Source organism: Netta rufina, assembly GCF_964035555.1.
Source record: "Netta rufina genome assembly, chromosome: 17".
In the NCBI taxonomy this organism is placed as follows: Eukaryota; Metazoa; Chordata; class Aves; order Anseriformes; family Anatidae; genus Netta; species Netta rufina.
The window spans coordinates 3,403,606-3,691,963 of NC_140141.1; the positions used below are offsets into that span (position 1 = coordinate 3,403,606).

Below are 288,358 nucleotides of genomic sequence, written 5' to 3' on the forward strand. Positions count from 1 at the left end.
TGAATATTAAATAATTTACACTTACCACAATCATCTAATTAAGACCACAGCTGAATTTTCTAAGGATTCAACTAGTTATTTTTCTTATTTAAGCCTCTTTACCTCTTGCACTAACTGCACTAATAACAGAAGAAATAAGTACCGCTATTGTCCTGCTGTATCTGTCCTTCTTTCAGAAGTTTCATTTTCCCCTCCTTTCTCTAAGATATAATTTCATTTCTAATCACTGGTTTTGGTTCCATTTTATTTCCATTACCACTTTTAATAATAGGAAGAAGATGAACTCTAAGCTGGTTTAACCATGCATGATCATCATTAACTGTGTGAAGTTCTCAACTAATTTCAGCATCCACATGTCTCAGGACTCAACTGACTTGCCATGCTATTTTCTTTACACGTTCTTCTGAATTGCTTCATTAAAGTACATTTTAAACCCAGTTTATGTTAAACTATGAGGTTGACTGAGAACAAAAGCAGTCAGCTTTTTGTGCATGTACCCCTATGTGATGAACACAGCCCTTGTGACCAGTGTGAGCACTGTTTCTAGGAACAGTTTTAGAGTCAGATGCTATCCTCACCAGGAAAGAGCTGTGCCTCATATTGCACAGAGAATAGGCAGAGCTAATAGGAAATCTGTCTTGCTAAGCTGCTACATTGCCTGGGCCAGGAGGTACTAGGAAACTGGTTAAGTCTTTGGCCCTACCACCCATATCTTCAGGTAGTGCAACTGCACTAACACAGCACTGCTTCCCCCCACCACAACCTCCCTCACCTTTACCCCTTATTATTAAGTTGCAATTTGCTTCTCACCTAGAGCAATTCAACAACATCCTAGCCCATATGCAGGTCTTTCAGCAATATCCTTCCCCAACCTCCTCCAAGCAATGAATTTTTCTGAAAAAATAGAGAAGCATTGCATGAAACTGGGTTAAGTCAGCCAAAGGCAGGGAAATAATTAATTTACATTAGGAGAGCATTACACCTAAGCCTGAGAACTGCACTACAAAATGCCTCAGTACTGGCAGAGTAGTGCATCAGGACAACTATGCTTCTTCTGAAATCCAAAATAATGCTCAGAGCAGTTCAGTGATGCACCAGGTAGAACAACAATAGTACAGAGGAACTCAGACTTCAGTTTTGCTTTCTGGAGAGATGAGAGTAGATCAAGCACGCAATTAAGCAAATTAGCCATTGTTTTAAACCTGAACTACATCAGCAACACCTGAGAGATTTTGAGCCAGTACACTAATTAAAGAGATTAAAAGCTTTCAAAAAATAATTCTTATTATCCACATTTTCGCATCCTGCCTTGGTTACCAGAAAACTGTAGTCACTTGGCTTTGAGTATCACCATTCAGTATTCATTTATATACACACACACTGCCACTACTTCTGCTTAAATTTACAAGCTGTTACTGCAGTATCCTCTGCCTCTATTTACTACTTTTTCCAGACTAGGGAAAACCCAACCATAAATTGACCTCTTCTGTCTTAGTTAAAGCAATTCTTCTGCTTTATAGTTACCCCAGGCAGCAACATTTAATCACCTGCTTGAATTTATACATTTTCATTTAGGCACACTGCACCTCCATCACTGTAACTGATGTGGTCCAGGAAGTCATTTGCTCTAAATAGGGGTAAGTGTCCTTGGCATTTGTAAAGCAGTTATCCCCATCAGGTACGTTCATTGAAATCACAGGGCAAGCTGCTCGTTACAACTGCAATTCATACCAGGCTTAATTTCCAACATGATGTAAATGGAATGTATCGTGTTGGGCCATAGAACAATACATTTACCTGCCTGGTTTCAAGGTTCATCTTCATTAGAACTTGTATTCCAAGGTTAGCTACAATAAATCAGCTCTACCAAGAAAAGATTCCAGTAGCAGCAGCTTTTCCAGTCTTCATTTAAACTCATCTCTACCTGTAATTAATGCTTCATCACTGTCCTTGAGGGAGAACATCTGTTTTTACAGCTCATGCTAATGTTCTGTTAAATATAACCATCTTTACAGTTCCCAGAAACATATTTGGCACATCCTAAACACATTGCATCAGATTTTTCTGACTACAACAGTTTTCCTAGCCTCTTTCCCCTCCCTTTGCAGATCCCAAGCAACAATTTTTTCATTAAATGACTAGGAATTACCATCCTACTTCCACTGCCTAGAGACATCTGAGCTGCAGTACAAGACCATTATTATTATGTTATCATTATTCTTAATTACACTAAGCCACAGTCACAAATAGCCCATGATATCACCATTGCTTTCCTCAGTAATAACAGGTGGTGATGGTAAAGTGTGATGACAATTAGGAAAGGGATACTAAGACTTGCAACAAGCATGCATTTCTTTTATGCTTTTCTTTCCTTATAAAATACTGATGCTTTCCCTGATCTCTACTGTTTCACCATAAGTACTTGCAGTTTGCAAGTACTTAGATTGCTTGCCCCACTACAGTTGTGAGACTTTTGGAACCTCATTCTTCTGATGGTCAGAAAACACCTTTCTGCTTTCCTAACAGAAGCACTGAGATTTAGCAAATTTGCTAATACATGATACACATCTCTACATGTTACAGACATGCTGAAGCAATAGAAGAAAACATTTAACAGGTAGCATCCCACTGTTCTGGGAGATGCTTAACACCCACATCCCATCAATCCCACTCCAGAAGTTGCTGTTACATTCAGATAAGGTCACAGGACTAACATCTTCAGAAAAATCCAAGCCTAAAGATTATAGGAATACTAAATATGTGAAATATGCTTCGTTCTCATATATGATAGAAAAGAACACATGCTCCAGGAAGTGTTGATCAGGACATTCTGGGCTAAGCCAACACATATCCATTATCAAGACAGAAATTATGTTTTTTACCTGCAAAGTGAAAGCAAATGACAAGAGAAGGTAATTCTAATGATCAGAGATTGCAGAGGTGACAGTCTGAAAATCAAATAATCATATTACCAGCAGAGCCATTTTAAAGAACGTATAGCTGAGTAGTTTGATAAATAGCACCTCATTAGCAGAAACTCAAAGTGCCAGAGGTTAGTGAGAGTTAGAGTCCAGACAGATTTGTAACAACATTTCCAAATTAAACCCTTCATTTAGAATATCCAGATAAAGCAGAGGGTGAGTTTTCCAGCTCCTGTACATTTGTTACCCTAATCAAGTATCACCCATCATTTTCTCTCCAGTATTCCACAAAAAGAAAGATTTTCCCTCTCTCTGCATACAACTGTCTGGTGTTTTCAGGTAAAAAGCTTTAATTGTTAGTACGTGGCAAGCATAAGCATGGGAGGATTTGCACATCTGATGTTTCCTAAAGAGGAAACAAGCCCTGCAATCCAATTAGCTGCCTTTGATGGTAACCTTAATTTCTAACCTTGAGTAAAACTCTTTCAAGTAAGCCATTATGTGCTCTGAGCTCCCACTGTGCCTGGTATTTATTTGTCACTGTCAAAAATGCCAGAAACTAACATGTTACAACTCTGAAAGTTTAACAAGTAAGGGTATTATAGATGCTGCTAATAGCTGCAAAAGCATTTGGAATCTCATTCCAGGCTTCTGTTAGACTCATTGTAGACTTAGCACAGACAAGGATAATTGAGCAATCATATGGGAGGGATTTTTGTCATGGAAGAGACTGTTACAAATTCAGATGCCAAAGAAAGAACAGGAGAACCTAAGGAGATCTTGAGTCCTAATCTAACAATGGGTCAAAAAATCACCATGCAGTCTCCCATCAGCAGCCACCTGGACCGCCAACCAGTTCCTCCTCCAGAGCCTCAAACTGGTCTGGTTAAGCCAGCTAGCAGACAGGTACATCAGACAGATCTGAAAGAACACAGGAAGGACAAAGCTAACCTATTGTCTCTTAACAAAGAAATCTGTTTCAGAATTAGCAAAAACAATTTCTGCTTCTTTCCCTCAGAAATTCAGCTCTGCCTCCTCTCCGTTACACTGCCACCCTACAGGCAAGCTTCCCTGAAGCATTGCACTATTTTACTTCTATGAGACAAAGTCGAGGCCTTTTAAGCACAATGAATCTAACAAAAAGAAGTTACCTTTCTCTGTAATTTCAGAAGGCTTCTCTCTAAACAAAAACTCTTCTTCATCCTATAAGCCACACAGCAGGAAAAGCACTATCTATCCACCACCTCCTTTTATATGGTAAGAGCACCTGCTTACCAAATGCTAATTTATGATAATTAGTTATCAGTTGTGAAAATCTCCATTTTAACCTGTTTCACATCAAAATCCCCAGCACTTCTAGCTTGTCCGATTACCCTGTTCTAACTAGCAAATAAGTTGACCTTGCACTTGAAGTTAATTCCTGCCTTGCTGACTTTTAAATTCATGAGTCTTTGCAATGTGCAGTTATAGATTTGTCTATGTACAGTTTCTCCAGTAAACTTTTCCTAGTTATTATTTTAGAACTCATATAAACATGTTTTTAAGTAGTGCATGTTTGGTAAAATATCATGTTAAGTCATAAGTAGTTGCTCTGATTAAATTGCCTTCCTAATGAAGACAATTCCTCTCTACAGACAAGCACTTGTATTCTTTTTAACCATTAAAAAGGAATTATTAATGAATAGTATTTTTTGATAAGGGCTCTTGTTTTCCTTCTGAGATATTTTGCAACATTATTCTTGCCTACAGTACACTTGTTTGTGCTTTAGTAAAACTGCAGTGGAAGCCGGCCTGCTGCTATGATCTGGATCATTCCTAGATCCTTTCTTGTCAGAAATATTTTAGCCTTTTTATAGGAAAAAACAAACAAACAAACAAACAAAAATCCAAACACCAACAACCACCACAGAAACAAATAAAGTTTTTTTTTTTTTAATCCAAGTTCTTAATTTTCAATCTCTACCAAAACAAACAAACAAACAAACGAACAAAACAACACAAAAACCAAAAACATCCAGTTCTGGAATAAATTAAAAGTGGCTCAACTAATATGAAGATAAATTAACTGTAAGTGAATAATGTTGATATCATGGGTACCAGATTTGCAATAATTTACTCATTGAAGAGCTATAACCCAGTCAATTTGCATTAGAATGGTTAAGTACTTTAATTCAATTATGGAATTACTATTGGGTGATTAAAGACTGAGAACAAATAACAAATAAGTCTGAGTTCATTTTATTTATCTACTAGCTAGTAACTACATGACTTAGCAAGATTGTTAGCTTAATTAAATTTGTCCCTATGGAAATTTATCTCACGTTGGTAAAAAAAAAAAAAAAAAAAGTACACAAAGAGTCACTTTGGAATGACTCTAGGAGTGTTTCAGTATTGGGAAGGAAGACCTTCTACAAGATTCTTTTACAATGTTTTTTGAGACTAGTATTTAACATGAAGTCAAGTTGTAAAACCAAAAAGGAATACCCACACACAATCATTTGGGACTTACATAATTAGATTCACACAAAATTGGATGAAATACTGAACAAAATAAAAATTAAAAAGTAAAGCTGTGGCTGACCTCTCACTCAACACATGATTCCAAATGAGGAAATGATGATGCCTTGTGCACATGTAAGCTTTTATCAAAAAGAAAAGTCTGTGGGTAACCATTCCATGCTATCTGTTGTGAACCTGCCTTAGCCAAATAGGCATTTAGTATTCTTCATTTTATATATATATATATATATTTTTTTTTTTTGGGGGGTACAAAAATTTCCTGATACCTAGTCACTTAGCATTGTGAGCCAGCATCTCTGGCACCTTTGGCCTCCTCCAGGCCTTAGGCATTACCTTACTGTGCTCACTCCAGGAAAAATATTTCAGCTGGAAGTTACTATAATCTGTATTCAGAAGGCCAAAATGTAAAAAAAAATTGTTATTTAATGTGATTGTCCTGTCATTTGTCCCTTTAGCACTCCAAAGTGATTATTTATGAAAATCTCACTTCTGCTAAGCATTATTAAATCTGGTTAATGGACAACAACTTGTATGATATGTGAATGTGCAGAGGGTGCATGTATAAAAATCCTCCAACACCACTAAGTTGTTAACAAATCTTGGCGTACAGTTGTTCCTTTTGGCATGCTGAAGAGCACTTGGCAATGGTTATAGGAAGCTGGAGTGCTTTGATCACTAATTATAACTCTGCCCTAATTGCATTACTGGACCATTGACTTTTCCCTCACCCCATTCTCTTTAACTGACTCTGTCATTATATCCTTTACATATTTTGGTAGTTGACTTTCTATAGAAACTGTACTGCATGTGCTAGGATGTGCCCAAGCCTTCTAGGTGCATGTGATGGACCAAATAATAAACAAAAAATATTATTAATAAAGTAAGTTAGCATGCAGTTGTGTCCCTAGAATAAAGGGAGAGTGTATTTGTGCATTCGAAGCTGGCATTAGCAGTGTTTTCCATTTAAAGGTATTGGCAATTTAAGTATTTCTGGTCATTTGCTCATATTGTACTGATCAGATTTATAATTTCTCCCAGATTCCTCCAAGAAAATGATTTAGCATGCAGTGCAGATCTTCCCTGTAAAAGGACCAGCATTTTTAATTACAGTCATTTCACAGGATCTAATAGCAATAAGGTTCCCATAAATGTTCAGAATCTAACAAGCTTCACAGTACTTTGCAAAGAGTAGCCATCATTCAGCAGAAATGTTAGATTGTCCTTTATTCCCTTTCTCTATTTCCCAGCAAGCATCCCAGGAGGATCATGAGTTTTAAATTTTCTCAGGCATGAAGGGATTGTGTGCCCCTTGAGCCTTTGTATTATGATAATGCATACATAAAGGTAAGTTTTATTAATTGGAGCTCTATCCACAGGGGTTACTACAGTGAAGGAGGCAGAGGAAAGGGAACTGAATGGAAGAAGGAGTGACCCTACTGAGTAGTGATTACAGGAACCAAAATTCAATTCTGATATACTCCCCCCTTGAACCTGCCCCTCTTTACCTGTGCACTGATTTAATGTGAACTGTTCCAGTCAGCACTTATTTTTAACAACTCACTCCAATTTATTGTTTTTTAAAGAAATCAATACTCCAAACTCTCCTTTGCACTTATCTTAAAAATTGCTCTCAGGCAAGATTGGAATTCATTACTGTAGCTTTTGCATAGAAGTACCCAGAGTTCATACTCTGTGACTTCCTAACAGCTCTCGCTGCCTTCCTAACACCAAGAGCACAGATGGGATAGATTTCCCAGTATTTTCCCCATTGCCGTCAAATTACATGATATTTCACTCCTGATTTGCATCCTTCTACATTTGCAGCTCTTATCATTGTTTTCTTCTTATATACCTTTCCCCATTTTAATAGCTGAGGGATATGCAACATTTTGATGATGCCAGCTCCCAGTCTTCACAGAATCACAGAATTGTCTAGGTTGGAAGAGACCTCAAGATCATCGAGTCCAACCTCTGACCTAACACTAACAAGTCCTCCACTAAACCATATCCCTAAGCTCTACATCTAAACGTCTTTTAAAGACCTCCAGGGATGGTGACTCCACCACTTCCCTGGGCAGCCCATTCCAATGCCTCACGACCCTTTTAGTAAAGAAGTTCTTCCTAATATCCTAACTAAAACACCCCTGGTGCAACTTTAGCCCGTTGCCCCTCGACCTGTCACCAGAGAATAGACCAACCCCCACCGCTCTACAGCCTCCTTTAATGTACTTATAAAGAGCGGTAAGGTCGCCCCTGAGCCTCCCTTTTTCCAGGCTGAAGAATCCCAGCTCCCTCAGCCGCTCCTCATAGGACTTGTTCTCCAGGCCCCTCACCAGCTTCGTCGCCCTTCACTGGACTCGCTCGAGCACCTCCATGTCCTTCTTGTAGTGAGGGGCCCAAAACTGAACACAGTACTCGAGGTGCGGCCTCACCAGAGCTGAGTACAGGGGGACAATCAATTCCCTAGCCCTGCTGGCCACACTGCTTCTTATACAAGCCAGGATGCTGTTGGCCTTCTTGGCCACCTGAGCACACTGCTGGCTCATATTCAGCCGACTATCCACCATCACTCCCAGGTCCTTCTCTGCCAGGCAGCTTTCCAACCACTCAGCTCCCAGCCTGTAGCTCAGCTTGAAGTTATTGCACCCCAGGTGCAGAACCCGGCACTTGGCCTTGTTGAACTTCATACAGTTGGCCTCAGCCCATTGGTGCAGCCTATCCAGATCCTCCTGCAGAGCCTTCCTACCCTCGAGCAGATCAACACACACACTTAAGTTGGTGTCATCTGTGAACTTACTGAGGGTGCACTCTTGTAGCAAGAGTCAACAGGACTAAACCACTGCAGACGGTTTCTCCCATCCCTACCTCCCCAAAAGTTTTGAGAGGGTGTAGAGGTGAGATTCTTCACTTTCAGAAATACGAGCCTACATGGCAAATGCACTCTTGCTTTCTTATCATCTAGCCAGGCTTCTGAAGGAAGGAAGAAGGAAAATGTGGTGGCAGCTTGCTCTCCTGCTCCATTATTTATCTGCTCAGGAAGGCAGCAAATGTACTTTGAAGACAATTTGTAAGCTCTGATTTGTCTCAGGGAACTTCATCAACAAAACGCTTCATATTCAGAAGAGCACATTAAAAAGGCACCTGGATTTAGCAGATTGGCCTAATTACACAGTAGACATTTCTACTGGTTTCAAGTGAGACACCCAGAGAACCCCTTAGGGTTCTCCATCCAAAGACATCACCTACTTGAAAGAGCTCCATTTGTGTATTAAAACATGTGAGGAGGGGAGAAGGAAACAAATGGCGTAGGTTGTGGATGTATGGGTAAGCCTTTGGACACATGATGGGAAGCAAGTACAAATACAAGAAATTCAGAGATGTATTTGTAAACTCCCCTTTTCCTCCACCAATCTCTCAAAATCCGGTATCTCCTCTGAAAACAAAAATATCACAAAATTTGAACAAAGTTATTCATTAAGTATCAGGAAAAATGTACAGTTAAAGGAAAAATAAGTTAAATAAGTTCATTTTTATTTTTATTTTAAGGAAGGTAGTTCAGTAGCATCACAATTAAAAAATTCCTTTTTAACTAAGACTACTCATCTCCAACTCCGCTTTGGTATGAAAAACTGAAATCTGGCATTCAGGCACATCTGAAGTAAAATGGGTTTCCAGTTTCAGCCACTAAACATGACAAAGTTTTACTCATGGGTCTTCTACCTCTGACCTAACACTAACAGTCCCCACTAAACCATATCGCTAAGCTCTACATCTAAACGTCTTTTAAAGACCTCCAGGGATGGTGACTCCACCACTTCCCTGGGCAGCCTGTTCCAATGCCTCACAACCCTTTCAGTAAAGAAGTTCTTCCTAACATCCAACCTAAAACTCCCCTGGCGCAACTTAAGCCCATTCCCCCTTGTCCTGTCACCAGGCACGTGGGAGAACAGGCCAACCCCCACCTCGCTACAGCCTCCCCTGAGGTACCTGTAGAGAGCAATAAGGTCACCCCTGAGCCTCCTTTTCTCCAGGCTGAACAAGCCCAGCTCCCTCAGCCGCTCCTTGTAGGACTTGTTCTCCAGGCCCCTCACCAGCTTTGTCGCCCTTCTCCGGACTCGCTCGAGCACCTCTATGTCCTTCTTGTAGACTCATTCCTCTTTGTGCTAAAGGGCACAAGCAGAGTGCAGCTAAAATAAACCTCTTAAGATCTGGTGTCTGACAGCTGTAGTTTTTAAGATGTGGTTTGACAAAGAAGGGGGAAAGCATACAGTAACTTCAGGAAATTCAAGCAAAATCAAAGAAGGCCTGAGATGGGCCTCTCTCTTCCATCCCACCGTGTCACTGGCCTATTTGTTCTGGGTATCCTCAAAGCTTGCTCTGAGTAGAGAATGATCTGAGCAGCCAGTAATTTCTGTGCATGTGACAAAAAAGGGAATTAGGTACTTTTTAGAGCTCAGTGTTTTACAAGAGTCAACTGGGGTTGTCCCTTCCCTCCATTAGGTTCCTAGGCCTTCATGTCTCTTGGAGGCAGACTTCGTGTTCTATAGCATATGAAGGCTGGTAAACAAATCTGCCATATCAGAGCTGGAATCTGGGCCGTCTCTCTCATTTCACTCACATTTCTGTCAGATATTGTTTTCCTGTATCACGTTCACACATATGTCTGACAGCATTTTGTACATTCACCTAGTCACATAAAGCCTCTGTATTTAAATATACGCCCTCATCTAGCAGGCACCCCACTGATCCTTTTGGAACGCAAGGTTTCAGAAGCCATCACTGAGCCTTCCCACACCTTCCACAGATTAGAAAACGAATAATTCATAAAAAAGGGCCTGATGTCTCCTGCAGTAGCTCCAGTCCTGCTGGCCCTCCAACTACCTCCCTGCTTCAGCAGAAAGCAATAAACACCATTTCCTAATCTGACAAGTAAGGGCAAATTGACTTAGAGAGTTTAATTACTTTAAAAATATATATAAAAAAAAACAACAACTGAATGCCACTGGTTGCCATGGCAATACATTCTCATTAGATGGAACAGCTTTGGCAGTATTGGAGAAACCGTCTGTCTTTGTAACTGCTAGTCTTATAATAAAATACAATTATTAACTATAAATGCTTCTTGCTGTTTAGTACTGCAAATGCAATGGCTGATACAATGGTCAAGGTCTGCTGATGTACTGCTACAAAATGTGTGTGCATATGTCTAACGTGCTGCTGCTGTGGCTGTAGGGGAGGACCAGGCCCAAGCACTGCTATTTGCATAGCATAGGACAACGATGATGTGTGGGTTTGGAGAACTGGGAATGGCTCCCCATTGCAAGAAGAGAAATAATAATACAGTTGCTTAAAACAATTCAAGCAAACAGCCAACCAGTGGCTGTAAATGCTTTATTGACGGAGACAGTAAATAAAGCTAACCAACCACTAAATAGGCAGTTTGGAGCTTAGCCAGTTCTTGCCAAAGGTGAAAGGAATCTCCAGGCTTCCGCTCTTCCAAATATTGAATCCTCATTCAGGTGTATTCAGGCACAAGCAAGATGCCAGAAAAAATGTTGAAAGCTTTGGAGTTACAGGCAAATTCCTACTTAATAATCAGGTCCCCTGTCTGACACACATCTTGTACATGAAATGATTATGCTGAATTTTAGCAAGGCTCTGCATGACAGGCATTAGGTGAATTAATTTAAATTAAATAATCCAATTTCTCTCCTCAAGGATATTTTGCAGTGAATTGTGCCTTTTGGCCAGACTCCCACTCTTCAGCATTTCATGAGGCACATTTATTCCTTATATACCAGATACCACAATGGCCACAAAGAAGATGGCATTAAAATTTTTAAGTACCTAAAAAAGAAACAAACCCAGATATCCTCAAGTTCTGCAAATCATGTCTGCATAGTTTAATAATTATAAAAGTACTAATTAAAATGGAATTGCATAATGAACCTCAGGTCTTGAAAGAAAACGGAAAACGCCAAACTTAACTAAGGTGAGCAATGAATTTATTTCAAAAGCAGCACCTGTGCTACTCCCCCCACACCTCCCTTCCACAACAAAACCAAGAGCAGATATGAGCTGAAAAGAACAGAAGACAACTTTTTCTCAGTACTGCTATAGTCTGCAAAACAGTTTCAGGAGAACAGAAATATTTATGCTAAGTGAAATCAAACTTATTTTTAAGCTTCTTGGTTATTTATTTTTCCATGGTATAATACAGAAGCACATCATATTCTGCCTTACAAACTCTCAAGATACAGAAATACTACTAACCCGATATTACTGTTACAGTCCACTCTTTCTCCTATAACTAACTTTTCCCCAAATAAGAGTTTGCTGTTAAAAATTCACCTAGTAATGCTGAGTCCTTGTCCTTATCAAACAACACATTGTGATTTAACACAGATGAAGTATTTTCTCTTGCTATTATCTCTACATATTTGTATTTGAATTACAGAATGAAATGTATGTGTAATAAATATATGGCATACGTTTCCCCGTGGACTCCAGAAGTGCAACATGGCATTTTATGTGGATTTTGTTTTAGCTTTTACATTTTTATTACATAGACTTGAAATTGCTTTACTAAGTATATGGATTTTTTTTTCCACTTCACTGTTGACATGTTGTGGGAAAATGTGGCAGGACAAAGGCTACAGGGCTCCCTGGATCCAGTAGGGCAAGCCTCAGTCTAATGCCATAAACAAAAGCTGATCAGTGGACATAAAATTAGGACACGTAGTTAACATAAAATGGATCAGCTATACCAGTGCAATGCATACCTAGGCTCTGCCAGCTGCTGTATTTCATGAAGAAAGGACCGCAATCACAGTGGCAGTAAATCAGTACCTCCAAAGTTGCCAATGTATAATAGTGAGGAAAGGGATTGTGAATATTTCTGTTTTAATAAAATTCTGCTATAATGAGATGCAAAATGGAAGATTGATGCGTTGATGCTTTCTCCTTGGGCTGATTTGCAAGAAATAAATCAGATCTCATCAGCTGGACCTGTGCAAACACAGCGGTGCAGTACAGTGGGATCCAGGTGAATCTGCCATATGTGAGAATGAACAGTATCACCTCCCGCAGTCCCAGCAGCGTTCCAAAAACCCACACCTACTTCACGGTATTGAAACACTCTTCAGTGTTTGTACAGGGTTTGATCATTTACGTGCATTACTTTTGTCTCTCCTAAGAGAAGAAGAGGCCACAAAGCATGCTGTTATTATGCTCCTTCCCAGCTCTGTTTTGAGAGTCTCTTGTTCACCTGAGCTAACCAGCATGTGGAGGAGAGCTGGATCACAGTGACATACAGACCTCATCTGACATTTATTTCCTGGAAATCAATAGGGATGGTATTAAGGACTTGGCCAGAATGGCATAATAGCATGTATTAAACTCAGGAGAAGGAACATTAAAAGGAGAATATACAGGGGTCACAGTTGGGTATCAAAGCAGGGAACCAAGCGGTCAATCCGGTCCCCTGCCCAAAGGAACCCACTGGTGACAATTTACAAGCGCAGTTCAAACACAATGTCATAAGCCGTGAAATCACGAGATGGTGGGTTTCAACAAAAGCCTGCCAGTGCCCTGTTTATTTTCAGCTGCTGGTGCTTCAAGGTGTGGAAATAATTGGAGAAATTTTATGTTAAAGTGTTAAGGTATAAAATCTGGATTGTTTGCACAGAGCAGTGGAATTACAGCAGGGGGTTCCGGAAGAAAAATATTTGGTTTAAGACTAACTAGACTGCCTATATTCTGGGGAAAATAAACATTTAATTGCATTGATTTTGCTCATGGAGATCATCAGGGCTCCTCTAAAGGAAAAAAATCGCTTGCAGCTAAGAACTGGGGCTTGGAACTATGAATCTTGCTTTGTACTGTCAATATATTTCTGAAAATCTCCAAGAGAGCATGTCTGTAGGTGAGGATTTTGCAGCATGGTTTGCAAACGGGCAAGCAGACAAAATAAACATTTCCAAGTCTTCACAGCCTACATTTTTCATGGGCTGGCCTGGGGATCTTAATGGTAGAAAGATGTGCAAGGTATAAAATTCTTTCTACGTGAATGGCTTTGAAAGCATCTCCACTATCAAATTAAAAGGAAAATCATAACTGTATATACAACAGCTTAACACAAGAGATTTTCTATGGAAGGTATTACTCTTATTTTCTCATCCAGTGTTCAGAAGAAACCTCTCTGGATTTTGCTTTTTATGAAGACTAGGAAAGAGCTTGTCATACTGGCACACAATGTAGAAACCAAAATGGATATTGGATTGTTCTTTTAATTCAGAGGATGAGCAGACAGTCATGCAGTATTTATCACTGAAGGGCAGAGGAAACAGTCAATAACATTTTCCCATGTGGGCCATTTTTCTCATTACTTTATAGGACATGTCCAGGACTGTAAATATATGAAACATGGATAAAATTCATCCCAGCACATGAGGCCAGTGTTAAGAGCCAACTGCTTCTAATGCCCTGCTTTGAATGTCTGAACCCTTACATTAATTCCTTTGCACAGGAGCGAGTTTCATCCAACAGATGCTTACCCTAAGCAAGAGCAATGGTTTCAAAATTTCATCATCAAGACTGCTTATAGAAGATAGTGTTCAATAGTTATTAAGAAATTAGAACACAAACCGAAACAGCAGCTCAAAAAAAAAAAAAAAAAAAAAAAAGACAACACACAAACTGACTTGTAAGACTGTACCTTCTGTTTCTCATCTTTTTCCTAATTCCCTTCTTCCTCAAATCCAGGGAGATTTATTCCTGGTGTTAACAAGCACACCAGCTTCAGTCAATTACTCAAAATTAAAAGCAGAGAGAAGAAAGATATAGGAAAGGAGATAACAACATGTAAACAGAGGATCTAATATGTAAATATTACAGATCCTTCATAGTTAATTAATAACATCTGGGATCCTTAAAGAGCTGGAAGGGATTTGTATGAGTTTTATAGCATGCTCTGTATTTTTAAAAAGAAAACAAACAAGCTATGTCAGATTTTGAATTCAAATCTTACTAATAATTCATTAATAAAAATGCCATGCCAGGAGCAGTTCCTTATTGACAGATACAGGAAAGGAGAAAGATGTCCAAGCTGCTTGCAGCTAAACAAATATCTCCCCCTCAAAATACTGTATCAAACCTAGCCTCTAGGGGTTTTTTTGCTCATAAAAAATAATATTTGGCAAAACATCACAACCTTGCTTTATGCTGCTGCTTTGAGAATTGCAATGATTTAGGTATTTTGTTGAAGTGTCAATTTAATTAATTTCACATCTCTTTTCATAATTCCCCTTTTTGCCAGCAGCCTTGCCTCAAACTTGAGGCAAAGAAAACCTAAAACTTCCACAATAGAAGGTCTTCTACTCTCCTGTTTGTAAAAAGAAGGAAGCACATAAATGCTACCCCACCGCCCCCCTCCCCAAAAAAAACCCAACAAAAACCCAATATATATATATATATTTATAAAAAAAGATTGCAAAGAAAAGTCTAGTATCTGCACAGCTGTGCACTGACCATAGACCACATCAGAGTCCATTCTTCATTTTTTCTCCCAACTCAAATTCTTTATAAACTACTCTCCACTTAAAAAGACAATCAGAGACTAAACACATCTCACCTGAGATGTCTCCATTATTTAATTAAAATAATCTTTGGACAATCTACTCCAGACTTAGGTTTCATTTCCAGTCTCAGAGGAGGAAAGCAATTACGAATTCAAGTGAATTAGTATTCTGCAGCAATATGGCACCTAAAGTGTACTTATAAACAGGAAGGTATTATTAAAAAATAAAGAGCTCCCAAGCTCAGAATTAGTATGCAATTAAGAGTTGATTATGAAACTCTGCCATCATCCTAACCTCACCAAGAGAGACTGCTGAATCAGTACCAGAGCTCTGCTAGCCCTTGGGAACAAGGGCACAAAGCTATTGTTCCACCCCCCAAGGCCTCCAAGGACAAAGCTCAGACTGCAAAGGGTCAGAATTAATTTCATGTGGGCCCACACATCCATCCTGGGATTTAACCTTTGTCTTTGACTGGTGGAAGGTGTTAGCTAATGAGATCTGCTTCGGGGTTAGACAAAAGAGCATTGAGGCGTTTATTAATGCGGCAGAAATAACCAGGCAAAGAATCTATGTTGTATTCCTTCCTCTTCATTTTTGAAGCATGGCAGCCACTTCACAAAAGCCTTCACTACTTTATGGGCACTCAGTACTGACTTTACTTGATGGAGGAGAATTGCAATTAAAAATTATATCTTTACCATTTTTATAAACCATTTTTAACCATTGAAAATGGTATTTTTATGGAAAATGGGATTACTATTAAAAACTGCAATAGCCATACCAGTCAGTATCAGATAGCTTCAGCAAAGGTTTTTGTTGTTGTTGTTGTTGTTGTTGTTGTTCTCGGTGTTATTGCTAGGTAAAGCTAAGGCTGTAAGAGACGCTAGTGTCAGACATAGTAAAAACTGATCATACTTTAAGGATGCAGGGTCAAAACCTCTTCTCTAAAAAGAAAGCCATTTGCAGCCAAAACATCTGTATTTATTTTTTTACAGTGCATTGCTCTGAGGTGGTCTGAGGGATACATCAATCCATATTAAAACTCCTCCTGACATTATTTTTCACTCACATACATTAGCATAATCTAGTCTGGTGCCCTTTGATCACAGCTCCAGAAATTTACAGCTCTGAACAATAGTTCTAATGCCTTGACTCACAAAGACTCTTCTTGTCAGCATTTTCCTTGGTTTGCGAGGACAAGGCCTGTTTTCCTGAATCTGTTTTTCCATCCCGTGATTAAAGGGGATGCAAGAAAGTGGAGCAGAAAAGACGAAGCAAGCAGATGCAGTAAGGAAAACACTGGGCACTGACTTTATTTGATGGAGAATTGTAATTAAAAATGGTATCTTCACCATTGTTACAAACTATTTTTATACCATTTTTACTACTGAAAATAGTATGTTTATGGAAAATGGGATTTCTATTAAAAAATGCAATAGTCATACCAATGAGTGTCAACTAGCTTCAACAAGAGAACAAAGGACTATGGTCTGCAGCTCTGCTGTCGGTGCTTCCCACCAGCTGTTTTTCCATGGCTGCCCCACTTCTAATCACAGCCACAAATTACTTCCTCCTGCACACGCAGAACCGAACATGCCCTCCTGAGGTGCCACCAGCCACAAGGTGGCTCATCTCAGCTGCACGGCCTTGTGACAGATTTCCCTCATAGGTCTGCGGGGCACATCCAGGTCCGTGGCACTGGGAGCAGCAATCTGGCTGCACATCATTAGGGAGCGCCTTCGGGAGTTAGGAAATGACCAAGACTCGTCACCTCTGAGGTGACTGCCCTGAGCTCTGACTCCTCTGCTCCAGAAGCTGCGAGCCTCAAAGCCTGCTCAGTCATTCTTTCCAAACAAGAACACTTCTAATTATCGCACCTCCAACACACTGGAAAAAAAATCCCCAAGGAAACCCAAACAACAAAAAACATGCAGACAGCAAACTTGCTACAATGAGAATTATCTTTAGCACAGTAAGCTGAAGTCATTAGTTATTTATTCTCTGGCAGTGTAGGTGGATAATTAGTGCATAATTTGAGGTTTTCTAGGCATGACAGCCTGTTCTGATAGCTGCCCCTCATCCTGATTAAATCTCTCCCTCCTCAGATCTCACAGCAGTCTCATGTGAGAGAATTCCAGGCTCTGCCAGTATTAGTTGCTGTCTCAGTTTGAAAACACACAAATGCTTTTTTCTTTTTAGAGGAAGTAATTATTTTTTGTTGTTTTTCCTGAAGCTTTGACTAAATGTTGCCTTGCATCTTAAGCACCTGTGAGAACATGGATGCTACTGCAGGGGAATGAAAGGGATATTGCACATAAGGCATAAAATAGCGTTATGAACCGAGACGCACAAGCTTCAGAAAGACAAATAAATATATCTGCGCATTAGAAAAGTGAATTCAGCGTGTTAAGAGTATGAAGTGCATTACGTTTGCTCTTGCCCACAGACCATGGAAAATATGTAGGAACCATTATAACGCACCAAACAAATTTTTTTTTCTGCCTCCTACACCACAGCACCCAGTGCCTCTCAAGGCAGCTGCCTGCAGTGTTAGAAGCCTGTTTCCTGAGGAGGAAAGGGCTGCAAACGGTTTCCCCAGCTTCTCTGGGGCACATAGTTGTGGAATCACAGTTTCCTCAGGGCACTTGTGCACCTCAGAGAGACAGGCCAGCCAGGAGGCCATACAGGCTAAGGAACACAGCTCCCTCAGGGTGTGTTTTCCCTCTCAGCCCCTCAGGTACCACCTCCTTTCCACTTCTCCTCAGCAGGGCCCCAGTCCCTGCCTGCTGCCCTGAGCCCTCCTTCTAGAAGCTTCCTTCTTCCTGCCCACAGCTTCACTGCCCATGAGGTGGCAGTGCTTCAAGAGGGTGGCTGCAGTGCCTGTGGCAAGGCCCCTGCCAATGGCCCACCGAGGGCAAAATGGGGGCAGCGCATCCCCGAGGAGCCCCTCCATTGTGAGGGGAACGCCCTTGGCAGCCTCTGGCTGAAGGCCATGGCCACCTGTTGGAAGCAATTTGGCATTTTTTTTACGTTGTACTTGGAAAGGTCACAGCTCTCTGAAGTATGTTGCCGTTGTTCCCTTCATTCCGTGATTCACTAAAAGCCAGTTAGCTGAATGGCCTCCAGCTACAAACTAAAACCAGCGGGATAAAATGGACTGTGATCTCCGATTCACAGAGTGGGGGGATTCTGTATAGGTATTTATTAAAAAAGATTTTTTGCCTCCATAAAATACCTGAATCCTTGCTGATTCTCTCTCTAGGCGGCTTCTCCTTTTTATTTTCTTTATGTTGCCACTCCTCAGAAGAGCAGAGGAATATGTGAGGGGAGCACCCTGAGCCCCACGTTCCTCCTGCACACCAGCCCTTGTGTCTCCCCTCAGCAGGACAGAACAGCAACATGAAGCCATTCCCTGCTCACAGCGAGAGAGAAAGGAGTTGGCCAGCTGCAGCTTGTGTTGTCAGGCTCCAAAAAAAGGCTTTGGGGAATATATATATTTATTTTGGATGTTCATGATCTCTCACATTCTCTCTTTTTGGACATGTCCAGAGGTCATAGCAGAAAGTGGCTGGTTTATTTATCTGAAGAGTGCTAGGACCTGTGCCCAGGCCTTTGCCTGCCTTGCCTGAGGCAATTCAGCTGGTAGGCAGTGCCACAGGTATCCCCTGCCACCTCAGTTCTCAGTTGCCTTGCTCATACACCAGCTGAAGAAGGTAAACTTGGGTTACACCGACTGGACAGGGAGACTTCTGGCAATTACTTTACCTAAATCCCTCTGTGGGTTTAGATCTGATAAAGGCATCCATGATGGAACATGGCTTCCAGAGAGCAGTCCAACACCTCCATCCATAGCTATTCCACTGACATCACCCCAAACTCCCATCACAAAATATTACCTCTCAGCATCTTAATAAATACACTTCCGTCTTACCTTGGACTGATCCCTTATTACATTTCAGGGGCTAGCTTGCAGAGGACAGGTTCATTTGCTAATACATGAATCATTATTGCTTTGAGCCTCTGAGCTAGCATTTTTATGAGCACGTTTCAAAATGTATTTGATTGCTGTTAGAAATCATTTTGGTTCAGACTCAACATCCAGGCCACCCTAAGCCAATATGCTCTGCCTGGCACTGTGAAAGGATGTTGTGAGAATTTAATTACTGACTGCAAGTTACTGTGCATATGGTGAAATTTAAATGCGCCGTTTCTTCTTCTTCTTCTTTTTTTTTCTTTCTTTTTTTTTTTTTTTTTTTTTTCATCTCCAAGATAAAAACACCCAGTTGTTTAACTGCAGATTATTAAGATTTTTATTTAGCAGTTCTGATAAAATTGTTTTGGATTGTATAGAAGAGTACCCTGCATTTCCCTACCCATGAACTGCCTATGGACCATAAATCCCATCCAAGCAAAAGTGAGTCCTTCTTGACCTCCTGTAATTTGTGGTTACACATTTGAGATTAGAGTTACTTCATTGGCTTCATGTAAGAAAGCTTTTGGGGAAAAAAAAAAAAATAAAAAAATGGTAAGGCATAACAAAACATAACTAAAACAGAACTTTGTTTTGGCTGCAAGATTCTCACCTTACGGCAGGAAGGGAGGAATGGCAGAGGAAAAAAACATGTAAAAATATTAAAAATAGTTTAAAATCTCCTCAGTCTTCACTTTTTCTTTTCCAGTTTTATGATGGTGCCGATGCTTTTCTACTGGTTGGTTCCAACATGCTTTTGCTATACAGAAGGTGCATGAGATGCATCACAATGATATATACATACAAAGAAAATTACAATCTTATACCAAAGTCAGACTTCACCAGCACATTAACACGAGGGGGAGGAAGATTTTTTCAAAAGGTCTCTTAGTGAAATACACAGTACAGTATAAAGCCTGCAGAAAATTCAGCCCTTAGATACTTCTTTATATACGACAAATCTTAGTGCATGGAGGCTTCTTTAGGACAAATCTTCTCCACATAAACTATATATCTTATCTATAAGACCTGAATGCTTACTGGGATGGGGAAATAAATCATCAACTAGATCTGGAAATCTCCCTCCTTTTGGTGCATTTTTCCCCCCTTTGTTTAAATTCCAGTGTTAATCTGCTTTCCTTGTGAGGTTTTTATCTTGAGCAATTCAGATTAGAGGGCTGGATATAAAGACTGTGATTTGAATTTATTGTAGAACAAAGAAACTGCTGTGGATGGTGAAAAGCGAGACTGGAAATCTGGAGTAATGATGCCAGAAATAGAACCATAAAAACTGATTTAGAACTGGCATCCAAAGAAGCATCTGCTGACTTCCATCTCATGATAAAAACGAAGCTACTCCTGAAAAACCCACTGTCCCTAGGTGACACTTCTCTTTGGAGGAAGATTTGAAGGGATTTAATAATGTGCTACTCAACAAAACTGAAGTAGGTATGACCTGAATAAATATACTCGGTTAATGTGGACTAGCTCTTCCAGAGGCCAGCAAGTTACCATTATGATTAACTGTGGGTCTGAGGGGACACATTCTTGCCTACTATGTTCCATCCAATTAAATCCATTTTACCCATGATTTAACTGTGTCTGCTCAGCTTTAAATCCAACGACTCCACTGAAGATCGTGAGCCACTTTTACCTGCATGCATGAATAAAGGAGGAAGTACATCTTGTCATTATTTCACTCAAGAAAGGCAGTCAACACCCTGCTTTGTTCAAGATTTCCATTGGTGAACCACTTTAACCAAACTGTTTATTTTAGTGGCTTTAGACCCTGAGCTCAATTTTGGGGGAGAAAGATAGATAGAGGAAAAAGAAGAGACCTCCTCTCCAGTGGGGCCCCTTTTCGTTCCAGATGTAGCCATGAGTGATGATGAGCCTGCCTTATGCTCCTCAGTTAAGTGCTGAGGAAATGAGCTAGGACAAAATCAGTCCTCATCCTCCCTGTGCTGCAATTCCTCCTCCTTGTGAGGGGGAAGATACCTTACAAGGATATTGCATGGATAGATTCATTAGTGTTTGTGAAGCATTCAGATATATGAGAATCATATCAGCACTTAGAAATATCTGCAGATCCTGTGATAAGCTTCTGATAGTTTACTTCTGATAGTGCGTCTCTTTAGACTTTCTCACTATGAAATGCTCGAGGGAACCAAAGTGTACATTTCAAAACAGAAATTATGATCAGCAACTACTTTTTGCTTGCGACTTCAGCAGTTCTTTCTCATGCTTACAAAACCAAAATAAATCCTAAAACCTGTATTTTTTCCTTTTCCTCAGAGACGAGAGTCACTAAATTAACTTGATGCCTGCCGGTCCTTCTGAGCCCAGTAAGAAAATTAGACCTCCAAATTATCACAAAGTGCTCAGATCTGACAAAAATTAAGTAATTAGGAGCCTTATTTTTCTAAGCAACCAGCAATTTTATGTCTGTTTAGGAAGAAACCTCTTCTGGTGTGAGAAAGAACAATTCTTTGAGTCACAGTGAATCCATGCACATTTACCTCAGACTGAAGTTTTGGCTCTACTTATCAATGCATCTCAAAAGGAATAAAAAGGAAGAAGAAACCACTGACAGTCCATTATTTTGCCTTGCCAAAGAAGTTAAGAAAGTACTTCTTAAACTTTAGAATTATGTTTTAAGTAGGTTTAATAATCATACAAAAGTCCCCTTCATCTAAACTCAGGGAGATACTGGTATCAAGAACAGTACCCTTATGTCACTGTGGCCTGATAGAAAAAAAAAAGTCTGCTACCGCTTCAGACTTACAAAAGAACTTTGGCTCCAAGCTCAAAATGTAAAGCAAGCTCCTAAGAGATGAAAAGTGTCGTGACTTTTTTTCTGCTAAAGGCTGAACACCACATGAATCCCTCACTGCCCCTCAGGAGCTCAGCTGAACATTTGAACTTAATTTGTCTTCCGAAAAAGAAGGCAGCACAATACAGCACCCTGGGCCTCAGTATTATGATTGCTTGAGACTGTAAGGGAAGCACATACCTTGGACATATAGGGTGTATTCTGAAAGAAAACTCCAGCAGAATCATTCAAAATGTACCTTTCCAAAGGACAAGGAATAACATTTTCAAAACACCTATATCACTTGTGAGCCTACCCTTAAAAGAGTGACTCAAAATGACCTATATTATGTAAAAAGATTAAAAAAAAAATCCACAGTTGTTTAGATTCAGATGCGTAAAAATATCTAACTACTTATCTTTAGTGATTTGGACCTCAGCTGGTGTGGTTGATTTGCATTTTGCACCCTTGATGCAGGTACTCTCTACCCTTTTGGTCAGCAAGATGAGAACATCCCACGTTTGCCTAGCTGCGACCTTCTCGTGCAGTCTGAGAGTAGCCAGCCAGGTCGGCACCTCATTTTCCCATAACCATTCTGAACAAGGCGAACATCCTGCTAATTGCTTGTTAATAGAAAACCGTCACAGTCACAATGAAAATAGCAGTTTCTTCAGTTTAAACAAATCATTTTGTGGTTTAATTTCCTCTTTCTTGCTGATAGGTGGCACCATTTTCTGCACAGAATGCCAACACTTGAAGCACATAGAGAATTTCCACAGCTTTTGGCAAATGCTTCACTGCAGACACACCACAGCACCAACCCATGTGTGTTTTGGAGCTCTGTCAATAGATTGGGCAAATTTCACTGCAATAAACTGCAAAAGCAGAAAAATATTTCCTGAATTCTGGTTGAAATCCCTTTATTAAAGCTCAGTTATTCATGCAGAGAACCCAGGTCCTGATCACCTGGTGAACTGTCGTCTATTGAGTCCTGCTTGCTCAAGGACAGTTCAGCTCACTCTCTTATATTTAACTTCCAGTTTTTCAATTCAAGGAAATCCCAATATGCTTTGCCCTTCCCTTATCATCCTATTTCCATAACTCCCAGTTACAAGACTGAAGTAGAAACTTTTCCTGAAGAACTTTCTGCCAGCTAGATTTTTTTCCCCCATGGGTTATGATTTTTTTTTTTTTTGGTAAATTCTAGTATAACATTTTTGTTCCTTAGCTTTTACCTTACCATTACAGAGAAGAAACTACTTCAGTGCTTATTGTCTTCTTTTTAAAGTTCTACTAACCAGTCAGGAGGCAAAATGTGCCTAATGCAGGTGCTTGGTTGCATTACATGATCAACAGATAGACAAAACAAAAAACACGTGCAGAGCAATGTGTAAACTGAAAAGCTATTCTCTCTGCTACTTAGTACTCAGCTATAGGCACATATAAATGACTCACAGTTGACTCATAAAGATTTTTAGATTAAAAAAAAAAAAAAAAGTGGCTAAATTGATGATATTCGTTCTTCACAGATAATATTCCATCTTTGCAGAAAATAATCTGAGGCTTCTGGTAACTTCTTTGGTACAAACATTGTCAGGTGCAGAACTAATGACAAAGTATTTACTTTAACCTAATTTCGCTGGATATTGTTCACACAAATGGAGGTGTCTGTTGTAATACACAATAAATGTTTGTTCATTGTCTTTTGTATTATAAAACAAGGAGTTCCGTTTGAGGAGCAGGAGTTGCAAAAGCTTCCTGCTGAAGTAAGGAGATGTATAATACTTGGCTAGACACTATGAAAATTCTTTTGCTTAATGTAACAAAAAAGAGAACCCCCTTCCCTTCTCTCCTTCTGCATCTCAGTTGCCTCTTTTGTTCAAAGACACTGCTGCAAAGCTCATGTAACCATCTCCTGATAAGTTGCTAAACTAGTGTATCAACATCCTGCCTTCCTGTCTCACGCTGGGCCAACATGACCAAATAAAAAAGAAGTTGAACCACAACGTGGAGGAAGACTACGGCCTTCATCTTCATGACCACCAGAGGGACAGAGACGACCCCCTAGCAACAGTGCGCGCAGTCGCAGAATATACCAGGATGTGCTGCGTAATCCCGGAATTACCAAGATATAAAAAGGGACCCTGGCGGGGGTGAGGCGCGCACCATTGGTGGAGCCGAGACTCCCCGGCCGCCCAGCGCTGTTTTGCTTGCTGTTGCTTACTCAATAAATTCCTTTCTATTATTAATGCGATGCTCTCTGAAAATTAATTAAGGGGGCTACTTACAACATCTGTGACAGTGAGGAACATGGAAAGCAGTCCCCAGCCTGGTTACACAACCATAACCTATGGGAGGGCCCTGAGCCCTCCTTCCTGGCAGGAGGAGCAGGACGTGGGCACATTTCTCCTGCCTCCACCAGAATGAAAGAAGGTGTCAGGTGCTTTTCCAGCTGCTCTGTGCTCTTTGATCGCAAATTGCAAACTTTGTGCATACATGCTAACAGAGGAGAAACAGTCTGTCTGAGCTCCCAAATCAGTGTTTAAACCAGTAATGTATATTTTATACAGCTGAGCAGTTCAGGAACCTGATCGGTTCTCACTTTGCTATCACCCAATCCAATGTATGACACAGAGCATCTGCTTGCACTTCTACAAAGTTGTTTGCTAGCAGTACAAAATGTGTGACGCTCAGTCAGTTCTGAAATATATTTAACAGGAGATGACAGAGGTCAAACTAAGACGAGGTGAGAAAAGGAAGAGTTGGCAGCAATTATTCACAGTTTATAAGAGAACTACAGGGCATCCTATGGAATGAATTGACAGTAGGCTTAAAAGTGGCGAGAGTGACTCACACGGCAATTGTGCTATTTGTTGAACAGGATGTTTTGACATCCGGAGGTGCAAGTGGATTAGGTGTGTACGTGCAAGGCCCACAGTAGTCATTAAACAGAATGGTTGGTATGTATAACTTCTGGCTTGGGGAGTCCTTACCTTTTGAAATTAGGGGGCAATATATGATGATTGGTAGACATATTCCCTGTCTCCTGTTTCATTCTTCTAAACATCAGTTATTGGCTGTTTTCAGAGATGAGGTGCTGGACTGCATAGGCCGCTGGTATGACAGCACGGAAGGGAGCGTGTAAGGACTCCATATCCCTTTTCTGTTGCCATTGGGAAGATGAAAGTGACTTTGGAAGCCAAAAAAAAAAAAATCAAGTCAATAGCACTGCTGTCAGCTGGAACAGGCTAGGCCTATAAATTACTAGAGTTCTCCAATTTCCATTAGCTTCCGTAGAGCAATGACATTTTATGATCTGCACGTTTGGCCTCTGTATTGATACAGGCCCGGTCACAGGGTGTGGGATCAGTCCTTCTGTCCTTCACTAACTTAGGTGATTTGGGAAGTATAAATTGTTCCATTTCTTTGGCTGTGGGAGTGTTCTTTAAAACAGTAACACAACATTGACAGACCAATCGTGCTTGAAGAGATATCAATTATCGAAACACAGCCCCAGTAAAAAATTCCTAGCAAGAGAACACTTCCATCACCAGCTTCCTCTGTGGTTCAGTAGCTTTTTTTTCCCCACAGTTCAAAGAGATCAGGAACGTTGATTGGAAGGTCAGAATTTTTTAATGGAGATTTCTTAAATCTACGTATGAATGCTTCCAGTGGAACACTTACTGCTCCCAAGGGAATATATATGAACATAGCTTGTATTACTGTGTGGATTGGTACCTGCAAACATTATCTTAGTATGTCTTTATACTGGAATTGCAAGACAAGCCTTCCCTGAGGTCTAGCAGTTACAATGCAATCGTAGCCTGTAACAATATCAGTCTCATTTTGGACATGCATTTTCAGGGGCCAAATCTGTAATGAATGTCTAGAGATACATGCACAGAACGTCCCCTTTCAAACAGCTCACAATCCACTGAGCAGCGTGCTGTGCTCGTCTTAGAAATGGGCTAACTACCTTTTAGAACAGATTACATGCAATTTACATTTCAAAACATCCATATATTATTTGCTTTTCTAGCTTTTTTTTTTTTTTCTAGTTGTGTGACACCTTTGAATTTTAATACAAGGTGCCCAAATGTACAATAATAAAAAATGCAGTGCATGTCAGCAGTAAAATGCATAGTAATTTATTAACTTTTCAAGTGTAAATACAAATTGATTTCATGATGTGCCACATAACGAAAAATTATTTGCAGTCACAACTCGCCTTCCAATTACTGCATTATTATTTTTTTAATTAAACTTATTACAAAGAGTTTAAAAATTGGGCAACACTTTTTGATGGCCAATAGAAAATTGCAATTCTATGAAGAGTAGTAAGTGCTTCTACGAGTCTTTGAAGTATATTCTTGATTCAGAAATTCCGTTCTTTGAAATCAGGTTGGTATGTATTGCTTCACTGGGAAATTTATAAGTATATATTCTTGGGCAAAGAAACATTGTTTTTATTTAGGGCAATCCACAAGGGCAATAACTTTATTTACATATTTTAACACTTTTAAAAAATAAGTCAATGTGTTTTGTGAAACCATTCTAAAATCCATTACAATGTATTAGAGAGGTCATTGTAAATCTCTTTCAGATGCCATACGTGATGGGGGCATTGTAGAGACAGAGCTAAAATCTTCACATGGCATAAGGATTTGCAAGATACTTTCAGCAGTTATCAGTAATCATAAGGATTTTAAGGTACTTTCAACAGTTATCAGAGGAAAATAGGGAGACTGTTAAGTGAGAATCTGAAGCTAATTTATTACGTTTGTCTAGATGTAAATATTGATGTGCTTTGTGCTAAATTCATTGAGAATTACCAGCAATATGATTTCAGTATTTACTCCTTGAATTCCCTTAGTTCATCAGGTAAGCGGACTCCAGCTCTAGGAGAATATACTCAGTGCATCGTTGTTTCATGAATATCTTTGTAACTACGCATAATCACAGCTGTCACCCTAAGTCCACTAATGTCACCAGAAAAAAAAAAAAGAAAAAGAAACAAACAAACAAAAAAAGAAACAACGGTGGCCTTTTCAATGGGTATTCTTCATGAAGGAATACAAAATTGTATAAAGTCTGTGATTTCTTCCCAAGAGAATATTGTTTTGGTGGCATCCGTATTTATAGATATGTGAAGATGTGATCCTGTCTTGGTTTCTATGCATCTTGTTAGCCAGTTCCACTATTTTGCAATACCATCTTAAAAATGGAACATCATTGCTAGAATAATTTTCAGTTGAAGGAATTTTGAGGGTTGTTCTTCCTCCCCAAGGTTTTCACAATATAAGCAAACTAACTAACTAAAAACCCAAAGGTATTTGTGTCTTAACTGAATAATAATACATCTGTCTCTCCCTGAACCACAACTTTTTAAGTTCTTACAATGGAATTTACTGGGTCCTACCACAGGCCATAATGGGCTCTGGTATGGCTCTTAAATGAATCATGTCAATTGAATGGTGGATACTGAAGGAATTACATGCTGTGTAATTGATCTAACGAACAGATTAGGGCTGATGCTATTTCATTAAACCTTATTAGCTATGGCTTAAATACTTAAAATTTCAGCCGTCCTGTGTCAGATAGATTATGCCCCTTGTCATACAGCAAGTGAGATTTCCATCTACTAAAACACAGTTTTTAAAAAGGACCAGGCTGATGAAAAGAGATGTAAATAGTTTCAGAAAGACTGTGAAGACCTGATTTTCAGACATGCCAAGCCCCAAATCATTCATTAAACTGACAGAGATGATTCAACAGTTTCAGAGCATGCACAAAGAACTGCTTTAGTCTTCAAAATTTTGTGTTAAATCATTTCCGTGGAACCAGAGTTTAACTGTTTTTGGATGTGAAACAGTCCTGAAGATTTTTCATGCCTCATGGATGAGCACAACGTAGATCTTTATGTAATTCTAGTGGAATCCACTGAGTCCTTCGATGACTCAATCACTTATATATTTGTTTATTTATTAAACTCTTTCTTCCTACTCTTTGCTGCTCTCCACTGGGAGGTGATGCCTCCAGAACCAGTAAACCACTAAAGCTAGTGGACAATTTTGTGTGAGGAACAAATGACTTTAATCCAGCCAAGAATAAAGTCAGCTTGGAAAATAGTTTATCGTTCTCAAAGGAGATAGAGGTGTTGTTTTTTTTCATACAGGAGTCAGACTCCTGATACGCTTACAAAACTATGATCAGACATGATTGCTATCCCTGACATATACACAGCAGTGTGCAAGACCCGATACTCTTCTTGCCTTCTACTGTTCTGTCCTAGGACCTAGTATTTAATGCTATAAACCCTTAAACAGAACATCCATTGAAAACCCTGTTCTCATCAGAAATTCCTCTACTACAAGGCATATTAAATTATATTAAGTACTTTTCAGATGATCTGGACTGCTGCACTGTGGGAAACATGACTAAAAATTTGAAACAACATTAAGCAGGACTTCAGATTATTCTAAGGATAAAATAATGAAAAGAGACCCGTAGACTTTGGTTAAAACAGATAATAGTCAAGGCTTTTTTTATTATTAGTCCTTTTATGAGAGAATATTTAAGACCCTCTCACATGCAGATTTACCATGTTAATTCCACGGTCAAAGCAGTGGTTCAGACAGATAAAGACCAAAGTAAAAAGAACCCAACAGCTCTATTTCTTAAATATAAGAAATTGTTTCAGTAAGTCTTAAAAAAACCTGACAATCACAGAGAAAACCAACCTCACCTTTAAGGGTTTTTGAATTCTTTTACCTTTAAGGATTTTTGAATTCTTTTACATTATTCTGTAAATCTCAGAGCCATTTAACTACCACAAAAATCTGCTTTCCTTCTTATACCGAAAGCCTGGTTCTTGCAAGATTTTTGCAGTACATGACCTCTGGCTCGAAGTGTGCCAGGACCAATCCTCAGTCCCACCGTGGCTACATTCAAACGCTTTGTACTGGGCACTGAAAATGGGCAGTAATGTAAATCCAAGGACAACCCCAAAATTATCTTTGTTTCCATCTTATTCTGTTCAGCATGCCATAGGAATGGCAAAAGCTCTTCAAGAAACAGATCACCCAGATTCATGGTACTGTAGCATCTGCAATTACCTATTTTTCTGCCCCAGTAAAACAAAGCCAAACATTTTTTAAAAGTACTATAAAATATTAAACAGTACAAGGTATTGTCCCTGTCTCTCCTTCAGTATGACTGAATTTTCTTCAATGAAAAGCTGTTTGCCATGGACCCCCACCCAAAGCCTGCTGACCTTGATGCTGGTCATCAACTTTGATGGCCTTTTGGATAAGGTTTTGCCATTGTCCTGCTACCTGTGCACAGACACTGCATGAACCACTGGAAACGTTATTAAATTTGGGTTCACAAAGGTGCTGTCACCAGGTTGACTACAGTAAAGTATCTATATTTCAGAATAACATTACTTATATATGCTGCCTAGTTCTCTCTTGCTCTAATTTCTTCTCATAGTGCTAGGGTTTTATTTTTCAAATACTGAAAATACTTCGTTGATTTATTCAGGAAATTTGTCTAGATGGTGCTCACAAAGCGTGTTTGCTCACATTTGACATTTTCACAGGATAGATTACAAAATGGAAGCTTCAAGTTGCTAAGTTCCACAGCGGGCACCTAAGTCACCTTATTTTCAGAAGTAATGAGCATCCAGCACTCTCCACCCCCAGCTCCCAGACACTTGCTGGAGCAAGACAAAGTGCACCTGCAGGCACAGCACTGCAGGACGGGAGCCTTGCACTTATACTCGGGGCTTGTGGGCCAACAAAGGCCTCTAGAAATCCGTCAATCTACTAGGACATTTGCTGCCTCAAAAGAGTTAAATATGCAAGTGCTATATTGTGATGCCTTTACAGCAAAGAAATATAAAATGTGGCAATATAATGGAGCATGTGGTTATTTTACTTATTCAACATTTACCTGTGTCTATCGAAGAGGTCTCTAAAATGCTGTTTTAGCAGCTCAAAGGTTGAGAACCACCTGTAAACATATGCAGAACAGTCTCCTTCTAGAAATAGAAACTCCTAAACAATCAACCTTGAAATGTATCATATATTATATTATGTTTTCCAGTGTTATTTACAGGTCTTCTTTTTAGTACAATGAACCAGACATGCTGAAAAGGTAGGATTTTTTTCCATTTCCCTTTTATACGAAGTACAATAAAAAAGGCACATGATTATTCACCATAGGAGTTGTGCACCAGTCAATAACTTAAAGCTAAAAAGCTACCCATTGGAGAACTGTCTTTTTGAGGCAGTATTGGGATCTCTCCTTTCAACTCATAGAAACATCTGTCTAATAATTCTCCTAGGAGAGCTTAAGGAAAACACTTTTCCATGGTTTTCTGCTCTTCCAAAGATTTCCAAATCAACAGAAAACTCTTTTTAAGCTTCCCAGGTCATCTACCGGAGCAAGGAACAGTCAAATAGGGCATGTATGTGTTTGCTTTTATTTATTTTTTCTTATTTTTTTTTCCCCCTCCTTTGAATGCCCAACTATGGGGGACTCCCTAGATCCAAGTCCTGTTCAAACTGTTTTGCTTTAAGACAAATGCCTTGCAATATATGGCACACTGAGCAATGGGCAATGGCAGGAGAGGCAGCTTCTCAGCCCCAGCAGTCAATGTCGGCCGTGTTTTATCCAGTTTCTAATCATCCATTTTTGCCCCGAGCACCTTTGCACGACTAATCTGAGCCCAAAATTTGCATCCTTGGACATTTCCACTTCTAGACAACGGCCAGTGTCTCTGCTGATGATTGGACCATTCTGAAGGAAAGAAAAAAATTGTTAGAAGAAGAAATAAAAAAGCAAAACAGAGTCTTGAACAAAAAAAAGTGCTAGGTCTGTAAATTCATAGAAAGCAATATAAAATGCCTGGAAAAATCCTTATATAAAGAAGAACTAAATAATATATCAGAAAATCTCTCAACAGCATAACAAGATCACAAAGGCTGTATGCATGCGTCCCTTGAAGAGTAAAGGACAGGATTAATAAAAAAGGTAAGAGGATATTCCTAGAAAACACAGCCCAAAATGCCTAGAGATAATGTAAGAACATTTCTGAAAAACACATGGTGAGAGGAATGCCTGGAAAGCGTATCAGACTATTTCTAGACGTTGTAAGTGGGGATTTCTAGGAAATAAATCAGAGAATTCCTAGAAAAAGTGTGTGTGGGGAATCTGAGAAAGCATCAGGGCATTCCTAGAACATCCCTTTTAAAACCTCCTTGATTTTCATTCAACATTCTCCAAGCCACTATTTCTCCCCAGCTCCTCTCTGCATGGCTCCCCGAGCTATTCTGTACCTGTGTGAAATCCCAGAACCTCTGTGCTGGCCTCAGGACGTCTTCGCACTTCTTCAGGGTCGGCGTCCTGCCCTTTCCGTCGTCGACAAGGCATTTGGAGTCAGGCAGAAAGGCCGTGGAGCCCAGCGGCCCCAGCTGCAGGACGCCTTCTGAGCTGTAGCGGACCAGCTGGGGAAGAGAAAGGAGGAGAGGCATTCATCCCAGCCCTGTGCCCCGGCCTGGGGACACAGAGCCCGCTGCCACCTCCTGCCCAAGCACAACTGTCCTGCTGCCAGGTGGCTGTCCTGGCACCCATGGGACCTTCCAGGGGAAACTTGTAGTAGGACGCAGTATAGGATGCAGTATTCCCTGCTTTCACACTCATGCTCCCCACCCAATATTTTGGGCAGAAGGGCAATCAAGAAAAAGAAGTAATCAATATGCAGATCATACCCACTCAGCAGGAATTGATGCAGCAAGGACACAATGTCAATTTGCCATGCGGGTTGGTCTTAAGAGCTCTGTTAGAGGCTATTGATAGCAACGGCCCTAATTAGGTTTTGTAAATAAATGTTACTGAAAAAATCCGGTATCCAAAAATACAAGAGGAAAAAAAAAATAATGAGGGAAATAAATTTGCTGAAATATCCTTCAGGCCTACATAATAAAGAATCACATTTTGATATTTCAGTTTTGCATGAGCCTTAACTGTTCTGAAATTTGGTGAGGTGGTAAATGCTACTGGCTGGAAATATGCTTCAGGTAACAGCCATTTATTATTTTGGATCATTTATGTATTTTTTAATGAAAAAGTTTTAGCAGGCACTATTAGTTTAACATGTACAACACAACAAGTGGTGTTAATTTTTACAAAGGGAGTGTAATTGTTATATTTGTTCTATTTTAAGCGATCATTTCACCTGCCTCAAGTCATTCACAGCACCAGAAACACAACATTTCTCCTTGTTTTCCTTATCTGTGGATAACTGCCCCCCTAAGAAGCATTCAGAAGGGCTCTGTTTAGTGCAGACATAGTACAGTAGAATGCCTAGAATGCCCCTCCAATCAGTCTTATCAGTCAGAGGTAGCTACTTCTTGCTTCTGTGTTTAAATCCAGAGTTGTTCCACCAGCATGGTGTTTTGCTCTTCTTACCCTAGAAGTAGTCAAATGCAGCACCCAAAGACTGCAAAACAGAGTCAGCTACATGGCTGGTGTGGTGTGAGGCTTGGTGCTGCAGGGTGAAGATCCAAGCCACTGAAGAAATGTAATTATCGCCCTGGAAATTCACTGTCCATCTTGTCTTACTGCTCTTAAATGGCTGGAATTACTTAACGAGAAGGGGAAGGCAGGTCAAAAATGCCTGCCATTTAACAGACACCACTGACCAGTGCATGAGATATCATTAAGAGTCAATCAAAAACCCTTGGATTAGAATCTAGCTTTCTACACGCATCCTTGTTAACCTCACAAGAACCATGCTGTGAATAATCATGTCTTTCTGGTTGTAGGAAGAGCACTGTCTGCTCAGTCCCAGACCAGCTGCCCTTTGGCACATACCGAGTACGTGTTCATTTCTGCCACCTGCTGCTTGTGTTCAGAGCAGCCCTGGGAGGTGCAGAGTTAGGACAGAGCCTGCATCAGAGAAAGCAGAGGGGTAACTACAGGAGGAATCTTCTTGACATGCACAATGTCATTAGTTGAGGCACTCTCTATACTCTCTAATACTTCCTTTTTCTTCTCCTTTCTCCATAAGGATACCAGGGACATATAAAAGAAGCTCAAGGAAGCAAAATGATTCAAAATACAAATGGACTGCTGGCTCTGACAAATGGACTTGCTTTTAAGTAAAACCTGCCTGTGTATTTCACGCTTCTAATATCCACTGATTACTCAGCAGAGTTCAAATGAACTGCAGGCACTGCTGAAAATTACACTCGCTAGGAAATGTGTTCATCTTGCCATCTTTATTATACATCTCCAGGTCTAAAAACACCTGCTAGCAACCTCGTTGGCTTTGCCTCATCTAGATAATCAGAACCACCGTTTATAACAGGCTACCTGCTCTGACAGATCGGTTTTCCTTCTCTGGTTTAGAACAAGCAACATTTTATATACAGATATTAAAGTGGTGTGCAACATTCTTTGTCCTTAGAATCTCAGCAGTCAGAACTGGATGTGCTCCACATCACAGTAACCACGCACTTGGGAAAGGCGGTGTTATAAAGAAGCCTGTCAAAGCAGAAACTAGAGTGTCTTCCACTTCTAAGGCCCAAACAGAAACAATAACTCTACTCAACTATCTTCAGTATTGAAAGTGGCAGTTGTGTGACAGCTCAGGAGAATAAAAGATGGCTTTGTGCAGGAAACTGATATCTGTACAATGATAAAACAAACAGACTATCATGGACTTAGTTTTCCTGAATCTGTACTTTCTTCTGAGAGTTCCAACAGTCATAAAAACTTACCGTCATCCTAAAATAAAAGAAAATTCTAAAAAAAACCATGCAAACCACTATCTCATTTCAAACCACATTATGTCGTAAAGTTTTAGTGTGTGTTTCTGCAAAAGCAGACCTGAAATTAGGGTTCAAAATACTAATATATGATTAATAATGCCACCCTCCAAAGACTTGGTATCATCACTTCATAGAGACAATATAAACTGTGCAAATAAGCATTAAAGTAAGTTGCTTATTACTGTAGTCTAGAAAACAGGAAGAGAGTCAATAAAATAGTGAAAATTACACCTGCTGTGTTCAAATTCAATCTCAAGAGCCACTACCATATTGAAAAAGAAATAACAACCTCTGCATTTGCATTAGAACTGTGGGCATGATGCATCATGCCCCATCCATTGCTAGTCAGCCAAGACAAAATGGCAAAGTCCCCTTTATTAAGGGATATCCAATCCCATTAAAAACAAACAAACAAAAACATTCAGTGCAAATCTCGATGAGCTGAAAGCCTTAGACTTCCACACATTCCTCTACGTTTCCACACATTGCAAGCTACAGAACAGAAATGCTTTTTTACGCCTCACGTGAGGATGGACCTTGGCTTCCTTTTTCTCTTTTACCTCAGAAGAACTGAAGGATCCACAAAGAGGACACTGAAACTAAGTGCTGTGTTAAATACTCCAAGTTCTAATCCTGATTCTATCCCTGTAGGATATTTTTTCTTTCAATTTTCTGAAATCTGAGCAGAATGGAAGAGGTGTCAAAGCTTGTTTACCAAAGCCAGCATATCCGATTAAAAACCAGTAAGCAGTGATGCCTACGGAAGGTGATCCTCCAGGAGCATCAATCTGATAGGTAAATGTCAGCTTGTAATTGAAAGATCTGACTTCAAAGAATCCATCCCTGCTGATTTCCAGTCAAGTGAAAAAAAAGTACAAATCAACAGTTAACTTTGTAGGAAACGCACAGATGGATGCAGTAGATTTCCACATTGAACTTAACCCCTCTCTCTTATTCCTGTTCTCCAAGCAAAAGAAAACCTTTGAACAATCTTTCAGTCCTGCAGGTTAAGGTGAGCTGGAGGATGACACAAATTGAAACAGTGAGCTATATCAGAGTCTGAACCATCCTAAACGTCCAGAGCACTTGTCAGCACAAGACACGCAGATCACAAGGAAAACAGCTACCAAACTCACACGTTTGTTAAGGAATGTCATCCACTGCTCCCTGTAAGTGAAGAAATTTCCTTCTCATCCACCCTGCTGTAAGCGATCAGACGTGCTCTCCAGCCTGCAACTCTGGGAAACCGCAGCCCTACCGACTAACGTGTTAAATACCGGCCCTCAGGCGACAGCTTAAGCGAGGCCTTTCATGTCCTTTTATTCCATCTGTTTGTGTAGCTGTGAGCTCCGGGAAGCCGAACATGGAGATCTCCCTTCTTTCTGCTTGATCTCAGCGCCGGGGGAGTTCTTGCTCCCAGGGCTGCCATGCCTCCGCTTTCTCTGGGTGTGAGAGGGAGGAGAGGAGGGTGGAGAAAGAGGCCGCTCACCAGCCCTTCTGTCCCCAGATGCCATTTTGTTAAGTTCTCTTCTTTCACCTACTGTATAATCAGCTCTACATCACAGCGCTCAAGACAGACTCTGAGGCGGTGAATACTTCCACCGAGGCTGTATAATTGCTCTCAGATGGTTCAAAACCCTGTGTGTACGCTATAACCAGCGCAAGAAGTTTCCAGAACAACAGATTCCAACTTTGGGGTTTGCTCTTTTTTTCATTTCTTTAAGCTGTTTTTAAAATAAAAGGGTATTGTACAGAGCTATAGACCCAATGGCTATTACAGATGATTGTATATCCAAGCCACGTGCAGAAACAAGGTGCTTCAAGACTCCCAATATACTCCTTTTTTTTTTTTTTTTTTTTTTTAATGAATATTTTCCTGGCTATGGATGGTGTTTCCCATTGCCCTCCCAGCAGCATTTGCAAATCCTTTTTTTTCCCTGAAAGGGATTTGACTCAAATTTCAGATCCCATGAATAAATATAAAAATGACACTACTTCTCTGTAAAGTGAGTTTTGAAATAAGCTTAGATGGATGAAAAAACTTGTTTGGATATTCCTAACCGTTGGCTTATACCATTTTAACATGAATCAAATTCAAGAAGCTAAATTGATATAAACTCAGGCTAAGCACATTCAAGGATATCCATAAAGGAGTTATCCCAGTCAGAGTAAAGTAATTTAAAAGCTGATTTCAGTTGAAAAGATGTGATTTATGGTGGTAAAAACATGATCTCGGGAATACACATAGGGAAGGGCATTTTGTTCATGGAGCAGTGACTGGAATGGTTTTCTTTTTTCAGTAGTATTGCATGACAACACCATTCAGAGGTGTGCAGTATTCAAGGAAAATGGAAGGGTAAGAAGCAGAAGAAAAGAGCATCATAACACAGAATGAACAGTAATCTTATGCCTAACCCAGCTTTTTCTATACACCTGACTGACTTCTGTTGGTTTCAGTGGAAACATGGGCATACTAAAATCCATGCTTATTTGCTTGTCAGAATTGAAGAGTATTAAAAACAAGACTGTATGTGAATAGTGGGCAGTTTTCAAACCACTAGAACACACCAAGCACTTCTCTAGGCACGTAAAACTAACGTAAATCTCAACGCAGCAAGGGTCTCTTATGCCCTATACTTGTTATGAAAAATGTCAGAAACTGAAAGTTAAATATAACAGACAACTATGCTCACGCAGGCTGATTACGAGAGGGGCTTAAAAATGTTTATTTAATAAAAAGTTCGCTGTCAACACCTTTCATGCTATATGCTTGAATATCCTTGATTAGGGTTTGTGCAGCTGTGGTTTTCCTACTGAATTAATTTTGTAAATTCTGGTGAGATGATAGAACTTTTCCAGCTGTGTAATCATTAATTAACTTGGCTGCATCTGAGTGACTCCAACCTATACCTGTCTGTGAAATACTCAACTGTTTTATCTAACATCAACTTTGCCTTCTGCCTGGTGTTTCTTACTGAGTGAAAACATTTTTTTATTATTTTTTTTTAATTTTATTAAAAAAAAAAAAAGGAAATTGAAAGTGCTGCAGGATGATTTGGTAGAATAACTTCTTGCCTTTCTCATACTTTTATAATTCTTACATGCAGGGAATGCTTTGAAGGATTTGGGAATAATGACTTTCTATGCTTTTATAAGACGCAAGTACAGGAGGGCTGTAGCTCATGGCTGCAATTTCAAGTCTAAAAACAGCATTCAGGCTCTTTTGGGAATTTCAAATTGACAGGATACTGGAGACCAATAGCAGAAGTGAGCCAGAAGAGATTTAATTGGTCAATACCCAACTTCAAAATTTTGGAGAACACTCTTCAAAATACACATACCTTGTGTATTGTTATTTAAACCTGAGGAGAGCTTCCTAGTGTCTACTCTAGGGGTCCCAAATTCCAAAGGCATCATTTACTAGGCAATGTAATTGCTTCTTACTGAAAGAAAAATAATCCGTTCCTTAAGCTTTTCCTGAAGCCAGCTGGAAAGGGATGAAAGAAATTGGTCAATGCTAGATGTTCTCTGAGAGGTGAGCTACTTTAGGCCCCCAGATTTTAAGAATGAGTCAGAAGAAGCTGAACACATCATACCTCCTTTCAAATAAATTTACAGTACCTTGTATGCCCTCATCTACTTTCTTCTTCTGTAAGTCAAAACATACGCTATAAAACAGGAGCCATGGAGGCAAACTAGCAGGTTAAGCACTTAAGCTGCAAAATGAGTTAGTCAGAATAATCTATTTCATTATTCCTCTCAATGCTAGCATGATAAGAGATGATTAGATGTTGCAAAGGGACTTTTGAGAAAGACTTAAATTTGCAGCCTTCTGGTCAGAATTAGAATGGAGCAAGAGAGTGAACTCTCTGAGTGCTTTGACATCTCTAACTAGAGTCTTCTTGGAAAACTCATTTACATCTAATTAAGCAACACAATTTTGTTACCTTACTCATAGGCTGTTCCTTCTGTCTTTGCTATGAAAGCATCAGGCAAGTGTCCCATAATGATTCTGCTAAGGGTGGACATTTTGTCAGTAGGAATTACTGTCTAACCACTTTGCTCTAATGAGGTTTGACTCTTCACCAGCTTGCAATTAAGGACAATAGGCAATATTTATATTTCACAACTCCTGTTATGCCTCCATAGTGATGTGTGAGCCAGGACTCCAAACCAATACACGTATGGGTGAACTTCAGATAATTGTTAAATCTGTGATAAGGTCAGAGTTTATTTACGCATGAGAACGTTCATTAATGTAGTTTTGATTCAGATGGTACTTCAAATGAAACCAAAATTACATTTCAGAAGAAGCTCAAATCCTAGAACTAAATAATATCCCACTAGTATTGAAAAAAAAATAAAAACAATAAAAAGAACATCACTATAAAGAATGGAAAGAAGAGATGTCATTTTGCAATCACCAGACATCTGTAAGAAAATAATTCACAGAGGGACGGACAAAAAAGAAAGTGTTCCATTTCAGAGAAGTATTGACTTAAAAACATATTCTCAATTCGCTTCAAAGTTGATGTTAAATATGTGATTAACTTTCTGCCTAGTCAGGGAAACACATCAGAGTATTGCTAAAGCACTTCTGACAGGAGCCTACAACAAGTGAATCAACCAACAATAAATATAAAAAGGTACTATTCCTAGAATAAGTCAGGTCATAATGTGAAGAGGAGCTTGCTCAGACTGTCTGAATTTGTTATTTGTCAGTGGATCTCCTCATTACTAAAAAAAATTATGATTCTTCTGTTTTCTTTATTAGCATCTTTAATGTATAGATTCCCACGTTGAACTACCTGGGAAACGGAACCCAAAAAGACTACAATAAGGCCAAATATTTTTTCTTTGCAACACAGAGGTATACTGCCAAACTGAAAATTTCTTGAAGTTTCTTGAGGTATCCCATTAATTACAGAATTTTAATTATTTACCTGAGAGGACATTCCATGGCATGGATAAAGGATTGCTTTGTCATCCTCTTCAGCTCCCTGATCTAAGCAGTAGCCACTAGCTTTGCTGTTACGTACCTATAACCAAATCAGAAGGAAAACATTTGTATTAGATGTTATTCTGTAAGATGCAAGTCCAATCTAGCCATCACTTAGTTGCAGTACAACTACTGACACAAATAACAGATAAAACCATTCTCATTTTCTCTGAGAAACATGTTCTTATTCTTCATGTATGTCAGGACTCCAATAATACAGTTGCTCCAAGAAAAGACAGCTTATTTGGTTGACCTGCTGTCTTTATAAAATTATTAACTTGGGTCAGTTTTATTTTCATCAATCATTTAAGGGTCAAAACCCCATTAAATTCACACTAAGAAACCCAGGCCAAATTTTGCTCCAAATTACCCTAGTATAGAAATAAATTTTCATGCTCTGTGCTGGAAACGTGACTTCACCAAACAGTATTAGAACTAACCTGCCGCTGTGTTGGCTTTTGCAAACTTTTACTTGCTTGTATTTTGTATATAAAAATAAAAAAAATGAAACAATTTTATTTGAATTGAGACTATAGTACCTTGCCACGTACAGAAATGACATACATTATTGTGAAAGGATACAGCAAGGATAAGCAGCACTGGAGTGCTTTCAGTGTATTTACAGATTGGGTTCAGCGAACCAACCAAGTCAAAAATTCATGCATCTTCCCAGACAAGCAGACAAGTCTATAAAACTCTGTTGGAGTTCTCATGAAATTACAAACCTTTCTTCCTCTTCAGGCTAGAAGTATTACACACATTTTGGACACAAAAATTTTACAGGTTTCTTAAACAAGAAATTATTTAGATGCACATTTTGGAACAGTCAACAGGTCAGTTTTAGTTTAGACTGTGAGCAATTTGTCTGGCCACTGTAATAACACAGAAATAGTTGCTTCATGAAGTGTCAGAAAAAATCAGTAAATAATCCTTTCTATTATAGTGTATGAACATAGCAGGCGATCTGATGGGATAAGGGGGTTCACTAGCAGTTAAATTTCAGTAAGTTTATTTTATGACTCAGGTAGTATAGAGGCTAAAGAACATGAAGACAGCTTTATGACAGCTTTAAAAACGTGAATTGAGTCACTAGGAAATATATTTTTACTATTGTTTCATTCTGTTTCATGTCTACTCGATACATCTATTTTCCTTAAACTCTTTAAAATTCAGAAACCTTTTCCTCTGGAAAAATAGCCATAAGAGAAAACATTTAATAGCAAGCTTGATATAATTTAGGATGAAGCATCCTTTTTTTTTTTTTTTTTTCCATTATGGCCATGTAAGACAGGAAGGGAACTATGCCAATTTATACTAGCTAAAAAGCTTGTATGACTCCATTTTATTATACATTCTAATGAATACATACCTGCATCGCTGAACTTCCTGTTGGACTCAATAACTTTGTTATGCAACCACTCAACAGAAACAAACTTCTTTTTAGAGCCCAGCTTTCTAACCGTCTGGTATAATTGACATAACATTGGCAGTACTGCCGATGTGCTTCTCAGTTAACAGCATTTTCAGAACTGACAGTTACTAATAGCCCCTGTTGAATTTACTAAATGTCTTTCCTTGGTTACTGCCAGGGATAGTTATATTAGGATGCAATAAAACTTGCACTTTATATCAATATCTGAAGTGCCTGACTTATTTTTATATGAAGTCAATCAACTGGAACAGAAAGGAGGAATGTCCATTTAGTTGTCTTGTGTTAAAATTTATTGCATTTGGATTTAATTGTAGTTCAAGCAGACAATTAAAACAGAATCTTAAAAACATTACGCAACAGGAGCGGTCCTAAAACTTTGCCCCATTTAACAGATGTAACCTATAGCACTTTTACCCTACAGGCATATGACAGACTTAAAAAATAATACAGAAGGCAAATCTGACTGCTTTAAAGATTTGGATCAAGCATACATGGCATTTTTGATTGGTTAACAGAAGAGAAAGAAATGATCCAGAAAGCTGAGATGAACCAAAACATCTACACATTTCCAACACATTTGGATTCCGCATTTTATTAGGGTTAACTAACCTGTCCATTCAGCTATCTCAGAGTAGGTGTTCTAGGGTCTTACTCATTACTGATGCACAGGTGGAAATGAAAATCCAGATTCTGAGCACAAAGCAGAATTTTTTTTCTCTGACTCCTTTTTATGATAAAGATGTGCCAAATGGTAGCCTCAACTTCATCTGAACAGGAACATTTTTTTTTATTTTTTTTATCGCTAACAAGGAGGATTTGCAGAAATGAATTAACGAAGTGAATATAATCGTTCAAATAAGTTTGGCAAAACCTGAAATGGGTTTCTTTACTAAAAATAATTCAGTAAATTTAACAGTTCTTATCAGCAGCAATTATTTCAGCTCTCTTGACTGATGATGTTTTGTTCATGTCTGTGGCATCCTATTTGGGAAAATATGACCTCAAATTCATGTTCTCAGAGCTGCTCTATTTTAAAATGAAAGCCAAGGTGGTTGCACATTATTGTTAGTGAGAATGATTTCATCTGATACATCCCAATGGGAGGGACAATGCTTCTCAAAGCCACACTTCCCAGCGTTGATTAGAAGTAGGTGAGAGCATTTGTGTTGCTACTACCATGCTGACTTGAAATTGCTCTGTACATCCTGATACCCACCACTAAGATGAAAGGATTTCTGTAATGCAGCCATGATGTATTTTCAAAGACATACAGTACCTCTCCATAAGTGACTGTATTATTATAAACCCTCATTTCAGGATAGACGTTCTCCAAGTACCACTTAAAACTCCGGCACTGCAGTCTCTGTCGTAGAGCTATTCTTTCAGAAACATCTCCAAAATCAACTCCTGGGTTCTACAAAGTGGAAAGAGAATAAAGAAATGTCACCACATTGACTTTACAGTTGTTTTCTTTACCGAAACCAAATTGGAGTTCAATTGTATACCAAGCTGCATTTCCCTCTGTACTTGCTCTTTTGTAAGTAGCAGCTCATCAAACAGCTGCTGCTGAGAGTAGACAATAAATATTAATGAAAGTCAGTGGAAAAAGGATAACAAACAAGCAAAAAAAAAAAAGTCCAAAACAAAACATAAATCTAACTAAAAAACCAGTATGAATGTTGTGAAAATACAACAATTCTAAGTGTTTGCAATCAAACCTGTACTCCTTTGCTTCCAGATTCATCAGGATTTTAGCTCTAATTCTGATCTAAGAGACAGCAGCTTGATCATCGTTTACTCTAGTAACAGTCCTGGCTATTCGCTAATGTAAATGAGAACAAAACAGACCTGTTAAAACTTTGAGGCAGAGTTGCTCAAAAAGTCATTAAGCTCCATTAAGCATTTGCATAGACCAACATTCAATTTTTATAGGAACTGGTGCTCGTTTGCAGACTTAAGCTATAAAATGCAGTTAAACTCAAAACCTTTGCAATTCTATTTCAGAATTTAATTCATGTTTGAATAAAAAGTTCCAGGAAAAACATAGGCTGAAAGAATCAAATCAATACGATCAAAACCAGCCATTTCAGAAAGGCCAGGTCAGTTACTGTCTAGATGTAAGCCAGCATAAATTATCATAGTTCAACTTCCAGACAAGAACTTACCTCTTCTAATTTGTTTTTCCAGCATTATAAGAATCAAATGGACTGAAACTGGGGATCTATCTTAAGTGCCTCATACAGAAATCTTTCTGGAGGAAATGTGTGTTTTACAAATTATGTCTAATGCAGGGTTACAAGACAGCAGGAAATCTTAGCTTGGGGTTTATTAGAATCCCCAACAGATGCCTTGTTTTCAGGAGAGAATACAAGTGTAATACTGAACAGGTTTTTCCATTTGCCACATAAAGAGATTGCTGTGCTCACTGCTGCTTGCTGATGCGTACTTTGTCATGAGCTCTCTACGTAGCATCCATTCAAATGAATGTTAATTTACATTCTACTTTGGGCTACACGGAAGGACAGCAATTCTCAGAAGCACTCAGTACAAGAAATCATTCAATATAAGATTTCTTTATAATAAAAATTACCAAGGAATAGATCATAAGTAGGGGTGTACAAAACTACAGGTAAACTACAGGAAAGCTATGCTGCCTGTTGATGAAGAGGGGGTATGGGAACACAACTTTTCTGATATGTCCAATGATCATCCGCAAATCAGGATACACATTATGCACAGATCCTCAGTAACTTAGAAGGGAGCCAAATGTGGAAAAGATGGTGTGAGTTATGAAATGGTTAATTTGGATGGGTTTTGGTATGCTGCAACACATGTATTTTACTCGTCTCCCTTCATCCCTATTCCACAATGAAGGAATACAACACCTTTTTTACTGGGCTATTTCTACAAATCACAAGAGCGGCAAATTGAGCAGCTATGAAAATGCTGTGCTTACTTCTGTACTAGCTGAAGTCATCAAGTCTGGGTTACTGTGTGATGGTTCAGAAATGAGATGCCCACAGGATTTAGTATGCAGGGACATTCTTTTTAGCCAGGCAGAAAGGTTTTTAGTTCTCTTGTAGAAGGTTTTTCTTATGGCTTAGACCAGTAAAATACTTGAATCATCGAGATTGAATACTACAGTAGAATAACTATGAACAGTAACGTGCTAGCTTCCTTTTCCTGAGAGCTAATGGGGTTATTTTTATGTTGTACATTTTATCAATCAGTTTATTTTATGGAAAGTAAATTTTAATGTTCAATATTTCTGCTGATTTTATGCCATTTCATGTAGATGTGTCTATTTTTTTTAAAGCACTGTTGTATAGCGCAGTGCATAAAATTGCATCAATAAGAAATCTCAGAGAGATTAAAGGAAATCATGTTTTGGTGTAAATGCTTATTTAAATGTCTTTTCTATTCTCAGAATTTGTTTGCAGAAAGCATCAAGTAAACATATTTACCAAGATTACTTCTTTTTCATCTTCCTGTTAGAAAGTTACCATTTGTTCAAATGGATGCAGACACGGCCAAAATGTCCCTAAAAGCTTAAATGAACACTTCTTTGTCTTCCTTCTACTATCCTGGAAGTCTTGTGTGAGAAAGAAGTTAGGCAGTATTGCCTTGTTAAGGGAAAATAATTCTCTGCAATTACCTGTCATGCCGGAAGTAGCAACCAAAACACACCTTCAGAGATCTAACTTTCACCACAATACAGAATGTCCAATACTGAACAACAGTAAGTAAAACTCAAGTCTCTGAGTATCTAACATATTCAGGCATCACGTACAGAAAAAGAGAAAAATTGCTCCTTTAGATATATATATGTTTTTAAAAACACAACAGAAATTAATAAAAATTGGATTTGATATATTACCTAGGTATCAGAGCACAAGTAGGTATTTAGGACAAAACTAAATCTGGTGAAGTCTTTGCCAAGACTCTCACCACTTTGTTGGACTCTGGGTGGTAACTGTGAATGTTCACAAAGACACAGCTGGACTGGCATACTTTCCTGCTCAGGTAGGAGCATTGCCTGCTTCCATTTACTTCAAACCAATCATCTTTGGCCAAATCCCTCATATAAGGGTTAACTTTTTAGTTAAGTTATCACTAGTCACAGAACAGAGTACACTTCCCTTCAGCTGCTCTCCCTATGCCCCTCCACATGAATAATTTGGATACAAATACCACTGAAGGATACAACAGCAATCAGCTTCCACCTGACTGTGATATAACATGTATCTCTTCTCTTGAAGAATTATGCTCAGTGGAGATGCAGCATGTGATATACTTACAGAATCAAGTAATAAATTGAACCTACAGTTTATATAATATTTAGATTACATAGATTACTAGAGGTCCCCACACAATCTAGAATTCATACACACAGCAAGAAGCAGGATGCATCCACATTGCCACTCTCAGCCAGTAGACAATAAAGCTAGTTAACATGTGATTCTTTTATCACATACTTTGTTTTTTATGCTGGTGAGGTTCACTGAGCCTCATGATGAATCATGATATTTATTTATGGACAATTCTCCAGTCCTCACCACTGTAGCATATGAACACCTCCAAGTTTAATGGCATCCTAAATTAATGACTTCTTCTGAGGAAGTGCATAAACCTGAAACATCGTGCTCCAGTTAAATTATAAGTCTGTGTCACTGCTCCTGAGCATACAACAAAACTTACACAGAGGAAGCAAGTTTATGACAGAGCTCTGTACTGAGCATTCACCAGCTCAGAACTCTTCCTTCAGTTTTTTGAGTGCTGTATATGATTGCAGTAATATCCTTCACCTCTAAGAGCTAAGTAGGAACAAGTATCCACACTTCTGCCTTTGTTCAGGAGACAGCATGGCCTGTACTTACTGCCATGGGGATGTTCCATGCCATGTAAACATGCGACTTGAAGTCATCCATCCAGACCTCAGCAGCCCGCAGGGCGTTGCGCTTTGCATAGTAATCGATGTCATTGTTGTAGGGTTTCTTTGTGCGTTCGATGTGTGCCACACGAGAACAGGGTAACACCTCCATGCTTCCTCCACATTGCCAGACCTGGGAGAGTTTGAGGAAAGTCAACTGAATGATTTTTTATTTTATTTTTTTTAGGTGATGTGACTGCTTCTTTTGAGATGATGTACATACATTGTTCTCTAGTTGGAGATGGGTACTACTGAATAACGACTGCCTGACTTACCTGCTGTGAGGGTGAAACCCTTCCTGCCCTGAATTGACAAAAATGAGTACAAGGGGTGAATACTGCTGGCTGTGTTAGGTACAAAGATGTAGTTGTCATAAATACCCAAGTCCTTCCCCATAACGTCACTGTTCTTGGAACCATTAGGAAGAAGACAAATTGCAAGGTGGTAACCTGTACCATACAGACTAGTTTAACCTTGTTCTCGTTAGTGAAAATTCAACAAAAATCATTTGTATCACCTGGCTGTGTTTGCTCCTGTATGAGGGTTACTGTATCAGCTCTCCAAACCAACTAACAAACTGTCAATATCTTAAATGTGACTGCCATAAAAACCTAATGTTACATACTTAGCATACATTAGCATCTTAGGTGACCTATTCCACCCCACAGCCTTTTATGACAGGATTTGAACATTGACTTTAGGAAGGAAAAGGAAACACTATCTACATGCACAACACCAACAGATAGAAGCACGGAAACATACTTACATCCTCATTATAGAAACAGACTTGGATTGTGAGACGGTTATAATTATTATTCTAACCTAGCCCCTGCAGGCTTCACTGCTTTTCAGCACAGCAGTTCTCCTTCACAAACACACTTTGCCCTGCCTTCCTCAATAAGAAACACACTCTGACTTACCACATTAGCACAGGATGTCCCATGGAAACTTTATCCAAGAATATGACATGAGCATCAGCACAGAATGTTTTGCTAAAACCATTAACCTAAATGTGTCAATTTAGCAACAGAGGTCACTGCCACACTTGGCAGTGGACGTGAGGACAGCAAACATATTGCCTACCCTGTGCTTTGTGATGCCTGGCTCTCAGCTTTGAAGAGGAGCATGCAACAATGCAACAGTGAGGCTGGCTTCTTGCTCTCCTTCCCAGGCGGGGAGAAACCTCCCTGGTGCAGCTACCCCCAGGTTGAAGAGGACAGATAAAAGTGGCCAAGTGGAGACTGTACCGCCTTTCTGGACACTGCTGTACAAACATGGGGTAGTTTTTTCTTGTTGATTATTTACTCTCTGACCCCCATAGTGGGAAACACAGAGGAGCTGTCTCTAAGAATCGGTGAGGTTTGGAGTCACGCAGGGTCAGTGACGTTTGTGGTTCAATGCCCTCAGGTCTGCACCTAGTACTATTGCCTAGTTGAAATAAATAAAAGATATTAAAATATAAGAAATGATCCCCTGTTTTACAAGGCTGCCTTTTACTCAGCATAAGAGCCCATTTCCAGACCAAATGTGCTCCAGAACAAAAACCTGGGGCAGTTCTGCAGCTAACCTGCCTTCTCAGGGACAAAGATAAATTGCTTGGGAAGTGGCAGATAAAATCATCTCCTCCAGTTTGTGTTTTTTTTTTTTTTTTTTTTTTTAAATACATTGTTAGATAATACTTATTTGCTGCTTTCTGAGCAGTCCTGTAGTCAATCATTGGCCACAGGAATTTGCATTTGATAAATGAAATACGCCAAAAAACACACTGCTCATAAATTTGGACTGGCATATGCTGAGGGTTTCCAGTGCAAAGGGGAAGTGCTAAGAAAAAGAAAGAAAATAATTTATTTTCATGATCAGAAGGGTAGATGAGCAGTACACTTCAGTATACTCCTTTTGCCCAACCCATCCTGGCAGTCAGCTATTTAATGCACAGCACATTTTTCTTTCTCTTGATATGGTTAATGACCTTGTAATTTTTATTTATGTATTTTGGTACCAAGGGCAAATACATTATCTGAGCAATGGATTTATTACCTTCAAATGCTGGTGCTCATGCAAACCTGAAAAGGAAAAGGTACTAAACTGCAACATTAAAGGAAACAGTTTAGCTCATCTGTAAATTCAACACAAATAGTTATTTACTAGTGATTAATTCTCCCCATATGAAATCCACAGGGAACTCAGTCACCTGGCTTTGAAGAAAACAGGGAGGAGAAAAAAAAAAAGACAGCAGCAGCAGCCTCAGGCCAGATAATGCTCCCACTGTCAGCCAGGACCTGCGGTGCTCAGCAGGCAGCGTGAATTTGCACTGTGGTGCGACCACCCCATCTGCAGCCAGCTGGATTGCTTACATTTACATTCAGCCACCTCTTTCCTGTACCTTCCAGCCCCATTTTGCTCTTTAAAGAGAAAATATGTTAAAGAGAGAAAAGGAAGGAAACAGCCTCTATCAAAGGAGACAGATAGGAAATATTCAAGGAAACTCTGCCTCCTGTGACAATGCTCATTCACCCTGGATAACTGCTTCTTTTTCCTGGGGATGCCTAACTTCTCTTTTAGCACAAGTGGGAAGCGTTTCCCTGGTAAGGATGTGATGTCCAATGCTAGAGAAAGAGAACTGGAGATAAAGCACATGGGGCGAGGAGGCCGTTAGATACCTGTGTTACACCAGGTGGACATCGTTGTGCCACCATTTATCTGCATTCCAGATGAACACCACAGCTGCTTGACTACGGGTCATTTCCAGCCAAAGGAGGTCTCCTGTTTCACTCCCTGAGGTTGGCTGCCGTCCAGCGGGGCATGGACGTGACTGTCACCTCATCCATTTCAGTGCACAGTTAAGTAAAGAGCAAAGCTTTTCTCCTCTCCCTTTCAATCCCAATGATTCATCTCACACAAAATAAAAGAGTTTCAGTAGTACAACCACATACATGCACCCAAAACTGGCCAAGATCTCGGTAGTTTACAGTAGTCACATAAGATTTAGGTGAAGGCTCAGGTCTTGTGTCTTAATCAAGAGGATGAGGAGCGCTACCCTGCTGGTTATGGAATTGAAAGATATGCATGATTCGGAAAGCCATTGCCTGTCTGCTCTGACTAAAAGAAGTCTTTGAAATATGATGAAAGATGAAAGGATGGAGAAGGTTTTACTGTGTAAAACAGATGAGAGAGAGGTGAGTTGGCAGTTGCCCCTGAACCTGGTTGATTCTCCTGCTCTTTTCATTCCCCAAACTGTATTGAACAACCCATTTTTAACAGTATTAACCCATTTCTCTCCACATCTAATTGAGAAATTATGTCAAAAAATAATGACATGCATTTATATAACATTTATCAAACAGAGTTCTTAAAGTGCTTTACTGTGTGAAGCAAACCTGCAGACACTTCAAACCCACACCTGAGGTAACCACTAATCCTCAGTGAAACGCTCAGCTTACAGATGATCAGGATCTCATCTTCGCAGCTGCCAAAAAGTCCAAGCCTGATGCCTCTGGCATCAATAATGTAGACCTGAGCTTTTCTTGCTACCTTTTGATATGAAGCATTTTTGAAACAAAAACATCTATGGGAGAGATGGTTACATATGAGAGCTTCACTCCTACCCGACTGGTGGTGAGAGACAGGTAAAGCAGCAAAGGGAATTTATTTTTACCCATGAGCATAAAATGATGCCCAAATCCCCCGAATCACATTTCAGGCAGTCAGAGACAAACTTCCATATCTTTGGCTATCTTCTGCGGTAAGAGTACTCCCTAACTCTAATATTGACTTGACAGCATTAATTACATATATGCGTTTCAAGGTTCATTTACTGAGAATGTGGGAGTCAAACGGTCTCTCTGAGCCTCTCCCTGCAGGGGTGCAACATCACTGAAAGGCAAACTCAGCCTTTTGATCCCCAAGGAGAGGCAAATCCCTAACAGTAAGCTTTGTTTCTGGCATTGCACTCATCAAACCTTTATTCTAGGCAAACAGCAGAGGCTGCACTGAAAGTAAGGTAGATACAGGCTCAGAAGATGCCCCAGGAACAGGGCAACAGCTCCAGCTGATGAGCAGCAAGAGCAGAGAAGCAAATGGGCTTCTACTTCGTGTGCTTCTCTGCTCAGTGCAGCTGCCGCAGCCCAGGGATTTGGCTTTTCCTCCACGAGCATCACACTGTGCAACATTTTAAGACATGATCAAGTAATTCCAAGAGACACTCAATTTATTTGCTAATTGTACTTAATTTCAGCATTGCTCTTTAGGCTGCTATAAACAAAATTGATAGCAATATAAATGTTACCATAGCTGTGTTACCTTAGCATTTTTACTGCTAATTATCTCAATCAACTTTTCTATAAACAGACATATTAAGTATTAAGAAGAATAAGTACCCACATCAGGGATGAATTACACATGGAATGATAATGTTTGTGGTTTGTGCTACAATGATTTACCTACGCTAATTATTAGCTATTCCTGTGCACCTGAGATATGGCTGTCCTACAATATAAGCATTGTACTATACCTATATTGTACATTATAAAATAAAATAGTCAGAAATTATATTGTATTTGTCAAAGAAAAACCAAGATGAGACCATAACTTGTTTACCATGACCTAAAGCTATGTATCACCAAAGTTCTGCAAATGAAGGTCAGGAACATGATTTTAAAAGGCTAATAGATCCCTATGTCTGAATTGTTGCCAAACAAGAAGAAACTTTCTGAGAAAGTAGATTTTTCCATTTTTACTTCCTGATGAAGGTCCAAAGTATAAATTTTTGTGAGGTTAAAAAAGAAAAAAAATCAGCTTCCGAAAAACTCAGAAAAGTTCTTAAAATAACTTCATCCAAAATATTTAAAAAAATTTAACGACATCCAAAAAAAGGAAGGACAAAGAGGAAAAAAAAAAAAAAAAAGGGAGAAAAACACTTTTGATAAAAACCAGGCATTTTGGGAATGAAAGTAGGAGGTGAGAAAGTGCAATGTAAAATTCCTTCAAAACGATTGGCCCTTTTGGTCACAAAACAGTTTCAAATAAAAAACAACAACAACAAAAACACAAAAACAAACAAACAAACAAAAAAACCAAACAAATAAAAAAACCACACACCCAAAAGCCTGGCAGCCTGGTCACCATTGACGCAGGATGTACAGCTGAGGGACTGCTGGGACAATCAGTTCCTGTCATGGCAATACACAGAGAGCACAGTGCTGGCACAGCTGGCAGCCCTGCATGTCAGACATTTGCACTAGTGCCACGTCTGCCCGGCGGATGTCAGAGCTCACCACCACCACGGGGTTTAATGCTCAGCTGAACCATCTGCAAGGCCCTCACTGATTGCAGGGAGGGCTCTAACTCTCCTTGGAGTTAGTCCCCTGTAAACTGAAAAGAACCCCACGTTACCTTCAGCCATTTATATATATATATATATATAAATATATAAATATATAAATATTCTATTTATTTATTTATTTTTATGAAAATGTGTGTTTACCAACTAATGACTCATTACTTCCAAAAATGGCAACAAAATTCCAATATTCTGTGGCCATTCCTGTGTGTGCTTTTAGGAGACAAGGTAAGTGCAAACTACAAGCAATTAATGGTAGAGGTTATTCATTGCTTCTTTCAGTATAGCTACAGAAAAGGTTACATATGACGTTATTTCACTCTACTAAGCCAACTGCACAAGGATATTTAATTTAGCAGAAATGTTCTCAAAATTAAAAGGTAAAAAATAAAGTTGGATTGGTATGAGGACACAGTTAATTCTCTGAATTTAGAAAACTTGAATTGGAAAGACAGACCGTGATCTCTAAGAACTTTCCCTAAAATCAAGCAGTTAATGAGATTTGGAATAATCCGAGGCTTCATTGTTAGCACACTCTCTGGAGGCAGCACCAGAGGGGACCAGTACCATACAGCTGGCAATGGTGTCACAGCAAATTGGTGTTTTATCCTTTTCCAGAAACCTGCAGCACCTTCGGCAGTCCTTTGCTGAAAGGTATAATCACGGCCTACATCTTCCAGCAGTATGAAAATGCCAAGAATCAGCTCCACAACGTGCATGTGGCAGCAGGTCCCTTCATTTTCTGTTTGCCCAGCAGATTGTCACTTGGCATTTCTACAGTGGTTTCTGCCAGGGGCAGCGCTTCAGAGCTGGACATTCAGCACATCCTAAAAGGGGACTTTTATGCTGGAACTGGACCCTGATATTTCATAAAACCAGTTCTGAACTCTACCTGAGCACCGCTACAGAGAAATAACCTTTCAGATTTCGGATCTTCTCTTCTGCATGAAGCCAACAGATGAGATGGAAGGAGTTTTTAAAACGGTGCAGATATCCATGGTTTATGATATACCAGCACGGGAATTCTTAGAAGTCAGCGATCTCATTTTTTTTTCATTTTTCAAAGCAAAGCCTATCAAAGATAGGCTTCCAGACTACCCCCACACACCTGCGGCTGGACTGGAAAGGATTTTCCTATCATGAAAGAATCATGAAAGAATTTTCAAATGTTTCAGAAATTTTGCTGACCTAAATTGTCAAGAATAACATAAATCTTAAATATTTTCACTATCTGAAACACAGGCACTTTGTCACCTCTAGCCCTCCGCCCCCAATTATCCCAAAATGTTCTGCTTAAATTGAACCAGTGATGTTTTTGAGATGTTCTGTGTTAAAAGCTTTTTTTTTTTTTTTAATTATTTTATTTTTTATTTTTAAAATATAAACATACTCCAAACCGTAAGGTCAGTTTAAATCAAAACACTCACACCTTTGTTGCAAAAATAGCAAAACCCGATCTTTCAACAACATTAAAAAATATATTTGATATGATTTAGAAACTATCAAAACACAGCCTTTTCCACCGGAGTATTTTTGCTTTAATTTACCAGCTGGAAATGCCCCCCACATCTGCCCATTAAATATGAAGGATGCCAGTGGGCTCACAGCCCTTTTCAGAGTACAAACGGCCTGAAGATGAGGATGCCTTGCACGATGACAGACCACCCAAATGAGGGGATCGGACAGAGTGCTCACATTCTGGCTCCTCAAGGTGAAAAAAAGTAAGTATTTTCTGGCAAAAGACGCAATGCCTGAAGGGCAGGAGGATGCACAAGTCAGGTGGTAAATTCACAACAACTGATACTGCCAGGCCCTTCTCAGCTCCTTTAACATCACTGCGTAAAATAAAGTCCACATGTACACAAAGCTACAGGAAAATGACTACTCTGATGAAGTCAAACAAAAACCTAACTCTTAACATTAAAAACATGCTTAGGAAGATGATGCTATTTCTTTGGCCTCTCTCTAGTCAGCCATGGACCAAAAAGATCTAAATCAGAAATCATCCTTCAAATAAAATTTGAAACACGTCAATAAGGTCTTTTACCTCCCAGTGCACTGGAGCCCTCTACTTATCCTTCAGTCCTTAACGGATGTGGCAATTCTTCTAACACCCACTCTAGAAGCAGCAAATTAGCATGAATATAGCGCGTTTATGAATCTTGCACCTCTGATATTTACAATTTATGTAGCTTGCTGAAAATTGATATTTCAGAGTAATTTATAGCCTGACATTTTATTTTTTTCTAATGGGGTTTTATGGATACTCTTTCTTCTATGTATTCTCAGTGCTGACTAGAGTGTCATATTTACTCAGATGTGCTAGATAAAGTGCTCTCTCTCTGTTTTTCAGTTAATTTTGGAAGCTGTTTGAAACTAGGGAGCTGTCATAATCAGACACGTCATATGGAAAAATTAATCACGTGGTCTCATGTTGTTCATTGACAGCATTTTTATGATCACCTTTATAGACAGCTACAAGTATGATTTTAAAAAGTCCGATCTCTTCGACCTCAAAATCATCTGTGCTATTTAATAGTGCACTTACAAAGCAAAACGTCTTTCCATGCTGGGACAAAACAGCCTACATCAGAGAGACTTTGGCAGTCAAAGAAATAACTGAAAAAGGAATAAATCACATCTCAAGATTCACAGATCATATGTTTTGTTAAAGATTACAGTATAAGCATCTGACCAGTGCCTGCAGATTAAAGGACCCAGATGGGGCCTTGCTTGACTGACTGATCGTGTCTTTCTCTGCTGCAATCCTGGACTTCATGATTTCAGCTCCTCCTAGCAGCTGTTTATAGATAACCTGCTAACAGCAGATATACAAGGCAGAGTGAGACAAAAATCTCATGCATAAAAGCTATTTCTGTCACGAGAACAGTCTTATCACACAGATGTGTAAATACCTAGGCCCACTGCTCTTGCTGCCGTATGAATCTGGGAACGCACAGCAGCATTTGCAGACTGCTGATCTGGGAGGGCTGAATTCCATGGGGGGATCTTCTCGTGTTTTGTTCCTGGCTCATGCAGCTTCCATAGCATAAACTTAAAGAAGTACAGATCCGGAGAATACAGTGGATGCAGTCATGACTAATGCATCTGGCACTAGTATTATCTCATGATTATTATTATTATTTCAATTGCCACAGTGATGAACGCATGGAAGCTGGTTGCTTTTTGAGGAACTTATGATGAATTTCAAGGGCATGCTGTCAGAAGCTCTTGCAAAGTCATCTACTGTGAGGTTTTGTGGCAGATTCAAAATGGAACTTTTTCTTTATAGGACAGTAAAAAATTCATTTCACAGCTACTCAACTAACCCTTAAAATCTGTTAGAATTGATTGAGGTTTGACCTCTTAGTTTTGTTCCCTTGGGGCTTTCTAACATTTATAGATAAATCGCTTTTTGACAAAAAAGGCAATAGGACCATAATGATCCTGCAATGAGACACTCAACTCATGCACATTTCTAAAAGTTCTCTGGTGGCTGTTCAGTAGCAAATCTAGAGGTTGTCCTTTACATATTTCTTAGAGGTTACACAGAAGCCAGCTAAGATCTCAGATGTGACAGTAGTGAAAAGTTAAAACCCTCCTGTTTACCCTCTTGTAGGAAAAAAATAGATCAGAATGATGAAATTGAAACATAGTCTAGAGAAACTCACACTCAGCAACTGCTATCTTGCTGCAAATATAAATTGTGTGTGTAAAGGACTAAGTCTGATAAATTAATAGACTGGCTGCTACAGGAGGGAGAAGATGATTTAAAATATTAAAAGTGTCCCACATACCTCAAGCAATAATCCAATCTTCATAAACCCATATTTTGCACATTTTGCAAAGGATGGTGCACCTTTGACACAGGCATGCCTAGGAAAGAAGTTGATGCTTTTATGTGTAAAGCAGAATTCCCTTCTGTGAAAAACTGTATATTCTCTCAACTGTCTTGGCGATGGGGGATGGAAATTGCCCAAAGAACTTCAGAGAAACGAGAACGGACTGACACTGCTCAACCTAGCTGGAAACAGAACATTGCACAGGTTTGTGCTTGAGATACAGATTTCCAATATGCATTACCTGGGATGGCAAAGACTAAACTACTACCCCAACCCAAAGTGGTTCTGCAATTCTTGTTTTCAGACAGAAAAATTCATCCATAACTGCAGTGATACTGGACAAGAACACCTGCTACGATAAGACCGTTTCCAGAGGAACTGGTGAGAAGGTTTCACAGCCAAGTAAAGCATAGCAGGAATTAAGCACAACGTCAACATGACAGCAAAATGCAGCAAGGTCTGTAGTCAGAGAAATACTAGGAGAGCTCACACAGACACCAGCCTTCACTGATGGGCTCTGGAACCTGCTCACCATTCCCAAACCTGATCTCTGAGGATTCATGTGGCTGGGAAGCAGATCCTGCTTCTGGGGATCCTGACATCTACCACTGTCGTTGCTGCCAGCCTTTGGAGCAGCTAAGCACTGTTTGTCTGCCATCAGGCTCATTGGCATAATCACTTAGAGATGACATTCATGTCTGACAGGACAGGCAGCATGAAGGATGGAAACAGGGAGAAAGGACAGTCTATCCAAGGGCTCGTTATTCGTTTTTAAAGACTTTTTTTCTTAGCAAATGCATGCAGTTGGCATCTCAATTGCTTCATGAGATGTTAACAGTCCCTATCACATAAAGATATACCCCTTAACTTCACAGAATAGCCATGATAACTCTGCTTTCTCTGAATTCTCTTCAAGTCTGAAAGAAGCTGCAGATGTCTTCTCCTGCTGTAATTCCAGATATGTTGGGTTTTGCAGCCCTAACCATTTTTCCTTGCATAAAGTAAATGCAGGATGGTATCTCTAGTTTGGTAATTGTCCCAGCCAGATGCTCCTCATAATGTATTATTTGAAGAATACATCTGATGAAAATTGCTTTCTATCTTTTTTGCAAATTTACTCAACTTTTTCCCAAATCAATAGAACCACCACCAGTCATTTCTGCAAAGCTGTCAATGCAGACACTGTTTGTACTGTAACTTAAAATTCAACAAATTGGTCTTGGAAAAACGCAATCCACCTGGGATTCATGGAAGAGCATTAAAGACCAGACCATCATCCTTGTTCCTCACTTCTCATTCACGTGATTGCTTCCCAAAAGACTGCAAAGAAAATCTCCCTCTAAATTTAAGCTTCAGCAAAGGATAAAGGCATGCGTACGTTAAGCTGACACCAGAAAATCTGCAGCTGAGCTCCCACAGCATTTAAATTCTTAGGAAAACACTTATACTGCCAGACGCCAAGCTTTACTAACCTGCTGCCAAAACACCAAATGATGCTGACTAGTCAATTTGAAACTTTTCAAGAAAGAAGAACTGGTGCACACAACTGCATTAAGTACAGTGCTCGCTTGGATGCTGCTTAAAAGAGACTGAAGACAAGATGTGCTGGGCTTGACAGAAGGCCAAACCAGGCTGCAGCACACTGTCAGATGCCAGAAGAAGAGCAGGAGTACTGCAGGTCAGAGTAGGGGGTGCCTTACTTGACTTGTGTAGGTGTTCACATGGTGCTTCCATGAAACTTCTTGAAGAATGCAGAACTAACAGAGAACAGAACTGGGGCACTTCCTAAAAACAGCATTTATAAAAACATTGCATTTGGCCACATTTGTCATTGGTGTCTCCATTTCCACTAGCATATGTCAAGATCAGTATATTCCTCAATCACTCTGCTGCTCAATCACTGCCTGCAAAAAAAAAAAAACAAACCAAAACAAACAAACAAAAAACCCAAAGCCTGAAACCTATTAACCATGCTGGTATCTGGAATATGGCTTTCTAAACCTTTTACTTCCTATTGGGAAAAAAAAAAAAAAAAGAAAAATCTAAGAACAGTAGGTGACACTTAGCCATAGTATACATTTAGTCCATAAATAATTAAATTCCCTTGAGGTTTATAAGACTCTATATTAACAAACCTGCTCCTACAGATAACATAGCCAGGCACTCTGCTTTTGATCTGAAGTCAATTCCTACCCTAGCCAGGGTAGTCACATATGGACGCTGTTCATAAAGCAATAACTCTTTTCTACAAGAAACTCATCTCCCCAGTGGGGGAAAAAAATAATGTGGTAAAGGACTAGCAAATTTGGTTAAATCCCATCACATTCATACATTAAACATATCTCTGAGATAGAGGTAAAGGCAAAGATTGTCATATTTAGATGCATTTTCTCTGTACCTAGTTTAGGTTCAGGCTTGGGCTTTAGATCTGTGGTCAAATGGGGAAAGCCTTTAAGCTTTTGAGGGATTGTTTTACATTTCAAACCCCTTCCCATTTTAATGTGGTATCTCAGGTAACATTTCTTTATTTCTTCTGCCTAATTTAAAGCAAAAAATGGGTGTCCAACCCTGAAACAAGATTAAAGGCTCCTGATAAAGCCAGGTTCTAGGATTAAAACATCCATGCTTGAATCCTGTGGACTTGATTTATACTATAAATGAACCAAATTTCAAATTTAAGCTTTTAAAACTCAGAAAGAAATCAAGAGAAGAAATTATATTACAAGTTTGGAGTCTATCATATCAGAGCATGTCACAGCTGAATTACAGAATGGCTGAGGTTGGAAAGGACCTCTGAAGTTCATCTGATCCAACCCCCCCCCAGCTCAAACAGGCCTACCTAGAACAGGATGCCCAGGACTACATTCAGATGTTTTTTGAACGTCTCCAAGGATGGAGGCTCCACAACCCCTTTGGTCAACCTCTCAACACTTTGATTTCAATCAATTTTCTTCCAAATGGCAAATGCAATGGTATAGGATGCCTATCCTAGTATGTCTGGGAGATAAACTACTTTTAACCTTGCAGAAAGGGCAGGCACACAGCATGTAACTCAAAGGTGCCTTTTCTGAAAAAGATGTTAACCTAAAATTAGGCAGAACATCTAACAGCATCTCCAGTCACTACCTAAGCTCAGTCAGGATGAAAGTAAAATGCAAGAGTTCAACTTTTTATTTCATTGTTTTTAAATCAAAGCGAGTTCTCAGTGTTCTTGTGTAATTTCATTAGTTCACATTTTTAGTCTTTTGCTAGAGGAATAAATACTTACTGCACATTGAACCTTCAGTAAGAAGTCTGAGAAATGATAAAATGCTTCCTGGCACTTCAGCTGCCAGAGACCACAGGGAGGAAGAAAAAACTGAGTGGAATTTATTGATGCTTCCATTAGAATAAAGTCATTCTTGAATTAATATATATATATATATGTATATTTAAACAGACTGGCTAATGAAGTGATCACAAAAGGTCCTTTCAAAGGAGCCCAAGTGGAGTCATCCTCATTCGTTTTCTCTTTCCTCCACAGTCCCTTAAACGATCTTTGCATATTGTCTGCACTAAATCCTGCAGGGTTGCTATTTTATTTTAAAGAAAAAAGCTTTTAGGCTGTGAGGGATTCATTCAGCAAGAGCTATTATGCTTATTGTGACTCTGCTGCAGAGCCAAGGGATTTACTATGTGCTCATTAGATCCTGCTTTGTTCCAAAACAATCTTTTACAATGCAAATTTTAGCATGCTGATCTACTTAGAATAATACATTCAAACAAAGGCTATTAAAGTAAAAGCCTTTTCTAACACAGAAACACTGCAAACTCAGATTAATTACTAATATTTTAGACCATGAAGACATCTGGGGTCTCAGCTTGAATCCAGCTTTGAACATGGTCACAAGAAGCCACGGTGACTTCGTGTTCCTAACGGGTACAAAGACATACCATGGGCAGCCACAGAGCTCAGAGGGCACGTTATGAAGCCATCATAGATGAGGCTGCCAGTTGGCCTCTTGGTGGTTAGCACATAAAAAGGATTGATTTGTTCAAGTGTTGGCACCTGAAGTGGAGAAGTGTTGCCAGCAGAGATGTTCATTCACCGGGACGTCTGAAGGAAGATACCTGAGATGGGATGCAGGAGTTCTCCATCAGCCCTGCTATGTAACCATCTGCAGCGCAGTGCCAATGAAAAATAAGAGGAAAAAAAGACAAACATAGCTTGAAAAATGGCCGAATGGAGCAGAAACAACTCACTGAGTTCTGAAGCTGGTTTTTAAGCCCTCAGGGAGCTGTGCCAGTTCCCATCTCTTGGGAGCAGTCTCTGAATTTAAGTTTGTCACCTGTGACCCACAGGGTTATTGATGGTGTAGGGAACACTCTTGTTTTTCAGAGCATTAATTCTATCTCTTTCCTCCTCTGTGACCTTCCCAAGGGAGCAGTTGTACGAACGCAGAACGATGAATATTATCATCTAGGAGATATACCTGATAGCCAATCTTAATAGTTCCATAAATCTCACTAAGTCTTAGCACTTCAAGTGTACAACAGAGATAATACAGCCATAAGGAAAAGCATGAACCCATCTCTCATAAGTACAGAAAACAGCCAGTCTACTGACACTGCATTAAAGCTTTCTCTCTTATACTCCGATTAGTGGCACTCAGGCTGGAGGTAAATATTTTTTATTATTATTATTCATTTTTATTTATTTATTTTTTTTTTTAGTAAAAACTAATCTCTAGGAGGATAACTAATAAAAGGGAGGTGAGTGATAAGGAAAAATTTAGCTAGCAGAAGGACCGACAAATCACTATAGTAATTCCAGACATCCTTTCCCACACTCCCATCCTAAATCAACTCAGCAAGCTAAACATGTAATTTATATTAAAAAAACAAACACACAAATCATCACCTCGTTATATTGGACAAGTCTATCTGGTGGGAATAGGCACCTGCTCACTAAACCAACACATGATTATTGTATTCAGGTGACACCTTCTTTTCTCCAGTAAATTCTTAATAGACATAAAATGCAGATGTGTGTGAGCATGACGTTCACTGGGAACACTTATTTACTTCAACTGACAGACCCAAGATTAAGATTCCTTTCCCAGATAACACATAAACCTCCCAGTGCTATAGGGAGGAAACGGAGGAGAGCTGCCCATAGACAACAGGAATATGGTAACTGGGAAGGAGAAAATCAGAACTGATCTAGACTAAGGCCACCACTGAAACACATCCCTGAAGACATGCCTCTGACTTGGGCTGCCTTTCCACCCAGGCACAGCTACCTTTGGAAGCTACTAGAGTTGTAAGAACGAAAAAAATAATAATAAAAGAACACCCCAGAGTGCCAAAAACCATACGAGGGTTACAATACATGGACTTCACATTTCTGACTGAAGGACAGTGCACATCTGGAACAATTTTTGGTTATCTTGGAGCAAAGTCACATAGGCAAAGAAGAGGAATTTTAGGAGCAGCACTATTATGTCCTAGTCATTCATTCTGCTTAAATGCTTTATTGCTACTGTTAATGGACAGATAACAGCATTAATCACGGGCTGTGAAACGACTGACAAACGAAGCTGTTTCATCTGAACAGAATGCTTTATGCATTGCCTAAGGAGCTGGTAAAGGGATGTGATTTGGGTAAAATCACACATGCAAAAAAGCTGTTTGTGATTTTGATGGACAATTCCCTGGAGAATATCCAAATCCTGGGACTGCAAAGTGGGCTGTGACATTTATAGGTTTGTTGCCTCTCCAGGGAAATTTGAAGGAGGTGTATCACCAGGCACAGGCTTATATTGGCTCTTCTCATTCCGTTTCTTCAGGATCAGTTATCCCCAGATATAAGGAGTAATGCTAAAGCTTGCTTTAATTGACAAATTCTTTTGTGTGGAGGATTTTTTGTTTGATTTGTTGCATAATGAGACCAAGAGAAATTAATTGATGGTGACACCATTCATATTTTCACTATCTTAAACTAAACAGAATATTTTCCGTCTAGCACAAGAACGTGGGAAATTTGGCAGTATTTTTCCCAAGAGCTAAAAACGTCCTCACAATCGAACACTGTAAATATTAGCTTCATCTTATTGGGAAGATAGTGTCCTATATTATTAAAGTGCTGAGCAAACAAAGGATGCTCTTTGTTTGCAAGAGATTTCTAAAAGTTAAATAGATATAAATACAGATATGGTTTCAAAGATGTGCTTAGTGTTTCAAGGTGCTTGGCAACTCAAAATTTAATTTCAGATCATGCAAAGTGTTTCAATATCAGAAAAAAATTAAGAATGTAATTTAAAAATGTTTATTCTCAATAGATGAATTTAGATACAAAGTGTTCTTTTGCCAAATATGCATTCTTTAAAAGAATGCTTGGAAAAAAAAAAATACTGTCCCATTATAGACTAAAAGAACATCACTTGATTACTAAGAGAACACTGAAGCTTACATTTTGGCTTTTTATAGCTTCCATAATTGAGTCATTTACAACAAATCCTCACTCCTAGGCTGTGAACTTACATACCAATCTTCTGATCTGAGCAGATTCTATATGCCCATCAGTTAGGGACAGACTTGAAAATAAATGATGTAGAAGAAAGCTCCACGCTTTGAACCAAGTCCATGTTCTTCACCTTGGATTTAGCACGTCTTGCTAAGCCAAACAGAAAGCTAATCTTCAGCTAAAAGAATTTCACCTAAACTAATTCGTTCTGCTTCCCTGTGTTGGACAGCCTCACGTTGAACCACATGGTGACATTATCCCACTGGGAATCGGCAGCAGCTCTGTCCCTGCTCTTGGAGACAGCTGTAAAACACAGCTCAGCAGAGGTCAGAAATGCTTTGAATTGTTGTTCCTTACTTTTATGTGAGGACTTTCATCCTGACACCTGGAGGTGATTTGCACACACCCGCTCTGAGCAGGGAGAACAGCAGCACAATTTAATATTCTAGGAGATAGAAAGGGATGTTTTCCATGCCACCTCTGATGACTCTGTTCTTACCAAAATCCATTGCCTCTGTGGGCTTCTTGCTATGGAAAAGATTAGAAGAATTTGGATATCTGTCTCGCTCTTTACCAGGAGAGTGATGAGGGTTTCAGAGCATGCTTAGATGACCGGTTCACACAGCATGCTCAGCCCTTCACCTCAATTTGGTGTTTATTTTCCCTTCCCTGGCCCAGCAGAGAATTCATACCCCTGCATTCCACGTACAGCTAGATGCAGAAGGGGATTGCAGAGCAAATACACACTCACATGCATGGCACCATTTGACTTGTGTCTAACAGAACAGTCACAAAATACGGGCATTAGCACAAAACTGACCTCAGAAGGATGCCAGGTGTGACCGGGAAAGTATTGCATTACAATAAATACAAAAGTTTACTTAATAACCTCCAGCAGTTTATGTTCCCAGACAGCTGCTGTGGTTTCACTCCAAAATGTACACTTTAGCTACAGCTTGGCTAAAATTATTATATAAAACCAACTCATCTGTTACTCCAGTTTGATATTTATTTCTGGAGAATGGTAGTAGTCATTAAATAGTACTTTGCTTCATTAAATTTTGGATTTCCAAGAACTGAAAGGGACAGTGCCACAGGTTTAAGTAATTCTTTCATCACACAGCTGATGTGTTTTATCCCTGCTGGGTCACAAGTGTTCTTCATTTACTGAGCTCTGGGTTTTATCTGACTATTTATTTGTGGAGCCTGTGTTGTCAGTTTGGGCTGTCGAAGAACCAATCAAGAGTCTTTCCTACAATTCCTTTTCAAGCTAAAGGCGATTCTCTGTTAAAAGAAAATTCTCTGTTAAAAAACCTTTTCTGGTAAAGTGGGATAGATGATAAAAAACAATTACATAGGCTGCATTGCTTTGCCTATCATCTACAAGAAAATTTGAAAAAAACATATAGCTCTGCATCATTTTTATAGAGGCACTTTTCTGGACTTTCAGTTCATTTAATTTTGCCCTGGAGCATCTTTGCTGTGAGTAACGTGGAATACAATCCACTTGTCTGTCCCGTTGCCTCTAAATAATCTCTTTCCATCTTCTCTTAGAGCCAGGCTGTCACAAGTAGGGTAATACCTTTACAAAGATGAAATAAGACAAAAGCAATAACCACAGTCAAGGCCTAGGGGATTTCTTTGCTAGCTCTAACTACAGTGTCCAGTGTATCAAAATCCTGCCTTGTTGCCCTGTGTCAATATTTACAAGCTCTGCTGCTTCCACCACTTGCATTTTCAGAGGAATTCCAGCCTTATCATCTGCTTTGTCAGGTGATGGCAGCAACTATTTCTTTTTCCCATTTCTCCTGTCACTGATGCCTTCTGCCATCCCAAAGTGGTCACAGCCTCTGCCCTACAACGGAACTATGCCGAGCAATTCCATTATTACACAAAAGACACTGCGTTTAAAACAAAAAATGATTTGAGTACCTTGTGTCATTACAGAGGAAAGGGCTTGGTGGCTGCTTGTGTCACACTGTTGAGGCTAAAAGCTGTGGGTTATGTGGTTTGACTGGACTGGGTAAAGTGAAGAGCTTACCCCAGAGGTGTTTGTGTTGGTTCTGGTGTATTTCCCCCATCCCCAAAAGAATCCTTCTTCTTGAGCTTGTGATGTAAACACTCTGTAATCTGCGTAAACGATGATTCAAAATAATAAAGTCTAGTTTAAACACTTTAAATACAATCCTGTATCGTTTTGACAGATTTGGGAAGATGAAGTATGCAGCTGAGGTTTAATGGAATGGTAATCTGTTTCAGGATGAAGACAAAGAGAAGGCAATATATTCTTACCTAGCTTTGCTGGAAACAGAATGCCTGACTAATTTATGTTGGCATGAATCTGTTAAATTGCAAGTTGTACTTTTCAAAATTAGAATTACTGTAGATGTTAATGTGACAGCAGTTGTGGAAGCTTCAGTCACATCCATGTGCTACATGCACAGGTTAAAGTTTCTGGGGCATTTTAGAGATTCTCTGAAAGATAGGCATGGGCAGAAAGATATTTCCTCCCATTTTCTGTAGAGCAGAAGCCATATACAGGGAATTAAAATGTGGGGTTTAACTGGGATCCTCCTTCCTGATGAGAGTGATTAGTGATAGTCCCCAGAAAAGAGGCTAATACGTTCACATGTTGACAGATACACACAAGTGATGAGAATATAGAGACACTGTTTTTAAAAATGCCTGAATACTGTCTCCCAGTATCTGCAACGATTCATGTCAAAATGCAATGTGAAGTCCTTGGGGAGGGCTCGGTAGCACCATCTACTCCCTTGAGAGAATATGTCATATGCATTCAATGTCCGCCTGCACTCATGCGCGTAGACAGGCGACACAACTGAGCCAAGCGTCTAAAGGAGGTAGCCAGAGATCACTAAAAAACTCTGTAGGCAAACCTGATCCATATCTGCGCTTGTCAAAGTACTGAAACTGCAAGAAGAATGAGCTTGGGGCCAGTGGACCAAGAAAACATACTTGTCTTCTGCTGAAAAATTAGCAGTTAGCGCTCCTAGCGCTCCTTCTAAATAGCATAAGCATGCTTTTAAAAATCTAACAGTACTCCATACAGTGAGATTTACGAAGCCAAATCTATTTTCTGAGAGAAGTCCAAGAGACAGTTTTGGTAGAAATATTTAACAAGCTCAATGGGAACAAGTCCCTGATACTAGCACTTCAACACAGGAGAAAAAGACATAATTAATTCTAATAATTGGGAGCTAATGCTGGAGAAATTCTGACTTAAGAATTAATAGGTTTCGTTGTTTTTTAAAGAAAAAAATAATTTACTGTTGGACAGCTTACTGGTTTACTGTGGCAAACTCAGTATTACCATAAGCTTTTTGTAGTGAGGCTAGGCATCTTTTTAAACCTACCAAAAAACCTCATACACAGGAACTATCTGTGTAAGTTCCTCGGTCAGGATCTTGACCATCCATTAGCCAGTTTAATTGAAGAAGCCAGCTTGAAGTTGGGGGATTTAACTTCACATATCAAGTTTACGAAGTATTGTGAAGCAAGAAAATACCAGGGCTCAACAGAAACTCAAATGATGAGCAATCTCTTCTTTTTCATTTTTTATAAATTACATATAATTTTTATATATTAAAGAACCACTGTGCAAGCTTCCCACACTGGGATAACTCCAGCCCAATGACCCTTTGATGCAGAATTAGAATTTCCTCAAACTGTATTACTTTCCTTAGGTTTCTCAGGCTGCTATTCTTACAGCTACAGGAGAGGAGATATGGAGATTAATAACTCCTTCAGCAGGGAAAAAATACTGAATGCATAGTGCATCACTTTCTGGTAGTCCAAGATAACAGCAAACACCTTCCTCTGCTTGTCATCACTAAGGATATGCAGTAAACCACAAGTTATCTAGCAGAACAAAGTTAATGCACTTGAGAATGGTACAGTCATGTGTTTATATTAATAATCTCGAGAGTAGGCAGTAAGCAACAGCTCCAACTAAATAGGCACCAGGACCAGAACTGAGCATGCTATGTGACAACACCTCAGAAGCAAATGTTCTGTAAATGTCTTCCTGCCTCAGACAGAAAGTGGAAACTTTATTTTAAAGCTACCCCATTAGGACAGTCACCATATGATACCAAGGAAAAAATAGCAAAACCAAAAAAAATAGACAAGAGGTGGGACTAGGAAAGAGCCAGGTGAATTAATTTGCTTCCCGAACCCCTTTGAAAATCCAGAGCAGCCAACTCCCTCTATAGGCAGAGCAAAGGCACCTCCCAGCCTGTCAGAGTGGTCTTGCAGGACTCTAGGAGCTATGCAATGCTCTGGAGGACAGCCCAGGGCAATGCTGCAGATACACTTGCCTGACACTCTGGTACCTCCAAATGCAGTTTCTGGAGTGGCTGCACTGCAACCTGCGGGGCGCAGAGGGCCTGGGGACACAGCATCCTGGTGAAGCTTCCATAACTCATAATAATCCTCTGCAGTAACAGGTCCATGGACAGTCTTTCCAGCTCTGTGGATTATCCCAGCTCAGGCCTTACTTCTAAGCTCCTTTCCATTTTTAACCATTAGATCACACTTTGCCTTTGTCTGCTGACATGAGGAAAACTTCATTCCTAGAAATCGTCTCTTTTAGATCCTTTGAGATCATTAGGAAACCACTTCTTGCCTTCACTGCTGAAGCAGGGTGGCATAACTGAGGGCAGAAATGCAATCTGCAGTTGCTGTAGTTCCAGATCCAGCCAAGTGCTGGATGGCTTGCTTAATTATACAGCTTTGTGTCATTCCACTGACCACTCACGCCTAAAATTAAGGGTCTCTTTAAGTGCCTCGTAGGTGTTTGACTTGTTAACGATTAGTTGCCAATACCTTGACCCAGTTAGGCTTTAGCTCTTCCTCACTTGTGGCTCTGCAGTGTTAACAGGAGTTAAAATCACCTTTTTAACACCAAGTCAAAGAAGTGAGCATGCTTCTGAAAACACCCATGAGAAGGCCTACTGAAGGACCTGTTATCTGTCCTACTTATGCAATTTTCATAACAGAACTTATTTCGCTTATCTCATTAGCAGTCATTACCTTAGGCAGTACATACAATGTGAGTGGGTTTTCCTTCCTCTGATTACCTAGGAAGTCTTGCTACCTCTAATTTTCCACGAATCTCATGAATTGCCACTGAAGTCTTTATAGCTACAGTAGCCTGGAATGTAACTCTCTATACCAATTTAATAACCAATAAAACAACTTAATACCTAATAAACTTTCTTAATAAAGTGGCACAGTTCAAAGCAGTGCCTCTTGGTAATGAGGTCAGGCCAAAGCTACCTGAGGGGCAAAAGCTCCATGCCTGTGGGCAGCAGCCTCAGGTAAGTGCTGATACTTAGGGTGGAGATGACAGATCCTGCAAAACCAGCCAACACAATCTGGTTCCCCAGACAGATTTGGCAAAACTGTAGCCAACCACTGTTGACGAAGAATTACTAATCCTTTTCACAACAGACGTAACACATTGAACAAGACACAAGCAGAGCTCCTGTAACTGTCCAACTGATGGTTTGCATGAACTTTCCGAAGTCTGCTCTTTGTCAGAAGAGTGAGGCTGGAAAAAGCACAGAAACTCTCTCTCGCCCTTTTAGTTCAGCTGAAACCTCAAAATGCTGATTTGTGAAAACTGGAAATCGCTTTCCAAGAACTTTCTGGAGCACTCAGATGTTGACTTCTAAAAATATGGAAATCTTTGGATTTCATTGTAACTGAAAGTACCGTAACCCACCCCGAAGAGGAAATCAGCATTCTTGAGAAATGTAACTTCAGTTTGGAGAACTTGCTGTCCTTTCACTCCTATGAGCACCTTGTAACAGATCTAATCAAATAATTGTAATATGCTTTAACTAGAAAAGTAAGGAAGGGAATGGTTTATGTGAATGAAAAAAGGATGGGTCACAACAGTAGCAATGACTTCTGAGGGTTATTCTCACTTCTGAAAGCCCAATAACACACAAGTACCTCAGCCTTAAGTGACTTATACAAATCTTTTGTGCAAGTCAAATTTTCCATTATGCACCTAGTTTGATGCACTGTAACAATTTGTCTCTTTTCATAGAACCATAGGAATGTTTCCAAGAGAACTTCAAGAGCTGCAGAGAGTAAAAAGCTTCCTCGCCTGTGAAAATGTCCATGCTTCAATCATCAATGCCTCTCTACATTTAAAGTTGCCTAAGTGCTTAACACTCCTCTCTTGATGCTTTGTAGAAAGCTTGCCCTACAAAGCATCATTGGCATACAGTCTAAATCCCCTATTTCCTTTACTCTTTTCCTCTGATACTTTTCATACAACAAAAGGCTAAATTGTACTTTCAGCTTGGCTGCTGTAAATTTACAATAAAGTCATTGACTTGAGTGAAGTTAGTCTGAAACCATACAAGCCTAAAGGCAGCAGCTAGCTGCAATAATGGCTTTTGTGTGCTAAAAAGTGGTGCTCCTCTTCTCTCACCTGATTTGTTATCACAGCCAGATCCACAAAGCCTGCATTTTCAGCATATGTGAAAACGAGCCTGATGCTGACAAAACTAATGCCGTATTTCTGCAGCTTGTCATAAGGACCTTTTATAGTAGTTTAGATGACGTCCTCAGCTTTGTACTGAGAAGCTTCACATTACTAAATTTTAAACTTCTCTTAAATAAAATGCACTTCAAAATGATTTTTTTTTCTTTGTTATGGAGAAGTTGAATTGTAGAGGATGATCCTATACTGTCAGGGAAATGGTATGGTTAGTAGGCTTTAACACTATTTCTCAACTGACAATATATATATATATATGTATATATATATATATATATATATATATAAATATATGTGTGTGTGTATACGTATATCTAAAGTGCCTATCACCATATTGATAAAAGCTCTTTGGAACCACTCTGATGGCAGTGGTAAGAATAGGAGTTGGCCTGTTAGTACCTCAGCACTTCTATTTCCAGCCTAATTAAAAAGAAAAGCCACACAACTTGCTCTAAAAAAAAAAAAAAAGAAAGAAAAAAAAAAGAAAGCCCTCATTGACATAATGACTGCCTAGAAGGAATGACTTTCAAGTCTTTCAAGTGACCTCATTTTGGATTGAAAAATGCCTCAACCCAAACTTCTGACCATAAGACAAATACAAACAGTAGATCATGTAATACTTCACCTAAAACAAAGTGTAAGATATCAGCCCTTGTTCTCCACTCTGGCTCTGGATACCATGGCTGGAAGGAACCCATTGCATTTCTGTGGCCCTGAGATACTTGGTGTCAGTTGAAAATCACAAGTTTTCTATGTTTTATACTCTGGTAACAAAATATCCACATTTCCTCTCCTGTCCACAACCTACTCCATCACCCCTTTCTCCAGTTACAGAAGAAAAATGAAGAAAAATACAGGTGAGCTGCTGCACAACCTTCATACCCATGGAACACTGCACGTGCAATGAATAATCTACTTCTACTCATTCCAGGGCTACTGTGCTTATTTATGACAAACATCCACTGTGGAAAATCATACTAATTATGACTGTGGCATGACAAGTGAGATGAGTAAGCCATAAGCCTATGACCAAAACGGGTAGTTTATCTCCACAGAAAATATTAGTCTACCTGCCTGGTTCTTCCAATAGCATAGGGACTGTGATTTCTCCTTCAAAGCAACAAAGCAATAATCTCTAACAACTATAAACACATACTTTTTTTTTTTTTTTTTTTTTTTTTTTTTAGCTTTTCTCATTACGTGGGCAGGAACTCAAAAACTGCTCAAAAACCTTTGTTGCATTCAGATGGAATTAAGTCTGTGCTTGTCCTGGATACTATTTCATCTCTGAGTGATGGATCTATGTAATCATCTTCTACTTAATCAAAACACAATTCAACATAACCGTGATTACACAATTTCAAATGAAGAGTAAGTCTTCATCTTTTGTTTTGATGAATTTTAAGTCCTTTACAGATTAACCAGATAACATCGTTAATTTGTTATTTAGAGATGGCATTTAATCAGTGAAGGACATTCTGAATCTGTCTGGAGGGGGTGGGAAGGGGTAAGAATCAAAGCAACAGCATTTAATAAATGTGATATGTTATGAACAATTTTGTCTGAATTGCTGAGCTTAGCAAAAGTAGGCTTTTAGCAAAAAATGTACTAATCGACAAAAGCAAAAAAAACCTGCCTTGTACTTCTCTAATACTTCACAACTTTCACAAGTTACTAAAAAAGAAGTGCATTTTTTTAAAAAAAAAAGAATTTACAATCATTTTATATTCTGAATAAATTCCCTTGCTCAGCAAAAGAAATTACATAACACTGCCGACAATATATACAAAGGAGAGCTGTTTTCAGATATTCATGCCTTAGACTGTGTCAAAAGCACTGCAAACATTAATATCAAACCATGACTACTTCTAATAGAAACTATGAAAGAAGTCAAAATAAAATGTGTTTTCTAAAGCAAGAAGCTCAAAAAACATGTCACAGGATGATAAAGAGACGGTAGAAAATTCAGGTACCGATTTCATGGGTATTAACTATACATAATATACATATGTAAGAAGACAGAATAACCTTGTTGGTAGGGCATTTTTATAAGTCTGAGAAGGAGATGAAGGCGATCTTGCTTGAATCCTTTGTTCTACCTAAGGCAGAGTATTTGAATAAGCTACCCCACACCACAATGTACTTAGGGCAGATAAAAAATAATAAAACTGGTTCAGAAGATGAAAAAGATATGTAGAAATTAAATACTTTTTTTCCTTCACAGCATAGATTTTTATTTTTATTATTATTTTTTTAATACTCACAATGTGCTTTCAGATAAGTAGGCAGAATACAATGCTAACTCTGACTAAGAAAGGTCATGGAATGGTTAAGGCTGCAAGCAACCTCTGGAGATATCTAGTCCAAGCCCCTGGCTCAAGCAGGGACACCTAGAACACACTAGAAGGAGGACGGTCTGAATAAAGGTCACAGGCAGGGGCAGCATTAGGATGAAATCAGTTCCATCTCTGGGTGGATCCAGGACACTCCCCAGAAGCTCCCAAGCCTGTGGGCACTGAACAAGTATTTTAAGAACAAGAAGAACAAGTATTTTAAGAAATCTCTTCATCTTTCCTTAGCATTAAAAAACAAAACCAAAAACAAATAAACAAACAAAGAAAACCACTACTGACTCAATAATTAGGATTACTATGACATCACTTCTAATGTATAAAATTATGGCATGAAAACTATCTCTGATGTTTTAACTTCACACAGCTGAACAGTAAGAATAAGGCCATTCATTCAACAATGAAGGCTTAGCTTACAAGTCAATTTTAGATATCCTATTAGACACCATGCTACACCACTAATTATTGGGGTGCCTCAGTTTGAAGACTGCCAATATGGTTGGCAATAAGGTGCCAACAGACATCTTAAAGAGAGAGGGTCAACAAATGTATTTCTTTTCAGCCAGTTATCCCCCAGCTTAGAACAGCAAGAACTTGATGGCCAAGGGGGGTGCCTCACTTTTTACTTCCACACACTTGCTTTGCAGCAGCACGTCGTAGTGTAACCACTGCCTTTCATCAGATGGAACATCACAAGTGTAAGTGCACATGCCATTAAACATAATTCTGCCTTAACTGAGGTGCCATTCTAAGAAATGGTTACTACTCCTAGCAATTTGAACAAAACACATATTAGGACAAACCGATATTTTCTGTCAGCAATAGATGACATCTACACCAAGAATGAATTATATTGTATTTCTCTAAGTCTCTGATCTTCAAGGACTGCAATTTAAGCTGTTTATATGCAGTGAACATTACAGCTTTTATGGCTTTTCCCATATTCAGCCATCCACAGCCACAAAACAGGCCTTGCTTGCACCAGGTTAGGATCATTCCCCTCGAGTATTGTGACTCCACAGCCCGGCTTTCTCAGTGCTTCCTATAACAAAATGAAAAGTGGTACCAAGTTCTAGGAGAGCAGAATTTCACTCTAAAGTAGGTACAAAGGAGAATTAATAAGAAAGGAGAAAGTTTGGGAAAGTCATTTAGTCACCAGATTCTCTTGCCTCTTTGCAACCCTGGAAAGAAGGAAGCCATTTGGCTCCCCAGCTGCTAGGTGGTCCCCTGGGCAACAGCTTGCTCTGAGCTGTGTTATGCTGGCCCATCTGTTGGTGTGAGAAAACATAACTGCAAACACAGAAGTACTGGAAGTGCTTGGCTGTCCCATTACTGAAGTGATAAGCAGCACTGGCACACTTGCAAGCACTATTGCACTCAGACGGAAAGAAACAGAATACATTTTCCTCAGCTGAAACACAGAAGCTGAATCTATAAACATAAAGCATCTAATTCCTGAAAGTGAAAGAAAAGAAGGGGGGAGGGGAACAGAGAAACATCATGGTTTTAAAATGATAAAAGCTCTTCTAAAAAAATGTATTGTGTTTGCTGATATTGTAACATCATCTGACAGTTATGAAATTTTAAACTGAGGATCAAAAGGTACTGAAGATGGAGTACTCACACGAATCTGCTCTTTTTCTCTTTTTCTGAAAGCCTTACAATATCAGCGTGGCAATCATATTGCTGCCAAACAGATGTTTGGCATTGACGGGTGGTGGATAGGAAGCCTGGATAGGAATTGGAGGAGATGACAGTGTTGGACATCAGGCCATGTGTCACTGCTTGGTGCTGTGACAGCCATTTGTTGTGACAAACCTACTGGCACTTCTTACCAAGCACCCTCTACTCTGGCAATCCCGTTCAGTTACATCGCACCACGGTACTGGTGTTCCTACAAGTTGTTCTTCAAAACCCAAATAACTATGAAATGGGTTCAGGAAGATGAGATCTGATATTTCCACTTACTCTCTTTAGAAGCAGACCTAGGCTGTAGAATTTCATATAAAATGTCTCTTTCATTTTTCTCAGCTGAATGATATAAATCAAGTGCCAACCCTGCTATAAAATTATGCCACAGTGATGCTGTAACCATGATGGTTTAGAGATAAAATAATTGTAAGAGAGGCCTCTGAACTCAAAATTATTACTTTTTCTGTTTCCTACTTCTTGTATGTATGTACGTATGTGAACTAATAAAACACTCTTTCTGCGGCTTCCTCTGTCAAGTGCATGATTCTCTATCTATTTTACTACTGTTCTTTCCATGGAAATAGAGTCATGGACCCACACACCTTTGTTCCTGGTACTTACAAAACAAAGATCCCGGCAGATACCTTCCCTTTTTCATCCAGTCACACATCTCGGCATAAGTACGGCATTACAATGCACACGTAGACATAAATAATGCGGATGGGTAGACAGTCTCCTGACTCTGCCTAGTGCAGAGTGAAGACAACACACAGCAATTTAAAAGAATAATTATGGTTCAAACACCTAGGAACAAAACACATTTCTTATTGTTCTGATATAACCTGCAGAACACTTCAAAAGAGGAGAGTGACAAACTCCACAGGGAGCGGCTGTAGCAATGCAGGTGAAGTATTTCAATGCCTCAGAGAAGAGCTTCATCTTTTAAAGAACATAGCAAGAAAATACTACTCAGAGATAAGTGCCCCAAACTGACAGAGTTTTGCCTGACAGAAATCAAAACACATCCCTCCTCAGCAGATCTGTACTGAAGGATAATGTTGCATTTGAAAAAAAAAAATAAAAAATCCAGCTGTTGTGTAGTTCTTCAGAGGACAGATCTGACTGACTTGTCAGCGTCCTCCTTACTCTGCTGGAACCACCAAACAGTAAGACACGAGCCTCAAATATTAATAACCTTATTTTTCAGGCACATTTCTGTAAGGTAAGGAAATATCTCTGTTGAATCTGGTCCTTAAAATGGTTGTGACCTTCCTGATCTCAGGTGAACTGCTCAAGAAAGCCAGCACCACTAAGTCCGAGGACGGATGGCATGACCCACCCAGCATAACAAGGCCCAGCAATGTTTGGACAGGGCCCTTGCATCTCCAGAGACAATGTTTCATGATTAGATTCACCTTGAGGAACACAAGCTCCAATCATTCTGCATCTCAGAGGTGCATGGCTGTTTACACCATCACTCCTGGCGGAACAGCATCACATGAGGGCATCATTGCACTGCAAACACACCACAAGAAAAACAGTGCCTGCTATGAAATACTCACTCACTGCCTTCACAGACAAAGGAGAAAATAAATGAAACAAAGTGAGGATCTTCCCTGAAAGCTCAGTATTTATTGAAGCTAATAGACAGCACTGGAGCTGATGTTCCCATTTGAACATCATTTCCCACCTAATTTGAAGAATGGGTTTGATATTTCTTCCTCCCCTCAGTTAAGGTCCCCTTCTTTATTTCTATCCCTTCCTAGTTGCCCTTCCTAGTATCCCTTCCTTCAGCTTCAGTGGAGGACCATGTTGGTTAGAACACTTTCCCGCTGTTTTCTCACAAACTGCTTTGTTGTGTCTTTGTGCAGAATAGCACCACAACATTTTTCAAACATGTCACTTGCTATTTCTTTTTAAGCATTCATTCTGTAAGCTAAGACAGGATGCTTCACAGCATGCCTGCATTCATCTTCATGCAGCAAAGCCCTTAAGCATGTGCTTAATTTTAACCAGACACTCAATTCCTGTTGACATCAAGGGGACTTAAGTGTTTCACAGTAAGGAGGTACTCCAGGACACTGCTGAACTGGGGCCTGAATTTTGATATCAGGAATTTCAAATTACCATTTTCAAATTACATTTTTTTTTTTTTTTTAAATCTCATTTATCTTCCCAAACACAATAAGACCTACTTGCTTTTTTTGTTTGTATGATTGCATGGGATTTAAATTTAAAACATCATTGAAGTTATCTCTAAAAGAATGAATTTGACTCACTCTAAGTTGAGCTGATGGCAAAGCACCAAAGATTCAGCAAATCTTCAGTCTCCTCGAGCGTCTGGCTGACATCTAGGCAATACAGTTGATGTGCTTTCCAAAGTGTCTCTCATCCATTTAAAGAACTACCAGTGTACACACAAAGCACTGTTATCTTCTATTCTGAGACTCTAAATAGAGATTTAATACAAAGGATTATTATTTTAAATAATTTTCTTTCTACTACAATTTCCACTCCAGTGTGTCAGTAACTGTTCACAAAACTGAAAGGGCAAGCAGGTTGCACGTCTGTGACAGACCATTTCATTGTTGGGAGCATGTTTTTTCTGTCATTCATTTTAGACTAGTATCAAAAATATATACGTATTTGGAAACAACTTATTAAAATTCCATAAAGGTGTGTGTAATTTTAGAGTATATCTCAGCATCCTTCCACAAAGCTTTTGTTTGAAGGGAAGCATCACATTGCTGGCTTCCAGGTTATTCCATTTGAACAAACCTCACCAAAAGCAGCAACAGAAATATGAAATCAAGCTTGAGACACGCTACAGTCCTGCAAACCCTGCGCAGGGAGGATGTGGCAGAACTTCAGCCAAATTTCTAGCAGTAAAATTTCCAAGCAGAAATTCAATGGGGTTTGGACTTCCAGGTCACTGAGCGTCATCTGGAAAAATCTCACCTTCTTTATTGATATTCCCTTAAATTAAATATGTGTTTAGTATTATAAATAAACAGATGTGTCCGACTATACATGGGCTTGAGAAGGAGGAGAGAAAGGGAGAGGCACTAAAACGCAGGCCAGGACGGCACCTAACACATTAATAAAACAACTGTTTCCACTCCAGTTGATTTTTTGGGCTGGCAATCAAGCCAAACGGATCTACATTATCAGAGGACCTGGCCTTTACTTTTCTTCTGAATTGTCTCTGCTGGCTGCCTGTCAAAATATGTCTTGGGTATTCAACAGGGCAGGGAGCCAAGATTGCAAGGTTTTTATTTTTTTTTAAGCTTCTTTGGAAAGGTTTAATAGTATTTATCTACTGCAAGCAAGTGGGCAGGGCTTACAAGAGAAGCTTTGTTCAGCAGGATTTGGTGTCATGCAGGCATACTGCCTTATTTGAGTACTTCTCTTTTGTATGAGGGATTTGTCATTTGTTTGTTGTCAAGATGCCTCTGGGTATTAGCCCCCACTTCTTATAAAGCGCTTATTTTTCTATTTTTTTCATGCTGTTCCCCTCCAGCAGCTTCAGCCACTGTAATGCTGGAGGATGTTCCAAAAGGCAGAAGGACAATGCAGAGACAGGAAAAAAAAAAAAAAAAAAAAGTAAAAAAAAAAAGTGTTGTGGCTCCTGAAGTAATTTTACTTTGAAGTGGATTCTCAGTCCCCACATACCAACTCCTCTTTCCTTGCTTTCTCAATTCCTCCTCAATATCTACTTTAATATATATTTTTTTTCTGATTGCCATAGCTTTAATTGTGTCTGCATGGTTCCATAGTACTGTTACTAGACCGTGAAACAAAGCAGAATCAGCAAGCCTGCTCCTTCTGCTCCTTCTTTCTTCTATCTCTGGAAAGGAGGTTCAATTTGAAAATAAAGCCATGAGTCAGCAGCAAGGAAGATGTCATTAGGGCAGTTTCAGCAGGCAGATAGGAGCAAAAATAAATATTAGACAGCCTCATCTTAATGTGTGCAGGGTACAAACTAGAGAGGTTTGTCCTCTGAGCAAGTGGAGGAGAAGCACATGCATGAAGCATGAGTTCCAAACGCATGATGCATTTCCAAGCTGTCTGAAAACCCAGCACTAAATTCAAGCTGTTATGATTCACTGGTACATGAATACAGGAATAGTTAGTCTGGCACCTCTCAGCTTTCTTCGGGATTACAGTTCTAAAAGGACCATGCCTGGAAAAACATCAACAGCTTTCAACTTGGTAAGGCAGAAACATCTGACACAGGGCTTTTTAACGAATTTGAAGAATAAATAAAATTTAAGCTTAACATGAATCTGGACCCACCACAGCTTCCCAGTGTACACCTTGAGCTAGTATGTGCTGGTATCTCATTATTGATTTCAAGGAAACCATGCAGATCTCTCAAATGAGAATCAGATATAATCTCTTTATCACTGGCCATAACAAAGCTTTAGGACATCTCAAGAATAAAAAAAAGATGCAATATCAGCAGATTTACACAGAGAAGATAAACAAAAACCTAATGGGAATGATGCATAGTAACTTGCACAAAGGGATAGTTGAGGTGCATGAAAAAAAAATAGTAGCACAAAACTCACACAGATTTTTTTTTTTTTTAAACAACAACAAAGTTAGCTTGAGGAACTGTGCTAAATCTAGTGATGAATGTGCTGATAACTCAGTACTTAGTTTTGTGTCACCACTGTAAAGCAGAGGTCATTTTTCACAGGTCCAAATGTTATGTGTTTTGTTTTTTTTTCTTGGTCCATCTTCAGCTGAGGGTTTGCAGTTCTACTAGCAAGAATAAAATTGATAGGCCAGAACTTTGAGCTGATTCTCATGCTACACAGAAGCTTGTCTCCAGAGGTTAGGCTATCATATTTCTTACTTTTCCAGATGCTTGGAAGTTCTTCAGGAAGACTGAAATTGCCAAAATGCGGAATGACAATAAACAACCAAGGACATCAGGGAGAAAGAGACGACAATCACATTTTTAAGTATGCAAAACCCTGAAGGCAAAATACAACTTGGATTTATTTATGTCCACACATGGATTGTGTATATGCCTCACACCTCAGTGATTTTATGTTTGACAGCCACAAACCAAGATTGGGACCAGTGTGACTGCATGGGAGGTCCAGAAAGCCTGGGCTCTCTGATCATCCCGGTTCCATCCCTATTGCCTTCTGCATGACCTTTGGCAGATGATATTCCCACCCTCCTTTTCTAATTCCTTTACCTCTCTTGCCAATTTGACAAGTGATCTATGGAGAAGACTATGTGCACTTAATCCCAAGAAAGAATGAGCTGGGGTAGAACCTATCGTGCTCTACTTCAGCCACGATAATCTGATTAGCCACTGCATGTGTTTTGCAATAGCTTTTAGAGATAGACAGTCTTTTTCATGTAAATTCTTCATTCTGGAAATGCTGTCTTGTTCTTCCCTACCAGATCAATATCCTGGAGCCCTCAGATGTCCTGGTGATGTCTGGTACATGAGTTTGTCCATGGACAAAGGAACTGAATCTAACTCGCTCCCACCAGCCCAGCACAACCGAAAATCCATTTAAGGATTTTAGTGGCAAAGGAACCAATCCGACACTTTTCCTTTTGAGCCAGATATTTTAGGGCTTACCAAAACAGGGATGATTAAGATTGATTTAATTAAAATACATCAAAGTGAATGTATGCAATTAAATAAACATTAAACAACTGTGAAACTTCTAATTCAGGTGAAAAGTGGCTTTATATAGATGATCTTGGTTTAGCAACCTAGGGCCACTTTGCACATATTCGCTAGCTTCACACTTGGAATTGATTCACTCAGTCAAATCAGCAAGACATTAGTTCCTTCAACATCTTCTGAAGAGATGTGTCAAATTCTGAAAACACTTTGAAATCTGTCACAGACATGTAACTGAGAGGAGTGATTTAGTCTTTAGTGTTGACACAAGTAAGTAGTTTGCTGCTACCTTTTTGAAACACTGAAGTGAAACAGTGAAATGCATTTATGATGGTTGGAAAAGCAATCTAAAACTGGAGTTGGTAAATGTGTTGAGACAAAAGACAAGAAGGAAAACGACTTCACTAAGGACACTTAGGACAAATGCATATAAAACTTTCACACTTTGCGAGCCTACTGAATCCCATCCAGGATTTGTTTAAAAAAAAAAAAAAAAAAAAAAAAGTAGGGAAAAAAGCACACAACAAACAACCAAATACACACAACTCAGCTAACAAGACTGCAGCACTGATCACTGCTGCCTAAATGTCCCAAATGCAGCTAGTGCACGTGACCGGACCAACCAGGCTAGAATTATTGCCCATGACACCTGCTTATAGGAATTATTTATAATGTGCTAATGAAAAATTAACCTGTAAACTAACACACCATTATGTTTCTGATTTAGATCTCATTATTGAAGCAAATGTCATAGATCTATTTAATTAGCTCATCATAGCTGTTTTCCCCCATTTGCACAAACAAAGTTTAAGACTCACAATTATGAGCTCTGTTCACAGATCTGAAATATTCAATTAACTTTTTTTTTTTTTTTAAATTATATGAAACAGAACAGCATAGATCACATGCAGAGAGAAACCATCTAATGACTTCATGTGAAAAAACTCAGTGGAGTGAGCCCGAAGTTTATATTATGTTATTATCCCTGTTCTGAACAGCCTGTTCAAACTCATGCATGGCCTTACTAACCCTCTCTAAGCTGGCTGAATTACAAAGGCAGACACTGTGTGCTGAGGGTGTTTTTTCTTTTGTCTGTTTTGTTTTTTGTTTGTTTGTTTGTTTTTAAGTATTCAGGTAAACCCAGGGTATATTTTTCCTTCTTTATTCCCTCGCTTCAAACAGAACACTGAAACCCAAATTACTTCATCTTGTTCAACTGATGATTTGGATGCAAGAACAAAACAAGGCTATATATATAGTACAACAAAATACACAATGCTTTGTGCCAAATGATATTCTTAGATATATCTCCAACCTTGCTGCCATCAGTTGATACAGACTACAGGGAGATTAGATGTATTTTGCTTCTGCCAGAGAGGAAACAGAGCTGGAAGAATGTGCCAATGCCTGCCAACAGGTCGAAAAAGGATCCTACCTCAAGCTTGAAAGCAGAGGTAGCTGAGATGTTGGCTGCATTGCATGCACATTATTTTGTAAGTGTTGGGGACTGATTACTAATGTTATGCAATTATTTTTTTTTTTGTCATTTATGCTGATTTAACAGCCTTTCACTGCATTCATCCCATATACTCATGTAGCTTCGGGCTAGCTTGCCTTGCAAGGGCACCCAAGTACCTCAAACCTTCCCTTGCTGCCTGTCTTTCCATTGGGAGCAAAACCCTGGTGATGCAGGATCAACCAACATATAAAACAAACACTGAATGCTGCTGTTAGCTACTCTGGTCATATAAAGTTTGTTATAGGCAAAGTGGCATGTAAGACAGAAATCCCTATGACATCAATGTGTTTCCTCTGATATAAATATCACATTACCACTGAACAAACAAACCATAATGATCTGCACAAACAAGCCAACATCTGGCAGAAACATGGATACATGTGACTTAATCAAATGAGAGAAGGACTGGGGAAAAAATGTGGGTTTTATTATTTTATTATAATGATTATTAAAGTACACTACTGAGAGAAAGTCCAAAGTGTAGAAAGAATAGATGCTTCAAATCTATCCAATTTCAGAAGAAAAAACAAATGCATACATTTAATCACACTGACAATGTTTTCTTCCCTCCAGTCAAATTGATTTGCATTGTATTAAATATCTAATTAAAATATGACCATTAAACTGTTTCTCACTGGAACCTCTTGGTACCAAAGAAAAGAAAACCTACCAATCTAAAGAGAGATGACAGATATGCTGTCACTCAGGTCTGGAGAGCAAGAGAATTTCTGTTATTATAAGGAGAGGTTGAGATGCTCATTTCTGATGTTGAGTTACTGACACTGGACTACCAAATACAAATCTGTTGGTTTAAATGTTAGGAGGGAAGGGATATAGCAGAAATACAGAAACATCACACCCCAGGTGTATTGAGAGTGTTTTCCCAAAGCTATCACAAGCCATGTGAAGTGGAAGCCAGGACACTTACTGTAAAAGCATCAGGTAAAACAAAAAAATAAGTCATCAATAGTCACCCAGCACTGCTCTGTGTCCTTATGTCTCCCATTACACAGCAATTCCAGATTTTATGTTACATTCTGGTAACGTGGAAGTTAGCCATGAATAACAAGCCTCTGTGCAAATTCACTCTGTAAGAAAAGTACTAACAGCCTAGGACCTTGCCAGAAGACTTTCTACCTGCACCTCTTGTGAAAATAGCAGCAGCTCCAACAGTTTACTTTTATAAGAACCATTTGCTGCTAGGATGCAGAAAAAAAAAAAAAAGATACAATTCAAACATTAGAAACAAAGCTAGATAATGTAAAATAGGAGAATGCTAAGAATTGTGTGGTGCAAGGAGTTGGACTTGATGATCTTTAGGGGTCCCTTCCAACTCAGGATATTCTATGATTCTATGAATTAAGTAGGGAAAAACAACAGCAAGAAAAACTCTAAAAAAACATATCAACTCCATATTAAAGCCTTGAGGGATTTGTGTTTATATATCCAAGATGGGGCCCTCATGATCTAGCATGCCCAGGCACCTAGCTCTGCCAATAAATCTGAGGAAAGGATCCTCCTTTTGACTTCATTTGTCTCTCTCTGCCAGGGAATGTTCCCGTGTGGTTATGGTAAAAAACAGCTCACTTGCTTTCATGGTGGCATCCACTGGATGGAATAAGCCTGCACAGCAGGCCCAACAAAGCCAGAAGTGCTAGATACCTACAAATAACACACCTTCACTTCCAGAGCCACTGTGGAGGTAGCTCCCGGTACTTGAGGAAGAGGCCTACTTGTTCAGCCTCAATGTGCTACCCCATCTCTGCTCCTGCTATGGCAGAGGGGCTGTACCAGTGGGCTTTCTGCTAGGCCGAGTGTGAATCAGTGGGACGACAGGAGGGCAGAACTGAGTCTCAGCAGCTACTGCACTGCACCTTCACATCTGGCCTTAATCCAAACCAGCTTTCATAGCATGAATTGCAGTGTTCTGCCTGTGGAGGGGACAGCTAAAATTTACCCCTAGTTCTTCATATAATTTCTCCTCTGGTGCACGCCCCCCAAGGCCAACAGACAGTGCAATAAACAAATGTTAATGTGGTTCATTCTTGCCAGTTAATTAACAGTTCTTCTCAGAAACCATTTAGTAAATTATTTGGATGATGAATAGTGCTTTGAAAGGGTTTTGCAGTTACAAATAACACCATTCTGTCTTCCTGTTCCACAGCTGGCTTTATTAATAGAATCTTTTCATAGATGAAGGCTGATCTGCAAGAACATTTGCTAAAATAACATTGAGAAAAATATTACATATATGATGTTCTGAATCCCTAACCCCTTACAAGTACAGCTCAGCTTTAGAAAACCATTAGTATGCTGTCTGAAACTAAAGGAGACGGACTGCTTTCAGGAGCGCAGAGCCTGACATTCTTGTGTAAGAAGCTGCTGTGAGTTTTCTAACTTTCCATAAAACATGGGAATTTCTAACAAGGAAAAGTACACCTGTTCTACCTCTTATTGAACTTTATCAAGCCTAATGGGCTCTACTGATTCATTTTCGGTTAATTGGCTCTAAGATGTTACCTCATTATTAGTTGAGCTGCAGGCATTCATACCATCTCAGAAAGGTAAATTGGTCCTAAAACCAGAGAATTACTCCTTTAATTAGGTTGGATTGATCAGAAAGGCTACAAAGATCACCTGTGCTAACTACAAATCAGCACACGTACCCTGCCTCGAGTCAGGGAGTAATAAATGACCACAGAGGCCTTGTCCTATAGCACCCAGTAGAGTGAGACCTAGTTAGGAGATGCCGTAGCAAGGCCATCCTTCGCACAGGCCATGGACTGCAACCATACTTAGCTGAAATTTGTTATTGTAATGAACTGAACCTTCTCAAAGTAGCAGATGCCAGGAGGGAAGGATGTTATATGGATTTCCAATACCAGCCAAGAGCCTCAAGTTTGGAGCCAAAATTCTGTCACTCTGCTGCTCTGCAGAGTGTCTTGTTTATGGACTTTCATTACTTACCCGGCTTTGTAAACCACTCATTCCAGAGCTCCCAGTGGTATAAGCAACTTATCATCGCTTGCCATCAGCTGTTGTATATTATGTACATTAGGAGGGTTCCCCATGGAAACATTGCATAATAGAAGCGGTTTGTTTTATTTTCCCCAGTAAGAAAGAAAAAAAAAAATAATCAGTATTTCTGCAGAAACAGGCTTGTGAATATATAGAAAAACCATCAAGGTACTAAATGTTTCCATGCTAAATGACAGAGTAGGACAATGAAAAGCTATTTATATATTGGTGCCTGGCTAACTTAATATGTATTCTGGGAGGGATCTTCAAAATTGCCTAAGGGCTCCTGTAAAAGTCTTTGGTTTCCAATGACATCTCTGCTTCAAAATTGCTTAGGTGATCTTGAAGATACTTCATTTTCAACACCCATCCTATGTTGTCACATTGCTCTCAAGAAGAGCTGAATCACTTGTAGTCGGGTGCATAGAGGACACTGCCCTTTGGATGGTGCCAAGATGTATACAGAAAAGTTTCCCATTGCTTTATTCATCTCAAGTTCCATTAAAAAACAAACAAACAAACAAACAAACAACAACAAAAGACACTCCTTAGAATATAGAGACCCCTGCTTGCAAAAAGCTCATAAACCAATCTTGGTTATATGCAAAACATCTGTACTCCATGTTCTGTTAAGGCTATAAATCTGTATTACGCTCCTCTGCACAACAGTATTTATCTTTGTTGTTTAGTGCACCTCAGCACACTGGAGAATTCATTAAGAAAAAGATACAGCCACGCAGTGTGGCTACAAATCAACATTCTGCCTGAAGAAATGCTATTGATTTTTCTATGGCACTCCTGGATTTGCATGTTTGCCTTCTATTTTCACCATAATACTCTAATGCACAACAGACTATCCTCAGGAGTTGAGTTTACAGCCTAAGGTTGCATTTTGGTAATATGTTAAGCCTTCACAGAATGCTAGTGAGAAAAGAGCCCCCAGACCAATTGGCTAGGTGGCTTAGATTTAATCCAGGCATATTTTTAAAAAAAGTAAGTTCCATAGCCTCTAGTCTTTAACCATTCAAGTAGAGCATCAGTAAGGAGTGAATTCTCTATATGATATGCTAGCCTTGTTTAACTTAGTGTTTTTTCCTTTTACTATCTTTTACCTTGGTAGGCTACATCCAGCCCACAACACCAGAGAGTGATCCTTACAGAATTGGGTAAACAAAATGGGGTAAATGAGTCTATGCTATCAGGTAGTAGAATAATAGTCTAAAGGATAGAGCCAAGGCAGCTGCCACAAACACATTCCAGCATGACCACACCATTCAGAAGAGATTTTCCATTTTCACAAAGCAGCTTGAAAATATAGATTTCCAGAAGAGAAGGAGGTGAGGGAACATGGAGTCCCTGGCTCAGGGAGAAAGAAAAATGCAGAACCCCAGCAGGACACCAGCAACATCCTGTTAAAGACATCAGGAGTTTTCTTTCCTCATTGGGGATGACCTGCAGGACCTGATAGGAGGGATGAAAGTCAGAGGGATACAGACAAATGTTACACCAGGAGATGTAATACAAGAAAATACAAGGAGCACTTGTAGTTCTTCTAACATGGTATCTGTGAACTGCAGAAGCCTTGGCATTTACAACCATGAAAGAGACACCCTGTCTTTTGCCACTCATCTGTAAAATCCTAAAGCTGAGTTGGTTATAACTACTCAGCAATCAATTATTGCAGGAGAGTCAATTGATCACATATCATGATTAGCCAGATAATCTGCTTCATACTTCCATTAAGGAGCCCAACAGGCATGATTAATTGCTATAGGGGGTAGAATTTCAGCACAGCTAGTGAGGAACTTGCTTTGTAATATTGTGAATCCCATTACCGTTAATGGAAATTTAACAGTCAAATCCCCTGCGGATCACTTAGAAAAAATTACCCCTTAAGGTTAAAGGGGATTTCATTAATAGTATTCTAGGATGCTCTGATTTAAAAGTACTGTAAACCTCCAGTGTCATGTAGAAATATGCATCCTACTGGGTTTTGCATATTCCTCGTTATTATATCTATCACATTACCCTCTACAAATGTAATTTCAAAACACAGCTCAGCCTATTGAAATGTAAGGCACATTAAGGGTAAATTTTCTAAAAGTAATTCAGGGAGATTTATTTGCTAAATTCCTATTAATGAGAATTGCCAAGCTACGTTTCCAGGCACTAGTTGTAAAATGAGCCCCAATAACAATTTATCAGGCTCTTTGGTTCATGATGCTTACATGTAGCAGAATGTATACCATATATTATAAAAACTCAGAAATTTGGGCTGAAAATCTAGATACCATGTTGTCATGGTTAATGACATTTTACATGTGATCTTGCACTAGTCTGAGATGTAGATAGATCCTTAACAAATACCTTACTGGAGTTTTGTCTTTTGATGCCAAACACATGAATGCCACTACAACCTACCCAAAGGATATGTAGAAAAATACTAAATTGTCATTCTAGAGTACATTGCTGACTGCCAAACCCTAAGAGACACTGATGATTTAAAGTGCTCCTGATATGGTTTTATTTGCACCCACCTCTATGTTTGCTTCCTGAAGTAAACTCAACTAGCCAAGGCTTCTCTTAAGTTACAAAGCCTTCAAACCTTCAAATATTTCCCTTACTTTATACATTCATTGTGAAAGACGTTTATGAGCTTTCCTGATAGTCTCATAGGTACTTAAGAGGTCTGATGCCCACAGCAGCACTGAAGCCATAATTCACCAGTGCAGCTAGTTATGAGTGTGGAACATTAAAGCCTAGTGGAGCTAAGCCTGGATAAGTGGAAGGAGAGTGATGAAAGAGACATACTGGCAAGGACACAGAATGTAGAGAGCAGGTCTAAAGACTCACCAGAAATAAAGGAATTAGGAGTAGAAGAAGAGCTAAAAAAAAAAAAAATAAAAATTGTCTCACATGCTTGAGAGTAGCTCATCTCTGCATAAAACACCTTCTTCACTGCCAGCTCCATGATCAGAATAGAAAAGGAGATAGCCAGATCTCAAATACTGCTGCTTGCATACCACACCTTTACTCTGGGGTTGAAAACTGAGCATTGTCAAATTGACCACCCTTTAAATCTTTTTTTCTTGGTTCTCACCCTAGGCCCTGACACACAAGCAGAGTGGTTACATGTGTACCTTCCTTACTCCTGGTTTGGTTCTGTACAGTGGAGCACCATAAGGCAGATCTGACAGTGAATCTGTTTATCCCAGGGACTGTTGTGAAAGCATCTGAAGATAAATAGAGATGTGGTTAAAAGGCGGACATTCATATCTGGATTCTTCATTCCCTTCATTATGTCCTTTGGGCAGCGGATACCCCACCAATGGGGAAGGAACAGGACACAGATCATTTTCATTGATGACCTAATGATGGAGAGTTTTTCCCCATCTGCATTTATCAAAAGGCTAAGGAAAAGACTGTGTGATCTTTAAACTAACTTCTGAGAAACAATTCAGTCAGGTCACCATATCAGCACTCCTCCCTTTTCTTACTGTCACATCTACCTCAGTTTATTACAATACTCTTTACTCATTGCTAGATTTTAAAATTATAATGCTAGATTGAACTATCATAGAATCATAGAATATCCTGAGTTGGAAGGGACCCTTAAGGATCATCAAGTCCAACTCTTGACACCGCACAGGTCTGCCCAAAAGTTCAGACCATGTGACTAAGTGCACAGTCCAATCTCTTCTTAAATTCAGACAGGCTTGGTGCAGTGACCACTTCCCTGGGGAGCCTGTTCCAGTGTGCAACCACCCTCTCTGTGAAGAACCCCCTCCTGATGTCAAGCCTAAATTTCCCCTGCCTCAGCTTAACCCCGTTCCTGCGGGTCCTGTCACTGGTGTTAATGGAGAAAAGGTCTCTTGCCTCTCGACACCCCCTTACGAGGAAGTTGTAGACTGTGATGAGGTCTCCCCTCAGCCTCCTCTTCTCCAGGCTGAACAGGCCCAGTGACCTCAGCCGTTCTTCGTACGTCTTCCCCTCCAGGCCTTTCACCATCTTCGTAGCCCTCCTCTGGACACTCTCCAACAGTTTCATGTCCTTTTTATACTGTGGTGCCCAGAACTGCACACAGTACTCGAGGTGAGGCCGCACCCTTGACCTACTAGCGATGCTGTACTTGATGCACCCCAGGACACGGTTGGCCCTCCTGGCTGCCAGGGCACACTGCTGGCTCATATTCAACTTGCTGTCTACCATGACCCCCAGATCCCTCTCTTCTAGGCTGCTCTCCAGCGTCTCATCGCCCAGTCTGCACGTGCAGCCAGGGTTTCCCCGTCCCAGGTGCAGGACCCGGCACTTGCTCTTATTGAACTTCATGTGGTTGGTGATCGCCCAGCTCTCCAACCTATCCAGATCCCTCTGCAAGGCCTTTCCACCCTCATTCGAGTCCACAACTCCTCCAAGTTTGGTGTCATCAGCAAACTTGCTCAAAATACCTTCTATTCCTACATCCAGATTGTTTATAAAAATATTGAAAAGTACCGGCCCTAAAATGAAGCCTTCCTCCTTCCCTACCTGCTTTTTTGATTAAAAAAAAAAAGAAAAAAAAAAAGTGCCCTGCAAGGTATTGAGAATGAAAAGGTCTTGCGTGAAGGTCTAAGGAACATCTTAATTGCTACAATTTTCTACCTTTTTCCATACAGAAACTATCTTGGATGTGACAGGAAACGTGGTTGCAGTAAGATGGACAACAAGATGTGCTTAATTAAAATGGGCAGAGGGAATGGAAAGTGAGGGAGTAACTTATGCCACTTTTGCATGTCACTGTATCCTCCTGAAAATATACTGAATATGGATTAATGAAGAAAAAAAAAGAGCGCTACATTTTCCTTGGCAATTCTTTTTGCCTTGCTTCCCACTGTAGACTACCTGTGTAAATGAAAGCACAAGCAACTCCCTGAGCAAATACTACCACAAACCTGGGCCACAATTTCTGCTTTCTGAAACTCACTTCCTAGTTCTGCTGCAGCCCAGAGGAGAGTATCTCAGCTTGACTCAACATACAACACACCAATCCTCACGTTAAAAATCTCCTTCCCAGATCCTTCCTAGGATGAGACAGCAGAATGCCCACGTTGCTTGTACAGTGAGGTAGGGAAGTTAATCACAGAATCACAGAATTGCAGGGGTTCGAAGGACCTCAAAAGATCATTGGGTCCAAGCCCCCTGCCAAAGCAGGTCCCTTAGAGCAGGCTGCCCAGGTAGGCGTCCAGATGAGAACTTAATGGATTTAGTCAGTTTACACAAGGTCTGGCCCAACAGTTAGAGTGTTCATGCATCAGCTCCATGATTTATTAACCATATCTTTTCCCCCTGTACAGACAGGTCAGGTTCCTTTGAAGCACCTAGTAGAACAAACAGCCAGTTTCAAAACTGTCTCTGCTAAAACCTGTAAATTGCTTTCTGAATTTCCATTCCCAATATTTTTTTCTGGGATTGTCATAAATGCATTTTGGCTTGGGAATTTGGAATCTAATTTTAAATGAAATTTCAAGACCTACTATATGATAACTGCTTTCTAATTGATAGGTCAAAATAGATCTATTAAGAATGAACAGCTGAGTTATTGCATGTGTCTATTAGAGAGCTGACATCTGACCACATAAAATATGTTTAATAGCTGATACAATTAGATCCAGAACTTTAGAGGAATTAATCACTGAAGGTGATATTTTAATAAAAATCCACAGAGGTTCATAATCTACCTAATGGATATGCATTAATTGCTAATGCCTAAGTTGTATGGGAAAACAATGTTTCAGTGATCAAATTTTAGAGAGAAAAACTCAGTTGTCTTTCCTGGTCTGGCTGCAAACTGAAGTGATGGAGATAGCTTTTTCAGACTGGTATTCCTTTTTTTTTTTGAAGTAAATATAAAGAGATGAGAATTTATTACTACAAAGGAGAAAAAAAATCATAAGCAATGAAGATAAGGATATATTATTTTTGATGATGCTTTAAACAATTCATCACGGGGCTAAGAAGGGTGAGTTATTTGTTTTGCATTGCAATAAATTTCGTGAGAAGTGCCAGCCTTTTCCCAGTGCCACAGAACAGAAATCAGCAAAATGTTTTAAAAGGCAAGAAGTAAATGCAAGTGAAATTTAAACTTCCTGAGGAAACAGCGTGCTGGTTGGAGAGGTGGATTACTGAGGAGAGAGCAGAGAAGTCAGAGCAGTATAATATATGCAAATCACACAGCTGTAATTTATCATGCGAATCCATTCTCACAATAGTATATTGTATGGCACAAAATAAAGTCCCTGAGGGCTCATCTTTTGGCTTACTCTGAAGCTTTAAAGGTTTGCCATTTGAGAATTAATGTTTACAAGATCTGAAAACAACAGACATTGTGAGTGAAAATCCTGAAAAGCACTTCTGCAGGCATGCAAAAGATATCCTTCATAATTTGTGCAGGCTATTTAACTAAAGATGCTCTGACCCTTACAAACAAATCCCTGTTCATTTCATCTGTCACGTGCTCAAGAAGTTCCAGTTCTAGGAATCCAATTGCTTTTCTCATATATTTACTTAAAACAGCTTCGTTGCCTGATTTCTAAGTCTAGCACAACATTACGCTGGTCCTTAAAACATAATCTTCATCCTCCTCCTGATTGCTTTGTGAACATTTCCACCTCTCCCCCAGACCCACAATACTAGCAATCAGATAAGCACATATTTCAAGGCTTGGAGCCACCTGCCTGCATTGGCTAGTCTAGCAAGAGCTTCTACACCATTCTTAAAATATTTTTCATTGGGCAATTTGCTTCTCAGAACTCAGCACTGTGGCTGACCCTTCTTTCCTTCAACACCCCCATTTTTCTTTCCTTTTCTCTTGGCTGCTTTTATGATATGTGCCTGACCCCAGGCACAGTGCACGATGCATCCTGTCCCCCGGTGAAGTTCTTGTGATAGGAAATTCACGTTTTCCCAAACTTCTTTTTCCTCAACCTCTGGTTACATTACTCTATTTTTACACAAGTAAAGGCATTCCTATGCAAGAAAAAAAAAAAAAAAAAAAAAAGGCTTTTTTGTAACCGCTTCCACCATGTTCTACCACCAAACATATATTCAGTGTGTAAGTTTGCCATGACACTCAAAGAGTATGGCATATACACAACAGATTAATATGCATAATCAATAGCACATGTATCACTTAAACAGGACTATTATTAATGGAGTAACTCATGTCAAAGTGATGATTGCGTATTTATAACTATGGCAATTGGAGCTATGCAAAGCATTCTCTTAATCTAAAGACAGATCTGTTCTCATTTTAGAAAACGGGTTGAAACCAAAACAAAGTTTCTCCCTTTAAATCTTTTGTTATAAAGTAGAACACTTCCATACATTCAAATACAGAAGTATTTTTTCTCCAAAAGCAGAAGATTATGCATTTTTGGTTATGAAGTTTAGTATTTCCATATAAACCCAGCTACTTCAAAGAAGCCCTGAGAGGGGGGATGGCCCAGAACAAGCTCTAGTCCATGACCTCTTCTACATACGTATAACTGTGTATACACAGACATGCAGATGAGTTATCAAAATATAGGGAAAAAAATTGCATGCATGGTGCTGCAGAAAGAGCATGCTTGATTACCGGAATGACAATGCATAGAAGAGAACAAGCTCTATGGCTGTGACAAAAAGACTGGCTTTCAAGTAGGCCTTACATTGAATAGGATTATAATAATTCATTCTAGTTTCAATAAAATTGAAACTTCATAGACTTTCTAGTGACTTACAGACACGAAGTAGCATCAAGAAAGAAACCCTTTCTTTAAATTCTTTTCACATGTTCATTTAGCAGTCAAACAAATATATATATATTAAAAATGATTGATATTGCTAATATTTATACTACATGTAGGAGGGAAATGAAGAACTTCAGTTATGTTCTATTAGAAATCACATAGAAGGCACAGATAATAAATTATGTTAATTTCTGTGACCATGTATGTTGATTTTCAAGTAAAAGTCCCTGCACAGCAAAGACATGCAAACAAATAATGGCTTGACAAAATAAAATACCCTGTTACAGCATGTGAAGCGCTACTTCCAGTGTCCTGTACTTCAGTTTTATTTTGGTTAGAGACCCCCTTGCCTACAACCACTCAAAAGACCTGAGACCAAGCCATCTGAGAGCCAGCCCCAGATGGGTAGAGTGGCTGGTGGAAAAGGCAGCAGCAGCTTTCTTGACTGATAATGCATGGCAACTCAAACTCCTCCTGACAAAGCAGATTAATGCTTTGGTAGGAGACATATTCCTACTTGGCACTGAATCACAAATGAACAAAAGGTCTCTTCCTGCCTAAATATCACCCCTGGAGCACTCTATCAGAACGCACCTCATTTAATACAAGCATCTGCAGAGGGTATTTTCCCCTCCATGCCTCCCATGTCCTTCTATAACATCTACTGTAGGAGATCAGTAGCCTATACAATTTATCGCAGCTGTCAAGGCTAATTTATTCATGCGATCTGGCAGTAATCAAAAAGACTGAGATCGATGTGCCAGCAAACCCTGACATTTATTCATACTTTAAAGTCTCGGTTGACCTTGAACCACAGCTAACTGGAGCTGAACTTGTCAGCAGCTCTGAGAGCCTCACTGGGTCTGGCAGATCAGCGCCTCCAGGCTAAAGGCACAATGTCAATGCAACAAACACTCGGACCGACCGCAAGTGTGAAGGGCTGAAGCACAGAGGGATGAGTAGCAGACCAAGGAAAACAGCACCTTAGCAATGGAGCAGTCACAGACCCTCCAGATGGAGGCACTAGTTGCACTAGTGCAGCTTGTACCTGCATGTTCCCACAGTACAGCTGCTCAGAAGTCAGTGAATTTGTTGCTGAGGGGTAAGAATGGTGAGGGAAAGGAGTCAAGGAGAAATATGGCACAGACTTGCCAGCAGCAACACAAGCAGGACACCCTGGGTTGTCCTCAGCAGACCAGACTGGCCCCATGTGGGGATCCGTCAGGAGACAAAGGAGGAAACAGAAAATAATCCATTCTTCCCTCCCAGGAGGGGAACAGACAACAGGGCAACAGAGATACACCAGGAACTCTGCAACCTGCCAGTACAATGTGGCAAGGGCAGATGGAAGCAGGAACAGGAAAAATTTGATCAAGAGACCTGCTTTAAGTGTGCACTTGCCCTCTTATTCAGGAATATGCTTAAGAATTTACTTATTCCCTTTGAAGGCCATCACCCTTATCTTCTTCTCATTCGGTGAAGCCCTAATGGAACATAACATAGTTCCTATAATGCACATGTAATGTGTCCTAAATGAATCATTTCAGGCTTCAAATTCAGAGCAATTGGTAAGGAAATGTAATAGTCTATTTAAAATAGTTCCAACCTAGGTGTTGTCATCAAATGACTCCCAAACATTGTACAAGGACATTTTTAGAGCCTTCTGCCTTGGTTTCCCCTTGCTTAAACGGAGGCATGCTTATTTGCCTGCTCCCCAGAGTGTGCTAGGAATTATGGGCATGACATGTTTCAAAGCTATTTAACTGTTTTTCTGTTGATACAAAGATATTTACATAAATGACATTCTATTAGAGAAACAAAAACATCTACATGGCATTTTAGGTACAAATATGCAGCTACGGCTTTACTGAAACACACTAATACATTATTTTATTACAGTCAAAACACTTGAATACGTAATACGCAGTTGTATCTAAGAGATTTTGTAGACGTGCTTTGATGCTTCTTTGGGTTCTCCTTGGCTGCATTTCTCACACTATAAATTCTATATGTCACATTAAATATGATTTTTTTCAGTGAGATCCGCTTTTTCTAAGCCTAGAATACAAATAGAAATGACAGATATGCCCTTTTGCGTTTGTTTTCCCTTTATTGGAAATAGCTAACACCTTTCCACTATGTTGGAAGGAAGCTACCAATGAAGAGCAGTTGACATTCTGATCGCTGCACGTGCGCATAGATTTGTCTAACATTGCCATCAGGTCTAATCTGATATTCAAGGAAGAGAAACAATCAATGACATATGAGCATTCAAAGGTAATCTTCCTACATGGATTTAAACTAGCTGCAGTACGTGAGCAGTGAAACTACATCTGGAGCTATGTAAGTTATAATAGAGCACTAATAAAGCCTTTCAGTCACCCTGTTTCCCTATTTTTTCCAATGCAGACAACAAAATTTAACAGAGAATCTGAGGTCTTCTTAATGGGCACTTGAAATATCTGAATAGAATTTTTGTTCAGTTCCTTCCTTCCCTACTAAAAGGATGTAATTTTCATAGCGTCATTTGTGCAGGAACAAAGCAGGTATTGGTATTCAGCTCCACAATAATAATAATAAAAAAAGGACAGAACAAGTGTGGTAAATGGGTGTCATCAAGTTTCCAAATCCTGCCAGACAGTATGATCTAAAGGTACATTATTGCACACATCATATCCCAAAATATTGTTATGAAACATTCCCACAAAGCTTTTAAAGGACATTGAATTGAAGGAAATGGTATAGCTCTGCAGGATGAGTAATTTATTTATTTATTTGGACAATTGATGACTGCTGTCCTTCCGAAGGACTGCAAGCAAATGCTCAGCACTCTTACGGAAGGTAACATAAAACTGAGGCACATTTGAGAAAACATTTTGGAGTGTACTTGCAGGAGGAATACTAGGTGGTGATGGATGAACTCTTCATCTGCTCACCTCTTTGTGCCAAGGACCACTGCTGTGCCCAGACACTGGAATTTAAAAACATTTTAAAAACAATTATTGCATTAAAAACCTCTCATTGGTAACCAATCCTCTGCTGCCTTAAACAGCAAATAATTTATATTTCGTAAACAGTGTTAAGCAGGTGTTTATTTATTTATTTATTTTTCCTCTGGATTACCCACACTGCAAATGATACTGGTCTTGGCACTGAGGAGTAAGCCTTTAGTCAAAGGCAGAGGTTACACATAGTACTCCTTCCCTTCAGCTTGGAAGAATCCATCACACAGCTGTATTGTGTTGCTCTATGCGTTGTTCTATTCAGGCAACACTATCATAAGGGTAATTATTAGTTTGTCTGACATTTCTTTAGCAACCTACCCCCTCCCCCCCAAAAATACATAAATAAATAAATAAAAAGGGTATTGCCTCCTACCATTTTCTGGGTAGCATTAAAACCAAACCATCTAATCAAATTAAAAAATCCCCAACTGCTCCCATCCCCAAACTCAAAGCTCAGCTGTGTCCCTCATGCTCACCTGACAAGAATGCTTCCACTCCCCAGTGGTAAGGATTTATATGCTTCTGCTTAATGCCATAAATAACACCAACTTCATAAATAACACCAACTTGAGCTTTCCTAAAAGAGTAACACCTCCTCAACAGATGATAATTTATACATTGCAACCCTTACAATCTCATCACAGGACCCCATACTCAGGGATGGAGGATCCTACTCTGAGGCTGAAGTACATCTTCATAAATTAGGTGGTTTGTCTGGAGGACAGAACTTGGGAAAACCTTTCCAGCAACATGGCCACACACAGGAGCCCTGGCCAGGGAGAGCATTTTGCACCACGGGTCTCACCCCCAAGTTGCTTATCCAGGACTTACCTGGGCTTGCTGGCCTGGGTCAGGAACATAAGAAAAACTGGCCCAGATCAAGGCTTCACTCCAACTACAAAAGCCCAGGCTGAACAAAGTCCTGCCAGCCTGAGAGCCCTGGGTGCTGCCCAGAGGCTCAGATCAAGCCTCTTATCTCCAAACCAAAAACCACCTGCAGAGCTAATCACCAGGTCAGGTAGCGCATGGGCTAGTGCATGGGTAGCACATGGGTAGCGCATCTCCCTGCTCTGGGAACAGCTGATATCCTGAAATGCCTGAATTTCATTTTGGAGTGGAAATGAGATATTTTCCACAATACTGATTTTTTTTCTCCTTTTTTCAGTGTTCTGAAAAAGACTCAAAATAACTTAAAAAAAAAAAAAAAAAAAAAAAAAAAAGAAACCTTTTTCCAGATTTCCAAGATGGGCACCTAGCAGCTAAGGGAAGACAGCTGGGCACCACACAACAGCCCAAGCCAGCCTTTCAGTGACCATCATAAAAATTAAGAATCCTACCAAATATTTGGAGCTTTGCATGAGCTGTAATATGTGACAGAAAATATGTTGTATCAGAAAGTTTCTGACCAGCTGCAGCTCATCTCTAGGCTTTTGGTTCAGTCTCATCATTAGGCAAGGGAAAGCTATTTCAATCCCAACACAATTAGCACTCTCAACTTCTCCGCGTTTTTCCTCACTTTCATTCAGTTCACACTCGACACTGCGGAGGAACCTGCAGGAGATTAAACCGCCAGGAAAGTGGCTGAGAAGAAAGCAGCAACGACTGAGGAAGCATTTTCTTTCCTCAGTTCCTTTGCTGCTGGTCTGTTTCTGAAACTCTGAGCCTTGTGCTTTTATAATGTTCTGGTACATGAAAGAGTTTGTAACATAAAATGTTACACTCAATGGAGCATGATGTGATATTGAAGCCAAATGGCCAGATGCTCTTTTCTGAGCTATTTCCAATGCTCCCACTTTAGAGAATGTTTTTAACAGTATTCACAAGCTCTGGTTCTGTAGTTTGATGGCAATTTCATGCTAGAGCACCATTGCACTATGTTCTGATGAAAACATTGTTTTCCATTTGAGGTTACAGTTATCTTCAATTTGATTTTTTTTTTTTTTATAAAAGAGGAGGGCTCAATCTGCTTCAAAGAAGTAGCAGGCAGGTGTGGAGATGGACTCTCTCCCCAGAAATAAGATTGTGCATCTTATTTTGAGTACAATTAGGAATATATAACATATGTCATAGGAAAAAGAAAAAAAAAAAAATACAAAACAAAACAAGACATATATATTCTAACTTAGTTGTGAGCCAAAGGCCATGTTTCATCTGTTTGGCTTTGTTTTACATTGTTTTTGTAGTCCTCTCTTTCATGTGTGGGAAGACCCTTTACAAACCTTTCTGGTTTGAAATGTGGTTGATGTCAGTCGCTTGAAACCTGGCACTGGTTGTCACCCTGGGATTCATCCTTCTTTTCATGGTTTTCTTGTTTGCTGACAACCATGCATCTCTTTGGTTCGCTGCACAGATGCATGAGCACCAGTTACAGGGAGGACAGAGCCACGGAGTCAGAACCGGATTTTCCGAGCTGCTCATACATTTATTGCCACACGCAGCCCACTGGGACATGCACTCTTTGGCCATGAGGGCAGCCATGGTTCGTGGTGACTTTGGACTCTCCAGAATTGAGCAGCCTGGGATAAAATGCCAGTAAGAGCATCTCCACATACAGTTACATCTGTCTCCTCCTCCAGATAGAATGCATTACTGCTATACACAAACATCAAGCCTAATTTCTTCCTGTTTGAATCAACATACCTCCATGGGAATTAAAAGATGCTGAGCGTTTATATGCACATCGCCATAGAATAGATTTTTCTAATCCCTATTTTAAAGAGGGAAAGGAGTTGCAAACCAATGTAATCCAGACACTATGAATTCAATCCTACCGTGATTTCTTAGTGCTTGACTTCACAACTGTAACATTCTGTTACCTTCGGAAATGTCTGTAAAAATGCTAAATTAAACTGGAGATGGAAAAGAGGACAACTTTACTTACATAGCTTATCTGGAAGGTGAGACTAGGAGATTTATCACAGAGATCTTTGCAACCTGCACATAGGGGTGACTTCACTAACAGTGGATTACATCACTCAATAGGATTTTGCTCTGGCAATGCAGAGTTCATTGCATAACTGGTCAAATAATTTTAATAGCATTTAAATTCATGCTGGAATTCATGCTGGAATTCATGCTGGAATTCATGCACTTAGTCACATGGTCTGAACTTTTGGGTAGACCTGTGCGGTGTCAAGAGTTGGACTTGATGATCCTTAAGGGTCCCTTCCAACTCAGGATATTCTATGATTCTATGATTCTATGGAAATGCTGCTTCATTGCACTCCATAGTGAACAGGCACGTGTAAGGACAAAGTGCACTACAGATGTCAGAAATTGTGAATTTTTGTTAACATCCTTTAAGTGATAAAATGTCTTCAAACTGAAAGGCTTTCTTTTAAAACTTTTCATCTGAAACCGAATTACTTTATACTGAAATTACAGCTTGGGAAAGGTCAAAATAAAAATGAAGTATTTTGAATTTACTGAAGTAAAACCTTTTGATTAACCTGCATTTTTGTATAATTTTCACTTGTACACTATCACTGCGTGTGGGAAAAAAATATGAATTTTTGAAAAACTCTAGAACGGCATTCCCACTTACTTCTTAGCTCTGAGACTAGAAGGCATCTGCCCTCATGAATCACCAGGGTAAAAAGCATCATCCAGAATTCAGAATTAAAATTTGCCATACATAAATCTTGTGACATTTTTATTACAGCACACCAACCTCGAATCTGTGTTTAAAACACTGCCTGCTCAAAGGAACAAAGGAATCTAAATCTCCTTAGCTAAAAGTAATAAAATAAGGTCAAGAATTCACTATTCAACTACCTGCCATTAGCGTTTCTGATCGGAGAAAACACAGCTCATCTGGTTTTTAGGAAAGCAAAGCTAGGTCATGTAGCATAAATTTGGAAAGTATGATTTGCTTGTGCATTAGGTAATGAGTTCTATTTCCTGTTAGAGAGATTCCAGTGAATCTGCATCATGATTTTTTACAGTTCAAACAATATTTCTATAAAGACAAAGGTGGGACTCTCCATATACAACCCAGGCTTGCTTTCAGCTAGGTGGGTTGGCCACAACCACATAATCTAAGCCCTGTTGGAGAACCGAATCCACCACAGAATTAATCTGTCACACTGGTGCCTATGGATATTCCCAGTTGATCTCTCCGGCCATGACTTCTTAAACTCCAGGTTCCTTTAAGATATCTCAAATTGGGTAAGATACTAGGTTTTTGTTTTGCTTTAATTATTATTACTACTGTTTTAAAAATCTCTGAGATAGCACTGAAAACAATTCATCAACTAATGCAGATGTCCTCCTTTGAGGTATATTACAGTGCTATTGAGAAGAAAGTAATTTGGCTGATGATGGCTGTGAGAGGGAAAAAGTTTTGTTTTCATCTGTTGATGTGACAACAATTTTATTTAATTTATTTAGATTCTTAATGGTGGAAGCAGAATTTCATTTTTTTTTGCTGGAGCATCCTTTAAGATGAATGCTTGATCTCTTCCCACTCACCATTACAGTCGATGTGTACAAAATAAGAACAACAATTCATTCACCTTATCATTGCAGCACCAGAGGAAGAGATACTTAGTGAAATGATTAATGAGTCTTCTATAAAAAGATGCATCATAAACTGCTTGTATTAGGTCAAAACATAAACTAGGCTTTTAGTGTTTATATAATCCCTTTCCAAATAACTAAATATGTTTGTAAGCTTCCACTCAGGAGCTTACCACTCAATTTCTTACAGGGTCATAATTGGGACCCTCACCTAAATGGATCCCTCTCTTCCTCTATATTTTAAATACATGTCTGAACAAAAATCAAGCACTAGGTGACTGTCCCATTTCTATTGGGCCATCTCACTGTACTGCAGGTCAGAGAGACCATTCGGTGCCCAGAAGCAGCAAAGATGAACATGATCTACCCTGAGACAAGGCTGTCTCCTTAAGGCATTGACACATCCACAGCTTTTCTGCAGGAGAAAGTTCCATCATTTTTCCTCATCTCTGCTTCCAGGTTGGTTAAAGAATAGCTGAACCAGGCTGAAATACAAGCAGGGCTATCTACCCCTCACTGGATCCAAGCAGGACCAAGGAGATGGAGCAGTGGCATGGTGGCTGGTGCTGAGCAGCAAACAAGGCAAGGTGCTGATGCTTGTGAAGCACACCCCATCCACACAGGAGTCAGGCACAATTTGACTTCATACACTTCCAGGTCAAAATCAGCTTTTAGCTGTTCACAGACAATTCCCATCAGGTTTAGAAGCTGGTTTTGGAACACTAACAGAATCAAAACATCTGTCCAAACCTGAATGCAGTCCTGTATTTATCCATCTTGCAGTGAAACTGTCATCTTTGAAAAATATACTACAAGATGACATTATATAAGGGTCCATCTATTTCCCTACTGTTGCTAGCCTGCAAACATACCCACCTCCCTTTTATTTCCCAGAATGGCTGGTGCTTTTCCCAAACAAAGCATTATCTCCCTAGCCTGGCAGACACTGGCTTCACTGCAAAGCTACCCCATTAGGAGAATGTCACAGCTCTAACTGGTATATTTACACAAAAATAAACAAACAAACAAACAAACAAAAAATGTGAGTTAAAAAGAACTGGAGAGCCCAGAGTATTTTCATCAGATGTGGTACTCCCAATCATTTTATGTGGGGCTTACTCAATACAGAAAATTGCTTAGGTTAATTATATAAATATTCCCAACTCTGGAATTTAGAAAAGGGTACAGCTAACACTGGAATATCCAAGATTTATTTATTATTAAATAAACAATAGATCTGAGGGGGATTAGCTGGGTTATCAAATAGTATCCTCCCAAATCAGCTCATTAGTTGCACCGACTTTCCCTATTCCACATTATGAAAACAATTTAAATGAAGGTTCATTAGATGCAATGTAATCTAATTCAGACTCTCCAAGCCTAATCCATTTTCCTTTAGCAGTAACATGATGATAATTTGCAAAGAAGTTTAAAGGATTATTGTCATAGCTTTTTAAAATAGGGTCTATTTTCAGACGAACGTGTCCCACCACTTCCCCACCATTATTTCTTGCTCTTTATTCATCCATTTATTCCTTCCTTTTGTGTCTTTCATTGCTTCACACACAGTCACACATGGGCAATAGCATCCCTCCATGCAGCTGCAGGGGACATGCTCAGTACTCTGCCTCTCTTCCCTGCTCAGCTCGCCCAGGTGCTGTGCCAGTACAGCCACACTCCAGGGAAAGACAGCAGTAGCCCAGTTACCCTCACAAGGCTTCTGAGCAACAGCAGGTCTTCAACACTGGCTGCTGCGGAGAAAAGTTGGACAGCATCATGTGGAGATTTGCCTAGGAGATTCAGTGTACCATGAGGCTCGCAGCTATGTCACACATTTGCTATAAAATCCATGCTGTGTGGCTTCTTCTGCTCCAGACTGGAAAGCTGAGCTAATATTCATTGTATAGGCACTGTGCTGAAATGCTAAGGAAATACTGTGTGGGAGGGTTGTGGCTTCATAATTTCCTGGCCAGCCTCTGCCCTCCTGGTCCGAGTTTCTGGTCTGCACTTGTCCTTGTTCCATGGCTGCTCCTCTGGACGCTGGTCCTTGTGCAGATCAGCACACCAGGACTCAGGAAAGGAATGAATTTTTGCAACTTACTTTGAGATTCTGCAGTTATAAAAAAAAGTCTTTGTAGATTCACGGGGATTTTATAAATATCCTACAGGGAAGGGAAGATGTTCCTGTGCATTTTCGTGCTGCTAGTTTCTGACAGCTCTGAAAGACACCCAGGAGGGGATCAGCAGAGGACTTGCAGATTAGAAGGCGCACACACTGAGTTACTTACTGTGCTGGATTCAGGCAGAAAACATAGACGGATGGTTCCGTGCTATTGTCATACAATGCATTATACAGCTTATTGCAGAATGAACTCAATCATACTCCTGTACTTTTATAAATCCCTTTTCCAACTTTTAGAGTAGGGTTAATTATTCCTTATACAGAAAGACAACAAGTGAGCACACAAGCAAACAAACAAAAGCCCCAAAGACCAAGAACTGGTTTCTAGAACTTGGTATCTACAGACTTTAACAGGCTTCCTACCCCTGAAAACCTGTCTTCACACACTTCAAATCCTCGGCTCTTCAAGCAAGTGCCATTTCATAATCCTATTAAAACCTTTGCCTCCATTTACTAGGAGCCCTAATCGTACTCAGCAAGTTCTTCTCGTCTAAGGAAGAGTGACAGCTTTCAGATTTCTTAGGAGGCTTATTCATCAGCCACACCAGAGTTTTGCCAGAGCGTTCAATCTATTCAGGAAGCAGCCATGTGGAAAAAGTTTCAAACAGCTCAAAGCCCTGCACAATGATAAAGGAAAGCTCACACAATCCTGGTAATAGCCTGACCCTCTTAAGGAAAATTGGATGATTTGTGGTAGCAGTTTTTCTGTCCCCAGTGTGAATTCTGAACCTGAAAGTGTATGCAGTTTAGCCACACAGTCCCATTAAAAACCCCATCCCTCTTGCAATTCTGCAATAATAAACACACACCCATATGCAAAAACATGCTCTGGCTACAATGACCTTCCCTCCCAGCCCACTGGTGTGAAGGAGTTTGGAGCCATTTTACAAAAAAAAAAAAAAAAGAGCTGGATAAAGGATGGACTAATTTGATGTTCAGTGTTTCAGCATGAGCAGAATATATGCTTTAACGAGCACATTACATGCACCAGGGACGTGTTTCTGTGAAGCAGGGAATAAAGAGTAAGGGGAAAATAATTAAACAGCCAGCTTTATAATGAGGAAACTGTGTTCATGCAACATTAAGTAGTCTAATTTTCAAGTGCTAAGCAATGGCAGGTTCCTTGGACTTCAGAAGGACTTGCTGGCAAGCAGCACCTTAAAAATAAGGCCAAAGGATGACAAGTATCAAATAGGCTCAGAAGCACAGTGCGGACTGATACCTGCTGGCCCCAAAGACTCTGTGAGAATACCACTGAAGAAGTCACAAAGTACAAGTCTGAAGGAAGACAATGTTGGAAAACATGATATACAGCAATCTCAGGACTGTACCTGTACCCCGTAGTTCTTATTCTGTAAAAAAGACCCTTAACGTCCTAAAACACCACCACAATTATCATGTGTATTATGTAGAACATCTCTCAGCCTGGTCTTAGTTTTCCATCAGTACTGCATCTGCTAGACCACATACAGACAACATCATCTAGGTGCAATGAGCACACACAGACTGTTAGCACAGCTCTAAACACAAACAAAGCTACTGGAAAAGGAGGAGAATTTGTCTCATCGGGTTCATACACTGACAGAATGAACCAAGGAACCATATTTCTGACTGTTTTCAGTTGTCTCAATGCCAGTAAGACCAGGAACATTCATTTACTGGGACTGTCCGTTCCAGATAGCATTGCAGTATCAATTACTTCAGCGCAATGGCCTGCAGTCAGGTAGGCAGCACTTTTGCTGGGCCACAGGCTCCTGTTTTTCTTTGCAAACAGACATTGCACAAAGTGTCTCCTTTCTTACTCACCCTCATGCCTAATTCGATGTTTTCTCCTCCGTAGACCTCCATACCAGGGTCAAGTAGGCCAATCTCACCAAAATACTCTCGGTCTACTACAAACGAGCACCCAATCATGGCTGGTGTCCTGAAAGAGGCAAAAGAAAAGAACAAAGTCAGTTATTAGCTATTACAGAAACCACCTCCTAACAAATTTACACATAGCTGAATGCTTCTCCAATTTGTCCAGAAAATAATTCACAAGATATTTACCAGTGGCATCTCAGAAACATATTCACAAGGCAGTTTCATACACACATGAAAAACCACCCTGGCTGGGGAAAAGAAGACTCTTTTTACCCAGGTATTGGATCCCACTGGTAGCAGCAGGTGGCTGCTGGACTGGCACTAGCACGAGGTCCTTTTCTCACCAGGAATTCATCATCTCTATAGCAGGAGGTTAAAAGGCTTCAAAGCAACGGCCGAGGTATGGTGAGATATAAAAATTCTTTGTCCCTAATGCATACCCCGACATTGCAGAGCGCAGTCCAACCTGTGGCAGGAACTATTTGGTACCCCTGAAAAGGTTCATTTGCTGAAACACTCCTATTACTTAGCTGTAATGGACTCTGCTGTAGCGCTCACATTACTGGTACTGTTTCAGTGTCTCTCCCTTGCACTTTTTCTCTGTTTGAAAGCCATTGCAGCCTCTCAGATCATTACAGGCCCATGCTGCAGTGCACACTATCCCTCTCTTGTTTTCTCTGCATAATTGGAAAAGGCAGCTGTTGATAGAAACACATCTGATCGTCACCGTTTCTGACAAAGAAGCTGAAATAGCTCGGTTAACTCTCACGTTCCCCCCTTGAGTAAGACGTACTCCCTGGATTGCGAGCTGCAGAGGGGAGAGTCAGCAATGTTTACAAAGGCTTTCACGGATGACCTGGGACTGAAGTGGGGCTCTTAGCCAGCTCCCTGCAGCCACTCATTCCAAAAGGCTGGGGGAAACTAAGGCCAGGTGCCACAAACCCTACAAACAGACTGCGGCAGGGGGACCGCCAGAGCTCTCGGTGCTTAGACCTCTCCCACAGCCGCCCAGTCCCCCTCTTGTAAGTGCAAGAAACACCAGCACGCCTCTGTTTGGTGCTGCTATTTGTGAAGGATGTCTGTTGGATCAGTCTCTTGGGTGCTCTCGGCAGGACACATCCCTCTTCTCTTTATTCATGTAGTTATATACCGGGATTTTTGTGAGATGGATGGAATTTGTGAATGGTAATTGTTAGCTAAAATGTGTCTTCTTGTTTATAGCTCCTAGAGCCACGCCTGAAGACAGACTTGCCTCAACAAAGGCTGAGATCCTGCATCATTGAAAAATGGTTTTTAGGCTACCAAGGAATAAATTTTGTCTGGAAAGTGAAATAAAAGAAGGGCATGACCAAAGAAAGGAAATTCGGTAGCTCTGAAATTAAATAAGCCTTTGAGGGATTATTTAGGTATTTCTTAAGCTTTAACCATGAAAAAAGAGAAGGGGGTGGGGAGAAGAAGCACAAGGCACTTTCTTCATTTGCTTTTTTATGTATTTAAAGCTAAGAACAAGGCTTCAGTGGATGAATGCTAGAGCATCACTGCTTTTTAAAACTGAGCTTTAGTTTTGGATTAGACCCACTCTCTTTCCAGCCCCCTAAAAAAATCCTCCAGAGGCAGTTCCTTAAAGCAGCAGGATGCTCCCAGGAGGGTGTTTCTCCTCCTTTCCTACTGAGGAGTGCTACATCTCAGCTCTGCAGACTGCTCTCAGGTGCTGGAATCCCTCTCCCTTGGAGAGGGATTTTTACAGCCGCCAGCTCTGTCCATTAAAACACCAACCTGTTAATTGAATGGGGGTGGAAAATACATTTTGGATGCAACTACATAATCATTACTCTCAGACAAATGCCACTGAGGACTGCTGTTGCAACACTCTCTCTCTCTCTCTCACAGGTTTTATTTCTTCTCATTTGGTATACGCAAATGCAGGCAGACCCCACAAGCCTTCATGGCATATTCAGAAAAAAATATTTTCAGGAATGAGAATCAAAAGCAATGCAATGGCAGAAGGGACCACATCCAGCTCTTCAGAGATGCCAGTTAAAAATTGTCACCCTCAGTGCTTTTCTCCACTTGAATTTGGCTTCCCACAGTCACTGCACATCTGTGCAGCAGCACAGCTGCAGCCCCAGAAGCTGAAGGAGAGTGTGGTCACTGCAGGGAAAATGAAATGAGAAACCCAAGGCTTTGCCCTTGCCGCATCCTGATGCAAAGGAAGAAATTGCCTAGGAAGCACAACATTGCATTTTCTGAACAGTGTGTGTCAGCACCTCCATCAGGTTCAACCAGAGTTTTGGACATTCAGCCCTCATCAAGCCCAGGCCCTTAACTTCCCCGTGCTTTGACTGACCCAACTGTAAACTAAGTGCGATGCGATCGCACAGCCCAGTGAGCTGGCAACAGTGCTGTGAGGCTGGGACCTCAGCTCTGCTCCCAGCCCTGTCATTCACTTGCTCCTCAGTGAGCCACCTCCCTCAGCCTCTGCCTCTCTGGCTGCAAAGCACAGATAATAATACTGGGTAAAAGTTTTTAAACTGCCTCGGCAGCTTAAAAGCCTTAAAATTCATTTCTAAAAGCACTTCCAGCTGTTTTTTTTATTTCATATTAGTCTGCGGCATAACACTGACATATTGCAAACACGTTCAGAAAACGTGTCCCCCAAAAAGCATGGTCACTTGGCTGTCATCTCTGGTTCCCCAGCACCTGAAAAGCTCCAGTATATCTACTGCTTCAATACAGCACAACAAGCACTCCCCTTGCAAGTCTGAAACAAACATACAAGCAAAAGCAACTGTGCTAACATGTCTTAAACTCCTACCCCTGGCCAAAGGGTGGAAAGTGAGAAGGTGCATGCCTTTAGCACTTCTCAGCTGCAAAGTGAAACAGATTAACTTAAACTACAGCTGCTGTATAGAAAATGACCTTTTTCCTTTAGTCATGGACTTTGTAGTAAAACAGAGACATTTTTAGAAGGAAGGCATCATGAACCAGCAGTTGGAGATGTACTGTTTTTTACCAACACCTCAAAGGTGTTGAGAGAATTAATTGATCTGTGCAATATTCTCTCACGCAACTGAGGATCCTATAAACTTTAATTATAATCAACAGCAGCAGCAAAAGGATAACAGGAAACACAGTAAAGTGGCTTTTACAGTTAAAATCTTAGAAGGCAGCACAGAATACTATTGATTCTGCGCTGGTGAAAGATACAGCGTAGTCAATTTGTGGAAATTACTTGATGGCATGGCTGTAGCAAGGGAGATAGGGGAGAGAGATTATTCTGCATATTGCCCTGGGGAAAGGGAGGAAGCAGTGAAAGCAGCACTTCATGGCAGCAAATCCTTCCTCCCTGCTGCAGCAGGTACTGTGTGGGTGGTGACGTGGGGGAAGAGGCACTGCATGGAAGGGAGCAGTGCCTGCTGCCTGGTGGGCTCCAGGGGCAGAGAAGCGAAAGCCACTTGCTGTAGGTCTGAGCCGAGGCTGTTTTATTTTAGCAAGACCTCCGGGAGAATGGCTCTGTTGGCAGAACTGCAGCAGGTGCCCATACCCATTTCTCCAGCCAGGTCCATCGCCCTCCTTCCCTCTGTGGGCAGCTGAAGGATACTGCCTGGGGGCTTCGTCAGGAGCAAGCAAAGGAGAAAGGGCTGAGCACCAGACTGACATACTGCACGTGAAACCACAGCATTTCCTCTTTGTTACACACCTTTCTCCCCCTGCCTTAAGGTCACTTTGTGTGCAATCAGGTCAAGTTGAAACAGTTTTCAGAGCATGCTGTAAGAACTACTTCCAGGACAACTGACCTGCAAAAGCACTCAAATATACAAATATAGACATTAAAATAATTACAAAAAAAATACATAAACATAAATCTATACACAGGGATAAGGAGAAAGAGGTTGAAATGACATATCACACACCATATCTTTGAGTTTTCCACCTCTCCTGGCAGAACATTGCTCTGATTCAGGTTCCTAAGCAGCATCTCAACCCTGACCTGACAGATAAGTGGGGAAGACTGCATAAGCATTTATTTTTTCTTACAAATCATGTCTTTTGCAATAAAAGAATCACACCAGGCTGTGAGAACAGAACTCAAGGACAAATTTGCTGTTCAGGAGCTGCAGGAAAAAACCTGACAAGCTTAATGAAGAGAAGGTTTGCTAACTCCTTTGGAGAGATATAGCAAGAGAAAAAAAAAAAAAAAGCAATTCAGAATGCTTGGCTAGGAATGCTTGGCAGGGAAACAGGGATGTAGAATAACATTTTGATGCCCCGCAGAAGTGTATTTTTTCGAACAGGCAGGACACCTGTCAGAACCTGGACAACTAAAAAAAAAACTGCTCTGTTACAGGCTCCGGTGAACCAGCAAATCAAAAGATGGCCAAAATCAATCAATTAACAGCCATCAGTTGTATTATTACATGACTGCATGGTTTATCCCAGCAGACTTTACAGCTGAACCCCTTCTTAAGCTCATGTACATGGATGGATTTCTTCCCAGGGCAGCATAGACAGCTGTATCCCCACCTCTACGACACAGCAGCACGTCTAACTTGCAGGTGACATGGGCATGCACAATCTCAGCTAAAGCAGGCAGCTTTAGCCTCACTGTAGGCATTCCAGACAATCATTCCTGTATGTGCACAAGACACACGTGCTTTCTGGAGTGGCTGACTCGGTGAGTGCACACACACGTTCCTTGCAGTACCAAGCCATAGCATATTAAAGCAGTAAGTGAGAACATGCAACAACGAGCTGCACCGCTGCTGCTGGAGGAAGATAATACAGAAAGCCGTGCAACACTCGGCTGAGTGAGGCTGACTAACGACTCCAGTGTTAGTGGCTGCAGATCATGAAACCAAACAGAGCAGTCCATCAACATCATGGCAGGCGAGGGAAGACGAGACAGAGCTCAGGATACCAGGCACCTTCCTTGCTGTTCCAAAATCCAGGAGTATCTTTTGTACAGAGAAAAAAAATCCACCCTGTTTCACTGCACAGTCAAATTCATTAGAAACCCTCTGAAATGGTATCCTTTGTTACGTGGTTTGTTGCCAGATGATAAGGACATTTTTGGGCAGCGTGCTCTCAGGAACACAAATGGAAAATGATGTGATGGACACAGCGTGTCAAAATACCAATCCTTTTTTAAATCTTCACGTTAGAGACATCTTACATCTTAAATGTCAAACATGCAAAATGGATTGCCTGCAGAAGCAAGGGGAACATCGGTTGTTCTGAATTTCAGACTATTAACATGGAGAAAAAAAAAAAAAAAGAACTGACTTTGAACTGTACCGGAATTTACAAAATCTGACACTTCATTCTTGCTATGTCTTTACCTTTGTTTGCACTTCAAGGCCACATTCCTTTTGTCACTTGGACCACAACAGCTGGTCTGGCATATTATGGTGTGCACTTGACATAACTGCCTATATGGTGTCCCATGGACTTGAGGGGCAGTTCCTGCTCCTTCACAGCAAGGCTCTAAATAGGATTGCATGGCTGTTAGTGTTCAAGAAAGTAGAGGATCAGGCTTCAAGTAACAAACTTCCGAGAAAAGGAGAAGTAAGCACATCTGTTGTGTAATCCCAGAAGAAAACAGAAATTGGACTCTACTTCCTAAATATCTCATCCAATTCTGCAGATCGAGATATTTATTCATGCAATGTAAACATCAGAAATGCCAGGGCTCTGATCCTCTCTGATACCAGGGCACATATTTTCCACTGAAAATTTTTAATCCCTTTGGAGATCTGGGAGTAAGAATTCGTCTACATCAACCACATAACCAATCTTAGGGTTATTAGTTATTAGCCTTTTCTTTTACAAAACAGAGACATGCAAAACAAACCCCTTATTTGCTAAAGACAGTGTCAAAGGAAGCTTTAGGAGAGACAGGCAAAGACTGAATGAACTTGCAGTTTTTGTGATGACGAACAGTCTTATGAATGCACTGAACAGACACAGGGCTCCAAACGCTGTCAATGTGGACCAGTTTGCCTGCCTGCCAAACTGGACTGAAACAGAAATCATTGTTGCAGTACACTGTGTGGAAAGCTAGTTACAAAACCAAACCCTGTCCCAGACCTACAGAGACTTTTAAAGAAATCTGCTTACTTTTCTGATTTCCCCTTCCTTTTGAAAATGTACCTTAATTTTTTACAGTTAGTAAGTTCCTATCATGCATGCTTTCAAATCCCAGTTCTTAATACAGACTTCCTGAGCCTTTCCATCAATTACACTCATACTTCCATTCTTTCCATTACCATAATTACACCGGCATCTCATTTAAGACACAAAATTGCATTGTATTTTTATAGCCAGGCATAACCCAACAGCACAAAACAGCACAGCCAAATGCCTTGGCAAATCCGCTCAGGTGCTATTCCATCAGAAATCAGGGCAGCATGGCTATAAAGCGAGTGCTCTGCTCTCCTTGATCACTGCCTTCAAAGCACACGTTCCCAGGGAGCCATGTAAGCATTCACGGTTCAACATTGACATCTCTGCATTTTAGGGCATGTAATTTGTGATTTGCCGGAGAGAGCCTTCCATACTGAGAACATCTCGGTGCTCCTTGTGTTTGTCAGCAAGGGTCAGGTGCTCTCCTCCTCATGCTGCTGGTCTCGTCTCTGTGCAATTTATGCACTGGTGAGCTGGAGGGTTTCCGCTCAGAAGAAAATCACTGCTCTTGGGAGCCAGCTGCTTATGTGCATCAGATTGCAACACTACTCAGGGCCTGAGTTTTTGGACCTTATTCACTTCTTTATTGCTCCAACTCAGTGCCAGTATAACTCTGGCAAGAACTTGACCGTAAACCTGAGGGGAACCTACGGTAAATCAGGTCCCGTACAGCTGAAAGAAAACTAACACTTCTCACAGCATCACAGGGATAAGATTCCTTATTCTCTATTAAAAAAGATCCGTAGCTCAATTTCCAGAAGTTCTTTGCAGAATTCCACGCTTCAGAGGGTGCACTAGCTACCTGAAAATAGTGCACTGAAAATTGTGTCTAAGGAAGTTGCTGATGTTTAACCTCTTGGTTCAGTCTTATGTGATATTTGACAATGTTCTCCTGAACAGAAGATACTCAAATACGAGAACAACCAATGTGAAAATTAATACAGTGATTTCACATATAAACTGGAAGTAATGAAGTGTGCAAAACCTTTCGGGAATAAAAGGCTGAAACCCCCATTTCAGGAGTGAAAGCTTTGGCTGATTAATTTTTCTTCTTCAATAATCTATTTCTCAAAGCTGAGTGAAATAGATATAAAACACCTGCACTTTTAAAACAATGACAGGAGGACAGGGCATGTTATCCAAGAAAACCGATTTTCTAAGTAATTACTTTACTGCTTATTGAGGTTTCAAGCTGAGCAAAGGGTCAGTGAGGAAGGACTGTGCTGTCCTGTGATAAGTAAGGTTAATGTCACTGCACAGCTCTGTCTTGCAGTCACAGGGCATATGAGTGAACCTAAGAGCAACTTGCAACACTTGCTCAAATGTGGACTGAAATATTATTTCCTGTATGAGGGCCGGATCCTGTGAGATGGTTCCAGCCAACCAGTCTTAGAAATGTGAGCAGTCTGTCTGTGTCCTTTCACTCCTAAAAGACCACTTGGGCCCTTCCTGTTGGACAAGGTTCAAGTTGCTTGGATGGATTGGGAATAAACTTCTTGGGACCCAACAACTCAGGTTCTATGCTGGAAGGGAAGTATATCGCCTTCTGTGCCAGAGCGTGCATTGGGCCCATACAACACAGGTTTAGTTTACTTTAGGATGGAGCTGGTACACATCAGGATGAAGATGTCTCTAAGGTGGCAGTTTGTATCCTTCTTAAGAAAGCTCAAAAACAGGGCAGAGAAACCAAAAGTGCATAGGTGAGCTATGTATTTTTTAGCATTCGTTTCAGCTGTTGCTAAAAAAGTGCCTTCACCCAGCATGGCACTTCTCAGCGGAGCTGTAAGACAAGCACCTGCCCCAGAGAAGAAAGGCTAGATGTGAACTTTCAAATGAAGGGGAAAGAAAGTCCCTTTCTCATCAGTTCCTGTTATCCCTCTAAACAATACTCAAAACTGCTATCACAATTCCTGAAACAGTATTTCCTTAGAAAATTCCATTTCTGTAAGGCAAAATGTTACCTTACAGAGAAAGTAAAATGATACTCTGCTTATATGGTCCAGTGTTATTTTAAAATTCATCCAGGGGGAAAACTCAGAACATATGTAAAATTCTCCAAAAAAAGAGCAACTCTCCAACAAGACAAGGCTAACACATCTCCTACTTGTGCTGCTGGGAAGCTCTGGTTTGGGCTGATGTCCAAGAATGCTGCCTACAGACCCAAAGTGAAGACAGCCTCCTTGTAATCACATACAAAATACCTTCGTTTCTCATACACACAATGTTTATCTGGCTCATTACACATGCCACAGTCCGTTTAGAAAATAAAAGCCTAGATGAAAAAGATCTTGCTATCCTACTAAGGGACACAACATGAACTTGAATCACATTTCACAACTAAAGCACACTCACTTCTATGCACACTGCAGTGCAGCTCTGAGTTGTGACACATGCATCAACTGCTTTGTAGAGCCATCTGTTTTTCTCAGTTTCATTTTACTATCCCTGTACAAAAGCCTCCAGCCTTGGTTCACTTGAATTCCCCCTTGGCAGACAGCTGACATGGAGACACCCTTAGTACCAAAGTGACACGGGAGATTTACCTGATGGGAGCTGATTCATCCCCTTTATCGAGCCAGTCCTGTGGTGGGATTATGTACATGCACCAGAGGCCCCAGTTATAGCCATGGGCTGCGTTGGCATATTGCTGCACTTCAAAAGTGTTGTACTTGATGTTGTCAATCGCTGGTAAGATGATCCGCTTTCGATCTTCTTTGATCCGGGTAAGTGCAGGTTCCACCCTGAGAACAATAAAAAGAGGAAAATGTTTTACAGCCACCCATTTAGACCAAGTCCCTTCTTTGCAGTCTGATAAAACAAAGTTCTCTGATACTGAGAGGAGGAACCAGTAAGATGGCAGCCCAAAACCCAGTGCAGCAGGATTGAGTGCAGGTCACTGCCATAGAGCAGAAGCCAGGGTTCAGTGTGGCACATTTCACATACCAACATCACACGAATTATTGCCTCTATGGAGCTGTACCAGGGTTTAACAACACAACGTTTCCCAAACACTTATTCTGATGCCTGGACACTGTCATTTCAGTGTGCAATGGGCAAGCGTTGAGAGTAACTAAATCTCTTCATGTCTACACCACCAGGATGCCTCTTGCTTATAGGGCCTGAAGAACAAAAAGGGACTGAATCAATCTGAAGGTTACTCAAAGGTTTTAATCTTGTTTTCTAAGGACTGACCCCATTGGATCTAGCTTGGATGACAAGCATGGCTGCATTATACCTTCTAAAGCCCCTCTGGCAATAAGAAGGTCTCAGTAGACAGATAGTGCAAAAGCAGCAAGCTGCAGGAAATGTGCCATCATTTCAAAAGGCTTTAAAACATCAATGTGCTTTCAACAGCACCTACTTCCCAAAGTATTTCAGGAAAGTAAAAAGCTTCAGTGCAAACACCCATTTCTGACCAAGGTAGTCTGAAGTTGCTAAGAATTTTGAGAGAAACAGATCCAAAAAGGCAGCAAACTTACATAAGGGTGGAAAGCACTTCTCAAAGCAGCACTAGAAACAGACACCAGCTTGTTCTTTTGTAACTGTTTCCTCTTGAAATAAACTTTGAAGATTCTGCAGAGCTCTCACATGTATCTTCTCTGAGGGAAGGGTGGCTTGCTGTGATTCACAGGGGTAGTAGGAGTTGAACACTGATCTTTTCTCATTATACTTTTGTTGTTGGTTAAAAGGCAATCATTCTCCTGTGCTTTCAATTTGTTGTTTCATATTCTGTTATATTTTGTTTGTTACCATGTATTTTCTTGTGTAGACCAACAGAAAGGGACAAGTTATGAAATTAATTCAACCTCCATTTTCATTCTGCATTGTCTCAGTCTGAACTAACACAAATTTTCTGATCTCATCTGTAAGAAAACAGCATTTTCTCTTTACTCAAATATGGCCAAAATATTTCTCTTTTGTGTGCACAAACTCCATATTGCTTACATGAGGCCATGAACTGTTTGCTTTCTCTTTTTTTACCCCTCTCACTTCTGTAAAAAGAGACAGATTCAGTGAAACCTTTGAGTATCGAGGATGAGCTACTGCAGATAAAGCATCACAAAATCATGTAAAATAAGGGCATGACTGAAAAAAAAAATGCAAGGCGTTGCAGCATTTCATTTGGAAAGAAGCTGTAGAGAGTTAAGCTAGTTTTATGTGGAATCCTCTAGAAAAAGGACATTTGAATTTAATCAGCTAAACACCAATAGTACAGAACATGTAAATTTTAATAAAAAGATTGATCACACGCGTGGTGGGAAGAGAAGGACCCCACTGCAAGCTGCAGAAATTCCCCTTGTCTTCTCTCTGAAGGCCTGGCCAGGAATGTTATGCATTAGATGTTCATCTCTTATGCAACATGTGTAGTATTCTTACTCTACTTAATTTATTCTGAAAATAAATCAAGGCATCCCTCATGATTGGACTGCTTTGAAGTCTGTCTTACTACTGCCTGCCTCCAATTTTTGGTGCGGTACCTCTGCTATCAAAGTCTACTCCTGCAAGGCACTAAGGGCCTCCAAAGAAGCATTTAAAGAGCTGCACCCCAGGCAAAACCAACATTTTAATTTTTATTTTTAGTGGGAGAGACAAGAAATACCTGAGAGAGAGTCAGGACAGTGCAGTACATTATCTGGAATGCCAATTCATAAAGTCCTTAGGCCACACACATGAACCTCCCTAAAAAGCCAATGTGACCTACCAAATCAGGGTAAGCCGCTTTTGTTATTAATATGAGATTATAGTTATGAGATTAAGTGCTTTAAAAAACAGCGGGTGTCCAGCAGAAAAACTCTTGCAACTCCAATAAAGCAGGGAAGAATGCAAAAAAAGATGAATCTAGTTTGTTATTTCCATAATATTATCTCAGTTCATCAGCCTAGAGGCAGATGTCAGCCAGCCACGCTTCTCCCATCGCTAATCAGGTGCCACCGTGCTCAGCTGTGGTAATCCCCATGCATAATATCAGTAGGAGGCTCTCCCACTCCTTTCTGGCCTCTGAAATGAAGGTTTTCAAAACACCAAACAACAGGTATAGATGTTAATGACAGGCCACTAATTAACCTGTAAAGGAGTCCTCCTTGCAGATGTGGGGAAAAAAATGACCTTGGAGGAGGTCACTGTCCTTGCAGAGTGCTTGAAGCAGGAGCCTTGTTACAAGATTGACTCAAACAACATTTCAGAAGCCCTTGTGTGTTGCCAAAGATACATCTCTGAAGCCCCTGGACATCGCTTTAGCAGATTTGGTACAGAAGTTATCACAGAGTGGAGGGATTACATCCTCCAGAGAGCAGACTGAGTCACACAGGAAATGAGCAAATCCAGTGCAGACTTCTTCTGTTACTTGACAAAACTCAAAATGGAGTGACTTCTCAGCTAAACCTTGTACCCCTGTCACATTTCCCAGCTTCCCTTGCCCAACCAGGGACAGCAGAAATAGCAAGGGGGTATTTGAACACCAAGCCCTATCACACTGCAGTACGATCTACAGGAATATTCAAGCCCCCAGATTCTGCAAATGCCCTCTGCACCACCAACATTGCTTGTGCTTTTTCTACCTGCCAAGATCCTGAGGTAACAGCCAGTCTGTCTAATGAGGTAGTACTATGAGCTTCAACAGGAAAGGGTAATAGACTCTGTTTACATTGCCTAATTCATGAAATATGATTTTTTTTTTTGTTGTTGTTTTTTTTTTTTGTTGTTGTTTTTTAATTGCTATTCACTGCTAGCCAAGTCCAGACCTGGAGTATCTCTTTTGGCCTCAGCAGACTTGCACGGTAGCCTTGTGTCTGTCGGCTGAGCTGCACTGGCATCAAATCCTTTGTCAACTTTGGTGGTAATTCTGGCTTTGTCTGATTGTTTAAGGTTTTTGAAAGGATTATGCTTAAATCTTTCCTCACCATTTCTAATTTTTTCCTTTATTTTAAGCTGCTACATTCTTATGTGGATTTACTCATCCTCTTCATACATGCCAATGTTCATTTCTTTGCTTTCCTCATCTCTTGTCTTCTCCACTGAGCATCTGGAGAAGTCAGGTGCTCCTGGCAGCTCCCTGGACAAAAAGGACTGAGTGGAAGAGGTTGCTGAAGTCCAAGTGAGTTTGCCGTGCTGTGCTGATGAGCTGCAATATGGCATTTGAGTATTTCCTTTCCACATGGCCGCTGCTGGCAGTGAGGCAGGATTCAGCCCTGCCTAATTAGGTATACAAGCCAGATGTGAATTTTGAGATTCTTCTTTTTTTTTTTTTTTTTTTTCACAGATGCCAAAAAAAATACTAGATTCCTAGCTTGTATACGAGAAACATACTTTATGGGAACAGAGCAGCATACATTGTTGACAAGTTATTTACTGAAGCAAGAGGAAAAATTCTCCCAGGCATATTCACAGACATAACGGATTTCAGTAAACTAAATATAATCACAAGATTCAGCTTTATAGGTAGTGCTTAGCCTCATCCAGGCTTGCTTGTTTGTTTGTTTTTTCCCCACCTTATAAAAACCAAGCAGACAATTTGGGCTAGAATTTGAGTGACAAAGAAGTTCCTCCCTTCTATCCACACTAAAAGTGTATATTTGTCAGCGTTGTCCTCCCCCTCTGAATATATTGCTAGCAAATGGATAAAGCCAGAAGAGAGAGGACAGTAAATTTAATTCTCTCATAGACTCAGCTAAGCTAATGCCTATTTTGACTTGGGTTTTATTTCTCTGAAGCGGCTCCTGAAATATAGGAACACACTGCAAATATCTCATTCCCAGGTGAGTCCTGCAACTGACAGTACATGGTTGAAAAGCCAGAAGGCAGATATGGCTTTACCATAATTCTGGTGGGCTTCTCACAGGCACATTGACATCCACAGCAGGTGCTTTGGTAAGTGACTCCTCCCTGCAGAAACCGTCCTGGGGGATTTGTGGAAGGAATCTCTCATCAGGAGCTAAAGGATGTGTTGATTTGTCAGAGACTGTTGGGCGTATATCTAAATACGGCCCATGCATTTCATGTTTTTGCCTACCCGTGGCATAAGAGGCAGGTCAAACAATGGAATTTCCAAGATGTTGAGCATCCAGGTTGACTTCTAAGGGAGTGCAAGCAATGCCAGTACTGTGGGCTTCAAAGAGAAAGTGCTCCCAAGATAAACATTAGAGTTCAGAAAAGAGTTGGAAGGCAGAATTTAACCCAGAGAACAAAATAAGCTTCTAAGAAGATTGAGAGCAAAAGCAGAGGTCATGCTGTGAGCATACTTGCTTCTCTAATCCTGTTGTAAGTCTGTCTCTGAACATATATGCATTCTCTGTTTAATACTGGGCCAACGCAGAGCAGCTTGAACCCCAGGAGACATAAGAGCAAACACAAATTTTATGCTGTCTTACATCCTTATCAGATTGCAACAGAGCTCATGCCAATGGGGAAGTCTGATTTTTCACAACACTAAAAAGAACAGCTTCTTCCAGATTTTTTTTTCTTAAAAAAAAAGAAGATAAAAACAAGTTAGTAATGAGCTCCTCAGCTCATTACATAATTTACCCTTTAAATATGTAAAACCACCTGCTGACTTCAAGCAGACTTCTAAGAAGGCACAACATAGGAATAAGCACATGCGATATAAGAGAAGAAACCAGATGCATGCCACGGGCCAGAACCTCTGCTGTCCGACTCCTCTGCTCCAATGAACTTCACAACTCCAGGGAAACTTTGCCAACCTGCATCATTTGAGGAAGAGGTCCAGAATAACTTTCAGTTTGTAAGCAGAAAGATTGCACCAGGCATTTGTCACCAGCTTCTTTCTATTTATTTTTTCTCAAATGGCACTTCTTCTGCTTTTGTCCAAAACCAAACCCTTTCATAACTGACAGTGTTGGGAAAGTTTCTCTTATGTTCTGCCCCTTCCTAAGTGGATATCTGAATAACCTGCTCTCTAGGTTGTTTTGAGATAAACGTACATTTTTTTCCTCTCCATTATAGCCATTCAAATTTTTACTCCAATAAAAAATGAACTAATGTTAAAAAAATCCAACTTTGTTTTTATTTCCCCCTCCCCCACAAACCATAATTCCTTTTTCTTCTGTGAAGACTCTTCCTTAAGTTCTTATAAGACATAAATGAACAACCATATGGTATTCTCTCTTAGACGTTATGGCTCAGTGTATTTAACACTTTATTTTGCTCTGGCTGTAGCACTGCCAGAAACTATGAAGTAAAATCTTAACTCAGAAACATAAGAAAAAAGGATGTGTAAACTGAAAGCTTATTTTGCATGTGATTTTATATGCTGCCTCAAATTTCACTGACAATATGCATTTTTCAGATGCAGACAAGGAGATCTACAGACATACAGAATTCTCCACTGAGGCCAACTGTGGAATATTTCATGCAGAGTTCCTTTCCTGTAAATAAGTGCTCACAGAAGTAAAAAAAAACAAAAAAAACACAAAACACATAACTATTAAAAAAAAAAATCACACTCCCTTCCCCAGTCTCTAAGATGAGGAAGAAATTCCCCATCTGTTCTGCCTGACATCTCTATCAGGGAGGTTTCAGCCCTGCAGCCCCCAGTCAGACTGGAGCAAACACAGGATAAAAGCCTGCTGGAGAGTTAAAGATCAGCTGTTTGGCTGCCAAATCTGAATAGCTCTTTTCTGCACCGCTGAAAAGCAATGAGGATGCCTCAATGAGCACTCTAGGTTGTTTAGGTAGATGAATAGCTGAAGGTGCTGTTCTTGCACGTCCTGTGTATGCAAGCTGGTGCTGCCCCATGCATCAGAAGGGCCATGTGGTATCTGCTGCATGCTGCCCTCTTCACTCAGACAATGTTAGTTCACTTTTGCTATCTGAAACATGTCCCATTCAGTTATCACACTGATCCTAAGTGAAGGTAGAGTCTGTGGATGAGGAAAAAACCCTTCAATAAAGACATGTCCTTTCCTTTGCATAATTAAAACTTCCCAAGTCAAACTCAGCCTGGTACCGGGGATGCTGTGATGAAGCGTATCCTTGTCCTGATTCCCATTCCTGGGTGCGAATCCTCCAAAGGGGAAGGACTACAAACCACTTCACCCTCAGCTTCAGTGCTTCTCTCGCTAGAAGGAAAGAAGGTCCCAGGCCTTGCCAGGTCCCCAAAGAGCCACGTGACCTTGTGACTTTGTCCTACAGAAGTGTAACTACATCTCCATTAAAAAGTAGTTAGGACAACCATAGCCAGTAGAAAATTAGGAGGAAATCAACTTCCTTTTTCATTTACACACTTACTAGAGAATCCATTGCTTAAGGCCACTATAGCAAATTGCATTACATATTACAGTATGAAATAGTATCTGCAAAGGGTTATTCATAGACCTGGGATCTTGATCTTTAGCTCTTTTTCTTAGTTCCTTAAATACCCCATTTTCTATCTTCTTAAAACACTGCCAACTTCAGGGATAATCTATAATGATGGGCTGTGTGTAGCACAGACGAATAGATACTTGGCTTATATTTCAGATCCTCTTTCTCATGTCAGGCTGTCTCTGTCTCTTTGGTATATTGAAAATTTTTGATGAAATCCTCTTACTCCACTGCTTCCTTATTGAAACTCCCCCTTTGTCTGGCAAAATTTTAATTACTACAGCGCTGCATAACTCCATTCATTGCTTCGATACTACTTTGGTGAGATGTGAAAAAGCAATTCCTAAGCTAGAAAGCAAGTATAATACTCTATCATTATGTCTTCTTTTATGGCTCCTAGCACCCTCTTTATGACTGCTAATATATTGTGTGCCTTTCTCTTATTGAGTCCTGCCCTCCTTCACTCAATGTGTCCTTTTTCTCACCCAGAGAATTAACACCCCATCTCTGCTATCTCTGCTTTCCTGCTCCCAGACAGAAAGTAGGGAAGTTCTCTTCTCCTTGTCATGTTATTCTTTCCCATCTCTCAAAGACAGGAGTCTGCATAATGCTCTACATCTTCCACAACATAATTATCAGCCAGGATGCAATTGTCTGCGCTCCATGTTCCTGCATGGTGCCAAACGCAGTGGGTGAACCTCATACAGAAGGCAGAACAGGAATGCTGAAATCTTCAGAGGAATATGGGGAAAATCAAACTATGCAGGCTGAAATATACCTTCAGACAGGAAAGTACAACTTCTCTGGGAGATATTTTTTGTGAAAACTGTGGTTTTCCATTAAATTGTTACACACTGGCCTCCTTCCACACTCCCACTCACTGGAGCCTTTCTTTAATGCTTCTTCCAGACCCGAGCCTAGACATTCTCCCATTGTTCATCTCACCAGAAACCATGCTCCCATTTACCCTTCTCAGCCAAACTTCATTCAAATTCCACTGTACTCCCTCCTTTTCCTGCTAAAGGTGTATTACCTACAAATTGCAGGACACAGAATATAATGAAGCATCAGTGATGACTGACACTAATGTCTGCAAGTAACGTGATTGATGAGATCTGGTATCCTGCAACCATCCTTCAACCATCCTTCCAACAATCCTTCCCATCACACAGCTGGTCTGGTAGAAACTTTTATCCACAGTTCCCCTGTATTTGGGTATTTTTAACAGCTCTGTTCACTATGAAACCTCCTATAACTTGTTTGGGATCATGCAATTAGCCACTCTGTAGAAGAACTGATTTGAATGCTATTCAGTTGCGGTTTCCACAGCTCCTCTCTGAACTTACCATCTCTCAGACCTTTAACCTTCTGTTAAATCTGGCTGAAATTGGAGACTGACAGATGGATGCATTTTCCTCATAGCACAACTGTGAAACATGATTTTATCTGGAAAATATAGTTTAAAAAAGATGCAGGCAGAGGAAAAACACCTCCTACTTTTTTCCCCATTGTAGGTATACGTACATAGAAAACAAATGGGGACCAAAGACCAGAGAACAGCAATTTCCAAGGGTACTAGAAAAAGAAAAAAAAATGTCTTCATGGGTTTTTCTGAGCCAACATGACAGAGGGAGAGCAGATCCTCCTTTACTCTAAGAGTTAAATGAGTGCACATGACAAGCAACAAGGGTTTTAAGCAAATCCGTGTGCCACTGTCCTTGCTGAGTCCTGCCAGGAGCAAGGACAAGACGGCTGCAGAATGTCCTGTGGTCTTCTTGGGTCCACCTTCCACCTTGTTCCTTTTCTCCTCTTGGCCATTGGTATTTCCCCTTGCAAGGTCATCTGTCCCACTGCCTTTCTGCCTGCAGGCACAGCAGCCAGGAAAGAGGAAGGATGTTTCTGGCACTGAATATTCACAGGTGTATTCTGAGCACTCCAAGCGTTTCATAGCCATTGGTTCTGCTGCGCTGTGGGCTCTAGACCCTGACTTCTATCGACATTAAGTAGCCATTAAAAACAAAAGAGGTTCTATTGCAGGGCAGGTGGAATTTTACATGTGAACTAAACGGGAAAATTACCGCATGCTTTTCATTTAAAATTCCATTTGAGAATTAATAGTAACAGCCTCCCTTTTAGCTGGTCACCTCCACTTCTGCTGTCACAGCAGCAGTATAGCTCTCACTACCAAAAGCCTTAAGGGGAACAGGTCAATAGAAAATCTCTGCTCTATGCTAACACATCTCAACACCTGAGAAGCAAAAAAAAAAAAAAAAAGAGCAATTAAGCACAGTAAAATAAATAATTCAATAGTTAATTCAACCTGCCAGGTTGTGGAGTTTTTTTTTTTTTTTTTTTTTTTAATATCCTACCAGATTGTATTTTAGTTTAGAAGTGTCCCTGGAGAGTTATGCTGTGAGAGCCTGTAAATGCTACATTGTGTTATAGGGCAAAAGCTCACCCATAGCGGGGCAACTGTTTAAAGAAAAAGGTTTTTTGTTTGTTTGTTGTTGTTGTCATCAGAATTCTGAATATTTCATGAGAAAGTGACGAGGTCTTTCTCTGATTCCTTACAAATTAATCTGCCAACTGATTAAGCAGGTAAAGCAGGCACAGAGTGGAAGACTAAAATTGCACTGCAGGTACATGACTGTGAGATGGAACACAAACCAAACAGAAAGTTAATGCTCTTTTCTGTGGCAAAAGAATTGGCTGTTTTTTAATTGCCTCACAAATAATCCATAGACAGCTTTGAGTGGGAGTAATCCATGCGGCCTCCGAATACATGGGTGTATTTTGTAAATGGAGGAAAATATTCATGCACTATAAGGTTTTGCAGGAGAACAGAACAGCAGAGCTTTAACAAGCTACTCCCTCACGACTACCAAGTTGGTACAGCTCTGGGGCAGGGATAGAGTAACCTGGTGGGAAAAAAAGAAAGCAACCCAGCTTGAAAGGCTTCCAGTTCCTCCTTGTAAAAGGAGATGAGATGAAAATTGAAATGACAGGCAAACACGTGAGTCCTGATGGGCAGAGTTAAACTAGGAGGGAACAGGCAGAACAACGATGGAGATGGCTGTCAGCAGCCCCAGAGGCTGAAGGGAACAGGCGAAATAGAAGAGAACACACTGAGCTTCCACATGTGACTCAAAACAAGGCAATACTTTACACTTCTGGTATATGTTTGCTATTCTCACCCATCCTCTGCAGCTACTCTAGAAGCCAAGTGGTCTAGAGAGGCTGCACAAACCGGCTCAATAGTATTAGTGAGACTTGTTGAAAGGAGAGTACACCTGGGAGGACGCAGTAAATGCAAACACTTTTTAATCTCGGGTATACTCTCATTTTCTGAGTAGTCCAGGTTCTTTCTACACCGATTTCAACTCTTCCTGACCTTAATGCAAAGTAAATTTAAAATGATATGTATATATCAAAACAAACAAACAAACAAAACAACAACAACAACAAAACCAAGCCAACCAAACAAACAAAAAACTAACAACAACAAAAAACTTTTTCTGACTACCGACATCACTGCCTAGTTTCTCTGGGTAGAGTACATCAGTAAAACCTCAATTTACCATCCTTTACAGAATGGGTTACTGTTCTTTACAGAATGGGTAACAAAATTGTCTGCAAAACTCAAAAAACTGCAGTTCAGAGCAGAAAAAGCACTGGGAACATGATCTCACCAGCACCAGGCTTCAGTGCCTGGTTCTGCCTGGTAGCAGATATTACCCTGAATGAACTTTTGCAATGATTTGAAAAATCCAGATGCCTTAAAAGTAAATAAATAAACAACTTAGCTCTTAAGCTTCTAGAAAATTACAGTGACAGCTATTATAGACTTTGATGGGGAAAAAGTAGGGTGAATATAAACCAGGTGCCCTACAAGGCTTACTTTATTGCATCTTCATTTTTCAAAAGATATTCATGAACATATAAAAATAAACACTCCACTCCTTTGCAATTAAGTTTCTCTCTGGTTGCAAGTACAGCTATTTTTAGTTTTAATTTGAGGATATCTCCCAGAACTGCAGAGTATAATCAGCTCCATCATAACCCTGCATCATCATTATCAAATACCAGCCTGTCTTTGGAAAATCCAAATTTTACATACTGAAGGTCCCAACAGCCATTTTTCAGCTGACTGTACAGATCAGTTTCTTCAGGCCCGAGGTCTAGTAATGCCAAATATTGGCCACTAAGTGGTGCTACTAAGATTTACTGCAACTGTAGATCTGGTCCATTAAGCTCAAATCTGTGCTACCCACAGTCAATGCCTCTCCCTTCCAAAACAAAGAGGATGAGGAAAGGCATGCTAATTTCAAGCCCCATTAAAAATATAGGAAATAATTTCACGTTTCCCTCAATTGTAAATGTAAGAATATTTACAAAGAAGTCAGACTTATATTCAAGTTTCTAAGAAGAAAAAGAAAATGACAAGCAGATAAAATAAAAGTACTTGAAAGCATGCATCCGCCTCAAGCCCTGAGCCTCCTTAATGGTATCTCCATACTTGTCTGCTTTGGAGGCTTTCCATTCATTGTGGTTTAAATTACTTTCCTCTCCACTAAGCTGTACTGGAGCAGAGACAACAACTTTTTTTTTTTTTTTTTAATGGAACTTGCAGCCATTGGAGAAGATTGTTGACAGTGTTGCAATAATAATAAGTATTCATAGAATCATAGAATAGATTGGGTTGAAAGGAAGCCTTAAGGATCATCCAGTTACAACACCCCTGCCATGAGAAGAAACACCTCCCACCAGACCAGGTTGCTCCAAGCCCCCTCCAACCTGGCTTTGAGCACTGCCAGGGATGGGGCAGCCACAGCTTCTGGGGACAGCCTGGGCCAGTGCCTCACCACCCTCATAGTAAGGAATTTCTTCCTTGTATCTAATCTAAATCTACCCTCTTTTAGTTTACCCCTTTTCCTATACCCCTTTTCCTATCACTGTACTCCCTGATAAAGAGTCCCTCTCCAAATTACATTATTCAAATATAATTGCTAATGTGAAAACACCAACCTACAGTTGTCTCATCCATACAGTTCTTCAGCTCCCCAGTTGCTGAATTAATGTCTTTCACAGCCCTTGAGACATAGGGCAAAATGTAATAGCACTGCTCTCCCTGTAGGAATAGCCAAGAACTCACCAGCCAATGTTGAATTCAACATGAGCATCAAAGAACCCGACAACAGGAGAGGTTGCAGCTTTCCAGCCTTGGATTCTGGCTCGAATCAGTCCTTCTCGCTTGTTATTGCGCACTATTTTCACCAGACCTGGGTATCTTTTATTGACATACTGGTCCAGATTAAATTTGAGCTCAACTGCAGGGGAAAAAACAAAAAACATTAATGATAAGAAAACATAGCTTTGTAATGTAATGCTTTACTTTGATTTATTCTGCAACAGAAAGGGAAAGAAGTCCTTACATATTCCTAAACCCTTTGTCACTTTCACAGACACAAACCAAGTACCACAGCTGTGGGACAGACCAGTTCCAGGGGTATCAACCCAGAATAATTCTCTGCACATTAGAGCAGATACTGTTAGACTTGCAAAGCTTTAATACAGCAGGAAGGATTTGAGTGTTGTTTTGAAGAGATAGTTTGTCTACATATTTTTAAATAATTACTCATCTAATTCTCTGATGATTTTCATTAGGCTGCAACTAGCCTCTGGAGAAGCAATTCTGAACTTATAGCAGAGTAACGTGGGAGTCATTGGTGATTTTTTTTTTTTAATTATTTTTTTATTTTTTAGTCTGAATTATGCTATTCAATAAGAGTTTGAAAAATAACCTCAGTGGATTTTGGGTCAAGACCTAATTCAGATCAGAATTAATTTCCCTTAATTCTAAGTTTTCCCTTAAATACAATTAATATTCTGCAATACAAGGCTTCTTCCCCATTAAACTAAATGGATCTTGAAGATTTCAAATAGACTTATCTCTTTTTTCATTTTCAGGCATTCAACCACAGATAGAGCTGAACTCATTCACTCCTTTATTCAACTTCATTTCAATAGGCTTATAAACAGGCAAATTACTAAAACAGTCTCCGTATTTTTTTAAAATCAATCTAGTTTGGTAATTCATTTACACTACAACTTATTCATAATGAGGCTTTTACTCAAATATATTTATTAGGAAAACTAGTAGAAGCTTCCATAGCATTAGAAGCCTCATTCTTCTGATCTATATTACACAGTAGAATCATTATCATCCAAATCAAAGACCTGATAAATCTCCAGCTATCTAGAAGAATGACAGAGAAAAGCCATATAAGAGTTCACTGAGAAACAATGAGACCAATTCTCTTCTGCATTACGCTGACTGAAACACTTTGCAATCTCATGTAATTACTCCATAGGTTACACTGCAGTAACTGAAAGCAGAATTGGACAAAAGCTTTCTTAAAACTATATGTTCTGAGGATTATTTGTGTTTCAGTGATTTGTTCTCTCAACCCTCTTTTCTATTTGAGTATTTTGAAGAAGAATGGCAACTGAAAACTGGAAGATTTAAAAAGCTGTTGAGCTGAGGAGAAAATGGTAAAACTGAGCCTTTTTTTTTTTTTTTTTCTTTTTAAATAGGACTTGAGAAGCTGGACAGTTCTAGAAACAAAACGCAACAACGTTGCTGGTCATCTGTATCCTAAAGGCAATTCCAACCCATCCCATAAAACATATTGACTGATTAACAGCACCCTACATGCTCAACAGTATTTGGAATTTTGATGGCTATAACACAAGTGCTATTTTTACGTTAACGAATGACATGACCTGAAAGTTGCATACACTTTGTGTTCATTCTGTTGTTGCATTTTCACAGCCTAATTTATTTTCTACCAATTAAAAACAAACAAACAAACAAACAAACACAACTCAAAATCTGACATTACAACACATGTGAGTGTAAAGGAGCAAACTGTACTTCCACATAAAAGAAATGATCTTCAAGAGGAATTTGTAACCCCACTTTTATTTGGAAACAGAATTTAAACTTTTGGTCTATTAATGATGGTATTGCACTGGATCTGAAAACTTGGAGAAAAGTGTTGTTTCTATATTGAGATCACCTATACAAATGCCATTCATTCTGTGAGGATTCCAATGAAATCAGCAGGGTTTATCCATATAATATTTATTTCTTATATAAATAGCTAATATTTATTGACATGTTTGTGCAAGTGGCTCAATGAACCATCTTATCAAACACAAGCTCTTCCAAATTCTACTGACTTCAGAGAAGTCCGTTAATTTACACCAACTTAAGATCTGATTATTAGCCAAAAACCAAGGGTTGCATGTATGAATTTCCTCCTCTGGCTGTGTTTAAACACAGAGTGACCCACCGCTGTTTCATCCCAACATTAAAAAAAAAAGGATGCATGTAAGCTAGAAGTGACCAAACTCCTTTTGATCTATATTTCATGTCCCTTAGTGACACAGGATATAGAACTTAGAGGAAAAGTTACTCGTGTTCACCATTGTCACTGTTGTCATCCACCAGAATGATCTCCTTAAGCAAGTGCGAGGGGGTGTGATTCACAACGCTGTGCACAGAGCGCAGGATGACAGACAGTGCCTCATTGACAAAGATAAAGACCACAGAGATCTGGGGCAGGTCATCTGGGTAGGTCATCTGCTTGCACCTGAAAAGAAAAAAAAAAAAAAGAATTAAAACCCAAGCAGCCAGTGGGAGGCAAAATACACTGAAGAGTATCCTCTTATCCCCCAGCATACAAGTACTTGGAGACTTTCTTCGTTCTAACCCCAAAAGAAGATGGGGTAAAAGCTGAAAAGAAGCAACATAGCCAGAAGCAGCTGTGTTTCCACCAACCAAGTGAAAAACAAAGCGTATGTGTACACACACACATTTTTAAGGATCTCTCTTCTGGAAGGTTAAAAGCATCTTTTGAAAAACAAAGGAGTATTAATGACTTTGCTCAAGAATATCCTGAAGTGGGCCCACAACACTATAGCTTGCCTGTGCTCCAAGGGCACCCATCAGAAAGTCTCCTGCTAACTTGTAATTAGAACTTGTACTTTTAAAACTAGGACCTACTCAAGCAAACTCTGCCTTTGCCCAAAGAGCATGTGCCTCCTTTCTGATTCTGTAGCTTGTGTAGCAGTAACAAATGCACAGTGCTTGTTGAATAGACATACACCTCCTGAAACATTTGCAAAATGAATCTGCTCCATCTACGATGTGATCTTGGTATGCAGCTACTACCCACTTACGCATTTTATCGAAGACCATGCTGAGAGGAAAAACTGAGGCCTGAAGAAGGGAGCTGGTAAAGCCACACAGCACAGCACAGAAGCTCTGCTTCCCGAGCCCCCCAGTCCATGCCCCATGTATCACCACACCGCCCTATCCCAGTCCATGCCCCATGTATCACCACACTGCCTTATTGCAGTGGAATTCTCTTCCACTAGCAAAGAGACTAACTTAAAAAATTACCTACATGTTCTCACAGTCAAAAGCCATTCCAAATTACCATAGAAATTACTGAACCTGCTCTCTAAAATACTGCTAATTGTATTACACAGAATGGCTTTTCCTGCTCTTATCAAACTTTCTGACCTCCTGCTCATTACCTTGGCATAACAATCATACTTCTCTCCACTACCAGCAGTCAGAAGGGTGGAGAGGGTGACAACCACTTGACTGTTGGGTAACCTTTGGAAATGAGTTATGAATTCTAGTAAAGTATGATTATTTGTAATTCCTTCTCATCTCAGCACCATTTGCACAGAGACGTGAGTACCTGTTATTGATTACAGCGTTTCCATAGCTGCTTACCAACGGCTTGCTGGTGGCCTGTACCACACAAAGGACCACTGTGTAAAACTTCTGGCTAAACTGCATTCTTACACAATCTAAAAATACACCTGGAAGAAAGACAAAGATTTACAGGAGGTGTGAATGCTCCTTTTTGAATTTCTTTTTGAATGTGATTTTCCTCTTGACCACACCAACATATCAAAGAAGTCCATTAAGAATACTTCAGGAACATGAAAGAGCCATCAGCTAAAAGCATGGACCTTGCAAGATTTCCCCTGATGAGGGACATCTTTGATCTGACAGCAATTTGCTTCAGAGCCTCACTTCTATCAGCAGGACATAGCAAATTGCATGGCAGTAAATCAGGCTGGTAACCGAGGAACAGGTGAGCTGCCAGTGGAAGCGAGGCAGAAGACAGAGCCCAGCCCAGGCCAAATGTCCTGGTGGGATCCTGTGTGCGGGCTCAAAGCTGGCAGGGAAGAAGAGAAGCAAAGAAACCACGCTGAAGTCTGGGGGTGGCAGGGAAACTGAGGAGGAAGTGCAGTGGGAATGAGAGGGCAGCCAAAGCAGCACTTGGAGAGAAGAGGGACAAGTAGAGGGAAGGTAAGATGAACAAAGACATCAGAGGCAGAGAGGCATGTGCAGAGGACTGAAGTATTCTGCCTAGGAAAAGACTGGGAACCACTAAAATAGCACAAGACTTCAGTGGTTCAGACTGGGCTTTGTCTTTGGCTCAAGACATTTTTGCTGAATCTTTCTGGAATAAGAAGTATCTGTTTTCCTGGTAAGCGGACTGGAAGACCTGTTGTGGATCGCCCAGCCACGCTGGATGCTTTTGCTAAAAGGCTGTTTTGAATTTGTTCTCTCTCCTGGGTGAAGTCACTCCTGTAATTTCTCCTTGCAGCCTTCCTTCCATATGTTCTCCCCTTCCTCTGTTAGCAGGAAGTAGCTGAAACACTGCATCATGCTTTAACTGGAGAATGCTCCAACCATCACACATTAGAATATCTTGAGTAACACAGCTACGGCAGGAACATCCAGATGGGCCAAGACAAACCTCAGGATTTAGCAGTGGATTAAAAGCTGGCATAGCTTATTACAGCAAGAATGAAGAACAGCAAAAGAAGCTATTCCCCTGAGTGAACTTTTCAATCTACAGCAGTGATTCAGGAGTTCATTTCCTGAAGACTTCAGTCAACCTTGAACTCCCAGCTCCTAAAGTCACTTCAGAAAATGAGATGGATGTGCTGAAGCAGTCAGCAGAAAGTACTGGTCTACTAACAAACACTTTTTATGATGTCTGAGACCACCAGCAATCCCAGTCAGGGGCCTTTCCTTAAAAATCACTGGGTGCTTAAGTGCTTTGCTGGATTGCTGCCCAAGCTCTTCCCAATGTATTCAGTAATTAGATCCCAGACACAGCAATTTACAGTTAATACTGTAAATTCATTCCAAGAAACTCTAACCAGCAGCTGACACTCAGAACCAAACAGTGCCATTAGCAAGTCACACAAAGAGTTACCCTACCATCAACGTGCAGCTGTGCCTACCTTACAGCACCTCTGCAGCTTCGCTCTGTCTGGGTGCTAACAACTGACATTGCAACAGAGCATTCAGTCCCTTGTGCCTGTGTGCAGAGCTGAGAAAGTCAGAGTGTCAGGAGGAGGTGTAAAGTCAAAAAAGAGGTCATTCCAGAGATGTCCCGTGTGAAATGGGGGTGTTTAAGGCAGCACTTCGAGGGGAGTTGGAGCTTGGCTGCCCTGCTCGGGGAGCCCACAGCTGCACCACCCAGCCCTGCACCCTGCCAGGGAAGTGGGCGGGTGCTGCTGTGCTCTTTATTTCTCTGCACTAGGTCTGATCACATTATGAACTGTGGCTACCGAACGAGGGAGGACAATTACAGTATTGAAAGCCGAATTAACATCTGTCTAACACTATTGATCTGGGGAAGAACTTAGGCATAAATTTAACCTATGCATCAGTTAACAGTGGTCTAAGCTAGCCAGGCATGGATCATGTTTAATATTACTGTGATCTTAAATTACTATTGCAAGCTGTCTCAGTGCACACCAGCAAAGGACTTCAGAGCTGCACAAAGAGCAGCGTCTCTCCAGGGCAGATGTCCATTCTGTAGAGAAACACACCACTGCATAGGTTTAGGACTAGAGGTTCCAAGAAAAGGCTGATGATGCCACAGCTAATCATTTCCATGGACCAGCTGAGGATGGATTAGACCTGATATGTGAAACAACCCTTCAGGCACCTTTCGTACAACACACTAAGCATCAAACCAGAGACATCCTGCGGTTGTCTTGGGAAGAGTCTTTGAGAGGTCTTGCTCTACACTGCCTACTGCAGAGCCTGGCTAGAAACCCAGAGGTATCTCCTTTGCACATGACAGAGAGCTTGATGTCACATCATTTTCCTCTACCCCGGAGAAGGTTTTCACTCTTTTTTTCCCTTGCGTTGAACCAATTCCTTAAATGAACATTTTTGAGCCAGCCCCCTGAGCCCAAATACGAGCGCTGTCTATGCAGGCACAAGAGCAATGAGTACAGGAGTGAAGGCTTCAGGTGGCAGACCAGAACCTTGGAAAAAAATCAGGTACTAACACAGAAGAGGTCACAGATTAGAAACTGGGACAATGAGAAAATGAAAGCTTTTCAGCTGAACATCAGCCTGCTTGTGACAGCCCTGTGAGCTTGTAGAGAAAAGGAAAAGAAAATTCATTTTCTTTATACCTTCATTCCACAACTGTTGTATTTCTTCTACTTGCATACAATCCAACAGAAAAACGTGACCTCTCTTTATCAGCAAGTCTTATAGTCTGCTCAAGTTGCACTATTTTTTGTAAACAGCTGACACTACTGCTGTGCTGGTAGTTCAGGGGATTACCAAGGAAAGGCAAATGTCCTCCTCTCTTTCTCCTGCTTTCTCTCTTTTCTGCATATGCACTAACATCAAAAATGAGTTTTGCTTGTAGACCTTAACATACTGAGTTTAGAAACGGATTAGGAAATACATTTAGAGATTTCTGACAGCTTTACCCTTCAGGAAGAAATGCAAACAAAATTAAAGCTGCATCATGAATCTTAAAGTATTTAATACAAGACATGTTTTTCCAATGAACCACTGGGATGGAGAAGACTGTGGGTTTCCCTCCTTCACAAAGTTGACTGGGCATGCAGAACTTCCTCTGCAGTCCCAGCACAAAAGAGCCCCAACAAGCTCCATGCCTTGAAAGCTGCAGAGTGGTCTGTGTTCGTGTTTTAAAGGCACAGCAGGGGAAGAAGAAGGAAGGAAGTTTCTTTTTCTTTTTTTTTTCTTTTTTTTTTCTTCTTTTTTTTTTATCCCCAAGAAATATGCCGAGCTTTTGCAGCTAATGCTAGATATATTAGTAACTTTCCAGATGCAGAAATATGCTATCATTACTTTTTTGTTGTTCTGCACTGGCAAAACAGTTAAAATGTGACAAATTACAAATATCTCCTTTCCCAGCATGGGACTCAAGTGCTGACCAGTCCATGGCAAAAAGCAATGACAGGCTACAAAAGTGATTAGCTTTATGGATCATGAATCTGTCAGGCAGAGGGCTCCAACTCCTTCCTAATTAATTCTCCTTCTCAACAGAAGGCGTTAACTGTGCAACAACATAACACTTTTTCTACTGAGGATGGATTTTTCTCCTCTATATGAAAGGAAAAAAAAAAAAGAATCAGTAAATGATTGAGTTTGAGAGTCGCTCTTTCTTTTTCTTCCTGTTTTGCAGCTCAAGGATGACTTTCTGTAAGAATCAAGTAATGAAAAGACAACTGAACAAGAGAGCACAGTGCACTGATACTCTGCATATCTCAAGAGAAGAGGACCACTGTATTTACAAGTCAGGTAAAAGGAGAAGAACATTTGCTTTCAGAAAAAGCCTCAAAAATTTGGTGAGGTGATACCTTTTCACTATGGCTATGCCCTCTTAGTGTTCCCTTTACAGAATGGCCCTCACTTTGATTTATCATACAGAAGAAAAATCAACTACTCCTTTTTCCTGAATTTATTTGGGGAAGTGCAGATACAAGATATGATGCAATTCTGCTTGGTGCTGTGAGCTTGTTAGTCTAGGCAGCTCCATAAAGCCGTCAACCCTGATGAACAAAGGGTTTGGGAAGAGAGTGTTTTTCCTCCCTTGAGTGACAGCTAAATAAATTGAGATAGTTTTCCCTCCACCTCTGCAAGCACTATGACACTGCTGTCAGTATTTGGACATTTGGCATTAACAGACTTCCCATATCCATCAATTTTTAGGGTCTTCCTTAACTGTTCTTCGGTACAAACTAAGTCTGTTCCTCATCCCACAGTATTTCAGAGCTTCATATTAAAAGGCAGTCAAGGCAAGTCAATTAAAATAGTCTGGTCCACAGTGATATCAATGGTCATTTTCAGGGCAACAATAAACAAATACATATCTTAAATCTACTCCGTGTTCCAAGAATTCCCAGCAGCTCTTTTCTCATGCCTCCTTGATGCAATTTTCCTCATCCTGCACCCAAAAGGTAATAAAGAAATTACCCACATTCATCAGAAGAAAACACTTCGGGCCGAACCCTTGCTTCTGTGCTAATCTCAAACACTTCCTGTATCAATGAATTGCTTCCCTTAATATTCATCAGAAACAAATAATGGGAAAAAAAAAAAGGTAACATATTTTCTAAAACTTGCACACTAGTTCTTACGAAGAACTCTCTGAAGCTCACTTGTCTTTGCTGTGGTGGGAACTGATTAGTTCAGACCAATCACAGCTTTACAGTAATTTGTGCACAACTTTAACAAAAAATGTTTTAACAGGTATCAGGTTCCTAAATGTAACCTGAGAGAAGCCTCGGGAACTGCTGATACATGACCGATGGGCAAATCTACATGCATAGTTACCATATGCAGCATGAAGATGGCCCCACTTGCAGAAACTACTAACCCTTACATTCAGGACTGTTAGATGCCTCAAAAGTAGCTGCCACATGCATAAAATAAGAGTCCCTGTATTTCAGTGAGATATTTCTGGCTTTCCCTATGCAAATAATACCATAAACATGCCATCATGTCTAATAATCGCATCAATTTATACATACAAGCATGCTAAAACTAGTTTCAATGTGTTTTAAAACAAGCACCCTTATTAACGCAAAAATGGCTAAACTCTCATGCTCACATTCTTCTGTTTTTTTTTTTTTTTTTTTTTGTGTTTTGTTTTTTTTGTTTTGTTTTTTTTTTGTTGTTTGTTTTTTTTTTTGTAACTTAACTTGAGTCACTAATGTGTTTTGAAATACCATCTGTAAGAAATTTCCAGTCTATCCCCCAGTGTGCCCATTCAGATCTGCCTGTGGCTGGATGCACACTGCATCACAAAGCATTAGGCTGATTGGAAATTAATGGAGAAGCTGAAGTCTGCTTTCAAATGCTCTTCAGAAATCCCCAGAGAAAATGTATCCCCCATGTGACTTTATTTTTAACGGTACTAGACTTGCATTTAAGAAAGATCCCAACTAAATTTCAAGCAACATGTATTCTGGTTAATTTTAGGTGGTTTATTAGACATTAATAGCTTGTTTAGATTTGTCAAGTGGTTCTCAAGATTTCTGAGGGATTCTGGTTCTTGGATTTTTTAGCTTACAACCTTTAAAAATAAAAGCTAGACAAGAGTTGTAACCACAACGGTGGTCTTACAAAGATTTGATTTGAGATTGAGGATCTCTTTGAACTTGAGCTCAAGTGAAAGGTAAACATCACTGAAGACAATGAAGTGGTACTAAATAAAGGCAAAACCAAAGGAATTTTGCCAATTTGTCAATAACAGTTCTTTAATTCAAAGTTCTTACCAGCAAGATATATTCAGAAAATATTACCTTTTGCACAACTTTTTCAAACTTGATTCTGGGAACTACACTTTCTATATGGGAGAGAAAAAATACTTTCATCTCAGTACTTTGCCAAAACTACAACCTCTACAACCTCATATTTCAAACAGAGAAGGTTTACAAAAAGCTATTCAAGAAGCCAGCAAATGTTTTCTAGGGTGCATTCAGAAAATTAGCTTCTACCTCATGGCACTGCTTCTTGTTTGTGCCATCAAAGGTCATTATGCCCAAACCAGCTGCATTTCTGATAGCCCCAAGATGGACTACATGTCTTAAGACACCGCCTTTTACAGTAGTGTCTCATCCATCACCATTCAAGTTCATTCCAGATTAAGAAAACAAATAGTGGAGTGGATAAAATCAGAGGAATAATTTTCAATAAATAATGTATAAGAGTAAACTCAGCATTTTCTATTTGCACAGAACAGTTTGCCATATCCTTGAACCTATTTGTTATTCAGATAATGATATGTAAATACAGAAAGTTATCTCTGACTATTAAAAAATTACTGCAAGTATTTAATATTAAAAATTCAAGGTACTTTTGTTTAATTTTGACTATCCCAATCCCTCAGCTGGTGCTCTTGGTGCTGGACAGAGGCTGAGTATCACTGTTATCTAGAAATGTAGGGCAATAAAAAAGAGTTTTCAAGGTAACTGCTGCATAGCTCTTCACAGATTTCATTACAGGTTTGCTGTCACATTGCAGGTTGGTGGTAAGGAGGAGGATAGAGGAATGCAATCATTTACCGCTATTACTTCAGCTAACAATGTTTTTTATGGTCTCAGGAGGACATACAACAACGTTTGGCAAACAATCTTTTCTTTAATGGGCTCTGGTGTCTTTCACAGAAGACCAGCTTTAATCTCTGGTCAAATCCAGTTATGCAGCAGAATGTTTCTTCCTACCTATGTACAAATACAGGATGGTTGCAGGAGTAAACCACCAAACAGGAGGTCAGACTTAAACTGCAGAAACCCATCCCTTCACTGTCTGCTGCAAAAGTAATGAGAAGCACTTAATGCTGCCCCATCCCAGCAGCTGTGAGGCGTGTTGTGGCTCCAGTAATCCCAGCGCTCTCTGTGCCGAGGTGATGCAGAAGCCTATTTGCCTAAAAAGCAATGGCCTTGAAATGTTTCAGCTGTGGTCACGGGGTTTTTCCTCTTGCCTTTAATGGATCAGTTTCTGTCAGAGTGAAAACAGACCAAGTTTATGGTATGTGGGAAGAATTATCGTTCTAACACAGCAGTGTTCCAAGAACAAATGCATAAAGAACATTGATTTAGCACTGAAAATGGGAGTATTAAATCCATGATGTTTAGATGCTTTATATGAGATCAAGCAGAGAACCTGGCAGTAGGAGCAGCCTGTTTATGAAAAGGCATGTCTCAGAGTCAAGCAGAGAGGACAAATGAAGGTGCATGTGCTGCAGGGATTTCCCTCGATTTTCCAGGGGCAGGAAACAGCCCAACGAAGCCTCTTTAATGACAGACGATGGAGCACATCTGAAGATCTCAGTGGACTTTGGGTCAGGACCCTGCAGAATAAACCACTGGGCAAACACAGCTTTGTGAAAAACTTCAGGGCAGTCAGATCCCAAAGTGCTGATGGGGCATTTACATCTTTCTCAGTGATACTCGCAGGATGGTTCCTTGTGTGCTATAACTACTTCGCAAAATTCAAACAGAACAGTTAAGCATGTCTTAACTTCACTAGGGTTACTCATACACTTAAAACTAAGAACATATTTAAGTGCTTCATTGGACTGGAGCCTAATTGCACTTTTACAGCTTTTGTTTAAATTAGAGGCTAGCTAGAGGTGAACAGCACAGTATTGAACAATTTCACGCATTTAGAAGTTAAATGTTAACAACAGTTTCTTACCTTCTAATTATTTCAGGCACTTCAGAAAACTTGAATTTTAATTTAATTTTAGTTACATTTAGAAATAAAAACATTTCTTTAAAAACACAGCAACATTTTCTGTCTAGCATGAAGTAACATCTAGGGCAAACACTTTATAGCATTAAAACAGTTCAACATATAGGGAATTTTTATATTTATGAGCTCTTATCCTGATTCAGAAAAAAAAAAAAAACAGGCCAGCATGTGCTTTTATTTCCACTCAGATTGACAGAAATTAGACACATGTCCTCGACCAGTCAAGGTAATTGGGTGTGATCTTGAATTTGAGCAGGCCAGGATCATACAATAGCATCTTCTTGATTCCAAGAAGCTATGGGCTTTGTAGCATGTCAGTATTGTCCTGGTTTGGTTTCAGCTGGGATAGAGTTCATTTTCCTCCTAGCACAGTGCTGGGTTTTAGATTTAGGATGAGAATAATGCTGATAGCACACTGATGTTTTGTCTCACCCCATCCTAGTATGCATGTGTGTAGGGGGGAGCGAATGGTTGGGTGGTGCTCAGCTGCCTGCTGCCCACCACAAGTATTCACACACTGCCCCTGCCCAAATCAGTCTGCTTAGAACAGATTTCCTTTTTTACTCTGTGCTGTCTGGTGGTTTTTCCTGCTTCTTATAGGCCAATAGATATTTTAAAGTCACACCCTCAGCGTTTGAGGATTTAAATTAGTTTGCCATCAGAAAGAAACCTAGAACTAAGTGCTCTGCAGTGGAAGAACAGATCATTTCCATTAACCACCTGCCCAGCAGACTGAAGCTGTATTCACAACCATGCCCTTCTTCATCCCTTATCTATAGACAGACATATTCGACTTGTTTCATCCAGACTATTTGCTCAAGCCTATTCGTAGAGAAACTTTCCCCCCACGACTCGCAGATTCCCTGATCTGTCAGGCAAAGGAGCCGAGTGCTCCTCTCCGAGCAAACAGAACACAAATTCCCCGCCTCTTGGGTACACTTGGGTTAATAACACCAAGGCAATAAGCCACTGAACTAGCTGTAGGTCATGTATTTATTTCCAGGCAGTGAAGAAAATACAGGAGCAAAGCTTCAATGTCATTTTTATCTTGAGTTTAATGTAAACTGCACCATGACCCTCTGGGAGAACTGCGTCCTAATGAAACATCCATGGAGGAGATGAAAGCTTACTCCGGTTGCTGAATGAGACAACTGTTCACTTTGTGGATAGAAATAGCTAAAATTTATGCCTTTCCTTTGGAATTTTAGGGGTACAGTCTAACTTAGCAACAGCACCCAAGGGTATTTTAGTGTATTGTTTTAATTACTATTGCTGCTATTAATATTATTTTACCATTAGTCAAGTCTGAACTACTATCTCTGCCAGGAAGGTATGTTTCATACTACCCTAGAGGCTAGCTCAGTGCTAGGTCATTTTGAAGACAAAATACATAAATGCAGACTAACAAAAGTCTGGAAGCATAGAATAAATAATATACTCATCCCTTGGAGCAAAGAAGCAAATAAACTAATTAAGAAACTAGTTGACAATCCAGAGGCATCTCACACAGGTAAAATGCAGCTCCACGGGGTTTCATTGCTAGGAGCTGAGAGACAGAGCTTTCTGCATAAGCAATACACAATTAGATGAAATCTCCTGTAATTTAAAGTTGTCTAATGCCTCATCAATAAATCCCACCACATGCACTCACTAAAAATTGTGGGAGCACTGCTTAGACCGAGGGAATCTGGATTTTGCTTGCTGGCTGCATGGCAATTGTTCTCATTTTCTCTGTTTAATCCAGACATATTAGGAGAGAGATGTCTTTCTGCATGGTAGCCAGCTCTGCTGTTCTCCATCGAATGGCTTCTTGTTATTGCTTAAGTGATCCCTACATGATGTATTGACTATATTATAATTCTCTGCAGAAAACAGAGAATAATGTTGCCTCCTCTTCTCTCACTACCCTTAACCTTCTGCTGAGCAAGGGCTTCCCAGCTTTCTTTCTGGGGAGGGGAGATAAACACTGATTTGCAGCATATTCCAAATGTTATTTTCAAGTATTTAATAATGTATATACCAAAGTTTGTCACAGTAAGACACAGAAGAGTCTTACCTTTAGAGATCGCAGCCCATACCAACTTTCTTCACAAAGAGGAACTTTGACTCCAATACTCATTAATTACAAACTTGGGCTACTCATCTTTCTAAGACAGAGCATTTACTTGCACACTAAATAAAAAACACGATATACTAGGCACACAGGGAATGCTCTTCTTGTCCCCAGTAACCCTGCCTTTACCATACTTCAGCTTGTTAAGGTATCATTACAAGCTTTGTGTGAAAAATAAAATTTCCCAGTTGAGTTTCCCCAGTGCTCACAAGGCTATTCTTCCCAACGCACAAAATTGTCAAGAACCATAGATATCAGGAATCTGATTTTACACCACATTTCACACACTGATCTCCTTCTCTTATACACTTACACAGAGAGTGGGTTTTCTGAACATTAGTAACCTACACTGCAAACTGCCTGCTCTACAAGGGTCATTTATATACTCCTAGGCAGCCAGAAAACAGAGATGACCAAGATCAGCCTGGTGCTGGCTTTACAAAAGGGGCATCGAGGCACAGGCTTGGTGCTCCTGCTCCTCAGGGCTTGCACTTCAGAAGTGTCCAGGAGGGGACTTTGAACTGTTGCAGGATTTCTTGTAGCCAAAAGGATGCAGGTCAGAATGGCACATTTCCAGCTGAGCAATTGTTTCTTACTGTGACAGCCATTTGGTTTGGTACAAGTTGAGGGAAACGTGCACAGACTGCATGGGAAGCACCTATTAGACCTCCACCTGGCAAGGTGACCTGGTTTGACTCTGGTTTGTTTTTGAGACCATAGCATAAAGTTTAGAGGTAATACAACAGAAGACAAGATTTTTTTATTTATTTTCTTTATTTTATTTATTATTTTTTTTTCCCAGAAAGCTAGAGAAACAGAGAATAGAGCCCCTATACTTCAACATCATAAAGCACCTCAAGCGGAAGGTGCTGTTTCAGAGAAACAAAACCTTGGAAAGCACCTAGATCAGGCGAACCAAGACAGGGAGCTTACATTTTCTACACTGCAATAGTCCACTACTTTTGGCAAAGGCTAGTTTTAAGAGTCTCTCATTTTTATTAGCACTAAATTCACTCAAAACAAGAGACATGGGCAAAACAAGAAGTGACACTATTAAAATGAAACACAGCATCAACTCGGAGTCCACAGTTCAGTTTTATTTCAGATGAAGAGTAAATTGTCTAACATTTTGACCTATTCATGTTTTTATTGCAAAGACACAAACAACAGCTAAAAAAACTTTATGTTATTTGACCTGAAACCTTGACTTTTTTATACTGTAAAACCCATCCAACTAAAAGAAGTACCAAAATTAGGTAATTTTTAATGTTACATCAGGAAGGCAGTTGGAGATAATACATACTTCTTATTGTCAGCTGAACTAAATTTGCACATTTTAAGCTAGGAAAGGGGAACAACTTCACCTAAAGACATGGGAAGAACTTCTTCAAAGCTGTAAGAAGAATACCAGGTATAGTGTAACAGAGATGCAGGTACGATGACATAAAAGGAAAAAATAATAATAATACAGCCTTGAATTCATTGCTTGGCTTGTTCTGTTACCTCTTTTTATCCTGTAATGTAATACCAGGGAATGTAACACAACATGACAGTTCAGAAATTTACAGGAATATCCTTTTCTCCCTGACACTGATAGCGTGCAGCCAACAGCCACAGGCTCAGGGGAGGGAAATGAAAAACTCTACACTGCCAACCCACAACTACAGACAGACGGCTGCAAGTCACTGCTGGACCTCAGTAGTGCTTCTGCATCACAGATGCATACACGATTTGAGGACAGCACCCCCACAATTACTCTTCTTAAGGGGAAAATACTCCTGCTATGAAAATATTGTCACTCTCAAGTTCAGAAAATTAGTACACTCTCAAACTGTACTTAAGGCACCTGTAAGGGTGCGGGTCACATGAGACACATTTAGTTTATGTTCTATAAGAAACACTGAGGATACAAAGCATATTCTTGGTCATCCTTTCTGTTCCTCCCAGCTAAAAAGCATGCTGCCTCCAGCCTTATGCTGGATGGGGACGTTGTCAGCTTGCCCATGCTGGAAGGTCATTCTTCAATATGTGTTACTAATACAGAAATTTCCTCTGTTTCTTCATTCCTTGGAGTTGTTAACATTTTGTACTGGATTTAATAGAAACTCCATTTAAACTGACTGTCCTAGGTTCCTGAGGGAGAGACCTTCAGAGGACATTACATACTACACATCTACAGCAATGCTTCCATGTCTTCAACTCCTCTATTGAATATAAAGACAGTCTAGTTGACCACTTTAAATTATATGACTAATTTCTAGTCAATGTTATGCAACCCACCTTAGGTAAGCTATTCATGTATTCAAAAGTACTTTCTGGTGCAGACAAATTGCAGGGAATGGCTTCCAGTTTTACTGCATTTAAACACCACATTGCAATCAGTTATTTTTCATGCTCCCTAGTTAATCAAATTCAGCCTCCACTAAATCTTCATTTATTAATGCTGACAGTCATGCAGAACTCGTCTTCAACAATTAATATACACAAAGACACTGCAAAAATGTAACAAGAGGAAAATTACTGCATTTGAATGTAAGATGAATTTTTGGAAATGGTTTTCATTTTTACGATTCTGTTTAATTTAGACCTGCTAGTCCTCCTTTCATTATCCAATGGAATAGTGTTAATAATCAAGATCTATGTTGCACGCCTTGTGGTATAATTAAAGTCACTACTTAATTGGAAAGCCCAGCTAGTACTAAACAAAAAGGAATCAATAATGTATCTGATGGGAAACGCCAGAGAAAAATTCTACTGAATATCAGAAGTAACTGTGAGATATTGCCATGTGTCCAGAGCCGCTACCATGGACACAGAACGGAGCCCAGCTCTGCTTAGGAGCCATGCCCTGCTGAAAACTCTGGTATCCCTGGGGGGTTACCACCCTTGTGAACAGCAGAGCAGAAAGCCGAGCATTGCCATAGTGCAGCCTGGGCACTCTTGTGGTCCTACTGCATGGTCATACCCTACTGCAAAAGGCAGTACAAGATCAAGCAAAGGCAGACAGAACCATCCCAATGATCATCTCGCATCAAACACTGGTTGGGAAGTTGCTCGATGATTTATTTTGTTATTATTGGAAAATGTGGTCATAGCGTTAGTCTCTTCCTCAGACAGTCTTCTTGTTGTAGAAATTCAATAGCTAATTGAATATTCAAAGACCTAATGGTAACTTGAGGTGCTAGAGACTAAGTTTTAAGTCCACATTCCAATTAATGTATCATTATATTAATGTTCCAACAGAGGTTGGGAGAAGACTTACAGTACTTTTATAAATAGAGTCAAATCACGACTATGGGTCTCAGTGAGGGCTATATAGGCAGAGTACAATTGCAGGGCACTGAGTGTAAAGCGCAGGGTCTGGCTGGTAGTATCTGTGGTTTGCAGGGAGTTTCCTTTCCCAGCCAAAGGAGCAAGTGATTTTCCCCTTCCTTTGTGGGCTTGCACAGTTCCAGCCTCCACCCTTTGCAGCCAAGTAGGAAACGTCTCAAAATGCAGCGATAAGCCTTTGGCATAGAGAGGGATACACAAATAAGCACAACTGGCCCAGAGGCAGCAGTATGAGCAAATTTAGGTTGTCAGCTGATATCCCAAATGAGCTGAGTCAGAACTACAGCACTGAATGCTGTGCCGTAGCTGGTCAGAGCCCAGCTCTTTGCAGAGAAAGCAGCACCGGGATTTACTCGGCGCTCACCAGTCCCTGCTGCTCTTGGGCATGACAGAAAGCCCAAAAGTCAGCTTCACCTGGAGCACCTCTCCTGGGAGCTGCAGTGCCCGCTGTGCACGCAGGGCAGCGTGTGTGCAAGGGTGCCTGGGCTCTTTGCAGGGACTCAGCCCGAGGAAAATGTCCAACCTGTGCAACTTGGCAGGGCTGGCTGAGGTCCGTATAAAGTCCCAGAGCACACGTACACACATGTTCTCTTGGTCTGTTCAAAATACACATCTGGACATTGATTTGGGACCTAATTAAAACACTTCTGTTAGTTTCATCTCTTATACAATTTCCCTCCAGTAAATGAGCCCAAGCTGCTGCCCAGAGATAGTTCTGGCCACTCCATTTTCAATCTCTGTTTTTCCCTTTCCCTGCTTAAACTTCATAATTGCAAGAAGAATGGGTAAAACGGACTTTTTGAATTTTAAGAGGGTTTTGTTAGATATATTAGCAATGGGTGCCAAAAAAATAACCCAACATTGAAAAGTTTCCCATTAAAAAAGAAGCCTCACTTAAATTAAAACATGCTTCTGCCTACACCGTGATTGTGAAACACCAAGCTGAAAAAAGGAAATGTTTACCTTCAACTAATGTTTAATTTCACTTCAACCTGATATTAATCTGAAAGAGTTGGTAGAGAATATTGATAGAAAAGTCATTAGTTTAAAACCAAATTTTTCATGGGAACCTAAATGTGTAATTGGTCCAAACAATTTTGTAAAATAATCATTTTACACAAGATGTTCAGCCTGATACAGAATATTTGTAGGGTTTTTGCAGGTTTTGTGTTTTCGGTTGCCATTTTCTGCTAAGCAGAAATTCTGGTTCCTGAACAGCTATGGATCTGTTCCAATTCAAATTTTTCTTGCAAAGGGGCCCATTACATCGCGCTCTGGTTAATCTGGGAAGAGTCCTAAAGGTCTGTTTTAATTTGGAGATTCTTCTGTTGTTTCTCTAAGCAGTGCAAAGAACAGTGCAAAAGTCCCCAGAGGATTTGAAAAGTGGGTCACGAGGCAGAGAAAGCTGCAGAGGTGGAGAAAATCAAACAGTACAGGTCTAGCACTCTCCAATCCACTGATCCAGAAGCTGATGCTCTTTGAAAGCCATCTGCCTCCCTGCCCTGCTCCTGCAGGGCCATCTGACATAGATGGGCAGAGGAGCTGCCCGCTCCAGCAGCCTCGAGCAGGGGCCATAGCACCAGACCACTGCTCCTGCCCTCGTGACAGAAAGCTTGCAAATGCATGTGTGATGTGGCTCGAGAGCTGCTGATGGATGCCTCAAAAATCACAGTGAGCCCACAGACTTCTACGAGCCTGAAGAAAGGGTCAAAATTTACAGGAACTTCCCTGTACCCTCCAAAGGCTTGAGCTCCCCAGCCACTGAAGGGCAATCTCGTACAGAAAGGCTGTTTTCTAGTGACTGGCCTTGGACGAGCTACTGTTATTAAACCCTTGAATGAACAAATCAGATGTCTATTTACAAAGTCTGCCCCCTTGATAGCACTATTTGATCAATTCCAGAATCCTTTCTGATAGGTAATTAAAAAAGCTTTTCCTTAGTTATAGTGTGGAGTGAACCATTAATTACACTTCAGAGCACCAGAGATGCAATCCCTTTGCTATTGTGAAATGTCTATAGCAAGATACAGAAATGCTCGCCTCTATACAAGAGCTGAATAAATGAAAGTAATTTCCTCAAGACCTGGATTCCTCTGCTTTTTATGGCTAAAGACTTGAGTTGCCTCAGCATTAATAAGTTTGTTCTTTAGGGCTGAATTTTCTCAGTACAAACATCCATGACCATAACACAAAGAAATATTTTCTTTGGCTGATACAGCCAGCAGACTGAATCCATATATTGGTCTTATTATCAGCACTGAACTGCCACAATGCACTTGGCATCAAGTTGCACAGAAAAGATCAGCTAAATTAAAGATCCTCACCAAGTGGCGACAATTTCTTGTAAAAGCCAATTTAGCCGTTATGGAAGCTCCAGGATCATATTAACTTTTCTCAGAAGTATGCATAATGCATCACAGCAAGTGGTTTTGACAAGTGCATGTGTGTGTATGTGTGGATGTGGCCTGCATGCAGACAACCCCCACAAGTTATTTAAATTGCAAAGTCAAGTGTTAGAAAGTTAGAGAATGCCAGATTTACAGGTGTTCAACCTGCTTAATTCAACCTCTTGCAATCCAGCCCGTGCACCAAAAAGAGCAGGGGAATTGATGTTAATGTGAGAGAAGATGGTTACATCTGAAACATCTGGTTATCTGACACTTCCCAATTTTCCAGGGTGCCACATTGCAAAGTAAAGAGTATTGGAAATTTTGGGGGCCTTTCCCCTGGACTTTGAATGAAATCCTGTAGGGTTTTATAGGCAAAAGGATGGCTGCAGCTATTCCTGGAACCTGTTGCACCAAATCAGCATGCCCCAGCTAACTCTATCTCTTTGCTCTCAGTACTCCTAACAAATTAAGTCATTTGAAGTCAGACAACTAAGCAGGGATTTAGGTGGCTGACTCTGAGCAATTCTACTGCCAAGTGTGAGATGTCTGTCAATTTTGGCTGTGTTGCTCCAGACCTGTCTTTGACTATTCAAACACTGTCCCTTTGACATTATGGTAAGAAGAACATGCATGCAGCCTAGCGCATTTCACAGCATGTCCATGGAAGAATTCGAGGCCGTTCTGCATCTAATACACATCAGTAGAGTCAACTGATACAGACAGATGTGCTTATGCTTCCCTATGCATATACAGAAGGGCCACTGGACAATACTAACTTCATCTGTGCTTATTACTCAGGTTCATGTCATCACAACCCTCATTCTAAATATGGATGAACATAAATGGAATTGAATGCAATGACATTTGACCATTAAATAACCCAGAGAATCACAGAGCGAGCCCTAGCTTAGCCATGTGTTTCCAGGGGAAAAACAACCTGCTCCTTACAAGAGAGGCTTCTCTTTCGCCTCACAGAGGAAATAGGGTATGTTAGTGAGGGCTAGAAAGTCCTGCTGATACATCACTGCTGAGAACAGAGATCAGGATGTTAAACACACTGAACTATTCACAACGTATTTTCCATGGTGGCATAGCCCTTGAAAAAATTTAGCAGATGGGGAGGAAAAATGGGGCTGCAGCAGGGAAATGCAGAGACCTTTACTACTTTCCTTGTCCCCTACCTTCTTTTGACATTTCCTTAACTTGAGAATTTTTTTTCAAGCTTGGTATGTGCCTATATGGCACAGGATGAAAATAATCCCATCACAAGCATTATGAGTTTCCTTGTAACAAAAATAATCCTGCAAAAGTCTTTTTTATAGAAGTACTTATGAAATCTACCTTAATGCCAAAAGACTTTACCCTGGAATTTGTATAGTTAATAAAAGTACTAACTAGACCACTATTTTACAGATATTTTCATGTATTTTAACATACAAACAAGATATTGACCCCTTTTCTCTGAGTAAATGAAACAGAATCTCAGGTCACTCCAATACTACAATTATTAGCGGAACATTTGTACATATTCATCCATCAAGCATAACAAATCCTGAGTATTCTGCTCCACGTTGAACTCAAACACATTTCATTCCTGCTACTTGGCCCCTGCATCTTCCCAGAGCACTCAGCTGCACAGTACTCAGCTGCTTCAAGGCAAAAAGTCACTTTTAAGAATTAAAAAAATATGCTAAGATCATCAGCACAACTTTAAAATCAGCACATTGGATTTTAGTGAAATCCAACGTAAGATGAAAAATACTGTTCAAGGTCACATCGAATAAACTCAAGAGGTGTTGGGAGGCTTTGCATTGTTTTATAAAACAAAATTGCAACAGCTCTATATTACACGTCTCTTGAAACTAAACATAGCTTGAAATATCAACTCACAGTATGTTTTTGAACTGTTTTCCCCAGGGTTGTCTGCATTCTGTAGAGAGACAGGGCAAGCATTCAAACTGTGGGAGGTGCAATATTGGAGAAGAAAAAGCTGAGACATTTATTACACCATGTTAGGATCAAACTATAATTTTGTAATTATCGTGTGAATTGTAATCGCAAGCAAGCTATTTACTGTCATTGCTCTGATTTGGCACACAAACACAACATGCACAAAATCTGCTGTTGTCCCCTGCACTGACTGAACGATTCCTATCTTGAAGAAAAGGCTCTGAACTCCAAGCATTATATGCACTGGCAGCAGGTAGGAAGGCAGAGCACGATGTGAGTGCATGGGAAAAGCATCCTGAGAGCATCCTGACTCCCCACCCAGGCTTGCAATTTTACTGCAGTGGAAGGACACGGAGGTGATTCCAATTTAGGAGCCTTCTTGGTCACGCTGCCTGACTGTGCACCTCTTTAGTGCAACATTATTATTATTATTATTATTTTTAATTTGCTGTGTGGGGATGAAAATACCTCCTGAAAAGCAATTATACTGCTGTGTGTTTACTGAAGATATGCTAGAGGATGGGAGAAAATGCTTATTCTACCAGAAGATTATACTGGACAAAGATGGTTCAAAAATAAACAAAGAGTTCAAAGACAAAATGAACCAAAAGATAATATTTCTGATCAAATTTCTTCTAAAAGAAGACTAAGCCTAGTATATTACAAGTCCCGTATTTGTATAGAAAAATCATGTTTACTTTCATAAATCATGTCTAAGCAATCCAGATGATTTTTTTTCTGGTTTTCTCACAGACTGGCCATGGACTTCATGCATTGTTGGGCATTAATTCCACCCTGCTTCTCAACTTAAAAATGAAAAAGTCCTTCCTTTTTAAAAATGGAATATAGAGGGAATAACATAAATATAAATGACAAGCAGACTGAGAAGGGCTGCATACAAAGTCAAACAAAGAGTGATTTTCCCATAGCTATTTCCTAAAGCTTATCTCAAAGATCTGGTGATTTCGTTGTCTGCAGTACAGAATTAGAGCAGAATATCTAAACCGCGCATAAAGTCAAACTCAGCATTGCCTTGTGGCTACAATGCACACTTATCACCTGTTAAATAAGCATTCAGACATTGTACTACACAGTGAATAAGGAGAGGTTGACTGTTCTGGCCTCTGGCATGCAAATATGTGCCACAAGTAGGGAGTGAAAACTGCCTCTCAACATGAGAGAAAGCTCCCGAGAGAGCCTGGATTTGACTACGTGTGCATCTGTAGGTGTCAGAGACAAAAAAATAAAGATGCTGCTCATGAGAAAGATAGCAGAAATTTCTAATAGAATATGGCAACCGAATGACAGCTGAATCTTCTCTGGTACAAGTGGGTAAAACTCTTCATATAATAAGAGCTTCTGCCTTCCCCAAGCTTTCACTTATTTTTCAAAGGAATTTTAATCGGAAGGGTTTTCTTGTAACTCGTAAGTATCTAGACTCAATTCCAGCACCGAGGTCTCACTAGAACCATCTCAAGAGCATTAAACACCACAGGGAAGGCTGTTCTCCCAGTACCTCAGACAGCTACTCATGCAGCATGGCCTGACAAGATTACCAAAACGAGCATGTCAAACAGCTTCTCTGAATGAATCATCAAAGCTTCCAGGTAGAACTGTGGAAGAGTATAACCTGAAGTGAAATATCACTGCATTGTAAACGCTCTCATCCTTCCCAGAGCTGCTGAACTAGATTCAAGCTTTGCAACCTTTGATTTTCTATTTCCTGGTAGAGCATTCTTATTTCTTATCCACCTGACTGCAGCAGCTAACAACAGGCCAGGTCAAACCTCGCTGAAGTTCACTTGAAAAATTTCACACTGATTTTAAGGGACTTTGAACCAGCTCTGATGTGCAGCTCAAATATTTGCATGATAACCACAGACTACCTTTCTTCCAGGATTATTTCATGGCAGATTTTTATGATACATTGACACAAATGTGACATATAAGCAGTATCTTTTATTTTTCTTTGCCACCTCTTTAATCTAGGTTTTCTTTTGTATAACAAGCATGTGAGAAAACAAATGCTGAGTCAATACTTCTGAGATTAGATTAATATGTAACATGGCTAATGAAATTTGTGCTTAAGCTGAAATTTTGTTTTGCTGGATTTTGTTTTTGGCAGCTTGAACTGCCTAAAATCCTAATTCAATTGCAATCTACTCACAGAGCACAGCTGTTTTGCTTGACTAAACTTTTCTCTCCACTTAATAAGATATTTTTTTTTATTTAACTTTCAGTTGTGTCTAGGAGCCCCAGTGGGTTTTTTAAAACTGAAGATTATTATTAGAAATTAATTAAGTATTCTTTTCAATTCTGTCTCCTGAGAGTAACTAGGCATTGCTGCTGATCTCCTCTGCATTAAGACATTACTGATTGTCATTCACAGGATGACAGAGAGAATGTCTCATCTCGAAGATGGGTAACTCCACAAACATAGAAGATTTGAAAGGCATTTTATAGAAAACACAATAAATCAGTACAAATCTTAAACATATAATTCCATTGTCAGACATAACCCAGGCATGTGAATTCTATAACACTAGAATAAAAGTATACACACATTCCAAAGACAAAAAAATCTAATTGCAGTTACAGAACCCCAATGAATTACACTGTATGTTTCATACAGCGGACTCTAACTAATCAAATCTAAGAACATGAAGTGCAACTAAAGAAAAGGCAGATTTGGTAGGGATTGTTCTAGGGATTGTTTTTAACTGTCTACAAAGTATCTGTTATCACTGCCCCACCTTCCATGGCACCTGACTCCAAGAAGCAGACTAAGGCTGCCAGCTCTGATGGTGGGCTCAGCTGGCTTACCTGGCCTTTTCCAAGCGAACCAAACCCAACGAATATCAATATTCCCAAGTAATTTTTGATCTGAGGCCTTGAACGTGTGTATTAATGCATTACTCACAGAATTAGCTATGCATTTGATGCAGCACTTCATGCGCAAGATGGCAGTTGGTCTTCTTAATTTTCACTAAACTAGAGTCACTGTCCCTGGGGAGTCTTTAAGAAAAGGTTGGATGTGGTACTTAGGGACATGATTTAGTGGGTAACATTGGTGGTTGGGGGACAGTTGGATCAGATGATCTTGGAGGGCTTTTCCAACCCCAGTGGTTCTATGACTAAATGTTGTCAGGCTAACCAGGAAGGGATGTAGAGAAAATAATTGTCATCAATGGTCCAGAGAACAACGAACAATCACTTGCTGTAATAATAATGTGGAATTCAACTTACTTTTTTGGTCTGTAGTCAGGGATGGACCTGTCCAGAGATATCCTGTCACTGAGCTGGGCATTGTAGCCATATTCTTCATATTTAGTCTCTGATTCATGGCTATCATCTCTCAGGGTAGCAGCCATTCCTCCTTGGCCCAAGCCTCCTGGACCTTCAACTAATCCCATGGGCTTTGCGAGGCCTAAATGGAAGAAAAAAATTGAATGATAACATGAAGGAAACGGATCTAACCTCTTCTGTGACCTCAGAAATTTTCAGAAAACAAGATCTGAACTCCCATAAAACCCAGATCTGAAACCCTCATGACTCTGTGGAAATTATCCTCAGCTTTTCAAACCAAACCCCATATCAATACGTCTTGCATTATCACTGCATAATTACAAATGAACTAACTATAAAGAAGTAATTATCAGCTTTCACAATTTCCCTTTTTTCCTGCATAATTCCGTAGAAACAGGAATCTTGTTTCCAAACATTTCAAAATGCCTAATTATCCTTGATTTCATCTCATTATATCTGCATTTGAAACATACAAAATCAGAACACATTCATATTAAGAGGTCTTAGGTAACCATTACCAAACTTAGCACTTCCCATATAGGCCCGTTCTATGGGTTAGGCACCCTCCTTGCTGAGTGTGTTCAAATGACAGTTACCACCACTGAGTATTACACAAACTACCTCACTTATGAAGTCCAGCAGAAGTTCACATACTTACGAGAGATGGAAAAGGGATATGGGGAGAAATTGGAATTGCTCCAGATTTTTTCTGTCCTTCAGCTCTATGCCAAGTGGAAAATGTATACTGTGTAAGATACTTGGCTCTATAAAGTTTATGGGATCAGAAAGTTTGGACACACTTGAGCTAAAACAATTAACCCAGCAATGCTCAGTGCTAAAACATTAGCCAGTCAACAATTGATCTGATAGGTTTTATTCACTAGTATATTACTGCTCAACTCAAAAATACATTTAAAACAAAACGAAACAGACATTAAAAATGTCCATACGATCACATTGCCAAGAACATATTCCATGGCAACAGGCATTTAATTTGGTGCTGAATTCTGAAAAATAAGTTCCTCAAATACCCTATGTTTAATGTCAATGCTTTTCTTTCCAAAAGGCTGACTATCAACAAGTCATTATAAGCTAAAAAGTTATTTATAATGGTCTTCGGGATACCACACTGAAATGTGTAAATATCCTCCAAATCATTTGCAATGCAGAACAAAACAATTAGAGTTTGACCTGCTCACCATTTTCCAAATTAAGAATTTTTCAAAATGAATACATTAATGTTTCAAATAAATAATTAAGCAGGGGAGAGAAGGGCAGAGAAAAGAAAAACTATCAACATTTGCTAGCAACAGACAAACAAGACGGCACAAAGCTGAAAATGGCTCCTCCAAGTCACAATAAGGTCTGTGACAATTTAGCCCCTCACACAGGAATTTATCTTGCATCTCATTGCTAACACTGTCCTCACTTGTTAAAGCCCCATCATCATCCCTGCTTAACCACAGAAGGACAGAACAGAAGAACAGTGGCTCATTAGTGGTTTGAGAATGTAAAGTTAGCATTTTCTACTTTAGATGCTTATGAGAAAAGCATTTCATTTAACGCTAGGGTTAAATGAAATACTAAAAAGAGTCTGCCTTAACATAAAAGGACCAAATACCTGCAGTACTTAGGAAATTTGGTACTGAATTTCAGGCATTCTCTACTAACATACATACATCATACTGCAGTGATCCCAAGCTGGGACATCTTGTATTGGTGCCTTTGATGCCTTCTTTGTGTTTCACATCACCATACACTGAAATGCTCCACTGTCTCAGAGTGAATCACGAGTCTTAGCAGGACAAGAAAGGAGGGAAGAAGGAAAAAAAAGGGAGCCCTACAGAAAAATATCCTTGCCATGGCCAAGCTTTTGAAAAATTCAGACAGCTGTAAGCATTCAAGCCTAGTGAATTGTAGACAAGAAAGGAAAACAAGGAGCTCATGCAGTCATGGTCTCATTACAGGGGTGTGTGGGAGGTGAGCTCCAGGTGTCACTAGCAAGTGAGATCAAGCAGAGAATGATGAGCAGAAACCCCATAGGCTACCCAGGCGTGACAGGAAAGTGGAAAGATGAAGCTTTATAACAGAATCTTGTTACAAGGTTTAGTTTTGCTGGGACACACAAAGAGAGCAGACCAAAGCACCAAGCCACTGGGATTGAGATGCTGATGTTTAGTCACCAATTAAATTCTTCAAAGCTGTAAGTGAAACAAAATGCTAGTAAAAATGAGAGGTACACTCAAGGCAAGGGATTGTCGCATCAGTAGACAGCTCTACTCTTCAGTCAGTCTCAGTGCCAAACTGGGATCTCAGACCACCTTTGATAACTCACCCCCCAGTGTTTGGTAATGCAAAACAGAGCCCTCCCACTGTTTAGTGACTACTCTTCCTCCCAGCCCACGTAGGCTGCCTTCCTCTCCCAACCACATTTTACCCCAATAATGCACAGAGCTAACCCAAAAGAGAAGCAGGAAACTGTATACTGTCACAAAATGAACAAGAAGAATGCAAGATATCAGTTCAGAGGGACTGGGTGGAGTCCCAGCACAGCAACTATGCCAACTCATCACCCTTTTGGTAAAAAAAATAAAATAAAATAAATCACACAGAATTAACAACATAAACCACTAAAACTCAGACATTTTGGATCTAATGCAAAAGATAAAAAAAAAAAAAGCTAAAAGTTTACAAAGTTTATGATGATTATGTCAGATATCTATATAATTTTAATTAATTGCACTATGCTACTCTTGAAATGAGGGAACTGTCTTGAGGTATTTGCAAAAGCATTTGGAAAATCTTTGCATACTTGGCTCAGCCACGCTCCTCCTCTGTGCAAAAGCAGAGGGGGGTAAGAGTCTTGTGATCTTAGACTGACCTTAGCCCACCTGAAAGCCTGATTTCTCCTTTCTCAGGAAAAACAGAGTTGAGCCAGACCTCTGACCACGAGTGCTAGCTCATGAGTCACAGTTTGCTGTTGAATACGCTGGCAGCAGTTCACTCAGAGACCAATCCAAATCACAGCACTGCATTGAATCACTGCTTACTAGGAGCCACAACTGAGCATGCTGAATCTGGCCAGGACTTATGATACTGGTTGTAATCCTCTGGTGCAGAGTCCTGACTGGCTCTGTTTTTATTATTACAAATATTATGATACCTACAGTTTGCCATTAATGCATAAACACACCAAGAGCTCCTACTCTGAATGATTAATGTTAACTCAATATGATATCTTGAAAAATCAGTATTTTCCCCCTGAAAATTGAACAGACTTGCTTCATGCATTCCAAACTATTCTTTTTTTATTGCTCACATTTCTCTGTAGAAATGTACCTTATGAATCTTTCTTCCAGTAAAAATGGTTTGAAAATTTCTGAGAACCTCCCATTGTTGCTTTCAGCAATCATCATAAATTAACTAGGGTAACGTTAGTGATCAACCTGTAGCTGGTATTATATTCCTGCATTCTGCAGGGACAGAGAGAAACTAGCACAGGGGAGGCTTACAATTTGGAATTGATATAATCTCGTCTACAACTGGGTTGTGCAAAGGAGGAAGCTGTAAGCAAAAAATGGGTATTGTGATATTTTGAGTATTTAAGGGCTGTGATTCGTTTAATAAAACAATTTTCTGCCTGAAGAGCAAAGGAACAGACAGCCATGGTTTGTGCTGAAACATGACTAACTCTTCAAGAGCTGTGTTAGTTACTGATTTCAAATAACAAAACTCCTCTGACCTTATGAAAAGAAACACTTTAAGACATTAAATATTTCTGAAAGTATTTTAGGGAGCTTCATTTTGAGGGAAATTATAATGTTTCTCCCTTTTGCTCCACTTTAGGATGAGAGGCTATTTGGCAATTTGACTAGCTTTAGTGTTTAACATTACTTCCCTTAGAAGAGAAGTGTCTAAGGTTGCCATCCCTGGCCTGACAACTAGTCCTTACTCAAGTAATTAAAGAAATGACACGTCTGAGACTCCAAATCTCTCCTCTCCCAAAAGGAAAACCACAGAAGCCTCATCTTCCTGCATAACGCAGTCTTAGATTTACGACACTAATGGAAAATAGAGATGCTGCATGCCTCTGTTTTACTCGTCTTACATGTGGCATTTAAAGAAGGCTCAGTTGCAAGGAAAAGTCAGCAGTTCCTCCCCAGCCCCCGAAGTGCAAACAGGCCTTATTAAAAGGGAGTCAAATTAGGCACTTCAGAAGCTACAGAATCCAGAAAACTAGATACTTCATTAAGCCTATGTCCTTGAAAGACTGCAACGTGGAAATTTATTTGCTGATCATTTAGAATCATCTGGGCTGGGTTCTGATGTTACATCAAAGCAAATTGAAGATGACTTCATTGAAGTTAACTGACCTGCTTTGATGAAAGGGACTCCAAGATGTGGCATGCTTGTTTGACTTCAAGCAATGATTTAATTCCAGTAGTTGAAAACTTCATTCTTTATGCTACCCATTCCTGCAGTTTACAGAACAAAATGCTTGCATCTTTAAGGCACAAGGAAGAGGGGAATGAAACTTTCAACACACAGGGAGCATCAAGCAGCTCGCTTGCAAATTGCGAATGAGAGAAATAGCTAGATAGCCTTCCAAACCACACATAATGACAATTACTTCACTCCTAAATCTGATATTCTAGCTCTTCATGCTGCTAATCTGATTTCTTCTAGGAAAAAGTCATCATCTGACTTGCTCTCAGAACACATTGCTGAGTTTTTTTCCCCATTCTATTACCCAAATTTTAGCCTAACTGACCTGCAATTATTATAGCAAAGCACTAACATTGATATGGCAGCAACTAGACAAATTATATTGTGTTGCTCCATTCTGCAAGAAAAGCACTACATTGTCTCCAGAAGTTCTTAGGAACAATGAATACAGCATAATTTATAAATGTGTGTGTGTTAAATGCAGCAATTACAGGCAATGTTATTCAATGCTTGGATGGTCAGCTAGACATGATATGGCTCTCACATACAATAACATCTGCATAGCATTTTTGTTCTCAAAAGGTTGCCTGTTGTTTCAGAAAGTGTCTCCTCGATAGAGTGCTTTACCCTGTGGCTACCTAAGTCAAAATCGTAACACCCTAAACCCCATAAACACATTCACCTGCACTGGTCAGCCTTTTTTGAAGGTAAAATAAATAAATAGAAAGGGGTATCAGCTCAGCAGCATGTTCTCAAAGAAATATCCTAAGAGAGGGGATCAGGAGAAAGGTGATGGGAGGCAGTGTCCATGGGTTTGGTTGAGGCAGAGGCTGCTGGTGGATAAGACCCCTTCCAGCACATCTGCTGGACCTCACCCCTCGCATGCCCCATGGTTTGGGGCCATTGAGCAGAACCATCTCCTCAGAGACCTTCCAGGGGGCAGAACATGGGAAGGACACCCAGGAGGGCATGGAGGAGCAGAACACTCTACAACCATGCTCCCACAGGCTGCATAGGTCAGTTGCCAAAGACAGGGAGCCAGTAAAGAGCAAGTCATTTGTGCCTTGGGGCTTGTTTTTTTTCTGCTCAGTGAAAACCCAGGCAGCCTTCAGGGATGCCCATGGGAGAATTCATTCCCAATGGTCTCACCTACTGGAACAACAGGGAAAAGGATACATTTCTGGAAATACTGCTGCTGGGCAGAGAGACAATTGCTATTGATTTTATATGCTGGGTGTTCAGGTCCTACAATGATAGGGAGCACAAAACCTAAAAAAGACAGATGGGGAAGTGCCTCTGGTTCAATTTCCAGCATATATCTGGGTTTTAACCCAAGCAGATCAGACAGGAAATCTTCTCCATTTTCTTCTTCTTTTAAAGCTTGCTGCAGACTTCCAGATCCTCCTCTTATATTTGACTTGTCTCCCTGTGGCTGTAACTAGCACCCATTTCTCCAGTGTGAATTTCTCTTATTCCTTCCAGCCTGCAAAGCCGTTGAGAGCAGGGTATGTCCACAGTGCTGCTGGTGTTATGGGGCAGCTCTTGTCAGGGCGAAGGATTGACAGCAATCCCACTGCCAGCTGACTCAGCTCTGAAACTATGATGGGCAGAGAGGGGAGAGAGGGAACAACACTAGCAGTGCCCAATGAACTGCTATTTTTAAAGCTGCCTTTTCGTTAAATTTTTAGACCGAGAAGATCTACAGCCAGTACACTGGTATCACTCATACCCAGTTCAATGCCGCAGATGACAATGAGGTCAGAAATAATTAGTGTCTGTCATTCATTTCAAATTTATTGTTCTCACTGCAGAGATTTCTGTATATGACAGAAATTGCTGGGAGAATGGAGAGCAGAATGAACCAGTCTTAGTTTCTTAACTAGATTAATTACTCTGCAGGATGCATAATTTTCTAGGAAGAAAAGAGACCTTATATTTTTCACCATAAATCCTGACACAATGGGAAAATTACTGAAGAGATTTACGTGAGAAACTATGGCAAAAGCAAGATCAAACTACATTTTAGACTATTTTAGTCTTTTTTTTTTTAATATGTATATATATTTTTGCAACACAATTACAGGCAGCTGTAAATCAGGTTTAGACAAGGTTCTCAGACATAATTAACCTTTTGCCAATTCAAAATAAAGATAAGCAACTGAGAATAATTACATGCCCACATTCACAATAGCACAGAGCTGTTCAGAGCTTTTTCCTGGCCCTCCTGCCACTTCTGGCAGGGTCACCTTCCCCTTCAGCACCTGTGGCCCTTTACCTACTCTTCATTTTGACCAGCTACACTCTAGAATAGATCCTGAAAACTATGTTGGTTCCTAGCACATTAAAAAGAGGTAATAAACCATATCCTTCTAAAAAAAAACCTGGCACAATCACCCAGTAGTTTTACCTGCAACTCCCAAAACACTTCTCTTTTAAACAGGAAACACAAAACTCATCGACATAACAGTTGTATCTTTCCTTTTTGCAGCTCTGATTTCTCACTTGAAAACCTGCCTGCATACCATGGAAGGCAATAAAAATCTTTAGATGTTTGTTTAACAAAGAACAGTAAAAAAAGAAATAAAAAAAAAATCAGGAGCAATAGTAACTCTACATAGATTGACAAAGCTGACTTTTAGCATTTCCAGTTTTATCTTTTGAGTGAAAGTAAAAAGGTTCATAGAGTCGAGACCAGGTTCAGCTCATTAGTTGTCTTGATGTTTATAGCTCCATTTTAGTGAGCCCTAAAAATAACTATGAGGAAAATGGTTTCCAAAATGCCATGTTTAAATCAGAGAAAGGCTCGATCATGTAAACAGTGCCTTCCTTCACACATACACCCAGCACAGTGCAGGGATGATCTGGTCTGATGCCCAACTGAACACGTTGCCCAGGCTGGGTGCTACAGAAGACATCCTGTGGGGGATGAGCAAGGTTCTGCTGGGCACATTTGCTACAGCCAAGGGAAAAGGTGCCACGAGTTTGTCTCAAATCCAAATTGGGCAGACACATCCCTCCAGACAGACGCTTTGAAAAAGAAGGGACATATAGAAGATACACAATGGCAGCAATAGCTACTTGTACAAAATGCTTCGAAATCTTTGAATAAAAGGCACTAACTATGGTTATCCACCACATTCCAAGTGAGGCAGATTTTGGGCTTTAGATTCAGTACCAGAAAAATCTCACTTTTTTTTTTTTTTTTTTTTTTTTGGAAATTAAAACAAAACAAAACAAAACAAAACTTTCTATCTTGGATACTTCAGCACTTGAAGTGCTCCAAGACAATGGTTTTGCACAAGCTTGGGTTGGCTCACACGCCCTTTCGCTGGGCTACTAAATAATACAAAGCAGTCCCCACTATACAGACAGTACTTGGAGCTCTTTTGTAACCATCAGTGAAATGTCATAATGTTTTCCAAACACTATTGAGGATGGACTCTCAATGCCCCTTGAGGCTGCAAGAAGTCATCCTCCCCATCCTTGGGCAGAAATGAGGTGCTAAAAGGTTAAGGATCTCCTCAGGATTGCACAAGATATGGTGGCAGAGCCAGAAACCAAGAACAATGATGGCCTATTGTGGTTAGTATGGAAATTAAGAAAGGAACCTCCCTCAGTTTCTTTCAGTATCCAACTCCAGCAAAAACTGAAGCATCTTCCATGCAGCAATTTCCTGCGAGGTTTGCAGATGCTAACGCTATGGGATCTCATACTGGCATCACATGCAGAATGGTATTTTTCTCTTCACCATCCTGTAAAAGCACCCTAACTCTGCCAAAATGCTGAACAAGTTTTATAGCCTGTGCTTTCTTTTATCTCATCTCCCATGCTGTACACTTTATTTTTGCCAAAGGGATACATGTCAAAATTTGCCAAGAACATCTATCTGCTTCTTTCATTGGCTCCAACCAGTACCGCACAAGCCCTGGTTAATGAAGAAATGATCATAGCTAAAGAGTGGCTCTCTGAAATTATCATTTGGGAGAATATCCAAAAATTGTTTTGTCCCAAAGAAATAAAGAAACCGGTAAATGTATTTGCAGCTCAGTGCATCAAAATTAAACCTGGAAAAGTAAACCATTGTGCAGTTGCAAGCACATGGATAAACAGTATCCAGAAGGAAGTCATCTTTGAAACTATTTCACCATTAAAACTATTTCAGTCAACTTTGTAAGGAGCAGTATGCATCGTGAGGAGTCAGTAGTGTCTGGCTCATGATTCAATCTAAATGTTAAACAGAGTCTGGCCCTTACTTATTTACTTACAGCGTCTCCCAACTTTCCATATCCCAAATCAGTTTCTTCTGACACCATCTCTCAACAAGCCTACCTAATATCTAAGATTTGCTGCCCAGGGAACTGATCTGAATTTTGTCTATAACAAAGGTGGTTACTTTCTGAACTAGGATGAATGATGTAGGTGAATGTGATTTAGTTTTATATACAGAAACATTCAACAAATCGCACTCCACAGGGACACCAGCTCCAACTTTTTACAAAGAGGAGAGTAAAGAACAAAACTCTATCCAATTTATATGGCTCCAGCACTTCCATTTATCTGAAATCCAAAACACAGTCTCATTTTTTATAGTTGTAATCAAGTTTGCTGCTTCCTTGCTTGAAAGATTTATGTCCCCTAGTATCTAGTATCAGCTCCAAGTACCTCTGAAGATGCAGCACAGAGAAGACAAACAGTATCGCATGGCTGATGGTTTGAAAAGGAAAAAGTACAATAACTTCTTACAAAGCTGAAGCTCTTACTCTACAACTTTTTTGGCCTAGGAACTAGGAGGTGGCAGTGTTTTTGTACTTTGACCTCTTGTTTACAGGCTGTTCTTTCTGTTCAAATGGAAGACTAAAAATTGTTTCTCAACCTTTGTCCACAGGTGACGACAATCCTGTAAGACATTTTTCTTTGAGAAGACTACTGAGGTGGAGGGATGAAGTGACTGGGCAGCCTTTTACAAGCCTCATTTTTTGTTCACTGGCTCAGCAGAAACAGTAGCACTGCATAGGCTACTCCTCTCTCTGGGCACAGAATTCATTAGTCCTTTTTAATTGGAAGAAATACTGTGTTTTTATGTACAGATATCTAATATCAAAAGTAATTGCTTTTATAGAATACTCATTTGAAGCTGGTTTCCCCTTGAGAGGAGAAAATGTATTCTAATTACAGCAGATAATTCAGGAGGAGATAAACAGATTGATGACTGGAAAGACCAAGAAATAGGAGCTACGCAGACATTGGAGATGAAGATAAAAGCCCATTTGTGAGGTAGGATGTCGATCCCAAACTGATAGATAGTAAGGGAGATGCCAGAGTTTTGTTAGAGCCTGGATATAAGTAAAATCAATTTCTAAAGAGCAGAAATCCTTAAACAGGGGAGAGATATGTGATATATTTCTAAACTTAAATTTTGAGTAAAAAAAAAGAAAAGAAAGGTATGCAAAATTCTAAGTCAAATATCAGTGATTATGATTTTTTAATATATATTTTAATTGTAATGATCAAAAAGATCATTCACAGAGAAAGATCAGTTTGCTTTCTTTAAACAAATAACAGATACCAAGATTATTCTAGAAGTTTTAAAATCCCAGCTGATTTGTGGCTTGTGCTGGTGAAATACATAAAATGGATTTTTTCTTTAGGGCTTTGGAGGAAAGCCAGAAAACTCCTCCTCTGGTGATGGCATAAATCTGGAGTTATGAAAATGGGGGCTGAAACATTGGGGTAGCTGCCTGGCAGCCCATTGATATTAAAAGGAAACAAAATCTGAGTGTCGTTTGGTATCTGGCCTCTGGCAGCAGTCAATACCTGAGGCTTCAGAGGAAGCGAAACACAAATCATAAAGCACTTGGCCAATTAAACTCTGCTCAGTCCCTGGAAGCAGAGTTCTCTTCTGAACCCCATAGGCATGTAACTAAAGCCCTGAAGCATAATATTAGATTACCCTCATTATCTTAATTCAGACAGGTAGAAATGGGGATTAAAACTACCCAGCTCCCTTTAAAAACCTGGCCACTAATACTGGATTCAATGGCCTCCTGCAGCAATGAATTCTCTGGCACTGTCACGGTCAGAGTGTCACTGACTCACATGAAATGGATCATCTGTATCAATATATTAAATTTGCTTTAATTTTTTCAGGGAAACAGAGGTGACAACTCCTGGGGAAAGTGATCATTAACACAATAACAAAACCACTCTGGAGAAAGGGAAAGGGGTTTCTACTGAAAGCCCCAAGGGACATGAGCTAAAACTTTGGGACAGTTTAATTAGCTTCAGGAATAAGCCCGCTCCTAGCCAAGCTAAGGGGCTTTCATTCCATAAATGAGCAAAAGATCTTTTTAAAAAAACAAGCAGTTTGCTTGTGTGACTCAGAGGTAGGGAATGGAAGTGGCAGGTGAATGCAGGAAGGGAATTCTGACACAAGGACTGGGGATGGAGCCCAAAGCTGGCACTGGGTGCAGTGACGTTTTCTTGTACCTATAGAGCTGACTGCACCTCTTTAAACATCAAAAATACCCTTTTAATTTCTGTCATTATTTTGGGTGAGAAATCCCTGACTGGCCCATTTTTGGGCCAGCTTAACTATAGCAGTAAATCCCACAGGTCTGGGATACGTAAGGAAGCAATTATCTTTAAATACAAGGAATCTTAAAAAAAAAATCAGACTTTAGGTCCTATGTAGGCTTATCTTACTCTAGGTTCCATTGTGCTGATATTAAAGGCTAATCTAATCAAAAGCTGCATCACATCTGATACTGCCAAGCCTGCTAAATTAATTCCTTTCAGCCCTGGTTTCATCCAGGCACACGCTGTGTCTCAGAGGGATTGTGTCCAAGACTAAGCAAGACACTTCTCTCCCTGCTCAAGGGTGTTTGGTGAGCTGCCGACAAGGCCCAGACAAGCCCATCTCCTGCAGCATCATTTTGCAATCATTGTCCACATTATTTGCAGACATTCATATGCCTCCCCAGTCATTTACCTAAACAGCCAGCTATTAAATTAAACTAACATAATCGCAAAGACAGCTTTCCCAATAACAAAGTTGCATACAACACTTGCCATTTGCATGACTGAAAAGCTCCCTGTTGTTCTACCCATTTTACACAGTGGAGAATGACAGCATTAAATCCAGCCATGGTCGCTACTGGAACTCAAAAATCACATTATGCTTCAAAGTAGAATCTCAATTTTCCACAACTGTGAAATTAGTCACCAAGTCCACCTATGGCAATGCAACGACGTTAAAGAGACAACGCAACGCCTACAGACCTGCTGGCTATATTCACTGCTCTCCCTGGAGCTAGAATTAGATGAGCTTTAAGGCCCCTTCCAGCCCAAACCATTCTACAATTCTATGTTTCTGTGATCATCTGGTGTCTCTTACGACAATGAGGGAATCAAATGACCTGAAAAGCTCCCCAGTTTTGTCAGAGTAGCACTGGTTCTCAATCTGCTGCCTCTCACCCTGATTGTCAGGCATTCCTCCTTGGGAACAGATGACAGGAGAGATCAGCTGCCACTAAGGACATGAGGTTGTAAATACTTCCATCAGATCTCTTCAGAGAAACTTGCCCACTCTTGAAAATCAGGTAATTTGGATACTGGTTTTGATGGGAGCCAGAGAGAGAGTTAATTCCTCCATTTTCCTTTGACTGTGATATCGTTGTGCAGGATCTTTACAGGTGGCATACTTTTCCTTTGCATCATTACACAGCAATACTGACAGCTGGCTTCAAAACACAGTCATTTGCCTGACAGCCTACCTATTTTACATCTGTAGATATGTGTATTTTTCTTGAATTATGTTTGCTTCTTTTTCAGGCATATCTTTGTGACCATTCATGGAGTTTAGCTCAGAAACTTGGTTTGAAAAAGGACCTACATCTTTGCTTTTCCTCCTTTTCCTTCACTTTTATTTTTGTATCTCATGTCAACATACACTACAGCTGTGCCTTGCTTGTCAACGCCAGGCTGCAGTGCCTCCTTCCATCAACTTCTTAATACACATTTGATTTAATTTTCTACCAGCAGGAGAGGTCAGTCCAAAAACAAACACAGGACACATCTAAAACAGCAAAAACACAGACCAGGACTCAGCATCTAAACCAAAATGCTTACAAATCAACAATTTACGGCTACCATGGATGAAGACCATTCCAATTCAGAGGGTCCTCAATGGTGAGAAAAATTGGCAACCACATTTATAGCAGATCTATTACAGGACGTGCCACAACTGAGTGTCTGATTCCGTCCTTTTTCCAGGGGAGTAGGAGTAGAAGGAGTCTACAATGATGAGAATCATACTTGGTTTTGAAGTGCCTTGGTATTGCACATAATTGATTAGGAATTTAGTGGGGAAAAATACAAAGAATTAGGTACTGTACTGTCTGGAGAAAGTAAATCAAAGTAGGAGATAGTTTTGCAAACAAAAGGAAAAATTAGAATAAATAGCATTTGTCAATAAAATTGAGAAAATAAGGATGCAATGTTAAAGCAAAATATTGGCACAGTGTTTTATTTAAAAGCAGTAATAAAAACATTGAATAGTTTGATTTCTGCCCTTTCTGGTTTATTGTTGATATAAAGATAAATTTACTCAGACTTCCAGGAGTGGGAAAGCTACGATCCATTCATACAGGCACTTTAAAAAACAGCATTGCTGTAATACCCAATTCATTATTAACAAGATTGGCTTCATTGCATGTTGGGATTTTTATGAATTGACTGTGACCTACAGCTTGCTTCAGCCCTGACAAACTTACTCCAAGACAAAGTGGGCTTTGCTTGGCAAAGGGAGTGCATTTGGCAAGTGCAGGCTACTTTGATCCACCTACAGGGCATGTTTAAAGCCATCACATGCATATAAACTTCAGACCATATGTAAGTTCATGGCTGAGTTCTAGGAAGTGTGGGTCAGGCTTCTCAAGTCTACCTCCCTAATTGCACTGACTGCAACAGTACTTATCTGGTTTACACAAAGGCCATGTAAAAAGAAATTCAAATTTTCGGAGCCTCATTTTTTCTCCAAACTTTTCTTTCCACAGGAACTCCGTAAAAGAATGAACCTTCCTGTCCCCGCTGTGTCTCAGGTTTGTATTTATAGTTACATTATGAGATGCTAAATTACACAGTAAAGAAAGAAGTGAAGACAGGGATATAAGGTGCCTTTATACAGGAGAAGTCTCTTCAGTGAAGAGACAAGTATGAACCAGAGCAAAATATCTGAATTGCAGAAAATGGAGGTCTGAGCCTACAGTTCGGACACGCTGCTGCTCAAGGACACAAAGCAGATGCATCAAACGGTTCTGCTTAAACTTCAGGGCAAAGGCACACTTCCTATAAGCAGAAAGAGCTTTCCAGCACCCACTGGAAGCCCATGCTGAGCCCCCTGGGCCATGGAAGGTTATCTGAGGAGGTGAGCAGCAGGGCATGTTTCACTCTACCTAGCAGAGAGCAACACAGCATCATTTTCCCTGATCCTTGCATATTTGAATCCTTCAGTCACTACTGAAAGGTGATAAGACAGGCTGGTGGGACCCACATCTGCCATTTCAGGAAACTGAAAATAAAAGAGGTTCTCCTGCAATGCGGGTTTAGTCTCATGTTGCTGTAGTTATTTACCTAAGTAAGAAGGAAAACAGGAAAATATGTTTACATTAACATATCTCCAATTAACAGAGCAAGTGGCATTTGGTTCCTTTAAAATCTAAAGACTTGATTTTTATCTTTGTGCTTAAATGAGAAAAAATCCTACTTGTCACTGATATAAATTTTAGCCCAATTTGCTAAGGAAAACCAGTTTGTGGGATAATGCTGTCTGCATTTGTCTACCAATATTCCCTCTCTCATACCCTTCCCGTATCTCTGCTCGTTAGAATTTGAGGACTAGGTCTAATTTCAGCCAAAGCTTGGCAGACAGTCAGAGGTCTCCAAAAATCACATTTCTGCAAGTGTCACAGAAGTAGACATCTGGGAAGAAAGCAGAATTTAAATGTCCCCACGGAGAGAAGAGGTTTAGTGAAAGCTCAATTACAAGAGACCTATCAGAGTTGTAAGAGACCCCCCCCCAAGAATTCACATCCAGGTCATCAACCCCCCAAAAATCAGCTTTCTTGGTTTTGCTGCTCAAGGAACTAAGTGCTTATTCTGAGGGTTAGTTACAGTAATTACAGGATGTTTAGGTCTGTTGGACGTCTGGCTGTTATTTATCCCACTGATGAACACCACCGCTAGGTAAGACACTGCGCAGATTAGTGTGGACTCAGACCCCCCCAGCTAAGTAGATATGGGGACGGGAAGAAAAAGAGCAGAGAGGTGAGCTGGCACCACAGCTACAGAGCAAAGCAAAGGCACAGCAGGAAATGAAGCCCAGGTCTCCCTAGCATGAGTCTTGTATTTCAACAGCTCTAAATATTTTCTCAAAGGTTAGCTCTGGAGCTGCTCCTTTAGCCCCCAGTTCCCATCTCCACAAGCTCACACATGCTTCTTGTCAGGTCTTAGAGGCGATGATGAGAAGCAGGTTACGAGATAAAAGAGCATGTTTTTTGGCCACAGACTGGGGACTCGATGAAATAATAAGGTATGACTGTAACCCCATTTAAAACCACTTTCCCTGTAAAGATACCACAGTAAGGAAAATTCACATGGAAATGCTCAATTCACTAAATTTGCACTTTTTCCCTAGGAAGGGAGAGAGACAGTGGTGAAGCACCATAATGATAGGACACACAGCACTCCATACAACTCTGCTTCCTTCCTCTGGCATTTATTAAGAAAGTAATCTGACTATTTATAGTAGGAGTGCTTCTTGTGTCCCCCACCTCTCCCCAGCTTTGAAAAGAATATAAAGCAAGGTATGTTCCCAAATCCACATGCCCTCAGCAGCAGCGTATCAAACAAAACGTTTTATCAAACAGGGTATTTGTCAGATCAGTACATGGCAATACTTTTGAAAATAATCAGCTTCTACTTCCACAACCATATGCACCGATGCTCATGTCTGGCACAGAAAAGCCATAGACGTGCAATATTACCAATAAAGTAGGCATGCAATATTACCCATAAAGGAGATCAGAGGCATCTTCTTCCAGTTCAGTGACAAAAAACTGTTCTGGACTTTACCAAAGCAACCTGTTGTATGCTGTGCTGCAAGAAAGCTCCACCTCTCCTTAGGGCAACAGCAGTCCCAGCAGAACTCACGCACAGACCCGGATTCCAGTTCACCAATCCCACATTCACTTCATTGATAATTTTGATACACACTTCACAAAGTATTTCACCAGTTTCATTCTTCCACAGTCTCCAGTGTTTTGGAATGTTGGATCTCAATGTTGGATCTAAGACAACAGCATTCTTCCTCTAGCTTCTTGTCAGCATAATGAGATGCTGAGAGATGCCTAAACACCAAGTGCTATAACGTGCAGAAATGCCCTCTGCACTGATCTGCACCTTCTCTGAGGCTGCACCGCTCAGCCTGTGCTGGCATGCCAGCCTGTACCACCCTAGCTTCAAAGTTACCCCATGTCTTTTTTTTCTCAAGAACATTTCTCTCCAATTTCTGTACATCTTCTCTTTGCTCTTCATACTGAGCAAGAAAGACTTTAAACATTTGTCATTCACTTTAAACATTCACTTTGCAAATTTTTTAATGCGTGACAGAAAGAGGGAGACAAAGGATCCAGTTATTCTGCAGGTCAGGTTCAGAATGAGTCACAGGAGAAATTCTTGATTCTCTGAACCCATCCGAGAGGGCTCTCTGCAGCCTGACTTGGGGTTTTGTAGGCTTGTGAATATGGCAACCATACCTAGCTGACTCTTTCAGAAAACAAAAGGTTTTACACATAGCCCCATTGGATACGAAGCATTATAAAAGCCCTTTCCATTCCAGAATTAATTTTCCATTGAATGAAAACTTATTGAGCCAGATGGATCTATTTCAAGAGGAGGATCACACTGGCATAGGTTTAAAATCAAAGATGATTGATTTTGTATATTTGAAAATGGAGTAGCTGAGAGCAAAGACCATTTAAAAGTGGGAGAAAAGATAAGTCACGAAGAAGAAATACATAAGCAGGCTTCAGTGGAGCATTCAGCCATCCGCACATCTGTGACTATGCTGGAAGTTAGAAGCCTAAATCCACCAACCTGGACTGAGGGGATTCTCCATGTGACACAAATTACATAACAGAACCACCAAACAAATGTTTCCAAATGCAAGGTTAACACAGGCAAACTCCTAAACCACTCAGCTACCCATTTTTTCCAAGCCCAAGTCACTCACTGCTTGTGTAAATTTTGTTTCAGCAGCCAGGCAGCTTGGTATTAGGTTGTTTAATAACTTGAACGTGACCAGCTCACACTTACCTTATACTCCACTCCCGTCTGTTACATGGAGTCACCTGCAATCTATCATCGTGTTTTAGGATTAGTAGCTCTGTGCAGCAGCCTGTGTTTCCTATTAGAGGTGTAAACAGCACTAGTCCCTGCTCAGCACCTCTAGTGCAGTGCTTGTAATACAAACGTGGGAATGCACCGAGCTCGTTGGCTAGCTGACAACAGGACAACAGGTATCAAAATCATTTTGATCTGCAGGCTGTGGTTGTTGTAGTCACCAATGGGACTGAGCTTTGCAGATGCAAAATTTTGCAGCTATCAGTAGCCTCCTTTTACACGTGGCTGGATGGCTAGAAATCTGCCTGACAAGGAATCTATAAAGCAACTGCAAGTTTTAATCCCAAAGACGACTAACCTTTAGGTTTTACAGTGCTATTTCAATTGGCGATTTTTTTAGTCACTGCCTTCAGTATGCACAGGAAAGAATGCCACAAGTCTTTTCTACAACACAAAGCTTGCTTGAAATGAGTTCATATAACAAAAATACATTTTTATTTACAAAACCTTCACAACCTAGAGGCATCTGAGAGCTGTGGAAAAAAAATAAATTCAAATTCTAAAAGGGCAGTGAAGCCCCATTGCCAAATAAAATACAAAACCAGCAGAAAGAGTCCAATTGAAAACCAACCAATTAACCCTGTCACCCTACCAAAAATGCCACAGAGATGAAATGAGATGCAAGCCTCCAGTATTGCAGGAGAGGGCATTTCAGCTGCCATGGTGGGTACCTTCCAAACAACGATGAGCTCCTGTGCAACAAAACCCCTTTTGTTTTGGGGATAGTATCACAGTACCTCAGCTATAATGCTACTCTGGGCTGTGGGAAACAGGAATTAGAGACTCTGTGACCTTGCACCACTTTCTGATGCAGCCCAAAGTGCTCTAATGCACTGAGGATAACTCCTAAGTGCCATCCTCTGGGGTCCGAGCTGTGTGCTTGCAGTAAGGATCTGCTCTCCACCCAGAGAGAGCACTATTTTGCAGCAGGTATTCAACCCAAGAGAGACACTGGCACTACAGCACTTGCTTTCCACTTTTGCATTTGCTTTAACATTTAACCCAGGAGGTTAAGATTGAAGCAAATTCAATAAAGAATCCCAGAGGCTCAACATGTTCCTACATATTTTGGGCATCTTTGCCTTTGACTGAGCTTGGTTTTTGGATGTGATTTCCAAATGATGATGTGCAATAGGCTACTTTCTCCTGCCACACTCTGGCACCAAATACCTCTGCCTGACAGAACCATTTCTAAAGTTGTGATGCTTAGATAGAGAAGCTGTTTCAAAAACCTATCCTTTTCCTTGGTTTAGTTTTCTTAATAATTGCCCATTCTCCCAGGATGACATGCAAATTACAGTTCAAGTATTAAAAGTATAAATCAGACTGGTTGTAAATGAAAGGGCTTTTAGAAAATGGCTGTAGAGAAGGTGGTGCAAGGCTTAAAATACTCAGAAATCTACAGCCTCACCATTCCTAAAGACATTCCGCTTGTTTACTCAGACATCTCTTCAGACCCCGAGAAAACTGTGTCCACACACTGCTGACAATGACAAAGCAGAATCAGGTCTATTCTCTCCTCAGCTGTCCACCCCGCAGCTGCCCTTGGACTCTCCTCCAAGGCCAGAAATGAAGGACGTGCTTGAAGAACACCGCGTATTCACTTGCTGCCATTTGTCAGAGATTCACAGAATGGGGCCTATTCTGCCGCAGTGTTTCACTAAGGAGGGCTCCATGCACTGAGAATACAAACCCATTCATGGTCTCGGGCTCATCCTTGCCTTGACAGCAGATCCCTCAGAACAAGTCAGCCAGGTGAAATAAAGGGAGAGGCAGAGAGCCACATCTGCTTTGCCACACAGCTTTGCAAGACTGGGCAGAAAGCTCACAGAGTAGCTGAGCCTGATGGCAATCAGCAAGCAGGTTAATGTCACCCCAAGGTCATCCGTTCTTCCTTTTACTCCAAAGACCAACCTACCCATCCGTAGTCACTAAAACAGCTCTTTCAACACACGTTTCATCAAGATGGCATAAACAAACACACATACAATCATTCAGAAATGAAAGGGCCTGAGAGATGCAGTAAGAGGGGTAGGAAGCTCCTGTAAAAGCTCCTCTGGATGATGCTGGGAAACCAAGTAAGCTAAACTGGGTGAAATAAAAAGGTAGTTCAAAGAATGACAAAAACTCAAGCCCATATTTCCTCATTGTGGGAGAGTAACATCAAATCGAGGGAGAAGAAAGCAGAACTCAGCTCTGACATACCGCCTCCTCAGATATCTACAGCCTGTTCCTGCTGATGCAACTGAAGGGCCTTTTCCTACTGCTTCAGAGTTCAAAAAGCAAGGCCAGGGAAGAAGTAGAGATTATCCATGTCTTCATCACACACTTGTATGCTATCAGTGCAGATAGTGTCAGGAATGAAAGATACAACATAAATTATAGATAAACCAACACTGAAAAGATGAAATCTACGAAGATTTTGAAGATATCTTCATGGGGTAAAACTCCATACTCTTTAGTGCACTGGAGAGTTTACAAATAAGTACTCAGAGGCCTAGCAGATTAGACTGAGAAAGAAATTACATAACTATCCCTAGTTTATCCCTAACTGCACTACTCTGCATTAAACTCAAACTAACCTGAGGACCTGAGACCAACATGTGTCACAATGCTCTCTGATGACTCTTTTCTGTTCTATAAATCAAACAAATCTTGGCTCAGGAGACAGCCCTGCTATGCATAACTCTTTTTATGGCCTATGGGACTTGCTGAGTAACCAGAAAGTGTTGTGGAGCTACAGCACATCCCCAAAACTGTCTGGGAAACCTGAACATTTCAGGACACCAGAAAGCATAAAAATTATAGGGCAGAAATACAACCTTTAATCAGCTTGTGTCTGCCATCTTGTCCTTGAAATGGGTTTTGCCCATTACCTATGTGACTTTCAGATATTCACAACCATTTTCATGGCACTATAGGTTTATAGGAAAACCAGACAGAAGTCATCTACACATCAAATTAAGCCCTTGCTGCATTAGCTCTGTGCTCTCAGGAGAAGATGACTTGTGGTCAGTGGGAGGATCTCTGTCTGGTTTTCATTCTCAGAAGCGGAAATTCTCTTATTTCAGAGGACAGTTTTGATCAATAGGACTACAACAAGGTTGGAAGCTGCTCTGCTGTCATTGTCTTCCTTCCTTCCTGTTATCCAGAACATCAGAGCCTCTCTTTTCTCTTTTTCTTTTTTCCCTTTTGGTTTGTTAGTTTAAAATAAGTAATGGAAATTACTAGCAAGTGAAACCCCACAAATAATAACAATAATAAAAAAGCATGCCAAGAATACTGAGAAAGAAGGACAGACTGAGTACCCATTAGTAAGGTTAGAGAGGGACATTAATAAAAGGAAGATTTGTTAAACATGACTCATTTCTTTTCCTTCCTTTCATAAATCTTATTATTTCCTTGGAGAACAGCCATACACTCAGTGCCTGGAACTGCATTTTTAAATGATGCTCTTGGTTTAGCTGCTACCAGCTTTTACTTATTTTAAGAAAACAAATAACAAACAAAACCAACTCCACCACCCATTATCAAAGTTAAAGCCAGTTTTTCTAATTCTCTAAACTCGTCTGTTGGTTAAGCGTGTGCCACAAGCACACTGCAGCACTGCACTGGGTGACAGCCCCATATCTGCTTTTCCAAGTCCAGAAATTGAAATAAACTGAACTGGAATATCTTCCATAAGGCAACACAACCACCACATCAGCCAAAGATTTTCCTTCCACCCCTGTAAACATTGCTTTTATCCTATCTAGCAGAAATGATTCAAGTTCTACACAAATAAATGAATCAATGATACAATTACCACGTGATTTTTCTGACAAAATAAGCTTTCTTCCCAAATAAAATAGCAAAAAGCAGAAATGTTACATAAGAAATAGTTGCCAGTACACAGAACAGAGTACAGGGAGAGACTTACAATTGCTCATGCGCTGCTGAACTGGAGGTACATTTTTTATATTTGTCTATATTTTGAAGAGTTGAATGCAATTTTGCCCATTTAACAAAAGAAATTTACATCTTCTTTCTACCAAACCTTTAGACATTTTCTTCCTAATGTGCCTAAATGGAGTAATACTGTTTTTAATGTTACATTTTATTTTCATAGGGGCTATCCAAATTGCAAATCATGATATTTTCTTACCTTATTTTGGGCAAGAAATTCTTGGCCTTCCTGAAATCACTGATTATGAGTTCCCTCAGCTACATAAATCAAGACTAACACAGCCAAAGCCAATGTGAAATTGAAATTAGTGTTTTGGGCTTGACCATCACTTTTCAATACAGAAGGTCAGGCCTGTGGCAATGCTCGGTTACCTCACCCTGAGAAATTGATCCAGAACAAGCAAGAACACTTGTTCTGTGCTGTGTGGAAAACAGATAAACTGCAGCCTAACTTGAAATAATAATAATAATAAAAAAAAAAAAGAGCCGTGATAGATACTCTATATTCCTGCCTTTGCTGGGTCCAATCTTGGGAAAGGAAAAGGAAAAGGAAAAGGAAAAGGAAAAGGAAAAGGAAAAGGAAAAGGAAAAGGAAAAGGAAAAGGAAAAGGAAAAGGAAAAGGAAAAGGAAAAGGAAAAGGAAAAGGAAAAGGAAAAGGGAGCATATGAAGAAGTCTCTCACCAGTGCAAGGAGAGTACATGGCTGGGAGAATCCCCATAAATAAGTTGCTGCTTTGTAGGAATAATTATGTGCTAATTTTGTCAGATGCATATTATCATAGGATCATAATCAAATGAAATACTTATAACATGAGAACCTGTGTGTGGGTAAAAAAGGTGCCCTTTCATTAATGCAAGGCTGGCAATCGCACTTAATCTTCCCCCATGCACACACAGCTTTGCGTCTTTTCTGCAAAAGAATTGCTCTTCAACTGAAAGTTGCCAGCTGTAAAAGCTTCTTTTTGACAAATCTGATGTGGACATTCACATAATTCATTTTCAGCCTCTTCCCAACCCTTATTTTCAATATGGAAATTTGGAAACATTTTCAACCAGACTCCAGCCTATAAAGAATAAACTGTCTTTTTAAAAATACTACTGTACCTTTTAAGTATGCAGATTGCCAGGCTGAATTTTAAATGCAATCACTTTGCTTTCAGTACACTCTAAAAATCAGGAGTCATAGTCTGCATGAATCAGTCCTCTGCACCTAGGACCTGCTATTTCCATCATTTTAAGCCTGTATGCTGCAATTATGTGAATTGTCCATTTTTATTTTATTTTTTTTCTCAGCCTCCTCAATGAAATGCATATGCAGTATAAAACCCCTTTATCAAACTGGAAATTGCTGTTGTATTTAATCTTCCCAAAGAGAGCAAAATCAAATTATGATGTGTAGAGAACGATAATTTGTCAAATTCAAGGGAATTCTCCAAACTTATCCCCCCACATCTGCAACAGAACAGGTTAAAGAGGTCTAATGTAGAAGATGAGGGTAGGAAGACATGATGTGAGCATACGTATTGAGAAGATGAAAACTCTCTTAATCTTTGCAGATTGAATGAAATCTAATTACATGCGGTATTGATTGTTGTGTATTACTGGAAAGAGACAGTGAAAAGGGAAAAAGGCAATTACAGTGAAATTGTAGTCTGACCCTTCAATTGCTTTTGGCATGAAAGGTTATGATGTAGTTGAGGCATCAAAAATTCTTTATCCTCTATGGTAAATCATTAGCAACAGACTCAGATGCATAACCGATCGGGGGAAAAAATAAACAACAGCCAATTAAACCTTTTGATTTTTTTCCCCATGGAAAAAAACAAAGTCAAAGGAACAAAATACCAAGGTGTCATGCCATTCCAAGAATCATTACTAAGTCTGTCTGGCTTTAGTTCTCTGTTGACTGACAATAAATGATACTCATTAGTAGAAATAACATAGCAAAAATGAAAGGAGATACAGATTGAAGAACTATAGCTAGAATAACTCAGTTATTCAAAATAAATGTGATACCCAAAGCCAAATACTAACAGATTATGTAAAGTTTCACCAAGGAAATTCCAGATGCATTTCACTGCTTTCCTTTCCCTTTGCATGCTCCAGCCATTTACTTCTGCCAAAACAGCAGCAGCTGAATATAAAGAAAGCTTTCAAAATATGATTTTTCTAACTTGATAGAAAACCAAAGCACGAGCCAAGTGAAAACTATTGTTTGGGTGTATGTCTGCGTGACTCTGCAGGGATTCACGGCAATTCTCATTCACTCCTTTCTAAAAATTCTTGTTTTGCCAAAGATAATTGTAAGGACCAGTTTTCTACTGCCTTTCACGTATGGTCCTCTGTGTTCTACACACACCTCCACCAGCATTTTACGCGCCATTTTTATTCAGTTTATTCAGGCTGAAAAGTTAATGAGTTCTCTAGTGATCAGTTTTAGGTTGCCTCTTGATACACTTCCAATGTTACTGCATGTGTTTGCTTTTCCTTGCAGAAAATGTGCTTTCAAATAATGTTTCTTTGATTCCAAGAAAACAAATAAGAGTGATAGAAACAAAATTCGGTATTTCTGCAGCTACAGGGCTGGTCTCTCACAGAAGTGTTTTTCTGGATCTTCAGCAGAGTCCCTGGAAAAAGTCCAGGTGAGGTCTTACCAGTTCAGGAATTATCCAAAGAGGAGAGAAAAACTAAATAAAAAAACACTAAGACTGAAGAGCTCAAAAGAACCAAGAGCAGAAAACTGGAACTGCAAACAGGATAGCTGTTGTAACAGCAACATTGGGCTGGGCACAAGCTCCTGGTGCTGGTATGAGTTCAGTGTATGCAAGGAATTCATATTTCTTATGAACAAAATCTGTCTACCCATATCTCTTTCTCCCTGTAAAAGTGACTTTGACCCACCTCATTAAGAAGTAACATCCAAGAAGGCATCAAATGGCTCTCTAACCTTGTGATGAAGAACTCTACAGGATATTATCTGAGGAACCTTGCTTGACACTAGGATGGAACTGCACAGCTCGAGAGCAGAGTGCTTGTGCAATACCAGTTCTGTAAGACACAGTAAAGCACTGTCACAGACAGGCTCCCTTGAATCTCAATGTTGCCAGAGCAGCATCATGCCCATTAAGCAATGAGTCATGATATTAAAAAAGGAACACCAGTGAGGTAAACCCAAACACAGATGTTTGATCCTGATTTCCCTTACAGTGATCCAACTCTGATGACTTAGGTGGATTAGCTACTATTTTTTTTTTAGGAATTTGGGGGTGGGTTGTTGCCACAAAATGAAGAAAAAAAAAATAAAATAAAAAGAAGAAACTGGCAAAACTATATTTTCACAGTGATGACCAAATAATTTATCTGCATTAATGTACTGCAGTGTAATAAAAACAAACAAACAACCATGTCAGAGAGAGGTTGAAGTGAAATGGATAGGAAATTCAAACAGTTCAGCTCAAAAAACTTTCTGTATTTTCCCCTTATAAGAACTTTCAAGAAAAAGAAACTGCCTTCAGTGTTTATTATGACCTGAAGGAGCAACATAACATTTTAATTAAAGTAATTGCACTGTGAATTTCCATACCCAACAAACCAGATTAAAGACAAAAAAGAAAAAAGCCACTGAAACAGAGACATACTTTCAGGAGAACTTCCTGTTTACTGGGAAGCCAGAGTCATTACGTGCAATGGTGCCTGCCTAGGACATTAAGGACTCCTGCTGATTCTCCAGGGGATGCTGAGCTTAGATGAACCCAGAGCTAGTAAAATCCACCCAAAGTCTCACTTATGAACTCCACCAGGAACAAAGTAATTCAGGGAAAGAAAAAAAAAATGCAATCATTCAGTTGAGCTATGATAGATATAGCCTGGGGACTGAGCTAATTTAGTCTGGGAACTCTATTGCTACGTTGAATTTGGGAGGAGGATTTCCCTCTTAAGTCCTACATTCTTCAGAACTTCTCCAAATTATCATTAGGAAACACAGCTGGTGACACTTTCCCTCTAATTTACGGATACTTATTTTTGTGACAAACATGCACACTCCACATTCCTGTCCTCCTTCTCTTTCTATTCTCAGGCGTGTGCACATGGAAGCATGTAAGGGGATGCCCGCTCTGTAACACTCACTGGCTCAGACTGCATATTCCCATAACAGTCTAACCTACTTGGATTTACACGGTCATTCAGAAAGTAGTAATAGGAAATATACTTTATACTAACCCTTCTATTTGTCTGCATTCCAAGACTGCAGTAGCCTTTGTTAAATCAATGTTACGAGTAAGATTTTCACAAGCAGCCTAGAAGCACATTTGGTATACTTAAACATATTTACACTGCAAGTTTTATTTGGTACTAGACACTAAATGTTACATTTATATTAAAGCCTCTTGTAAAAGTTTACTCCTTCAGCTTCTTCTTGTCCAAAGCACTGATGTATTTAATCACATACTTATTTCTTTGACATTCTGCATTTAGAACTTTATGAATCTATGGAAATAAAAATACACTTGTTTTGAAGAATTAGTTTCTCTATGAAATGTAATTTGTCCAACAGCAACTTGCATGGCTTAGCCTGTTCTAACTATCGTAGAAGGGCTCTTTGCTTACCCACCAAGATTTTTCAAGGCTAGTGAATTAAAACTGCATGTAATAAAAATAAGTGGTGGATGCTTCCCCTCCTCGCCAAAGATAATATCAAATAAATGGCAGTCATTAAAGAAACATATGGGTGCTATGCTTAAATAGACCATTAAAAGTACACAGCGTAAGAACTTAGCAGAACGTTTTTAAAGTAATTCAGAGACAAAGCATGTAACTTCCAGCTATAAACGAACGCACGATACAAACACCTGCCCATGCAGAGTTAATATATTTGGGTAAAACGTAAAACCTGGTACAGTTTGTGGGGACTCCCACCAGCCATTAAACCCATGAACTCTGCAGCCTCCTTAACTTTGTGTCTGTCTAAAAAGTGCTGACTTTGGACCAAGAGTTTGGGGGAGCCTCCACACATTCCTCCATCAAAACCCCACTGTTACCCCTTTTCCTTTTGCCTTCAGCCACGGACACCGGGCTTCCCTCCCCTGCCGGCGGGTGCTTGGGGTGCGTTCCCCAGGGACACGGCGGGACCCCGCGTACCATTGAGCTGGTTGTAGACCACCTCCTCCAGGTGGTCCAGGCGCTGCAGGATGGCCTCCCTGTCCGCCAGGCTGCCCACCTTGGCGCCGCGACTCCTGGCCCGGCGCTCCGCGCTCCGGACGATCTGCACCAGCTCCTGGGAGCGATCCTGGATCCTGCAGTAGACGGAGAAGAGGATGATGCCCACGAAGACCAAGATGTTCACCGTCAACAAAGTTTTGATTTTCCGTGCCACCGCCATGGGAGCCGCGGGGGCGGCGGGGGGCACATCAAGGCGCGGCCACCCGGCGCCGGGGCGCGGCCGGGGCGCGGAGCGGTGCGGGGCGGAGCGGGTCGGAGCGGGTCGGAGCGGTGCGGGTCGGAGCTGTCCTTCAGCACCACGGCGCCGCTCCCCGCCCGCCGGCGCCCGCCGCCTTCGCCCCGCGGGGGCCGCGCCGCTGCGGGCTGGGCGGCATCGGGGGGGCCGCGGAGCCGAGCGGCTGCTGCCTGCCGAGCCGCCGCCTCTTCTTCTTCCTCCTCCTCCTCCTCCTCCTCCTCCGGAGGCGGCGGCAGCGGCTCCCGCTCGCCCGCCCTCGCTCTCCGCCGCCCCAAACGCAGAGCGCCGGTGCGCAGTGACGTGCTCCGGGCAGCTCATCTATATGCACACGGCGGAGCCGCCGTGCCGGGGCTGCAACTCCCCCGGCTCGCCCCCCCTCCACCCCCGACCCGCTTCCCCCCCCCAGCGAGGGTGAAGGGCCTGCTGCGGGCTTTTCGCCCAAGGAAGTCACCCGTGGCCATTTTCTCTTCTTTGCCCACCCAAAGGGCAGCCAAGCCCCACTACGGGCAGCTCCTGGAAAAGGATGGGGTAAAGAGACCCTCCTTGGCTCTGTTGCAAACCCTGCGGTGACACGATGCCCCCACCTCACTGCTCGAAATGAACTGAGACAAGTTCACATGCCCCCAGCTACTGGGAGAGCTGCTCATGCACCATGAGCAGCAATGCTGGCTGGTGCTCCTGCCTGGGAGTGAGATGGCTGGGACCTCTTCCACATGCAGGAGAAGTTCTTGCCAAGCATCTACAAGTGGAGACAAGCAGCTCAGGCCCTTCCTGTTACACAGCCAGCAGCTGTTGAAGATCTACCAAGATCAATAAGCTAGCCACCCGTAGACACAAGGCAGTTGAGCCCTTTCAAGCTGGCAGTTTCTACATTCATTCCCACAGAGTGTTCCTCCCTGTATAACATCCCTCTAAGAGGGTTGCATATCATAATGTAATCCTGGCTGTTTGTTTTTGCTGGGGGGGGGGGGGGGGGGAGAAGGGGAGGGGGAGTGTTGGTTGTTTGTTTTTTTTTTCCTCCCTTTCATCCTTCCTTCTTGATTTCAGGAGCTGCCATGCTCAAAACCCAGCAAAAGTTAGGAGCCTCACTGAATTTACTGTATCCTGGAAAGGCCTGCTCAGGATTTCCAGCAGTGCAGACTCTCCACCAATGCCCTGCTTCTGACCATCCAGTTGTACAGCCTCTGCAAGGCACTGAGGGTGCAGTCTGAAAAGACATGAGACCTATCATGTTTCTGCCTTGGAGAAATTCTCCCCTTAGTGTTTTAGGGTCACTCAGGAACCCTGTGCACTGTGAAGATCAACAGCAGCAGAACAAGCTTAGACTAGAACTTCATCATAATCTAATCTGTGGCAAAAGATGCCACAGGTTTCTGCAGCATTATTTCTTACAAAGAAGTATATCTCTACAGAAAACTCTACAGGACTGGTTACTTTCAACAGTATTTTACTCTTAAACACACTGAAGTCTCAATACCTAAATGCAGGGTCAGCTGCTCTCTCACTGAAGCAGTACTAAAACTCTCAGTCAGCTCAGCAGAAGCAGCCCTGAACCTGCAATTTTCCAGTGTTTCAATTACTTTAGTATTCTTATGGAAAGGCTTTCATAGCATTATGTTTTCCTATAAAAATACCTTTTTGATTTAAGAAAACTTATTGAACTAACATTCAAGTGCAGATTATTAGATGTCTCCACTGCATTTAATATATTATAGCAACACCTGCTGGTCTTGATATGGTTAAGAATCTGTTACATTACTGTTTCCATTACAAACTCCAAGTTCACAAGCTGTCCAGTCCAGATTCAGACACAAGAGCTGAAAACCACCGTCTGCTACCACTGAGACTTTACCAGTTTTGATGTTTGCTTTCACAACACTACGAGTTTTAAATGGGCTCTTTCAAAGACATGATTTTATTCACGATGTGACTTAGGTATGACAATTACTCCCTTTTACTAAGCAGATGTTCTTAAACGGTCAGCTTAAACTGACTCTACAGCATGCAGAGAAGACTATCAGAATACACTTATGTGACTGCAACCTTACCTCACACCATTCAAATAATAATTCTTATAGATCACTGTTCACTCAAAGATCTCAAAACAATTTACAAATGACATACTATTAGAACTGACTGAAGGACAGTAGAAGTGTTTCTGGAAAACTTTCAAGGTCAGAAAACATATTTTATTTTTGCATTGGAACAAACCCAAAAAGCTTTGAAATATTTTCACAGAAAAATATTTCAGCTGAAACCATTGTTTCCTGCCCAAAAGGGTCAGGTTCCAATTTCTCCTCACTCAGAAAGGCCTGTATTGCCAGAAGAAAACTAGAACAAAATCAATATATGCAACATTTGGATTTCAATGAAAATGCTCTTGTTAAAAACATACCAATCAGCTCTGAGTGCTGACCTATCTTACAAATGGGGAACATGGAAAGGCAGTGGTAACTTTGCCCCAAATCAATGGAACAAGCCAGAGGCAAAGCCGGGATCCCATTCCAAATTGCAAATCCAGCTCTCTCTCCAGTAGGCTATTACTCTCTCTCATTGATTTTTACTCCTATTCGTCTCCATAGGGCTCATGTTTTCACTCATATCAACCAAGATGAATAGGAAGCTGCTAGAAAGAAACATCAAGATACTGTGTACTCCAATGACAGTCTCTAGCCGATCACACTCATTGCTGTCTCTCTGCTATCACTGTTCTCAGACAGAATGAGCACCTGGATGAGGGAAAGATGGCCAAAGATGAAGATGATGTTTGGTAGCCAGAGGGAAAAATTCTAAAAACCAACCAACCAAATGCAAAAAAAAACACAAACCCAATCCACATTCTAAAATAGCTGTCTGTCAGAGGCACCTCCTGTAATGAAGATGGTTTATTGCCTTGGGACACTCTTGAGCTGTTATTGAACTGTCAAGTAGCTAAGACTAATAATAAATTATAACAACAGCATATTAAAAAAAAAAAAAGTGCATCTGTTGATTCTTGGTTACTGCAGAACATGTCAACTTGGTGTGAAGATGTTGATACAAAGGAAAACTTCAGTTGCTTCTGCATTTAAAATCCTGCTGTACTTAGCTACTGTGGTCAGAGACAGTAAATTTCACTTCAAGCAGCAATGAACTAAAAGATTTTGAAAATAATCTTTAGTAAAGCATCCGTCTTGCCATCATAGTCTTATCTGTAGAGCCCATCAGAGAACTAGTCATGGTAACAGACTCCAGGTCTGTCTGACCCCTAGTTCATTTAAAGCTAGGGAAAACCTAAACCTCAACCAGGGGAACTAGATTATTAAATTTTATTTTACCAGCTAGTAAAAACTGTAGACTGTGCAGCAGCTGGATATGGCCAAGACAATCATCATCATCTAGACATTTTCCAAGTTCAATTTCCCCCCCAAAAGTGGGCAGAAAAAGTTATAAAAGACCACCATGTCAGATTCTCCCACAAAGTACCATACATATAGCAGAACCCTGGAATTACCATGCCTCTTCTGTTGTACAGTTCGAGGTATGGTGGGTACATACTCAGATAATCAAGTTATATAATTTCAGTTCTTTGATGAGGTGTTTTCCATTGAATTTCAGTTTTAGAACCTCCTGAATGTGATAAAGGAAACAGCTTGCTGATGAAATAAAATAAGTAAGATCTTACTCTTGGGGGAAAACAAGAAGAAGAGAAAGTGATTGAATAGTTGCTTAGAAGTTTTTGAAATTTAAAAAGTTTATGTTGAAAACAATATATATATATTTAAGTTTACAATAATTAAATCATTCCCAATCACTTCTCCAAAAGGACGCAGCAAGACTAATTTAACATATCTAAAGAGAAGTTCCTTTGTGATAATTCTACTGCATGACATGAAACTTTTGCAAGAATGAGTAATATGTAGAAGGGATACTTTGAAGCTTAAAATACTTGAACGCTAGCTCTAAAATTAAAACAAAACAAAACAAAAAAACAAACAGGCAAAATATTGTCAGTGATGATCTGTAACTGCAGATTCTAGCTGCAGTTATTCATGCATCACCTACCATTTTCCTAATGAAATCCCAACTGAATTTACTAACCAACCATCTAGAGTTTTACTATAGACTAATATTTTATGTATTTTATGTTTTTAGTAGTATTTATCTAGAAGAAAACAACATTGAATATATCAACAAGAACTGAAACCCTCATCCTGTTGTGAAAGGGTATTGCGACACATTGAATAATTGCAATCTCTTATTTGTGCAGCCTCCTTCTTATCATAGTTACAACAGATTCTGAAATAAGATTTGAACAAGGATTTCATTATTTTTTTGTGAACAATTAGCTAGCAAGTTTGGAGAGAAATAAATAAGGCAGCCTCAACTGTCTTACATTTGACATGTTTCCAACTGGACTATTACCTTTTCTGTTGCAGCACTGGAGAAGATAACAAGCTGCTATAGTGGCATGAGAAGGCCAAAAGCCAAACAATTCCTCTTGCTACAAGACACTGCCAGGTCCCTAAGACTGCAGGCTACCACTCTGTCCATATTGATGCAGAGGCTTTGGAGCATGTTCACGTTTGACCAAATGCTTATTATTGCTAGCATAAAAGTGCTGCATCCAGGTTAAGGCAAAGAAAGGAATCCCCAACCTGGTATCCATCTCACTGCATTAAAAAGGCTGTAAGCCTAAAAGCCTTAAGGGATTTCTGTGTGGTGATACTACACTGGGAACATTTAGTGTTGGCTCAGAAAGTAAAGGTGTATGATGACTGAACAGCCCTGAATATAATCAATGTCTACTTTACTTAGAACAGAATGACAACACAATGTGCTGGTGCTATGGTTTCAAACAAGATGAATGTGTTTACTTTAGTAAAAATGACCTTTAAACTACAATAATTACAGACTTGATGCCATAAGCTTTTATTACTGGGGTCCCAATTACTGCATGCAAAAACTTTTCACTCATAACCAGCAGACCCACTCAAAGGATTATGCACAATGCAGGGACTAAGTATTCACAGGATTAGCCTGGAAGTGCTGGATATTAATTAATCTTGAAGATGGTTTGAAATCCAATGAGATGCCTTAAAATTTGACCATTTCTTTCAGAAATTATATGTGTATATGTATATTTTGGCAGTATTAGCCTCATCACTATTTCACTTAACAAATTACGGTTACACAGAGATTCCTGAAATGGAATTTTTGGATGCCTCCTTCTAAAACTGCAGCAATTCCCACTTGTACATGAAGCAGTTCTTCAAACGTGCAGACTACGCTGTGATCTAGTGCCTATCGCTCTGATAAGAAAATGCAATACCCATATATTCCTGCTGTAGTACTAAAACTGCAGGTTGACTCTGCAGAGAGCATTTATACCCAGCACAATTGCAGGCAGATCTGCTGCTTTCATGTTTGTGATATCGTGCTGATGACCACACTGTAGTAAATAACATGCAGATAAAACCCAACAATTATCTAAACATGCACTAAAAAAAAAAAAAATTAACCTGCCATTGTAAAAACAGAATAGAAATAACTGTCTAGAATAAAATATTCAACCCACATGCTTGCATTTCACAAAGCTCTAATTTGTAAACATTACAGTTCTCACTGATTTTAATAAGAATGAGTTCAGTTTCTACTTTTGTGCTGTCCAACTGCATCCACTTTCTGTTATCTCCTACAGTAATTTCAGAATAGGTGCTTGTTTGCTAAAGTGGGATTATCACCATTCACCATAATAAAGGATTACTTGCATGGTGTTAGATTTACTCCACACAACAGAAAAAATTGCCATAGGACCCTTTCACCACCAAATGGCAGAAAGGCTCAGTGTGTGTATGCCTCAGAAAGGGACAGTGGTGGGGACCTGCTCGACAGCTGCTGCCTGGGAATGGCAGGTTGCAGAGCAATGGTTTTGGTAACCATCATCACTTCCTGTAAGAAATTTCAGACGTGATAAAACAGAGACAGAGAAAGACTCACGTGCTAGAAATGAGTCTGAGAAGTTTTCAAGGACAGCTTCTATATTTATGAGAGCTCTAGTAAAGCATATAAATGTGTAATAGATGTATAAACGTAATTAAATATCCAGTTATTACAGATACGGTAATTACCTCGTTATACTCCTTGAAATCCATCTTTACTTATTCCTTTTGCCAGAAAAGTTACAAAATCCTTCCTAAAGGGTACACTGTTTGCATACTGAGACTTCTGCTTTTCGTGGTGGCCAATATTCTCCAATGGTTCCTTTTGTTCCCTCTTCTGCTGCAGTCACCATCTCTAGCCTCATACTTTGTACAACCTTTGAAGCAGACACTGCTCTTTGACAGTATTGTTTTATAACAATGATGCATCAACGGGGCTCCTAATCCCAGAAACAGATCAATCTCTGGGTCTATGTGTCAGTTGACAGATATGGACTTCCATCTGTGGTTCCCCCTTGGAATCCATTTGTCTCATTTCCATCCTACTCTTACTCAGTCAACCGTATGGTAACAGAATTTGCAGTCAGCTTTGCTATCAGTATTCCATCAAATATTATCTTAGGAGAAAATAGTGCCCAGATCAAGTTTATATATAAAGGTGTGTTTTTTAATATAGCCGTCCTTTTAAATAGGAGTCTATTTACTAAAAGTACCATCAAAAAGAAAGGCTTTCTCAGGTAACATCTCTCTTGTTTGCACTGTTGTATGTTCTCCATTGGCATTAAAATAGCCCGCAGACCCCGGAGAGGAGCAGCCATAGCTGGAACAACATTGCTCCCTGTCTGATCCAGCTGAGAGCTCATCAAAAAAGCTGTGCATTATCAGTGGCTTAGAAGAGTTAGAAAGATTTTTTAAGTTCATCTTTGGCCATCATCATCACAGTCCCACTTCTGCAATGAAGTATACAGGCTTGTGGACTTCTGCAAGTATTTGCCAGGCTGATCCACTTGTAGGAAAAGAGCCTCATACAATATTCATTTACTTATTTGTCTGTGACTTCATGCACATTATTAAGAGATGCATGGCCCTCCAGCAAAATCTTCACAACAAAATTAAGAAACACAGCCAGTCATCATGTCAAAGTCATAAGAGATTAAATATTCTAAGTGCAGAAGCACAAGGGTAAATTAGTATTGTTACCTCCTGACCCCCAGAGCTGCACCCAGTGCTGGCTTTAAACAATAAAAATAATGAGATTTTTAGATTCCATTTATTTTGAAACAACAACTGGCAGCTTGAAAGAAGAAAACATGTTTTGGCAAATAAAGTTGACATTGACATTTTTAGGAAAGACTAGCTTTACAGTGGCTTGTCACCAGGCATATCTGAAGAATCACTGCTACCTCTGATGTATGATGCTTTTCACAGGGACAGTGCATGTGTGAGTAATAAGGAACATTTAGTGCAGTTTGTATCTGCCTTTATAAGAGACTTTCAGAATATTTAAATAGAAACCAAACCACTTCTAGCATCAAAGTCTTCAATTTATTTTTAAAAAATATCACTCTAAAAAAAAAAAAAAAAGATAAAAGCTGATTTATGGTAACATTCCATCCTGAAAAAAAACGCTAGTGAGAAGCCTTAGCAGACGGATGTACGATGATAAAAACCGAACTCATCTACTTGAATTAAATTTCCAAATATTCCATTAAAGGACAAAGTCTCATTTAACACACTGATGAGGTTTTTTGTTGTTGTTTTGTTTTTAAACACATTTGAAATGATCCATCAGTATAAAAAGAACATTTAAGACTCTTTTGGCCTATGAAAATGCTTAAATAATTATTAAGCTGTTTCGTGTTCTAGACCACACAACTTCTCTAGTTTTCAGTTTCTCCATCTGGAAATTAGGGACAGCTTGCCATAAAGGAAGTGGCAGACTTTGTTTTTATTAATCTTTATCTCAATTCATTCAGAGCCCATACACAGTTTAAAAACAAATAAAAGTCCAAACCCGGGAGAACATGAAAAACCAACAGATTTGTTACAGGCATCAAAAGGGCAATGCGGCCAGGGGAGCTGGAAGTAGACAGAGACACGTAGGCATGACGTGCACAGATACTCAGAACCTTTAGCTATAGATGCTGGGAAAAAATCCTCTATTATTCATTAATCCTATGAAGAGCAGATATATCAAGCATTTTTTTCCTCTTAATTAATCTTGCTCTGAGCTATGAAGTTGAAGAGCTTAATTTATTTATATATTTACTTATTTTCAGGGAAATGTATTTCTCACCAAAACCCTACAGTAACTGTAGGAACTTGTAGTTTCTCTACAGTGAAGCTGCAGCCTCAAAGCCTCTGGCCAAGCTCACAAGCATTTCAGACTGCACGGATCTTTAGTCACTGCATTGTGATATATAACTGTAGACACAGAACACTTGCTGCTTTTTATACTAAATGTAGGGAGATATTTCGTGTCTGTGGTTTGATATTCCCAAATACAGACATTAACACCAGCCATGAAGAACAGATCACATTCCACCTGTATAAAGGAAACACGAAACGGAAAGGATCAAGTCTGTAGTTTCCTTTATGCTATTTATTACTATCATGTAATTGGATACATAGGGTATGATTCAAAAAATTTCACGACATTAAATCCCTTTCTGTCCATTGAGCTGCTTTTGATTTACATAAACCAAAGATTAGCAAGCAGTGTGTAGGCTGCCCAGTGCTGAGCAAAGCTTTGGTTAGTGCTGGTTATTCCCTTCCATCCCTCAGGCACAAACCCCCTGGGAGGACATGCCTTTACGGAGCTTAGCATTGACCTACATCAGCCTAAAATATAGGGCGTTCAGCTGCTGCTTAACAGGGACACCATAGCACTGAGCAAGCATTACTGCTTGTTAGAATGCTCTGTTCAATACAATTAGTAGGGTACCCTGCCAGAGTACATACTAAAGGATAACTCAGGTGACAGACAAAGGTTATTCAACTTTTGACAAAAGGTGAGGGGAATTCTCTTGAAATAGTAATCATCTGTCACAGGAAATACTGCACCTTCTTGAACACAGGGAAGAAGAAACCATAGCATGAATTGGATTAGGAGAAGAAAGTAGAAGTGAACAGATTGATGTAGAGGGATCTAATGAATTTACCAATAGAACCTAGGTCAGATTGGACAGAAAACAAAGAACTAAAGCAAGAGAGTAAAACCCTCAAATTAGACAGAAGTGTCTGTAGCTAAAATAACTGAGGTTGTTTTCCTCCTAGGTCTGAAGAACTTCTGTGGTCAACACATGGATTGGGAACTTCTTAGAGCAAAGAAAGGCCGCAGAGGGTTTGGCATCAATTGCTTCCCCAGGAGAGCCAAAAGTGTGACAAAATGGCAAGGGAAGAATAAAGTATTTCCAGGGGTGATAACATTCACTACCCTATGAAATCAGACCCTCAAATAATGTATCTTTTTAAAGGTCCAGAACCCAATACAAACATAATTATCACTGTTACATGGCTAATTGGAGGTAAACAAAGCTAATTGCCTGTTCTGCAGGTTTGGGTCAAGGAAATAATATTTAGAAAACCCTCTGAATGGGCATACCTACTGCAAAGGTATCATTTCAAGCACCAACAGGGTTTGGAACTGAGATTAGAAAACAAAGTGCAAATTTGTAAATTAATCTGGTAGTAGGATTCAGAAATAACATTCACAGAACAGCTTTAACTAGTCACAGGCACAACTACTGATTACTATCAAATTCATTCTATCGATTAAGTCTTCAGTCTGTATCTAAGAATGCCCTCCTTCCCCTGTGGCACCAGCCCAATCGGTTTTGTTCTCAATGCTCGAATGGAGTTTATCTAGCACAGCACCCTGACCTCAACTGGGACAACGCATAGACAAGATAAATAATAATGGGCAGCAACGATAAGAATAGTGCATCTTTATAACATTCGCTCTGTATGACATAAATGAATACATCAGATTACTCTTAAAATAGCCCACTCTAAAATTAGGTAAGTGAATACTGCCATGTAACACTGCAATACTAATGCACTTGAAAGAGCTGGATATGAAGACCAGATTTAGCACTGAGAAAACCCTCTGCCTTGAAAATGTAAATTCGTGTAATTGCTGCTAACTGTGCACTGCATCAGTGTAAATTTAAATATGAAAACTGAACAAGCAGTACTGAGTCTGACTTTCCTCAGGTAAAACCTTCATTTCGGTGAAAACCAGTAGAAGAATCAGTGAGCCTATGCTCTTTTACACCCACCTAGCTTTCCAAAGCATGCTGCAGGTAACTACAAGGACAATATGAAGGAAAACAAATCCCAAATTCATCTCAAATAAAGTGATGTTTCTGTGGCATGCAAAACAGTTCTGAGCAATGCCTTCCATCACCTTGTTCCTGACTCACACAGTTCCTGGACTTGCAGCAGAGAGGACAACTAAAAATATCATTTTTTACATGCGGCTGACGAGCACCTGTGCAGAGCGCGTTCACCTCAGGGTTTTCAGAACTGATACGAGTAACTGAACCATGGACTTCCAGGGATTACGGCAGTCTAAAAGTACCTAACTTGGAGCAGTAACAGACTCTTATTCCTGTGGGCACAACCGGGCTGTTGTGTCGCCAGTTGCCAATTAGGAAGTGCCCAGTCCTCTGGCCAACAGACTGAGCAGCATCCATTGATGCATACATGGCCCCTGGCTGTTGAAGATGAAAGTCAAGTTCTACAAATGTGGTCCACAAAAGCTTCACAGCTTTGCAAGCAGAGAGTCTCTTATTACTGCAAAGACTTGGAAACAAGGTTTTGTGTGTTTTGTTTTGTCTCCCTACATATTTCCTTTGTGATTTTTACAAGAAGAAATCATCTCATGTACACACTATCACAGGCAGCTTGTTTGAGAGAGGAGGTCTTGGTTGACTCCAGCACTCACAAAAATAAACCACTAGATAGACAGACAAATAGATTGTAAAGAGCCTTAGCTCCACCTATAAGTCGTTACTGCTTTGCAACTCTTACAACATCACCTTTGGGTCAGAAGAAAAGACAGCCTGCTGTTAATATACCATTTGCTTCTACCAATGTATCCTAACCCATGGAGGGCAGTGCTCCATTGAAACAAAGCCTGAGGTACAACACCATATCAGCATTAAATCCCAGCCTGACAACTAGTAGTGCTATTGAATGACACCCAAAGGCAGGGTTCTACGTTGGGAAGCCTCCTTACCAAAGAAAGTGTTCAAGTCCCATTGCTGTAGCATAAGTCAGCCTCAATGTGCAGTGAGTTACAACCAGCAAGAGTAACTTTTATCTACTTTTTGTCCTTTGATATCTCTCTCTGCCCTAGCTGGGGTACACTGCAGAAAATCTGATACTGTCTTAAAATGGCAACAGAAGTATCTGAATGTCTTTTTATCAAGTCTAAATCACAGTAAATCCTGTAATAGACAATTCAGCAGAATAAAAAATTCTTACCTTAATGGGAATTTGGGCTTTCCATGGTGCAGAGAAGAGGAAAGAAAGATCCATTTGTTTTCAGGAGTTAAAGTCTATATCTGATAGCCAACAAGGCACTAACACTGCCACGATGGATGCAATTTGGTTTGTGAGAAGAAAATTGCATATTCTTTTGGGATTATATTGTCACAAGCCAGCTGCTTATACTGGATTAGAAAAGGGAATTAGAAAATGCACAACACAATTAAAAACTAATGTTTTGTTTATTTCTTGCAGTTCTATTGCTCTTTCACACTAATTTCTTCCGTTTTTCATTTTTACTTAATTTAATATTAATATTGATATTCACAAATAAATCCCAATGTTCATGTCTTTTTAAAATGTCTCTTGCATTGGTTTTCACACCATGGCCTGATCCTACAGTTGTAAATGGAGGTATGGCAGTTTCCAACAGCTCAGGACACAGCATAAGCATTCCTCTGCTAACACCTGTGGGAGAAAGATGATCTCCGAACACCATGAACTCCCATATCATCGTACCAATATGTCAAGGTGCTCCAGCCTTTCAAGCAAGACAGCCAAAGGAATCTATTTCCTTTTCACACAGCTGTAAAGAAAAGTTGAAAGGAAGATCATGCTGGAGGCAAGACAAAATAAGAATTTTTGTCCTGCTGTGCTCTTCTGATAGCACAGGTTGGGAATAGAATTGGCATAAACAGAAAAACCACTACAGTAACTCTACCACCATCTAGAATGGACCATCAAAAAAACAAAGACAGCAGCAGTTGGCATTCTAAAGCAGCGCTGGAATTCCAGGCAACCAACAGTAAAACTGGCTGCAAGAACCAAAGAACCAATGCAAACATTACAAAACACTGATCTCAGATTTACTAGATTTGAGGGCAAATTCCCATTTTCCAAAGTCAAAAATAGAACAAAACCATATTGCATGACTTCAGGCAACCCTGGGGTTCTTTAAGTTTCCTGTTGTTCTTAGAAATAAGAACTGTTGTGAAAATGCAAAGCCCCAACTCTTCCTTGTTGAAAAGAAAAAAGAAATCGTTATTAGGTTCCTTTAAAAGCTGTGATATTTTTTTTTCCAGTCAAAAAAAGACTGTGGCACTATTTATTCTTAATTTTATGAAGCACCTTACACGATTAGATGGGAAATATAAACTTTCTGAACCAACCTGAAAGAAAAGATTAGCAATCAGAAAGGAAGAAATGGTGTGGGGGTGGGAAGTGGTGTGTGCGTGTGTGTCTGTGTTCAGGACTCCAAAACTAACATGTTGCAGTTCCAATAAATCTCCTTAGTCTTCAGATGAACGTGCCCTGTGGTCACACCTGTGACACTCTGAATAGTTTCAATTCCAATAACTTTTCATTTGCATTTGGGGAAGCCAGACTTGTAAAGAACAAGGACTCATTTAATATTTGTGTACTTGGCAGGTTTTTTTTGTTTCGTTTTAGCTACAGGCCTGTCAGTTTGACCTCAGTGCCAGGGAAGCTCATGGAGCAGATCCTCCTGAGAGTCATCACGCAGCACTTGCAGGGCAAGCAGGCGATCAGGCCCAGTCAGCATGGGTTTATGAAAGGCAGATCCTGCTTGACGAACCTGGTCTCCTTCTATGACAAAGTAACGCGCTGGGTGGATGAGGGAAAGGCTGTGGATGTGGTCTACCTTGACTTCAGCAAGGCTTTTGACACCGTCTCCCACAGCATTCTCCTCAAGAAACTGGCTGGTCTTGGCTTGGACTGGCGCATGCTTCGTTGGGTTAGAAACTGGCTGGATAGCCGGGCCCAAAGAGTCGTGGTGAATGGAGCCAAGTCCAGTTGGAGGCCAGTCACTAGTGGCGTCCCCCAGGGCTCAGTGCTGGGGCCGGTCCTCTTTAACATCTTCATCGATGATCTGGACGAGGGCATCGAGTGCACCCTCAGTAAGTTTGCAGATGACACCAAGTTAGGTGCGTGTGTCGATCTGCTTGAGGGCAGGAAGGCTCTGCAGGAGGATCTGGATAGGCTGCACCGATGGGCTGAGGTCAACTGCATGAAGTTCAACAAGGCCAAGTGCCGGGTCCTGCACCTGGGGCGCAATAACCCCAAGCAGAACTACAGGCTGGGAGAGGAATGGTTGGAGAGCTGCCAGGCAGAGAAGGACCTGGGAGTGATGGTGGATAGTCGGCTGAATATGAGCCAGCAGTGTGCTCAGGTGGCCAAGAAGGCCAACGGCATCCTGGCTTGTATCAGGAACAGTGTGACCAGCAGGGCTAGGGAGGTGATCGTCCCCCTGTACTCAGCTCTGGTGAGGCCGCACCTCGAGTACTGTGTTCAGTTTTGGGCCCCTCGCTACAAGAAGGACATCGAGGTGCTTGAGCGGATGCAGAGAAGGGCGACGAAGCTGGTGAGGGGCCTGGAGAACAAGTCCTACGAGGAGCGGCTGAGGGAGCTGGGCTTGTTCAGCCTTGAGAAGAGGAGGCTCAGGGGTGACCTTATCGCTCTTTATAGGTACCTCAAGGGAGGCTGTAGCGAGGTGGGGGTTGGCCTGTTCTCCCACGTGCCTGGAGACAGGACGAGGGGGAATGGGCTTAAGTTGAGCCAGGGGAGTTTTAGGTTAGATGTTAGGCAGAACTTCTTCACTGAAAGGGTTGTGAGGCATTGGAACAGGCTGCCCAGGGAAGTGGTGGAGTCACCATCCCTGGAAGTCTTCAAAAGATGTTTAGATGTAGAGCTTAGGGATATGGTTTAGTGGGGACTGCTAGCGTTAGGTCAGAGGTTGGACTCGATGATCTTGAGGTCTCTTCCAACCTAGAAATTCTGTGATTCTGTGATTCGGTTTTGTTTTTGTTTTTGTTTTTCTCTGTTCAATCCTCACCAGCTACCAGAGCTGTACTCTAGCTGGGCTACTTGCCTCTGCAAAAAGGTTCTTGGTGTGCTGGAGATGTACAGCATCCTGAAAAGCAATTTGGTGAACGTATGGAGTGTGATGTATTTGAATGTTAGATTGCAGAATTCCCTTCATATTTCATATTATTCTTGTTTTATGTTTGAAGTCAAGAAAGTCAAGGGAAACTTAATTCTTCTTTGATTAATAGCAGCTGTGGATTGCTTACCTGATTTGGGGCAGATTCAATCATTTCCTCACTGAAAACAAAGTTTTTCTTAAGGTTTGCACTTAGAATGATGGTTGTCTGCATTTTACAGTATTATACCACTATATTTTATTAGAAAGTATTAGTCAACCCTTATTTCCTGGAAGTTCACCAGTGGTGTGCTCATATGTTGTTAGAAGAGAGCAATGACTCAAGAGCAGTCTGTGCTAAAGACACATGGGGGCAAGAGGCTGGCTAAACTAGGAGCTGATTTCATTCATTGAGAAATGTAATTTAGACACCCCAAACTGGGCCAAAAGCACCTACTGCATTTGTATTTTTTTTCCTCTTTTTTTTTTTTTTTTTTTAATAAACTTTACAAGGGTTAAAGTACCTTGTTTCAAAATTTTCATATCTTTCCACTCCTGGTTTTATAGTTCTGAATGACAGCTGGATATGGAGCTCACCCAATTCTGATGCTAAAAAAACTTTCAATTTCTTTTCATTTCAGTTGAAAAGTCTCAACAATTAATTTGGAGTCTGGATATTTATCTTCAAAAGTGTTTCCACTTGTTCAACAACAACAAATCAATTATTTTTATACCTCCAATTTCCCTACTAAAGTTTTCCCTTTTAAAATTTAATAGGAACCAGCACACTCCAAAATAACCCACTCTGATGTGGGGCTTAGTGAGAAAGATGCTCAGTTCACTCAGTTCATATAAATCAATACATCTTTACTGAGGGACATGAAGCTGCGTGCTTTCTTGCCAGGCCAGGAACTGACCCATTTTTATCAATTTGTTTGGGAAATGACTTTTTGGTTTGCTCATGTATTTCATTATTCAGAAATATTTAGAAAAAAATGTCATTATGGAGAATATAAATCAACCATTTCCCTTTTTTTAAAAAAAAGTGCACTGAGATGCTCAAAATATTAGAAGATAGAGACATCATGTTATACAAAAATAGGAAACCTTGACAAAAGAGTAATGCTTTGAAAAGATAAAGGGAAGATCAATATGTTCCATCTTTATAGACTCTCATCTTGTATTCTCCCGTAGTCTCAAGTCAAAGCCTACTTTTGTCTGTAGTCTAACAAAGGGTATCAGTGTTATGAAATGTACAGTAGCTCCTTCTTTATGCTCCCTGATAACTTGTCATTTATAATCAGTCTGAAATTCAAAACAGCTTTTTCTTTACCTGCCTGGTTCCCCTTGCAGAACAGCTCACAACTAGCCACAGTATGCCTCCTTGTTTCCCTGCATTTAAAAGGTTGTTTCCTTTGTTTGGTTCCTCCCTGTGAAGCTGTCTAAATGCGCTGCCAACAATGGCCAGAGCAGAGTGCTGGGTGAAGAATAAATCCCTTTAGCTGATGTAAGAGGTACTGCCATAATTCACTGTACAGTCAGCCTAAAGCTACGTTATGCATTGAACAGAAAAATCCACCCAAAAACTCAGGTGAGGATGTGGTGAATCAGTCCCCATTCATTGCTAATATTAGGTAAATGTTTACCTTAGCTAAAAATCTGGTCTTCACTCTTCTATTGCATAAGTCATAGTTTCTTCCTTGTAAAATAGGGATTTTATGTTCAAAGGCGGAAGCAAGCAAGGCAAGGTAGCAAAACCTCAGTTAAGTCGGTCCCTCACTAAGAGGTAAAGGTGCAGAAGAAAACGCCCTACAGAACACTGACCTCCCCCAGTTCTGCATGCTGGGTTAGGGGGCTCAGGGAAGATGGAGGTTTTCAAACGAGGCCTCCTCATTTGGGGTCCTGACCTGCTGCCCCTCAATGGAGACACCGCAAGGCGTGATGTGCAGAAGGCACATCATGCTGGTGCATCCTACAGCTCCGCAAGTGCAAAGGGAGGGCTGCCACATCTGGCAGCACACCAAGGGTGTGCTGTGGTGCATCTGCACCAAGGGCATGCTGTCTTGCAACAAGCAGCTGAAAACTGAGGCATCCGAACACAGCAGTCAAGCCTGGAGATTCAGCTTAGCAGCCTATTTTGCGTTGCTACTGAAAGCTGTGGAAAGGAAACGTAAAACAGGACTCCCAGGGCAAGTGCAAACCACAGCTGCATAGCAATTTAAGAACAAAGCTTGTTACCTGTCTCAGAAGTACCTAGATGTGACAGCAATTACTTGTATTTAAGGAGACACTGTTTTCTTCCTTCTTCACCCAATTATCTGTATTTAAGATGTGCTTCTTTACAACAAGTCATGCAAGATGGAAAATGAAGTACAAAATCCCACTTGCTTCTTCCAGGATGACTTAAAATAGCTTCTCTGGAAATGCTGAGTTCCTATGATATTCCTTGGTGCCTCATTCAAGAAAGCTTTATGGAGTCCTTCCGCAGCAGGTACACTGTACCACCATCATTTCTGCCTCTATTTGTAGCAAGGTTTTCATCTCCCGTTAAACAGCTTCAGTGTTCAAGCCTATTTCAAGTATTTCTGAAGAAGTTAACTTAGAAAGAAAAGAAGGGCTTGGTCATTTAGTGCAGCAGTCTGGGAAGCAACATCTCTCTAGAAGGTCACGGCAAGGCAGCTTGCTGGAGAACCAGTGTGCTGTCCCTCACTGGCTCCACAAACAACTCATGAAAAAAAAAAAAAAGGATTTCTCTTCAAAATTAGACTAACATTTCTTTGTATTACACGTGACAACCTTGTGGTTAATTAACAGTTAGATAAGTAGCAGACTGAACATTGCACAAAATAAGAAGTGTGGTAGCAAAGGGTGCCAATGACTTGTGAATACGTTCTTTGTTTCCTGAAACAGCTAAAAATACAGGAATCCACAATATCAGAAAGCAGAATGTAATTCAATCAAAAAAATCATTGAAAAGACACTTGACACTTCTAGGGAAAATAAATCTTATAGACAGAATAGACAAAGTAATTTTGAATTTAATTTCAACATGCAGTGCTTATCAAAGCTTCTTCCTTGATTGTGTTTGGAGAGAGAGGAGAGTGAGGAGGATGTGAAATTTGCATAGAAGTTCTTGTTTTGTTTGTGAGCCCGCAAACTTGTAATTGCAACATCTGGGATTGCCAGGAATCAGAAAACTCTCTTCCATACTGGCTCTGATTACAAAATCCCAGCACTTTCCATTCATACAGAAGCCCACAAAAGCACAAAGTATGTCTTTCTAATCTGTAAAATCAGTCAAGGCTTTCTCTTGCTTGCTTCCATGAGTCCCATCTAAGGAAAGCAGTGTGCCTACACCATCCAGAAAGCAGATGTTGAGCCTGGAGCAGCACCAAGACTCTTGTATTGTTTCTTTAGCAGAGGCTGTAAATCAGATACTTGCTTTATCCTGACATAATTGCATTCATTAAGTGCATTATAACAGATAAAGAAGTAGCCGGCAGGATAACAGAGTAAATGATGCCCATAACCAGCCTTCAACTTGCAAGCACAAAAAAAAAAAAAAAAAAAAAAAAGCACCTTTGGAAACTCAAAAATCCACCAGATAAAAGCCTGAGTTCTTGATAAGGGAGCAGATGAATACTTGGAGGAAATGCTAAAAAGACAAAATACTTTTGCCGCAGACAATGAACTGCTATGAGGACTGAAACCCATTTCTTATCTTCCAGTGAGTTTTCTGTCTGGATGTTATTAGCATGGCATTCCTCTGATCATTTGTAAATGTCATTTATAAATCCTTGCACAATTGTTCTCTGCAGAGTAGATTACAGGGTCCAGTCTTCCTTCTTTCAGCTTGCAGATCATGCTCTGTGTTTAATAAGGATGTTGCAGAATGTGTTTTTTTGTTTTTGTTTTTTTTTTCCATTTATGCTTTAGTAACTGTGACCCAAGCTGCAGAATAACAAACCAAATTCAAATTGTCCACCCAATAAATTGATGAATGTGCGATATGTGAATCACAGGGGATCACACTCCCAGTCTGAAAACTTGAGCTCATTTTCCTATAGAGCTTTCTCCAAGTCACCACTGATTCTGGCTGGATCAGAAAAGTGGGCTGATCCCACAGAGAACCAGCTACAGAAACTCCCAATGCCAGCACCCACCTCATGCACACAGATTTCTGGCCTTATGAACAACATCAGCTGTTTCCATAGACCAGATTCTTATCTGTGTTCAGTCTCCTTGCAGGAGTAGTAAGGCAGACCCAAAGGGAAGTTTGGTTTTGACACAATGCCAAGAACTGCCCAGTTCTTGACCCAAACACTACCTGCAGACAGCCCTAAAATTCATACCAGTAACATGCATTAAAGGAGGACTGGCTTCTCTCCACTCCCACTGAAACAAAGAGCAAACAACCATCACTGTGTCTGAACAGCAACCAAATGGGATAAGGAAGACAACAGACATGACAAATAAAGCTCTTGTGGTGCCACACTGAGGACAGGACTGTGCTGCCTTCAGTTGCTGCATGCATCTCAATATCTAAAGCATGGTTTGAACACAAGGTGAATTCTACATCAGCCGTTTATATGGGGTTAATACATGTTTGTTGAACTTTAAAACTCCAATAAACATGCATCAAATGTACCTGAGAAATTCAGAATCAGAAATAAATCAGAGCTATAACATTTATTGGTACATAAAGACTGGACCAAAAAAGGCAGATGTTGCATGCTTACTTCTACTTGCAGCTGTACAGTGCACTCGTTTCTAGATATTTTAGAGGACAATGCCAAATTGTGAAATGATGTTAGCTTTTTATTAATTTCTAAAGAGGAAACAGAACTCTCCCTGTTGAATTAATTAATTTCCTTCAATTCACACAACACATCTCCTTCTTCAGAGTTTGTGATCAAAGAAAGGATGACTTAAATACCGTCAGATATGCTTTACATTTTGCAGTGTGCTATCTGCTAGCTTGGTTTCCTCCTCTCTAATGAATCTTTCATTTTGTAATCACATCACACAAGGACTACAATAAGCACTACACGGGAATAAAGGAAAAAGAGGACTGAGTCCAATGTAGAAATCAAATCAAAACCAGTTGCTACCTTATTATTGCAAGTCTGAAGCTGAAACAGCAGAAAATCTCCTAAGAAATACCACTCGCAACCTCCTCAGAACACAACAATGAACAAACACTTTTGGTATTGGCACCAGTACCATTTTTTTCCAAAGAAATCCAGAGACAATTGGGGAAGCAGGTAGTTCTTGAACACTACATGCACTGTCCTTGTCCTGCACTTGGTAGGTGGCATTTGGGTCTCTTTTTTTGCTGCAGTAAGAAGAGATCCAAGCCAGGCAAGTGGCTGCTCCCCCAGCACACTCCAATGGCATGGACCTGGTGGAACTTGAGAGTAAATAAGCCTACACTCACCGCACGGCTGACTCCATCCCAATGCAGGGAATTATGCCATGTTTGCCAAAATATTAATGTGTGTTATGCTTCAGCGTTAACTAAAAGCATTTCTTAATCTGTTGCCTAATCCAAACAAACAAAATTAGTGTAATTGGAGAGCTGTGTTTACGAATACAAAACATAAAGAGAGGCAACACATATTGTCTTGTTGTCATTCCTATCAGGCAGCAGCGTTCAGTTAGTTCTGCTCCTTGCAGGCTGAGCATACTGGTATAATGGATGGCAACATTTATCATAACAGCAGTGCAAAAGCATCAATTGCTTGATGAATTTATTTGTTCCTACCCAGAAGTGAAGCTATGATTGGACCACTTTATAAATATCAAGCTGATGTAGACCTGGTCTGTCGCTGTTGATTGTACTTAAAAGGGTGGGGGGAAAAAGGAAAAAAAAAAAGACTGTGATTGAGAGGCTGGAGGTTGAGTGAAGAGAAAAACCTTTCTGATTAGAGGAAAACAACCATTACTTTACCTATTATTAAAAAAAAAAAAAAAAAAAAAATCTAACACACTTAATACACCCCTGATCAACAGCTGCAATAGTAACTGCTGCATAGTTAAATCCTTTCTCTCACCATTTTTATTTTATTTTTTTCTTACAAAACCACAATATTCCTGGAGGTAGAGAGCTGTAAAGAAAGCATCAATCTCCCAAACCATCATGACAAGGCCCCTGGGCTTAGCAAAGCAAAAACACGAACCACATCAAATTCCTATTTTGTGAACTACTTGTCTTGCATAGAGAAATGTGGGGCCATATTCTCTTCACCATGGCACTCTGCAGTCGTTCAAACCTGTGCTATTTTTCCTGGGTAGATTCTGCACTTTTTGTGCACAAATGGAAGTAAACCCAATGGGAAACAGGTCCAACGTCTCTAAATTTGGTAGTTTTCCAGACTCACTCTCTCTCTAAACAGGTCTGAAAATCATTGCTTGAGATGGAAATGATCTGTGGCACTCAGTCTGCATGCTAATAAAGTATGGATGTTTTTCAAATATTAGTATCTAAAGAGGAAAACCAGATAAATTCCCTAGTTATTTGCTTCCACTGCCCACTGAGAAGAGCAGAGTGCAGCAGCGGCAGGAGATGGAAGTTTTGAACCCCCAGTCACTTTCTGGAGCAGTCTCCATCCAGCGGACACCAGAGCCAGCGGTTTCATCATAGCAATTCACAGGCTGACTGAGAAACAACACAGAAGCCATTATGGGCTGCAGTGAGGTGAAGAGTTCATTCTTAATGAGATCTTAAACCCTCATAACTCACAAGATAGCATAATATCATAAACAAGGTTTTAAGAAATCCCACTGTAGTCAGACCTCATACAACCACGCTCCACAGTTAACAGCTCCATAGGTAAGACTTTTAAGTTAGTTCTCCAAAACTGCTGAGCACAACCACCTGCCTTTGAGCTATTTGCTTAGCCAGTGGTTTTAGGAAGGGGGAACAGAAACCAGAGGGAGAAAACACAGACCCATGGTAGTACAAAAATATATAGACAAAGGAAATCAGCTTTATGAAAGATTTACAAAAATAAAACTTTGTACCCAAGGTATAACACAGATAAGTATTTAGGCTCCCATTTCCTTCAGCTCGGACTGTGAGCTGTGACTCTTCCATACGGTGTTGGTGTAGTCAGATGCTCACAGACACAGCCAAAGGCTGAAGAACATCAAGTCAGCAATGCTTCCCAACCCTGCCAAGCCCCCCACTGGCATCCAGCTGGGGACATTACACACACCACGGAAAGCTGGACAACAGCAGCAAGAGCTGCTTGGGGTGCAGTTGCTCAACCCTGCCAAGGGATGAATGGGGAAACGGACGGCTCTCATGCACAAGACTCCTGTTTTCAGGGCAGCTAGTGGAATATATTAACATTGCCTTTAAATGTTAAAAATTATTAAAATAGGAGCTTATTGTAGAAGCAAGCAATTAGCATTTTCTCCTATCTGGAGAGATACATTGCAGACTTTTTAATAGGCTTGGCAGCTGAACTGACACCTTTGATTGGCTTTCATTCAAGGGCTTTGGTGGTGCCACACCATGCAGGTCTCAGCTGTGAGCTCCCAGAACACACAAGGGCACTTGCTTTCCTTGCCAGCAACTAGGTGAACAACTCAGGGCAGACTTTTTGTTGCTCTTTCAAATAACAGCTTTTGTGCTCCAAGGTATCACCTTTTGAGGCACAAGTCACAGTACTAGGACAAGGAATTACAAACTTGTCTTGCAACAGACAAGGCTTAAGGGTCCACTGCTGTTCATCCCAAGGAGCACGGGGTAGTGAGCACACACAATCAGCAATGTTAAATAGCACAGGTAGGGCAGAGAGTGTAACAACAGTGGCTGGATCAGGCCCTGGGCTTTCTGAAGCACGCACTGGCATCAAGAGCACAGAAGTCACCGTATTTCTTCGGTTCTTATGCTCATTAATGACTCAGGATCTTTAGAAAATTCCTGCTGAAATCTTTTAAATTCCTTCCCTAAATAAGCTGCATCTACCTGAAGAGAGCCATATACAAGGCACTTTGTTAGAGAGCTGGTACATTCTGTGAAGGTGAAAGGGAACATGCATGCCACCTCCTGAGCGTCTGCAGGGCTGGACTTGTTATAAGCCAAAGGCTGTTTTTAGGAGTGGGGCTTGTTGCCTGCTCTACGCAGCACTTCGAACTCATCATCAGTGTCACACAAACAAAGAGCAATAAAATAATCATAGTAATAAAACACTATTCTATCTTATTAAACTGTGTCTGGAAAATTGCAGCAGAGCTTGCTTCTGATAAAAATGCTGGGAGGCCTGAGAAAAGGGCAGATTAGACAGATTTCCAGCACAAGAAAATAACCCAGCAAATCCCGCTGTATCCAATTGCTAACTTCACACACCTCATGGAAAATTGTATGGCAGCAGCAAGAGCTGCTTGTGGCACAGTTTCCACGCTGCTCATCTGCTGAGTGCATGAAATGAGAGAGTCAACAATGACTAGTCCAACAGCCCAGCGAGGGAGCAGGGTGGCTATTAATGCAGAAAAGCCTCTGAAAGTAGGGCTAAGCAGTTTTCACCATCCTCGTTGCCATTCAATGAAAGGCACAGCTGCACCTTTCTCTGAGCTAAAGATTATTTCAAATGTCTGCAGAACAGCTTCTACAGCAGTACACGTCCCATCCTCTCCCTCTTATTCTGTTATACAGGGCACTGGGACATGACGCTTTCCATTTAGCACAAGCCTTTTGGCAAGAACATGCCTCCCCAGGCAAAACGAATGCTTACAGGCAACCACCTGTCACTGCCTTGACCTCAGTCAGGTCCTTCAGACTGGGGCTGGGTTCCTGGTGCCAAAGAGCTGATCGGTCTATCTGCAGCTGAAGCTGGAATTTGCAAAATAATGTAAAGTTTCTGGAAAATGCCTTGGTTGATATGCCAAGGCAGTCATGGTATGCCCATGGTAACAAGAGTCAGATGAAGCTGGGCTCTGCTGGGAGTACCCCAACTGCAAAAATTCTTTGAACGGATGGAAAAACTGAGCCCAGGTTGAGAACATAGAGCAGGCTTCAGTGGTTCCTGTTTTAGCATGAAGCTCTGTTTTCTTCAAAATACTTGGAAGGAAGGTGAAGGGGAGCCTCTACTGACTTTCAAAATTTAGAGGCTTTCAACTGAAAGGAACAAATTTATATCAAGACAATTTCTATTCTTTCAGTATAAGTTAAGCAAGCTTAGCTCTAATAAATACATAAATAAATCACAGCAGTGAGAAATTGTTTCCCCCATATTAAGAGAAACTTCACCACAATCTTTACTTTTCTTCCATTTTGCATCTGAGTTTAATGACAGGAAGGCGGCAGCCTTTCTGAGCAGTTACTGCTCTTTCTGTGGCAGATGATGGAAACAGAGTTACACCTTCATGGAAGTCTGAGCAGCTCTTCAAGCCCCAAAGGCGGCTGATCTTGAAGGGAGTTTCAGGGATCTGGGAGCTGAGATAGATGTACAGATGGCCGGCTGGCTGGTCATGCACAACACAAAGGCTGTGGAGCCAGATGGCTGATGTTAGGAAGAGAAGGAGAGATCAGCTTGATTGAACTTGCTGGCATCATTTACGGTCATTTCAGGTCAGGCACGAGGGCACCAATGAGCGTTGCTCTGAGCTGTTCTGTCATATGCACACAGTCCCGCTCAGAAAACAAACTCACTTTCACCACAGTTTGCAAAAACTCCCCAATGCCATCAAAGCAAATCCTTCATTACTATTTAAATATCCTTTCTGGAGATACTTTATCGTAGCTTTAGTAGTTAAATATTATTTAATGACTCCAGAAGTGTGCTGCAAAAGCCTAGATAACTAACAGAAATTCCTCTGCAAACCGTTAATTTCAGAAATACCTCTTAGGTATGCCCTGGGCTCCAGGAAGATTACTTGTGAGTGAGGCTGGGATGTATGGCTCAGGCTGGTGTCAGGCCACACAAGAAGAGAACAACCCTCAGTCACAGCACACCTCATTAGCCTGGGTCTGCAGAGCAGGATTAGAGCAACCATGGCACAAGGTGCTCCTTCCCCTGCATGGGACGGAGCTTTCCTGATAGAGCACAACATTACTGAAAACATTGCAAGGACAAATAGAGTTTATCTGTTTTCCATTACCTTTCTGCTTGTTTTCCCTCACTGCCATCTCCTGATGGATCTCCTTTCCCTTGCTCCCTCCTTCAGAGATGAAGAAGATGAGAGCGAGCTACCCAGCAGCCAACGTGCAGAGACAAAGGGGAGCACTGCTTTAAGGCCATCAGCAGGGCAGAGCTGTTGTGCTGTCATGGAGGAGCATTAGCTTGGGTACAAGGACACAGTGTGGCCATGACAGCACTCATCCCTGTGGCAAAGAACTCCCCAGGGTTCATCTTGCTTTTCTGGGGAGCTCTGCATCCTACCTGGAGCTCCAGGCTGAAGGACCCGGGCCACAATCTGGAGTGACTTTAAAACCAGACTGAAGATGCTATTGAGCAAATCTGCAGGTAATGTAAATGAGCACCAATGTCAAGGCAGATTTACAGCAGCTAAGGAGTTTGCTTTCTCTCCAGCCCATCTTGCAAGAATAAAGTATTTTCTTTGCTCTGTCGTGAGACACTAGCAGGACTCACAGGGCTCTGCCCTCAAGTCCTCCCAGAGCCAGGCCTGCCTTCTCACCCAGGATGTTTGGTCTTTTAATTCAATTCCCTTAAACCAACAGCACTGTCTAGGTACTTCTCCCTTCCATTCTGATTAGCAGACCAAGCATGTTCCACATGAATTGCATAATTATATCAGCAAATCCATTTTCTTTAGCAGATTTTTTTTTTCCAGTTTTCCGAACTGTAGGGCTTTTTCCCCTGCAGAACTCCCCAAAGAGATGCCACAAAGCAAAGCAATCATGCAAAAAGATTTATGACAGTCATTTGTATACATGAGTATGCTCACAGACATTCGAGTTCCCTCTTCTGTCTTCTCATTTTATTTAGTGTGAAAGCGCAAGCTGTTCCCAAGTCACATTTATACATTTTCCATAAATCAGATATGCTACTGATATCATTTTAGAGATGGACACGAGGGCTTTTTTGTGTGTTTTCTTTTGCCAGGGTCCCAGCATATTTCATGGGTTGCCTGCAGCCTTTAGCAAGCATCAAATTTAACACAACGCGACACTCACCTCGTGGTTAATCATGACCTGGACTGAGCCTTTGCTCAGTGCGCCGTGTAAGTACTGGCACTAACGGAGGTGCCTGGGGAAGGAAACTCAGCTTGGCCATAGCCCCTGCCTCACCACTCCACAGTTCCTTCTTGCAGCTTTTAGGAAGGTACAGTCTGCCTATGTGGAGTTGACTTCTGCACCTCCCAGGTTATATCCCTGCTTGGGAGGAGCAAGGGCAGGGAGACGAGGGGTAACACACCAACAGGAAGAGCGCAATGAGCCTGACTGCAGGCTGTTCTGCAGGGCCTGGGCACAGCCTCACTATTCATTAGCATTAAACCACTGAAAGTTTGTTAATGTATGATTCAGAAAAATTAACACCAAATCCTTCATCTGCTACAGACTTGTAAAACAAAGGTAGATACCTCACTTAGTTTCTCCCTACCTCAGTTTCCTATCTGCAGTCTGCCCTATTTTATGGTACCACACCGCACGCTTAGAATGACACACCTCAATTAGAAACAAAAACTTCATGCTCAGGTTCCTCTCCTCTAGCCATCTCTTTTCCCCTGAAGAATAATGAAAACCACTCAGACTGGGAAAATATCTACATTTTTTGCCCTAAAGAAACAGGAAATATGCATACATCTCATATGTGAATCTCCTACTGAAGGAGCAAGAACCGAGCTAAGACAGCTCCACTGTTTTGAAACGTTTACAGTCATCTGCAGGACTTAAGCTCACTACTATATTGGCACATCTGTCTTTTACTTCACCCTGTGCAAGCTGGATTAAAAAAAAGAGTCAAAATCAGGAAGGACGGGATCAGGACTTTGGGCTCTAGTGCCCTAGGATGCAGTTTGGACTGCCCTGTGATGGAGGTTGGCTTCTAATGTTTGCACAGTTTCCCTGAGCGTTACAAACCAGGAAGGTCCATGGTTGCACATGAGATCCATTTGCAGTACACCCCATGAATAACACTGAAGCAGCAGGCACTCGCCTTGCTCCCCTCGAAATTCTCCCTGCACCCTATTCATAGCAATGTGTATAATACAAAGGCAAAAGTCATAACCTGTCTACACTGCTTTGAATCCACTCTACACAGGTGTAAATGACCACCTGAAGTGCACGGCAGGGGGGAATCAAACCACAGCATGTCATTTGTCCTGACTGCCTGGCCAGGAGCTCATTTCATTATAGTATGAAGTAGAAACACAGAAGCAGGCTAAATGAGTTCCTGAGTTGAATATCTCCCCCATTACTCAGCTGAATGGTTCCAAATAGTTACCAGAAAATATTAATCTTCTGTATTCCTGGGAACATGCCAGTGCAGCACATAGAGTTAAAGGCCAGGGAAGACTTCAGCATTTCAGCCATCCAGTGCTCAGCCCAGATTCCCCATTGCATGAACTCCTCTTCTGACTGTGCTCAGGAAGCAAAGGCTGGGTGGGCTTCAGCTAACATCATTTGGAATAGAGCACTTACCTGTGCTTCTGCACAACACTCACAATTTGAACTAGGAAGAAATTCTTTTTTTTTTTATCTTATTGGAAAGTTGAACAAAGCCTTTTCCATTCTTGTCAAAAGTACATTTGCAAAACACTGACATTATAAGCCACAAAAGCCCAGGAAGGTGACAAAGCCTGGAAAAAAGAGTTTGGTCTGTTTCCCTTGAATAAAAGACAAAATATTGCTAGGCAGAAGACGACACTTCCTGAAAACATTTCATTTAATTGAATATAACTAGCTTTTATGGTGATGGTGTTTACCCAGTACACAGGACTGCTGAAGCCTTACTCAAAAGAGCTTTGAAATCATGCTGAAAGATGCCATTTCTGTACAAAAGCAGTATCAGAAATGTTCCATATTTCAGTAGTTCACAGTAGGAAAAGCACTCAGCAGTGAAAGGTGGTGAAAGGATTGGCAATCGTTTCGTTAAAACCAGCTGAGGATCTGTCCAGATTAGAGAGAGCTGTGAACAAAAATTTCTTCATTTGTAAATCGTATGTTTAATCAAAGTCTAGCATGACAAAATTATGCTGAAATTGTTGATATGTATCGAAAGAATAATGATGAATATGACAAGGAGAGGGGACTAACATACTAGAGAAAAGGGTTTCTAACTGATGAAAATTAAGTATGGGTATGGAGGTTAGCATCCTGATATGGCTTGATTTCTAATCATTATAAAGGTTCATATGTGATGCTGTAAAGCTAGTCAAAATGCGTCTATCTCAAGATCTATGGGTTGTTTGCTTGGCATAATTTATTTTTTTTTACAGGGACATTATCAAGTCAGCACTTCAAACGCTAGTTTAAATAATCCTGTAAAGATAACATGTAATGTCCTAATTAAAAACATTTTTTCCATCAAGTAAATCATTTTTAAAGATATCTATGGCTGATATGATAGACATTAAAAATGCTGGTAGCACCCATCTGGGCCCGTGCCAGCAGCATGCTAGTATATAATTTTATCTAATTGATCAATTAAATTAAAATAATCTTTGAAACAAGCTATAATAAGAGTTGTATAATTCCAGTGCTACCTATTATTTTCCTTGCCACTTTATCTACTCTGTCTTACTAAAATATTCTTCTAGGTCCTGGCTGAGTAATAAAATGGCAGCCCTGATGGGTTCATGACAGAACAGAAGATGAGCTACGGCTGAACAATTCAATTAATTCCAGCCTCTCCCTGCGTTAACCATTTCTTGCTGTTATAGGAAAGGATCTGATTCAATGCTTTAAGTCCCAGTCACCTCACAGATTACTGCAAATCTCAGCCTTTAGAAGACAGCCATAACTAACAAAAATGTTCATGAGAACACAGTTATAAACTGTGGGTTCCTCATTGAGATAATGTCTATTTGCTGGGTGTAGACAGGACCTTCTGCAGAGGAATTCCCATCGGTGCCTGCACGCCTCCCACTGCAGAGGTGCTATAACTCCGGTAAACCACACCAGCTCACTCCAGGCTGGGGGCAATTTTGTGTCAGTGCATTTGACTTCATCTCAGTAAGTGTTGTCCATTTTCTCACTCTAGGTTGTTGTCGTGCAGAGGGAAGCAGATGCTGCCTGAGATATACATGTACAGCCTTCAGACAAAAAGTGTATGTAGGGAGAAAGGGATTTCATGATTAACAGCTAACAGAATAAATGCCAATATGTATTGAAATGCACAGCAGCTGGTCTCCAAGTTGATCAGTTGCTTTCAGCACTCTGCAGCTCCTCAGTGAGGCTTGAATTTTTCTGGAGAGATTGTGTCTAACAAAAACGGTAACTACACTATTGAAGTCATATCTTCTCCTCTCAAAGAAGAGATTCCATGTTCAGGCACAGAGGATGATCATGTCATATGCTCATCCAGTACCTTATGTCCCGAAGGACTGCAAAATGACTGGAAATCAATTTCCCTTTAAAATGCTTTCACTGCCAGACACTCATCTACTCTGCAGCTAGACTAGATGCTTGGAGAAACTCGGCGAGGAGTTTTTTTTCCTCAAAAAAAAATATTTAAGAAAAAATCCACGTGATCCAGCTCTACTGGTATAGCACAGAAAGCTTTGCTGAGCACTGCCTGACACAAGACACAGCTTTCTTTGCTACATGGAATCTGCCTAAATTTTGGTGAGGCACATGACAGCACAGCAGCTAACCACGTTGCAACAAGTCCAGCTATTTCTTTGTGCCATAGTCTGTCAGTGCTTACTATGGTGTTTAATGCACTACGAAGTCTCAAATTAGAGTTTAAAATGTTTTACCAAGTGACCTTCAGAAGGCAAGACTTGTTTTGGCCTTTTCTTTTGCAGTACAGCTCTTGCAGCCCTTTGCAAAGCTTGGATGAGAATTTATGTAAAACTCCTGATTTCTACACTGGCAGGAGAAGTAGACCTTGGAGTTTCTGCAATTTCCATCAGTTGGAAAATATGCTTATTTCTACTTAACATCTACCTGGAAAGGGCTCAACATGCGTTTGAAGTCACAGTCAAATTCATCACTGTCAGCATCTCCAGATTTACACTGCTAGAAAGGAGAAATACATGGCCCATGTAGTCTTAATTCCTGTTTTCCTTTCAGTGAGCAAAATGGTCTATTTTATTGTCCCAGGGGTGAGCCCTACTGCCCCCACACGCCTATACTTCTGTTAAACTGCTCTCCCTCCTTAATGTCTTTTTAATATTACATCCTTAAGTTCACTGGTATATAATGAATTTTTCATTGCAGGCAGGTAAATAAATGAAATTTGCCACCCACAAAACCTGCTGCTTAACAGCTTTCACTAAACATACAGAATCACAGAATTTCTAGGTTGGAAGAGACCTCAAGATCATCGAGTCCAACCTCTGACCTAACACTAACAGTCCCAACTAAACCATATCCCTAAGCTCTACATGCAAGCACTGCAGAGGTGTGACAATGGGGTAATTTCAGCTATGAATAAGAGCAAGGGGTGAATTCTGTTGGAACTGCTTAGCCACTGGACACCTGGGGCTTTGGCCAAAGGCAAGTAAACACCTGGCTGGAAGCTGTGTCTCCCCTATCAGAACTGCTCCCAGGCTCCATGGTAATGCTTGCTTAAATGCTTTGCTTACCTGATGTTGGCATACTCTGCATCTTCGAGGATCAAGCAGTTGCTGGTACTTTTAATATCACTGCAGGAGATGGGGGCGGACAGCAAAGCCTGCAGAGACCATGGCCCATTGGAAGCCAGGTAGAGTTATTTTCTGAGCTCAGCATTCTGTAAATAGCAAGAACATGAGAGTATCCCAGACCTGTCTTATGCAAGAAACAGCACATGCAATGTCTTTTTATGGGTGGAATCTGGGTTCTGTTTGCTTTGCATTATGTGGGGACAAAAATTCCCACACAAGTGAGAGCTGAGAGAGAACTGGAACGTGGGGGTAGCAGAGAGAAGAAAATGATGAAAGAGAGGAGTAGAAAAACAAAGGGCATTTGGTCTTTCAAATGCACTTACAACCATTTTATAAACCTTGAACAAAGAAATCTAAAATCTTGGTCTCACTTGGGAGTCAGAAAGTTGGAAGAGACTTGCTGCCCTGCTCAGATGACGACAGCCTTCTTTGGGATGCTGATCTCAGGAGAGCAAAGTTTCCCACTTTTCCACAACTTGGTATAGTGCAATCCAAATCTCTTGGCTCAGGCAGACAAAATGGGGTAATTCTATTTCAGTCAGCCAAGATCGATGGGCAGACTACTGACCAGTAAAAGGAGTCAAGAATTAGCAAAACAAAGGACTTTTTAATGAAACTTTGTGTTGTTGATCCCCATCTGCTATCGAGAGTCTTCAGTCACAGAATGAAATTTATTCAGACATTATAACCACCTAGCCTTACTCTGACATTGGGACTTAACATGCCTCCTCTTGTTAATATCATCCAGCAACAGCTGCATTATATTACCTGTCAAAAATTATTAATCCAATTCTGTTTTCATGTATATTTATCATTTCACTGCCAACCACAGCCAAATGGTTCTGGAAGACATATTGATTTCCTGAATGAATTAAATGAAAAGTATCTGTCATAAGTTTCATGGACAGTGGAGTGATTTTCAGGTACTCTTGGTTTATGTTCTCTTTTGTTCCCAGTAACTCGCAGATAACATTCAGGGAACAGTGATGCACTACTGCTACAGTGCCAAATATCCTCATTTTCCTCATATACTGATTCCACTTAATTTTGGGAGAGCTCCTTGTGCACAATACTACTTCAACAAAACTGTTCACCTGAGTAATTCTGAGGATGAGAGCTAACCAAGGATGAGAACTGACCAAGTCCTTATCAACAAAACCATTTGGCGCTCCTGCCCCTGCGTGAGAACAAATGTGCAGCAAGTTACTACCCGGCTACCACCACACTCAACAGAAGGCTTCCACTGACTTCACCAAGAATGGATTTGAGCTTAACACCCTATTTAAATAATTCCCATTTAGAAAACATTGCTCAGGTTATGCAGCAGGATTGCCTGTCCTCTGCCTTCCACAGCTGGGTCTCTACGTGGCAAGAGATGCAATACATCTCCACCAAATTAACAAATATTTACCATTTACATCTGGTACCCATAAAAAAATAATAATACATGGCAAGAACCAAGAAAGGCTACTTAAAGGACAACTGGAGGTCTTAGTTACTGAACTCAAATCCTGTGGAAAAAGGATAGTTCTCAAGACAACTTTTTCTTCATTTTCTGCAAATGAAATTATAATAAAGTTCACTATGCATAAAGAAAAAAAAAAAAATAAAGCCCACCGGGACATCAAAAGTGACAAAAGAATAAGAGGAAAGTTAATATAGAGTTCCCTTTAATCCAGAGCAGGTGTCAATCACCTGGAGATGACAGTCCCTCTCAAGGACATTCTAGGTACAGCTGAAAATTGATTTTTCCCCAAACACCAACCTTCTCCTCCCAACTCCCTTTGAGTGTTGACAAACTGAATGACAGTTGTTAAAAGGTGCTTGTCTCTCCTTCAGCCCACCTCTGAGGGCATCCGGTAGATGCGCCAGTGTGTGTAAAAAGTGACATTACAGAGAGGTGCCGCTCTTGCATGGAAGCACAGCTGAGTGGTGAGGCAGAGTGAATCTGATCCATCTCTATTTGATAATGCCAATGAGAACACCCAAATGACCCCAGAGTTGTTCATCTCTCAAGCTCATTGCCTCCATCCCATTCCCTTGGATGCAAGTTCACCTATCATCATTATTTGCGGGTCATAAATCTTCTCCATCTTCCAAAGGCCAGAGATGCAAAACGAAGCTTGTTTTCAAAGATCTTCCTGCCAGGAGCTAAGACTGATGCTACTCCGAATGATACCAAACGAGCTGTGGAACGCAGGCTGTTATGAGTTGGACCTTGCATGCAATACATCAAGCTTTTAATAGTCACTGTTGTGCAGGTAAGGTTTATTGCGTGGTTTGTGGAACAGGTGTGAGATGTTGCTGAGCTGAGTAAAACAACAGCTGAGCAAAGCATTTGCTGCCTGTACCCTGGGCTTTGAACTTGCACAAAGCACAGCAGCTGTGGCCCATACTCACAGTGTCCCTACCTGGCAAACAAGACATTTCCCAAACAAGAATTAATACAGCAGTAGGCCAGGCACAGAAAGATGCAGGTACACTGATGCATTTAGCCATATTTTCCACATCATTATTTGGGCACATTTGTCTGTTATTTTTCACAGTTGCAAATAAATTTTGGGACATGATGAAGGGGGACAAAGACAGTTTCACCTCCCATCTCTATTGGTCAATTTAACCTCACCTAAGTAATTTCTCAGCAGCAGCAGGATGGAGAAGAGAGATCTTAAGAAGACTGAAAGAGCAGGTTCCTCAAGTCCAGAGCTGGTGCTGCACACAGAAGAAAAAAGGGAACAGAAGCTGATATGGCAAAAAAAAAAAAAATATATATATATCTTCCATTTCCAAAGGTGATATCAAGCAGCTGAGACTCGAGCAATAGCAGGTCCCAGCTGAAGGAGTTCCCAGGAGAGAGGACAAAACGAGAATCAGAAAGAACATTTCAGCATTTCTTTTGTGTCTGGATCAGGGAGAAGCATGTGGATTTTAGGGACAGTAAGAGAAAGCTACAGTGATTTTAATTCAAAGGCATGACAGTACAGATAGGAAGCCTGACTGAGCACAGAAAGAAAAAAGGCATTTCTTACAAGTAATAATACATATATATATATATATATATATATATATATATATATATATATATATACATACTCTGTCCATTGCCTGAAGGAGAGAAGGAAACTTGGGGAAAGCAGGGAAGAGATGGCATCTAGGTAATAGGCCCAGGTCATACTAAGCAGATTTCCTGCATGTTACCCCTGGTGCTTTACTATTGAAGAAAGATGCAATGATTTCATTTCGCTTTCTTTCAGGCAATGCAGCTTGGAAATTTCTTGGTCTTGATTTTGTTCTCCTTTTTGACCTCCAGCTCTCTGCATTTGATATTTCCTCAGCAAATTTTTCTGTAGCCACTGTGAATAACAAAGTGATGCTATTTCTGCTCTCGGTATTCCCAATTCTGCTGCTGCTATTTGCTCTGGAACTGAAGCTCTTTGCTTTGGCCGTATTGACTCAGAGCTTCCATAGCCCAAAACTGCACATTAGCACTGTTTGTAAAATTGGACAGTTACTTACTGAAATGCTTCCTTTTTCACACGCAGCCCTCACTTTCAGTCAGCTCCCTGCAAAACAACTACAAAATATTCCTGAGGAAAGGAATAATACTGGCCTTTCTTTTTCTTTTGATTTCTCCCCTCATCTGACAAAATGGGAAGCAGGAAATCCCTGCACAGTGACAGCAGTGCTCAGGCTCGACTCAGCCATTTGAAAGGTTTCCTCACTTTATCAGCCTACAGGACAAGGGAAGTCTTTCCAAGTTCATAAGAAATGGTATTGGCATCACCTCACCTTAAATGCTGCATACTGAGTGCATCACAGACTGCACAGGCACACTATAACACTCTTCTTTTCCCTCTACCTTCCCCTCAGTATTACCAAAGAGGCTTGGGCTGCTAGCTGAGGAAGCTGAAAAATCAATCCCAGTTAGCTCAAACGAGCCTCAGACCTCATGCTTAAGGAGTAAAGGTGGTCTCCCCTCCCTGGGTTGTTCCCCTGAGCTATGGAAGGGGGAAAACACTTGGCCTGAACACCCAGGTGTAGGTCGGTGCTGTGCCCCAGAGGGGACAGCCAGCCAGCTCCCATCTATCAGCCGGATAAAGCCCCAGGTCAGCCTGGGAAGAGTCATGAAAGCTTTAAATTGGTAGCCAAGTGCTCCTCACAGTCCTCCTGGGGAGCCAGAACTGACAGGGAGCAGGGATGTCTTGTAGTTCAGAGGGTTTTCCTGAGTCATAGCACTGCGGGGCTCACGCGACTTCTGCACTGCCAAACCCTTAACCCTAAGGAGCTCTCCAGGGAGCGCGTTAGTTTGCTGGAGCTTTTGTCCCCAAATAACCAGCTGAAGCTTCAGCTGGGAGAGGAAACAATGCAGAAAGTGTACATATTAAAACAGCTACAATGGAGGAGGAAATCGACTTTCATTAATTTTCCATAAGTGGATTACACCAAGCAGAGTGTAAACAGTCCCACGGGCACCAATTACCAGGCTTATTCTATAACTGAATTGTCCTAAACAAGCACCATTTTAATTTGAATATCAAATACTTTACACAGCAGGAAAGAGAAAGAATAAACCAACCTAACAATGCATTTGTTATGGATTTCCACAAAATTGCTGTGAAAACCTCTGTGTCCCTAGTGGGTTGTGCATGTTCTCTTTGCTCATGCTGCACACCTCACTCAATCCGACGAGAGGCAGCACGGGCACATTCCAGCTATCAGACCATTAACAAAATTGCTCCAGAATTTAAGAAGGGTTCACATTAAACAATAATAACAATAATAAAGAAAATCTGGCATAATTCCTTTTACTATATATATTTATTTATTTTAAGAGACTAACCTACCAGACCCATTTGCTGCTTCTAAACATGTTGATGAAATTAGCCTTTGGATATGACTTTTCTTTAAGCAAGCAACATCCAGATTAAGTCACTAGCATAGCAGAAGAAGCACACATTACCATGAAGATTTCTGACTTTTTTTCTCATTTCCCATCTTTTCCCTAGCTTTTTCCTTCTTACCTTCCTTAAGACCTGAGCCAAAGCAAACCAGAACCAGTCAAATAAAAAGAACAACCCATGAAAGGATCTTTGAGAATAGACTAGATTTCATTACTCTGCTGGCAAATTTGGAATGAGTTGGTGAATTCAGGACTGCTATGATTAGCAATCACAGCAAAAAGACAAAGATTAAATAGATCAAATTAGAAACAAGATAATCAAATGTTCTACCCTGTCCAAGAGACACAGAACTTTAGAGGTCGGTATACATTTGCAATTTGCCAACTTTCATACTATTCAAGCTGGAGAAAAGGTCTGAGAGAAGAGATTATCCCAATTTTAAAAGTGGAAAATTGAGAGGTACATTAAACAGTTGACTCAATGGAGCTCACCCACCATCCGAGAGACATCTACTTTTTAAACCATAGGTCTTCTAGGTCTTAATCTTCTGCCATATAAAATATTCATCCTCTAGAAACAGTAACAATGCTGGAAAAAGGCATCAGAGAGTAATTCTCCTGACCTAAATCTCCAACACATCAACTGACAAGGCAGATTTGCAAGAAGGCATTCAGAGCCTTTATTGGTATAAATTCAGCGCTCCTGCCACAGGACTCTCACCACTGCAATATGTTCCAGCAGACCACACTGTAAATTGAAAGCAAAGTGTTCTCTGTACAGTTCTTGAAGAAATAATTTTGTTCCTAGGTGAAGAGAACGTTGTTTAATGTCTCTGAACCTCTGAATACTAAACAGCCCTTTCTCCTGCCAGTATATTTTGGGTTCATTCTATACATCACACAGATGAATGGGCAGGAAAGAGCAGCCTTCTGGAAACTCAGTTTGGTCTTTACCCAAAACCATTATTCATTTCCATGTGGCAACAGCAAGCACTGCATGTTCTCTGCTTGTATCTACAACATTAAAAGGGAAGGCCCTAAAGAGAAATATGGGGGGAAAGCTTTTTGCACGTAAAACAGAAGCTGCGAAGTTTCCTCTTGATGAGAGCATGTACCTCTCATTCAGCCCCATGCTTTTTTACCTACCCCACAGGAACACAGCTCAGACCCCTGCTCTGACATAGACTTCCCGTGTGACCTTAACCGAGTCTATGATTTGGACTCAATGATCCTTATAGGTTCCTTCCAACTCAGGATATTCTGTCACTTCACCCCAGTTCGCTGCCTGGGGACCACCTGTGAGTTCTTGTTTACATAGAGCACTGGAAGGCTAAAACGCAATTCCCTGTGCAGATTAGTTACCAGACATGGGATTACAATGAGTAAAGGATGGCCCTGCCTTTTCCAGCTAACCAGCTGTGCATGCTGAGCTTAACTACAGATGTCGGTGTATTCTGTCCTCATACTTGCAGTTGCCCTCTGGCCCCTGCAGCCACCCCTGCCTGCAGGCAGCCTGTGCACAGCTGCATTGTGTTCCAAGCCACATCCACAAGTCCCTCGCTCAGCCTGCGCGATAAGATATACCAGATGAAAAATAGGAGCAATGAATTTCAGGCTCAGTGGAGAAGCTCCCTGTATATTTATGAGTCGAATTCCAACCCTTAAAAACTCTCTTTTCACCAGTGCAGTTTCCTTCAACAGGAAGCCATGGTTAAAACACAGAGCAGCTGATAATAAAAAAATGGTCAAGCAGAAAGGATAGATCTGGATTTATTTATTTATTTTTCCAAATGACTACTAGTACACTGAAATAGCAAAGAGCACCAATAATTTATTTATTGGTCCTTCAGTACTTCATACCCTGCTGTTTTTCCATCCCCAAACAAGACCCTGTGGGTTTAATTATGTTTTCAGGGGCAGCTTGGGAGATATGATTTCACTCAGTCTTTGTCATTTATTCCATGTTTTCTACAGATGCATGGGGAAAACCTTACACCGCACAATAAATCAAATATGGTGCTGGTAATACACTAGACAGACATGGCAAAAACCCTTTTGTTCTAATGCTCTAACCCTGCAAGGGATGACCACAACCTAGGGAAGCCCAGAAAACTTCTCCCTATACAGGGCTAGGCAACTCTCAAAACTGAGTGTATTGTGGATGTCCTTCTTATCCAAGAAATGGGAGGAAGGTGTGAAGGGCTCCCCCGACTTTCCTTTCCTTTCTCCCCTGCCACAGCTACTTGGCACCAGCTCACCCCAGGACATCTATAATAAAGTATGCATTTCCAGTCTGCCATTGGAGACACCCCCAGGCAGTGAACTGATGCTGCGAACTGGGCAAATCACCTGGACATAGGTTGAAAGCAGTATTCAGATCTCTAAAGATGCAAATGGACACTTGCAATTGGGAGCTAGGCACTTGCAAAATCAACATACATACAGACTACGATCTGAAGACAAGTTAAATTTTTAAGTATTTGGCTCTTGGTCTTCATGTCTTGGTACAGCACACTGGTAGTAGAGGAAAAACAGGCCTGGAAAGTGCTCAGAAATTGCAGAGAAATGCATATGTGCATAGGTATGTCGTGGTTCCGCTCGAGTGGGCAGCCGAGCTCCACCACAGCCGCTCTCTCACTCCCCCTCCTCAAAAAGGAATGGGGAGAAAATATGTGAAAAGGGCTCAAGGATTGAGATAAGGACTAGAAAATCACGCAATAATTATTGTAACGGGCAAAACAGACTCGGCATAAGGAGATAGTAAGATTTATTGCCTACAACTAACAAGCGAGAGAAGTGAGAAAACAAAGGAAAAAAAGGAAAAAAAAAAAAACAAAAGCACCTTCCCCCCATCCACCCTCTTCCACCTCCTCCCCCCGAGCGGCGCAGGGGAACGGGGGAATGGGGGTTATGGTCAGTCTACAGCACTTCTTCTCTGCCGCTCCTTCTCGGTCACTCTCGTCCCCTGTGCTGTGGGGTCCCACCCACGGGATGCAGTCCTTGATGAACTGATCCGGCGTGGGCTTCCCACAGGCAGCAGCTCTTCCAGAACTGCTCCAGATATGGGTCCGTACCACGGGGTCCATCCCTCAGGAGAAAACTGCTCCAACCTGGCTCCCCTACGGGCAGCAGCTCCTGCTGGGTCACCTGCTCCTGCGTGGGCTCCTCTCCACGGGCTACAGGTCCGGCCCAGAATCTGCTCCGGCAGGGGTCTTCCACAGGCGGCAGCCTCCGTCGGTGCAGGGCCACCTGCTCCACCGTGGTCTCCTCCACGGGCTGCAGCGTGGAACCCTGCTCCACCGTGGTACTCCATGGGCTGCAGGGGGACATCCTGCTTCACCATGGTCCTCACCACAGGCCGCAGGGGACTTCTGCTCCGGCGCCTGGAGCACCTCTCCCCCTCCCTCTACACTGACCTTGGTGCAAGGCTGTTCTCTCACTCCCTTGATTCTCCCGGCTGCTGTGTGGCGCAGCGTTTTTTCCCTGTCTTAAATATGCTCTCACAGAGGCGAAAAACAACATCGCTTATTGGCTCGGATCTGGAAAACAATGGGGCAGCTTCTAGATCTTTCTCACAGAAACCACCCCTATGGCTCCCTGCTACCAAAACCTTGCCACGTAAACCCACTACAAGGTACCAGCATTTTCCTGACCTGGACACAGAGCAGGCCTGAGCACTTGGCACATTTTGACTTCCAGAATTGATGTAACAAAAGGGATTGTTTTCCTTTCACTCTGCTGATGAAAATCTAGGCTTGTTCATCATCCCTTCTGAAGTCCACTGGCCAGTGCTTCTGCTTCATAAAACAGCGTGCTCAATCTGAACACAAAATAGTACACAGGAAGATTAACCCATATTTTTAAGGTCACTTCTGCCAAAATTGGTATTAACAGAATCCAAACCTTCTACCTCCACTTTTTTCCTCTGACACAGTGAACACATTCTGTCCCCACAAACTGCAGGCTAAAACACGTCTTATTTTATGACCCAGCTTTTTAAGTTCGTCTGCTGCCTGAATCACCTCTGTCCTAGCATCCCGCACTGCTATTCAGGGCTGTCTCAGACCTGTGCACGCACCAGCCCTGCTCTCCCTCCAGAGAGAACTCTTCTCCCTTGACCCATCTCATCTGATTGTGGGCCTAGAACCTGCAGCTCACAGGATCCTTCTGGGACAGATAACTATGGGGGAAAAATCATCACGCTTGTGGTTTTCTAACAGAAAAGGAGCACCCACCCAGCTTGTCTTCCTAAGAGGCAGTGTTTACTAGCAAAGCATCCAAATTCAGGGGTTGTTTTGCTTTGGTGTTTCAGACAACCACGTGTGCCTAATCATTTCCTGCAGCTATCTTAAATGAGGGGCTTTAACCCAGCCTGCACCATGGCTCAGCAGAATGCTACGAGCACTAAGGTGTTTGGGAATCATGCTTACAGACAGCCTAAGATCAACCCATATTTGAGTATAATATGACCAGAGCTTCAGAATAACAACCACTAAAGGTTCCCACAGCCCTAAGCCCTCTGTCTAAATTGGGGTTAGGGTAATGATGACACACAATGCCAAATAAATAAATAAAAAAGAATAAAAGAAAATCCACTGAGGTTTGGACATCAATGTCATTGTATTTTTTTTTTTTTTTTTTAAAAAAAAGGACTGGTTTGATTTTCTCTCCCTGTTGTTTTTAAGCCAGAATCTCAGAAGGTTGAAAGTGAAATATATTTCTTTATCAATTTCTTGTTTTTCTCCTCCTCTGCCACCCATGCACAGTGGTTTGATTATTGAGGTTCATTCATGTGTAGGGGCTGCTGGCATTGATGTATTTTGTTAGTAGGGTGGAGAGATTTTTGCCCCTTTTTTTTTTTTTTTTTTTTTTTTTTTGAGAGAGAGAGAGAGAGAGAGAGAGAGAAAGCTGGCACATTAATTTAGCCTGACAGAAAGAGCAGATGAAGATGATGCTAATTTTGCAGGCACAAATGATCGGGCACAGTAATGCCAGGCTCCCCATATCCAAGCCATCACAGGAGTCTGCTGCACAGACTAGCTCAGGACTTCCATACTCCAAAACTCTGACCAGCCTTATTCTGACTGCAGGTAATATGTTTCACTCCCTTTTGAAAGAATATTTGATTTTATTTATTCTAACATAAAAATTAGGTTTGAGATCACGTGTTCCCTAGTTGCATTCACAAGCGTTCCTAGGATCTTGTTTGTCATGCTTTCAACTTGCTGTTGAAAATTGAACCTTACAACATCGCACATCTTAATGTCCTTAAGGCAAAATGAGAGAGCTCTCTGAAATGACACTGTGGTATCTCTCAGGGAGGATGAGAAATATTCTGTGAGCACCCCTTACAGCGAGAGAGACAGCTGCCAGGCCTAATCAAATCAGCACAAACATCTTCCTCTCATCTGTGCCTCAAATTAAGGCAATCACCAGAGAAACATATTAAGGACAAATTCTGACACAAGTTAAACTACTATTTACACAGGTGCAGCTCTGTTTTTAGCCCTATGTCCACATAGGAACCCAGAATCCTTTTGTCATTTCCAAACCTTACTCTACCACAAAACTCATTTACACAACCAACAATGTTGTTCACCCGATGTTGCCAGTTCCCCACCTTTTTTATAGCCATCTTTACGAAGAGCAGACTAGGAAGTAAACTATAATCACTGCCATTTTCACCAGCTAGGCACGATCACTTGATGAGCAGCCCAACTGCTCTGAGAGCAGAGAGGCAGCAGATGGACAGCATACATTCCAGCAGACAGAAAGCAAACTGTGCCATACATACAACTTGATCGCTTAATGACGTCTTTTACAATTGTCTTCTCCTCCAGGGCTCCTGTAGAAGGCTAGGAATTCGGCTCAGCCCCTCCAAACTCCTCGCCAGGCCAGACCCCTGGCACCCCGAATTCTCTCAGGGAAGCCCCAGCACTCCTGCGTTATGGGTTAGGAGGCTGTGATGCCCAGCTTTGCAACAGCCAACATGGGTAGGCATCCGAATTTGGGTTGGTCAGGCAGATCTTTTTTGCTAAAGCATTCAGCTCAGCCAGTGATTTGGAGAGGGAGAGGGAAGGAGGATTTTTTTTTTTGCCTGCTCAAGAGACTGAAAGCTGCTCACCATGTAGACAGATGGGGAACTACTCCAGCAGCACGATGCTGGATGTACCATCCTCTGCCCACCCAACCAGCAGAGAACTTCCAAACACAAATTGGGAGAGAAAGGAAAGCTGCTCAGAGGTTGCACCTCTCCCACCAGTGCTAATTTTATCACAGCATGTTTCTACCAAGAAGCATCTTTGTAAATATCAACAATGTTAATGATGTGCTCCAACTAGGAAATTAAAACAACCCCAGGTTGAGATGGGATTTCTCTTGGTAAATCTATCTTATGCCAGAGTGAATGCACTTGGTTTTGATTGAGATTTACTTCAGAATATTATAAATATTAATACAGTAATAATTATTTTATTAAATATTGCCACTTGAAGTAGTAGTGAGGAGATCAGCATTCCTCCAGGTAGCTGGGTACACACCAGTTCAGCAGCTCCCCTTTCAGCCATCACTGTATTAACAGTTAGTAACTCATTCAAAGCCATCTTCATTATTTTTTTTAATTTTATTTTTTATTTTTTATTTTAAAGAATTTGTTTATAAACGTTCCTGCACAGGCATCTTCTCACAGGAGCACTAACATTGGAATGAAGTGATACTGCCTTCTTTAAACTCCATCTGCAGGCACTTGTACCAAACATATATTAGCCTTTGAATAAAACCAGCACCTAACAGCATCTTTTAAGCCTTTTGGCAAAGGCCATGCACAGTGTCTCTTTGATAAGAAAATACATCTTGCATCAGGTTAGGTACAGCTTTTTACAGAGAAGAAAATGATCTAATAGGTCTCATCCATTCCTGGCACTATTGAGTATGATTTCAATGACACAGACGAGCTAATTGTGGTCAGAATGAGTCCATCTGCCTTCATTAGATGGAAGCTCTTCAGAGTGAAGAGGGAGGCTTTGTCTTCACTGTTAAATAGTGCAGCACTCGGGGCCTGGAGGAGCTAATGTGCACCACGTACCCTGTGGCAGAGGCTCACACCACTACTGTGAGACAGTCACCAAAGCAAAGACAATGGAAAGGGGCAGGATTAATGTTAGCCACTTCACCTCCTTCCTGAGCACCGCACTAACATGTTTTGAACAGGGGGCTTTCTCCTTGCAACCCCCTACAGCCACGGCCCTCCTGATGCACAGCAGAAACCAAGGGCTCCCTCCTCCCCCGCCCCGTTTCAGCCCCAGGGCTGGCACCAGCTCCTGCAATGGCAGAACCAGGCATCATTGCTATCTCTGAGTTAAATCCACTTTTAACTTCAGTCTCTCTTATGGATGTATTTGCAAGCTCAGACACATCTCTGCGAGTGTTTTAGCCTGCACATGAAGCCACTTTGCATTACCTATTTGCCTGCAAATATCATGTCAAGTATACATTTCAAAGCTCATGAATGAACTTACATCTATAGAAGTTTGCATGTGTAAAATCCATCATCTGCCTGTTAAAGGGAGAGCGTTCTTGGTATCTTGTACTCAGGTTGGCCTGAAACAAGAGCTTGCTTAGACACATGACAATATTTCTGCTGAACAAAAATACTTCTACAATGCTAAAGAAAATTCAGAAGGAATCTGAGAATGCAGAGAGTTTGAGGCATTGCATAGGGTCTCTTGCAATATCACAGATTATTATCCTTCTGTATTTGTTGGAAGAGTTTGGGAGAAAGAGGAGGGATTGCTGAAAATTGGCTTTTAAATCTGTCTTCCCCTGAGAAAGATGGTCATGCTCTGAGGTTTGTGGTATTAGTTGATAAGCGGTGATTAAAACAGTAATCCCAAATTGTAATCAAAAAGCAGTCAAGGCTCTGAAATTACTTTTCACTAAGCTTTTTTCCCTTTCAAAGACAGCTCTGCATGGCAAAAGATAATACAACCACAGACGCTGTTCCAATTTCATTTAGAAATATTTGATCCATTAATTTATAGTTTGGGGGAAGGTTTTTCCTCTTTTATTTGTGTTCCCCCCCTCAGGCTGTTCTCTCAGGAAGAATACCAGGTATATTTACATGTCAGCACAGGTTTCCCCTTTACCCAGTGAAGTGCCAGCTAAAAATCAGCCTTGCCCATGCTTTCCTAGGCCATAAAATGGCAGCCTGGGCCATGCAGCATAAAGCCTTCTCTAATTGAAATGGTTTTGAGGTTTCCAAGACTCAAAGCTCATGCTGACTTCAGGATGATCCCTGCAGGATCATGGGATGAAGGCACCTCTCAGAGTGGCAATATTCAATAACTTCTACTTCAGCCCCGCCAGCCAGAGCAACTGGTGGGTGTTCCTATTTCACTCAACAGATGAAAAGCACAGGCAATAGTTCATGACAGTTTGATTTTCCATGCTGCAAGTGGTCAAACCAGCCAACAGTTTGTTTTCAACAATGTTGTTTCAGGAGAAAAAATTATTAGCACTGGGATGGTGCAAACCACATTTTAACATTTCAGAGAGACAAGTGAAGAACTCTCATGGAGTCTGAAAATTTCCCCAAGTACTGTGCAACGATTTGTGATTTTTTCCCTTTATGCTGATCTTGCAAGAAGGCAGAAATAAAATTCATCAAGCTGTAAAAATCAATAGTGATGCTTTGTCCTGTGCAATACAAAGACTGCAGAAAGATGTGATGGCAAAACAGGGCAGACAGACCCTGAGAGGGTTTGCAGTGTCTCTAGGGTGTCTAGAGACACTGTCCAGGGTCTCTATGGGATGCTCCACGAGGGGCCTTCCCATCCTGCCAGCCTTTGGGAGCATCTGTCTTTGGAGGAATGGTGGAGAGAGCCACCCAAGCTTTCTATGCACGTTGGATAGCCACCCACATAGTAAAAGGCCCGTTAATGAAACTTACAGACCCTCAATTTACACAAGCTGTCTGATACAAAGCTATAGCGTGAACTTTTCAAAAACAAATTTCCTCAGTGATAAATGTTTCCCTTCTGTTTCATTTAACAGCTGGGTAGTGAAGATGAAGACAAAGCACATGTTTTATCCATGGATTAAATTAAGCCCTGGATTACACATTGTAATTGAACATAATTATTCCAATACTACAAAATTTCAGGTGGCCCTCAAGAGGCAGAATTTGCCCCACGGAGTAGCATTAACATGATGAAAATGGTTGTGCTACTAATTCACATCGCGGCATTCTGTTTTCAAGCAGCTAAAAAAACCATCTTCAATTTCTTGTGGAGGAACAAAAAATCCCAAGATACCTTTATGTTTTATGTTAGTCTATAAAACTGGCAAAGTGTAAACTCTATAAAATAGCTTTTAATCTAGCACAAGTTTACTTTATACTGCTTGATACAATCATCTAGAACAAATGTTGTGGATTAAATTTGGAAAACAGAAGATGAAACCCAAAAACTCTCTCTTTTAATAGATGGGGAAAAACACACACACAGCTGTCCTCCATAATCAAGACTTGAAAGCAAGTGAATATGTTATCAGCAATGCTAGTCAGGTTAGCATCTCCCTCCACAGAAGGAAAATTCCTGTTATTCTTTGGTCACACGAGTGCTACTTCTCATGTCAGTAGAGCATGCAAGATTTGTCGTATAGAGTAATACTTACATGCAGGATCTGTGATAAATACAATTAATTCACTGCTTATCACTTTATCACTCAATCTTATGATCTCATACTTGTGTATATGCATTGAAATAAATGTAACACAAAAACGAAGCAAGATATGCATGAATTGGACTACGTCAGGAATCATATCAGGATTGTATCAACATGAACTTAGTGTTCATGCTTCCTTAAGAGTCAAAAAACCTATTCTGGACAACAGATAAAAGCTGTTAAGCAGATGTAATGTGTGCTGTGGAGACAGACAGCTCCTTGATCGCGTCTATAGGCATCAGTTCCCAAAATACAGAAAATCATCACTAAGCAGCATCCTCAAAATTAAAATTAAAATAAAAACAAGCCACCATCACCAGCTTGTTACATCATGATTTACCAGACTGAAACATGGGTTTGCTGCACAGCTCCTGTGCAATAGCAGAGACAGTCCATTTGTATTCGTGATCATGTACAAACCACAGCTAGCATAAATAAGGCAGCGCATGTCACACACTCAGCATATGCTTGTGCTGCCTGCGCTGTACTATAAACATGTGTGGGAGCATTACTTAGTGATTTCAGTCCCAGGAAGGAAGTGGTGTGTTGGAAAGCCAACCAGTGTTGCTCTGGCTGGGAGCAGCTGGGAATACCAAGCTGGGAAAGGCACCAGCCAAGCTGTCTAAGTGCTATTCCATGTAACCTGGAACATTTAATCACACTGCTTGGACCAGTGAAAAACAAGCTGTTTTGAGAAGGATGTGTCACACAAAATGACTGAATTTTGAAACAGCAGCATGACACATTAAAATGTCAGTGTACTGTGTGATATAATAAAAGGGAAATATTGCAAAGGCAAAATCAACTCCATCACATTTATCTTACCAATATCAAAAAGAATCTGACTTATCAGAAGAGCATTTCTTTCCCCCTCCCACAGAAAGTGGACACAAACACATTCCATACCCCTCACTGTGATTTGGGATGCTGGGGAACAGCCAGACCTCCAGGAGACTGCAGTATTTGGAGCAACAGTGGTTGCAGTACACCAGCCCCCCTAAGGCCAAAGTGGAAGGGAATGGTGATGCAGAAGTATGAGGGAGATGACAGCAGGGCAAAACCAAAATTATTGCAGTGGAGGGGCTTGGTTGGATGGACTGGAGGGGAGGAAGCCATTCTTAATGTGCAACACAGTCAGAACTGCAAAATAAGAAGATAACTCCGTTTGAGACAAACACAAGTTAAGCTGTTTCTAGGACAAAAACAAACAACAACAACAAACTCAAAAGGTGGAAGAAGAAAAAGCAAGAAAAAGCAATAGGAAAGGCCTAGAGGAGAAACCTACTGTGTTGGGCAGAAAAAGCCTACACCCTACAGATAATGCATGGGAAGATGATGGACCAAAAGGGAGGCTGAAAAATAAACCAAGGAATACTGTGAAATCTATATCTCTCAGCCAACATGACGCTGGCCAAGAGAATTCCTGGGTTACCATTTTTGTTTCTGGGATTTCGTGGATTATTGCTCACATCATTTTGTTTGCATTGCAATAAATATAACAATATGCTAACAGCTTAAATGTACTATGAGCATTCCTGTCTGACTTCTGTAAGACAGACGTCTCCAAATGTGGACAGAAACCATACGTACCCACATACGTTACCCATGCAGACATATGTGAAGTCAGCTAAATGTCAGACTGCACCATTTGACTGTGTTTAGGATGCTTCACACTAGGATCTTTGTGTGCTAGAGGCTTACAAATACATGCCAACGTAAGAGCTTTGCTCCAAACATAATGGAAGATGAACAACTGGTGGATCACAAGGCAGAAAGCAGGACAGTACTGGCTGACAAAAATAAGAGGCCTACGCACATATCACTCTGGCTGTGGTCAATTTTTCTTAGCATCACAGCAAAGGACAGTTTGAAAAGTAAAGAAACAAACAGCAAAGATCTATGGACTTTTAGCAGAAAGCTTTTCTAATTCATCTCAGAAGTCGCAGGTCCTAGTTCCCTGTTACAGCTCTGTATATCTAGCTGTATGTATACAAATCCAAGGCAGAACAAAGCTGTGTGTCCAAATCCACCTCTTCCTGTAAACAAGTGAATTGGGGTCATGATTCGCAAGAGGAGGAAATTCTCACTCTACATTCAGAAGGTAAATAATGAATCTGACCTGCTGTGCTGACCCAAGACAGTGCAGACTGTCCCTTATCCATCACTTACTCTCATAGCATACAGAGCAGTAGAAAGCAGGGAGTAAATTAATCATTTTCTCTTTCTGCAGTGCACAGAATATGGACTGTTCTAGTGAGCCACTACTTCTTTATAAGGTAAGGTTAATCAATAAAGATAATTAGACGCTTCTGCTTAATACGTCTATGTCACTGAAAAAAACACAGAGTCCTGCCATCCCCTGTTGAAACACAAACAAAGACTGGAACAAATCCAACTGGTATAAAAATGACTGTATGGAAGTTTTAGAATCTCAGATTAAAAATATTGCATGATTCACTCCCACCTGAGCATTACTGACTCTCAGAGGAAATCCTCTACCACCTTCGCTCCCACAGTGAGAGCCACAAGGTTAAACCTCTAAACACAGCTCTACTTAGGGCACAAGGGTCCAGCCACCAAAACCAACCAACCACCCAAACAAACAAAAAACACAACAAAAACATACACACCAGAAAAAAAAAAATATATATATATAAATAAACAAAAAAACACAGAGGACTAGAAGACTGGAGTCTTCTTCACTATTTTTGGGCCATTTCTATGCAGCCACTACAGAACTGGAGGTTGACTAACCTCGTGCCACCTCTGTAACCTCTGCCTGCTTAGGATTCCTCTGATGCAAGGAGAGATTTAAGCAGGGGCAGTTTATCCACAGCACAAACAAGCTCAAGGTTGCCCCACTTGCTCCCTCAAACACGTCTTTCTTTCCAATCGGCGCTGGGGCACCTGCAGCTTTTATTTTTAATTTCTTTGAGCCACACAGTTCATCTCAGATCACTTCTTGGCTCTGAACAGGGAGGGCAAGATAAACCTCTCCAGTGAACAACAAGAAATCTATAGTGACGGACAACCAGCAGATCATCTAGCTAATCTCCACTTGTCCCACTTTAACTGAAGCTTTTCGCAAACAAGTATTGATCCACTGTTCCACAGTCACAAATCCTCAAGTAATTCTCTGCAAAAAGAAGCTCTTCTTTTTGTGAGGGGAAAGGATGCATTCTTTTTAACCAGAGAACAGCAAATAATATAACATAAAACAAAATGTAACATAAAATAAAACCGAAACAGAATTAAAACCAAATCTGCAACACCAGCAGCTCAATGTTTTGCTTCTGACCACAGGTCAAGAGCCCTCTTTCATCAAGTCACACAAACATATCTTTTGCTTCCAGTTCCCCTGGTTAACATTTCATCCCCAAATTGGATTTTGATACACCAAAGCTTTCTTAAGGGCTCTAACCATCAATTTTACTTTTCTTACAGTTGCACTAATAGGAACTTGAATTTATTCTACTTTCTTTGCTCACACAAGCACCTTTTCAGCGGGACTGCACAATAAACCTTTCCTAACTTTCTTTTACTTCTCTGCAGTATTACTCCTACTTGGCATCAAAACAGAAGGAACAGCCACTGGGATGACATGTGAGCTGTCTTCCTCCTGTTTTTGCAAGTCCCAGTATGCAGCCACATGCAGCAGTGGCTGGCCAGAGTGCCAGGGATGGTTCATCACTGCCCAGTGAAATACCCAAGTTCAGCTTTTCATAAATAAGATATAGTACTGGCTCGCAGGGAAGCAAAAAACTGAACACAAACAACCAAGGCCCAGCAGGAGCCCTTGTCAGGCAAAGCTTTTACAGGGAAAAACTACTTTGCTTTTCCCCTTCACCACTTCAGCCACAAATGTTTGTCTTCTACCAGCATATCTCAGCACATCCAGACTGACGTTATTTTCACAAAAGTGGTTGAATTTTGAAAAAAAAAAAAAAAAAAAAAAAAAAAAAGCTGATAAAAAATAACAAGTCCAGTGGAAACATTTGGAGAACTGTAAAAAACAAACAAACAAACAAACAAAACACAAAAACCAGAAGTGATGAAAAGAAAACAAGTACAACTTGGCCACCAAGCTTTTGTGATAGGAGCCACACCAACGTGCTCCATATCCCTACAGGATCTCACCAGTTTTACACCAGTTTTTACCTGGTTCAACAGGAAAGGGGGCTGGAGAAGCCTAGGCAGACTTCTGATTTTATAATCACAAGACAGTATAAATAGGAGAAAAAGGAGGTGGAAGATGAGCTCAACTATTTCACTCTATTAAACAACTCCCAAAAGATCATTTTGACTTCAAGAAAAATCACACATTTCAATTGACTTGCAGTGAGCTTTAGAAATTGAGCTTATTTAGTATCTGGTCCCCACTTAGAGGAACCTGAAAGATCTCTGAGGCCTTTTGAAATTTAACTTGTATTGGCAGGTGCATCTGTCACCAGAAATTACAAGCCTTAAAGCTCGGGTTGTGGGTGAGATTCTCTTGCCTGCATTACAAAAGGGAAAAGTAGATTATCACCATCTGACCCTGAAGACAATGAATTAAATATTTTTTCAGGTGAACAGACATTTACAAACCAAAAGACGATGACAGGAAACGTTCAATTAATGCTTTTTTTAGTATTAATTTTTTTTTTGTTCCTTGCTTGAAATTCTGAGGTCAAAGTCAATTTCATTACAATCAACATGCCAGATCTACCAAGATTACTCCATATCCTCATGCCACCCAGAAATGTAGTTTAATTGCTTTCATTATCTTTGGAGCTTTATTATTCTAATTATCTGGGTAGTTTTATTATCCTAAGTATTGATCTTTCCTTCTAATGACTCCTATAATTAAGACAGGAAGATGTTGAGTCTGTCCATAAAAACTAGCAACGGAAAGTGCACAAAGCAAACTAGCCCCTCGGTGCAATGGAGAGAGCTGGAATCAAATATTTGGAAAACTTCTAAACCTCTGAATTTTGTTTCTAGAATGTGAGAAGCTGAATTTTATTTTAGCAGCAGTTTCAACACACAGCCAGGGACCAATCCACTGCCGGCTCCCAGGCACAGACAGCAGGACTGCAAAGGCTTTGAAGGGAAGGAATTTTTCATTCTGTACCTGAGCTGAACTTTACACGATGCCCTCCTTTCCCAGGACTTTCTGTTTCTGTCACTGCAATGCAAATGATCAACAAATGAATTATTCAGTCTTCTGCATTTTGTTGCACACTTTTCCTTCAGTACCGAAGAAGTTATCATGGCATGTCATATTTAATTTTGAAAATCTGTTTTGCATGGTTTCATCTACAATTTGCATGTGCTTTGCTTGCATCTCACAGCATTTCCCATGCAGACATTTGTAGTAAAGTAAGAACATACACAGTAACAAATATCATTCAGTGACAGGTAGTACAGCTGTCTTTCTGTTCAAATTTCATCTTGTTCCCATTGAAGCAAGTGAGGCTTGATGATAAGCAGCCATAGAAGTAATGCTGCACTCACTGGCTTTTATGTATTTTCTGAACCTTTCAAAAAATTGAACATATAAAAATGAGATATTGGCAATTCTGTGGCAAATAATTAAGTCTATGATGTACAGTAACATTTTTTCTTGTATTTTCTCCACAAAAAGACCACTTAAACATTTGTACAATAAAATAGATCAAGTTTATGATGCTAGAGCACATAAATAGTCTTTCTTTAAAAAAATTTAAAAAATCCTTCAGTAAATTAAATCACAGGTTTCTGAATTTTTAAATCTTTCTCCTTTGCTTAATTATTTTAAATTGTTCATCAACTCTCTCCAAGAGCTAATAACATTTCTGAGTTTAAATCTACGGCATATCTCGTGGCTGGCCAGACAGCACAGACTTAGCATCACCCAGCTCCTATTCAGATTCAGCTGGCCACACACAATGCTGGGACATTCAGAGGAGCTGTCTGTGTTGCAACTGCTTTATCACCTGCTCGAGCAGCTCAGTGCAGCCCATCTGACATGACTGTCAATTCATTCTGAGGCTTGATTCTTTAAAGCAGATGCACGGCTTCAAACCCTCCTGGACTATCACATGTGGAGATCCCACCTGATTTGTTACTGCTCCAGTATGACCAAGTCACTCCGCTCTTTCCTCTAGGGTCCACTGAATGCCAAGACGAAATGAGCTTGGTGATGGAAGAGGGATGGAGTTCAGATTTGTTTTTCATTCTGCCATGACTAAGAGATTGAATAGGCAATAGATGCTTATTGTTAAGTATCACACAACGCTGAGAAGCATATAAAGTGCATGTAGGAGACAAGTGTAGCTGAACAAATGAATCACTCAGAACAGGAACCAGCGTGTTCCTTCATTTTTTCATTAAGAAGCCTGAAGTGCCTACTCTTTCCTATGGCCATCTGTGCGCAGCCGATGGTTCTCCAGGAATAAGAAGAGCATGTTTATTTGCAGCCTGGTTTTCTTCAGTTTTCATCTGTGTCAGAACAGGACAGGTAAGTTAGAGTAGCCTGCTGAAATGTGCTACCCATCCAGATAAATAAAGGACTTCAGTTTTAGACTGGTTCCGGATTGTGCAACCAGAACATGCATATGTAAAAGTTCAGGTGCTGGTTTTGTGAACAAAGACTTGGAGAAGCATGCCTGAGGCATGAAGCTATTACTGTAACTAATACAGACACATCCTGCAGATACAAGTTCCTAGGAAAAAAAGAAAGTTCTAGAGGATGCTTTAAAACTTGATGCTTAGCTATGCCTTAGATTCAGAAGGATGTTACAATCATTTCCATCACATTTATTCCAAAGCCAGGTCCAGCCACAAAACAAAATTGTGGAAAGCATATTTCTGACATTATTTCTAGGCTTTGTGTGCCCATTGTCACTAAACAGCCAGTACAAATGAGTCAAAAAAAAAAAAGCTCACTTATAGCAGAGAAAAAGACAGGTCCTTTAAAGAAGATCCTCTATCAAAATCCTGGAGGTCACAAGTTAATTACTAGCTTCCGCATGGGATACCTGTGTCCCTCAGTCATGCACAGGTAGTGCCCACTTCACTCTCTAACCTGTTTTCCAGGACACCAAGCTTCTCAGGACAAAGGCCATGCTACTAAACGGCCCTGTGGCTCCCAGAACACAGCAACAACTGCAGACTTCTGTTTGTAAGACAAACAAGAGGAACTATAAAACAATCATGAGGGGACATCAGGCAAAGGAACAACATTCAGACATTTTAAGGCCATTGCTGTAAGTCTGCAATAGTGTTAAAGCTCATGTAGATCTTCATATTGGCAAACCTTTATTCTGGATGAAGATGTCAAGATAGGAGTAACATATTTAGACCTGTCTATGCCTGCACAATCTGTGCCCAGTTCCACAACTTTGACAGAACCTGCACAAGGCCTCTGAAAATAATCCAGTCTAGATAACGGCATTTGTCAGCTGCTGTAAGCCACTCGTATGAGCAAATGGTCACAACCTGACAAGGCTTGCAGATAGTGAAATGAAGTCTTAATAACAAACCTAAGATACAAGTCCTCTGATAAAGCAAAGGATAATACAAAAGCCATACTGCTGCTGTCAAAACAGCGTTGCTCTGAGACACCTCCAGTGCAAAACCATGAGTCATGTTGGCTTCCTGCTTCACAACGGATCCGGGTTGATTCAGAATCTGCTAAGATTAAAAATTACTCTTCAAGTATGGCACTGTGGGTGCTCCAGGAAAGTTATTGCGAGGAAACTTTTTCTCTACAGCACTGGAAGGTATCACTTTCTCTTTTAGTGTTATTAATACATCAAGTTTAGACTAGGCTAAATCACCTGTTCTGAACAGGCAAGGTTGTTCTGTTTTACTGAACTGCTCCCACACTGCTCTAAGAACATGTTTTTGTCCCAAGTTTGTATTTCAGAAAGGCACCTGGCTGCAGCTAAAGACTGCTGGATGCGGAGGCCATCACTTGCTTTTGGACCTTGTGAAGCCTTCCTTGGGCCTTTGCTCTGTTCAGCCTCCCCACTAACGTTGCCTCAGGGATTATTGTGTAACTAAATAGATGAACCCACACTTTATTTTGTCCTCTGAACACATTGGGCTCTCTTCAGTGCCCTCAAGTATGTCCATAAGCCAAGGGAACCATGATAACCTGTCTGTATAGCTCCAGCACCACTAACTTTGACACCAGGGAACCAATCTGTTATCACAAGGAAGTCAATGAAGGGTGTATAAGACTGATAGAAAGCATACAGGATAGTATATCCTGGATTATTCTCTAACATGCTGAAAAAGCAAACACGTGTTGAGGAGGCTGGATACTAATGAGCACAGAGCTTGCTGATGACAAGAAATTGGCAGCTTGTTAACCTGGACACCCAAAGACATATCGAAGTCCCAACAAGGAGATCTAATTGTAGCATGATTAATGCCAATCATTTGCTCTTTGCCAATCCCTCACACGCGTTCCCAAGGATGGCATTCTTCCACCCTGGCATCCATAATATAGTTAATATTGTGTGGCTAAAAGGCAGAAGGAGAAATGAAAGAATGCGTACATAATGCCAGATGGGAACAGAAGAACGCAGGCTATAAGTTGCCTATGAAATGCAGCTGATTATAGGCAACACAATTAGCAATCTGTGCAGCTGCCTTGCTATGACTCCCCAGGTCAGAGCACGCTCTCTGCTGCAGTGTTGAAGAAAGTATTTCCTTGCTATTGCAGGAGAATATGAAGCAAAAATCCTTCAAATAATCCAGGCTTGAAAACAACCAAATAGTGACAAACGTGAAGACTCCGCTACAGCATTAACGTTACTACTGTGAGGACAACAGCAAGAAAACCTCCTCGCACCTATATTGAATAGAAATATTTTTCCTTTTTTTGTTAAAGGTGCATGAATGCTGCACTCACCTGCAGCGAAAAAAAACTCCCTTAATTCAAACTGAAGTCAGGGAGTTATAACACAGCACGTTTTACCCACTTCCTTGTTCAGCTAGATCCACTTCCACCATTTCACTGACATCAACAGGCAGGTTTCTCACCTTTAACAAGGGACAACATGTGAGGATACCTGAACCAAAGAGGCTGCAGAAAGACAGGAGGACACCCTAATCCTTCAGGACTGCTGCACTATGTGGATTTCTCACACCACCCTGAGAGCATTACCTTGGCCAGCTTTTTCGTGAAGGCCTTGGTCCAGCAGCTCTGTGACAAACACCAAAGCAAGGACGGTACTGTCAGCACTCTGAAGTAAGGCAAGTGCCCTTCTGAATTGGCAAAACACTAAAAAACGTGGAAGCAGCTCAGACAGGAGAGCTGATGAAATTCTTTATATTACATTCAGCTCTTTCTTTTTTCAATCTTCAGGTTTTAAACGCACAAAAATCTCATAGGAATACTCCTCATTTTCTGTATCTGTTCTTTCTGAGGGTGTCTGTTTCTTTTTTTTTTTAAAAAAAAAAAAAAAAAGAAAACAATCTAATATATTCTTAACATGAACCATTTAATGCCCGTTGCACAAATGTGTAATAAAATTCAGCCCTGTGGCTCTTCTACTGTCAAGCTAAATAGAATCCATTTGAAACAAACGTGCAGCTTTAAAATTTCTTCATCTGAATGTTCCTGTCTTTGAAGGGAGCAATTTTGCTCTTCTGTCCCCCACATATCGACAGGGATTTAGGAGAAGCAGTAGGAGGGAATATTTTGGTATTGGTTTTGTTTTGCCAGCCCAGGGTCTTGCAGAGCTGTACCCTACTGAAGAAAAATGAATCCTTCCTCAGAGGCATTGATTTTATCAGATATTAAAAGTATACACAAATAGAAGAAAAGCAGCCCCAGACATTTTTCGAAAGGAAACAAAAAGAACTTGAGGTATGGTATGGGGGACAAATACTACCAAGAGATGTCTTCACTTACCCTGGATCTCACATCACTCAGGGCCAGTTTATTACCACATACAGAAGGGAAGGAAGTATTAGTGGCAGCAGCAGAGCCCCTTTTGCTGCCATCTTCTACTAAGTGGTGGCTCTCTAACCCTGTGTCTGCTGACATGGTGGCTCTGCAGGTCAAACACAAGCCAACAGACCCTACATGTGGTGTAGGGTCAGTGGTGAGATGAGGCTGCAGTCGCACCGTGCAAGCACAGATGGAGGGGAAGCCAATTACAAGAATGAATTCAGCACAAGGTTTGCATCCTTGCGCACTGTGAGAAGAACCAAGACTGCCCTGTATGAGTGACTGGTTTGTGCTGAGGGCTGCCTGCCTGTCCTGTCTATGTTTCAGCACTGTTTTCTTCCAGATTAAGCTCTAGACTAATCCCACAGACCGAGCTCCCCTTAGCAGTTGGAGCATGTCTTCCTATTCAATTATGTGTGAATTATAGTATATGAAAAAGATTGGGAGATTTACTTCAAAAGCACGCTCCTGATCCAAACTAAAGTGGTAGTGTGGATGCAACCATAACTCAAGAATATCACGCCCAACACTGCGTTGGAATCAATTATTTCTCTTTCAAACACAACAGGGTTGCAATTCTAACTAGCTCCAAAGCTGAGTAAGTTTTTAATATTAATGTAGTGTTAAGAAAGGAGTCAACAAATTATTGTATTAGTGTACATAATTTTTCAAACTGTTTTCCTGACATGTGAGCTAGGTTTTAGTCTTTGAAGAGAGCTGTAAATTTTAAGTTTTCCTTTGCAGTCACCCTATGAGGAAATCAGTGGCAGTTAGAGATTGCTTTCTGGGGATTTTTGCCTACCCTCTCTAAACTGGAAAGCAATTTTTAGGCTGGGGAAGCTTCCCAAGAGGGTGTCATGAGCTTCTGGGCTTGCATTTCTAGGAATCAGAATTACCCAAGCACTTGCTTTGTGATCATCTCTGTTCCAGCAATGGCATCTATATCTAAATATAGAAAGATACATTTAATATACTGATTCACTGCTGTCTCCGCTGCAGGGAAGCTGATCTGCAAATCTCAGGTTTCTTTAAGATGCAGTGGCTGTGCTACACAACGTCCAGAAGAGACACCTTGGCATTGTGAATAGTCAGGTGTCTTTTGACTTTTAAAAAGAAGTATATCTAGTTGTAAAAGCACATGCTCCAACTAATACGGGATTTATCAGATTTTGTGACTAAGCAAGTACATTGCCTGTACATGTGCCTTCACAGGTGGAAATAAATAAATGTGACTTTTAATTGGCACACTTAAAGAGAAAAAATTACTAAGCCTTTGTTTTGTTAACTGTGTAGGTAGGAAGTTTTAAACACAAAGAGGTAGAGACAAAAGCATCATTCAAGCAAGAACTTTGTGTCTCACTCTTGCACCACTGAGCTTGCACACAAAGCTTATATCGAACTGATTTGGGAACTGTTCTGAGTGAAGTTTGACAAAATCACAGCCTGAATATACATTTCTGTAAAATGAATCACAATAGAAAAGCACTGACTTGTGTTTCTAATTAATTTTCTAAAACAAATGATAACCACATTTTTAGTGACTAGTAGTTTTTGTCTGCAAGTATGTGCGAGCTGCTTCATTCTTATGGAGCTTAAGACTAAAAGCTGACAGTAGAAAATAAGTCAATAAAAACAACAAAAATGTCCTCAGTGCTGCAAAAAGGGAATGCAAAGATCAATGTTAACTTTCCAGTGATGGGTAAAACCCTACAGGCCTTTTGAATTTTAACTGGGTAGTATTAAAAAATTCTATAAGACCAGCTATCATCAATTATTTAATGCCTTGCATCCTTCTTCATTTTTGTGGCATTCCAGCAGACTGCAGCTACTTCTGAGCTCTTAGCAACACGTTTGGGTGCGCCTCTTTGTGAGGACATACCTTGAAGCCCCTAACACTGGCAGACTCCCACTGCTGCAGGAGGGACCATTTCTCAGATTAGAGATACAAAGCTAGTGCCGTAAATACATGCTGTTAATTCAAGTTACCTCAGGTATGTATTGCAGAGCGCTGGTAAGTTACAGGAAGGTCTAAAGCCCTGAGCAAAACCATTCTGTGGAGAAATGTGGCTGTTTCAATGTCAAGTTTTTCCCAGCCCCGATCTCCTCAGCCACGCACATATTAAATTGAACCAAAATACCAGGCAGCATCCTTTATCTGCGCTTTGTAGCAACAGGTGCTGGTAAAAATATAGCTGCTGTAAAAGTAGAGAAGAAGTTAAGCCCCCTTTAAAGAGCTCACAAGATATGTCCAGCTCGGTACTGTTGGTCTGGTACTGCAGACCAAAACACCGGGCTGATCCACTGTGAAGTCTCAATGATGTCTGACCCCAGCTCTCATCTCCGCAACGACACTCTGCTAAAGCCACATAAGCCCAGAGTCATCCAGCCGACAGGAGACGAGTTATCTTAGAGCACCATCCAGTATCAGAATGAGGTTTTCTCATTCCTCTTAGCTTAAGCATCACTGCACAGTAATTCCTTCAATACCAGGATTTTAAAATGTCTCACTTATTGTGGCCAGAAGGTTGTACTGGCACCCATTGGGAGAGTTCAGCTGTGACCAATGCACAGATACAAAATCTGTCCCTTGTAACAAGTGCACAATATTGCATTTACATTAACAAAATACTCATATATATTGAGAGATGGTGAAGTCTAAGAGATCCAGCACAACGTGACTATTCCAAAGATCCTATTTCATCCCCTTCTGGGTCATTTTGGGGTACATAGAATTCTTGAGCAAGACACCTGTCATACGAGCATTTGAGGGCCATCGCAGAGTACTGTGTTTGTGTCTGTGTTTCCCCTGCCCTTTAAGACAGCCGTGTACTATTGGCGCTTAGCACAAAGTGATCCCTTCACAGGCATCATGAAAGCGTTGGATGGAAGGGTAACAGTAAACGATCCTTCACTCTCAGTGATTGACAAAGTCCTAATGCAGAGTTACATCACACTTCAATGTCTGTCTCTAAAACTCCTTCTATTTCACATTCTACCATTTTTTTCCTATCCACACATTTTCTCTTTTTGTTGTTTGTAATTGGAATGCATTTAAATAGCCCCTTCACATATTGATTAAGCCAGTACCAGAAGCAGCAAGGATATGATTGATGAATATACCTGTTCATTTAAAAGAGGTCTGAGACAGCAGTGAAATTAGTTGCTGACTTCAGTAATTTCATAACAAAATTATGCTCATGTAAGTAGCAAAGAGTATTTCTGCTGTGCAGTCAGAAAGTCAACTTTTGATGTTCACAACAAAAAAGAAGAAATCCTGCATGTGAATTCTTTACAGCAACCTGGAAGTCCAGTGACCGTCTGGTGGATTTATGCAGGAAACCCGCACTGTTAAGGACTGAAAAACCTCTGCTTTTTAGCCCATGATAAATCATCCCATGTAGACTGTGTGGTGCTGCTATGTACAGACTGAGGAAATTACACTTTTTCCTTTTCAACTATGCACTGCTGCTAGAGAGAATTACGGTGCTATACACACAGTGAAACCTCTTCTGAGCACCCTGATACATTGATCAGACAGAATTTGCCTTTGAAGGACTTTAAAAAAATAAAATAAAATCTCTGGCTTGATTGTGCTGGGTTTCTAATGGAGGTGCAGCAGAAATGTATTCATAGCTTTAGTAACAGTTTTAGGCAGACAAATGCCTAAATAAATTCAGATGTTCAAGAAGGACAGAAAGTATAGATGGTACTTGCAGCCTCTTGAGCACCATCACCTGTGGTGCTGAGGTCCAGGGGAATCCAGAAGCCCTTCCCATGGGCCAGGGCTTGCTCAGCTCCCAGCTGCCCAGAGACTGTGTATGGCTCTCATGAGCTTGTCAATAGGCAGATAGCATTTTAATAAGACAACTGGTAGCTCTGCAATAATAAGTCTTTGCAGAATTAGGCAGCGAATAGAAAAGTATAATTGCTGAGTTTCTCAGCATGTTTTTGGAATATTTCATCTAAGTAGGGTTGGTGGGCCAACATTTGTACAGGTTGTTTCCCTTAAGGGGTTATAAATATATAAATGAATACCATTCTGAAAGAATATTTAGACAAGCTGTTACAGCAGAAACCTGGTGATGGAGGGGGGCCTCACTCTCAGCTCCAAGTACTTCAAGGCACACACAGGTACAACAGCATAAAGGCAATTGGACGGTGTGTATATCCTCAAAGCAAAAAGTGCACAAAGTGATCTGTCTTACCTGGTCTAATCCACATCACAGCAGCACCGACCGCAAAGCTGCATCCATGTCGCTGGGGCACACCTTCCAGATGCTGCAGTTCCATCACACTGTCACTGGGCAGAACTGACCAGGAAGTTGTTCCATCAAGAGAAATTTTGTTAACAATCTGAAAGAAAAGATGAGTTGTTTGAATTGCAAATGATTCTTATGCTTTCAGGAGAAAAAAAAAAAAAAAAAAAAAAAAAAGGAAAAATTCATTTTTTAACTTGGCATCTGTGAAATCAAAGGCAGAGAAGGCATTGCAACAGGATGTCCATCTCAGACCAGATTCTTCAAGGCCCTGTCTGGCAGTTTTGGACGATTGTTAAACTGGCAAAGTGCTGCCCTGATAGCCCTGTTGCTCCTGTGCACCAAGGGTGGAATTACTCACAGGTAGCCAGCACCAGCCTCTGCCAGAGAGGAGACAAGGTGGAACTGGGGCTGGGACACAAAAGAGGAGCTCTGGGTTCTCAACAAGCTACTATATGCTATAGATCTAAAATAAACAGTTATTATAACCTGCATGTTAATTCTTTGTATTTTTTTTTTTTTTTTTTTTTTTTTTTTTTTTTAAAGTCGGTTAATGCTTGAGGTCCCTTTCCTCCAAATCAGAAGGAAGAGGTCTGGCAGACACCTGGCATAAATACTCAGACAACAATACAACAATGCTAAAACAACCTCCTCCTTCTTTCTTTACCTATCTCTTTATCTTTCAGCATTGCTAACAGATCTGCTGTTTACAGAGCAGCGACAAAGCTTGGTTACGGATGCATCTTTAAAAAATAATGTAGGGAAAGGAAGGAGCAGATATCCTTGAGATCAGATGGCTCCCCAACATGTTTGATCCCTCAGATCAAATGCAATGTTTTTCCACCCACTGTGAGTGCGTGTTTGTACTGGCACCAGTCTGCTGGCAGAGCGAGGCAGGTACCCCTGTCCTTAGAATTCCTGATCACAGTCGTGGGAGATTCAGAGTAGAAGGGAACAAACACTGTCCATTAAAAAACAGCCTTGAGTTGTTTTTTTTGCCAGTTTTCTTGCTTTAGGCTCGTACTTTGGTGTTCATTCAAACCACTGAAGTCTCTTATCAGGGACAGCACAGCACAGAAGTTGAAATGGAAAAACACAGGCAATCGGAGTTTCCTTAGAAAATATTAGCAGGCAAACTTGGAAATGTCTTAATTTTAAAAACTTTTCTCTTCACAATTATCTCTCCCTAAAAGCAAAGTGATGACAGTGACATGTCAAAAAAAAGAAATACAGAAAAAGAAATTAAAAAAGGGAAGGCAAAAGAAAAGGAAAAAAAAATAGGAAAAAAATTACTTCCCCAGGGTTTCTAGTCTGCTTTTTTATATATATCATCTTCCCAATCACAGCACAGGAAAATGATCATCTCTTAACCACATTAAACTTAACCATCCATTAAAAAGTATTATATTAATACCTGTCTCCTGCAACAAAAGATCTGTAAGACAACCATATCCTTTGCTGTTGCTCCCACCTTCCTTGACAAATTAAAGTTTATATCAAATGAAAACTTGGAATAAATGAGGGTTGGTATGACCCTATGAGCAAACTTTGACAACCTGGTTTTCCCAATGATGGCAATGTAATGGCAGGACTAAAATTTCCACTGGAGCAGGCTGTTTTCTTTCTCCCCATCCGTGTGTGCTCAGCAGCTCGCAGTGAGAAGCAGAGGCCCCAAGGAGTGTGATGTCGTGTCTGGGGACCTCACCCAGGGCTGGGAGTCCCCTTTGCAGTCTGCCCATCGACCTTGAAGCTGTCCTTGCCTGATCTGTGCCTGCAGAGAAGTGAAACCTACTTCCCTCATCATGTGCTGTGTGATTTCTAGATCCAAAGCTGCCCGAAACAGTGCTGCACGGTGAGTGCCCTCCTTCATTTGCTTGTTACCTAGCACAGCTCCTGTGTGTTATCATACCCCAGCTCACCATCTGACTAATTTGACAACCTACAAGAGATGGAGAAATCCAAGTCCCCCTCATTTTTTTAACAAGCCTCAAGGTGTAAAACCATTGGATCAGCCTGCTAAAAGAACCTCATACCTCATATGTCGTGGTTCCGCTTGAGTGGGCAGCCGAGCTCCACCACAGCCGCTCTCTCACTCCCCCTCCTCAAAGAGGAATGGGAGAAAATATGTGAAAAGGGCTCAAGGATTGAGATAAGGACGAGAAAATCACGCAATAATTATTGTAACGGGCAAAACAGACTCGGCATAAGGAGATAGTAAGATTTATTGCCTACAACTAACAAGCGAGAGAAGTGAGAAAACAAAGGAAAAAAAAAAACAAAAGCACCTTCCCCCCATCCACTCTCTTCCACCTCCTCCCCCCGAGCGGCGCAGGGGAACGGGGGAATGGGGGTTATGGTCAGTCTACAGCACTTCTTCTCTGCCGCTCCTTCTCGGTCACTCTCGTCCCCTGTGCTGTGGGGTCCCACCCACGGGATGCAGTCCTTGATGAACTGATCCGGCGTGGGCTTCCCACAGGCAGCAGCTCTTTCAGAGCTGCTCCAGATATGGGTCCGTACCACGGGGTCCATCCCTCAGGAGAAAACTGCTCCAACCTGGCTCCCCTACGGGCAGCAGTTCCTGCCAGATCACCTGCTCCTGCATGGGCTCCTCTCCACGGGCTACAGGTCCGGCCCAGAATCTGCTCCGGCAGGGGTCTTCCACAGGCGGCAGCCTCTGTCGGTGCAGGGCCACCTGCTCCACCGTGGTCTCCTCCACGGGCTGCAGCGTGGAACCCTGCTCCACCGTGGTACTCCATGGGCTGCAGGGGGACATCCTGCTTCACCATGCTCCTCACCACAGGCCGCAGGGGACTTCTGCTCCGGCGCCTGGAGCACCTCTCCCCCTCCCTCTACACTGACCTTGGCACCTGCAGGCTGTTTCTCACTCCCTTGACTCTCCCGGCTGCTGTGTGGCGCAGCGTTTTTTTTCCCTGTCTTAAATATGCTCTCACAGAGGCGCAAACAACATCGCTTATTGGCTCAGATCTGGAAAACAATGGGGCCCTTCCCAAACATGGGGCAGCTTCTAGATCTTTCTCACAGAAACCACCCCTATAGCCCCCTGCTACCAAAACCTTGCCACGTAAACCCACTACAATACCTTAAATGCTTATTTTGAACCTATTAGGGTTTTCAGGTAACCAAGAAACTCATCTTTATTCGGAGGCAATTTCTTTTACAGCTGCCTGTAATCTCCCAACTTCCAGATTCAAAATCATTTAAAAACAAATAAGCTTCCCCACGGATAAAATTCAGAATCTCTCGGAGCCTTCATGATAATAAAACTAAAGGGCAACACTAAGTTGAAAAAGGAGATGAAAAACAGAGGAAGCCAGAAAAGTCCCGTGAAGTTCAGAATTTAACCTTAAGGCTAGAAGAAACGAGCAAAGTACATTTTTCATCTCCATCTGCCATTTTGTGGAGTTGGGATGAGAGCAGCAGCAGAGCACAGTATCTATATCTTGTTAGCACTGTTCATATTCTCATGTGCTTTTGTATGTATGTGTTTGGACTCCAGCTGGGCCTTGTGCCATCACATATTATATATTCACAGCTTCAGACTTCACAGCCAAGATTTTCAAAAAGCTTTAGTAGCTTGAGGTGCCTGCAACACTGAAACATCCTAAGGCAAGCAGCTTGGCAGCACTTTCAGGAAAGAAGGCCTTTTTTTTTCTCCCTTTCTTTTTCTTTTAAAAAAGGTTGCTTAAACTGGATGCTCACAGACTGGTACCCCATAAACACCCCGTAATCACCAATTTGTGACAAAGCCTGGCAGCAGCACGAGGCCTATTTCCATATACAAGAGATACTGACAGAGTTGGTAGGCAGTTTTGGTTGGACATTTCAGTCACATCTGATACTAAACTTAGGGTAATTGTAATCCTGCCTCTCTTTCCCCAAGTCCTTTGGTGCTTTAATGAAGCACATCACCATCTGTGGGAGCACCCCGCGTGTCATGGCCTGTCACCTCTCACTGTGCTGGTTGGTAGCACTGAACCCTGAGCGGTTCCTCCACCTCCAGCTGAGGAACCAGAACCCGTTGATGCTGGCAGCACAGTGCAGCTTCCACTCCTGCTCCTACAGCAAACAGCCCATGTAAGCTGGTGTGGAGATGCTACAGGAGACTGGGTGGGCACAGTGTAGGATCAAGCTCCCCTCCTAGCAAGTGGCAGGATCTTTTTCACTGAATACAGGACCATGTTATTTGGTCCATTTCTGCAGAATTTACCACTCTTATCTTTGTTTCCATTTGTGCAAATGCTTAAAGCCCACTTAGAGAACACGAGGCAACTGCATGCCTTGTCCAATGCCAAGCATTAACATAAATAAATTATTCCATTTTTCCACTGTCTTTACAGATTCTTAGACTTGCAAGAGTCTTGAGTATGTGTGATAATTGCAATTATACTCAGTATATGATTTTGTCACTCCTACAAGGTTTCCCTCGACTTGAAAAAGTGACTTGAAAACAATTGAAGCACAAACATCCTTAATCTTACTCTCTTTCTCTAATTCCATGAAAATACAGCAGTACCTCCTCACCCTTGTTTAGGCTCACAAAACTCCCTACCTCTTCCTTCCCTTAGAACTGGCCCGCCACAGACATCCACCCCTGCCTGGGGCAGCTGAGCTGCGCTGCTCACTGTGCAGCAGTGGGTACATGGCAGTTGCTCACCACCTTTTACTCTACAACCTCCAAAAGACTCAGCCATGCATAAGGAAAAGACTCGAGACATCTTTTCTAGTGACTATACTGTGTAACAAACTGCCACTGCCATGAAAAAGGTAACTGCTTTGTTGGAGAAACAGAAGGTGCCTTAAACATAAGGGACAGGGAGAGCAGGTTAGAGGAGGACTGGTAGGTGAGAAAATGAAAGCAGCTTGCCCAAGCAGAGGTTACACCTCTCAGCACATTTCGTAAGGCTTGGCTTATATGCAAATATCCCCCCAAACTTCCGCATGTCAGCACAATGTAAGAGACCAGATGATTCTGTAGGGGGGAATTAAAAAAGAGGCCAGCAAAAGAGCTGGTGTACATGCAACTGTTATGAAAAATTGGAGCAGAAATGGAGAAAGAAAAAGCGGGATTACAGATCTCATATCTCAGCATTTCAGACAAAGCAGACTGAGAAAGGAAGCTGCACAAAAAAAGAGCAGGATACTGATGTGGTTGCTGCTGAAGGACTATGCACAGCCTTGATGCCGCAGCAGGACGTAACACCTTTCTCACTGCACTCCTGTGAGGAGCTCCAAAGTGCCTCGGGGGCCAACTCCTTCCTTCCTTGCTGAAAGCAGCAGTAATGCAGCCTATAAAAAGTAATAATCCAAGAGAATTTAGAACAATCATGAAAGTAAAGGATTTGGGACCAGTCGAGGAGTAAACATGTTTTTACACGCTCCCAGGCTGCTGTTCTGTGAGCACACGCAGTGACACAAGGTCACACCAGCCAATTTTTGTGCTCCAGTAACCCAGTGATGGCCCCAGTGTCACGTGTTACAAAGGTGTTACCCCATAAAGGGCACAAGGGCCTTGCGGCAGCTCAACATTAAAACACTGAAATAAGTGCTGTGTCTTTTCTTTTAGAAGGAAAAGGAAAAAAACAGTTTGACCTTCAGCTCAGCAGCCTCTTCTACTGCAATCCTAAACCTGAAAAATACACTGCCTCTTCTCAAACGAAGGGGCAAGATCCGTATCAAGCAAACTAACAGATCAGATGAATCACCATTTGTACAGAAGAGATTATCAGCATGTGATTGAGGGTACATGATTCCACTTCCAACACCAGAGCAACCGCAAAGCTTCACCAGGAAGATCACATTAGGTTTATCTTAGAGCAGAACCTCAAAGCTGCCCTGGAGGCACAATGCAGCCGCAGAGAAATATTTCTTAGCAAGGTCCAGGCAGCTCCTTCTCACTCCAGCTTGTAAGGTTTCACCATTGTCAAGAAAGATTTCCAGAATTAACTTCTATTTTTCCATTTCAAACTGCATGAATGAAAATAAAGAGTAGAATAAAATTATGCTCAGTTCACTGATCCGTACCAGCAGATGTCTGGCACTCACCCTCACCCTGTTTCTGTCCAAAAGAATTCATAGCACGATGCTCTAGGATGTGTCTCAGCCTAATAACCCTGCGTTGTCTGACTGCAAAACATACAGCTTTGTACTTGTGTTTTCAGCCTCAAACATTTGTGACCATATTTAAAAGATCAAAGTAAATGAATGATGCATGTATTCAGCTGCATTTTCTTGAGTTCCTTAACCAAATACATCTCCGCAGCACAACAGAGCAGAATTCTCAGCCCAAGAGCAAGCGCCCAGCACAACTGTGAGGGTGATGAGGAGAAGGAGCAGGATGAAACATGCCCACATCATCCAGGAGAGGAGAAGTACAGGACCTCCCATCCACAGCCACCTGCTAATGGGGCAGAGACAGCGGCTCCATCTCATCACTGCAAGCCAGAAAGCAGCCAGCGCAAAGTGACCCTTTGCATTATTTTTCTGCTGCTCCCAGAGAAAAAGGTGAACCTTAATCAAAAAACCAGGAAACTGAGATCACTTACATGGAACACTAGGAAAGGTCAAATTTCTCCAAACTTTCTGAAAAGTCTTACACCAGCTTTGAGCAAGACAGTGAGTCACTTACTGAGGGAAAGATATTCTATGGTTTTGGCTGCTAGCTTCAATTTTCAAATTGCATCTGAAAACAAAAACCCCCAAAGAGCCTGATGCTATGCTTAGTGGAACCTAGCATTATCTAATCTAACTGTAAAATATTCAGTACTTGAAAATTCAGTCGTGTCAGCTGGAGTCTAATTTATCTCTCCCCTGTGGATTCCAAGTGCTTTTTCAAAGCTTTTTGGCATTAAAAAGAAGAGCCAAAAAAGCAGAATTTATAGTAGGACTTCTGTATCTCCCATACATCTTTTTTGCCAGTAAATGTTTGTTGGTGGTTTTTTTTTTTTTTTTTTAATCAAAAAAAAAAAAAAAAGAGTAAAAGTGTAAAAGTGAGTGTAAGGCCACCTTCTCTAACAGAGCACCTAAAACAAAGGCTTGCTGAGCTTGTCCATAAGAAAATCAAAAATTATGAACTAATTTTTCCTCAGGAAGAAACAATAAGTAGGAGACATGGACACAAAAGGATTTTTCTTCCATCCTGTAAAATTTTGATATTTACACCTGCCTGCCTTTTTTTTTTTTTTTTTTGGGGGGGGGGGGGTGGGGGTATAGAAAAGAAAAGAAAAAAAAAAATCAGAGCAAATGACTAAATCATCCATTGCAGCAATCACTGACCTGAGGTGGAAGAGGTGAGTTCAAATCCCATTTCCAAATCAATTCAAATGAAATTTCGAATACAAATCTGCCAGGGGTTCTTTGCCCCTTGCTCTCTTTCATCTAAGTATGGGATTTGATCTCCAAATTCTGTTGTAAGCCCTTTCAAGGAAGGTCACTAAAACCAAAACAGAAATAAAAAAGTAAGCCCAGCCCCATCATTTGCTGCATTTGGATATAACGAGCATAGACTTCCAGTATACAGGCAGGTGCACATTTTCAATTTTAGGGAGCACACTGGTTGTAAAATCCCACTGGTGGAAGCGTTGCCCCTGTTACACCAATGACAAAACAGCCAATGAATTCAGCTGGCCCAGAAATTCACCAGCAGCTTTTAAGACTACCCGCTAATCTCCTGAACAGTCTAAAATTCTCAGTGCAAAGGGTTTTCACAAGTAATTAATGCTCCAAGCTCCAAATACTTTTATAATTTATTCAATCCTAACTGTTCAGTATTTATGATGCACTTTACATTCCAGTAATATGAAGGGACTTCATGGAAGCCCAAAGGAACTGAAGTCATGTTTTCAGTTCGGTACGAGCCTGCCCTAAAAATCATATTCATGACACTTTAGCTGTTGGATTTTCATAGTCGTTGTTGTATTAAGAAATGTAAATCACATTTTATTTTCATTGAAGTATTGGTACATTTTCCATTTCTCCAAGCACAGAATGAATTACAGCACCTTGTTACCTTTTGCACATACTGTGTTTCCTCTCCCCTTTTGATTGCTGTTGATTAGATCAAAGAGCAAGCAGTGAAAATAAAAGATGCTGAAATAAGATGGCCAAGCCAAGCACTTCCAGTTATGAAATGTAATAGATATTCTGAAGATGTGGCATAAACTTACTAATGTATATCACAGTGGTAATCTAGATTTGCTATGGTTTTTTAGAGGAAATCATGATTTAAGGTAAATAATATAAATTGCTAAAATACACACCACCTTGTGAAGATGTAGGCTTTTCTGTTTTTATGCAGGTGCTTATGAATGAAATAAATATTTGTTTCAGTGGAGAAAATATAAGTCAATGTTAAACCACACTCTAGGAAACCGAATACATGAAAATTCACATCAGCTATTCTTGTGTCCATGACACTATGAAGAATGGGAATCTTTCATCTAAAGCAGTAAAGACTAAGAAACTGCAAAAAGATATTTGGGAAGAGAGAAAAACATCATGTTTGAAACAAATGCTTTTGTTCTTAAAAAAACTAAGAGAGTTAATTGCTTTATAATGGAAAGAGTATTGAAGTATGAAAACAATTTGCAATTCTGAGAACTGTTCTCTGTCTATGAGTTAGGAGTTCATTAACAAAGCTTTGTTTGTTTATTTTAACATCACTGCACTGATTTCCTACTATCACTTGTCTACTTGTATTAGATTTCCTTGAATTCTAACAGATTCCAGTTCCATTCTGGAAGTACTAGGAGCAGGCAACTCAAAGCAATTATTTCTAGGGATACGAAAAGTTAAGAAAACACCCTTCCCTTTCTGCAACTGGGAAAAGGTCTGGGGTATCAGCTGAAACCAAATCCAAACAAGAAACAGGCATCAGGAGCTTTTCAAACAAAATCAAGAGCAGTTATCTCTTCTCCAAAAAAAAAAAAAAAAAACCTATACACCATGATTTCCTGCAGGCATACTTTCTAGGGATCAACACAGAGCAGAGGAAAAGGAAGTCAGCTATAAACCACATTTTACAGCTTCATTAAATTGGACAGAAACTACAGATCTATTATGTTAAGTACTCTAGATGCCCTTAGGAAATTTAGTCACCCCCAGTTTGTATTTTTAATATATAAAACCTGTGATAAAAATCACTTTTGCACTCATATCTGGTGGTCTCCTTGTGCCTTTCTGGAAAGGGCCTTCATCTTCCACCCAAGAAACACTGCTTATTTACTCTTCTCAGCCCACGACTTGCCAAATACCATGGCCAAGGTCTCAGTTTCCCCTCTCTCTCTGCCTGCCCAGCCTCTTTTGTGCAGTAACTGCTGGACACCTTCAGTACCAACCAGCATAAAATCACAGAATCACAGAATCACAGAATTTTCTAGGTTGGAAGAGACCTCAAGGTCATCGAGTCCAACCTCTAACCTAACGCTAACAGTCCCCACTAAACCATTTCCCTAAGCTCTACATCTAAACATCTTTTAAAGACCTCCAGGGATGGTGACTCCACCACTTCCCTGGGCAGCCTGTTCCAGTGCCTCACAACCCTTTCAGTGAAGAAGTTCTTCCTAACATCTAACCTAAAACTCCCCTGGCTCAACTTAAGCCCATTCCCCCTCGTCCTGTCACCAGACACGTGGGAGAACAGGCCAACCCCCACCTCGCTACAGCAATAAACTGCTAAAAATAAACTGCTCACATCCACAGCAAGGTGAAAGTGCTGAACAAGGACCCTTGGAGGCAGCTGACACTGTCCTACAACTCCTACACTACAGGATTAGGCGCTTCAGAAGCAACTCACAACATGGAACATCCTCTTCCATGAAAAAATTATTTGATGAAAAAGATTTCCATGAAAAGATTTATTCATCCTAGTCCTGACTGCTCTAGAGTAAATATCTTCAATTTATCTGTCCATCAGAAAGCTCAGTTCCTTCACAATTCAACACCACAGGCAAACGACTTAAGATACTTGTTACCTGAAGTCTTCCTTGGCTAGATTCACTTTGACTGTTTCAGACAAATGAAAACACTAACCCAAAGTTTCCTTTAAAATATAATTTGCAATCCCTGACATGTTATTTATTTATCAGAGGGGTCTGAAATTGTTTCCGTATTTCCCTGAAATAAACGTACCACGGAGTGTTGAGTTTATTTAAATAGTGTTGCCTTCAATTTGAAGGCACAACAGTCCAGCTCTTAATAAAGCTACAGACCACACCTCGTCTCCAACACAAACTCAATTCTAACATCAGCAACTACACTCACTGCAGAGGCTGCGCTGGCCTTCAAAACCCCAATCACTGGAAAATTTTGCTACACTAATGGAAAACGTCCAGTCTGTCTCTAAGAAAATTTGAGCTAATTTATATGTAAACCCATGTAACACGGTGTTTCATTTCTTCAGGCCTGACTCACTCTGATAAGCTGTTAGTCCAAATAAGGAAAAATCTGTTTTTTAACACAAAATTAGCTGTTGAGCATCCTGCTCATACACTCTCTGCCTGATCTGAGCTTTCTCATTCTATGATATGGATAACAGCAGGACCAACAAAGAGTGCTGGAGGACCTCGGGGTATTTCTGCTCTATGCCTGTTAACGGAGGAGGGCCTGGAGCCCAGAGGACATTGCACAGCAAAGAGCTGTGCCATATAGGAAAGGGACCTGACTGCCTTTTGAGGGGCTTGTCTGCTCTAGTAAAATTCACGAGTTAAAGATGTATTTTGCCTGATATGAACAAAAGGGGTTTCTGGAGAGGGGTGCTGGAGCATCAGGTTGAGTGGGCTGGAGCCCACGGCCATGTCCCACAGAGGGGCCTCTCTCCAGAGCCTGTTGGCAGCCATCTCAACCCTAAAAATTGTAAATATTGTTGTTCATATTAGATTGGTAAAGGGTCGCATGAGGTACAAGCAGCCCTTGCTTGTACCTCATTAGTGTACCTCATCAATTAGTCCTCAGTTACTACCAGCACAAGATGGCTTCTCTAGTAATGGCAGTAATTAGTGTTTAGGGACAGCCTTGAAAAGCATCATCTGTGACCAGCCTTGCGCAGTTTCTTTGTTTCAAAACTACTACTTTCCCCCTCTTTCTATTGAGCTTCAATTTCAGATGGACAGCCTATCTTTTTGCTTATAACTGCTACTTGTAGACATGTCACACGTCGCTTATAACTGCGCATCTCAGGTGAAATTGTTCTATCCCAACTCACCCTGATAACAGTGTGTGAAGAATTCATCTCCTGGGGAAAACTTGAAAAAAATGTGGTAGGAAATAACTTCAGGTTGATCCCAAGCCAAATGCGTCTTTTTTTGTTTGTTTGTTTGTTTTCCAGGCAAAACCCCCCAAATAAATCCTGATTAACTTCAAATTGATTTAGGCCATACATACTGCTTTTGCTTTAAAATTATTTTTCTTTGTTTGAGGCTATTACTTTTAAGATTTAAAAATAATTTAGCTCAAAGGTTTTGGGAAAAAAAGAAATCAACATTGAAAGCTGAACTATATTTTAAATATCACCCTAAAAATAGCAGGGGCAGAGGCGGAGACAGACAGAAGTACTCTCCAGAAAGTTTTGTTCGTTGTTATTTTTTTATACCCTCTTGTGTTAGGACTATAACTGTCCCTCAGATAAATTAATTAAGCCCAAACAATACAAAACAAAATCCTATGTCATGTTCAAGGAACCTGCTGGGACCTATCTGAGCTACTGGAAGATCATTTAATGAGTACTCATTAAATTAACATCTACCCCCATAGCAAGTTAAGCAGTAAAAGATACAGGCAGAAGAGCTTTAAATGGCTTTGCCTGCTCTCAAGGCTCCTGCTGCCTCATTTGGTTCAGGCAGCTGGAATCCTGCGCCTCCATGCCCCTGGGAAGCCAGGGCTGGCTGCAGAGCAGGTTCACAAGATTGGGTTTTCCTGTACATTGCCAGTATTTAGGGGAAAGGGGTGCTTACAGGCTTCGCGTGCAGCTGCCTCCAGAATGGTAGAGCCTTCCCATGGAGGCGCGCTTGGAGCCAAACACAACCTCCATGGGGCAGCTGCCAGGTCAGCCCCATCCCTTGTCTTTTTTAATCCCTGACTTTCCCAAATGAAGGATGTTTGAGAGTGGCTCTGGAGTGAGGAGATCCCTTGCTGGCTTGTAAGAACCCTTCCGTGCAAATGGCTTGTACCTTACAAAGCTCAGCTGCAGTTGGAGGGATGCAGTTGGGACAGAGATGCAGTTTAATCCTACAGCTTGTTTCATAAGCTTGCCCATTAATTAAGGAAAAAAGAAAAAAGGGGTTGCTCTTTGCTCTTGTACGTGATTTAGATGTATTAGTGTAGCACTATGGAGACCCATACGAATGTATCGCTGTTTTATTGCAATACCCAGACGAACATAAAGAAATCTCAGCGAGGTTTCATGCTGACTCATACGCCCTGGGTAAAATGCAGGTACTTTGCTTTGAACTACGAATGGCTTTGTTTTTACAGAGACTGTCGTGCTGTTTGCTGACTGGATAATGCACCTGGTTCAAAAGGCATCTAAATGCTCTTGGAAAAGGCAAACTGCTTGGCACGTTTTCAGTACTAAGGTGCTACAAAATAAGTTACCATGTATTCAGGATCACCCAAGTAGCACACAGCATTGGCATGATGCAGAAGGATAATGATGGTGTATTAGGATATTAGGAAAATAATGCCTTGGGCAGTCTCAATGAGAACAAACAGATCCTCTAAGCACAACTGGGACACTGCAAACCCTAACAGGGAAATCAAGATACAAAAAACTCTGCAGTGGAATTGTGGAGACATAGCTTATCCTGACAGCACTTGAGTCCTACCACAAGCAGCAGTAACAGCAGTGGCTTCCTGAATAATTCTCTTAAAGAACAGAGGACAAGATATTTCCATCCTATAATAGGCATCTTGGAGTAGAGTTTTTTGTTTTGTTTTTCCTAGAAATTAAATGTTAGATCTCCATTAGAGTTTCCAGGAAATACAAAGCTGTGGGCCTGTGTACCAGAAGTACAAAAGAGGGTTGGATACAAAAGGTGGGGAAAATCTCTGCTCCCCACAGAACCTGTTGGCTCATTTTGTTCTGAAGTTGTGCTTGTCCCTGACTCATCTTTCACTGGTGGCTTCTTGGAAGAAAATGTGAGAGAGTAGTTTTGCATGCATAAACTGCCTTAAGAAAAATGAAAAGGGAAACAAGGATTGGCATTTAGAAATGGATTTGCTATGATGGAGATCACTAGGGGAACGATTTCCAGTGGTTAAAGATTTTCATTCTGCCAGGAATTTCTGTTTTGCTCCTTGGCTTTTTTATTCTATTGTGTTTTAAGGAAGGAAGACTGTATCATATACACACACACTTTCACTGTCTGCTGCTCCCTGGATCTGTAGCCCTTCTTTCTCTCTGGCTGCAGCTGAACTGCAATAATGAAACTTCCTTTTGTTCTTGAATCTGACTGCTGGGAGTAATGGAGGAGCACTGAGGTCAGCAGAGAATCAACTAATGCATCAAGGACTGAGCACATGAGCTCTCCCCAGATAAACTAAGGTGATGCAGCATAAGGATGCCTGAAGTGAGGTTCTGCCTACTGCAGATCCCTGCAGAGAATTTCACCCAGCTGAAATCAGTGTTAAACTGCATTTGAAACTGAGCCAAATTTGGAGTCATTCTCCATTTCCTCTGGTGGCTCGCAGGTTTCTGTCTAGCCAAACTTCTTAAGAGGTTGTTGAAGCAGGGCCTCTGAGCTTGGATTGCTTTGCAATAATGCTACTGCATTTAGGTCTCAGCTACTGTTAAATCTGTTTTTATGAGTGGACCATAAAGCTTCATGTGGTGGAGCAGAATAGCACCCTATGGCCAGCAGCCGTGCTTATCATTCTGGAAGGAAGGGAATAGACGCCGCGCGTACAAATGCAGCTTACAATAAAAAGCAAGCCACGGTTTAAATAAATTTAAATAAAGGTCAGGGTGACCTGGAGAGACTGTTGTGTGGCTCACCTTTGCTTTCATTCTGAAGCACTGAATTACTGTAGCCCTTGGGAAAATTTGTTTAGCTGATCTCTACATGAGTGACTAGTTTTACCTGTATTTTCAGTCCCATATTTAACATAATAAGAACACCTCTGCAGGCATCAGCTAGCCTAGCGTAGCCTACATGCTCCTTCAAAACTCAACAAGAAGCACAGATTAGATGCCCCTGGCCCATGTCTACCAAGTTTCCATCTATTATGGTGTCCTGAAACATACTTCTAAGCCTAGTCCTAGATCAAATCGTCATTGTTTCCTCTTATTCTGTCATGCCCCACTGTCCCAACAGTCCAAACCCTAGGCCAGTGTCAGGAACACCTGGTAGCCCAGGTCAAATATGCCCGGGCAGAGCTGTCAGCCCCTGCCACCCCATGGTATCAGGGGTTACATCCTACAGCAATAAGTGTCTGGAGCTTTCTGGCACCTTCCATCCTTTACCAAAATTTTAACTCCTCACTGAACCTTCCCATTCCTAAACCCAAGTGCTTCTAAATTCAGCAAAAATCTGCCCAAAATTAAAGTCTGGAAGCCCCAACCCTCACCTTTAAGCACATTCCCAGCCCTCTCTGGGACCAAGCCAATCCCACCTGCCTGACACCAGATCTAAGCGCACTGTTTGACTCCTGCCTTCACACTCACATTGGAGCTGGTTCTCGTTTCAGCATTTCTCCTCGTGTCTCAGGACCTTGGAGACACAGAGGAATCGTTGCCATTACCAGCTGCGAAGGAACATGAATTACTTCCGAACGAGAGAAAGGCGTGGGTGGCTCGGCAGGAAGCATCCTGTTCTCTAATGGATATTTCCATTCAGCTGCTGAATCAGGGAACGCTTTCAGACTACTGCTGTCACTGTTTGGAACACACATCTTAAATGCTATTGATTTTTAAGATGATGAGTTAATTTTTGCAATCCTTTGCCATTTACAATGTTTTAGATGAAGTCATTAACAGCTTTCCGGTGCCATTTGGAAAGCCATGTTCCGGAGAGACAAGCTCTGGGGGAGTGTGTGAACACGAGGCCATCTTCCCTTTTTCTCGTCACTGTGCAGCTACAGCTAAGGAACACTTAGTCATTAATTCATCTTTGTAACATTTTTTTTCACTGAGCTATACAGCCAGACAGATTCTCACAACTGCCATCTGTGAGGCACTCAATGTAACGTGCAGTACACTTCAGATGTCTACACGTTGGAGACGAGGCTCACACACATCCTCTTGCCTTGCAAGCGAGGCAGCCTAAGCACAGACATTGCCTGGTGTCAGAGCGATCTGCAGGCACCGTTCATTTGCTTTGCAAAGTGCAGGGACCAGGCTGTCCTGACATGGGAGATGAAGACGTTTGTAGTTCTGAGCTATGGGCAAACCTTTTGAAGTCAGGCTGAAGAGCATGAAGTTAAACACACTTTAAAATAAAAATCTTTCTGCACAGCAAATTCATTCCTGACAAACACACCACCAAGGGGCCAGGAAGCAAGCACTGTGATGAGATGCTGCCTCTATCACGAACGACAGTCCTCGCCAAGCCCTGACTCTAAAACATGAGACATAAAGCTCCCAAATCTGGTGTGCGTTTCAGCAGAAATCACTGCTTTGAGGGGTCGACTCAAGCAAGACACAATTGCAAGGCTACCAGCAGCCTTAACTACAGCACACGTGCACAGGACTCAACGAAATCAGGGCTGCAATTCCAGCTGCACGGTCTGTGTCACCCAGACAACTGCTTCCAGCTGCATGAGAAACATGGTGCTCGCCCCCAGCACCTGCTTCTCCAGGTTCAGGAGTCCAGCAGGACTCGCTGTCTGCAAATTGACCTACAGTGTAACCTGGCCCAGGACAAACAAAGCTCCCATTGTTGTTTTTATTTGGACAATGTACACACTGATGTGCCCAAGCTACCAGCAGCAGCACACATCGGTAGCTGGGTTTCTTTGACCTAGCTGGACAGGTGAAAGCATCTGATGAAGGACTATGCCTTCAGATGATTTTCCCCGAGAGGCAGCTGTTTCACCAGCTCTGAGTTAGACCATAGTTTGAACAGGAGAAATTTTTTCAGAAGAAAACACGTGCAGGTGACCTATAACAAAACCACCACCACTCCTCAAAGGCCTGGTCCAAGCAGGCAGGGCAGTCACAGCCCAGATGCAGCCTTCCTGCCAGGCAGATCCACAGCTCCAGCAGCTGCTGGCTTCTTACACTTGCTACCTAAAGGCTCTGACACCACATTGATTGGAAATGTGCCGAGACATGGCTTTTCTTCTGAATGTACCCAAAATCCACCTAACACCACGAGGGTCTATTTCTTCCCCCCAATGGAAGGGATCAGAGGAATCGGAGGGCAGGTGTTACTCACACACATACCCAGAAAGGCACACAGCATGCACGCACACGTGCACACCACTGTGAAACAATCTTTTACAGCCCAAATTGAAAGATTAGTTCAGGCTTCCTTTAACATGTCACTGCCTCCTGATATTTCCTTTGTAAGCGTTGTCACACACTCAGGATTTGCTGCCAGCAAAAGCTACCAGAACCCTTTACTCTCAACCCCTTGCATTACTCCCCTTTGCAATCGCTGCCAATCCCTATTCCACCCAGGAACACCTCCACCTGGACCTAGGGCAGGACCTTGATCAGAGAGTCCCAAGGAAGGGCTCTTGCAAGCAGGGTAACAGATCAAAGGGGAACGGAAGCAGAACAAACTGCAGACACAAAGTACCTTTACAGAGAAATTTCTGCCAGCAGCCACCCCCAGCTCACAACAGGAAGCATCTTGCTTGTATCAGCTTGGAAAAAGAGATCAGCCTGGTGGCTGGATAGTGCACTGGAGAGCACTGTTAGGTCTGTTAGCTTTCTGAAAGTATCTGTTACGGAGCAGACTTGATTTATGGCTTCATTGACATTGCATTACAGCATTACAACAGTGGGTGACAATGACAAGGCAGCATCCGAGCTCAGCTCTCCAGGCAGGATGGATGACGCCCAGGAGTGCAAAAGGAAGGAGCTGCCCACGTGCACAGGGACGTGAGAGCACGCAGGAGGCAGGAGGGGATCCTGAAAGTAAGTATCCGCACTGCCAGCGACTCCTCGGCTCTCCTATTCAAGACCATACCCAGATGCACCCTAATGATGCAGAACCTGACATCGGTGATATAACAGCCCATGCTAAATGTTTGAAACGTAACAGTAGCTTCTGGCAGTGAACCAGTGACACTCTGTGGAGATCTCAGTGACCCGAAGGCAGCAATCAGGGAAAAATAACACTAAGGCAGACCAAATTACAAAGCTATCGGGTATATGAAGGTAAAGAACTAAACCCTGTAAAATTCTTTCACTTATAACCAGCTCACTTCCTGACAAGTTAGTCACACTAACAACCTCATGCTACCTCAAACACTCAAAAACTAGATACTTGCCCAAGTTGTTCACTGAATTGGCAGTAAGATTAGTCAATACTGTATTCACCTATAAACAACGATTCCAGTTATAAATACCAAACTGCATTCTGCCTCACTAAATTCAACATGAAGCAGTGATTAACATAAATCAGTTTGGCTCATCATTCATCATAACTTGGAGTCTTCAAAAATTGCGTAATGAAACTGCTGGTATTTTGTCCTGGAGTCTGCGATAGCTTAGATCTGTCTCTCTGTAACAGAGATGTCAGTATTATTTTCCCTAGCATTTTATTTTCCTATTAAGTGTAGTTGGCCAACAAGAACTGTAAATTGATCTGTGCTTATCGTTTGATTATTGTAAAAATCAAGTCCTTCTGAAACAGTGTCATCTGCAGTCTACAAGACAGAATTAAACCTAAACTCGTAGGCTTAATCATATTGCTTTGAATGGAGTATCGATTGCAGCTAATTTTATCATACGTTTTGAGAGCTTTGCTTGCTTGCTGGCTGGCTGTCACTTTGATAAATGGAAGCCAGCAGATATCTGGAGGGGAAATGATATTTATATTTGAGAAAATACCAACAACAAGTTTACAGAGAAATAGCCCATCCTCTTCGTAAAACATCACGGGAACTATGAGGTCTGATGAGCCTCAGTCACTCCCACCCTAGGGCGGTTGGCCGGGTCAGAATCGTGGCTGAACTGCATCTGCTCCCAGCCACTGCAGCTCAGGTGAGCTTGGCTCCCGCACAAGCAACTGCCACTTAGGATTTCAGAAATACCCTACTGCAAAGGCCCTTTGGATAGTTACACCACTGTGTGAGGATGGCAACCATCCAAGCAGCGAGCTACGGGAACTAGATAAAGATGGTCCCAAGCAGCCCATTACCTCATTGGATTTCAACATCGCATGGGTGCTGAGGCTACCTGCCTCTCTCTGCCTACCTGTCTGTAACGCTGGGCAGCATCTGGAGCCACACGTGCCTTCAGGTGTTGTACACAAGTGCACAGGCAGATGCATGCTTTTGGCCTGGGCTGTCATCTTCTGTTACAGCTACTTTCTCATGAAGGAAATACTGGTGGGAGAGATCTGAGCACGCTGGCTTTGATTGGCAGGCAGCAAAGGGAGGCAAGGTGAGTCACGAGCAATGCAGCCTTTGTTCTTCCCACGTCTACATCCTATTTCTATCAAACCACCTGAGACCTGATCATCCTCAGGGCCTGAAGGTTTATAAAACCTGCTTTCACATTCAGTATTTTAGCTTTTTTTGCTTCATGATGACTTTATTTTAACGGTAGAAGAGAGACAAAACTGAATAATGCTTCTCTTGCATTTAATGAAAATTAACACAAATATTTAAGGTAAAAGTTAAACAATTTGCTTACTCAGACTCACCCTGTTATGGATTTACTGTGTAAACAATTTTCCCTGTTCGGTTCACTACCTACGGAGAGCCTAAACAGATTTGAGAGGATTGATCAACAGATATTTTAGACAGCTGCCTAAAACCAAGATATCGTTGAAACTAAATTAAGGGGAAAAAAAAGCCTATCAGGGATTTTAAAAACAAAGTCCAGTCTCATCAAAAATCTGTCACTCTGGGTTACAGAAATAGTCCATTGCCTACTTGTTTAATATTTCAGTCACTTATCCAATTCAGACTCCTCTTTGTGTAGACACGTGCACCAAAGCACCCGCATGTACAGACCATAAAACTGCTATCTGTATTGGGGAACATGTGGCAGATTGCCGTACATCTAGATGCAAAAATCTGTTTACAAAATACACGACCTTGATTGATCCTCGGATCCTTCTCAGATGTACGGGCCCCGATAACACTAGCTGGTATTACAGCGTATTTCTCAATGCCAATTACAGGGCTGCAATTTCTTTCTGAAGTATGCATCTCATTCCTCTCATTAAAGCCTGTTCTTATCTTCACAAGTTCAAAGAAGAAATCCTTTTCTTTTTTATCCCCCCTTCCTCTTGCTCTGCTTTTCCAGTCCAACCTCAAATACAGAGCAGAAATTTTAACAAGACCTTGTTTAGATTTTGGAAACAGAACGGAAAGAGCCTAATCCTGCTTAGCTGAGTGCTGCCAGCTCAGAGAGGGCAGTGGGCTTTGTGAAGACATTGAGCATCAAGCAACCTGGCACATGTTCTTGTACCTGATGTCCATCACCAGGGTTGCTTGTACCTTGGACACACTTGCACATAATTCCCTGTACAGAGGAAATCTAGAAGATATAACTCGGTACGTCTGGTGCCAAGGACAGATCTGCATTGCCCCCATTTCCATATTTACTGCCATGCATAAACACCAATATGAAAGTTAGATGAGGTTGTTCATTATCAGAACTCATCTGTCTCACACTCCAAGCCAACGTGTGGCTTATCCTTGCATACAATTAATTACACTTCATCCTCAGTAATAACTGGGCTTCTGCTCTCTTTTTTTACCTCCTTTAAAACAGGAAGCATTGCCAAAAGCCTCCTATTTTATCTATATAAAGAGAGTTTTTAATAAACAATCAGGCTGATTCACCAGAATCCTGAATTCTCTAAGCAGAACTTTCAAATGAGGCAATGAAGTATTATTTTTTCTATTTCAGATGGAGACTCAGAGATGCCTAATTCAGGCAGAACCTTAAGCATAAAATTACAAGTCAAGATGTACTCAAGGCAAAGGAAAGAGAGCTAAAAACATTTAAATGCCCACTGTAGCTGTTCTGGTAAGCATTAATCATGCAAAATTCAGCAGTAATTAGTTCTTGAAAGCAACCATTTCTGGGCAGAAGCAGCCCTGACTTAAAAGGGAAAGGCCCGCCTATGGATGCACAATTAGCTGTCATTCCAATGGTGCTAATGAGCGAGGATAAGTGTTATTCCTCCTGGCTCCCCACAAATGGGGGTGACAGCAAGGGATGGGACTGGAGGACCAAGGAGCAACCCCATGGTGCCGGAATCCTGAGGTCTGGGCATCATACACGTTCTCCACTATCTGGCTCTACTTTTTGTCTTCATATATCATACACTGGACACTCAAAGTTCATCTGTGCTACACACAAAGTTCATCTTATACTACACTGAGATATTTCAACAATGGGTAACAACTTTCACCAATTCTAAACCCAGAAAGAACTAGAAATGTAATTAATACATAACACAACTTCTGTTGTATTACTGGAAAGGAAAAAAAATGCCATTTTCTCAGTTCCTGGGTTTTATGAGTGATGGAAATAAAATGGTACACAAGAATGGACTGTGTCTATTATCACAGACAGAAAAACATGCTTTTTCTTACTGGCTGACCTCTGCAATATCACAGCTTATCCAATTTGGTGAATTTTTTTATTCTTTGTATTTTTACAACTGCAAGTGAGGTTTCTATGATTATAAAGGATCACAGCCATGAAAAAGCATTTGCTATAACATTTTACTCCATTATACAAAGCCGACAAAAGCACTGAAGTCATGAGAAAGATTTCAGGCACAATATGCATTTAGAGCCACCAAAACCTAGTACAAAGAACATGTCTTAAATTTAATCTAAATCTTTTATTTTCCCATTCACTCTATTCACTTCATTTCTTCTCATGCAGTCCACTTAATAATGTCCAACAACTGGATCTGAAAATGCTAAAAAAGTTATCTGTGGTTAACACGAGAGTCAGACCTCAGTGGGTCAGGTTGCTTAGTTGGTTTCTACGCAGTCCATCAAGCCTCATCTTCGGAAAGGGCTTGCGATTCCCCCCATCCGATTCATCACTCAACACTCATCAAAACCCACAGGAGGAGCTGCATTGGCCCTGACTGGTAAGAGATGAGACCACACATCAGTCTTGTCTACTTCATCTACAAGTTCTATGGCAGGGCGTCACACAGGAGGTGGTGCAACTGTACCATAAAACCCAAACACCTGTTTAGCAACAACTTATTTTTACAGCACTTCTATGCAGCACAAGCCTACAGTGTTTCTGTAGTGTAGTGGTTATCACGTTTGCCTAACACGCAAAAGGTCCCTGGTTCGAAACCAGGCAGAAACAATTTTTGGGATGAGAGGAGGGCCATGAAGATGCTCCTATGGCTGGAGCACCTCTCCTACTGAGAGAGCTAGAGAAGGCTCCAGGGTGACCTCATTGCGGCTTTTCAGTACTTAAAGGGGGCTTATCCAAAAGATGGAGAGCTCAATCAGATAATGACAGGAGAAGGGGGAATGGTTTTAAACTCAAAGAGGGGAGATTTAGATTAGGAGAAAATTCTTCACTCAGAGGATGGTAAGATGCCGGAACAGGTTGTCAGAGAAGCTGTGAATGCCCAATCCTGAAGGTGTTCAAGACCAGGTTAGATGAGGCCCTGAGCAACCAGATCTAGTGGGTGGCATCCCTGCCTAAAGCAGGGGGGGTGGAACTAGATGATCTTTTAGGGTCCCTTCCAACCCAAGCCATTCTATGATTCTGTGTATAACCATTTTCATTGCAAATATCATAGAAATTAGGACTCTATTCCTGAGTTTCCTTAGTTTAGTCACAAAGCTTAAGCTATACCATCAGACAAGGCTGATTTTCATTGCCTCCTCTGATATTCCTGATTCCAATGAGCCATCTGGGTGACCTCTTTTCCTACAGCTACCCTTACAGCAGTTTCCTAACATGCAGGGCAATGGCAATAACTGTAGCTACATACAGCTACTTCTAAAGTAAAATGAGAGCAGCCTAACTAGTTAAACAGCAAAAATACCAGCCTGATATATTCCTGTGCATTCCCAAACCACTTAGTAACTGGTACATTTCTTGCCACACAGCTGTGTCTGAGCTTCTGTGCAGCTGCCTCATGTAGGGAGCCCTCAGAAAGGTGGACACAGATGCTTCACAACCCATCGTGGATTGCCCTCTGCAACCACACTGGTAGACACAGAGACATGACAGCAACGGGCTGAGATAGAGCAGAGAATATGAAGCAGAGTGAAGGCTTTAAGGGTGAGGCAGGAGAGGAACAGCCTAGAGACTTTACAAAGAGTTTGGGAGAACTGGGGAAAAAGAGCACTAAATGTAGAGCTTTGAACCAGGGAAAAGAAGGTGAAAATGGCACAGAAAAACAACAGGAAAATGCATATCAAAACAATAAGAAAGCAAAATAAAAACAGGAGAAGGAATGAGTAAATGAGAGAATTAAGGGGCTTAAACTGATAGCTTTATTATTCTCTGAAAGCCCCTTTAGTACTAATAACAGGAAAGATTAAAGGTTTTTCAACCATCAGATTTATAAGAAATGAAGACTTGAGACCCCTGGGCACAAACTACCAAAAGGCCTTACGTTCCCATGGCTTTAGGGCACCTAATAAGCTTCAAAAGGACTCTGGGAAGTAGCACTGAGATTTCCAGCACAGTCCTTGGGGTTTTCAAGATTTCTGTCACCTTACAGTGGAGGAGTCTCCAAGGCCATCACATGGCCAACAGCCCCAAATCCTTCTAGATTTTAGCTAAAGCCTTAATATGGAACCAGAAATCTTCACCTGGTGCCTTTCAAAACAGAGTTTTGTAATTACTTGTCATTCCACGTCAGAGTGCTCACCACATGCTGCCTGTGGTTCATGCATTGCCTGACGATGCAGGACTCAGGAGAGGGAAGGCCAAAGTGCTGGCAGGAGACCAGTGGAACAAACAAGAACTTGACCCTCACCCATGAGATGGCTGACACCTGAATGGCTGCTCTCCTTGGAGAATAATCTTAGTAGACAAATTCCTTTGAAGCAACAGAAAGCATAGCCATGCCTGAAGAGCATGGGCCAGGCAATAAAATGAATGGTTTATATATTAAAACAAATTTAATGCCAAACTCTCATGCTCATCACGTGAACACACTCAAATTCATTAATAGAAACTAGTCGATTCCCCAAAGTACACGCTGAGATAATAGAACAAACGCATCTGTACTGACAGTCATTGGTAAATGGCTAATCAATCCCTCAGTGCTTCTTAATTAGCAACTGCAGGAGACCCTTTTAATTGGCATCTGATACTTGATTTGAACAGACAAATAAACTGCCACTCAGCCTTTTATTGGCAGCCAACTTTTTTTTTTTTTTCCTCCCCCCTATTAACTCCACTCTAGCTCCAGGAGACCATTTCTGACGACCAGCCTAAATTACCAGCTCCCTAACACAGACTAGCTTGGCATCCTGAAGTATTTTATCATGATTTCGGTGCTGATGTTGCATTGAAACACTGCATATGCTCTACTGATTGCTCAATATGGTTTGTATTAATACAAGTTGTAGTCTGTCACTGTTCAGAGAGTAGGTAGTTACAAGGGATGCATTGGTTACTTTATAACTGGAATAATTTATTATTGAACAAGCAAGTTCAACAAGCACTATAAAATCAATTTGTAATTTTTATGCACTTCATCTGGGCTGAAAAATGGTTTTGTTCTCCACTATTTTCTGACTAGACCTCTTCGACAGAAAAAGGGGGAATAAAGCTTTTAAAATTGCATTTTGGTCAGCAATGCACTCTGGAAATCAAGATTAAAGATGACAGTTTTCAGATGCATAAGTTACGCTTACTTTGTTTTATGGACCTAAGGCCACCACGGTGTCAGGCGTTCCATCGTGAATGAAAACCACACAAAGGTTAAAAAAAGAAATATGTTTTGACAGAGTCAGCCAAAAACTTGGCTGATTTGCATTAGCTGGAAAGCTAGTACGGTTTTGTTTACTCCTTCAAAACACTGATTCACAAAGGCACGTAAGCTGGTGTTATTAAAAGTTTCAGGAGGAACGGCAGTTTTGGAGGAAGCAAAGTAAAACATGGGGCGCGAAAATCTTCAGTGGCTGTGCCTACAATTGCTATGCAAGACACAAAGCACACATCTTCCCAGTAGCACAAAATCCAATTAATACAGTTCTGGGAAGACTCACTGCTCCTGTTCTGACGATGATTTAAAGATGCAATGACAGATTGTGGGAGTTAGCTTGGTCTAACGCCCCTAAAAGCCTTGTTAATACCAGCAAGATTTACTTAGCATGTGTCCAGCTGGTCAAGTTTGAAAGGCAGCTCACATCCCTACTGGCAGGTGTGTCAAGGCTGTGCACTGCAGTACCTGAGCAGGAGGAAGGCCCAGATATCTGAACTAATAGGAACTGTTGCACAGTTTGGAAATACAGGTACTCTACTGCTATTTACTTACTTTTTTAATATTCAGCCTCTTGGAATCAAACATCCTATGAGGTAGTTGCACCAGCATCCCAACAGACTCTACGGAAGGGAAGGGCAAGGAGCATCACACAAAACAAGACACATGCTGTTTCCTCTGAACAAAACCTATTGTTTTTTTCACTGCAAGGTAAAAGGGCTGTGGCTGCTTAATACAAAGGGAAAGGGGATGGGAAGACACTCTGGAAGAACATATAGCTTGAAAAACTAAATCTTTCTAAGCTGAAGTTTGGAGAGTGAAGAAAGAAGTATACGTGTTAGGGAAAGCAACCCCTGAAAGTGGCGGCAGATAGCTTGCTCACACACGAGTTCAAGTTTCGCAGTATCATTTATCACTTGTGACAGCAGCTTACAGTAAGAAAGGTTCAGCCTTTGCAGAAGGAGAGTAATACCTCTTTAGCAGTGATATTGGGATTTTCAACGTCTCACCTATGAAACTAGCACAAACACACATCTGACAGAGGCATACAAGTAGTAACGCACACAAAATATAAAGAGGATACTCATTGGAATAAGCCAAGCACCATCATCTCCTTTCCTACTACCAGTGGACTTCCTCTCACTCAAAATCTTCTATGCCCACAGATTATTTTTTTTCATCTGAGAAACATCCTAAATCCATCATGTGCCTGTGGATGTCGTGTAACAATTTTAAGGCAAGCATTGAGTTAACCAGCATTCAAAGCACTGTTTTGTGAATTTCAGCAGCGTGTAAGCTGCCAGCATGGGAGGAAAGAAGACTTGTTATTAAAAAGGAAAGGAAGGGTTGATGATAATTTGGACAACTTCGATTTTCTTGTTCATGCCTGAAGCAGTCCATATACTTCCTTTCTTAGAAAGAATGCATAGAAAGATGAGAAGTGGCTGCTCAATAGGAACTGAGAGAATATTGAACAGAAAGTTTAGAGTTTGAATTAAATGGCAGAGCTGTTAGAAAAGCGGTGGTGATCCAAGGTTTTGGAGACACAACACTGTCTGCATCTCTATTTGTACATGAAAATTTCTGTTTCCAACTCCAGTCTGGAAGAAGAGTTATGGTTCAGAAGTGCTGCTGCCTTGCCCAAGGAAACTACTTAGGCTGCTCTGTGTTTTCTGTAACTTTTGTGGACTGAAATCCAGGTGGACAACACTGCTGACAATGCCTCACAATATCTCCTCATGCACAACCAAGAGTACAAAGAAATTCTTACAAAAGTCACCTAGCTCAGGAGTTTTGCCCATAAGAGAGAAGAGAAAAATGAGTCCATTAAATGGAAATGCCTACAAACCATTACCTAACCTGTTTTGTAAAAAGTGGGGATTAGTCAAATCTCCTTAAATCACGCAGAGACATCGCTGCTGAACACATTCAGCCAGGCTCCCTGCTGAGCAGCACAGGGTTCCCTGCATGCCCTTACCTCCCTGCTGTGCTGCTTGCTGCTTCCCTGACTAAACCCAGAGCACAGGGAATCTGCATCCATTTGTTGAGATGTTCTCTCTGGGTCTGACAGATAGAAGCCTTCCAGCAGAGGTCTTACCACCACAGACTCATATCTGCCAGCTCCAGATGCCTCAGTGCAGACACAACTGGAGTACGGCATTATTTAACTCACTCCCAAACCTCAGCTTCGTGTGCATCCTTTTCAAGTCAACTAAGGGCTGTCTGTACAGCTACACAATTTCGGTGACACAGGAGCAGTGATATAATCAACACCTGAAGGGAGCTTTAAACAGTCTGAAGATGTAATTACTCCAAAACCGGGCAACGAACTGTGCAAATGCCATCCCCACCAGATCAGAAACAACACTGCTTTCAGATTCAAGTGCAGAAGTAATTTTCTCAGGCTGGCTTCCCCCCAGCAGCACACGGATGAAGCTTCACAGCTCCTAAGGGAGCGGCTGTAGTGCTGCAGGATGGCACAACCACAGGGTGCAGACACCTCTAAGGGCTTTACCTGGGCTGGCACAGGCTGGCCACTGGGCAAACCAGACCCCAGGAATCCACCTGGAGCCACAGGCACGTATTCAGCACCTGGAGACTGGGCTGTCCCAACAGCCCATGAGATCCAAGCTGTTTAGAGCAGAGCCAACTGCAGGTGTACTACCCATCTTCAACCTCACCTCTAAACACCGCATTAAGCATTGAAGAGTGGTGACAGGCCAGCAGTGCTCAGGCACTGAGATGTTTCAGCTTTGTAGTGCTCTTTGCCCTGGCAGTTTTACCCAGGGAAGTTTGCAGGCAGGGGAAATAGAGAAGCTGAGAGAGCAATACTGCATACAGAGAGGGATTTGTCTGACATGGAATTGGGGTATATATAATTTAAGCTCATGCATACTTATGGTGGCTGGCATTTGTTGTTACACCTTCCAAGGGTTTTTTTAATGGCTCCAAGAAACACTTACAGGGTGAAATATAGCTCAAGACCTGGACTTCCCAAGATATTTCAGCATTAATGGATTACAGAAATACCAAGGGAGGGCTAGAAATCATTCCTTAAATACTCTCAAAGGTAATGAAATAAAACCCACTGAAAGATAAATAGGATCACCAAGGCCTGAATATTATTATTTTCTACTTTAATCAGGTTCCTGAGAGACCTACAACCAATGATGCCAATTAGCAATAAACAATAATAGCTCTTACATGGACCTATCCAGTTCCGAGATGTTACAGGCACTCATCTACGAGGACACAGGAGACTGATGAGGCACACGCTATTCTTCAGTATCACCAATGCCAGATACAGTTGGAGTTTCTGTTCCATAGGAAACACTCAAGGGCTGCAGTTTCTGTTCCAAACTATAATAATTTATCTAAAAACTTCATTTCACAGGCATTTTTAAACACACTTCATTTTAATTGACAAATCATAAAAATAATTGATGTCAATAAGAGGTCTGTTTCATGACTTTGCTCTAAAAGCTGATCTTTTTCAAATATTTCAACTCCATTTTTCTTTCAAAATCTAGTTTCATCAAACTGACACCTACTCCAAAGTTGAATTCTGATAAAACCTTTTTCTAGAAGAAAAATGCACTAGTCCAAAAGAAACCCTGAAACAGAAGAGATTGGGGCCATGGACAGCTACTTCTCATCTCCTCCATGTTAAAGTACTTCTAAATAAATTACATTCAGATATTATTCAGCTGCATTACTACCAAGAAAGAAAATTCAGACAGACTTAAGTAACTAGCAAGTATTAAAAGAGCCTTAGCCATGAAACATAGATAGCAGAGCGAGATGTTAAACTTTAATAAACAGAGCTTAAATTAAACCTATTCCTCTGGCAGCTATCTGGCTAAGCTAAAGGACACTCCCGTGTAACCCCTATCATAGGGAATTTGTTTTCTCCAAACATTCGCCCGATGTATGATTGTCTTGCAGTGATAGGAAGCATTCCCTTCTCAGATGGTGACTCAGAAGTTATTAAACACACACACAAACACTAGCCTATCTTAATTATGTCTTCATCAAATGCAATCACAGAGGCTTGAACTTTCAGCTCAGCCACCTTGTGCCTCAAAGTAAATGTAATCCTTCAGACAAAATGTTTACCAAGCTGAATAACCCGGAGCGGTGGTAGACCAGTGTCAGATGAAAAATTAAGAGCCTTGATGCTTCTAAAAGCATTCCAAACAGTGGGGAAAAAAGCAATCAAAATGCATTAGCAAAGGAGGGTATTCACACCTCCCCTCTACCCATTTTTAAGCCATAAAAGCAAACGCCACATGAGCTAAGCAGATAAAGCTTGAATAGACAAGATTAATTAGAAAACAAAATAGGAATGGGAAAAGATGATGTACTTCCCTCCCCCCGCCCCCCCCCCCCCCCCAGATTTCTGTTCTGTAACTGGCCACTTAAAAAAATAAAAAAATAAAAAAATAAAATAAAATCCTAGCATGGGTGACACTTCCTTGTCTTTCTTTGAGTAATGAACCGATTTTCTTGTTCCTTGAAGATAAGGCAACTTTTGACTATGAGAAATATAGGAGAAAGTTTTCTATTATAGGTATAGGTCAGCTAGAGAACAGCAGCAGAAAATTGCTATACCCTACAATTGCAGTGATATAAAGTTGTGGAACATAAGTTTTCCGATGGACTGCTATACTCCCTTCTTTTTTTCAGTTTCTGAGACTTCGAGGGCAGGTAACAAGAGACAAGACTGGTCTCTGATGGAAGTTATTCATTTCATAGATAAGGGGAATGATGGATCACTGGAGGGGGTAAGAAAAAAAAAAAATGAACTGAAACTTTTCTGTTTCAGCACTGGGCTAAATGAGGATGGGCAGGGAGTCAGCCTGGCTGGAAACCACCAAGGACAATTTGTTCAATCTGGTAAGCATTGAAACTGAAGCTTCAGATCGTGTAGCTTGATGTTCCTCTAAAACTCATGGATACAGAACAAATTTCTAATTTTTTTTTCTCTCTCCCCCCTCCCCCCCCCCCCCCTTTTTTTTTTTTTTTTTTTTTTTAAATAATGCGAAATACAACGGGGAATTGTTTAGAAAGAAATATCCCAATGCTTCACAACTCACTTCTCTCACAATAAACAAGGGAACCCAAATTCCTTAAAGTCTAGAAAAGGAAACTGGCTTCACCTCCAACTCCCTGTATCTCCTTTCTTTGGAGTTCTTTTCTACATGCTTATGTGTGCACGCGCATATTTGCGGAAAGAGAGGCTCTAAGATACCAAAATAAGCTATGCACTGGTAAAAGGCTACTCCCCAATTAACAATGCTGACAACTGAATGTGCTTTAAATCTTCTACTGGAAAATCTCTCTTGCAACCTCATAATTGCTTTGAAAAGAAAGAAAAATCCAATGATAAAAAAAATTCAACACTGCAGAACTGAACTTTTTTTTTTGAAATTTGAATGTAAATTAAAAATATATATGTTGTTTTATAGAAACGTCTAGAACTAAGTTCTTGAAACAGCAATAATTAGAAAGAAAAATAAGCTTCTGAAATGTTTGCAGCTTCCTCCTTTTTCAGAACTGTTTGGGTTACACATTGGGTTTGTTTGTTTTCTGACGCAGACAGCAGAAGTGTTGTTTAGACTCATCCTGCTGTCAATAATCATCCTCAGCCACATGCCACTAATGCAAGGACAGCTAAACTTTCTGAAGATAAATGACTAACTACTGATGGTTGGTGTTTTGCCTGTTTCTATTCAGTTGGCTCTCACGCTTGACAGTGACAGTACAACATCATAGACAACTGGCTTCTTGTCATCTGAGCAGCCAGACTGAAAAAATTCACCCTCTTCTGACTACACAGTTCTTGTAGATCTGATACAGGCTTGCTTATACTGCTCCCTCTCCTTCCTGCGGCTGTGGATTCCATACTGTTACTCCTCAGAAAGACATATGTGAATCAAATAGCAAAGAATTTAGTGATGTCCTTGTTCTTCCTAAGTGCTCTAGTACTAGCATAGACAACCTTCCCCCTCATGCAAATTTAATTGTTGGTATTCTTGCTACATCAGCAGGTGCTGACTTCTTCATGAAACTTGTATGATTAAAACCTTCTTCCTCCTCAGAAAGAGGGGAGTAATTTCTACTTTTAAGGTGAGTGTTGCCCTGCTTACTCGAGTGCACTAGTCCACTGATGCTCCATTCAAGTATCTTACCAGCTGAGAAATGAGACCCTACTCAGCATTCAGGTTAGGAGTGACAAAAACCTCACTATCACACAGTGAAATGCCTTCATCACCTCCAGTGTTGTCCCTGTTCTGACCCTTCCAGGATTATTTAAAAAGGAGGAAAAAAAAAAAAAAAAAAAAAAGATAGCATTAAGTCACTAAGCTGTTCAAGCAACAGATAAATCAAAGATTTTATAGCTCAGGAGGAAAGAACGTGGGTGACACCTAACCAAAATAAGAGAAGGCTTATTAGTACTGAGCTGAGTAGTTGTGCTACAGCATCTCTGCAGCACAAACGTCATTCCTGTGTGATGGGGTGCTACGAGAGATGAGGAAGGATTCTTCAACGATAGCAAAGAAAAGAAGAAAATTGAATTCCCCATCACTCAGCTGTAAGGAGTCTAATGAAGTGACAAGCAGTTTTCCTAAAATAAAAGGGAGAAATGCATGCCTCTGTCTCAATAAAGACCATTAGACTGAAACCTGAAAGAACCTTGAAAGCACAAATACCAAGTTGGAAAAAAAAAAAAAAAAAAAAAAAAAAAAAAAGACACCTCTGCTAGCAAAAGCCCTTGCCTTGCCCAGGTACCCAGAGGCTTCATCTCAGCAGCAGAATGCAGATATCCTAAGGCCAGGCACACAGGCACAGAGAGCTTGGTAAAAGCTCATCCCACAGCCAATCTGTAGATATTGCGTTGGCTGTCTCTGCTCTGCTGGGTGTCCCTGGGGACAGAGCACACCCCCCTCGAGGAGTATACCAAACCCTTGCTATAAACGTTCAGTCATCTTCAATCAAGCTCCTCTTTTCCCAATGGAGGGCTTTTCCCTGGTGGATAAGTTCCAGTAAAACCCCTCCAAATTACTTCCTGAGGGCAATGCGTACATGAGCTCAGGACTTCGACAACACTGGATCACTTCCAGCATCCTCCAGTCAGGCAAATCCAGCCCTCCATACCTAATTAAATTGCAAGTAAAAAGCTAATAGTTTGTTTCATCACCCAAGTGCCTAGCAGCCAAGGCACTCACTTTAAAAGGACCTAGCCAGAAACCACAGGTATTCAAGTGATCTTTTATTATAAGTATTTGTCATTAGCCAGACCTTCCAGGCATCAGTTCCTAGATGTCTGCACAAGGGGAAAATAAAAGCTAACATGAGCTAGCAGGAGTTGGAGAGAGGCCTTCCAAACCATGTCCTAGCACAGGATGCCCCAGGAGCAAATCTAGCCTGCCAAACACCTAAAGCAATCACCACGTGTTCGTAACTTGTTTCCCCCCACCTCCCCAAGAGTGGACAAATTATATTGACTATGTTTCTGAGGACCTTCACTGCCTGGTCTCCTATGGACGCTGCTTTGAACTCACCTATGGAAATTTCAGTTCTCCCACTTGTCCTCCTTTCACTCAGGTATGCGTCCAAACTTGCTTGTGACATCATGTAAGATCTGGAAAGAGGCATCAAGAACAAGGTGGTTAGGGAGAATTCATTTTAATGTCAAGTGAAGGTGTCTTTTCTTTAGTTCTGCTTGAAACAAGTTGCAGATCAGCAGCTCGTGCTCTGTATACAGTCTGAAAACAAACTGACAGCCCCCTTCCTGAACACTTTACAGTGTGATTCCAGACAGGCAACGAACACTCCAAATTTATTTACTGATATTTCCAACGTTGATGGCTCTCAAAGGTACTTTGCATGGCAACTGCCCTTTTATTTAGAAAATAAGCAAAACTAACAAAGCCAGAAATATCACTTTGGGCCACTTCTAACGCACTGAATTACACAAGTCTAAATTAAGCTGAAACAGTTCCCATAAGGAAGCATTAATTCTGCACTCTCCAAATCCAGCAATCTTGAAGATATTTATCAGGAATAGACAATTCAGGTTTGTGCACTTAAATCACTGTGTGTTACAAAGGGGCACATATGCTGAGTGTCTCCTAACTGTTCTTTTTTTCATCACCTATGTCATATATCATTGCCTATGTCATATTTCAGCTCTGTGAAAACCCTGCTTGGAAAGAGCATCAAAGGAGAATGCCCATTCCTGTGCCTCTGCTAGAGAATTTGTTACAAGTTTCCTTCTAGAGCAAGATAATTTCAAGTATTGGAGACTTTTTCCCCTGCAGGAGGTCCCCCACCATGATGTGTATAGAAATGGAGAAACCCTTCTTCCCCCCCCCCCCCCCGTTTTTTTTTTGTTTGAGGTTGGGCAGGGGCACCAAGAAAAACCTCGGTGCCTCTTCCAAGAAGAGTTGACAATTTTCCTGCTCTTCCTTCAGAGCTCAGGTAACACCCAAAAGGCAGAAGGCCTCCAGCAAACCAAGAAACCTTCAGAAAAATCTCAGATTCAGATGTCAGCTATTTAGATAGCTCCAGGGCAGCACTGTTGACATGACTTAACAGCTCTCCATCACTTTAACCACAAGCCCTTGCACGTGGGAAGTTTCATCGTGCCCATCAACAGGGCATTGTTTACATTTAACCTTAGCATTTGCCCTTCTTAAAATGGAGATAGGTCAGAAAGGAAAGATTTGGCTTACTGTTCACAGCATTTATCGACCTGAAGAGACTATTATGATAGACTGTGGGTCCACGGGGTCACCCGCACTCTGACTCTAGTTTCCATAAAGCTATAGATTTTGTGATTACAGCGGCTTGCTTTCTTACACTGATAGCCGTGGGTGCATTTAGCCAACAGTTGCAACTACACAACCCTGCCCAGCTGAAAGCAAAGACCCAGAGAGAAATCTCAGCACACGTTCTGCTCTGGAGTAAGGATCAGCATTTTGTCTATGTAGAAAGGCAGAGCTTTGAGTACACACCCAGAGACAAGGTAACTCCATGTTGAAGACACATAAAGGTAAAGCCGTGGCCCAAGAATGTGTCTACACAGCATCATCCAGCACCAAAGCTGGTGCTGTGGTGGCAGAGGGCTTGGCATTCAACGCCAAGCCGAGTGCTGCATTTCCCAGGCCTGGCTCCTGGCCAAGCTGACCTTTGTTTTGCCACCCTTCCTTCAGCTTGCTTAAGAAGAGCTCCTCTGTGCCATACAGGCAGAGCAGCCCTGATGTTCAGCTGTGCCTGAACCCCTGGGATGTCTGGGGGTGCTCAAGCCATTTTCACCAGTGCAGCTTCAAAACGTGGAAACACTTTAATCCGGATGAAGCTGCAGCAAGGGAAGTGCTGATTAGGCTCCGGATAAGCCACACATAAGGCCTGGCCATGATACTATTCTGATAGAGACTGTGGTCTCTACCTGCGACAGAGCTCTGTGGGTACCTAGGACTGCCCTCCTTCAACATTTTTACCTCTGTCAGCCAGTCTAAAACATCACCATGCCAGGCATTCAGTGCCCAATTCCCCTTCACATGAGGGCACAGGAGTATAGAGCTGGCCTATATTTCAGCAGCAGCCTTGGGCTTGCATGCCCCAAAACATTTTTTGCTTTCTTTCTTACACTGATTTGCCCCACCTAACAATATCTTCTCATGTGTAGTTTCTAAGATAAATCTCCATCCCCAGAAGGGACTGACAGGATGAAATAGTAGCTTACACCATGGATGCTTTTCATAGTACTTTAACTTGTGTCCTACACGGTATTTTTATTTGCTTGTACAAAACACTATAAAGCTAGATTGAATTTTCTTGGAAATCACAGGAACCAGAGCAGTGCTGTGAAGCACTCCTGAGCCCATCAACCTGCATGGGAAGATTTTAAGGTTTCTGGTCACAAGACTTTTTAAAAACCATCAGCTCTCAGAGGAGGAAAGACACAAATCTTCACTTTTATTTGCTAACTTGATTGGCACATTATTTTTCCTCCAAGATCCTGCTGAGTCTGCTTGGCTCGTGGCCAAGGGTTGGGTTTTGCCTCCCTATCTGTACCAAGTTCAGTATGGCTGTGTGCAACTCAATGCGGATAGGGGCAGAAACAGACTACTAAATAAGCCCATTTCCCTAGCAACAATCCCCTTTCCTCCAGCACTTTCAAACTCTGGTTTGCAGCATCACTTCTCTTGACCCTAAGTAGGTGAGAGCTATGTCAATACCAAGTGTCAAATTCAGATGGCATAAATTGCTCTGAAGCTCCTACTTTTTCCCCCACCTTTCCTGCCACCTGAACTTAAACTGCCAACGCTTTGCATTGCTGGCGAGATCCCTGCACAGAGGGACCTGTGGCATTTAATGTGCATGAACCTTGCTCCAGAGGGCACCTGGGCATTCAAGTACTGAATCAGTATTCCACCAGTGACATCCTTAACTAAGTGAAATCTTCATCCTGAACGTGCCCATTTTTCAGAAAAAGACAATGATCTCTGAGCAGACTGTGTATCTGTTCAGGACACAGAAGTTTTTGTTCTTAACAATCTTTGGTAGGAATGAAGACAGTATTTCTCTGCTCCTAGGGCAACTAATTAGTGCTCAGAGCTGTGTTCAAACATTTTTCCTTAATGACACACACTTTGGCTACCGCTTCACACCAAACTTCCCATAAGCTAAAACCTTTAAGTTCTGTTCTATAACTTATCAGACCAAAAGCTAAACCCCTCCACAAAACGAGGAAAAGGGGCCAAAACACAAAGGTGTTTAATTAAGAGACAAGTCTTCATTTACCAGTATTACAACGAATACAAAAACAAACAAACAAACAAAAAAACAACAACAACACACCATGAAGAGTTCCCCAGCAGATGAGAACCTCAGGGAGAAGAGGAAATACATGTTCCAAACCAATAGCCAGCATTTCCACCTTTGCTAGGCTAATACCTAGCACTGCCAGCCCAGTAGAAAAACATACTTTTTTTTTTTTTTTTTTAAATGAGTTCAGAGAAGTTGCTTACACACAGGCTGAAAAACTCACAGCTGGCAGGACAAGGCACACCACCAGCAAAGAACCTGTGCTGCCATGACCAGTCCTTCATTTACATCCAGGAGCCACTCTCAGACAGGTGTTTGGCCGGGCTTCCCCACTGGATATACACCTCGCTAATTATCGGATTTGTCTCAGGACTACTGGCGCTAATTAACACTGCAGTCTAATTAATCAGAAATTCAAATTCCACTGAACAGCTTTTATGCAGCTATTTCTGCTGCACACAATGGAGGGATTCCTTTGGTTTTGTGTTTGGCTTTTGTGTTAGTTTTACTTTGAACTAGTAGCAGGATTAATAGGCTGGATATGAGTAGAACTGAGCACTAACATTGGTTTTACCAAAATCAAACACGTACACTTCCCCCTACATTGTATTTGCTTCTCAAAATGTGATGGTTCTTCACATGACAGTAATCAATTCCTTAACTGTTGCTTGCTCTAGATCTTGCCATAGATCTAACCTGTGAGCAGCTCAGGCTTAGCAGAAGAGTCACCTGCCAACTTTGAAGGCTGAGATCTCTGCAGTCCTCCCAGTGCTAAAACTAAACACACCCTACCCACAGCTGCAATCTCCAGGTTTGTTCAACTACTGTTTCTTCAGGGATACATGCGTTTCTTTCACTACGTCGGTGGTGTTTCAAGGACAAACTGCACGTTTCATCTGGCCCTGCAAGAGATCAGAGCCAAGCCTGGCCCGTGCCATTTCAGGAGCCTGAAACATTTGCAGCAAAACACCAATCAGCATGGGCTCAGATACCAGTCACGTATTGTTGTCACCAGACCCCTGCTAACACTTCACATTAACCCCTTTCCCTCCCACATATTGTGAACGGACATTTAGCTTCCCAGTTACCATTTCTGCCCCTTAATCATCTGAAATTCTGGTCTCCAGTGAGAGATGGTCATGGGATAGTGCAGGATCTCCCGCATCTCCCAGAACCCCTATTAAAACAATTAAGCAACAGGGAAACATCTATCCCCTCTGGAACATTCACAAATTGCTATCTGGACCATATTAATTTCAGTCACGCAGGAAGGAAACATGCCATTTTATTTTTACTAAAACAATTATTTTTGCTGGATTTGACTGGAGAAAGCAACTGGCTGCTTTAAGTACAAAATAAACTAAACTGTGAAACGCATAGCTGACCATAAACACTACACGCCTTTAAATAATCCTCTTTCCAGACTGATACTCCTCTACATCTCTAGGCAGGTTTGCCATAATCCTTAGCCCTACAATCTATTATTAAGGTGCCCTGTTAGCTATTTGTACTTTGCAATGCTTAAATAATTCAAATACAAGCAAGTGGGGTGTTCTACAAACCTACACTACAGAAGCTTACAGCATACGTGGCTTTAAGCAATTTCAGCACTTCAGTCCCACAGAATTTCACCAGTCCCAGACAATTCTCCATTCCCCATCCAGCAGGGCTCCAGGCCACTGGGAACCTGGTGTCCTACCTGATTTTACAAAACAGCAGGAGTAGAAGCTCACACCATCAGGGGCTGGCATTGAAAAAGCACATTGCGCTCACATCCCCTAAAATCCAGGTCAACTCCAAAGTAAAAAGCAGTTAAAGAAACCTTCCCCCTCTACCTATGGGCTGTTCTGGAAGATCTGCTCTACTGAATGATTTAGCAGCTGAAGGCAATAGGAGCTACAGGTGCTTGGCACGTCTGAAGCATCAGCCCTAATGAGGCAGGCATGGCAGAGAGAGCACAACTACCAAGGAGCATGGGCAGGGCTTAATCCTGCTGCTGTTACTGATCCAATGGGCCTCAAGATAAGCAAAAGTTAACCCTTATGTTAATCCTTGCTGGCTTTTACACGGGGTAATGCTGTTCTCAGTAGCCATACGCTTATGAAAACTTTCCCTTACATAACATATTATAATCTAAATGCATCTGAGTATGAAAAAAAAAATAAAATAGAAAGGAAGCTCTTTGTGCCTTATGAGTACTGGGAGGCAGACATGAAACCTCAGAGTACTTGTGCATGTCTCCATTTCCCCTACACAATGGCGCTGAGAAATGCCAGCTCCAGACAGGCTGCAGCAGCTGAACATCAGCAGTGTGTTCACTGGGTGCACATTAACCCAAGTGCCTTTAAACTGGTACAAGAATAATTTCATGCAGGTCTTGCACCCTACTGAAAACCACGGCTTGTTTTCAATCTCCCATTACGCATCCATGCATCGCTGCGTTTGTTTTCCAGAGTCTTTGTAGGGAAGAAAGAGGGACTTTTGTGATCATCCTGCTGATTATACCTACAGCTGGTGAAAATTAGGGAAAGCCAGATGGTGCCTCACCAATCGTTCTGCAGCTGGCCACAAGGAAAGCAGCTGGGGGAGACAAACACTCCCACCATGCTCATCACAGAACAGCACAGAAAGGAAACGCATCTCCTCCTAGTAAAAGTCCAGTTTCTATTACAAAATAGAGGTATGAGGGAAATTGTTTCATGTAATTGCTGAAGAAAAAAATAAATAGAAGGACATGCAGTTGCATCGTGAAATGATGGCAGCAAAACCTAGCCTAGTGTTTGTAAATCCCAAGGTACGGCGACCAGCAATGTCCTTTAGCTGCAGATACGGTAGCCACGCCATGTCCCCTGCAATGCTTCACGTTTACATCTGCAAGCCTCATTTCCTCCCATCCTCTGAAATGCTAAGATCTTCCCCTCCTAAGGCAACACTGTACTGAGAACAGATGCAGCTCTAAGGCTCAGAAGCTGAACTATACATATATATATTTAAGCAAACACAGGATAGTTGTTCATTAACACAAAAAATGAGATGATATCGTAGGCTACAATGGAGCACTGCTCTACTGAGATGCTCCTCTGAAGGCCTGGGCTTTGATCTCCTTTTACATGCCACATGCAGACCTGTGTTTGAAAGTTACAGGCACCGTAAGCTTCAGTTTGCCTTCCTCCTACCTGAACTAACCAAAAAAAAGGAATCTGCATTGAAAGCTTTCCATAGTTCTTAAGCACCAGCTGACCGTGAGGTGGGAACCGTCATTCTGATGATTTCACAGATGACTTGGAAAAGGCAATTTTTTACAGGGTCACTGACTTGCCTCTCTACACCTTTATCTTCATTGCATCTGAGGGCTCTTCAGCTGCTGAGTCCATTCCCAGAGCACTTTCCATCATATCTCTCGAGCCAGTCATGTTTTTTACCCTTGCAACCCTAAGCTGATAGTCCCATAGCCCTAGATAGACTGAAACTATTTTTTCCAGAGCTGTGATGATGGCGAGCACTCTAAAATTTCTACAACAGTTGTGTACATCTTACTATTTTTAATTCCTTACATGGGCAGGTTCTCTTAAATTGCTCAGGAACACTCAGGAATACTTGCACACTTGCTGGACCCTCAATGTGCTCAGTGGGTCAAATAATTTGTTGTGATCCACCACAGAAGAGCCCCCCAAAAATGGCAATCTCAGTCTGCAGAAGGTTAAAAGCCACTAGTGGCCTTACAGTGTGACAATAAAACGCCGAGTGACACCCTTTGTCAGAAATTGCAAAAGATTGCAAATGAAGCCGAAATGCTCATTTTCTGGAGACAGAAAACCAGAACAATCTCCAGAGATGTGGTGACAAACCGTCACAGTTCGTCCATCACTCCACACAATCAGGCTTTTGTTCCCTTCTGACAGTCCATCTTTCCAACGCACTGATTTTCTTGCAGCCGAGTACCACGCAGCACTGCTCCAGAGCATTAAAACAGCTTCTGCATTTCATCCCAGAGGCTTCCCCACTTAAATGACAAGGAAGGGGCTCTCCTGCATGCAGATTAGCCAGCTCTGCGCAGCCAGCTGGCATTAGCCCGCACAAGTCTGGGGCTATCGTGACAACCATCAGCTTATCGAGCTGGGACAATCTCATCCCTTGTGCACCTGACCCCAGGAAGGGACAGCACACAGTTTATTCACAAAATGCCAACATGCTCATCGACGTTGTAGCCATGTAAGAGGCTGTTTAACCCATAGTGTACAGAATATTGCCTCCCAGCTCAACCTACCTAGACATTAAAATCAGAAGTCCTGGCAGGTAAGTGCCTGATAAGAATAACACTTTGCCATTGAACTGCATGTGATGAGGAACATTTTTTACTAACTGAAAAGTTATTAGCTCCCCCCATGCCTGTCCACTATTAGGCAGTTCTGCTTTGAATACACCAAGATTTCTCCAGTATTATTAGGACAATAAAGGACCAAAATACTTTTGACTCTGTTTATCTAATAAACTCAAACCTGTAACGTGCTGAGTGTTTGTACTGAATGAATAGCAAGTTTATAACTGCACTGGTTTAGCTAGAGAAAGGAGGAAGAGAAATAGGGCAAAAAAATTGGCATTTTAACAATATTATGATGTTCCCTTTTTAATTAATATTGCTGATCCATACACCTCTATAACAAACAAGCACAGATGGAGATATTGCCCCATAAACTTTTTGCTCTAAGCTTACTGTACTTAAATGTAGATACCACTGAGGATCAAGACAGAAAAATGGAGAGAGTTATAAATAAAAAGATTTCATGCAGGAAAGCTAAAACACTAAACTCATGTCTGTGTAGACTCAGAGGATGACTCACTTAATCTGGAAACATTTTCAGACATTAAAGTGAAATAACATATCTGTGTGGGTATGGGGTAACTGGGAGACTAAAGTGACAGAGAAGTTGAAATGTTAAGATACTATATTAAGAACATATATATTTATGACCAGAGTTGAAAAGAGCTTTAAATATTTCAAAAATTTAAAGACTACATTTGGGGTATGTTTGATAGATTTTCCTATAAACGCTGTGTTCGCTAGGTGGAAGGGGGAATAACCCTATTTCCTAACCCACTCCCTTAGGACTGAATTACAGCATGAAGCCCATACTCCTCCTCCCCAGGGGATCCCCCCACAGCAGCCAGTATGGGGCTTACCCACCTGCTGCTGGCTCTTGCAGGCTTCAGCAACCCCTCATCACACCGCAAAGGTAGGTACAGATAATATAACGTATGCATAGTAAGATTTGCATATTTAGACAGATACAAATAAAGTACCAGGGGAGATACCCAGACCAGACTGGGACCAGGATTGTGCTGGTTTTCTCTGAGCTCATAGCCACCATGACTTTCCGCCATGTCAACCAGCTCCACGTGGAGCAGCACCTCATCTGGTGCAAAGCGGCACCACTGTGCAGTGACTTAATGAGAATTTCACTAATTAACCCCAGCACAGGACTGATGGCTTTCTGCCTGAAGAGAATCAAACATTTTCCCAGCCTGCTGGCCCGTGAAAAGCTTTTGTTAGAAGGGCTGATCTTTTTCTGGTGTGCAGAAAAACAGTTGTGTTATGTTTCTGTTTCTGGAAAGAGCTCCAGTGAGTGCTTGCCGTGCCAAGGGGACAGGCTGGAGCAGGCTGTGGTCCTGCAAGACCCAGTGACATCCAACAGGGCACCGTGACCACACAGATCCACTGCAAAAGCGTGACACGCTGCTGGAGGGAACGAGCAGCGCAGAGCTGCGCTGAGCCAGGCAGCCTCCCCCTTGTAATGAAAACCCAGCATATGTGCAAAGTAATTAACAGCTAGCATTTAACTCCGGAAACTAAATGAACAGGGGCAGAGCTGGAGAACATCAGTGCCAAGAAACACCAGACCAGTTTGAACTGGGAGCTGAGCGCAGCACTTCCCGGCTCACTCTGCACTCAGGTCTGCACACACAGCCCTGCAGATAGAAATACAGCTCTCCTACCAGCCTAGCAATATTTATTATTTATATCTGTGATAAAGATCATCTATATAGTCCAACAGAGATGGAATCCACCTACGCTGCACACAGACTGCCCCCAAAGCAACACCCCCACATATCCTGCATCAACAGACGAAGCAGCCAGGCTCAGCGATGTGACCGAGGGCAAGCAGCCGGCCAGAGGTGCTGAAAGGCTCTTACAGCTCCCTGGTAAACTCCAAAAGCAATCCCAGATGGAGATAGACAATAAAAACAGTCAGTGTTGCCAGGGATCTCATGCTTAATCAGAGTCATGCTGATTTTGTATTGATATGAATGGTAGCATATAGAAAAGCTCATAAATTTTATTGAGTGAAAGCTTCGTCAGATATAAAGAAGCAAGACGGTAATGGGCATGAAACTAATAGAATAAAAGCAGTATGGGGTCATATAAAAATACAGACTGATTTGTCTCCTATAAAAGTGACATTCAGAGTATGATAACAGCATTTCCAGTAATTGATTAAAGGCATTTGATCCCCTCTTCTCTCTCAGATAGGACTCAAGCTTGTAGTTGCAACTATACTGGTGTTAAGAATCGAGAAAGTAGAAAAAACACAGCCTGATTCTTTTAGTTGACCTGAAAATACAGAGCTCCTATTCTCATCCTCTGTTCCTGATTCTTTCAGTGCTGCCAAATGTTAAAGAGACACCTTAGAAGCAAAGAGCTCAACAGTTAATGTGGTGCAATTTATAGTTGGAGCTTCACCCATGTAAAATACAGCTGTGTCACAAGCCTCAGCTGCAGAAATTTCTTACAGAAGATGCAGAGGCTATGCTGACTTCTAAAGTTATAACTCAGCAGAAGAGCTGGAGCAATAAGCATATTTTATTATTAGAGGCTGCAGGCTTATTTATTTATCCAGACTGTGCACCAGGCAGATGCTGGAAAGAAGACGCAACCTTTCCCCCAGGCTCATACACACGGGCAATTACATGTCTGAACACCTCCCTCCCAGAGAGAGCTTGGGCTCTGGCTCTGAAGAATGGCAATTCAACGCTGCAAGAAGCCAGCACAAGCCAAGGAAGGATGCTGTGGGGCTACAGGATAGCACCAGGATTCTCAGCCTTTTCTGTACCATGCTCTTTGTCATTCAGCCGAGACCCAGTAGCAATCCAGCATTACATTTAATAACGTGATAAGGCTGGCAGTAAGAAGCCCTGAGCTAACAGGATATTAATCTCTCCATCTTTGGAGAGAGGACAAAGCACGAGAGCAAACATGACCCAGAGGGATATATGAGGACTCTCTTTTTTGCATTTGTTTTATGGGCTTCCCTCTGGGCTTCTGACCCAGAAGGAAGCCAGTAGAAGCTAAAGGGGTGCCAAAGGTATCCTTCAGCTGCAGTTATGCACATACCTGAGCTAAAGTATTCAGACAAGGAGCTGGATGCTGTGGTTTGTGCCAGCGACCACTTCAATTTACACTGACTGCTACCTCCTTGAACCAGGAGTGATGAGTGCACGAGGGAACCAGGATGGGCAAGCAGTCAGAGCTGCAGGTAGTTGGGGGCCACCTTCGGATTCCCTCAGAGAGAATAAAACTATAGTCCTGCAAGGTGGTTTTATGGCACTTCAGCCAAACAAACCATATTTAAGGTAAAAAACTCGAGTGCCTCCCCTCTGGAGCAATTGGGGGAGTTGCAGCAGGACCCCACAGAGACAAGAAAGAGATGTGCAGGAGCAGCTTGCCCCCTAAACAGAAGGCCTGGCTCTGGCCACTTCCCCAGCATTAACTGTAGAACCGCCTGCAGCAAGCTGCTCTTTGTTGCATGGCCATTTTCGAAGTCATGAGCATGCACCATGCAGGCATGACGTGAGCACAGACAAGGACTGCTGATTAACATGTCTTTGCAGCAGCCCTTTCACTCCTCTAGGAGACTTTCCTTGCAGTTACTGTTCGTTTGCAGTTTCAAAATGGAAGCTGTCACCTGTTCGAGTAATGCTGGCCCAATGTAGGTGGTGTCTGCAACCCTTGTCCTAAATGGCACACAGGCTGGGAAATCAAACAGACAAACTGAATTCTTCGTAGGTTCCCTCTGAAGTGTTCCTGCTGATGATAAGGCCAGCACATCTTTCCAGGCTTTAGATTTTCCTACTTTCCACACCTGTGTCCAGCAGATGCCCAGCAGTTGCATCCGTATCCTTCCCTCTAGTGCCAGCTCCAGGAATCAGGAAACGCCAGCCCCTGGAAACACCATCTCTGACCTACCCAACAACCAGGGCTAAAACTGCTGTGATATCTAAGAACCTGTTTGTTTTTTGGTCTGGTTGTAATTTAAATCTCATGAGCTGCGAGATCACCTGGGGGCTCTAAAATGGCTTCTGTTCAGGTGAGAAAAAGGTTTATTTGGCTTCCAACAGCTTCTTGTAGAGAGTTGGGTAGCATCTGTGAAAGGCAGCCATTTGATTTTGATTAGATTTGCTGAGCAAGTTGGAATAAAACCAAAACCACTGAGCACAACTGCTGGGGATGTCCATATGTAACACCAACACACTGGAGGTGAGGAGAGGGATCTGGTCTTACAGAAACACAGGCACATTTACATGTTTGTGTGAGAGCCAGTAAAAACAGTCACCTCTGGAACAGCATCCACATCGACCACCTGCTGCCATGTCAGGATCTCTTTGTCTTAAAACAGCTAAGCCTGTGTTGACACCAGGCTCTGAAGTGGCATCCTATCTGTGCTTCCCTCTTGGTCTCCCCAGGTTTTCCAGTTCTTTCTTCTTTTGCCTATCCTTGTTTGAATATTGTGCAGCAAAAAATAATTGTTTGCAATTACTTGTAAAGATCCACTCGATATGTCAGTTTTTCCATCCTCCTTCATCTCTGTTTTCCCTGTTCTTTCAGTTCATATGCTCCTGTTTCTAACCTGCTCCCACACAGCTTCGCCTCTATCCACCTTCCCCATCCAGGATTTTACATCTCAATCATGTCCTCTCTTAATCTCCTGTCTTCTAATGAATTCAAGCCTAATTTTCTTAACCTCTCCACACAGCTCTAAACCACCGAGACCTTTTATCCTACTAGTTACTCTCTCCCACACCTTTTCTAATTCTTCAATATGCTTTCTGTAATAAGAACAAACCGCTAGAGGCAAAAGCCTCTTTTCTGGCAAGTGGAAAGAGATTTATTAGAAAGAACAGAAGAATGTTAATAGCAGCCCCATTTCCTGCCTGTGACAGACACAAGCTGACACCCAATTTCAGCTGGTGGAGGTCCTTACGAATCCATCCTGCAGCAGTGACGAAATGGGAGCAGCTGATCTGCAGGGGATTCAGTCTGCTTCTTCATTGACACACTGCACAGTCTGTCTGCAGCTGCTTCTCACCCGTGCAAGAGAACAGCAAGAACCTGACGCCCACCTCAATAAGCATTTCACTCAGAGAAATCTCATTGCTTTTGCACGGTGCAGGTCCCTCGTGGGCTGGGGTGCAAGAAGTTCCTTTCAACAGTTTTACCTGTCTGCTTCAGTCTTGACCTAGAGAGACAGAGATCAAGTATTTTGCTCTAAGGGCGTGTCAATCAGCCTCCTCATCTGTTTCCTGGCAGCACAATACCACTGCAAATTTACAAGAGTTCGATCTCCAGAAGGAATGGATCAGCAGCTGTACATCCCACATGCCACCTGTAGAGCAGTCTAGAGGTTTGCACATCCCTAAACTGCCTAAGCAAAACCCTGCTGGACTGCTCTCCTAGTGTAGGTACTGGAAGTTCACCACTAATGGGTGAAAAACAAAGTAGTTCACAGGTACTTCTGAAAGACTTTTCCAGACATCTTCAACCCACTGAGTTCAGAAAGAGACAGAGCACTTTCCTCCCAGTCTGGTCAAGTAACATACTGCCAGTTGTCATCATATTATGCCTGTTAATCCACAAAGCAGGAGAAACAGCTTCAGATGAGCATAGGCAAGTTTGAAAGGCAACATTTACTCACAAGACACAGGCTGGTGACCACTTGTCTGGAGAGTAAAGCACAGAATACAAACTAACCCTGGTTGAATTGCCACCTTTGTCACCTGCATGACACTGGGCAAGCCGCATCACGCCTTCTGCCAAGCCCTGGGCCTCCCTTCCAGTTCTGTAGAACAAAGACAAATTTCCTACAAATAACAATAAAAATAAAAAAAATGCAGGTCCATGGAGGGGTTAGACACTGAAAAATAAAGCAAAAAGAAGCATTGGAAGATATACCCAGTGCCAAGGAGACTCATCTAAAAAGCGATCTGTTTCTCAACACAACGGGAGCCATGTGAGGAGAGCTTCTCAGCTCTTCTGGAATACAAACAAGGCCTTTGCTGGGCTGTAATAAATTTCGTAAACAAAGTATATTGTCAAACTGTTGTTTACACATCTTCCAATAAAATGGTACAACATCTTTAATCGGGGTTCTTTACTTTTTATTACCAGGATGTTGTTTATGATTGCAGAATGTTCTTCCTATAGCACTTTGATGCATCCATTAGGCTTCTCCCGTAGCCATGGGGAGATGCAAACCCATTAATTCCTTCGTCATCTCAACACTGTTGCCTCGGGGCTTTAGAAAGATAAACAACTCCATTGTCTAGAAACAAGTCTGAAACTTATCTCTGGACAACTCTGACTCTTCTGAATTACCCAAGTGCATAGACTCAGCTCCTATTTCCCCATTTCTCCATAACTTGCAAAAGTCTGAATTAGACCAATGATGATAAACTGTAACCAAACTTAGAACCCAAATCTGGATCTTTTTGCCACTTCTGGTAGAAAGGTTTGGGACAGTTTGAAGCTCTATGCAAAACATTTGCAACAGCATCAACCCAAGTTACCGAGTTTTGTTGTTGTTGTTGTTAGTGTTGTTTTTTATTATATGGCAGTATTATAAACAGAGAAAATACAATAATTACTTCATGCCATTAGAGGATTTTTTCCCCTTTCATCCTTACAACTGCTGCATGTTTAATCTTTGAGCTTCAGTCAGGCCTTCCAAAGATCATGGCTTTTGCCTGGCATTTTTACTTTTGCCAGTTCAGCCACTGGCTGGGTCTCACTAGAAAATGTCATTCAGTGCAAGGGAAAACCGGAGTAACACAATCTCTTTCTCCACTGAAAAAGATTCAGGTTCTTATTCCCACTTAGAGATAGCAGTACACGGCCTATTGCTCGAACTGGCAGGGCCCCAGGGCTTACAGTGCTTGTCCTGTGGCTATCTGAAAGGGGCAACTGGCTTCAGGGGGAGGAAGGCAGCACCCCAGGTGTGGGAGCTGCTTTCAGAGTCTTCTCCCACTTCTGCTCATAGCTCAGCTAAAAAAGAATTAACCTTTAAGATACAACCCTGTAGGTGGCTTTATTATTGTTGTGGATTTATTTATGTATGTATTTTCATTTCACCCACCCTTTTAAAATTCTTGTTCTTTCTTCTCTGAACCACGAGCAGTCCCAGCTGCTCTTTAAGCAGCTTCTTTTGGTGAAGTACGCTCCCTAATAGAACACAAGGACATGAAATGAAACACGAGGGATTCCTCCCAGTGTAATAGAACCCATTACATTTCATGGGATTTCTACATTTCATTTAGCCTGAAATAAAACAAAAATTGTGTGTCTTTCCTGAGTCTATGGAGTGAAAAACCAAATGTGCCTTTAACAGAGCTGCAAAAATTAGTCTCTTCTTATTAAATCATACTTAACAAATTATAGCAGTGACACGAGTTAATTGCAGAGTTATCTGGAGGATGGTAGAGTTATCATGAGTCACTCTAATTAGGAAGAGAGCATTATTTCTAACAGTTACCAAAGCTATCACGTTGGAAGAAATTCTTACTGTGAAACGATGAGCAGCTTCCTGCTCTGCTGTAGCCACGCGTTTCTTCCCGACCCCAGCTACACTGCTACCATTAATATCTGCTCCAGCAACACTAAAAAGGAGCCTCAGTCACAGAGGCATTCACTGTGCTATAAAGGTGGATGCTGCTCAGATGCTTCATGGTGTCAGTAAGCACAGCCTGAAAGGTGGCAGGCAGACACCATCACCGACAGTGAGTGAGCAAAACATGGCAGCATAAACCATTTGGGTTCACGTGCAGAGGGAGCAGTTAACCAGAGGCTACACTACAAAGCAACGGGGTCCCACTGTCAGCCACATCCCTCTCATGCATCGTGATGGGACAGAAAATATGGCATGTGGCATTTCCGTTATTCCGATACCCATGGTCAACTCTATGGGGGCAATGAGAAAAGAATCGCAGATGTAAAGTAAGCACAGATGTAAAATAAAGTGCTTCAGCAGCAAGTCACCAGCTACAAGTAATCAGAGACCTGGTAAAGTCACAGCTGCAGAGAAATGGAGCTTGGGGGCCTGGGAGAAGAAGAAAAATGCCAAACAGTCACCAGTGCCTTGAGAGAAAGAGGTAAGAAAAATGGGTAAGTAGGAGGAGATGCTGTGACACATTTAGAGACAGGAAAGGGAAGGAGAACAAACTATAAGCCAAGATTTCCTTTTAACCAAAGGACTGGGATGTTCTGGAGGCTTCTCTGGACTTTCCTGCAAAGGAGGATCAGAAATGCACTGAAGCACCTACACATTGGGAAGGGTTTGGATAATCATGATTACTTCATACTAAAGAAGAGCAATACGTACCACCCGAGAGTGGCAAGGAGTTTACAGTGCTCCTGCACAGACCTCAAGTACTGGGCTGCAACCATCAGTACATAAAATAATATATAAATAGATGTAGGAAAAAAATGGAAATATTTTATCAGTTTTAACTGGGCAAACTTCTGGTGTCTGTTCAGCACAGTGCTATGACTTCTGCAGAGCCTCCTGGTGCCTCCTGCCTGCGGTTTCTCTTGGGTGAGGGAGAAGCTGTTTGTTGATAAGAGGCCTGCAGCAGTGTGGGGGTGCTAACAGTCCCTCGAAGATTTAATGCTGCATTTCAGTAACAGCCCACAAAGCACTGGGCAGAACTTCCTCGTTAAGCTGCTTTATGATAAATCAGTGCTAAACTGTAATTGCAATTTGCTTTTCAAGAACACTCATTTCTCAGAAGTCCATAAAAGTTCAGGATGAACATCAGCGAAGCCAGATTTTGCACTTCAGCCCCTTTGTTTTTTGGATTTGAACTATCCCCAATTACTTCCTTATATACCTCTGACATTTAAGAGATCTATGGCCAATGTGTTCTGTGCCTGTTGGCAGGAGCGCAGCATTATTCACACCACCAGATACCACTTTCTGTAATAACTCAGAGTGAGGGGAAGGTGCAAGCAAAGCAGCCTGACCTATCTGCAAAGAAAAAAATAATGTGTTTTGCTTTTCTATGGTACAAGGGATTTTTTTCCCCACACACATCTGTAAAGGAGCTTTGGGACACAAAGGTCTCATTGTGAGCTCTGTACCCAATGGTATGAGGGGGACAATGTCAGAGGCATGAAGAGGAGGAAAAAAAACAGTAATAATATTCAGCTCTTTCTGCCCAATTCTGTCATTTGCTATCGCAACCAAACACACATCCCTCTGTGTTTCAAGGATCACATCTCATTAACCTGGGCTTCATGCATGCCTAAGGTAATCAGCGATTTGCAGAGGGTCCGTGGAGCACACAGGAAGAGATTTCTGGTTTAAGAAAGGAGGCATTTGGAAGCCTATTGCTCGGCCAGACGTGAACAGTCTCTCCTGAGGCTCACGACATGACACTGCTCGTGTGCTTCTCCCTTTTCACCATGCAGACGCCCCCAGAACAGTCTCCCAGTGGCACTGGCTGCAAAGTGGACCTGGCAGATACATCTCGGATTTACTATGCCAAGAGGGTTTTGTAGATTCCCTGGTAGAAATTACAGATCACCTGACCTTGTTTCAGGGCTGTCTGACAACACCCAAATCTTGACAGAGCTGCACCAGTGCAGATCTGTGGCACAGCCATCTGGGCCACTTACCCAGCATGAAAACAGGGAGCACAACCCTAGTGGAAAATTGCAGCTTACGAAAGATAAATGCAGCTACATGGCTAGCTGAAAAATGAGAGCTGGATGGTAGATTCCCATTTTAGAAAAGACTCTCTGGGGATCACTTCTGTGGAAAAAAACATCTGCCCTTCGTTTGTATCAAATTCTCGCTGTTCTCGAGTGTCAGAAAAGGGAGCTGCACACATTAGTACAACGTATAACTCCTGCACCAGCAGTGTAGCATTGTAGAAATGCAAACATATCCACAACACACGTAAGAACAATAGGATCAAAAAGCGACACTGAAAGAGAAGCTGGTTAATTGGATCTGGGTGGCATTTGCAAAGTGCAGCTAATCGCATGGCAGATAATCAAGGCAAAGTAAATTTCATCACTCTCATTACTACATTTGTTATCAGTGACAATTTTCCCATTTAGCTCACTTTGGACAACTGAAGTTACTTTTGCTGCTGTCACCTTACATCTAAGTTGTACTTGGAGATCAGTGCTGTGAACTCACATTTCCAAAATGCTACAACCTCTTCTGCCCTTTTTTCACCTTCTCCATTTGTGTTAAAAAACTTTGTAGGAAAAGAGTGTACTGATGCCTTAAGCTTATTCTCCAATCAAATCCAGTCAGTCCTTGCTGCAGATATTTGTCATTTAAATATGTATTCCTCATTTGGAAAGTTTAATTGTAAAAACTTTGCAGCAGTAATAATTTTCAGGATATACACATAAAAAAAATGGGCTGCTGTATTGCAAATAAATTATAGTCAACCTAGTTATCTTTTTCTAGAAGAAAATGATTTCTGTCTTTATTATTTCCACTTACAAAAGGAACAAACCAATGAATTCTACTTGGGGAAAAAAAAAAAAAAAAAAAAAAAAGTTTGCTCTTTTGGCAGTGACTTTTGGGTTGCTAGAGAAATAAATGCTGCAGAAATGATCCATGCAATGCTGACTATTTTAATGTAATGGGCATCCTCTAATTCGTACTGCAGACAATTTCATCTCTAAGGCATTAAAAGCTAAATTGCATAGTAAGATACCAGAATCTAGGAGATCACAGAAGTGTTTAAGATCTGTTTAGGTTTTGTCTACCACAACAGAGCAGCGCTTTTCATTCCTGCTCAATATTTGTCATCCATCAAATCTGCTGAGGAGGTTAGTCCGGCAGCTCGCACAAGCTCCATCTGGTTTCACAGAGCGCCGCATCCCTCGGTGCCCAGTGAAACCAAGGAAATCAGACAGCGAGCAGTGCATCGCCTCAAACAGCGCCGAAACACAGCCCATGGTAAGTCACATCCATTTCAGCGTTCCCTCTGCGGCACAACGTGAAGTGGGAGCGAGTGGTTTATGATGCAAGGATTGAAATGATGCATTTGTAGTTCCCCTGCAGCAGCTCAAAGACACTTTTACAGGGGAATTATAATCCCCTTGTGTATCGGTCTCAGGGCAGCTCATTGCGAATTCTCTCTTAGCGTTTGGCCCTGTGTTCAGCAGGGCTGCATGCGCCGAGCAGTGGGGAACGTGCTGCCAAGGGGTAATGAACAGGCCACACTGTATTTTAATTATGGAGAAGAGAACAAGGCATTCTGACAGATGATGGCAGGCTGCATTGATGGCTTCTTTGATGGAAGCCTGTCTTGGTGAATGAAGTGTCTTTCAGTACAGCAGAAATAATGAGCTCCCTAGTGTAGGCTCAGCTATTTTTAAGGAACCATTTTCTTTCTGCTCCGCAGTTACCAGCCAAACTACACCAATTCTTTCAAACATGGCTTAGGGTAAAAAAGCATAGCTGAAAATTTGCGGCAGTCCAGCCTATCATTATGAATAACAAAACAATCTGTGCCAAGGAGCACTTAGCTCAGATTTAGAAATGCCACCGTTTGATCAACAAGGCACTTTGCTGACTCCCAGGCAGCACAGATTTCAAATGCAAATGGGATTCGACCCCTGGCACCACCTTCACTGAGAGTCAGACTCACCCAGTACTTCCCCTTGAATATTGCCACCCTGAGACCCTGCCATGGGACACGGCTCCTGCTGGGCATTTGCAGCCGAGTCTTTGTGCTTCAGATTTCTCTCGTGTGTTCCCAAGTCCTGTCACTGCAGTTCAGCTCTCAGTCCCAGGTGCAGCCTTCCCACTACTTATCTGAAACTGCCATCCTCCTCAGGGACTGTCAGGCTATCCTGGTTTTGACTCCTTCAGAAATATTTTACAAGGCAGCTCCCAATAGATCCTGCTTCCCCCTGGCCTTTCTTTAACCCTGCAAAAGGACATCCTTTTATGTGACACACTGCACCATTATATGACAACTATATTTCCCAGATTCCAGCACTAAGGAGACATCATTCTTGGTTACTTTTAGCTAGGAGGGTTGAGCATTAATTGTCCTAAGAAACAGATTTTTCCATTACTAGCCCCAATATAACCCAGAGCAAAGGTGATTGTGTTGTACACTGAGGGAAAACTAACACATATCAAAGCCAATGCCAAGAAAAACACTGCTAAATGAGAAGCAAGTTTATGAGCAGATAGGAGGAGAAATGATTAAGCATTGAAATGAATACTGACCACAATAGAACAGGCTAATATAACGAGCATCACATTCTAATTATGAGAAGGAAATAATTTCTAGTAACACCATAGCTTTAATTAACCACTACAAAGAAAATGTGGTGGTAAATTAAAACAAAAGCAAAAATTGGAAATCAGAAGTAATATTTTCCTGAAGAACTACTAGGAGGCTTTGCACCTCATTCCACAGACTTCAATGTAACACACTCCCTAAAATTATTCCAGGCTTAATTCTCCTCCGGAATGAATCAGCGTTGTTGCAGTAACTTCAAAAGCGAGAGAAGTACAAACTGAAGACCTGACATTGAAACTTAAGGGGGGGAAAAAATAGGTCTTCCCTTCTGTCATTAATCTTTCATGAGCCATCCCCAATTCCGGCAAATTTATTCATTATTTGAAAGTATTTCCCAAACAGTCAGCATGAATCTTTTCAAGACTTGGGCAGTTCACTAAAACGTCCTTTTCAGCAGACTGTGAGTCAAGATGTGCAGTTGTGTAACAACATTTCTGCCTCTGCTTTGCCACCTGAAACATTTCAGCAGGGACAAAGACAAGACAAGCAGCTATAGTTCAGGAAATGGAGAACATTCTTCAGGAAAACCAGATATAAAGAAGAATTTCTGATAACTTCCAGGCATCCTCAGATATCATAAGCAAATTATTCATAAGCATGATTGATATGGATGTGATGAACGCAGTTGCAACTTTAGTCAAAGCTGGAGCCTGGACCTAATATAGAAATGACTGAATAAATCTCATTAGTGTGAATTATAAAAAAAGTTAAATTAGATTATAAAACTATTTCTTAATTAACTATAAATCTCTCACACAATTCTCTACTTCTTATGTACACTGGTCTTAAAAGAGACAGCCAAACAGCAGGGTAGTTTATTGAGTTTCTTGAGTGTAACAGCCACTCTTGGACAACCAGTGTCCACCCACAGGACAACCCTGCAGCCCCCAGAAAGGTGGCATCAGCCAAAGTCTGGAAGCAGAGGAGCAGTTCTGTCCTCTCCTGCTCTTGTCCAGAAACCAGGAGACCATAAAGGTTCCCAGAATAAACCATGTTCTCCGTGAATCAAAACTTGTTCATGTGGTTCAAAAAAATAAATAGGTGGCAGTGTACGAGCCCTGCAACTGCCACTCACCAAAGATGCATTTATTTCTTTCAGCCCTTGCCCTCTATAAATTATCCTACAGACCATGCCTTTGGAATTGCTGCTTGGCCTGAATCTTTCTAATAAATCAGCCTAGGACATCATTCACTGAAATTAATTAAAATTTGGAGAAAGCAATAAATACCTGTAACAGAAGTATTGGGTAGCCTCAGCGTTAGGTACTGGCATTCATAACCACTGCAACTTCAAGAGGAACACTCTTTAACCGCAGCCAGAGCTCCTCAGGGATCATCCCAATCCAGCTGCATTTTGACGTAGAAAAATCTTGAGAATTTCTTTGCTCGTCTATACCTGGTCCAACCTCAGTGTGGATGGGAGGAAACTGGCACTTCACTGAGCCAGCCTCTGAGGACAGACTGCTTAACATGTGCTGGGGAGCTCGCCCACAGGGTTTTGTGTTTCTTGTTAATTCCCCTTCCAAAAAAACCTTATACCTCATCTCACTTTTTACAGGGGAAGGATTTCACAGCACAGAAAGGGCCCCAAGCGCATGTGTGAACGCAGCACTTTTACCTGAATTCTTTCATTCATTTCAAACCGTTCACTTTCCCGACCATCCAGGTCACTCGCACTTGATGGATCACAATCCACTCTGTGGGCAGAACAGGATTTACCTTCAGTACAACAGCAACTCGAGCGTGTCAGAGAACAGCCATAGGATGCTGAGCGGTACTGACGGCTGAAGTCTCCGTGCCTGTCATTTCAGACACCACGGAGGCTGCAGCCCCTGACAGCCGGAGAATAACAACCGACTGCACATGTCCTGGTGCTGCAGGGGAGAACCTTCCACAAATCAGCCCAGCCTGTCTCAAATTAGAGTGAGCTGACTCTTTCTCTATGATCTCGAGCACAACATAAAGAGGTCGGGCTGTACATCCTGAAACAGAACTGGAAGTAAATATGAGATGGGTTCCCAGAGGACCGAGCAGCTTAGAAGCTCAGACTTGGTACTTTCTGACTGCTGCTTCCAAATGGGGCCGGGGGGCTGAGTTAAGATAAGTGTTGTTTATTCGGTATCCAAATATCCTTTGATTGATGTTAAAGAGCCTGATCCGAAGCCTCCTCCCTGAAAGCCAGAGACTGCCAAGCAGGGTACATCACTCAGAGCACCTGGGTGCAGGACTTCCCAGGAGGGTGCAATGAGGAGGGAGTAGCTGAGAGCTGCATTTATTGCAGAAAGGTATTTTAGAAAATAAAAATAACAAGAGACGGAGGTAAAGTGTGCCATAGAACTTTCTAGCCTGATTTCTCAAGATGTTTTACAAACATTGTGCCTAGTTTTGTGTGAGTCCTTAAGGCAAAGATGAGAATGAAATAGCAGCATCCCTGAGCTCATCCAGTCATGCTCACAACATATGTGGCTGTGTCACTGCTAACGGCCAGACTTGAGGGCTCTGACGAACAAATGTTAGCACACATGGTGTCCCCTGATGGATTTTCAGTGGGGAAATATGGTCCTAACACCCAGGTTAGGATCAGGCATCCCTGGCATCCAGCTGTCAGGAAACTGAGACAAAAAACACTTGTTTGAAATGAAATTGTACCCAGTTCAGTCTTCAGAAGTGCTTCCAAACTTCCACTTTGTCAAAGTAAACCGGTTCCACGTGTGATAGCACAGTTTCATCATTATAAAGTTGGAAGTAAGGAGACAAAAATAAAAGCTACACCATAAACCATACTGAAGAGGGAAAACTGCATTGTTAAAGAAAAGACTTTTGATGATGAAACATGTTTTTATGTGAAGAGCTGCATTAATAGGATGCATGATTAATGGAGGAGCTGATGCTCCAGCTGGTCAGTGGGAACAGCAGGGCGAAGAGGGTGTCATTAGGTATCAATGTTACCAGCTGGTATATATACATTTCAGGTCCTGGCAAAGGAATCTTAATGTACAATAGGATATGAAAACAAATTAAGAAAGACTTAACTAAAATCCATCTAAATCCTTCAACTAAAATCCAGCAACATCCTCTACGATGAGGAACAGCCATGCTCAGCCTTCTGCTTGGCTCTAGCCAAAGATCCCCGTGACCCACAGCTACAGCATCAAGGAAACCACGGAAGGATTTTTTAAGGTAATGCTGGTACTTTTTAAGCAGTGCAACGTGCTGAGGAGGAAGCAGGTCACCTTATCTATATCCCCTTGAAGGGAGGCAATTCTGCTGCTGGCAATTGTAGGCTCCTACATCTGCGTATGTAATGCTAAGACAGCTATAATGCAGATGCCAGAACACCATTTGTTTGGAGCAGTCATACCACAAAATTTGCTTCTTTGATGTGAAAGCAAGTCAAACCCTGGCTACATGTGATATAGCTTGAAGACTTTCTTCTGTTACTGCTGGCCCATGCATGCTGTTCCTTACCATCATTTAACACTGGCTGCTAACAGTGTTCATTCCTACCTCTGTGCAAGTTTCAAGGCAAAAATTTTAAAAAGCCCATTGATATTATGGTTTTTTCTCTTTTCTTATTTACACTAAGCTCATCCTGGCTCCTACCGTGCCCATGGAACCGTTTCTTTAAAACTCAGATCTGCAGGTGTAATTCCAGTGGAGCTTTTTCAATAAACATTGACTTCCTTCTACAAGCTTCTAAACTGGGCAATGGGATTTATCATTATTTTCTGCCCCAAATACACATATATACATAAACACACACACATATATATATCCACGTTACTTTGCAAAAGCTTCAACTGACCCTAGCTCTACTCCTGTCTTCCTGAGCTGAGTCCTTTAAGAGTTGTTGATTGTGCCAAGAGATCTGGCACATGACCAGATTTCTTCTTTACAGTGTTAATTTCTGCCCAGCTGCCAACCCCTCTTTCCACATACACAAAAATAAATGAGCTGCTGAGAGCATTTTCAACCTGTTATCACTATATCAGGTGTTCCACATGCAGAAAGCCAGAGCAGCTACTACTCACACTCCCGTATTTAATGTGTCTCAATGCCAACCAGTACCTAATGGAGGTAATGATTGAATACTGACATGCATACTTTTTCCAGCCCAGTTCTCCTCTGGCAATAATGCCTGACCAAGATTGATGAGTCTAATACCAAAGTAGGCGGTTTGTTTGTTTCTTATATAGGCTTCATTTTTCAAATAGCCTCAGATTCCCCCTCCCTATCCCAAAGAAAAAAGGGAATGGAAAATTGAGATGACTGCCAAGATACCTATATGCGTTCAGTTGTTGTTTCCTCGGGCTACCAAACCACAAAGGTCAGATTCACTAGAGCACTAACGTGGTCTATTCTAGCATAATTCAAGTGTTTTTAGATCAGTATAAAACCGGTCTGTCACAGTGACACATGCAGCTCCCTTGGCGAGGGGTTCGGTTACTGGTGTGGAACAAAACCTGAGCAGGTCTGATCGGATCACAACAGCCGCGTTTCACACATACTTATGAAGTGCCCACACAAAATTCAAGGCATATCTTGAGAATAAAAGAAGAGTGTCAGCAGCACAAACAAAAAGGACAAAATAGACTCAACAGGAAAGGCATTGTTTTCCCCTTTACGCTGTCTGTAGGAGTCAGCAGCAGATCCCAAGGACATCTGAGAATAGCAAGAAAACACTGACACGCAAAGCTGAGCTAGGAGCCATTTTACAGCAGGGAGCAAGACCACAGTGTATGTGACTCAAAAATAAGACGCTTAAAGTTTGCCTTGCCTAAGGAGAATCCACTGGGAGGCAAAGTACACTGCTGTATGCTACAGATGGCAATTACCTAGAAAAAGAACAGGGGAAATGGAAGAAAGCTCTAAAATAGGAACTTGATGATACATTTTGCTCTCTGAGGACAAACCTGGCAATGCTGTATTTGTAGATCAACTCTCCTGTGTTTTTACAAGAGCAGTTAGGACCTAGCCTACTGCTTAGTTTTGTAGTATCACTTAAATTTATATATGTTTTTTCACAAAGAAATCATCTCTGTTCTGGGTTCATTTCATTAAAGAAGACCCTAATCTTGATTGTATCACTGGTGTATCTGACCCACGTGATGCTCAGTGCTCGATGCTCAAGGGCTGGACGGAGGAATACATCTACTTTTCCTGAAGCCTACCTGCATGAGAAGCTGCTTTCATGTCCCACTGGTGTGACAACAGGGACTCTATGATGACATAAACTGAATAAAAACAAAACAGGGAGCTGTCTTCTGCGAGCCTCTGAATGTTGTGCAGAAAACACACACAGGCTCAGAAAACAGCTGCCTCTTTCTCAGCTCCAGTCAGGATGCACCAACATTGCAAATAACACACAAATGATCACAGAATCACAGAATTTCTAGGTTGGAAGAGACATCAAGATCATCGAATCCAACCTCTGACCTAACGCTAACAGTCCCCACTAAACCATATCCCTAAGCTCTACATCTAAACGTCTTTTGAAGACTTCCAGGGATGGTGACTCCACCACTTCCCTGGGCAGCCTGTTCCAATGTCCAACAACCCTTTCGGTAAAGAAGTTCTTCCTAACATC

General features: G+C 41.1%; 1 protein-coding gene across 1 annotated transcript; it reads right to left on the reverse strand.

Moving 5' to 3' along the window:
* Positions 1-30,456: 30,456 nt before the first annotated feature.
* GALNT9 (polypeptide N-acetylgalactosaminyltransferase 9) lies at positions 30,457-172,245 on the reverse strand (the record flags this gene model as incomplete). Its single annotated transcript, XM_084297368.1, has 11 exons — positions 30,457-30,603; positions 31,143-31,310; positions 38,582-38,677; positions 41,346-41,483; positions 44,947-45,132; positions 100,733-100,850; positions 109,516-109,713; positions 121,443-121,617; positions 123,779-123,945; positions 145,956-146,136; positions 172,005-172,245. The coding sequence occupies 11 exons, from the start codon at positions 172,243-172,245 to the stop codon at positions 30,457-30,459; spliced, it is 1,815 nt and encodes a 604-aa protein (XP_084153494.1).
* Between the last annotated feature and the right edge of the window lie 116,113 nt (positions 172,246-288,358).